This window comes from Callithrix jacchus, chromosome 9 (genome assembly GCF_049354715.1).
Source record: "Callithrix jacchus isolate 240 chromosome 9, calJac240_pri, whole genome shotgun sequence".
Lineage (NCBI taxonomy): Eukaryota > Metazoa > Chordata > Mammalia > Primates > Cebidae > Callithrix > Callithrix jacchus.
In genome coordinates this window covers 110,978,122-111,266,479 of record NC_133510.1, presented here as the reverse complement: position 1 = coordinate 111,266,479, position 288,358 = coordinate 110,978,122, and the positions used below count along the sequence as shown (strand labels likewise).

General features: G+C 46.8%; 2 protein-coding genes and 2 long non-coding RNA genes across 24 annotated transcripts; 2 read left to right on the top strand and 2 right to left on the bottom strand.

The window, feature by feature from the left end:
* The first annotated feature begins 42,292 nt into the window (after positions 1-42,292).
* On the top strand, positions 42,293-95,694 carry CMKLR1 (chemerin chemokine-like receptor 1). Of its 5 annotated transcripts, none has more exons than XM_035257476.3 (3): positions 42,293-42,581; positions 90,069-90,144; positions 90,771-95,694. In XM_035257476.3, exon 3 carries the CDS (start codon positions 90,774-90,776, stop codon positions 91,887-91,889), a length of 1,116 nt encoding a protein of 371 aa, XP_035113367.1. In that variant the 5' UTR covers positions 42,293-42,581; positions 90,069-90,144; positions 90,771-90,773; the 3' UTR covers positions 91,890-95,694. The 5 variants fall into 5 exon arrangements, with proteins under 5 accessions (XP_035113367.1, XP_035113372.1, XP_035113368.1 ...); XM_035257477.3 differs by lacking the exon at positions 42,293-42,581 and adding an exon at positions 55,614-55,711; XM_035257478.3 differs by lacking the exon at positions 42,293-42,581 and adding an exon at positions 77,303-77,394.
* On the bottom strand, positions 61,062-69,864 carry LOC118144332 (uncharacterized). 9 transcript variants are annotated; one of them, XR_008473967.2, is made up of 6 exons: positions 69,491-69,864; positions 69,065-69,192; positions 68,456-68,578; positions 68,022-68,265; positions 67,090-67,292; positions 61,064-65,728 (listed from the first exon to the last, which is right to left on the bottom strand). It is a non-coding gene; the product is annotated as an uncharacterized LOC118144332 (long non-coding RNA). The 9 variants fall into 9 exon arrangements; XR_013522392.1 differs by lacking the exon at positions 68,022-68,265 and having other exon boundaries at positions 61,062-65,728; XR_008473968.2 differs by lacking the exon at positions 67,090-67,292.
* Positions 95,695-132,667: 36,973 nt separating the features above from the next.
* Positions 132,668-254,404, bottom strand: WSCD2 (WSC domain containing 2). Of its 9 annotated transcripts, none has more exons than XR_004729054.3 (10): positions 253,764-254,404; positions 187,909-188,834; positions 178,204-178,318; positions 174,243-174,427; positions 160,374-160,495; positions 156,348-156,522; positions 150,493-150,657; positions 143,161-143,361; positions 138,227-138,447; positions 132,668-134,768 (listed from the first exon to the last, which is right to left on the bottom strand). XR_004729054.3 is itself a non-coding variant. In XM_035257474.3 (10 exons), the coding sequence occupies exons 3-10, from the start codon at positions 188,288-188,290 to the stop codon at positions 134,416-134,418; spliced, it is 1,698 nt and encodes a 565-aa protein (XP_035113365.2). In that variant the 5' UTR covers positions 188,291-188,834; positions 216,769-216,943; positions 253,764-254,404; the 3' UTR covers positions 132,668-134,415. The 9 variants fall into 9 exon arrangements, 8 of the variants coding, with proteins under 8 accessions (XP_035113365.2, XP_054094796.1, XP_035113362.2 ...); XM_035257474.3 differs by lacking the exon at positions 138,227-138,447 and adding an exon at positions 216,769-216,943; XM_054238821.2 differs by lacking the exons at positions 138,227-138,447; positions 253,764-254,404 and adding exons at positions 216,769-216,943; positions 251,846-251,919.
* On the top strand, positions 143,207-187,833 carry LOC118144331 (uncharacterized). The gene is made up of 3 exons (XR_013522391.1): positions 143,207-143,377; positions 149,343-149,398; positions 187,626-187,833. It is a non-coding gene; the product is annotated as an uncharacterized LOC118144331 (long non-coding RNA).
* Positions 254,405-288,358: the final 33,954 nt, after the last annotated feature.

Below are 288,358 nucleotides of genomic sequence, written 5' to 3'. Positions count from 1 at the left end.
CTTGGAGCTGTCTGTGGTGCTGAAGCAGACCATACTCCAAGCCCCTGACTTTCTTGATACTGTTCAGATCCCTGTTTCTGACCCCACCTGAGACTATTGCATATAGAATCATACAATATTGGAGCAGGAGGGTTCTTAGAAGTCACCTAATCTAATGCCTCTCTTTTGTACGAAGAGGACACTGAGGCTCAGAGCCCAGATTTGCCAACAGTCACAATGTACCTGCAAGTACATCTCCAACCCTCCCCCACCCCGCGAACAATGTCCCTCCCAGGACATCTTGGCCAATGACATTTTGCCATCTGAGGGTTGTTAATGGAGTTGTCCCCCAGTTAAGGCAACTTGTCTTTTAATCACATCGGAACTAGAAAGAAAATGACTTTGAAGATTTGTTCCCGTGGTGCTAAGGGTGGCTGGGGCAGGCAGGCCCTCTCTGGGTGCCTGGGGTGAGACAGCTTGTCTGGCAGGGAGCTAATTGATTCTTTAGTTAGCACTGTTTTGTGTGCACAGATAAATCTGGGCATCCGTTCTGCCCAATGTGTCACTGAGTGTTTCCTGAGCTCCCCAGCCCCAGTCTTTTGTCTCTGACTTTTGTCACTGAGCTCCCCAGCCCCAGTCTTTTGTCTCTGACTTCATGAAACTACGTTTTGTGAAACTTCTCTCTCTTCTCTACCCATCAGAAAAGCAAATTCAAGGAGGCTGTTCTGTTGATGGTCTTCATTGAAAATGCATCCTTCATTTCATGCACTTCAAGAGAACTGTCACCTAGAGCTGCCCTCTATTGAGAGCCTGTTAACTATCAGGTAGTTTTTCTATTAACTCTGATCTTAACTCTGTGAAGTAGACATCATTTGCTGCATTTTAAGATAGACATACTGGGCCTCGGAGAGACCAAGTAGCTTTCCTAAGGCCACATGGCAAAGAAAAGGCAGAGCTTTGATTTGAACTCCCTTCCTCCTGTCTTTCCTATAGATTTATTATTCTCCAAGTGTGGTCCCCAAACCAGCAACATCGACATTGCCTGGGAATTTGTTAGAAATTTTCAGATTCCCTTATTCTTGGGTTTAGTTTTGGGGAAATCTGAGATTTCTAGCATTACATTATGGAACGATAATCCCCAATTTTGCAGATGAGAAAACTGAGCAGAAATCAGCTTGTCCAAGGTCCTGCAGGGAGTAAATGGCAGGACTGAGGGCAAACCCTGGTCTCTTGCTCTCTCTCACCTGATTCTGCCCATGCTTCTTGTGTGCCTGATTGTTTCATCCTAGTTTTCAGGCAGGGAGGCTGATGAAAACGACCCTGTTCTAGTCACACTACTGGGGAGTAGTAGAGGCAGGATTTGGATCCAGGTCTTTTAGAATCAAAGCCTGTGTGCTGAGGTCTTGTCTATCAAACTTGTGACTTGGTCTCAAAAACTCCATAAAGGAACCAAGTCTTAGTTCCAAGATGGGTCTTAGAACAGAGCAAAGTCTTTAATGTAAATGTGTATGGCCTTAGATAAGCCATTTCACTTCTCTCTGCCTCACTTTACCCATCCTACAATTATACAATGCTCATCAACTGCGCATATTTGTTATACTTGAATGCAACAATGACCCTGAAATATATTTTAATAATGACAACAGCACTGGCTATGCTTTATTGAGAATCTACTGTGTAACAGGCATGATGTCTGGAGATTTGTAAATTCTGACTCCTGAATTCTCACCCCATGAGATAGGTGCTTTCATTCACTTGGGTGAGCTCTGGGCTTTAGTTGCTTCATCTGTACAATTGGAATGATGTCATAACTACCACACAGCATCATTTAAGTATTACATGAGGTAATGTATGTCAGTTATTTAAATGGAAGCTGGCACATAGTAAGCACTAGGTAAGTGTCATGCCACCATGTACATCTTAAAACCAGGGAAACTGAGGCTCAGAGAAGCAAAAGACTTGCTCAAGACCATATAAACAAGGAGTAGCTGACCCCGGGTTTATACCTGTGTCTTGTGACTTTAATATCTGTTATTTCTCCTCCCTGTTCAGAGGATCTGCTGGTTCATTCTCCCTTGCTCTGCCCCAAATATCAGGATGGGATAGCCCAGCCTCTATAAATTTAGTCTGTCCCCTCTTGGCCTGTGGATATGCCACACCTACTCTCTGAGCCTCAAGGGTCGTGGAAATAAACTGCAGAGCCCGATAAATAAATAAAAACTTAGCTTCATGTCCCGATGTCCGGAGGCCATGGCGGGTGTTGAATTATTCAGACTGTTTGGGTGTGAGCTGTTAGTTTTCTGCTGCTCTTGCCTTGACGGCTGCCCTGACAGATTGATGAATGAGCCAGTAAAACACTTGGAGGCCAGAAAGAAAATTCTTAATCATAACTCACTGGTGGGAGCAAGTGTTTTCTCTACACTGGCAGCTCCAGGGGCTTGGCCTAGCCCCAGCTCTGTCTTGCCTTCTGCCCTAATGAGGCTGGAGGTACCAACAGTAGAGTCATCCTTGGCAAACAGATGAGGGCTTGTAGCAGGACTTTTAAGAATAGAGTTGTTTATTCATTTCACTTCATGTTTTTGCTTTTAAAAAAATTAAGATGCAATTTACATAAAAGTAACATTTTAAATTTACTGCTTGGTGAATTTTTACATTTGTGAATGTGGTGTAACTATGACTCAGATAAAGATCCAAAACATTCCTATCCCCACGGAAGGTAGCCTCATGTCCCTTTTTAGCCATTACTATCTTTACTCCTAGGCAGCACCTATCCTGACCTCTATCATCATACTTTTATCTACTCTGGAGTTTTATTTTATTATTTTTTTTGAGATGAAGTCATGGTCTGTCACCGAGGCGAGAATGCAGTGATGTGATTTCAGCTCACTGTAACCTCTGCCTCCCAGGTTCAAGCGATTCTCCTGCCTCATCTTCCCGAATAGCTGGGACTACAGGTGCGTGTCACCACACCCAGCTAATTTTTTGGTATATTTTGTTAGAGACAGGGTTTCACTATCTTGGCCAGGCTGGTCTTGGACTTCTGACCTCAGGTGATCCACCAGCCTTGGCCTCCCAAAGTGTTGAGATTACAGGCATGAGCCACTGTGCCCGGCCTGGAGTTTTATTTTTAAATTTTTATTTATATTTTTTAGAGAAAAGATCTCACTCTGTCACCCAGGCTTATGCCCAGATTGCTGTGGTACAATTGTAGATCACTGTAACCTCAGACTCCTGGGCTCAAGTGATCCTCCCACCTCAGCTTCCCTAATAGCTGGCACACCACCACAATCAGCTAATTTTTAGTTTTTTTGGTAGAGTCGAGTTCTCACTATGTTGCCTAGGCTGGTCTTGAACTCCTGGCCTCAAGTAATCCTTCTGCGTCAGTCTTCCAAAGTGTTAGGCTTACAGACATGAGCCACCATGCCTGTGAAATTTTATGTAAATGGAAACATATAGTTTGTGTTTGGCTTCTTTCACTGGCATATTTTTTTTAGATTCATCCATGTTGTTGCATGTGTCAGTAATTGTTCATTTTTATTGTTGACTGGCATTCTGTTATAGGAATAGACCATAATTCCTTTTTTGAAAAAATAGTTTCCACTTTTATTTTAGATTCAGGGAGTACATGTGCAGGTTTTACCTGGGTATATTGTGTGATGCTGAGGTTTGGGAACTGTTGATCTTGTCACCCAGATACTGAGCATAGTACCCAGTAGCTTGTTTTTCATCCCTTGCTCCCTTCCCTCACTCCCACCACTGCTAGTCCCCAGTGTCTATTGTTGCCATCTTTATGTCCATGAGTACCCATCATTTAGCTCCTGCTTGAGTGATAATGTGGTTTTCTGTTCCTTCATCAATTTGCTTAAGATAGTGGCCTCCAGCTGCATCCATGTTGCTGCAAAGAACATAATGTTTTCTTTAAAGGCTGTGTAGTATTCCACAGAGTATATGCACCACATTTTCTTTATTCAACCACTGTGGTTGGGCACCTCGGTTGATTCCATGTCTTTTCTATTGTGAATAATGCTGCAATAAACACATGCATTTATGTGTCTTTTTGGTAGAATTTATTTTCCTTTGGGTATATATCCAGTAATGGGATTGTTGGTTCAAATGGTAGTTCTAAACTCTTTGAGAAATCTCCAAACTGCTTTCCACAGTAACTGAACTAATTTACATTCCCACCCACAGTGTGAAAGCATTGTTTTCTCTGTAGCTTTGCCAGCATCTGTTGCTTTTTGATTTTTTAATATCAGCCATTCTGGCTGATGTGAGAAGGTATCTCATTGTGGTCTTGATTTGTATTTCTCTGATGATTAGTGATGTTGGCCATTTTTTCATATGCATGTCGGCCACTTGCATGTTTTATTTTGAGCAGTTTCTGTTCATGTTTTTTGCCCATTTTTAAAAATTGGGTTCTTTGTTTTTTGCTTGTTTATTTGTTTAAGTTTCTTATAGATTCTGGATATTAAACCTTTGTTGGATGCATAGTTTGTGAATATTTTCTCCCATTCTATAGGTTGTTTGTTTACTCTGTTGATACTTTCTTTTGCTGTGCAGAAGCCTTTTAGTTTAATTAGGTCCCACTTGTTATTTTTTGTTTTTGTTGCAATTGCTTTTGAGATCTGAGTCATAAATTCTTTGCCAAGGCCAATGTCCAAAACGGTGTTTTTTTGGTTTTCTTCTAGGATTCTTATAGTTTGAGGACTTAAATTTAAATCTTTAATCCATCTTGAGTTGGTTTTTGTACATGGTGGTCCAGTTTTATTCTTCTGCATATGTCAAGCCAGCTATCCCAGCACCATTTTCCCCATTGCTTATTTTTGTTGACTTTATCAAAGATGAGATGACTATAGATGCATGACTTTATTTCTGGGTTCTCTATTCAGTTCCATTGGTATATCTGTCTGTTTTTGTACCAGTACCATGTGGCTTTGGTTACCATAGAACTTACAGTATAGTTTGAAGTTGAGTAATGTGATGCCTCCAGGTTTTTTCTTTTTGTTTAGGATTGTTTTGGTTATTTGAGTTCTTTTATCAGTTCCATATGAATTTTAGAATAGTTTCTTTCTAGTTCTGTAATAAAATGACACGGGTAGCTTGATAGGAATAGCATTGAATTTGTAGGTTGCTTTGGGCAATGTGGCCATTTTAACTATATTGATTCTTCTAATCCATGAACATGAAATGTTTTTCCATTTGTTTGTGTCATCTCTGATTTCTTTCAGCAGTGTTCTATAGTTCTCCTTGTAGAGATCTTTCACCTCCTTGGTTAGGCATACTCCTAGGTATTTTTTGTGTGTGTGTCTATTGTAAATGGAATTGCATTCTTGATTTGGCTCTCAGCTCGAACATTATAGGTGTATAGAAATGCTATTTACTTATATATATTGATTTTGCATCCTGAAATTTTGCTGGAGTTGCTTATTAGTTTTAGGAGCCTTCTGGCAGTCTTTAGACTTTTCCATGTATAAAATCATATCATCCACAAAGAGAGATAGTTTGAGTTCTTTTCCTATTTAGATGCCTTTTATTTCTTTCTCTTGCCTGATTGCTTGGGCAAGGACTTCCAGTACTTTGTTGAATAGGGGTGGTGAGAGTGGGCATTCTTGTCCTGTTCCATTTAACTCATCTTTGTCTATGATGAGTAAAGCTGTGAAGAACATTTGTGTACAGTGGTAATATGTGATTTTATTTATCTTGGGTAAACACTCAGGAGGGAGATAGCTGCATCTTAGAGTCAGTGCTTATTTAGTTTTGCAAGAAATAGCTAGATATTTTCTCAAAGTGATTGAAACATTTTACATTGCCACCAGGGATGTATGAGTTTCACTTGTCTGCTGTCTTTGTCAACACTTGGTATTGTCAGTCTTTTTAATTTTAGCCATTCTCAAGGTATGAACTGTTATCTCACTGCGGTTTGTTATTAATATCACTAATGCTGTTGAGCATTTTTTCATGTATTTACTGGCCAATCTGGGTGTGTGAAGGAGTTAATACCCCAGGGACCATCCTCAGTCATGGGAATGGAATTTAGTAGATAAACAATGCAGCTTCCTCTTCCTCTAGTGGGTTGATTCTGGGGTGTGTTTCACAATGATTCTTAGAAGGGCCCCTATGAGACTGAGTCCCAGTTGCTCACAGTAGTAACCCATCCTTAATGCATCCTTTATCAGCTGCTATCCTTTTCTGATTTCCCTTCCCCTCCCCCACCATTTGTGCCTCCCAGGATTACCCTCCAAAACAATTCAATGCACCCATGTCTGTTTCAGGATCTGCTTTGAGGGTAACCCGATATAAGATAGGAGACACTCCAGATATTGGTAAGGGCATGAAACTGCTACATCCCTTAGGGCTGGAAGATTGCAAGGAGAGGTGGTGTTACTGGTGCCCAAGGGCTGGGGTCACCCAGCACAAGTTGGAATTACAGTGGGCTTGTCTGGGGGAATTGATGCCAACAAGGAATCCAACACTGTCAGACACACTATATATTATGGTTTGAACATTTTTCTTCTCCCAAACTTGTGTTGAAACTTAATCGTAATTGTAACAATATTAAGAGGTGGGGCCTTAAGAGGTGGTCAGGCCATGAGGTCTCCAATCTCATGAATTGACTAATGCTGTCATCATTGGAGTTTGTTCATTATTAAAGGGCAGCTTCAGTCCTCCCTCCCCAACTCCCTTTGCCCTTCACCATGTTATGACATGACAAGAATGTTCTCGCCAGATGCCAACACCTTCACCTTGGACTTCTCAGTCTCCAGAAATTTAAGAAATAAATTTCTCTTTATTATACATGACCCAGTCTGTGGTATTCTGTTATAACAGCACAAAATAGACCAAGACACTACCCAAATCAGAGAATAAAAGGGAGAAATATTCTGGCTCTGCCTTTTCTCCACCCTTATATCTCCTGTGTGAGCCTCCCATTGGTGGAACCCAGAGAAAACCCAGTTGACCAAAAAGCCTAGGAAATCCAGCCCACAGGATCAGGCCCCCTTAGAGAAAGAACCGGGCCAGGAAAGGGTGAGGTGTGGATATGAAGATGATCAGGTCCAGATCCAGTGGGAAGTAGGTTGGCAGGGAGTACTTCTCAGGTGCCTAGATGAACAACCCTCCCTCCCCAGTGGGTACCCAAGACTTGGCTGCCAGGCTGAACCTAGGGGAAGTCTCTGTCTTCTTTTTCTCCCCCAAAGTTCTGTGTAGGATGCTCTGCTTCTTAGTTACTTGGATGCCTGACCATGACAGTGTCCCTTTGTGCTCAGACACAGGGCATATTCTTGAGTCCCCTTCTCCTTCCCAAGTAACTTTGAGCTTTTGCTTTCCCCAGGGTGGTGGGATGCTTAGGTATCTGTTATCTGAAAGATTAAAACCCACCAGGTGGAAAACTGGCAGGAAGAGTGCCAAACAAAAGGATTCCCTCCCTCTATAGCAGGAAGACAGTGCTTTGAGCCAGTGCCAGGGACTCCCGGATCCCTCTTCTGGCAAGGCCTGCTGTGGCAGATGGAATTTACAGACTTCAGTGCCCTAAATGGGAACAGCTAGACACAGAAGAAAGAAATCCATACTTGGGCCAACATGTTTATCCACTAACAGGTAAAGTGGCCTTGGGCAAATCATCTGAACCTCAGCTTCAACCTTGGCCTTGCCATCTGTAAAATGGGATCATGGTACTTGTTTTACTTTCTTCATGGGGTATTGGATAGATGTATGTACAAAGGAAGTATTTGTGGAGTCTGGTTAATAGGATGAAGGTAAAGAACCTAACTCTTACCCGTATAAATTCTCTTACTCAGAGGAGGTAATATTATGAGGAGGTATACCAGAAAGCCCAATTTGTCTTTGGCATAGTCATGTGGTTGACAAACTCCAAAGTGGTCCCCCCAATCCCAACTTCCTTCATTCACATCTTGTGTAATCCTCTTCCATTTGGTAGGATTCCATAGGGCAGGAATTGTGACTCACTTCTAACCAAGATGGTGGGATATTACTTTCATGATTATACTACATACAATTCTAAGGGCTGTCTTTCTAGTAGACTCTTTCTATTGCTTTCTCAGTTTGCATGCTTGGATGAAGGGCTGTGTTGGTGAGGTCCACATGTCAGGGAATTAAGGGCAACCTATGATAAACAACCAACAAGGAACTGAGGACCTTAATCTGACAGATCTTGAGGAACCGCATTCTGCCAACAACAAGAACCTGATTGAAAGCAGTTCTTCCCCAGCCGAGCTTTCAGATGAGACCTCAGCTCCAGTTGACAACTTGATTGCAGCCGTGGGAGAGACCCTAAAACACAAGGACCTGCTAAAGCATGCCTGGATTCCTGGCCCATAGAAACTGTGTGATTATAAATATATGTTGTTTTAAGCTACTAATTTGTAGCTACTATTAATTTGTGATTTGTAGTAATTTGTTATGCAGCAGCAGGTAACCAATAAAGCACACAAAATCCTACATGATCTGGCCCATTTCCTCTCTGATTTCACTTCCTAGTACTCAACTTACACTCACTTTGCTCCAGCCACTTTGGTCTTCTTGCTATTTCTCAGACACACCAAAAATTCCAAACCCTGGTTCTTTGCACTTGCTGTTCCCCCTACCAGGAATGTTCTTCCTTCAGAACTTCACGTGTTCCAATCCATGCATTTATAGCTATGTGATGTGTTATTTTGAGGAGGGGGAATAAAAAAATTAATTTGATCAAGGGAGAAAGAATTAGAAAAGTCTTTGGTTATTTCTATAGCTTTGATTCCTAACTGAGGGCCTGGCTTAATATTTGCTGAAAGCATTCTGGAAAATGAGAAGCAGACAGGAACTCTGTTGGGTGGCAGGATGAGTAAACTGAAGGCTCCCAATGCTCTGGGTAGTGTGCATTAGGGGAGAGTAGCCAGTCAGTATCTGTACCAGCCAATAGTGCCTCTTGGCACTCAGGAATGGAAATGCAGGTGTAAATTATCAGCCCCTTAGTCCTGAGCAAACTCAAAAAATGATGGTGACTTTGCTTCCAGCACCTCCATCCTTTTTTTCATCCCTCATGGGGTCTTCAAGTTCTGTCATTTTTAAGTTTTCTGAACCCTCTCTTGCTTTCCTCTCCATCCTCATCGCTATTGCCTTATGCCAGGCCATCATTATGTCTACTGGACTACAGCAATAGCCTCCTAACTGATTTGCTTCCTGTCACCCTTCTCCAACCCACTTCCACCATAAGCCAGAGAGATATTCTAGAACACAAATCTAACCATGTTGCTCCTGCTTTAGAACTCTCAATAGCTCCCTGTTGCCATCAGGATAGTCCCAACTCTTTGTCAGGTCCTATGAGGTCTGGTCCAGGCTTCCATCTTCAACCTCATCAACCACATCCCACTCTCTAGCAACACTGTGCTATATTAAATTCTCCAAATGTGCTTATTTCTCTACTCTCTTTGGGTTGTTTGTATATTCTATTTCCTGTCTCTAGAATACTCCCCCTTTGCATATTTTCATATTCCCACCAACTTGATTACTTCCTACTCATCCTAGGAGATCATCTTGGGCATGATCTTCCCTTTATAGTGCAGGTTATAGATTTTCCTGCCCCATTGTACCATGCCCATCATGGCACCTACATAGCTGTAATATAATTACCCTCTAAGTATAGGATCTTTGGTTTTGGTTTACTGTTGTATCCCAAGTGCTGTTCTCCAACCCCATGGTCCCTTCTAGCATCCCTTGGGTTCTAGGCATCGACTCCAGTGCCAATGCTGGTGGGGAGCTCTGAGCATCACCCACCAATAGGCTAGAGCCAGAGTGGGCGCCACATGCCACACAGCAACCACACAGCAAAGGGCCAGGAATACACGGCAGGTGCCTAATCAATATTAGCTACATGGTTGAATACAGCAACACCAGCCCCTGCCAATTATTAAATCAGATCTACACTACACTAATATTGGGTGGTCAAGGCCCCCAGGACTCATCTAGCTTCTTCTACCTACCTCCTTTCCCAATGCTCCCCATTATGCAGTCCACACCCTACTGATGTCTGTCTTTTCACTGCCAGGCTGGGCTGTGGGTTGGCTGCATCCCCTTCCTGAAGGCCGCAGCTTCTGTTGCATGGTTCCCTCTGAGTTCTGGCAACACATTCCCCCGTGGCCTCTGCTCCTTCATTCCTTGCCCAGGCTGACTCATGCTTCAAGCACTTTATCCCATCCTTGGTGCCTGATGGATGGGGAGGATTTGACTAAGTGGAAAGATGGAGAATGATATTCTAGAAAGGGGGCACAGCTAATGCAAGGGCTCAGGGGTGGCAAGAACTGGGGTCTATGCAGAGAACAGGAAGGAGATGGAACTAATTAAAGGGGTGGGTGGAGAGTAAGCTACAAAGGATCTGTTCTGTGCCAGGCACGGTGCCAAGCTTATGCTTCACATTCTTATTTAACCGAACAGCCTCTGCGTTACAGGAGCTAAGGTCCCGGGCTCTGTATCAGACAGCCTGGGCTCAGATAAAAGCTCCTCTACATCCTGGTAGTATGACCTCACAAGAACTTAAACTCACCACCCTTCATTTTCTCCAGAGGGAAAACGGTGGAGGTAATATCTATGTCATCATAGGCTTCTTATGAGACCCAGGAGTTAATATGTGGGAGATGCTTGGAATAGGCCCTGCCACATAGCGGCACATCTATGGCTCCACAGATGTTATCACTAGGCTTACTATACCTGCACTGCCCTTTCAATACTGTAGCCACTAGCCACAGGTGGCTCTTTAAATGTAAATTTGTTAAAATTCGGCACAATTAAGGATTTGGTTCACCATCACATTAGTCACATTGCAAGTACTTTACAGCCAGTGTTTTGGAGAATGCAGATGTGGAATGTCTTCATCATTGCTGATCGGGATTCACAGGGCTGCTGTGAAAGATGTGTAAGAAACTGGTAGCAGTGGTCACAAATGGGGAGATCTTGGGAGGCGGAGGGGACAGGGAGACAAGGGTGGAAGAAAGATTTTCCTCTTTTGAGGAGATGAGGCCTCACTATGTTGCCCTGTCCAGTCTCGAACTCCATGGGCTCAAGCATTCCTCCTGCCTCAGCCTCCCAAAGCACTGGAATTTAAGGCATGAGCCACTGCACCCAGCCTCTATTTAGTCTTTAAATCTGGTTTCTGAAGGAAAAATACAGGACAGGGAGCCATGTGTTGTCCTCCCTGAAGCATCTTCTCTTCCCACACCCCTGGGAAGGGCAAATGGAGAGGGCAGGAGGGAGAAGGGGCCCTGAAATCCTCTCATTTGTACAATCATGCCTGTTCTCCAGCATGTCCCATGGCCTTGCAAAGTATGGACAGAAAAACACTGGGATCCTATATTCTGATAACAAAGGATGTGGCAAAAGGCAGGAGTAGCTTTAAGGAATATTTATGGGGCTGTCGCACGGGTGTTCTCCAGATTTCCCTGACTATCCCAAGGTGAAGAAGCAGTTTTGTATTTGCCATTAATCTTGCAAACAAATGCATGGAGTAACCACAGCTGGGAGTTTTCATATTAATTGATTGTGGCATCAGAACTGAGTTCAGAGCTCATTAGGCAGGGCTGTAAGCAGTGGGTCCACTGGGCTCTTTTTGCTGTGTGGTTGCTGTGTGGCATGTGGTAGCCCACTCTGGCTCTGGCCTGTTGGTGGGTGATGCTCGGAGCTTCCCACCAGCACTGGCATGGGAGCTGGTGCTCAGAACCCAAGGGAAGCTAGAAGGGACCATGGGGTTGGAGAACAGCAAGCTGGGGAGGACCCAGTGTGGTTCAAATACTTTAGTGATTCCAGGGTTGTGAAAGAGTGTGAAGCCTGGGTAGAGAGGCAATCATGGAATGCATTTCAAGTCTGAGCACTACCCCCCAATCAAACTCTCTGAGGTTGAATTTTGGTCATTGTCCCTCTTTGAGTCTCAGGTTTCTCATCTTTGACGTGGAGATTATACCAATACTTGTTGCAGAAGAATGCTTAATGGTTGTATAAAACTATGCCATTACCTTTAGGTCAGAGATGCTGCTCATAGGATTTAATTACTGGGTCCTAGAAGAACTCTCTCCTTCAAATCACCCCATCTGCTTTAGCATGGCTAAAATACTCGTATTAATGCTATATTTGTTTGTGTGTGTGCAGGGGATGTTGGGGGTGGGGAGGAGAGAGAGAGACAGGTAAGAGAGTGCTGTTACCCATCACTGACATTCCTAGGGTGGGTAAAGGATTGAAGAGCAGGGTTGTCTGGGGAAGCCATGGCAGAAGAGAAAACAGGAGGCACTGGAACCTTGGAGGGAGAGGAGGAGACTCCTGACATGCGTACTGGCTTTTACAGTTTATATAGGACACTCATATTCACTGGTTTATCTACTCACTTCCTGTTCACGAAGTTGACAAACAGGCTCTGGCAGTAGCAACTATTACTTTTTCTTTCCTTCACTTTTACTGAAATCCCTGAGTGAACCCCACTTCTCCCTCCTTGTCTCAGGCCATTTGCTTGATGCCTTTCTTCCTACGTGCGCTTTATGTCTGGGAGCTTTCTCCAATGCACTACATACGCAACCACTAACTCACTCATTTGTTCAACCAGACAGTTAAAGAGCCAGCCGATGAATTAATCAAACATCTAACTAACCAGCTAGCCAGTCAATCAATGGACTGACCATCTAACTGGAAAACTAACCATTCAATCAACTAACTGAATAACCAACTAACCATCAACCAACTGAGCAACCAATCAGCCAAATAATCAATGAACCAGTGGACCAGCCAACCATTCACTGAGCAGCTAATACACGGTCCAACCAACCTACAACTAATGAGCCAACAAATCAACTAAAGTGTGCTGGTGTTAGGCAAATACTCACAACCAGACTGACTTGGCCTTGGAAAAGGCTGTCTGTCTCCTGCTCAGGTTTTCAACAGCCTCACCAGGGAAGGGGCCTCACCTTTGGATTGCCTCCTTGCCAGACATTTTCCCTTCTGGGCCCATTTCTCCATCTGTCTAGAGTAGTGGTTTGCAGACTGGGTTCCTTGGAGCCCCAGGGTGCTGTGGAAGAGCCCTGGGGTTGCTTTGGAGGGCAAGAGGAAGCCAGGTGGGATGGGACTGGGATTCTCATTTCTACTTTCTCTCTTTCATCTGTTTTACATGTTGGGATTTTGAGTAAGCCTTTGTTTAAAGAAAGGCTGTGATGTCTTAAGTTTAAAAACCATCATGTTGGGGCACCTTTTCAGCTCTAGAGGTTGATGGTTGTGTTTCTGTGGGTATGGGGGAGGTGGGCAGGAGACCCTGGGCCCTGAACCTGGAGTTTTCATTTGGCAGAATGCAGTGTTGGCACAGAGGCGACCATCCACATATCTCCCTAGGACGTAGGACCAGAGTTCTGAGGCAGAACTGTTGGACGCCTGATATGCTAAGATGCTCCCAGAGAGGCCGGCATGTTGGTGAGGGCTGAGCATAAGTAGCCCTGACTGCATTTCCTTACCCATTTCCAAGCAGAGCTTGCTTCCCATGATCCAAGGTTGGTTGGAACTTTCAAACAGCTCCTGGCAGGGCATGGGATGTCCTTGGACACAGTGCCCTTTGGAACCAACTCCAAAGGATCTTCTGGCCACGGCCGGAGCTGCCCATCTGTCAGTTTCTCAGAGTTGCCACGTAGGAGGAAACACAGAGCTGGGGGTATGTGTAGGAAGACCGTGTGAGTCACACCAATCTGTTGCAGATTGTCTCAGAGGCCCTCGGTGGGGTGCATGGCCTGGGACTTCTGTGTGGGCTCCAGTCCCCAGTAGTGAAAAAGCGGGGACTGGTAAGACGCAGGGTTCCCACCACTTCTCTCTGCAGGAGGCAAGGCACAGCGCTGGACTCCTGCTTCGCCTTTGCTGAAAGACCTCGGGCAAGTTGCCTCATGTTCCTGAGCGTCTGTTTCCTATTATATTTGTGTCAAATAGGCTAGTCAGTGGTTATCACCGAACCGTGCAAGGCCAAGGGAAGGACGGATCTCTGTTTAGGGGTCCCCGCTTTGTAGATGGAGAAACTGGCCAAACGGAATTTTTAGAAAAGTTAGGATTATAGTTGAGGTTTGTGAGTTGACATCTGTTTCTTTAACCCTGTATAGGTTTTTATTTTTTAATTTTTTAGAGACAGGGTCTCACTTTGTTGCCCAGGCTGGAGTGCGGTGGTGAAATCATAGCTCCTCGTAGCCTCAAACTCCTGGGCTCAGGTGATTCTCCTGCCTTAGCCTCTGGAGTACCTAGGACTGCAGACACCAGCAACCATGCCCAGGTAATTAAAATTTTTTTTGTAGGGATGGGGGTCTTGCTATGTTGTCCAGGCTGTACTTGAAGTTCTGGGCTCAAGTGACCCTCCAGCCTTAGCCTCCCAAGGTGCTGGGATTCATGTACAGCCCCTTTACAGGTTTTCAAGATCTTTTAAGACATCATTAAACAATGTCTGGGGCATTTTTCCTCTCTGTCTGGGAAATGTTTTCCTTTCAGGCAAGCAAAGCCATGCCTGACTGGGAGAGCTCTTTTGGGTCTGAATCTGTGTAAACACCCAGGTATGACTCTGGGGACCTCTTGCTCTCCTTACCAAGCTCTCTGCCTTCTCAGCTTGTCTCACTTCTTGCTCTCTTTACCAAGCTCCCTCCCTCCCCACCCCAGTAGGGCACAGGTCTAGTCATCTCCCAGGGTACGTTAAACAGCTCCAGCCAGCCTGCCTGATGATCCAAGTGCCTATCATTTATTCAGAAGCATCACTGAGAGTTTCTGATTTATTGGTGATGGGTCAGCTATGTTCTTCATGCAACTGATGGTCATGCCATGAATTTTCAGTGATTAAGAGCATGATGGAGAAGATAAATTTAGTGACTTGGGGAGACCTGCAGACAGCAGCTCCTGGGAGGGTCTCCACATACCTTCATGCTCAAGCCAGTGACAAGCAATTCCCTTTCGGCTGCTTTTCAAGAAGGTGGTAGTGTGAGCATCCTGTGTGGAGGAGACTTGCTTTCAGAATGGCGGGATGTTCGTTCCTGGATTCAGAGGGTATTCTCGTGCTAGAATCAGAATGTTGGAATTGAAGAGTCATAGGCTGTTAGAGTAAGATGAGTTTTCTGAAACCATGCAGTCCAGCCCTATCTTTTTACCGATGGAGAAACTGAGGCCCAGAGTGGGAAATGACCTCATCAGGGGGAATTCAACCAGAGGCTGCACCCTGGCTCTCCCTCCATTGCTCCTTTCTCCTAGAGTTGGGGATTCATTGCAGAGTGTAAGAAAAAGAATTGAGGGGACCTTACATCTTATGAACACCGCTATTTTACAGAACAAAACCCCTGAGGTTCAGAGAGGGCACTTGACCTCCTGGTTGTAACTTTTACAAGGTCTGTTCGGTTTTGTGCTGCCTCCCTGGCACCCACCTTGGTGCTGACAGCAACACAGATGCTATAAATATTTTCTGAATGAATGAATGTTTATCAGCAGATCAGAAACTAGAATTGTGTGATTTAAAGGCTTCCTTTGGGGCTCGGTGGCTGATTTCAGGAGTGGCAGCCTCACTGCTGCACAGCTCGGCCGTTTTGTGTATTTCTCATGTGGTAATGAACAGTGGATGGGGGGATCAGGAGTCCCACAGCTGAAGCTCAGCATCCCAGACAGTAGAAATTTTCTTGTAAGGGCCTTAAAAGCCCCAAGAAAAGGAAAAAGGTTTAAGTAGCACCCCCCATGCTTAGCTTTGGTCAGATAGCCACCTCCTCCCCATTCAGGAGAACTCCGCAGTGAGAGAAATTATCTGAAGGCTCTAATTCTAAGAGAGGTTCCTAGGTATGCATCTGAAATGGATCCAGAGGATTTAGTTGTAGCCAAGGAAGGAGCCATAAGCCCATCAGCTGGAGGAAGGCAGCAAGATGTATAAGAAGCAAGAGGCTGCAGAGACAGGGGAGGATATGGAGGGGAGGACCAGTCTCCTTCTCTTTGCAGATAGTGCCTGGGTGACTCAGCACTGCCTAAACACAGTGATGAGGACATTGCCTGGACAAGGGCCCTGCCTTAGCTGAAACCATGGCCCCAAACAACAACACAAAATCAGTGGGAACAGCAGCACCCAGTTCCAACAGATTCAATTCATGGAGACTTTGCTTCAATGTAACAGACATTCCCTGAGCACCTCTGTGGGCTAAGCTCTGTGCAAGGCACTGTGGGAGTTAAGAGTCAGGACTGTGTACAGTTAAGAGATTGCATTCTGGAGCCAGACTGTCCAGGTCTGAATCCCGGTTCTATCCTATACTAGCTGTGTGATCTTGGCTAAGTCACTCAACTGGGTCTCTGTTTCCTCATCTATAAAGTGGGTACCAGCAGTACCTATCTCATAGGGTTGCTGTGAGAATTAAATTGGTTACTATAAATAAACCCCTTGGCACAGTGTCAGCACATAGTATGTGCTCAGGAAGTATTGCTGCTATGAAAATGTAACTGTATCCGATGTCCCTGGCATTATACAAATGGGGCTGCAGGAACAGAAGTGTTCAAATGACATGGCTTTCAGCCTCTACTTGTAAGACCTCACTTTTTCCTCAATATCTCCCCCAGTGATTTCAGTGGGTCTCCAGGGACACCTTCTCATGTTCAGAAAGTTGTCCATCCACATTCTCCTGCTTTGGGCTCCTGGAGGAATTCCCTGCCCACAGGTCATGTGAGGGTGGCCTCTCCAGAAGGACCCAGTTGCCAGGGTCTTCTCGAAGGACATTGCTTCCCTCCTGGGCCCTGGGTAATTCTACTCCTGTCTGCTTTCCATAGCCCATATTGGAATGGGGTGGAGGGTCCTTCTTCTCACTCAGGCTTGTCTTGTTCAGCTGGGCCCCAGAGAAGAACTGCTTGAACCCAGAATGTCCCCAGATTGTTCATGAAAGTAACTCCATGAGCTTCTGATCCCAACTGTTCTGTCCAGGGGGTCTCTGCCATGAACTCCATTTTCCTTCTGAGCATTTTGCCAGGGTTGTGTTCTCTCTCTCTTTAATACACACACACACGCACACCACACTACACACACCACACGCCCCCCACACAACACACACACCATACCACACACATGCACACACACACACCTGCACCACACACACCACACAAACCACACACACACATACCACACACATGCACACCACACTACACACACAGACTATACACACCCCACACACAACACACCATACCACACACATGCACACACCCACACCCACACCACACAAACCACACACACATGCATTACACATGCACACCACACTACACACACACTACACACACCACTTGCCCCACACACAACACACACACCATACCACACACATGCATGCACACAAACCCACACCACACACACCACACAAACCACACACACACCACACACCACACATACACCACACACAAGTACAAACACAACCCTCACGCTCCCCACATCACACACACCACACACATGCACTCACACATGCCCATACCACACACACCACACAAACACAACCCCATGGCCCCCCACACATCACACACACACCCCCCCACATAAACACACCACATGCACATTATGCACACACCACACCACACACATGCACGTGCATATACACACCACACACACCACACATATACACACACACCACACCCCCACCACATACATTACACACACCACACCACACACACACACACACACACCACACATGCCACATACACACGCCCCCCCACACCCACACATATGCCACACACACACACACCACACATGCCACATACACATGCCCCCCCACACCCACACATATGCCACACATACACACACACCCCACACATATGCCACACACACACATACACACACATACACACATACACACGCCCCCCCACACCCACACATACACACACACACACACACACACCACACATATGACACACACACACACATATGCCACACATACACACACACACACACACTCCCAGCTCCTCGTCTACAACAAGTTTGACCATGTCCGGTCTTCTCTTCCACGGTTTTTCCAAATCAGTTTCAGCCAAATTTTACTTTTGTGGCTCTTGTCAGAGACCAGGCCCCATAAACTTTAGGGAGTGGGCTGTTCTGCCCATGTTGGGGGTGGCTACATGGTGCCACAGCCATCCATGGCCAGTCCTTGAAGGGTATCAATATTTCTGGATGTCCGGGGTGTGGGGAATTAAGCAATTTACTCACGCGGCAAGATGGAATTCTCCATCACTTTCACCATCTCATTCTTCCTCTTCCCCACCCCTTGTGAGAAAGAGGGCTCTTTTACTAGAATGTCACATTAAAGTTATGCTTTGGGAGGTGGTTTTATTGATCAAACATGTAATGCTTACTAGGCACCAGGTCTAAGGCCTTTAGATGTGTGATGTTCCTTACCCCGAACCCCCGACAGCCCTATGAGCCTTATTACTTCCGTTTTACAGATGTGGAAACAAAGGCCAAGATTACACAGCTAGTAAGTGATGGAGCCTGCATGAGACTCAGGCTGTCTGGTTCCACAGGAGTTGTGTGGTTACCTGCTCTGCTGCCTTTCCAGGGAGCTTGGACATCCTAAGAGGAAATCTTGCTTGTCTTCTAGACCAGGCTTGAGACTGGTCTTGGGCAAGAGGGGCTTCCCTGGGCAATGGAAAAGAGAGCCCTGCTCAGATTCTCCTCTGGCCATGCCCTTCCCCAGGAAAGTGGTTATCCAGAGCCCACATCCTCCTCCTTCTGGTTCATGTCCTGCATACCTGGGAGCTGAGAATTCCCTGCCCTAAGTGTTGGGGTATGTGTGTTCATCTGTGGGTGCAAGGCCCCTCTTAGTGTGGGTGAAGCTGGAGTGGGAAATTAAGAGGAGTGGGATATAGGTGGGTGATCAGCTTTCTTTCTGCTGTCTTCCAGCATGGAGTACTGAGAAATCAGTTCTTCACTAGAGCCTGGGCTTCCAAGTTGTCGGGAAAGGTCCATTTGTCAAAGTAGAAGGATAGAACATTTTCTGTTTAATGTTAGCAAGCTTGATTAATGATTTTAAGCATTTAGACACATGCTATGGGGACCTCTATTTATACTCTTGCCCCCAGCCCGACAGATGTCAGGATGGATTGTGAAGTGGGTGTGGGACTGAACAGCTATTGTCCCAGCAGCTGGGGTGCTGCAACTATCAGCCTCTGCAGGGGCCCCCTCTGATGTAGAAATCACTCTTGCTTACTCAAAGTCATGTCCCTTTGGGGAGCAGCCCACATTGATTACAGTGCAGGAGTAGTAAGGTCTGGTCTCTTGTCCCCCCTTCCATGGCTCTGTAGGATCATCCCCATTCCAGCATTCTCTGTGGGGTTAACAGAAGCCTCCACTGAAGCTATATCCCAGCTGGATTTCTCCCTCTGCCCATGCAGTATCTTCCTGGCCCTATGTAGGTACTGATTCCTTTGTCATGTGTCTTTGCAATACCTTCACTAGGGGGCAAGTCTACTCCACCCCATTAGTGTTGGGCCTGGGGGCTATGAGGACCTCTACAGAGAATATATGGGGTAACAGACTATAGCCTCACCTGCTGGCTCCCCCTGATTTGGGGAGGCATCCTTAGCCAGGCAAAGACAGGACAATGACACCAAGTTAGTCATTAGCTTTAATGACATTACTGGGCCAAGAAATGGGGTCAGTTTTATGAGAAGCATTAAGCTGGGAGGAAGGGTTTGAAAAGTATTGGAAGTTACAATGGACCGCTGTGATTATTCACTTTCTTCTACACATTAGTGGGATGTGGCCTTGTGGCTTGCTTGGCCAATGGAATGTGGGCAGAAAGGACGATGTGCCAGTTCCTCACCTGGGCTTTGAAAGTCTTCATGGATTTACGCTCACCCCTCTTGCATTTCTGCCATCACCTTGAAAACTACACGTGCTGGCTAGCCGACTGGGGTCCAGGGAGAGTAAGTGGCACCTGGAGCAGATTGGGATCCAATCAATGGCTTGTAGCCAAGCTTGGCCAAGCCCAGGTTAGCTGATTACCTCCAGCTCACAAATGCAGTATTACGGTTTTAAGCCACAGAATCTTAGGTGCTTTGCTAGACAGCATTAAGGTGGCAAAAATCTGATTGACACAAAAGTTACCTGTGCTTGTTTTTGGGAAAAATGATGTTTCCCCTCCCTAATTCCTGAGTCAAATAGACACTGCCGGAAGAGGTTCCACAAGGATATTTTCTTTAGCAAGCCACTGGGGAAGTCCAGGGAAGTGAGTTCCAGGCTGAGAACATAAAACTGTGAGGAAGAGCTTGAGAGGTATTAGAAAGCATAATGGACTATTGTGGTAATTCTTTTCTTCTACACATCTGGGTGCTGGTCGGATGCCCTGATTTCAGCAGATGCTTCCACCAAAACCTCAGGGGCATCCCATGGTCTCCAGGGAGGAGGTCTTGAAGTCCTAATGTGTCCTTGTATGTGTGGATGTTGATGAGAAAGATGAGTGCCCTGAATGCTCCAAACACAGAGACAGCTGCTGGCCTGGGGACCATGAGGGACCCCATAGAGAATGTTCTGGGCTCGAAGACTGCAGCCTCATCTGCTGGCTCCTTTGATTTAGGGAGGAATCCTTAACTATGCAAAGATGGGAAAGTGGCCCCCAAGTTAGTCGCCCGTTTTAGTGATATTACTGGTGTAAGACAGGGGATCAGTAATTGGCTTTCTGCTCCTCACTAGCCATGTGATCTTGAGAGCAAGTGTGGCCTTAGTGTCCTCATCTGATCAGTGGGCATAGCAATGCCTCATACATTTATCTTGATGATGAATGAAAACAGTTGAAGCTCTTATCCACCTCAGGGTGTTTGCCTTGGCAGTTTCCTCTGGCTGGTACAGTCCATCCTGAGATTTCGATGGCTGACAACCGCAGCCTTGAGATTTAGGGAGCCTACCTTGCCTACCCACACAACTGATTCCTGACTGCCATCATCATACACCCCTGTTTTTGATTTTGTTTTTTTTTTCTGGGGGGGGGATGGAGTCTTGCTCTGTTGCCCAGGCTGGAGTATAGCAATGTGATCATGGCTCACTGCAGCCTCCATCTCTGGAGCTCAAATAATCCTCCTACCTCAGCCTCCCAAGTAGCTGGGACTACAGGCATGCACCACCATGCCTGGCTAATTTTTGTATTTTTAGTAAAGTTGGGATTTCACCATGTTGGCCAGGCTGGTCTTGAACTCCTCAGTCTCCCAAAGTGTTGGGATTACAGGCATGAGCCACCGTACCCAGGCAACGACCCCCTGTTTTATGCACCTTTTAGTACTTGCCACTATCTGAAATGATCCTGTGGACGTTCATTGCTCTCAGAGACAACCTGATGACGGTACACAGCCCAGGGCCTGGAAAATAGTAGCTGCTCAGTTAGTCTTATTTAAATGAATAAGCCACTGGAGAGGTGGATGCAGTGTCTGCTGCCAGTAGGCATGATGTGAGTACACATTCTCTTTCATCTGAGGCCTCCCAGAGAATCTGATGAGTTCTGGCTTAAATTAATTGGGAATAGCTTTTCATTTTCCAGGTAATGCCTCCGATCTCTATATCAGAGGTTACACATTTGCTGCGTGCACTCCATATGTGGTTCTGGGATATATTCTGACGGAGAGCATGGTGTTTCCAAAGCATTTGAGCCAACCTCTATAAATCAGAGATTTCATGTTTAAAAGAATCTTACTTTCAGATATTTTCAAAAACAAAAAGGAAGATCCAGCAAAGCCAGGCCTGAATTTCTGCTTCGCAAGGAGCGCCTGGCAATGAGTAGCTACCCTCTGGGGTCAGGTGGACCAGTCCCTGACTCCAGTCCCCATTGCTCCTGCACAGTCCACCGGTTCCCATGACCTGCCTGGTTTCTGCAAGCGTTTGTGTTCCCTGATCTATTCTTTTCTGATTCTGCTGAATGGGTCAGGGCTGACTCCATTGTTCCTTCCCACTGTTCAGCTACTCCCCCAAGAATTCATGGCCCTGAGCTCGGCTCCAAAGCTCTCTTGCTTTCAACTCCCACCCCATCCCTTGCCCTTGGTGTACAGATTTTAAAACATGCACAATTGATTTGCCAAGAATGGGATGATTAATTAGAAATGCAGACTCGCTGTGGGAGAGCCTCTGAGGCCGTTTTGATCTCTATGCTTCTTGAATTTCCTTGCCTTTGTTCTGGCCCCAGATGGGGGACTCGTTAGGCAGCGGGGGCTGCTGGGCACAGATGGTTTGCTATTTTTGAAAACCCCCGACCCGGCACCCCCCTCCCCAGCCCTTCTCTTTCTTCTTGAGCTATGCCCCGTGTTCTCAAGGTGTATGCTGGGAGCTGTCATGGGGATACAAACCCACACCTGGCAGGCTATGAGGGTACATTTCCTTCTTTTCCAAAACTTAGAAAAAAATCATCTCCAGACAATGCTCAGCGTTGTCTGAGTGGTGGAGACATGGTGGGGAGAAGTAGCCTGGATCTGAGCAGTTTCCTTTAGAATCTTGCTACCCAGGTGTGGTTCTCAGTCCAGCAGCATCTCAGGTATCCCGGGGAAGCTTGCTAGAAATGCAGACTCAGGCTCCAACCCAGACCTACTGACTCAGAATCTGCACTGAACTCCCAGGCAATTGGCATGACCAGAGCAATTTTCGTCTTTATCTTGGTTCTAGTGCATACTTTGAAAGTGGGTGCGGTCTTCCACAGCTATCGTTAAACCACAGTGGGATCTGATTCTCACGAATCCCCACTCCACCCCCAGCCCAGTGCCTGGCACATAGTGAGGGCTCAGTGTGTCTTTGTAGATTTGCTTCCACCATAGAGGTTGGGTTCCCTATTTGGTTCTCAGTCTTGGCTGCACACTGGATTCCCTGGGGAGCTTTATACATTACTGATCTCTGGGCTCCACCTCAAGAGATTCTAACTTACTTGGTTTGGGTGTGACCTGGGCTTGGAGATTTTGGAAGCTCCCTAGAGAGTCAGAAGTGCAGCCAGGGTCAAGAACAACTGTTAGTTTGTGTGTTTTTTTGAATGCCGGTGTGTCTGATGAAAGTTCTGAGTGGTCACAGTCCCTCTTTAGAATCCCATGGGAGTGGGGGCGATGCAGAAACCCACTCAGCAGCTCTACATTTTTCCTCAGTGTTGGGGTCAGATAGCTGTTTTCTTACTGAAGAACAGATGCCATTACTGGATTGCTTTTAGGGGCCAAGACATATGAAATGCATATCTTGGAATCGAAGAGTCACACTCCCAGGGTGAGATGCTCTTCTCACTCCCAGGGTGAGATGCCACACCCCCACACATGGAAGCACCTGCTCTTTCACATCCCTCTCCTCTCCCACTTTCCCTCGTTCATTCCTGTTCTTTCTTTAGATCTCAGCCTGATGCTCACTTCCTCCTGGAAGCCTCCTCTGACCACCCACCTCCAGGTAAAGCAGGCTTCCTTTGTTACATGTGTTCAAAGAATGGGGCTCTTTTCAGAGCCTAGTTGGCAGTTAGACACTCAGGTGTGGGAGGCTGGGGTTGAAGGTGGACACCCTGCCCTGGACTGGAAACTTGCTAGGGGCAGTTGTCAGGCTTGTGTGGCCCCTCATGGTATTCCAGTGTGTATAGCAGAGACCTAGTAAAAAGTGCAGTGAATGACTGAGTGAGTGAATGAATGAATGAATGAATGCATCATTGAGGTTGTTGAGGGTGTTGGGGGAAGGGTTCTTCCTTTCCACAAAACCTCTATGGAGATGTGGTTTATCCAATTACCCTGAGATATTCGGCCAGCCCTGCAGCACGCAGTCAGGCATAGCTGCATTATAGGTTTATAATTTTCCAATAATTAGACTTTCAGGCACGTACGTCTTGTGGTTAGAATATGATTCTGTTATACCTCTGTTGCTAAAGTAACTGCTATGTAAGCCTTCAGAAATTTGCTTTAATAATGATGGGCTGTAGTGGATTTGTGCTATTTAGGTAACTTGGAATCTACCTTCAGGACAATATAATTACATGGCTGGGTTATTTTTAATTTCATGGGACAGCATTTCTCAAGCTCCAGCCATCCCAATGCCACTTTTAAAATTTTTTCCCTGCTTGTATACCACTTCTATGGTGTCGTGAGTTTAATATTGTCCCTTAAATCTACTCATTAAAAATATCAGTGAATGTACTCATTAAAAATATCAGTGAATGTAGCTCAAAAGGGAAATTTATATGACCACAGTAAATAGAAAACCAATATCATTTTCCTCAAATAGAAGGTGACCATAAAATACCACCCCCACATAAACAATGAAAATAAAACACTCTGATTAATGTTTGCTTGATACTGTTGGCTGTCCAAGGCTCTGAGCCTGAGACCTCATCTTTCTTTGTTATGAAGGGAGATTGGCAAGTTTTGAAGAAAGTGTTGAAGACCTGGTAGCACCAAATTGAGACTTTTCCCTGGTATAATGAGAAGGATGGCAAAAGAATTAAAAAAAACAACTTTCTCATGTTGCAATTCAACATTTATTTAGTGTCTTGTCCATGATATAGGGTATGGTTTTATAATACAAATTGATTTGTCTGAGCTCATAGCTTGCTCTTATAAAATCAATAGCAAGTTTTATGTTATGGCATCACATTTATTGCAATTTATTTTTCTTTTCTCCAGTTATTTTTTATGGCCAGATCAAAAGGGTAGAGATTAGATGGAGACTTCAAGACCCAGCTCATCTTGAAGTCCTTTGTTCTGCCTGGACTGCAAAGTTAAGAACCACTGGCACATCACAGGTGCCTTTGAAGTGTAACTGATCAGGGTCAGAACACTGGTCTTGCCATGTTTGCTCCCTGAGCTGGCACAAAAGCACTTCACTTCTTTAAGGCTACATTTTCTGCGCTGTAAAATGTGAATGGTAGTATCAGCTTCACAGGGTTGATGCAAGGCCTATAAGGAATTGTTGTACCTGAATCCCCCTCTCACATGACAGGTGGTCCTTAATTGGTGGTCATTGTGGATGCTGTGAGCTCTGAGAGAGAAGGGCAGGGTCTGTCTTATTCGCCGTATAGCACTAGGGTCTGGCACTTGGAGGGAGCTCAATACATATTGTCATACTTGAGCAAATTCAGGGGTACAGAGGGTGGGGAAAGGTATCTGCTCGTGCTGCCTTCTTAAGAGTATCTTCTCCAATTAGGTGGATGGAAAAGAGGTATGTGTCAATTTAGAGACTGCCTTTTGGGGCAGAATGGTCCTTGAGATTCCTGGGGGGACAAGGGCTGTGCTAGGCAATCAATATGAGGGGCTTTCTACTGTTTTTTTTTACATGAATAGTGGAAATGAGGACAGCAGCAGATGTAAATCCACAGAATCGTAAACCATCAGAAGGACCCATTCCCTTGTTTAATAGAGGGGGAATCTGAGGCATGGAGAGAGGAAGTGACTTGACTTGGTCATCAGCTGGTTGGAAGCAAAGCAGAAACTTGAACCGATGTCTTTTAATGTCCAGTCCAGAGCTCTGTCCCCCATGTCATTCCCAGCTGTTATTCGCCTCCTCTAGCAGTTGTCATATAATGATCATCTGATTTTTTTTTCTCAGAATATTGCAAAGGCTCTGGCTTTATCTGCTCTCTGGGAATAAGTCCACTTTCTCTACCAGCACCTGCAGAAAGCAGGGAATGCTGGAAGCCTCCCTGTGTGCACACATGTCCCCCACAGGGCTCAGTTGTGATGCTTGGGGCGTGAAGTCAGGGTGTGTGCATCACAGTGAGGGGGGTACCAAGTGTTCTCCAGAAGAACATTGCCTGATGTCTCCCTCTGGGGCCTCATCTGTTGAACTCAACAATGTTTATTCTTTAATACCATGAAACATTCATTAAGACTATGGGAAAGGAAAAAAGTATCAAGAAGAAGAAAAAACCAATTATAATCCCACTACCTAGAGATAACCACTGCTAATATCTTGGAACATTTCCTTCCAGTCCTTTTTCTCTGCATATACACAGGTGCGCGCATGTACACACACACACACACACACACACACACACACACACGACCTTTATACATATCTTATTTTTCTTTTTCCCTGGAGCACAAATTTTTTTCATGAACTTGGAGAAAAAAATTTTATATTAAAATTAACATGGCCACATTCTGAAATAGAAGGCAACACGTGCCTGAATTTTATTAAAAAAATATGAAGCTTCACTGAAAAATGCATTAGTGTCTTGGGCTTTACTGGAGACCTCAGAGCTATGCATTCATTCATTTGGTGGGTAGGTGGGAGAAGTATTTGTCTCTCTCTCTCTCTCGATCTCTCTGTCCATCTATAACTGATATGGTTTGGATGTTTGTCCCCTCCAAATCTCAGGTTGAAATGTGACTTCCAGTGCTGGAGGTGAGACCTGCTGGGAGGTGTTTGGGTCACAGAAGCAGATCCCTCATGAATGGCTCGATGCTGTCCTTGGGGTAAAGAGTGCATTCTCACTATTAGTTCATGCGAGAGCTGGTTGTTTAAACGAGGGTGGCATCTCTCCCTTCCTTCTCGCTTCTTCTTTTGCTATGTGACATTCTAGCCCCACTTCCTTTCTGCCATGACCAAAAGCTTCCTGAGGCCTTACCAGAAGCTGAGAAGATATTGTCTTGCTTCCTGTACAGCCTGCAGAACCATGAGCCAAATAAACCTCTTTTCTTTATACATTACCCAGCCCCAGGTATTCCTTTATAGCAACACAAAATGAACTAACACGGTCACCAGAAAGCATGTACTTAATATGTACAACATAAGTATATAATGTAATATTATATATTTAACATATATAGTTATATTTTTAACATACATATGCTTTCTATATAACATTAAATTATATAACATATTAAATGATATGTTTATTTATATAGAATTCACATGTTATGCAATTAATCCATTTCAAGTATACATTTCCATGGTTTTTAGTATGTTCACACAATTGTGCAACCACCACCACAATCAACTTTAGAACATTTCTTTGCCTCAAATAAAAGCCCCCAAACAAAACCCTGTATGTGACTCGGCATGGCGGCTCACACCTGTAATCCCAGCACTTTGAGAGACCAAGGTGGGTGGATCACTTGAGGTCAGGAGTTTGAGACCAGCCTGGCCAACATGGTGGAACTCTGTCTCTACTAAAAATCCATAAAAAATTATACCTGTAATCCCAGCTACTCTGGATGCTGAGGCAGGAGAATCGCTTGAATCCAGGAGGTGGAGGTTGCTGTGAGCCAAGGTAGCGCCACTGCACTCCAGCCTGGGCAATAGAGCAAGACCCTGTCTCTAATAAAGAAGAAGAAGAAAAAAACCTGTATGTACTGCAGCCACTCCCCATTTCTCTCCAATCTCTCTCCCACAGTCCAAGGCAACCACTTTCTACTTTCTGTCTCTATAAACTTTCCTGTTCTTGACATTTTATATAAATAGAATCATGCGACGTGTGGCCTTTTGTGTCTGGCTACCTTCATTTAATGTAATATTTTCAAGGTTCATCCATGTTGCAGCGAGGATCAGTACTTAAGTCCTATTATGTTGGAATAAGTTCCCTCGTGTGCATATAGCACATTTTGTTTATCCTTTCATTAGGTGATCGACATTTGGGTTGTTTCCACTTTTTGGCTATTATGAATGGTGCTGCTATGAACATTGGCATACCAGGGTTTGTGTGGATATATAGTTTCATTTCCCCTGGGAATGGAATTGCTGGGTCATGAGGTAACTCTTTGTTTTTCTAAGGAACTACCTTATTGTTTTCCAAAGTGGCTGTACAATTTTACATTCCTCTAGCAGAGTATGAGGGTTCTGATTTCATCACATTCTCTCCAAACTTTGTAAAGTTCCTTGGGGAGCCTGCTTCAACAAACAGGGCACTAAATGGCAATTCTGCAAACACTTGCTGTCAAGTGGGCACCCTTCAACATCAGTCACCACTCATTCTTGTTTGCACCACTGATTTACCTTTTATTCCCCTGGTGATGTATTCTGACAAGAGTACATTCAAGTTACCCTAAAATTTCAGATTAGTGGGGTTTGACCACCCAGGAAATCTCCTATCAGGCAGTTTGCTGCTTTCAGCTGTCATCGGTTGATTCATTCATTCATTCAGCAAACATTCTGTGAGCACCTATCAGGTGCCATCCACAGTGCCAGGCATTAGGTGCATGAATAAGGATCAGATTTGTGGTTTCATGCTTTTAACCCCTTGAGGTTCTGGGATCCTTTTGAGAATCTGATGAAAATTTTGGACCTCCTCCCCAGAAAAGCTTGTGCCCACACAGACATATGTGCATAATTTTACGTGTTTATGGCCTCCTTAAAGACCATCAATTTCTTAGGAAGGTCATCCAAATATTTCCAGGTTCAGAATCATAGTTATATTCCAGTAAATGAACAAAAAAGATGGTGTCTTATTTGTGTCGGTAATATTATATAACACCTTGAAGTTTGATTTCTAATGAAAGATTTTCTTCCTTCTACTGTAGGATTTGTGGACTTCGGTATTTCAACGTGGGGGCCTAGGCTCTATGTGTAGGATATTTGGGGTGCTGCAGCTTCAGCAGGCAGCTCTACAGGCATGCTCCCTGCCCTCTTGAAACCTGCAATCTGGGGATGGACTCCTGTTCACACCTGACCTAGGCTCTCTCAGAAATAGTTGATGAATCTTATGAGACCATCTGATCTCTGGCTCTCATTAGTGGTGTGTCAGGGCCGGGCACAGTTGCTCATGCCTGTAATCCCAGTGCCTTGGGAGGCTGAAGCAGAAGGATTAATTGAGACCAGGAGTTTGAGACCAGCCTGGGCGACATGGCCAGACCCAGTCTCTAAAAAAGCAAATTTAATTTTTTAATAAAGCAAAAACAAAATTAAAATTAGAACAAAGAAATAAAAAACAAAAAACAGTAGGCCAGGATGAATCAAGGACGAGACGAGCAGAAGAGAGGCATGCAGGCAGCGGGGGCCTCGTGGGTCAGCATGCCCGGATCACACCAGCCTTGGGAAACTCTAATGAAGACAGGTGTTACAGGTTACTGAGTCCAGCCTGGTCTTTTCGACGACATCAGGGCCCGATAGGAGCAAATACAGCTCAACTAGTGGAAGCCAAGGGGGACATCTGTGGGTGTGGAACAAAGCCAACGAGTATGGCCACAAACTTTCTTAACATCTTGGAGGTCTATGATGACGTTTTGTGGTGTTTTCCATACCACACAACCAAAATCCTATTAAACCAAGGAGAAAGCAGATTCTCGCCTGCGTCCTGAAGAGTGAATCTGAGCAGATATAGGAATCTTTCTGGGGTGAGTGACATCTCTCTGGGGTAGTGATCCACAGGTTTCTTTTGCTGAATGTTAAGTAACTTCTTGGAGCCTCCATTTCCTTTGTGTCCTCAACATCACACAAAAGGAATGTGGAAGTGTAGGAGCGGGAGGCAGCCAGCCGCTGCAGAGCAGGCACTAAAGCAGCACAAAACAAGACCTTACTGATGAACCCTGGGTGTCTTGGAGTGGGTCTGTGTGAGAACAGGTAAGCCTGGGAAACTGGAGGCAGGTGTTGATTTCAGCATGAGCCAGCTCCTCAGATGCTTATGATCCTGTGATTATGAGCTTCTCATCAGCCACAGCCTCCTTTGAAAACCTATGGCTTCTCTCCCCATATGCTACAGTGAACAATTTAAGGGGATCTTTGAATCATTGCAGGACAATCATGGGTCCCTGGTGGTTCCTAGAAAGCAAACCTTACTGTGTGTAGTCCACTGAGGGAACTGAAATATGGTATACATTGCAATTATTCCTGTTAAAGAAGCTCATAATAATAAAAATCAAGGGTTGGCAAACTTCCTTAAAGGATCAGAGAGTAAATATTTTTTGGTTTTGTGTACGATACAGTCTGTTGTTGCAACTGCCCAGCCCGTCATGGCAGTGTGAAGACGGCCACGGACAACGCATAAGTGAACGGGCGTGGTTCTGGGTTCCAATAAAACTTCCCTTTCAAGAGCAGGCAGTGGGCCAAATCTGGCTCTTGGGCTATAGTCTTCCTACCCCTGATAATAGCATAATAGTGTTTAGGAACAAACACTCACCACGAGTCAGGAGCTGAGCTATGTGTTTATGTTATTATCCACATTTCGCAGAGGAGGAATCAGTTTCAGAGAGGTTTCATAGCTTGCCCAAGATCACACCGCTAGTAACTGATGGAGCAGAAATTCTTATTTCATTGCTTTGTTCCTAAGAAATGCAACTATCTTGCATGTTCTGCACATGTACCCCAAAACCTAAAATGCAATAAAAAAAGTATTATGAAGATGTGATGATAGTGTTATTAAATTATTATATCAACTAATAATACATAATAAGAACATTTTTTTGAGAGCCTTCTCTGTGCTGAGAACTATGCTAAGTGCCTCATATGGTGCTAATGTCTGAGTGTTGTGTGTCCCTTCAAAAATTCATATGTTTCAAATCCCTACCCCCAAGCTGAGAGTATTAGGAGGTGAGGACTTTTGGGAGGTTACTCTGTTGTCTTGATTAGGATTAGTGCCCTTATACCAGAGACCCCAGAGAGGACCTCTCCAACTCTGACATGAAGTTACAGTGAAAAGATGGCTGTCTACCTGGGACCCCTGAGCAAATAAACTCAGTCCCAAGGTAGTCTTCCATTACCTTGACCTTGGATTTCCCAGCCTCTAGAACTGTGAGAAATAAATGTTTGTTATTGGCCACCCAGTTATGATATTTTGTCAGAGCAGCCCAAATGGATGAAGGCATACACATTAACACAAATCATCCCACCACAACCTGCTATTGCTGTTATTACCTCCATCAGGGAACTGAGGCACAGAGAGGTTAAGCCACTTGCCTTAGGTCACACAGCTGGCAAGTATGAAGGCAGGATTCAAACCTACACTGTGCCCCCCTCCAAGTTGCTATTGTGAAGCCCACACAGGCTGCAATAATATTCCATTTATCACCTGATAGGACTTGGGCCATGACCAATAACAGTGTAGCCCTATATGAGGATTCTGGGCTCCCAGCTAGCTGGCAATACCCCTTTAGTTCCTGGATCATGGGCTAGTTCTAGGAGACGACCTTGTGTAGCTGGGGTTTAACCAACTGATCAGGAAACATATATATACACCACACACACACACACACACACACACACGCACACACACATATGGTGCAGTGGTGTGATCTCAGCTCACTGCAACCTCTACCTCCTGGGTTCTAGCAATTCTCCTGCCTCAGCCTTCCGAGTATCTGGGACTGCAGGTGTGTACCACCACACCCAGCTAATTTTTGCATTTTTTAGTAGAGATGGGGGTTTCACCATATTGGCCAGGCTTGTCTTAAACTGCTGGCCTCATAATCTGCCTGTCTTGGTCTCCCAAAATGCTGGGATTACAGATGCGAGCCACCACGCTCGGCCTAGGAAATATTTTAATATTTACAAAACTGGTATAACTCTCCTAGCTGTGCTGCTATAAGGTGAGGGAGGCCTCCTGGGTGGTGGGATGTGTGGATGAGCAGAGCAGGAGGCCCGGGCATCAGGTCCCTAGCGCAGATGCTAGTAGAGGGGATCCGAGGCCTGGGACCCCTGAGCAAATAAACTCAGTCCCTGGGTGTCACCCAACCTGCCCAGGGCCAGGGCCCCCACTCCTCCCATCTCTCTGCAGAGGCAGCAGCCTGAGTCCTGAGTCAGAGGCTCCCATAGGAAAATAAACTTTCTCTGTACTAAGAGGAGGAGGGGGAAGCTTACTTTTCAAAAATAGGAAAGGCAGCCCGGTTGCTATGACGAATTCCTCGTGTTGCTCCATGTTTTTGAAAATTTTTTATTTTTTTTATGACCCACATAAAAAGGTACATACAGCCTTGTTGTAAAAATACATGGAAAAAGCTCCATCTTATGCCCAATTCAAGTGAGGGTCAAGGAGATGTGAGGCAAGGAGAGCTTGTTTTAAAGCCTTTGAAGGCTCTGGAATCTCTGACATTTGGGGGCCCCACCCCACATCATGGTAACCTCAAAATGCGTGTTTCTTATAAAAATATCTAGAAAGGTTTTAAAATAATTCATACAATCTGGGCTTTTATGAAGAATAAATTATTCATCGTGTTCTCGTGACTTGTGCTCTTCTATTTCCAACGACAGGAAGGCCGTGGAGGTGCAGCTGATTCACTCATGCATTGCAGACGTCAGACCAGACGTTCATTAATTTTGATGTCGCAGTTTCCTTTTGGTGTTCTGGGGCCAACTCGCTTATGATTACAGGTTTCAAATATCTCTGTAGGCCCTTGATAAGCTGGTGGGCTCCAGGTTCAGGCACCCAAGTGTGGGGCCATGGGCTCAGGGGCACCAAGTAACTCCTGGGGCCTCAGTTTACCCATATGGAAAATGGGAGTGTTTCAAGATAAAATATTTAGAAAGTTGAAGACAGAGAGAGAAAGAGAGGGAGAAAGAGGAAGGAGAAAGAGGATATAATGGAATTGATGGGATAATATATCAATAATTTGGTAAATTCTTAAGAACTTAAGAAGTTCTTAAGTTTATATTTACCCTGAGTTGCCAATTATTTATATTTTAATAAATAAATATAAATATAAAATATTTTAATAAATATAAATTTAAAATATTTTATTAAATAAAATATTTAAAATATTCTATTAAATAAAATATTTAAAATATTCTAATACATAAAATATTTAAAATATTCTAATACATAAAATATTTAAAATATTCTAATACATAAAATATTTAAAATACTTTAATAAATATATTTTAATAAATGTAAACTCCCTATAATGGAGTTTCTTGTACTATTCTTGCCACTTTTTTGTAAGTTTGAAATTACATAGAAATGAAAAGTCGATATAGGTGATGGGGAGGAAGGCAGCAAATCACACTGCCATGTGTGTATCTATGCAACAATCTTGCATGTTCTTCACGTACCCCAAAACCTAAAATGAAAAAAAAAAAAATAATAAAAAAAAAAATGAAAAGTCCTTCTCACACCCCAAGTAGTGGTTGAAAAAGGGGATGTTGGATTAATTGGGAGACTTTGAGCTGTGCTCAGATGAAGTCTGGGAGGACCTTAGGGGACCCAGCTCATCAAAAGAGGTGGCTCCACTGTCCCTGTCTTCCTTAACTAAGTATGTCCATTTCTGTTTGCCTTATATTTTGGGGCTTCATATGGTTTCTTCTGGGTAAAAAGGAGTCCTTTAAAAAGGAAGCCAGAGACTGGTGGCTGTGGAGGTGTCCCAGGACTTGGGCAGGTCTGAGGATTTTGATATGGTTTGGCTCCATGTCCCCACCCAAATCTCACATCGAACTGCAATTCCCAGTGTTGGGGGAGACACCTGGTGGGCAGTGACTGGATCATGGGGGAAAACTTCCTCCATGCTGTGCTGGTGATAGTGAGCGAGTTCTCATAAGATCTGATGGTTTAAAAGTGTGTGGATGTCCCCCCTCACATGCACTCTCTCTCTCCTGCACCATCATGTCAGGAAGGTACTTGATTCCACTTCTCCTTCCGCCATGACTTCTGTAAGTTTCTTGAGGCCTCCCAGTCATTCTTCCTGTAGAGCCCATGGAACTGTGAGTCAATTAGAGCTCTTTTCTTCTTAAATTACCCAGTCTTAGGTAGTTCTTTATAGCAGTGTGAGAATGGACTAATACAGACCTGAAGACTCTGAGTCCAGCCATCTCGGAGGCTGTGGGTTTCCTTAACAAAGGCAGGAAAAGAAGCCAAGTGAATTGTTATGGATTGGTGGGCGGGGCTGCGGCTGGGGATGGGAGGAGAAAGAGGGAGGACAAAGAAGGGGCTGAGATGGTGAATCCAGCCATTGACGGCTACCTTGCCTGTCTGCACTCAGTAGGTGCCAGGCACTGCTCAAAGGACTTTACAAGTGCTAAGACCTTTCCTTCTCACAGTACCCTGCCCAGCAGCTACTATTACTATCTCCATGTTGCAGAGGATGAAACTGTGGCTCAGAGAGGTGAAATCACATTCCCAAGGTCACATAGCCAGTACGTGGACATGACTTTACTTCCTCCCTGTTAACAACAAGGCAAGAAATAGGCACTTTGGTGAATGCTGCAAGGCCAGAGGGAGATTTGGGGATAGGGGTGTGGGGGATGGGCTTCCAGAAACAACCCACAGATATACGGCAATGCTATGTATTAAGTGCTTACTCCGAGCACCGTGTCGTACATGCTACATGCATCATTCTAGAGAATTGTCCCGATCATTCCTCTGGTCCTCTGAGGTCAGGATCACTATCTCTATTTTGCAGAAGGGGCAAGGGAAACCCAGAAAGGGGAAGTGACTTGCCCAACGTCTCAGAGCAAGAAAGTGGCAGGATTGGGTTTGAACTCAGGTCTTTTGGACCTCAAAAGGTTGTGGTCTTGTCCACTAGGCTGACTACCCTAAAATGCAGTGGGTTTGGCGCTTCTTGTCCATTTCCAGTAGCTCATACTAACAGCTGGCCCTGGGAAGAGAGGCAAGAGACTAGGGGATGGCTTGAGTCTTCAAACCCTTTTGGTATGACCATTAGGTCCTGTGTCAGAACCAGGGTGATGGCAGTTCAGGGGCAGAGACAGATGTACACATGCAGTGGGTTTGGTGCTTCTTGTCCATTTCCAGTAGCTCATACTAACAGCTGGCCCTGGGAAGAGAGGCAAGAGACTAGGGGATGGCTCGAGTCTTCAAACCCTTTTGGTATGACCATTAGGTCCTGTGTCAGAACCAGGGTGATGGCAGTTCAGGGGCAGAGACAGATGTACACATGGTGAAGTGAAAAGCAGTGTGATTTGAGAAAGGATGAGTGTGTTGGCCAAGTACAGATATGGTTGGCAGAAGGGATGATCAACGTTTCCACATAGGTGGGAAGACAAGGGACAATCCTGGAAGGCTGCCTGGAGGAGAGGACATCTGAGCTAGATTTTGAAAGATGACCAGAAGGTTACTGGGTGGCTGGGCAACATGGTAGTGAGAGGGTATTTCTGACCAAAGGGGAAGCTCTAACAAAGGTGTGGAGCCTTTAAATTGCATGGGTTCAGGGTAGGAGGGAAAGAGGTAGGCCGCGCAGCTGGGGGGATGACTAGGGGTGAGGTTGCCAGAAGCCCCTGTGTCTGTATGTGTATGAAATGGGGGCTGGTGGAGTTCCCTGGGAACTGGGAGAATAGATCAGCTGCTCAGGACTTGCTGTGTGGCTTTGGGCAGTCACTAACCTTCTCTGGGCCTCCATTCCCCATGTCTCTCCCCACTGCATCTCTCACCCCCAGAATGGAGGCTTTCCCGGAAGAGAGCTATGTGCACTTCTCCAACTGCACTCAGGACGTCACCGAGTGACGAGGCCTCACCAGCTCTGAGCTCCTCCCATCCCAGTCTGGGGTCCAGGAAAAATGCTCTAGAACAACCTTGCCCAGTTGTCCCACCCTTCCAGGCATCCAGGATGGTCCCACAACCCCCAGAGTGGAAAACGCCTTTTTCAGGAGGGGCTGAGTGGGTGGGGTCCCCAGGGCTCACCAGGGAGCAGTGAGCCCTGCCCACTCCCATCAGGAAAACTCCTCTGCTGGCCTTAGAGTTGTGGTCTCTGACTCCTTATCTCCCCTGGGGACCATTAACCCTGCTGTGCTGTTAACCCTTTCCAGCTTGGACAAAAGTCCAGGGGCCTGGATGCTCATCGAATGGACAGAATAGACTAGGCCGCTAGATTTTTCCTACTGTTTCTCAGTTCCAAAAATCTGAACTTCAAAATTATATCTATCTCCACCTCAGACAGTCCTCAAGTCCTCAAGGAACTCCCTTTTCTTCCCCTCTCCTTCTCTGAGCCTAGTCTACAGGACAGAAGTAACTCTCACAGTTCCTCGAACACACACTGCACAGTCATGAATCATGTTTCCAATAAAATATTTGTCTGGGGGTACAGCACATGTCTGGTGACAGCTCAGTGCTCAACTTTCCTGTCTTGGTAACTCTGCAGTCCTCTCTGGGGTTAAGAACTCTCAGCCTTCAGGAAGGCTTCCCTGGGTCCGTGGCCCAGCTGGCCTGAGCTGGTTGCTCACTGTGGCCATCCATTTATTCATTCATTTAACGTATACATGTATTGAGCAGCTGCTGCATTCCTGAACCCAGTCCCTGTCCCCCTGGAGCTTTAGGTGTGCTGGGGAAGAGGGAGGAAATACACCTTGCACACATCATCATGGCATTATGGTTGAGAACAGTGCTGCAGTGGAGGTCAGGGTGCCATGAGAGTGATTATCAGGGCACTGACCTAGTCTCAGGGTTGGGAGAAAGCAACATTTCAGCTGACTTCTGAAGGTCCTGCTCCTGCTAGGTCTCTTTCCAGCTGTGGCATCCCTTTAGTTTTCTCCACCTTGGGAGATGAGGTTGGCAAGAGCCAGGTTATGGGGGATTTTGATAGATCAGAGTCAAGACACTGTAATAGGGAGCCATGGAGTGTTGTTGAGCAGTGGAGTAACACAGAACAAAACGAGACATCAGGATGGCCGATTCTGCAGTGTCCCAATATACAATTGAGGGCCTGCATTTGGGAATGTGGCCTTTTCCCCCCTCATGAAACCCACCTCCTGCACAAGGAATGTGGCCTTTTTAATGCTCAATAATAGGGGGTGGAAATCTAATATTTACTATATGACAGTTGTGCCGGGCTCTTTTCTAAGCATGTGATGTATATCAACTCTAATTTTTGCAACAGTCTTCTGAGGTGGGACTCTATTACTCCCACTTGCTGAGATTCAGAGAAGTTAGGAAATTCCATAAGGTCACACAGCTAGCAAGTGGAGCAGAGACTCAAGCCCAGATCGGCCTGCCCCCAAGCCCAATGTTCTGATCTTCTTTGAAACAGCTCTTGTATTAGGTTTGTACTGCTGTTATAATAAATCACCACAAACTTAGTGGCTTAAAATAATACAGATTTGTATCCTTACAGTTCTGGAGCTCAGAAGTCCAAAACGAACCTCATGGCCTAAGATCAAAGTTTTCATGGGGCTAGTTACCCTTGAAGGCTGCAGGAAAGGATCTGTTCTTTGACTCTTCTGGTGTCTGCAGGCTGCCCACACTCCTTGGCTTGTGGCCACATCAGTAAATCTCTGCTTTCTTTGTCACCTCACTGCCTTCCCCTTACTCTGATCTCCTGCCTTCCTCTTATTAGGACTCTTCTAATGACACTGGGCCTGCCTGGATGATCCATGCTAATCTCCCCATCTCAAGATCTGTGATTTAATCACATTGGCAAAATCCCTTCCCTTTTACCACCTAAGGTAACATATTCTCGGGTTCTGGGGATGTTCCAAATAATGGTCTCCCGAGCGTCTTGGGAGACCATTATTTTGCCTGTCACAGACTTCCAGCCTGTTTTGCCCTCTGTTCCTTTAAAAGCTGCTTCCATCTTCAAGACATGTTAATTGCCTGAGAATCATTTTTTTTTTTTTTTACAGACTCTTGCATGGTGGCCCAGACTAGAGTGCAGTGGTGTGATCTCAGCTCACTGCAGCCTCCAACTCTTGGATTCAGGCAAATCTCATGCCTCAGCCTCCAAGAAGCTGGGATTACAGGAATGCACCACCATGCCCTGCTTTTTTTTTTTTTTTTCTCTGTAGAGACAGGGTTTCACCATGTTGGCCAGGCTGGTCTTGAACTCTTGGCCTCAAGCAATCATCCTGCCTCAGCCTCCCAAAGTGCTGGGATTACAGGCATGAGCCACCATGCCTAGCCTGCCTGGGAATCTTTCCTGGTGATTAAGGGGTTCTTAGAAAGCATCATATCTCATTTAAAAGGGTAGTCTTGCTGGGCATGGTGGCTCACGCCTGTAATCCCAGCACTTTGGGAGGCCAAGGCAAAAGGATCACTTGAGGTCAGGAGTTCGAGACCAGCGTGGCCAACATGGTGAAACCACATCTGTACTAAAAATACAAAACTTAGCCAGGTGTGAATGCACATGCCTATAGTCCCAGCTACTCAGAAGGCTGAGGTGATGGAATTGCTTGAATCCAGGAGGTGGAGGTTGCAGTGAGCCCAAATCTTGCCACTGCACTCCCGCCTGGGCAACAGAGTGAGTGAGACTCCATCTCAAAATAATTAAAATAAATAAATAAATAATAAATAAATAAAATGAATTCTCCAGCAGGCCAGCTTCCCGAACATGGGGCATGGCTGTCTTGTTCCCCAGCCTGTGCCTGCCACAGAGATGGGGTCCAGTAAGCATCTATGAGTACTTAATGAACCAGAGAAGGGAAATGACTCACCCAAAGCCACAGAGCCTGTTTTTGGCGGAAATAGAGGAGCTCTCATTCCCATGCAGCCCTTCCACACCTTAAAGAAACTCCAAAGTAGGCAGAGTTTGGACTCAGAGAGGACCCTTCCTGTGGCAGGAAGCACCTTCAAAGCCTCTGGTGAACCTAGTTTAGCCGCTGAAGATCAGGGAGGCTGGGGACACTGTTCTGCTTTGAGTAGAGGGCTGGGAATCTGTGAACACTGAAGATTTGTTGGAAGGAGCTACTGATGGCTTGAGAATGAACATATACGCTGCATTACGCTAGGCACAGCCAGCACTGGGAGATGGAGTGGCGCAGCTGGAAGGAGCCCCTGCTGAACCCACCCATCCTGTGCCAATGGGACAGACTTCCCTGGAGGACAGCATGGGGAGAGGAAGGCAACCCTCCTCCCACCCCTGGCCCAGGGCAGGTGCTGCTCATGGATCACTGTGCTCCTTCCAGTCCGGCCAGGATGTGGCCTCTGATTCCCTTTAACTCAGAGCTCCGGGAATCAAGAACCTGCCAACCAGAGCTGGACCTCAAGGGGAAGCCTGAGCCTCCATCCTGGCGTTACATGGGGCTTCTGGGAGATGTTTCTCCAAGGGTGCTGGAGGAGACTGCCTCTCTTTCAAGTCCCAGTGTCGCCAGGTCAGCCCTTAAAGTCCTATTTAAAACAAAAACAACCCCTCCCGCCCCCCACCACCAACAAACACTTCTTGCTCCAAGAAAGAAAAGGCAAACTGTTCAGCCCTGTTCAAAAGGGTGGCCAAAGGCCAGCGGCTTCAGACTGCCACAGCCACCAGGTGGAGAGCCGTGAGCCAGGCAGCCCCACCCACGCCTTCCTCACTGGCCCAGTGGGGCTGTGCGTTCCCGCCTCCTCTGCCAGCTGCCCAGGGGCCCAGCTGGCTGGGGGACCAGTGTCCTTGCTTGGCCAGATGTGGCTCCTGGCTGCTGAGACTTGAGCCTGGGGTTGGCTGGGAGGCCAGAGGCTGAGGGAGGCCTGCTGCAGCCACAGCTATCTCTGGGGAGGAAGAGGCATGTCCAGCAGTCCATCCTGGGTTGGATTTACCCAGCTCCCCTTCCAAAGTCCCCGTGTGCTTGATCTTCCTTAAAGACTGCCTCCTGGCCTCCTTCTCTCTCCCACACTCCCCCCTTCTCCCCAACTCTTTCTCCTCCTCCCCTCTCCTTTATCTCCCTTTCCTCCCCCTCTTCTCTTTCTCCTCCTCCCCCTTCCTCTTCCTGACCCCTCCTCCTCCCCTTCCTTCCTCTTCCTTCCTCCTCTCCTCTTCCCTCTTCCTCCTCTCCTCTTCCCTCTTCCTCCTCTCCTCTTCCCTCTTCCTCCTTTTTTCATCTCCCTCCTCTCTTTCCCTCTTCTTCCTTACCCCTCCCCCTCTTCTCCTCCTCCCTCTCTCCTCGCCTCCTCCCTCCTCTTCCTCCTTCTCCTCTCTTCCTCCTTCCTCCTCCTCTTTTCATCTCCCTCTTCCTCATTACTCCCTCCTCCTCTTCTCCTCCTCCTCCTGGCCTCTCCCCCTCCCTTTTCTTTCTTTTCCCCTCCCTCCTCTTTTCATGTCCCTCCTCCCTTTCCCTCCTTTTTACCCCCCTCCTCCTTTTCTCCTCCTCCCCCTCCCTTCTCCTCTACTTGGCCCCTCCTTCTCCTCCTCTCCTCTTTCCCCCCTCCTCTTTTCCTCTCCCTCCTTCCCTTCCCTCTTCTTTCTCCTCCTCTTCCACTGTCCACAGCAGATGAGGAAACTGAGACTCCAGAGGGGAAAGGCCTTGCCCAAGTCACACAGCTTACAGTGACAGAGACAGGGATTCAAACCAGGTCCATCTGCTATCAAAGCCTCCGTTCTTAGCCACTGTTCTGTGCGTTGGTAAGTTGTTCCAGGACCCATTTCAATGAATTCCTAATTGAAATGCCTGTATCAGTGGATCTCAAACTTGAGCAAGCATCACAATCCCCAGAGCGCTTCTTAAAAGCCAGATCGCTTCCTGGAGTTTCTGACTGCCTAGGTCTGCAGTGAGGCCTGAGTGCGTTTCTAACAACTTCTGGGTGAGGTTGCTGGGGCTGGTCTGGAAAGACTTTAGGACTCTCTGGTCTCTATTAGACGGTGATATACAGGATCACTGATACGTCATGGAAATATCCTTTCCTTTGGACCAGGAGAACTTGGGGAATGATATGGTTTGGCTTTGTGTCCCCACCCAAGTCTCATCTGGAATTGGAATTCCATAATTCTTATGAGCCATGGGAGGGACCAGGTGTGAGGTAATTAAACATGGGGGTGGTTTTCCCCCCATCCTGTTCTCATGAGAGTTCTCATGAGATCTGATGGTTTTATAAGGGGCTTCCTCTTTCACTTGGCACTCACTGTCTCTCCTGCCACCCTGTGAGGAGGTGCCTTCCACCATGATTGTAAGTTTCCTGAGGCCCCCCACCGTGTGAAACTGTGAGTCAATGAAACCTCTTTTCTTTATAAATTACCCAGTCTTGGGTATTTCTTCACTGCAGCATGAGAGTGGACTAATACAGTTACTAACTTCTGGGAGAGCTTGGGTGAGTCCCTTGCCTCCCCTGGGTTCAGGGTTCCCATCTGTACATTAAGTGTTTGGATAAGATGTTTTATTCTTTAGATAAGCCCAATGAAGGAGAGAAGAAAGAAGAGAGTTGAGTGGACTGGGCCTAACTTCTGACTGTAGAGACCTGCGTGACCTTGGGCAAGTGACTCAACCTCTCTGGGCTTCAAGTTATCTGTGAAATGGAAGAATGAAATTAGATGGTTTCTAAGTGTAAATCTCACTAAATTAAAGGATTGAGGATGGTGAGAGGTCAGTGGGGATCTAAGGCTGATCAGATGATGAGGACATACTCCTCCACCTGCCCAACATTTTGAGGCCCAAAATATAGGTTTCTCTCCTCTCCCTCCCTCCCTGTCTCCCTCTGCCTTCACCTCCCCCTCCTTCCCACCCTTCCAGGTCTTCCTTTCTTCTCCCTTCCCCTCTCCTGCCCTTCCCTTGTCTTTTCCTTTCTAAAAATACTACTTTAGGCAGTTGTAGGCAGTCTTGGCTTTGGAACCAGACAGACTCAGATCCAGCCACGGCTTGGTCAGCATGAGCTGGGCACCTTGAGAAAATGACTTCTGCTCTGTGGCCCCAGCATCCTCATGTGTGGAATGGGCAAGTGATGCCTCCCAGATGTTGGTGGTGGTTCGCATGGCTTACTCCACAAAAGCACTTGGCACAGGGGCCCACGGTGGGTACTTCTGTTATTTCTTCAGTCTGGAGGCCAAGGGTGGGCCTCGGAGACAGACAGTCTGGTTGGAATCCCAGCTCTGTCAGTGGCTGCCGGTGTGGTCTTGGGAAAGTGACTTAAACTCTCTGTGCTCCAGTTTCCTTACTGGTAAAACTGGGGTAGTAATTCCTGCTTTCTAGGGTTGCCATGAAGAGTAAATACGCATTGCCTAGTACACGGCCTGGCTCTCAGCTGTTTTGATTATTCCACAGACAGTGATAAGCACACAGCTGATAATCCAGGCACTTAGTGCCTGGATAGGGCAGGGAACAAAATCCAGTTCTTTCCCTAGAGTTCTTGGTGCAAGGAGAGAGACACCTTAACAGGCAGGGATAACACTGCATCAGGGAGGTGACGGGGTGACCCTGAGGGGCAGAGCAGGCCCTGAGGGTTGGGAGGTGACCTTCAACCTGAGACCTGAAGAGGCAGTGGGAAGCCATCCGCCACGAATTAGGGTAGGAATAGTATCCAGGTGTATGAACAGCATTGCCAAGGCCCAGGGTGAGAGACAGCCAATCTCTCAGTGTGGAGCTCTAGCCCTCACCGGGAGCAGGGGACTTGCACTCCCCCCAGCAGCGCAGGGTTCGCCTGTGCTCCTGGTTTGCGCTCAGTGGGCGTGGCTCCCGGCTGCGAGAGGGGCGGGTCGTCCCCAGCGGGCTCTCGCCGCCACCCACTAGCCCGGTCCCGGGCTGGTAGGGACACCCTCCCCTCGCAGCCCCCTTTCTACAAAGTCGGCCTTTTCCGCTCTTGGTGAAATCAGTTTCCTGCCCCTCCCTCCTGCTCTCCTCCCTCCAGCTGTTTCTGTGGCTGAGTTCTGTCCCTGTCCCATTCAGGGAAGCAGCCCCAGCTGCTAGCAGGGAGCTCAGGAAAGAACACCCGGGTGGTTAGGGGTGTTCTAGCCGCTGCGCTCTGGGAGTTCGGAGGGGGATCTTGAATGAACAAATGAATGAACTGCTTTCTGGGCAAACTACCACAGCCAGAGGAGCCGTGTGATTGGGAGAAAGAAGCCAGGGTGCGCAAGTCTCCTCAACAGCCTTCAGTGGCCTGAAGTTGCAGGGAACCCTCAGGAAGAACTTCTGGGCAGAGACCAGCGGGAAGGTATCACCACACACTTGCCTTTGGTATCTTCTGAGAGGGGCCAGGGAAGGGGAACATTAACAGAGAGAAATTTTGGTTCTTTTTATAATTTCATATTTGTCAAAAGGAAGAGTTTTGTTATTATTTCCAGATGTCAAAAGTAATGCATGTTCATTTTTTTTTTAAAGAAATAGCAGGACGCACAACTAACTATGTGAGTGTGGATTCCCACCTCTAGTTTGGTAACCTACTTAACTGTGGATTGTGAACTTTCTTCCATATCAACTATATTCTTCCAATATACATTTTTCATGGCTGCGTAGAAAGAATGTCTTACAATTATTTGACCTTTCCATATTAGATTTGCTTCTGTTTTTCTATTAGGACAGTCCTGCAATGAGCACTTTATCTACTATGACATCTTCGTGTGTGTGTTTATGAATACCTTTTAAAAGTTGCTGGATTTAAGGTTTGCATGCTTTTAAGACTGAGCTTTTGGTCACACTGTCTCCTGGAAGGTTGTGACAGCTTGACCTCTCTATGACGTTATACCAGGATGCAGTATTCTCACATCCTAAACCCACCTTTTAAACCTTCTCTGATATGAAGTTGAGAATAATATCTAGATGCTTCAATTGGCATTTCATTTCTTTATTAGTGCTGATTCTCATTTTCCACATTTCTAATGTGCTCTCCTCTTCAAATCTGTTCCCATTTCTTTCTGCTCGGGAGCATGTTTATCTTTTTCTTATTGATATCTAAGAGTTCTTTGTATATGAAGGACACAAACCCTTTGTGGGCCGCTCTCTGTTGAAAATATTCTACTCCCTCCTCTGTTTTCAGAATAGACCATTTTAAATGGGCAAGCTGGCTTTTGGCAAAATTATAAACAAACAGCACATTGTAGTGATCAGGGAACTACTTCTTGATTTAAGGCCAATCACTCAGACCTGTGCAGTTCAGAGATGCCAGGTCACTGCTCTGAGGTCACACGCCTGAATGTCCAGGTTCTGAGTTTTTCTTTTCTGTTAGGGAAAGCCCTCAGCTTCCCTTTTGCGTCCCCTACCTGTTCACAAGGCCAGTCTTCTGTGGTTCCTGCTGTCTCTCCTGCCCCTTCCAAACTGATTTGAAGGAAAGATTCTTCTAAATGCCTTGGCTGCTGAGTGAGTGGGACTGGGTCATTCAGGCCTCTGGTGGAGGAGGAGGCAGCTTGGGCTTTTCTTTGGAAAGAAGGTGTAACCTAAACTAGTGACACTCAAATGGTATTATGTCAGACACTCGGGAGGCCCACAGGAAGAGTTATCTCTTGATGCACAGGGGCCTTTTTGGACTCCCCCAAAGCTTCAGGGAATAAGATAACCTTACCTTTGGGCAAGTCATGCCCTTCTCCGGCATCTTGTTCTGAGAAGGCCCCCACCTGCACTGGGTCAGGGTTTGTCTGCGAGGCTCTCCCAGGGCCTGTCCCTCCCTTATCGCGGCTCCTGCCACACCATGCTCTAATGACCCGTCATCTTGTCTGTCTCTCCTTCTAGCTAGGAGGCTCCTGGAGGCCAGATCTGGGATATTACTTTTTTTCTGTATCCTCCGTCCCCTGCACAAGAACTAACATATATTAGGGTCATTGAATGGTGTTCATTGAATAAATCAGTTTTACCATCTGTAAAATGGAGTGGGGGAAGTCGAATTAAAGCCCCAACTCTTAGATGTTTACCTAATAACTCCTCTCTGTTTGCAAACCACCTTCTCGAGATGATTTTCTCGAATTCTTACCATGGCCATATGATGAAGTTTCTATTAACATGCCCATTTTACAGATTAGGAAACTGAAGCCTGGAGGGCTCTGATGCTAGACCTCTCCGCAAGAGGTGATAGAACACTGTGCAAGAATGGGCAGCTTGGTCTTAGTCAAGATACTCTTACTCTCTGGCCATGATAATATCATCTGTAAATAAGGATGATATTATCTGATATTATTATCACTCTGGGGGTGGGTTTGAACTGGTCTACCAACCTGCCAAAGTTATTCCTTATCTTTGTGCCTTAATTTCCTCATCTATAAAATGGGAATATGGTCAGTAACTGCTTCATAAGATTATTCTAAAGAAGAAGTGAGATCATACATGTGAAGCAGTAAGCAGAGGTTTGTTGTAAAATAAGGGCTCTATAAATATTAGCTATTGTTCTGATCGTGTTTGTCTGTACCTGTGGCACTCAGATATCTGAGCCAAGTGGAAGTTATTATTGGTTTCCTTAGTAGATTATTAATGCTCTCATTCCCACTGAGGTACAGGAAAGCCAAAAGCCTATTTCATTCTCTTTGAGCTACACCACAGTGGTGCAGTCATTGCTGCCAGTTGTGAGGCTATGAAGTAGACTCAGAGCTTCTCAAAGTGCAATCTCTAAACCACCTGCATCAGGATAATTGCAAGGGTTTCTTAAAGCTTCAGTTTGGAAATCAGAATCTCTGTGAATGAGGCTTGAGTGTCTGCATGTTGAACCAGCACCCCAGGTCATTCAGATGCACCCCAAAACTTGAGAACCATCAACCTAGATTACTTAAAAGTCTTTGCTTTTTGCCCTTTGTTCACACTGGGGTCTTGGGTTCTTTGCTGCACAATGAGGTCTCTTTTTTCCTTTCTAAGCAAATATTCATGGACTTCTGTGAATCCGCATGTTCTGTGTCAGCAGTTGAGGCCAGAAGGTTTGGCAGAGAAGAAGCGAAACTTTGTCTTATAGTACCACAGAAAGTCAGATCACGTTAGCAGTCTCCCAGTGTGGGGGCTTTGAACTTATTTTCAGCCACAGAATCCTTTCCACAAATGAAAGTCTATGGGGAAGTACAATTTGAAAACAGATAAAAGTGGTGTTATTCTCGTTGAAACAGAGGTGGAAGACTCCAGGCTGCCACTAAATCTCACTCTTGTTCATGAAGATCTTCTAAGAATCTTTGTAGCTCCATGGGGCAGGCAGGAAACTGTAACTCCTCTACTCTAAGGAATTAAGAGACCAAGTTCTAGACATTTATTGAGCTTACTGTGTGACCTTCGGCAAGGTACTCCCACTCTCTGGCCACAATAGTTTCATCTGTAATTAAGGAGGTCAAATTGTGTATCAGTTAGGGTAGTAGCTGCAATAACAAATAGGCCCCCAAAGGCATAAGTGCTGAAGCAGAACAGAGCTTTATTGTAAGGCAGGTAATTCTGAATTAGGTTGTCCTCTTCCACTTCAGTGACTCATCTGGTGGTCCCACTCTCTCATTGGATATCCTCACTGTCTGGAGCCCAGTGCAGAAGACAAAAGAAAGCCTGGAGGTGGCAGGCACATTTGCTCATCTGCTTTGGCCTGGAAGCAGCAGGCATCTCTTCCATCACACGTGAGAACTATCATGTGGCCAATCTAGTTGCAAAGGAGGCCAGGACATGGAGTTACAAGGATATGAGGTTCTTGGCAAAGGCAGCTCTTTCCCAGCCACAATCATGTATTGTGGACAGCTACCTGTCTCTGTCACAAATATGGTGACCTCTTTCTTGCTTCCATTCTTTGATTGGAAGTCTACATTTTCATTAGTCAATCTTAGTTAACATGGTCATGTTGGACTCAAAACATCACCCATCCTCAAGGTCATTCCCTTCAAATATACAAAGTAAATTTCCAGACTCCAGGCCCCTAAACATGGATTTTTTCTGAAACATGGGCAACTGCCATTCTCTTTCCCTTCTGGAAAAAGGAAATAAGAATGATGATTTGATAGAGCGTGTCGTGGTTATTAAGCCAAAGGTATTTATATCCATTATCCTATTGAATCTCCCTACAACCCTGCATGGAAAGGCTTCAGGACTATCATCCCCATTTTATAGGTGAAGAAAATGAGGCTCAGAGAGGTAAAAGGACTTGCCTAAGGTCACACAGCTCATAGCAAAAGAATGAGATTTGAACTAAAAAAACCTTATTCTTGTCCTAGGGTCCCATTACACATTTGAACGTTGGTGTGCATGTATGTATACATGGTGTGGTTAGAGTAGGGATTTTCCTTGGGCTGAAGTCCCCCAGGGCTGGACGAGGGAAGTGAAAGCTCAGGAATCATGGTCAAACTCCCCAGAATGGGCCAAGGCTGCCGACTGTAAGGAAGCTGGGTGGTTGTCCTGGGTCTGGCTAGCAGAAGTCCAATGTGACCAAGTATTACAGCCACTGGCTGTGAAGAAGAGAAGGGATAGAGCATGAGGGTGTTGTGTGGTTCTGGAAGACACTGAAGCCTCAACTGGGCTGGCCACATAGAGGGTGCTTGGGAGCAATTTCCTGTGTGAATCAACCCATGTGGGAGTGACAGCTGCAGCACTGTGAGAAAATGAGACAAATCAGGCCTGTTTCCTGTCTTTCAGGCCCTCAGCAGAGGAGAGACAAACTCGTAACATATACCTTTATTCATTCATTCAACAAACATTTATTGGCATCTACTACATGTCAGGTCCTCCATAGGGCAAGAACAATGAAAGGACAGGATTCCTATCCTTGTGGAACCCATTTGAGAGATAAGGAAAGTGAGGCTCTGACTGGGTATGTGACGTTCCCAAGATCATTTAGCCAGATTAGGAGTTGAAACACCTGGTTTCCAGCCCAGGGCTTTTTCCATACCCCCTGCTGAGGGAGCGGCCCTCGGCCAGGACTGAGATGCGGTGAAGAGGTCCTGTCATTGGCAGCCACCTTGTGCTGCTGCCGGACTCAGGACATGCTAGTTTCAGGCAATAGAAGGAAATCAGTTATTTCTTTGTAGAACCTCTAGATCTTTGCAGCAATGGGCACAGATTGAGAAAAAGTAGAAATCCTTGTACTGTCAGATGGAATCAAGAGGCAGTAATTCTACAGGGTGCTATCAAAGAAAGAAATGTTGGTGTCTGGGTGGCACCGGCTGGCGATGATAGATCCCAGATCAAGTGCCCTAGAGTTGAGATTCCTCTGAACTGTAACCTCCTGACCTGCTCAGCTTCCTCATTCGTTAAGGTGAGCATGCTCTGTGTGCCTGCCTGGCAGGGTTATGGTGAGATTCACAGAGTTCCTGTCCATCAAGCACCGATTACAGCACGTGGTCAGTTCAATGAACGCATTTCTATTTTTATTTTTGGGCAAGTGAGCTTTGAGATTGGCCTTTGCACATTTGGGTTGGTGTGGACATTTGGTGCCTTGTGATCTTGGGTTCCCAGAATAGAAAATGTTATTTGGGCCAGTCTCTTGTCTCCATGCCTGGCCCCAAGGAGAAGTCTTGGGCTCCACTGGTGGAGAGGGTCCCGGGCCTCGCTGGCTCCACCATAGACAGTCTCTGGCAGTGTTGGAAGTGCCAGTGGCTGACTCAGCAGGGAGGTCAGCTGCTCTCCAGGCAGAATGTTGGAATAGGTTCTGCATTCTTAGAGTATAGGACTTGGGTACTCAGATTCCAGCCCTGGGCTCCTGCTGAGAGGAGCCCTTGTGCAAGGAAATGGGTGGGTGGGGAGATGGGTAGCTAGCACCCAGGGGTCCGAGAAACAGGACGTCAATGGGGGAGAGGGTGTGGTGTCGTGAGGAGAGGGCAGGCCCTGTGGGTTGTAATCCTGGGTTTGACACCTGTTGATTTTTTAGTTTTTGAGGCAAAATCTCGTCTGTCACCCAGGCTGTAGTGGCAGTCACATGATCACAGCTTATTGCAGCCTCAACCTCCTGGGCTCAAGTTATTCTCCCACCTCCTGAACAGGTGGGACTACAGGCACACATCACTATGCCTGGCTAGTTTTTGTGTTTTTTATAGAGAAAGGGTGTATTAGTCAGGGTTCTCTTAGGATTCTCTCTCTCTCTATATAAAGGGGAGTTCATTATATATTACTTTGCATGATCACAAGGTCCCACAATAGGCCGTCTGCAGGCTGAGGAGCAAAGAGAGTCAGTTTGAGTTCCAAAACTGAAGAACATGGAATCTGATGTTTGAGGGCAAGAAGCATCCAGCACGCAAGAAAGAGTAGGCTGGGAGGCTAAGCCTGTCACTCCTTTTCATGTTTGTTTGTTTGGTTTTTTTTCCCGCCTGCTTTCTATTCTCCAGAAGCTAATTGGATTGTGCCCACCAGATTAAGGTTACAGACCACTTCCCCAGACCACTGACTCAAATGTTAATCTTTTTTTGGCAACACACACACACAGATACACCCAGGGTTAATGCTTTGTACCCTTCAATCCAATCAAGTTGACCCTCAGTATTAATCATCACACAGGGTCTCGCTATGTTGCCCAGCTGGTCTCAAGTGACTCACTTGCTTTGGCCTTCCAAGTGCTAGGATTTCAGGTGTGAGCCACCAAGCCCAGCTACCTATTGCTTTTGTGAGCATGTGCAAGTCACATAATCACATAACCTCTTTAGGCCTCAGTCTTCTCCTGTCCAGGGTTGTTTAGAGAGTGTCTGCTGTGTTCTTTGGCCTGGAGTAGGTGCTCAGTAAATGACTTGGGTGAGGGAATAAGGGCAGGGGACAATGCCTATCCTTTGTTACCTGAATTGGTTTGAACAGTTATCAGAATCGATGAATTCCCAAGTGTTAGATGAAGTGAGTTCAGGTAGCAAGTGTGTACATTTCCTGCACTGCTGTAACAATAACCGTAAACCGAGTGGCTTAAAACAATACAAACTTATTATCGGATTAGTTCTGGAGGTCAGACGTCCCAAATGGGTTTCACTGGGCTAAAATCAAGGATTGCATCTCTTCTGGAGGCCCTACGTGACAATGTTTCCCCTTGTTTTCCAACTTCTAGAGGCTGCCACATTCTTTGACTCGTGGCCCCCTTCCCCGACTTTCAAAGCCAGCAACCTCAGGTTGAGTTCTTGTCACAGCAAATCACTGTGATCCTCCTGCCTCCCTGTCTCATTTTTAAAGACCCTGAACCCACCTAGGTAATCCAGCATAATCCCCACATCTCAAGGTTCTTAGTGACATCTGCAAAGTGTCTTTTGCCATGTAGGATAACATATTTACAAGTTCTGGGGATTAGGATATGGACATCTTTGGGGGTCTACTATTCTGTTTCCCAGTGACATTGGTCTAGATCTGATTGTTTCTTAAATTTGGATATTGGGAATTATATGGCCATCTGTTGACAGTTGGTTCAGCAGAGCACTGACCACAAGTGTTAGTAACTAGTGAGGCTTCACCAGGGTGTGTTTGGTGAGGATCAGGGCTGATCAGGACCCAGGCTTTGGCATCATTTAGACTGCGTGCAAGTCCCTGCACTTATGAACCTGCTGACTCTGAGCAAGTGGGTTCTTCCATCTGTGAAATGGGACAGCAGCATGTAGTTCATAGGGTGGTCGTTAGGATGGAACAAGATAGCAAGGGTTAAGTGCCTGGCACCTGGTAAGAGGCTCAACATGAATGAATGATCCCCCAGCAATTTAACTTTCCAGATGGAGTCTCTCCATGCCAGGTACTGGTGATTTCTAGTTATGAGAACCTTTTTATCCCTGTCCCATGCTAGGGAAACATGCTTGTTTGGCTCATGGGCTGCAAGGAGCAGGAGGGTTCCTTCTCTTTCCCTCTATAAGAAAGGAGGTTCGTTTTTAAGGATGTGCATGCTGCCTAGGAGGGCAGAAGGTGCCAGCTGCCCAGCCAGGCTTGTGTTTGACATGGAAGGCTCTCAGGATATAAGCTGGCTTGAGAGGTGGATGATCTCTATCCCCTCAGCTGCAAGAGCCTGCAGCTCCCATTCCTCTGTTCTACTATCAGTGGGGCTCAGTGTCCTCCATTTCTACCTCTTTCTGCTTCCAGCTGCTCTACTTTCTTTCCAAGTCACTGTTTATATGCCCCAAGAGGGGCTACCTCACTTGTCCATTTAGTCCTTCCAGAGTCCTCACTGGATCCCTGCTGGGGTTCAGGTTTCTCTCTGATGGTGGATGAATTCCCTCTGAACATGGAACTTTCATTTTCAGAAGGCCCCAGAAGAATCATGAATTGACGTTGAATTGGCATTGACCTTGACACGATCTAGTCCAGGGATGGAAGAACACACCTCTCACCGTGTTCTGTGGCAGACATCACACATCAGTTATGACTTTTCCTCTAGTTGAGCCCAGATGTCATTGTTGTTTATCTTTGTGGATCAAACCACCCCCAAATTTAGTGGCTTGAACTGACTTATTCATTTATAATTCTGCAGCTGAGCAGAGTTCTGTGGGGACAGTGCATCTCTGCTCCATATAGTGTTGCTTACATCACTCATGGGCTGCATTCAGCCGGGAGCTTGACTGAGGCTGGGATATGTAAGACGATCTCACATCCTGGAACTTGTATGTGCTCTCTTTCTCTCCCTCTCTCTCCTTCCCTGTCTCTCCTTCTCTCTCTCTCTCTCTGACACACACACACACACACACACACACACACACACACACACACACAGCCCATCTCTCCAGCAGAACTACTTGGATCTTTCTCCCAGGAGGCTCAGGGCTCTGCAACACTGCTAGCAGAATCTGCTGGCATCTGGAGATCTAGGCTGGGACTAGCACAGCATCACTGCTACCACTTTCTGTTGGCCACAGCAACTCGCCATGTCAGTGCAGATTCAAGGGGAGGAGAAATAGAGTCCACTTCTTAATGGGAGGAGTGACATGTGAGTATTGGGGCAGGGTGGGATATTAAAGTCTGTCTTTATAGACAATCTGCCATCTTCATCTTAAAACAACGAATGGCAGTGGCCATCTGAGATAACCATTTGTCACCCTAAGTTAGTTTACATGCCCATTTTTCAGGTGAGAAAACTGAAACTCAGGAAGGATTTGTCTAAAGGAGCACAGAGAGGTAGTGTAGTGGAGAGATGGTATAGAGCCTCCGTTCACTTCACAAGCATTTACTGAGCACCAACAGTTTGCTGGGAGCATGAGATACAGGGAGCTCCCCGCTGAGTGGGGAGACAGGTGAGTAAACAGGCAGAGGGGAGGCCCATCTAGCCAGAAGCTTGGCTTTCATGTCGGGTGCTCGGGGCAAATTTTGCTCACAGGTCAGTCACATGTGATGATTCTGTTCATCGTCCATTCAGAACAGTAGGTGACTCCTGGGCCATTTTCACTGAGTACTAATTGTTAAATACCCTCCCATTTATACTTGCTTGATACATTTAGTGTGCAAAGTACTGCGGGAGTGAAGTAGAGGTAGCTTTCACTGGGGAAGCCAGGAAATATTGCTTCGAGAAGGAAGCGTGTCTTTGAGCTGGGTTCAGAGGGTGAGTTGGCCTTGAGTTGCCTGTAGGAGCAGTTGGCTAGACATAAGAGAGATTTTCGGCAGGAAGAGCAGCGTGAACACAGATCCAGAGACTTGGTAAGTGCAGGGTGTCTGGCGTGGTGGGCTGGAAGCAGGGATGGCAGGAGGGGTTCAGAATGCTCGTCAGGGCCTTGAAGGCTCCACCCAATTTTCCAGGTGGACCAGTGTGCTTCATTTCCTAGTAACAGCATCCTGCTGCCTCCAACCCTTGCCCTCTCCAAACTCAGTTGATGAAACTTAAACATTTGGACGATGGAAGATTCCAGACAACCCGAAGCTAATTGAGTTTGAAATTCCAGTGGGCATGCTGGCTTGTGGCTTTATCTCATGGGTTGTCTGGCCCATAAACCAGCTTGGAGAAGAGAGTCTTTCTCTCCATTGGTGGCTTTCTTGATTGAAGGGTGGGTTCCCCCCCGCCCGCCCCCGGCCTCAGGACTTGCTGATGGATCTCAGCATAGAGGCTGGGAGGAACAAGGTGTCTCCTTAGGTCTAACCCTAAAGGAAAGTTGATTTAAGATGGCACCTTTGGGTTGCCCAAGGCGATTTGGTGATGTCTTTACTGGAGAGAGGCAGCTTTGGCCACCAGCCGCGGCAACCAGACTCATCCAGGCTGGGCATTAAAGGGTCCCCCAGCCTCCTAGCTACGGGGGAGGTACGGCTGACTGACGTCAAGAACAGGTCTTCAGGGAGTGCAGGCAATTTTCAGTGTCTTTATGACAGACTCAACTCACAGGGGGCCTCTTCAGCTGTCAGAGATTTAGGTCACGAAGAATAAGCTTCATCAGCTTCCCTTGAGTCAGAAGGGATGGCCACGGGGTGGATGGAGGCAGCTGCTCTCCTCCTCACAGACCTCTTTTGAAACTTATTTCAGCTGCATGCTGGCTGGGAGGCCTCGGAAGAGTTGCTTAACTGCTCTGAGCCTCAGGTTCCTCAACCTTCAGAGCAGGACCGTCACAAGGCTGTTCTCACCAGGGTATTGTGGGGTTAAACAAGATCACAGGTGGCCCAAGAGTTAGGGCTAAAAGACAAAACGCAGCCTTGGTGCCAGGGCCTGGCCTGGTGGAGAAGGGGTGCGGGAGACCAGCACTCTTGAACCATGAAAGGCTAAGAAATGCCGGCTGTAGGCAATGCCAAGGTCATGGTTTCATGCCAAGCTTTTCCCTTTCGACTTCCTGCCTTGGCCAAAGGACATGGTAGGGACTGGGTGGAGACCTTGACTTGCTGGCCTCACTTCTCCTGGGGAGGCCGGGCCTGTCTGGCCTGCACAGGCCTTTCTTTTACTGTTTTTCCCTCTCCTCCCATGAAAAGCCTCAGATGTGAAGGAAATCAGGAAATCAGAAACATGACTCTGAGGAGGGGAGGGAATGGCTATGAGCAGCCTAGGAGGCCGGCTGGTGGGGAGACACTCTCCCCTCCCCATCCCAGGGCTTCTGACAGGTCTCTGGGGAGGAGAGTATCAGGCTGGGACCCTGGACATCCTCCACGTCCTGGCAGGCTGGCCTCTGATCCTCACTTTCTCAGTCCCGCCCCACCCCGACTGGAGTTTCACATTTCCCTGGGGCCCAGGAAGCCACTGCGCCTCTCGTTCTTCCTTCCAAGAGCCTTTTGCATCGCCTGCACCGCCAGAAGGGACAGGTAGCCTTCACCCACAGAGTCAGGCTGGGCTCCTGCCCGTCCCACTTCCTCCCTCCAAGATTGTCCTCTGGGGCCAGTCCTACCTCTTGGCTGATCACAACAGGCTGTTCATAAATCAAGTACCCACCCGCTGGCTTCACAGACACTCATTAGATGTGTGGGTGATGGGAAAATAAAGTCTTATGTTACAGCCAGGGAAATGAAGGCCCAGAGTGATCATGTATGTTCACTCACTCCTTCATTCTTTAATTTAAAATGTCTTTTTCTTTTAAGACACTCTGTCGCCCAGGCTGGAGTGCAGTGGTACAATCACAGCTCACTGCAGCCTTGAACCCCCAGGCTCAAGCCATCCTCCTACTTCAGCCTCCCAAGTTAGCTAGTCATGTGCCGCCTGTCTCTATAAAATGTTTTAAAAATTAGCTGGGCATGACAGGCATGTGCCACCATGCTCAGCTAATTTTTAAAATGTTTTATAAGACAGGGTCTCTCTGTGTTGCCCAGGCTCTTCTCAAACTCCTGGCTTCAAGTGATCCTCCTGCCTTGGCCTCCAAAAGTGGAGGATTATAGGCATGAGCCACCGTGCCCGGCCTCAGAACATCTTCATTAGCCAGCCTCCCTCTCCGTCTTTGAAACGCACCCACCTCTAGCAGCTATAGCGCTTTGCTCTTTGGTAGGTTCTGTCATGTTACAGTTCCATGTTTGGCTCAGCCTGAGTTGAACTCAGGTTTCAATGAAACTAAGTCCCTTGATTACCAGCTGGGTGATCTTGGATCAGTTTCTCCCTCTCTCTCTTTCAGTGTCAGTTTTTTCACTTTATGTTAGAATTGATGACAGGATCTGCCATGAGTTGTGTGGTGAGGATTAAATCAGCTAATCCATGATAAAACACGTAGCAGTGGGCCCAGTGCTTAGTAGATCCCTTGTAAAAGAAGCACGCTGAAGACTTCCTTGCACTTAAAATAAGGCAGGGTGCATGAGAGGTCCTTGGGAAATACTTTCTGAAATGCTATTAATTTTGCAGTCACCTCCTCTGCTCCAGCCCCCAGCCCCTTAGCAGCCAGCTTTCCTCTGTCCATGATGAGGCTCAGAGACTGAGGCTCAAAGACATCAGCTGAGTGCCCAAGCCCACATCACCCAGGCTGCCCCTGTTCTCCCAGTCTACTTCTCCAGAGTCCATGAATCCTTCTCCCCCACAACCCCTATGATTTCCAAGCCTCTCCCCCTTTCCTCTGCTGTAGACCCTTTTTGTTGTTGTTTTGAGATGGAGTTTCCCTCTGTCTCCTAGGCTGGAGTGCAGTGGCACAGTTTTGGCTCACTGCAACCTCCACTTCCTGGGTTCAAGTGATTCACCTGCCTCAGCCTCCCTGAGTAGCTGGGACTCCAGGCATGCACCATGCCCGCCTACCTATTTTTTTTTTTTTTTTTTAATAGAGACAAAGTTTCACCATATTGGCCAGGCTGGTCTCAAACTCTTGACCTCAGGGGATCCACCCGTCTCAGCCTCCCAAAGTGCTGGGATTACAGGTGTGTGCCACCTTGCCCAGCCATTGCAGACCCTTTCTATACTGATTTTGGCACCACAGCATAGTGGGCCTTTCTGATGGGACTGTCTCTTCATCTTCTGTGCTTGACTCTTCAGTATCATGGCCCATTGTGGAGAGCCTATTCTCATCCAGATGGCCGGTTGGAAACCAAAGCAATAAACTCACTCACACTGAGGTGTCTGCAACTGGTGATAACATGCAGGAGTGGAAGGTTTGTGAGCAGGATGCCTTAAGCCAGCAGAGAGTGCTCAGGTTGGGGGACATTCAGGTGCTGTGAACATAAGCACAGGGAAGGTGAAGCTTCTGGCCAGGGATCTTCTCAGAGACAAGCCAGCCACAGCCTCCTTTGCTGCAAGGACCTGAGGACAGAAAACTACTGAGTCAATTTCATAGAAGAAATTTGCAGTTCCAACTTCCTTGCATCTCCACTGGAGCCTCTGTTCTTCCCTTTTCTTGTAGACAGAATGGCCAGAATTGGGTTGCCTTAAAAAAAAAAACATGACAAAGCTGCACATTAGCAGATTTGAGAGAAATAGGGCAGGCCTGGGAGGTCACGGAGGCGAGTGTTGCAATCTTGCCATGATCATGTCTACACCACCTGCCCACCCGCCAGCCTTTCTGATAGAGCCTGGGGGTAGGAGTGGTTACCCCAACATGTCCCATGCCCTGGATGAGGAGCCTGGGGTCCTTGCCACTCTCTGCAGAACTGGTAAAACTGTCTTCCAACCCACTTTCCTTCCCTTCTTGTGCAGGCGGTGGAAGTGGGGACTGGGAGAAGACGCAGCGTTGGTGGCTGGGTTGGTGTGTGTAGAAATGCATTTTATCCAGGTGTGTTTGGAGAGGCAGGATGGCAAAAATCTCTTTCCTTTAGGGAAAACCAAACGCTTAGTGAAATTATTTCAAGGCCATGTGCATGGACAGAGCTTCTGGAATTTGGTGACTTGGTTTCAAATTCCTTGACTTCCTTGCTTGGTTGCCTCAGCTTCCTCATTTGTAAAATGGGGGTAAGGATGCTGCTGCCTCAGAGGGTTGTCGGGGTGGGGTGGGGGAGATGGTTCTGTGGGAGTGTATGTTTTATTTCTTTTCTTGTTTTTGGTATTTGCCACAGTCAGCTATTTACATAAAAGAATCCACTGGGGAAGCTGGAATTGGGCTGAAAACAGAAGGGGTGCCAGCTGCCCTACGCCTGCCGGGAGTCTACACAGGGCTGTGCTTAGTGAGTGTGCAGCCTGGGCTAGTTTGTTACCAGCTACCCATATCCCGCCAAGATGCGGATTTAGTAAGAAGCTCTGTGGCTGTGATCTTCATCCTCTCAGGTGATTGAGAGGGGACAGGAGGGAAATGGAAGAGGCCATGGTCCAAGACAGGCCCCCTGGACAGGTTTGCAGAATAATCCATAAGGCTTGTCTGGGTGTCTTCTGGCTCCCTGAGGGGTGGTAGTGCCTGGGAGCCCTCTGGAAATGCTGGGAACATCTCCAGGCTGCCCCATCCCTGTCCTCCCAGTGCGCCCCCCACCGCCCCAACTCCACTGCCCCATCTTCCGCTCCCTCCTCTGCTCCCTCCTCTGTTTCTTCCCCTTGGCTTCTTCCGCAGCCAGTGCTCTGAACCAGCTGTGGTCTTCCAGAGGTTGAGTGCTGCAACTTTGGACAAACCAAGCACTTACCTGTTCCCAGCTGGAGGGCTCTCGAGGCTGTGGTGTCGACAGGGTTCTTGTTGGTTTCTTCTCTCTGGGAGCTGGCTGTGGTCAGACTGAAGGCTGTGGGAGGAAGTGTGCTCAGGCCACCCACCACCCCTACACCCAGCACATTGTGGGTGCTCAGTAAACACTTGCAAGGGAATGAACAAGTGAGCCCCAACAGCAGAAGGGTGCACCCTCAGTCCTCAGGGAATGGAATCTCTTTCCCTTAGGGAAAACTAAACCCTCACTGAAATTATTTCAAGGCCATGTGTTTTATTTTAAAACTGCATATAATTATTTTGAGGGCACATGCTTGAAAAAATAGCCTGGGAACTTTGCATTCAGTGCTGCAGCAGGCCCGTGCATTTAAAGATGAAAATGGAGCCCTCGGAAGTCTTTGGGTTGGCTCCAGGGAGAGGGGCTTTGTCTGCTCTGGCTCCCTGTCTGGATGGCTCGTTAGGAGAAACTTAGAGCAGAGAACAGATTGTCAGGTCTGAGGGGAGTGCTCCCACATGATGGGAACCTCTTCCCATTACCTCTCCATTTTGTATTGGAGGAAACAGAGAGGTTAAGTGACTTGCCCCAGGTCACACAGCTGGTAAGCGGCAGAGCCAGGGCTTGAACCCAGGCAGTCTTCACTACAATACTTGGAAAGAGGCTCTTTGGTGAGCCCTGTTCTCATCTGCCTTCCTACATCTGTGGCTGGGTAGCCAAGACGTGTTTCCTGGACAGCTGAGATGTATTTCCTTCCACAGCAGATGTGATCACATCCAGCTCCCAGAAGAAAGAGACCACTGAGAACCCAGTCGTCGGTATTAGGCCCCCCAAGGACCTTTCCATTGGAGACTGGTAAATGCCTGGTTTGCCCAGAGATGTAAACTTTGGGGTCTCCCAGCTGGAGTCCTAGACCTCTGGCCTGGGCTGGGTCTCTGACAGGCAGGGGACCTGCCAGGCCTGGACTGTGGCCCCTGGTCTCTCTGGAGCTGGAAGTAGTCCTGTGTGCCTCTCGTCAGAGGCCTTGGCTGTGGGGCCAGCTTCTTCCTCCAGGTGGCTTAGCTGTTACCAATTCTCTCCCCTTGGCTCCTGTGCCACTGTCTATGTGGCAGTCTAGAGTTGGCAAGGATCAAAGAACTCATTTCCAGAAGAGGAAACTGAGGCACTAGATTGGATATCAGAGAAAGAGGACTGGCATCCAGTACTGTTTCTCTGGCCAAGCTTGTCTGTGAGCTCAGGCAGGGACTGTACCCCAAGCTCTACTCATTGAACCAGGTGGCACCTTCCAGCTCAGTGTCATCGGAAAGATTTGCAGCCTCATGGTTCAGAGACGGGCAGAAACTTGTGCAGGTTTACAGAGAATTTGGAGCAGAGTCAGGACTGAAACCCAGTCTTCCTGTCTGCCCTGCACCTTGTTCATTCCTCAGTTTCCCTCAGGGAAACATTCAGCGACTGGGGTTTAAATGGGGAAGGCAGAGCTGTCCTTTGGGTCTCAGTTTCCCCCAATGTCAAACAGAAGGGTTGACAACCCCAACCCATCAGAGCCTAGCTGTGTCCACACATTTACCAGTCTGCAGATAAGCTAAAAAAATAAAAATAAAAAAAAAGGGTGGGGGTGGGGGGAAAATCACAGATAGTAGAGTAAGCTTTTTGTAAAGTGAAATATTTTCAACTGAAAAAGATGAGTTTATGTCTCACCTATTTTCGTGGGTATTAAAGTGTTGTTTCTTTTCTGAAGTGGTGGTGATGGTAAAGGACAGTTTTAGTTTTACAATGTCCTTACTTGGCAAACTCTCCGACAGTCTCAAAACTTTTTGGGAAATGTAACCAGTTCATGAAATCCCAAGGTGTGAAGTTGGCTGAGCTAAGCTTTTCAGAGCTCAGTGGGGGATTCCGGTGGGCACTGTCAGGCTGAAGGGGGAATCTGACAGAATGAGGTATGGAGGTGAAGGAATCTGCTCCCTGATCCAAGGCTGGTCTGCGGAGGGAACAATGCGCCTGGCACATAGTAGGTGCCAGCTGGCAATTGGATAAAATGAGTACTGTGTGTCTTAGTCCATTTTGCCTTCCTATAAAAGAATACCCAAGGCTGTGTAATTTACAAAGAAAAGAGGTTTATTTTGCTCACTGTTCTGCAGGCTGCAGGGTACCAGCATCTGCTTCTGGTGACGGCTTCGGGGAGCATCCATTCATGGTGGAAGGGGAAGGGGAGCCGGCATCACATGGGGAGAGAAGGAGGGAGAGAGGAAAGGGAAGTGCCAGGCTCTTTTACATGATCAGTTCTTGTGGGAATTAATAGAGTAAGCCAAGGGTGCTGGGGGACCCGGGGGCACAGTATCGACTCCAGCTGCCAAGCCAAGGGAGGCTGCCTGGACACAGTGAAATTTGAAGAACAAGCAGGAGTTGGCCAGTGGGCATCCCAGGCTGAAGTAACTTCAGAGGCATGAAAGCATTGCACTTTCACATGACATAGCTGGAGAATAAGGTTGTGAACTAAGTTGGGATTTAAAGCTGTGAGGGTGGAAACTCAGGCACTGTGTGGAGCAGAGGGAGAGTTTCAGCCAGATCATACGGACCTCAGTGTCTCCCTAAAATTTCAAAGGGGTGGCCTGACTAGGGGACAAAGCTCTGAGCTTCCCTCCCTAAGCGCTGGGAGGTATGCGCCAGGTAAGGGGTGCATTCTCCTGAGCTCCAGCAGGATTTCCAACCCGCTCCAGGGATCTGCGACTCAGGCATCCCAGGCCTGACTGTGAACACTTCTACCTCCACATTTAGAAAGAGCCAGAAGTGCCAGCCCACCTCCCAAGCCCCTCATATACATATTCCTGATTACCCCAAAGTAAAGATTTCTCCTTTTTTCCCTCCCTCCTTCTTCCACCTTCCCCTCAGCCTCTTCCTTTTAAACAATCAGTTCTTGTTGGAACTAATGGAGAACTCACTCCTTACTTTGAGGATAGCACTGAGACAGTCATGCGGGATCCACCCCCATGACCCAAACACTGTCCTTAGGCCTTACCTCCAACACTGGAGATCAGATTTCAACATGAGATTCAGAGGGACAAACATTCAGACTATGTCACCATGCCTGCTCAGTTCCCAGTGGAAGGGGGCTGTGTGGGGAAGAGCTAGGGAAGGGAATCAAAGTCTCTTAGATCTGGGAATACAGGAGAGGAATGAGTCAAAGCACGTTCTAAGAACCCCGGCAGTGGGTTCTGATCTGGATACTTGTCTCAGATCGGGTTTCTCCCAAGCAGAGCCTGAGACAGGGATTTGGGTGCACATGTTGTGTTAGGGTGTGCTCCCTAGCAGTCAGGGGTGCAGGGTGGTGAGTGATGCAGGTGCTTGTGAGTGCAGGACGGGAGCCCATCTTCATTTTGACGTTTGCTCACCATGCAATTTTTTGCATTAATTTTGAGCTCTCTCTCTCTATATATATATATCGAGAGAGAGAGAGAGAGAGAGAGAGAGAGAGAGAGAGAGAGAGAGAGAGAGAGAGAGAGAGAGAGTCTCACTCTGTCACCCAGGCTGGAGTAGAGTGGCATGATCATAGCTCACTGTAGCCTTGACCTCCTGGGCTCAATTGATCTGCCCACCTTAGCCTCCTAAATAGCTGTAAGTTTGATTTTGAAAAAAATGTTGCATTACATTATTATTTATTTGGATGAGTGAGGTTTTTGGCAACCCTCCCCACTAAGTTTGCACTCAAGGCAAGTGCATGTGGCCTCAGGCGAGACTAGCTTCAGTCTGATCCCACGGGGAGCCCTGGAGTGAGCACTGTGCCCTGTGGCAGCCAGGGAGAGGCAGCTCCTGCTCTGCTGAGGGCAATTCTTAGGAGGAGAGGGCAGCTGTGAGCTGCTAACCTATAACATTCCCTTCAGCTGCCAGATGGGGAATCCTGCTAGTTAAGACAACCCAGACTGGGCACCAAAAACATATGCTACGATACCCTTCTATTGTTCTTTGAGAGGTGGCCGTAAAAATTTCAAAGATTTACAAGCACTTTTGTCTGCCGGACTGTGTTTCTTTGAATATGGCTGTGCTGGAGTTTCTGGGATTTGTTTCTATTCCTCTTCTAGAATGAATGAATGAGTGGCTGGAGCCAGTGTGGATGTGGGTGTGACCTGAGGAGCTGGTTTCTCCTAAGCCGCTGGCTCAGGTTCCTGGAGGGTGGGAGCTGGGGAGAGGACACCCAAAGTAGAACAAGTGTCTGTGATTCTTCCCACTGAAGGAGACATGGTGGAGGAAGAGGCCGAGGGGAAGGAGGTAGAAGGAGAAATCTTTACTTTGGGGTAATCAGGAATATGTATATGAGGGGCTTGGGAGGTGGGCTGGCACTTCTGGCTCTTTCTAAGTACAGGAGGAGAAGTGTTCACAGTCTGAGGCCTGGAATGTTAATTCTGAGTCGCAGATCCCTGGGGCGGGTTGGAAATCCTGCTGGAGCTCAGGAGAAAGCACCCCTTACCTGGCGCATACCTCCTCGGGCTTACGGAGGGAAGCTCAAGGCTTCATCCCCTAGTCAGGCCACCCCTCTGAGATTTTAGGGAGACACTGAGGTCCGTATGATCTGGCTGAAACTCTCCCTCTGCTCCACACAGTGCCTGAGTTTCCACCCTCACAGCTTTAAATCCCAACTTAGTTCACAACCTTATTCTCCAGCTACGTCACGTGAAAGTGCAATGCTTCGGTGCCTCTGAAGTTACTTCAGCCTGGGGTGCCCACTGGCCAACTCCTGCTTGTTCTTCAAATTTCACTCTGTCCAGGCAGCCTTCCCCTGCTTGGCAGCTGGATTCTATGCCCATGGGTCCCCCAGCACCCTGAGCTTGCTCTGTCATGATTTACGCATTGTCTGTCACCCTTACGTGCCTTTGGGTGTCTTGGGAGTAGGAACTACATCTTTGTATTCTATCTCGCAGCCTGACAGCTGGCAGATAACAGGTGCTCAGTAAGGTTTATTGAAGGTAAGGAGGAGGAATAGGTAATGTGTCATTAGATGTTTATGCCTCCCTGTGAAAGAAATTCTGAGAGGAGGCTTTTGTTTTGTTTTTAAATTGTACTTCCTTGCAATCATACCAGGTTTATATCTGGGGCTATGTCATATAATGGTGAAATTTTTAATTGTACTCAACACCAACCACAATAACAATGGATAATGTGCTGAGAACTTACCATGGGCCAGGTATCATTGTTCTAGCTGTTTATATTCCTTCTCGTATTATATCCTAGTATCAACTTTAGGAGGTAGATACTATTTGTGAGGTAGGTACTTTGTGAGGTATGTATTGCTCCATTTTACAGATTGGGAAACTGAGGAAAGAATTTAAGCCACAAAGAGGTCTCACAGGTAGTAAATGACAGAACTGGCTTTTGAACTCAGGTGATCTGGCTTCAGAACCTATATCCTTAGCCATCGCACACTGAACATAGCTCTGGGTTCGAGTCCTAGCTTCTCCATTTTCTAGCTGTGTGATCTTGGACAAGTTGCTCAACCTCTCTGAGCTTCGGTTTACTCACCCGTAAGGTAGGGGTGGTCCTCAACATTGTTGGGAGGCTGGGGCAAAGTGAGGGATAGAGAGGACCCTGAGGGTTGACAGTGATGGGTCTCATGGCTCAGCGAGGCAGAGGTTTCAAAGATCTCTGCTCATGGCTACAAACTGTGGAGCACTGGAAACTTGCATCAGCGGAGACGTCATGGCCAGGGTTCTTGGCAAAGGGCACGGGGGCCAGGAAGAGGGATACAAAGGCTCCTCTGTCAGCACCTCGGGGCCCTTGGGAGGCAAGTTAGGAAGATGTGAATGCTACGAAGAGGGAGATGATGACTCCACCTGGAAGCGGGACGGGCACACTGTTGCCCACCAGGATTTGTTCTGCATAAACCGTGGGTGTAAAATTCCTCTAGATCCTTTCCTGAGTGGCTGGGAAAGCTGAGACTAATTCATGGCGGGGCAGAGTGTCTCTACACACTGGGAATGTGATCACTATTTTTTTTTAAAACAGAATAAAAGCAGAAAGCAGCTTCAACTTGGCAGTCCTCAGGGCTGCTTGGGGCTACCAAAGCCACCTCCGGAACACAGCTTCTTGTGGGCTCAGGCTCTGGCTACTATGGGATCAGGGACCACACTGGAAACCCGGCGCTGGCGGTGGCTGCTCTGTTTTCTGCAGAGACTCCCTCCTCCAGCCTGACTGGCGTCTTCTCTGGGAACCCACAGAGTCCAGATCTGCCCTCTGGGGTGACAAGGAGGCCTCAGGCACAGACCTCCCTCACACCGTGGATACTGTCATATATCCGCAGAATTCTCTCCTGATTCCTGATCCCCACGGCGACCCTGCAAACAACTGTCATCTCCCTTTGATAAATGTGGAAACTGAGGACAGAGAGTTAGAACAGCTGGTACAGCTAGAATAAGAACGGAGGTTCCCTGACTTCTCATGAGACAGACCTTGTGCTAAAGACATGGCCCAGATTTTGTGGGGAGTGAAGGTCTAAGCGCCTCTGAAGGATATTCTCAATGGATCAAAACATACCATAGCCAGTGCAAAGGGAGGGCTTAAAGCCCATTTGCTCATTATAAAAAACCAAGGCTTGAGAACTCCAGACTCTATTAAGAATATGTGGGCAATGTTATACATATGTAGTTAATTGTAACATTATAGCATATACAATGATTTATTATAATATTGTAACAGCAAGAAACTAGAAATAACTCAAGTGCCCATCCCTGGGACTAGTTAGTTAAATGTTGGCAAATCTTCCAATGGAATACTATGCAGCTATCAAAAAGGATAAGACACTCTGTACATGTAAATATACTAATAAGAAATCATCACAAAGATATGTTGCTAGGTTGCAAAATAGTGTGTTTAGTATACTACCTTTTATGCAAAATTAGAGAAATGAAATGAAAAGAGAATGTATTTCCCCAAAGAAACTCTGGAAGGAGACATTAGAAGCTAATGTAGGGAGGTGGGTACAGAGGAAACTGGATGGATGGTGGCAGGTTGGAGCAAGATTTTTCATTCTATTTCTTTTATACTTTTAGATGATTTGAACATCACCAGCTAGGTGGAGTTGTGATGCCTGGACAGCCATTTAGATGCAAAAACCCAGTTAGAATTGTGGATGGATAGCCATTAGGCTAATAATGTTATTATATGAATAGCATGTGTGTTATGAACTCTAAGGCCTATGGTTTTCATTCCTGTTTTCTCCTTGACTGTGACATGAGTGCATTCCGGGTTTTCAAACTGGCCAGATTTACTGTCCAGCTGACTACAGCTTTCCTTGATGTCAGAGTGAAGCTAGCTTCGGCCCACATTAAACCAGCTGAGAAAGTCCTGTGGGGTTTACACAGAGCCCACCCTTTCTGCCAGTGTCCACATCATCCTCATGGCTGCGATGCGCTCCTGGTGGCCTCCTGAGGCTGTGGGTGGTCAATACCTATGTCTCACAGTGGACCTGCCATCTCATTCCAAGAGCACCCTTGAGCCCTTGGTGAAATGTCTGTAGGGGAGACTGTGTTTTTGTGGGATCTCCTTGCTCCTAATATCCATGGATAAAGAGAAGCTCTAGAGCAGATGATGACTGAAAGCCATGCTCAATGAACAGAACAGCCTGGGTTGGCTTTTAGCTCATCTTGTCTCTGCCAGGACCTAACACTGCCTCTGGCCTACCACACCTTTTCCTGTTAAAATCAACCAGTGACATTGAGGCTGGATGCAATCCCAGACCTTTGGGAGACTGAGGTGGGGGCAATCACTTGAGTCCAGGAGTTTGAGACCAGCCTGGTCAACATGACAAAACCCCATCTCTACAAAATACAAAAAAAAGATTAGTGGGGTGTGGTGGTGCATGCCTGTAGTAGTCTTAGCTACTCAGGAGGCTGAAGTGGGAGGATCACTTGAGCCCAGGGAGGTCGAGGCTGCAGTGAGTTGTGATTGAGCTCCCACTGGTGATTCCAACTAGTACATGGTCTGACCCACTGCCCTGTGGTTCTGGCTTTCCATCACAAAGCAAAGGCCCCACCCATAGCAGACTATGGGGTCAACACCTTGCCCATAGCTCCCTGATCTTTGGGAATTCTGGAAATCCACAGTGCTGCCTTTCCTGTGCTCTTAAATGTTAAATGTCCCCCACCCCAGGAGGACAGCCATTCACAGGGCCCCTCCCTGCCCACACCAGCTGGCTCTGTGGGGTCTGGTCAAACCTTCTCAGAGGTTGGCAGAAGACTCTTTTTAGGCTCTTCCCTTTCCTCTTCCCTTGGAGTCTCTCTCCCTGGGGACTTTCTTTGCTCTGCCTTTGTCTTTCTTCTTCCACTTTGCAGCGTTGCCCTGGCCACTCTGTCTTCCTCTTTCCAGGCCCTCTGCGTCTCTCCTCTTCCTGCTGGGTTTCCTCTCCCTTCCCCTCCTCCCCATCTCTTTCTGTCCACATGGAGGAGGTGTCATCCTGTGTTCTCTCTGCCTTTTCTTGGCTGTGCTGCTTCCTCCTAAGATCACCTACCCCACCCAGCCCCTGTCCTGCTGGGGTCTGAGTGTAGAGGGCTCTTCCCTCAACTCCCCAGAGCCGAGGGGCAGGGCCAGCATCCTGGCCAGTGACCAGTGCAGCCACACAGGGCTCAGAAGGCCTGCGCTCGGTTTAACACATGGCAGTTGCTGTCCTGAATTTGCAGCAATTTTTGAATAAGGGGTTACATTTTCATTTTGCAGTGACTCCATGAAGTATGTACTGGTTCTGCTGAGGACTGTGAACTTCCTAGGGGGAACACATCTCCTCCTGGTAGAGCTGTGCGATCTGGGCTGAGGCATAGGGTCCCGGTGCCGGTCCTGCTTCTGCTTCTCACTCACCCGATAGTAAGTTGCAAGATTCATCCTCATTTTACAGATGAGACAAATGAAGGCTCAGAGAGGCCATGTCACTTGCACAGGGAATCGTAGCCCGTGAGCCTGGACCGAAGGAAGTTGACTCTGAAACTTGGACACCCTGTGGCTCTTTACTGGCTGAAGCCACAGGGCCTTGGTAGGCCACCCTTTTATCGGTGAACTAAGGCTCAATCTCTGCATCTGGAAAATAGAGGTAGTGAAAGTAGCCATCTCTGTGAAAAACCAACTGGTGTTTAAATCCTGGAAAATTCCTGGCATGTGGCTACCATCTGAAATAGTAGCCACAGGCTTTCTGAGCCTTGGTTTCCTCATCTGTCAAATGGGGATCATGGTGGTACCTGCCTCAAAGGACCTTGTGGGAATTTAATGACACAGAACTTGTGCTTAGCTTAGAGCCTGGCACAAGTGGGTGGGCAAGGTCAGTACACAGAAGCTTCTGGGGCAGAGGAGGGAGTGATCTGTGAGTAGGGAAACCATAGGATTTGTTGTCCAGACTAGGGCACTTTGAGAATGACAAGAGGGATAAACAGGGATTGTCCTGGGCAAGCCAGGATGGAGGGTCACTCTATCTATGCGTTGAGCATGTCCGTGTCAGGCTTGTCTGTTTTATAAAACATGTGCACAGATAGGTGAGTGTAAGGATGCCCCAGGCCCACGTTCAGCTGGTGTGGAGAAAGACTGTGTTTGAGCATGGACCGTAGAGAATGATGATCCTTGGGCTGGGCATGATGGATCATGCCAGTAAGCCCAGCACTTTGGGAGGCAAAGTGGGAGAATTGCTTGAGGCCAGGAGTTCAAGACCAGCCTGGGCCATGTAGCAAGACCTCATCTCCAAAAATTAAAATAAAATAAAATTTTAAAAATGGGGGGAATAAAAGGAGTAGTGGTGTCCTGTTTACCACTGCTACTGCTACCAAGGCTTCAATTCTGAAAAAAACCACAGCAGGGAGAGTGACTTAAAGGCCACAGTTTAGGCCTCTTCTCAGATACTCTAGAAAGTTATTTGGATTATACCAGCAATGCATGCATCCTAGATGTGTAGACTGAAACTCAGAGTTACATCTAGGAAAACTGACTTTTACTGAATTGCAGTTTGGGGCAGTGCTGTCCATCAGGGAGTGTTTGATGCCTCCCTTAAAACATTCAGGAACTGGAGGTCCCGTCCCATGGTCAGATCCCCCATATCTTCTCTCCACGGGCCTCTGGAGACAGTCCTTCTGCTCCTAGCATCAGGAGGCCTTGCCATTCCCCTGAGTGGGTTTGGTTTTTAGCAAGGAGCATGGAACTCATGTAACTTGGTCCCCCTTTCAGGAAGCTGGGAGTCCGGTGTATGGCCCAGCCACCATCAGTGTTTAGGACATTTCTTATACTCCTGCATTTCACCCTTAGCCCTGGATCCATTTTCTGCCTCTACACATGTTTCCCTTCCTTCTTTTACTTTAATTTCTGTTCCCTGTACAAGTGAGCCTCTTTTGAACCTCCCCCGTCCACAGCTGCATCAAGCCAACATATAAGTGAACATAAGTAAAAAACTGACAAACCTGTAAGCAAAAGCAAACTGTAGACCCCTCCCCAACCCGGGCGAGCAGGGCAGGGTGGGATCTCACACTCTGGTTGGCCTGGTGGGGGTCAGCTGGGAAGGGGTTAAGAATGGTGCGGAGGAAGAGCTGGCTGAGGTTAAAAGGAGGAAGTGGCTGCTGTCTGGGAAGGGAGGCGGCTGGCTCATCATGTGTGACTCGAGGGCCTAAACCAACAAATAAATGTGGCAGGTTGCTCAAGGTCAGTTTAGTGAAAAAAGGGAAGAGCTTTCTAATGACTTGACAAGTCTTTGTAGATGGTTTACTGGTGGGGGTTTCACACTCACTGATAGCTGACTCCAGACTAAGCTCTCTTTCAACAAAACAGCTGAAGGGCCAGGCTCTCATGTTCACTGAGTGGCCGGTGGGCCCTGATTTGCTGGACATTCTGGTTTGAGTATTTTACATTCTGCATCCCGGGACACCCCTTGGTTTCTGGCAAACCAGGACAACTGGTCACCCTATGCACCCTAGGTATATGATCCCATGAAATCTTCACATTGACTCCCTTTATAGACGAGGAGTCTGTGATTTAGTGACCCAAGATTACACAGCACGTGAAGAGCCAAGCTGGGATTCACACGTGGATTTGCTGTAACTGAGCAGGACTTAAGCTCTCAGCTGCACTCAGCCACTTCCCTTTTTCTGTAAGATGAGGGTGCAAAACCCCTCCTAAAGCCTAAAGTCTATCCAGCAATATCACTTTTAGGATTCTAGAATTGTCTCTGGTCTTCAAGCAGCTTTTTGTTTTCCATGGAAGGTGGGGTGGGGTAGGGTGGGGGGCTATTTTTCCAGCAAGACCCCACCTAGGTCAACGCTTGGGCTTTGCCTTGGGAGAGGTGACAGCCCGGTGACAGAGTCAAAAGGAAGGGCAGCCTGCCCCTCCTTCCCAGTACCTGGGAACAGGGTGGGATCTCACACTTCACCGTCTTGATTGCATTTGTCAGCTGCCTGGGCTGGAGCCAGGGAATTCCAAGGGGCCAGAACCTGCTGAGCGCTCCAAGCCTCTGTGCTCTGGGCTGGCAGCCTAGGCAGGAGGCCTCTGGGGCAGCTCAGGGCTCTGGGATTTTTCAAAGCTCCATGTGGCTGGACAGGTCTCTGAAGCCCCCGTGCCCTGGGAGTCTGGCCGGCCTGTGGAGACTGTGCAGAGGGGCTGAGTTGGAGTCTCTGAATACCCTAAGTCTATGAGGTAGGGTCATGAGTATGCAAGGTGGGGACAGGTGCATGAGTGGGGACAACTGGTAGAAGATCACAGGGCCCTGCGTTAAAGGACAGTCACAGTCACTGAAGACGTGTTCAGTGAGTTCAAGTCACTGAGTTCAAGTCCTACCTCCTCCAGGCACTGGCTGGTGATCCTGATCTGGTTCCTTTCAGAGCCTCAGTTTCAACATCTGTGAAATAGGGGTCGTGTTCCTCCACTCCTCAGACCAGGGGGAAGGTGGGTTGTCAGAACCTGAAGAGATGAGGGGGTGTCAAGCTCCCAGCTAGGTGTCTGGCATGTGACAGGAGGCTGTCTTTCCTCTTGTCAACTTGCTGCCTGCTCTGCTTGGATTTGTGCATGTAAGGCTGTGGGGGAGCAAGGAGCTGCTGTGGAAAGCACAGCCCAGGCAGAGGGGCCTGCAAGAGCAGACGCCCAGGCACTTTGGACCATGCTCAGGAGTAGTGGACTCCGTGAGCACAGGGAGCAGGTGGGTTTGGAAGGACTTGGCCTCTGAGGTCCCCCTAGCAGTCCCTCCCTGTCTCCAGCCTGGGCTTCGCATGAGTCCTGCAGCCCTGTCCTGGATCAGTGACCCTGGGCTGCTGACCCAACTTGGGCTGTCCAAGAGGAAGGGAGGCTAGTGCTTATGCTCAGTGGCCCGCCTTCCTCCTGTTGCCCCTTATCTCCACCAGCTCTCCCTCTCTGTGCTGCCCTTTCCCTTCAGCATGTTTTCCCTGGCACCTTTTTATCTTTTTAGGAGGCGAGGTCTTCCTCTGTCACCCAGGCTGTGGTGTGTGGTGTGATCATAGCTCACTGTAGCCTCGACTTCCTGGGCTCAAGCGATCCTCTCCCATTAGCCTCCCAAGTAACTGGAACAACAAGGTGTGTGTTACCACACGTGGCTAATTTTTTTAACTAATTTTTTTTCACCTAGAGACAGGGTCTCTCTATGATGCTCAGGCTGGTTTTGAACTCCTGGCTATAAGTGACTCTCTCACATCAGCCTCCCAAAGTGCTGAGATTACAGGTGTGAGCCACCGTGCCTGGTCTCCCTAGCACTTGGAAGTATGAATATCTCACACGTGAACATACACACATTCATGTCAACCACTAACTGAATCTGACATAATACGGATGGTTTTGGCATCCGGGCCGCAGTCCTGCTACCATTTTGCCGTGTAACTGTGGCTCTTTCCTCTTTGTGTGTGGGCCTCTGCTTCTCCATCGTCGTCATCGTGACATCAACTTCAGTTCACTGGGGGAAATTTGAAAGCAGAACCCTGATGGTGGAATTGAAGGCATAGCAGCAGCGTGTATCCAGCAGCAATTTGCGGTGAGGGATGCCTTTCCAGAACCCCAAACCAGACCCCAGAGACGACTCCTTCATTTTTACCTTGGCATCTCCTGGCAGTGTGTGTGGGAGGAGGTCTTCAAACTTACCTGCCTCACACACATGTCCTGGGATGTGCCTGCCTGGTGAGCTGCAGGTTCTGGCTTCCCCTCAGCACTGCCTCCCTCCTATCTCTGCCCACCCGCCTGCTGAAAGGCCCTGGGTCCATGAGGCCCAGGGATGGGGACCCGGTGTTGCCATGGCAACTATAGCTTACTGTGGCATCACAACTCCAGGGGAAGATGGGTCCCAGCCCCCCAGGACTGGCCAGTATGGGCCCCTCTCTGTGACCTAGCTTCTTCCATGAAGAGTCTCACTCCTCTGTTCACTCAAGACCTTTCTTGGGACATTGGTGGTTGCCATGGAAATGGCTCTGGAAGCAAACCAGTCCCTGTGGGCTGAGGAAAGATCCTCAAGAAAAATAAAGAGATTGCCCAGGTTCCTGGCTCTCTGGTGGGACATCCTGATGCCTGGAGCCTCCAAAGACTGCACCTTCTGGGTTGGCCTGGAGCTGGCAGACGTGCCCTCAGCTCACCAGGCCTCTTGCTGTTCTCCTCCCTCCAGTCTCTCCTCTTCCAACACAGCCCCCACATCAGGCACCCAGGTTAGAAGCTGGGCTCTTTAGAAAGATGGTACCCTCTGCTTAAAACCATCCATGGCTCCCTACTGCCCATAGGATAAAGTTGATGGCTTGCAGGGATCTCACAATCTGAAACCCTCTTCTTTCCTTAGCCACATCTGCCTTCTCCCTCCCCAACACAAACACACACATACACAGCCCCTATCCACACTTTATCAAGCCTCTGTCCCTCTGCAGATATGCTGTCTCCCTTGACTGCTCCATCTGGCAAAGGCTTCATACCCTTCAAGGCTCAGCTCAAATGCCACCTCCTCCAGGAAGCGTCCCCTGATTTCCCCAGCCCTTTCCCTTTGCTTTGTGTGGAGCCAGGGCCACACACTCAGTATAAACAGGGCTGGGCAGGAGACCCAAAATGACTCATTTATGAAAATGTTTCGTGTTCACAAAGAAATATGTGCTCTCCTTTGAAAGCTGAAAGTAAAAATGACTTGGTTCCTCTTTCTCTCATGGGATTGCACTTCTTCTTCCACAATAGAGACCCTGGGCAAACTTCATGGCAAATTCTAGCTGGCTTATTACCCCAGGGGACAATAGGGAGGGGTGGAGACTTTGGCTAACCCTGTTCGGTAATGCAAGCCCAGCATGGCCAGTTTGCTGGAAGCCTAGCATTTAGGTGATATCTCAGAATACTGACATGCCACGATCTGTTCCTGCACGCTGTTTCTCTACATGAGGGCAGTGACTGAGCCATCTTACTTCCTCAGCATCTGGCAAGGAGTATGACCCTTAGAAGTTGCCACCACCAGCTTTTTTTTCTCTTTTTTTATGGAGATGGAGGTCTCACCCTATCACCCAGGTTGGAGTATAATGATGTACTCATAGCTCACTGCAACCCTGAGCTGCTGGGCTCAAGCGAACCTCCTGCCTTTGCATCTGCTCTTCCCATTGCCTATGAAGCTTTCTGTGTATTCAGGTCTCCATTCAAAGGTGGGACAGGGCATACATGCTGGGGGAGGGGATTCTATTTTAAAGATTGCACTCCAAGAAGCCTCTCTGAGAAGATGACCCTCTTTATATTTTATTCACAGCACAAATCACCACCTGCTATTAAATTCATTTTATTTTTTTCGGCATTTATATAGAGCTTTCCATGAACCCAGCATGCTTCTGAAACATTGCCAACATGAACCCATTACCAACATTTAATCCTTGTAACAACTCCGTGAGGGAGGAGCAATGATCACTCCCATTTTCCAGATGAGGAAGCTGAGGCACAGAGAGGTGTGGTGACTTGCCCACGGTCACACAATAGAGCTGGGATTCGAACCCAGGCAGCCTGGCTCCAGATGTGTTTGCCTTCCTTATTGTGTGTTTGTTTACTTCACTCTTCAGCATCTGTCACCTCTACTACCCCCAACTCCAAGGGCAGGGATGTGTCTGGTTTGTTTCCTGCTATAACCCCAGTACTCAGATCCAGACCGGGCTCATATTAGATATTTAATGACTATTTCTTGGAAGGGTGGAGGAAGGGAAACAGGAGGATTAGAGGATTGGAAGGAAGAATCTTTGGCCTTCAGAGCTGAGCCCAAGAAGCTTCTCAGCCTCCTGGGGGATTTGAGTCAGCCTGTCTGGAGAGGCCCCTGTTCTGCACATCCTCATCCTCCAGTAGAACCTCTGTTTTCTGACCTCTCCCAAGAAGAGGTGCCAAACCTCACTCCGGGCTCCCCGGGTCCATGCTGAGCACACTTCCTCCAGTGACAGGAGCCCTGGAGGGGAACAGTTAAGGCGGGGGCAGGAAGTCTCCAGAACAAGGTTGCCTGCATGGGAACAGGCTGTTGAGTGGCCACCAAGGGGTCTGGGCTACCCTGGACCAGATGTGCTCAGGAAATGAGCAGAGGAAAGAGCTGGGAAGGGGCTTGTGCCCTGCCAAATTCTCCTGGGACCCTGAAACAGTGGACTTCACTCAGGGGAGCAGTAGAAACACATTTCAGTCTCACCCTGTGAAAGAAATGCCCTTTCCCTGTAATAGCAACACAGCGGCTGTGATGGTGGCAGGCGCTTCACCAGCCTTGTTTCATTGAATCCTCGCAACTCCTTGAGACAGATGCCACAGATGAGGCTCCTGAGGCTCAGAGAGGTGAAGTAACCAACATGAGGTCACACAGCCACGAAGTGCTGGAGCTAGTAGTGAAACATAGTTCCAAGTGACATGTAACATGATTCCATGGAAAACCAAGGGCAGAGAAGCTGAAAGCCCAGCCTGGACCTCCTGATTCTACCCACATGCTCACTTGCTCACTTCACTGAATCTGAATCTCAGTTTTCTCATCTGTGAAATGAGAATAAAGGGAAATTGGTGTTGTCTGTGACTTTACAAAGGGCTGGCTGTTTTTCTAGTGTGCCACAGAGGTTCTTTTCCTTCACCATCACAGTATGTTGGGTGGTCCACATGCCTTGAAGTGGAAATGGAGACTTGGAGGTATGGAGAGCAGGTCCAGGTCACCCAGCCAGGGCCACCTCTTTGTTAGGTGTTCATGCCCTCTGCTGAGGCTGGACAATAGCCTGGTTTCAATGCAGGGTCTGGAATAAAGTGAAACATGCTTTGCAGGGCCTCTTGCAGAGGATGTGGGGATACTGATGGGAGGCTGAGCTGAAGCTGGGAATGGCAGAAGCCATGGTTTCCTCATCCAGCCCAGGGTGGTACAGGCCTGGGAGGAGGCTGAGAGGCATCTCTGTTCTGCAGCTTGGCTCTCCTCCCGCCTCTGCTTCTAGACACTGTGCAGGCTCTGTTCATTTCTGGAAGTAAAGCCCTCTGCTTTGGGCAGGATCAGCCAACTGCACTCAGCCTTGCCCTCTCTCCTTCGTGGGACAGCGGCTCATGGAACATCACAAGCTGCTTTTTCTGTACACACATTTGCCGAGCTCCTGCTGTATACCAGGCGCCCTGTCCACATCACTGTGTCATGACACACTCATGCTAACCCCAGGAAGTAAGTACTAATAGCCCATCTTACAGATGAGACTCAGAGAGGAAAAGCCATTGCCCACCGTCACTGAGCTAGGAAGGGCTTTTGAACCTGGTCTGGCTGACTCCCAAGAGCGGGCTCTTAGCTGCTGTGCAGCTTGGAATGGGGGATGGAATCAGATAACCTTGTTGCAGCCAGCCAGGACCCTGGTCTTGCTCTTGGAGTGGTGACTCAGGTGGAGTGTAAATTGAACTTGAACCTCTGGCCCAGAGATCTTAGAGCTGTCAGGGGTCCCAAAAGCTTCCTTTATCCAGACCCTCCCACTGACCTGATTTCCTGAAAGGAAGGTTTTATTATTGCCATTTTGTAGGTGACTCCAGTCCAGCTCAGAGTGGCAAAGCAACTTGCCCAGGATCACACAGCATGGAGCAGAGTCGTGCTGTTTTTATATTGGTCCCATGGCTGGAAATAGACACTTGGCTCATTCAGTTATGGTGTCTTTTGAAAGCTGAAAGGAAGCTTTGAGATCAACTCTGAACCCCTCCTTCCATAGATGGGGAAATTGAGGCCCTAAAGAGTCAGGATATATTTAAGGACATTTGCTAAGTAGAGCCTGTTCATTATAAAAGAAAGAACACAGGATTGATTCTTCATCTGGGTTCAAATCCCACCTCTGCCCTTCACCAGCCGTATAACTTGGTAAGACTCTTAACCTCCCTGGGGCTCAGTTTCTCAGCTCTAAAACGGATATAATAAGGACCACTGTCTCATGGGGTTTGGGTGAGATTATGCTCAAAAAGGGCTTCTCCATGTCCTGGAACACATAGTAGGTGTTCAATAAAATGTAGTCACTGGTGGTTATTACTGCTATTATTTCATGCTGACACTCTAGGGTCTAATGCTCCTTCACAGGACGGCCCTCTGCCTCTGGTATACCTGGCCGGGGCTCTCGTATGAGTCTGGGGGGCCTGGTGCAATGTTCTCCTCATCCATCTGCCAGAGCAACAGAGAAAGAAGGAGTGAGGCATGGGGCTTAAACACAAGGGCTCCAGAGATGAGTCTGGGTTCTCCACCTCTTTGCCCTTCTTCCCTCCAGGCAGATTGCGACCCTGTGGCGGAGGAAGTTCCTTGAGTTGCCACTTTTCAGGTGTCTCAAGGTGCCAGAGAAGAGAAGCAAGGACAGAGGGTGAGCTGTGGTGATCTGGTTGTAAGAGAACAGCAACTTCTCAGGGGGCGCCTCTGGGGGCAGACAGGGCCTCTGCCACCTCCCAGAGTCGAGGCTCCAAGCCCACACGCAGAACAGCACACCCAGTGCATGCCATGGGCTGGTTCCCACCTGCCTTCTCGACCACCTCCTGAGCAAACCATAAGCACCCCCAGCCCTGGCCACCCTTTAGATACACTGTGGACAAAGCTTAGGGATTATTTGCATGAGTGGACCCACGGCGGACTTCAGGGGATTAACTAAACAGGGTGCTGGGCCTCCCATCCAGTGGGGTGTGTGCAGGGGAGAACGTTCGTTGACAGGCCAGCTCCAGGGGCTGGGGCAGTGTATATGGGGAGAGGCACAAGCTGCTGGCTGGTGAGATACTTAGGGTTTGTGCATGGGACCCATTACTGGGGGGTCCAGGGGCTTTCTGGCCTGGAAGGACAGATGTCCGTCTAATGTTCTTGCTGGGGACCTTTTGTGGTTAGGAATGGCTGCTGGGGAGATGGTTACAAGGACAGCTAGGTGTCCAATAAGATAATGACGCTGAGTCTGCAAGGGAGTGTTCTCACGGAACTTGGTGCAGAGTTGGAGTTCAGTCTGGGGCTTGGGCTGAGCCTCGGCTCGGTCCTTGGGTAAGCAGGGTCTACATTGCTCAGGCCGTAGTAAGATGTCGGTCTTGCTTCTAAGAACAAGGAGGTGCTAAGGGGTTTTCAGCAGGGAGTGACACGATGTAGTTTGCTTCTTGAAAAGATTTGTCTATTAGGTGTAAAATTGTCTGTGTACCGGGTAGATAGGTTTCTAACCAGCTGGGAGCCCCTGGTAGCCACATAGGTAAGCCGAGGTGATGTGCAGATCCATGAGTTGTTGGGAAGAACTTGTTGATAGATGTGGGCGTAGGGAGGGAGGGGGAGGTGTGGAGAGTCTGGTTTCTGAGTCAGGATGTCGGCAGGAGATGGAAGACCCACTCAAATGAGGTGATTGATGAGAACTTAGGGGAGGACCGACAAAAGGGTAGACAGTCCAAGGGATCCCCACCACGCTCCGGGTCCAGTAAAGGAGAGAACTCACTGCCCTTAGACTGAGGGGCTGGAGCAGGAAGTGGTTATGGCACCTTTCATACCTCCGACAGGGAGGGAGCTGGAGGGTTTGCACCCAACCACATGCTCCATGCCTGCAGTTACGCAACATACCACAGGTCAGAGGGCCAAGAACCCATGGAGATTTTCAAGCAGGTCAGCAGACAGAGATCCCCAGGGAGGAAGGAAATGCTTTTAAGGCTCAAGGAGTAGCTAGCGTTCTAATGGGAGGACACCAGGCAGTGGTGTGAATATTTTGTGGGGGGTCTCCCTGCATCTGTGTACTCATCAGCTGCTCTTTCCGGCTTCTGAGCATGTGGGCTGTCCTGGTCCAGGGTCATACGCTCCTTGTTTTTGCCCATTCTTATGAGGTCCTAAGCTCCACTGTGGCCCTTCCAAACCCTAAAGAAAATGGGGCAGCCTATTAGGCAGCCTGTGCCTCTCTGCTCTGCTGCAGTGACTCAGTGTGAGCTCCTGCATGTGGGCGTGGGAGCAGGGAGGAAATTCTCTCCCGACATGGAGCTAATTCCGTCCTGGGGCTGGCAGCCAGGCCTGCGGCTGGAACATCTGCAGGCACTGTGTGGTTTCCAGGTTCCCGAGTCTCTCAGAGCCTGGGGAGACAGGGATTGTAACCCTGGAAGTGTCCTTGGAGCCATGCTTGGGAGTTGAGTGGGCCCTGCTCTCTGCCCTGGAAGCTAGGAGATCTGGTGAATCAGACCAGCCCAGAAACTCTGACAGCAGGCAAAGACATCGGCACCCACAGTTGTCCAGGCTGTGGGAGGCTGCTATGTGCTCAGGAGAGACATTTTTTGAGGGCAAGTGTGGTGGCTGGCAGGTCTTACTACATTCCAGCTACTGGCTGAGGCTGTGATCTTGGGCTTTGGGATCAAAAAGTCCTTGGATCAGGGTGTAAAGGTATCTGCTGCATCGAACTTTAAACTTCACATTGTCCTCCGTTCTGCTCAGCCTTGTGGAATTTCCCCCCTGGACATTGGGTTTCTCAAGACTCTACCCCTAAACTATGTACTTTACTGCACCCTCCCCTCTGCTTGCCACCGATACCCCCCACGTTTATGATCATGCCTGTTTGTAATAGATGACCCCTACCCTTGTGACCATGCATCCTATGAGGCCCTTCCCCTCCCTAAAATAGATTACACCTTTAACTGACCACTTGCCCCAACCTGTAAAACCAGCTTCTATCTCACCACCACCACCCTCTGCTGACTCCCTTTTCAAACTCAGCCCACATGCACCCGGGTGAATAAACAGCCATGTTGCTAAAAAAAAAAAAAATTCCTGAGCTGATGCTTAAAGGCTGTGTGAATCTGGACTAGTCACTTCACCTCTCTGAGTCTGTGTTTGCAAATCTATGCAATAGTCTATGTGGACCATGCTGAGGCATGTTATAGAAGTGCCAGGCACAGTTCTAGGCTCTGGGGATACACCATAAACAAGAGAGACCAAGCCCCTCTTCTCTATGATTCAGAGATGGTCATGCACTCTCTGGGCCTTAGTTTTTGCTAGAAGAGAAGATGTCCTCCGAGGGGCCTCCCAGCTCCTTTTGGAGGCTGACAGAACTGGAGGAGAGGTGTTTGGACCATCTGGCTGGACTGTCAGGGTGGGTCATGTGGGGAGAAGGGGACAGGAGCCAGGCCAAACATGGTCATTTGCAGAATGAGGAAAGTTTCCAGTTTCCCTGATGGACTCTTACGCCCACAGGCCCTGATAAGGCCCCTGCATTTGGTCTGCAGCCTGCTTTAAGGAAGAGGTTAGTGGTAGGCTGAGAGGAAAGAGACAGCAGATTGGCAGAGCAGCTGCTGGCAGCTTGGGCTGGCTAGGCGCACAGGTAAGTATTGTCACAGGTGAGGGGCTGCTCGCTGAGCTTGTCAGAGGGGGAGGGCTCACCGATGATGGACATGCAGGGAGACAACAGGGGAAGAGAAAGAGGAGGAGGCGCAGACCGAGGCAGGGAGACTATAGAGAGATGGCAGCGATGGAGAGGGCCAGGAGCAAAGAGAGGCAAACACAGAGACTGGGGGAGAGAGAGAGGCAGAAAGAACAAGTCCAATATGAGATGGAGTAGAGTAAGAACAGGACAGAGGCGGGAGCAGGGAAAGAGCAAAGGACAGACAGACCAGGACAGAAAAGGAGCCAGTGCTTTGCAGACATAGGGAACCCACTGGGCAGAGGGGTTTAATCAAGGAATTGGAAGGTCAATATCTGCCGCCCAGATGGCCCCTGACCCTGCTGTACACTGAGCCCACAGGACACAGACCAGCCAGGGGACAGCCAGAGGAGGTGGGGCCCTGGATCCACATAAGCCCGGGTTCGAATCCCGGTCCTGGAGTGGCGAGGAACGCTCACTGCCCTTAGGTTGAGGGGCAAGAGGCAGCAGTGGTTCCTGGCACCTGGAGTGTAGCTGTGGCCAGTTCCACCCGTGGAGACCCTACAGGGAAGGAGCTGGAGGGTAAACACCCAACCTTGCTCTTCTCCAGCCCTGCAGTCCCTGCTTGAGACTATCATCATTGGCCAACCAGGCAGCTGTGAGGGGTGACTCAGGCAGGCTACTTGCTCTCCTGCCTGGGCTTTGGACATTCCCCACAGCCTGTGGGGGCAAAGTGGGACTGATGCCAATGACCTTGCAGGGTTAGGGGGAGGCTCAGAGAGGACAGGTGTGCTCTCACCCATGGTGCAGTGCATCCCAACATCCACACCAGCGCCAGGGCGCAGAAGGCTCTTCATATCCTTGAAGGATGGATGAATGAATGACCCCCACCTCCAAAGGGTTTCTGCTGGAACTGAGATTGGAAGCATTTCCCATTCAGGCTATTAACCAGAGGCAGAGGGACCTGGGGGAGAAAATCACAGGGGACTTGGAGCCTTGCCTTGCTCCGTCTGTAAAAAGCACACCCCAAATCTTGCCAGATTGATCTTCTGGAGGCCCTTGGACGGTTCCACTGGGGCAAAGGCCAGAGTTTTCTGGAATGTTCCAAGGAGGCGAGACAGTGGAAGAAGAGAGTGAGCTTGTCAGTTCAGCAGGCTTTGGGTCTGAAGTCTGTTTCTGAACATTCCTCCAGAATGGCTAATTGGGCCTACCTGCTTATCTGAGCTTTCTATGTGACCTTGGGCATGTTACTTACCCTCTCTGTGCCTCTCTTCTCATTAGTAACAATGCTCAGAACAGTGGCTGGAATGTAGTGAGGACTGTATGTGTATTTGTTTAATAAAACTTAAGCCAATAATGGCATTTGAGGCTTTTGTTCTGCGTGGCAAGAGGAGCCAGATGTGACCTTGAGGCCCCATTCCTTTCCCAGCAAGTGTCCTGTAGTGGGGCTGTGGGCAGCCCCAGTCACCATGTGTCTGGTGACTGGGGCTGGGCTCGAGTAGGAAGGTCTGGGGCCCAGGACTCTGCACGGCCGCTCCTGGCTGGGCTGACGGTTACTTCCGTTGGCTGGTCCAAGTTCATTCCCGCCTAATGGGGAAGAATGTTGGGTGGGGCTCTGAGAGCGCATGTTTGGGTTCCTGCCTGCCCACTGTGGCTTGGTCAGGGATTCAGTAGCCAAGACTCTGAGCTGGGCACCACCCAAGCATGAGCCCCAGGCAGGAACTGGAGTGTTTGTTTGTTTGTTTTGGGCTTTTCTGCACGTCAGGAGAGGAGAGAAGGTTGACATAATTACACCCCTCCATTCCCTCCACTTCTCCATTCCTCCGCTTCTCCGTCAGGGGCCCCTGGAAGCTCCCACACTTGTATTTTCTTTCTTCACTGTGCTCATTTTTCTGTAGCCCTATTTCCGACTCCCGTTACCCTTCCCACCCACCCTCCCATGGAGAGATTCTAATGTGTTCAATGTGTGTCTTGCTGTTTGGCTGGATTCTTGCAAAATGTGTGTTGCTGCTTTGCAGACATGTTCTCAATGTATCGCAGCACCTATCAGGATCCCGATAGCCAGCACCTGCGGCTCTTTGGTGGAGAACTGACCTTGGAGGCTGGGAGGGGTGGAAGCATGCAGATACTCTGCCTCCTGGAATGTGACCTGCACTGTTCCCGGGATCCTCAGTGAGTGTGAGCCAAGGCCACCCTCTATAGGACTCTGCGGGATGCTGCACCCCTGCCTGGCTTCCTCCCACTTCCCCACTTCCTCACCAGTTTTTCCTGAAATTAATAAATCACTTTGCTGGGATCCTCAGTGGAGAGTTTGCTTTTGGGGAAAGAAGACATATCCAAAAACAGTGGACATGGACACCCAGCTGTGCATTGCCTTGCAGGGAGGTGGGGCATTGCCTGAATATTCACTCAGGAGCCATCACAGGGGGTTCACAAGTACCTGCAGCGTGGCATGAGGTGCCTGTGCTCCCACTAGGCCAGCCAGGGCAGCGTCCAGCTTTCTAATTCTTGCCGTAGTCTAGCAGGTGTGGGATGTCACTGGTTGTGGTTTTCATGTGCATTTCTTTGTTCTTCAATTTGTCATATGCCTGGATTTGGGGGTTTCCCTCCTGTTAATTGCCTGTTCCTATCATTTGCCCATTGTCCTGTTGGGGTTGCTGTTTTTTGGCTTTGCAGGAAGGGGTTCCTTGAATAAGCTAGATGGCAATCCTTTCTGGGTTTGGAGGTTGTAAATATCTTCCTCCCTCCACGGGAGGTAGGAAGTGTGTCTGTGTGCATTTGAATGTGTGTGCTTGTGTGAGCACACGTGCCTGGGTGTGTATGTGTGTGTAGCCCATTAAAAGGGTGGGATCTGGGCCCCCACACAGGCTAAGCTTCAGGGCAGAGAGGTGGAGGTCAGATTCTGAAACACAAGATGAGCATTAAGTGGAGCCACAAATAGCAACACTAACAACAACAACAACAACATGGGCATTAAGCTTGATATGTTTCCAAAGCCTCAGTCTTCTCATTTGTATAATGGGGAAGAATACCACCCCCTTTGCAAGGTTGTTTGGGGACAGTCTCTGACAGCATTTCCAATGGGCTTGGCTCCTGCCACATAGTAAGTGCTTAATAAATTATGATGCCAGCAATAGTAAAGCATGTGTTTATTATGTGCCTACTGTGTGCCAGGCACTGAGCTGGGGGCTAGCAGAGGAGAGCACATGTTACACAGTAGGGCTTTTGTGTGTGGGTGGTCTGGGTGGCATTGTTAGGGAAGACATGGTCTGCAGCAGAGGGAGAGGCCTGGGGAACTGGAAGGAGTGAGAGTCAGAACCAGGTGCTCATAGCAAACTTGGGTGGACGCTGATTGTGGTCACAGCCACCACTGACAACAGCAGTAGCAACACTGGCTTTCTGCTCTGCAGTGATGCAACGTGTCTCATAGTGCTTATTCCACCTCCCTGAGCCTCTGTGTCCCTCCCCATCTAAAAATGCATATAATTGTGTCCCAACCCTGTAGGGTGATCATGAGGATCGGGCGAGATGGGATAAACTCCTTGGTTCATTGTCCAGCACAAAGGAAGTACTTTATTAATTATTAACGGTGAACTTTCTTATGCCAGGCAGTGCTGCAAATGCTTAACCAATGCCCCTTATTCAGTTCTCTGAACAGCCCTAGGAGGTGGGTCCTTGGATTATCCCCATTGTACCAGTATTGAAATTGAGGCTTTACAGAGGGCTAAAGTAAGTAACGTATTCAAGGTTGCACAGCTCACAGGTCATGGGAGAGTCCAGCCCTGATGGATGGAAGCCACATTCTGCGCCCTGAATTCCTTTGTTGTGTATTTTGGTGTTCTATGGCATCAACAATATCACTGTTATTATTTCTAATTTCCAGACAGATCCAGTGAGATCGGAAAAAAATTCATTCATTCGTTCATTCATTCATCCATCAGACAATATTCTGGGTAAGGCACTAGAGTTCCATAAGATATTACCATTGTGAAGTTGGGTGGTAGGTACATGGAACTTCTCTGTACTACTTTTGCAATTTCTTGTGTCTGTAATTATTTCAAAACAGAGTTGTAAAGGGAGTAGAGCAGAAGTGACCCCTATGTGATTTCCAAATACTGACTCCAAGGTTAGGTTATAAAAGGCCATGTTCCCTGGCACACTTGCTCCTGGAGCCCAGGGCTGCCAGGCAACAAGCCTGCTCCCCATGAAGCTGCCATGCTCTGAGTAAGCTCAACCCACATGGTGCCCTGGTCCATAGTGTCAGAAAAGCAAAGCGAAACCGAACAAAGCCCAACGTCCAGAGGACCTGTCTGGTGCCTGGATTTTGCTCCAGTCTGAGGAAATGGAGCTGAATAAGACCTAGTTCTTATCCTCAGATAACTTGTTGTCTGATCAGATGAATTAGCCGGCAATAATCACATAAATGCCGTGTGCCCCACGGGGGTGAGCAGGACTCTATGGGAGCCAGAATGGGGGGTGTATTTGTTTTCTTTTTTTTTTTTTTTGGGGGGGGAGGAAGGCAGGAAGGGAGGGAAGAAGGACGGTAGGGAGGAAGGAAGGGATGAAGGAAGGAAGGAAGGAAGGGAGGAAGCAGGGAGGGAGGGAAGAAGGACGGTAGGGAGGAAGGAAGGGATGAAGGAAGGAAGGAAAGAAGGGAGGAAGCGGGGAGGGAGGGAGGGAGGGTGGGAGGGAGGGAAGGGAAGGAAGGAAATCAAGCAATGAGAGAGACATTGCCGACCTGGATCTAGAGGTTTACAAGTTGATTTCTTTTTTTTTGAGAGAAGGAAAGAAAAAAAAAATAAGTAAAGGAGAGGAAGAAAGAGGAAGAGAAAGAGGGAGAGTAAATGGAAATATTGCTTTATTTTGAAAAAAATTGAGTATTAATAATGACCAATCAGTGTTTCATTTAAACTTATGGGTAGGTGTGATGTGGTATTGACAAGAATGTATATTTTGTGTATTTGAAGTGGAGAGCTCTATGAATATTTATTAAGTTTACTTGTTCCGGATCTGAGTTCGAGTCCTTGATATCCTTATTAATTTTCTGTCTCATTGAATCTAAGTCTCGTATCTGGGTGTTAGGATCGTTAGCTCTTGTTGTTGCATTGATCCTTTTACCACTATATCTTTGTTGCTTTAAAATCTATTTTCTCCGATACGAGAATTGCAACTCCTGCTTTTTATTTATTTATTATTTATTTTTGCTCTCCATTTGGTTGGTAAACTTTCTCCATCCCTTTGTTTTGAGTCTTTGTGTATCCTTGCATGTGAAACAGGTCTGGATGTAACATGCCATTGGGTTTTGGCTGTGTCTTTTGATTGGGGGATTTAGTCAATTTAAATTTAGGGTTACTGCCATTTGATGTTGACTGGCTGTTTTATCCATTCGTTGGTGTAAATTCTTCTTTATGTTGGTGCTTTTTACTTTTTGGTGTATTTTTAGAAAGGCTAATACTGGTTGTTTCTTTCTGTGTGTAATGCTTCTTTCAGAAGCTCTTGTAAAGCAGGCCTGGTGGTAACAAAATCTCTGAGTTCTTGCTTGTTCATAAAAGATTTTATTTTTCCTTCAGTTGTGAAGCTTAGTTTGTCTGGATATGAAATTCTGGGCTGAAGGTTCTGTTCTTTGAGAATGTTGAATATTGGCCCCCACTCTCTTCTGGCTTGTAGAGTTTCTGCTGAGAGATCTGCTGTAAGTCTGATAAGCTTGCCTTTGTGGGTAACATGACCTTTCTCTCTGGCTGCCCTTAGTATTTTCTTCTTCGTTTCAACCCTGGTGAATCTAACAATTATGTGCCTTGGGGTTGCTCTTCTTGAGGAATATCTTTGTGGTGTTCTCTGTATTTCCTGGGGTTGAATTTTGACCTGCTTTGCTAGTTTAGGAAAATTTTCCTGAATAATATCCTGAAGGGTATTTTCCAGCTTGGATTCATTCTCTCCGTCGCATTCAGGTACACCTATCAAACGTAAATTTGGTCTTTTCACATAGTCCCACATTTCTTGGAGACTTTGCTCATTCCTTTTTATCCTTTTTTCTCTAATCTTTTCTTCACGTTTTATTTCATTAAGTTGGACTTTGACCTCTGATATCCCTTCTTCTGCTTGAACAATTCGAGTGTTTAAACCTGTGCATACTTCTCGGAGTTCCTGTATTGTATTCTTTAGTTCCATTAATTTCACTCATACTCCGCTCTAAGTTGTCTATTCTCAATAGGATTTCATCAAACCTTTTTTCAAAGTTCCTAGTTTCTTTACGTTGGGCTACAACATGGTCTTTTAACTCACCGAAGTTTCTTATTATCCATTCCTTGAAGAGTGATTCTGTCATTGGGATGCGCTTGTTCTCCATCAAGCCTTGTTCCATTGTTGATGTGGAACTGTGATCATCTTTAGAGGGAGAGGCGTTCTGATTTTGAGTATTCTCAGCTTTTTTACGCTGGTTTCTTCCCGTCATTGTAAATTTATCCTCCTGTCTCTTTGAAATTACCAACTTTCAGATTAGGTCTCTTGAGTGGGCGTCCAGGTTGTTAGTTCCCAGGGCCAGAGCAGCGGCGTTAAAACTGATGGTGCTTTTCTGCCCAGGATTCTCCTGTCGGGCTTCCTTCTTGTGTCCGTAGTAGGCGACTCTGCCTTCCCGGGGCTCCAAACCTCGGTCAGAAGGGAAACCGGTCCTGTTTACTCTGCGCCGAGCGCTCCCACGCCGAGGTGCCGTCACAGCCACTGCCGGGCTCTGGTGTCCTGCTGGGGACCCGGGTGGTCCTCCGAACCTGTTTACTTTGCTCCGAGAGCTGCCGCGCCGAGGTGCCGGCGGAACCGCTGCACCGGCCACGAGAGTCGGGCTGGCCACCCGTGTGTTTCCTCCACTGGGGGATCTCCTGCTCTGTGAGCGACCAGAATTTGTCTGAAAGTGTGGCGTCCTCTAGTTCTCTGTGCCTTCCCTGAGAGCTGCAATCCCGGGATGTTAGCAATCGGCCATCTTGGATCATCTCCCCTGTATTTGTTTTCTAGTGCTGCTGTAACACATTGTCACAAACTGAGTGTCTTAAAACAGCAGGAATTTATTCTCTCATGGTTTTGGAGGCCAGAATTCTGAAATCAAGGGCCGTGCTCCCTCTGAAGGCTGCAGGGGAGGATCTCTCCTTGTCTCTTCCAGCTCCTGGTGGCTCCAGATGTTCTCTGGCTTGGGACAGCATCCCTCCCATCTCTGCCTCTGTCCCTACATGGCCTTCTGTTCTGTGTCCATGTGAAATCTCCTCCCTGCTTTTTCTCTTATACGGTGACTGTCATTGGGTTTGGGGCCCACTCTCATCCCAGATGATCTCATCTTGAGATCCTTACCTTATGCTCAGTTGCAAAGACCCTCTTCTCAAACAAAGTCACCCTTGCAGGTTCTAGTAGAAGCACCATTTTGGGGGCAGAGGGGATGCAGAGGGCATCCTTCCACTCACTACAGGAGGGAGAGGGGATGCTTCCTGGAGAGGATGCCTGAACCTGGTTGCTAGGGATTAGTTTGAGCTTAGAGAAGGAATTTAAAAGGCAGTAGAAACTCCTACACTGAAAAAAAACATAATTTTGATTTTTAGAGACTGCCACCTAGCAAATGCATTGGTCAGGAAAAGTTTCGGTTGTTCCAGTTCATGCTTCTCCCACAAAGCACAGCTCTTAGACCTTTGGGGCCTGAACTTCTGGGTCTTTCCCTGACATTCTTGCCAAGACTGGGAGGAGCTGGGAGAAGCACCTGGTACAGGCATATGCAGTGTGTCCCAGAGCCAACAGTGTTCTCGAGACCATCTGCTGCCCAGTTCTGACTCCAAAAACAAGTCCCTGTCACCTTAGCTCATCCTGGTCCCGCACAGCAGGCGGGGCGGTTATTGTTATCATCCCCATTTTGAAGACTGCACAGCTGAGGCCCTGAGAAAAGAAGCAACTTGCTCAGGTGACACAGCAGGTCTCCTTCCTCCCACATGTGGGCCCTGTGCTGCCACCTCCTCCCTGGCATTCCCTTCTGGAGTCCTCCTGGGACTGTCCCAAGGGAATGGACCAGCGTGACTGGGGGAGTTCTGGCTCAGGAGGCTCAGGGTGGGGTGACTTATGCCCTGGAGCCAAATCTAGCATGCGTGCAGGGTCTCAGCCAGAATCTAGGAGAGACTGGAGAATGCGCTCCCCCAGGGTTCTCACCCTCAGCAGAGGGTGGAAAAGGAGGCAGATGTGTCAGCCCGGCCTGCCTGCCTGGGCTGTGATGAATGATGTGGTCTCTGGGGAGTAACCCCTGTGTGTGCCCCAGACCTTAGCTAGATTGTCCTGAAAAATGGGAGGGTGAATTCCTTGAGGCACTAGGAAAAGTGCAGCAACAAGGAGGGTGTCTCTGTAGTGTGGAGCTGGAGAGCCTGGTGCATCAGGAAAGGTGTGAACAGACACCGATAAATGCGCTCTGCTTTCCAGAAAGCAATGTGGTAAGGAGCTTTGGACAGATGTGGATCTGTCACTGGCTGAACTCTGTGATACTAGCATCACTTCTTCACCTTTACAATGGGAGTGATAGCAGTACCACCTCTGGACGTTGTTGGAGATCCATGAACTGATACAAGGAAAGTGCTTGCTACAGTGTTTGGGCTCTGATGAGATCTTCCTACCTCAGGTGATCTGCTCGCCTCGGCCTCCCAAAGTACTGGGATTACAGGGATGAGCTACCACTCCCAGCCAGGAATTATTTTTACAAGGCTATTAGAGAGTTTTGCAAAGCACATACAATGAGAGCTCATACAATACACACGTTAACTATGTGTATGCACATATTATGTACAGTGGACCCTTGAACAAGTCAGGGGGTAGGGATGCCAACTCCATCTACAGTCCAAAATCCACATATAACTTTTGACCCCTCAAAATTTAACTGCTGATAGCCTCCTGTTGACCAGAGCCTTGTTAGTAACATGCACAGCAGATTGACACATATTTTTTGTTATATGTATTATATATATACTGTACTCACACAATCAAGTAAGCTAGTGAAAAAGAAAATGTTATTAAGAAAATCATAGGAAGAGAGAATCTATTTGCTACTTATTAAGTGGAGTGGGTCACTATGAAGGTCTTCACCCCCATTGTCGTCACGTTAAGTAGGCTGAAGAACAGGAAGAGGAGGGGTTGGTTTTGCTGTCTCAAGGGTGGCTGAGGCAGAAGAGAATTCACAGATAAGTGGACCCACACAGTTCAAACCTGTATTATTCAAGGGTCAGCTGCATATATAGTGACACATACTTTTATCATAAGCTTCCTGGTTGTGGGGGATTGAAGGAATTTGGGTAACTAGAATTTTACAGCTCTTTACAATTCACAATTGGCAAAGGCTTCATTGTCATTTCACATGATTCTCCCAGCAATAGGAGGGCAGTGTTTTTACCTCTACTTGAGAGATGAGGACATTGGAGCTTAGAGAATCAAAATCCTTACCGCCCCCGCTCCCTTTCTCTCTCTCAGAGACAGAGTCTCACTCTGTCACCTGGGCTGGAATGCAATGGCATGATCTTGGCTCACTGTAACCTCTGTTCCTGGGTTCAAGCAATTCTCCTGCCTTAGCCTCCTGAGTAGCTGAGATTACAGGTGTCTGCCACTACACCTGGCTAATTTTTGTATTTTTAGTAGAGATGGAGTTTCACCATGTTGCCCAGGCTGGTCTCGAATTCCTGGCCTTAAGTGATCCACCCACCTTAGCCTCCCACATTGCTAGGATTACAGGCATAAGCCTGTGTCCCTCTCTGACCTGCCCTTGATCCCACAACTGGAAAGACAAGTGGGCAGGAACACACTGGTCCTCTGGCCTTCCTAGGCTCCTCCCACCTTCCCAGGCAAAGACCATTTTAGAAGGAAGTTAAGAGTGGAAGCCTGAGAAATAATAACAACAATTACAACAATTTAGTGCTTACCCCATAAGGGGACCTGTTCCAAGCACTTAATCCTCACAACCAGCTTCTTATGAGGTAGGAGCTATTATTACCAAGCCCATTTTACAGATAAGACAATTGAGTTGCAGTGAAGGTAACTGACTTGCCCAGGGTCACAGGGGAGTTCTTGCAGACCCAGGATGTGGATATAGGCAGTCTGGCTGGGCCCCAGAGTCTGCTGTTCTGTTTGGTTTGGGAGCAGAAATGTGCTCAGGACAGAAGGAATGTGAGTTAGGACAGAGCAGAGGCTCAAAACAAACCTGTGACTTGTGCCTCCCTTACACTTCCAGGGAGAGCTAGGGGGCTTGGTCAGGGTGGTAGGGCGGGGGTGGGGGAAGAGGTGCACCAACAGGGGACACAAATCCACTCAATTCCTGGGAGGATGAGGAGTCAGGTGTGGATGGACAGACCAGAGGATGTCAGTGCCATTCTGTGCCAGCCCAGCCTGGCCCCACCTCTAAGATGAAAAACATGGCCTCTGACCCGAAGCTGCTCCCAGCCCAGCCAGAGATCCCAGCATAATGTAATCTGCTTTGGGCTGCATCTCTACAGATGCTATGCAGAGCATTCAGTCCTGAGTCCCAGATCCTCCTCGACCTCCTCTCGGGACTCACACACCCAGCCCACTGTCAATGAGGGAGGAGAAGGTCAGAGATGCGGAGATGCCTGGTATGCCCTTCCTCCTTTCTCTGCCTTCCACCTTCTTAACTCATACTTGTCTTTAAAACCCAGCTTAGACGCCAGTGGCCCCGGGAAGCTTCAGACTCCCAGGTTGGGTAACAGCCCCTCCTCTGGGTTTCTGGGGACATTCTAGTCTTGCCCCAGACTCAACACTGTCTCTTTGTCTTGTACCTGTGAACTCCTTTTGGGAAGGGACCCTAGAAGGGCCATGTCCCCATCCCTGGTGCCTGCACAGTCTGGCACAAGGAATGTCAACTTGGTCATTTCTTCCAAAAGGAAGGCTGGTGGTGATCATCAATCTGGGCAGACCATGGTCTCAGGGGCAATGTGGACTGATGGTAAAAGCCCAGGCTCTGCAGATGTGGTTTGAATCCCAGCTCTTCCAGCCCCTGCCTGCATGCCTGGGCATGGGTCCTGATCTCTCTGAGCACTGCTATAGCCCCTCATGGGGTTAAAGTGAGACCATCTGGACTGAGGGCTCAGCACGGTCCCTGGTACACACAGAGCTCAGTGTGCATTCCCCACTACTATCATGCACACCAGTCAGGTTTCCTCCCGTCATGGGAAGCCAGCTCCAGTGTCCCAATCTTCTCTCTGCATTCCAGTGCCACAGGAAACCCTTGGGGACCCCTTGGTGGGCACTTCTAAAATACCCTGTCAGCATACAGAGTGGGATGACACCCAAGCTTTGATTCTGAACCCTTTGAGTGAGTGCAGAGCCCCTCAGTGGAATTTTCCAAGTGGCTTTTATTTAATAAAAGCAAAAGATTACTTTTATGTAATCAAATATAACTTTAGGCCCATAGGCTTAAAGGATCAGTAATGAATGTATGTGCAGGAAGGTTGGAATTATGTATAATGAAGCATCGATTGGCAGTCTCGCCAAGTTGAAATATCTGGTTTGGAGCCCATTTGACAAGATGGGGAGATCTTGAATAGCAGAAACAAGTGCATAGACTCTGGGGTGTTAGAGCCCTGGCTTTAAATCCTGCTCATCAGCTGTGCACCTCTAGGTAATAATGCAATCATTAGTATTTATTGAGGTCTTACTATGTGTCAATACCAAGCTAAATGCTCCACATTCCCGATGCCTCTAGTTTTTATATCCACTCTATGAAGTAAGTATTCCCATTTTATTGATGAGAAAACTGAGATTCAGAGAAGAGAACTCACATGCCCAAGCCACGTAGCTCATAAGGGGCCAGGGTTGGGTATGAACCCTGCATGCGATCACTGCCTCCAAGACCTTGCAAACTTGCAAACTCACAAACCCCTCAGAATATGTTTGTTCTTCCATAGATTGAAAAAATACTCTACAAGATTGTTATGGGGCTTGTTCAAAGTGCCATTTAAGTTGTCCACACATCAGAGGGGTTATATTTGTGTCTGTCTTCACACCAGACTCGCGTGGTCTCAGAGCCTGCATCTCATTCATGGTTCCCACAGGGCCCAGAGAATGATCAGAGAGAATGATGATGTCTTCTCTGAGCCTCAGTCTCCCTATTTCTTAACACTAAAGTAATAAAACCTGCCTGGAAAAGTCTCCAGGAAGACTAAATAACAAGAAGGAATTAAAGTTCTTGGCACATAGCAGGTACTCTGGGCAGGTCTTCTGTTTTCCCTGTGCCCACACTACCTGAAACAGGGTTTTTTGGGTCCTGACCTGGTAGTAGTTTTGGATCCTGACCTGGTAGTGGATTGAGCCATCCATGTTCCTCCTTTGTCTCTTCCTTCACTCATGCCCAACTCCAGCCATCAGCTAAGGATGTGCTGGGGCAGGTGAGGGGTTAGAATGAAGCACTTGACCTGGGAAGAGTCTGTTGATCTGGGTTCTAGGGGCTTCATCCCTTCCTGGCTGCATAACCTTGGCTGAGCATCAGCCTTTGTGAACTTCTGCTTCCTTTTCTGTACAATGGGAAAAAGAACAACAGATCTTATTTCTGGCCAGATCCTCTCAACCTTCTGGTTCTTAGCCCTGAATCCAGTTGCTGCTTTTTTTTTTCTTACCTGTAGGTGTTTCTAGCTGTGCACAGGGACTGATTGGCTGAGGACTCACACTGGAGAGCTCCAGACAACATAATAGTGAACGGTGAGGAAGCCCTTGTAGTCTGAACTCCAAAGGGGATCAGTGACCACTGACAGGGTGGGTGCATGGGGGATCACAGCAAGGCTGTCCGCTCGGTTTTAGAAGTGTGGTTGGAACCAAGTTCACAGCACCATGTAACTCTTCTTTATTGCACTTAGCATTATTGCAATGTTCCCATTATTCGAGGGACTTTTTGATGAACAATTGTCTCCCCCACTAGACTGTAGAGAAAGGGAGGGCCCCAAACAGGCAGAAAACGTGGTTGTCAAAAGGATAGACCCTGAAGCTTGGATTCGAATCACAGGTCTGCCTTTTCCTAGCTGTAGGACTTCAGGCAAGTGACATAAAGTCTCCATGCTTCAGTTTCCTATTTGTAAGATGAGGTTCATAACCCATCTACCTCACTAAGTTGTTGTGAAGATTAAGAGAGTATAGAATGCAGTGCCTGGCATGTAGGAAGTACTGGAAAGGCATTTGTTCAATAAATAAAACAGCAAAGAAGGAAGTGGTTAAATCACAAAAACTGGACTTGCTCAGGGCCCGGGAGGACATTGTTGGTCTTGCTGGTGTTGGTCAACCTCTTAAAGCCAGCTCTAGGTTCCCCTAATGGTCCCTGTCTTCTCTTGCAGAGAATGGAGTATGAAGATTATAACACCTCCTTCAGTTATGATGATGAATACCCTGATTATTTAGACACCATTTTTTTTTTGGAGGAGTCAGCCCCCTTGGGAGCCAGGGTGACCAGGATCGCCATGGTGGTGGTCTACATCATCATCTGCTTCCTTGGGATCCTGGGCAATGGTCTGGTGATTATCATTGCCACCTTCAAGATGAAGAAGACGGTGAACACGGTCTGGTTCCTTAACCTGGCAGTGGCAGATTTCCTGTTCAACATCTTCCTCCCGATCTATATCACCTATGTCGCCATGGACTACCACTGGGTTTTTGGGACGGCCATGTGCAAGATCAGCAACTTCCTTCTCATCCACAACATGTTCACCAGTGTCTTCCTGCTGACCATGATCAGCTTCGACCGCTGCATCTCTGTGCTCCTCCCTGTGTGGTCTCAGAACCACCGCAGCGTTCGCCTGGCTTACGTGGCCTGCATGGTCATCTGGGTCCTGGCTTTCTTCTTGAGTTCCCCATCTCTTGTCTTCCGGGACACGGCTGACAATCATGGGAAAATAGCCTGCTTCAACAACTTCAGCATGTCCGCAGCTGGGTCTTCCTTGTGGTCTGCTCAACCCCAGGTGAACCGTGTGGGGTACAACTGGCACCTGGTGGTGACCATGACCCGCTTCCTCTTCGGCTTTCTGGTCCCAGTCCTCATCATTACAGTTTGCTACCTCACCATTGTCTGCAAACTGCGGCGCAACCGCATGGCCAAGACCAAGAAGCCCTTCAAGATCATTGTGACCATCATCATTACCTTCTTCTTCTGCTGGTGCCCCTACCACACACTCAACCTCCTGGAGCTCCACCACATTTCCATCCCTACCTCTGTCTTCACCCTGGGTTTTCCTCTGGCCACTGGCTTCGCCATTGCCAACAGCTGTATAAACCCCATTTTGTACGTTTTCATGGGTCAGGACTTCAAGAAGTTCAAGGTGGCCCTCTTCTCCCGCCTGGACAATGCTCTAAGTGAAGACACAGCCCACTCTTCCTACCTCAGCCATAGAAGCTTTACCAAGATGTCATCAATGAATGAGAGGACTTCAGTGAATGAGAGGGAGACTAGCATGCTATGAGCCTCACTGGGGAGCCCCTCAGTGGACCTTCTCAACCCAGGGGCACTTAAGGATATGTCTTCTGAAGATCAAGGCAAGAACCTCTTTAGCATCCACCAATTTCCACTGCATTTTTCATGGGGATGAACAGTGTTTTACACTGGGAATCCAGGGCCTGGGACCCCTTTCTCCAAGTGGACAGAATGCACTGTGTTCCACACAGCCAAGGCTGGTCTCCCATTTATGCTTCCTGGGAGACCAGACTTGACTGACTCAAAGTAAACAAGGAAGAATTCTCAAAAGCACTGCCATTAACTGGGATTGGCATGAGGCAGTGGGATTAAGCTGCCTACTGTGTGTGCCCCAGAATGACACAGACACTCTCCATGGTCCATTCCTGCTGTGAGCAGTGGGAGGTCAGAGCAAACCTAGTGTGACACAGAGCACACCTGGCCCTTGTCTACCTATTATGAGTGGCCTATTATCACTGGCCAGAAAGCCCTACCTTTAAGTCACTCCTCTGCATTAAAGCATGTGGAAACGCATAGGTGATCCGGGAGAGGAAGGTGCCATATCAGCCCATGAACTCCATAGACCGTGAATTTGGCTTTTGGATCAGCTAGGAAGACAGAGAACAGGTTCTGAGAGGTCATGTGGGCTCTTCGCAAGGGAAGACAAGTGAGGGATGCAACAAGGACTTGAGATTTGGCAAAGGAATGCAAAAGAAGAAAAGAACCTTCAAAAGATGCAGGCATCAAGCAGCTCACCCTAGAACATCACAGGATGATGGTGCTTCACGCTGGAGCTATTGTGGGGTGAGGGTGGCCCCAGCCCCTGAGCTCACCTTGCCCTTCTTACCTGGGGGTGGGGTTGTGGCAGGCATCTTCACCAGCAGCCCTCACCTCATCACAGGGATTCTTTCGGCCTTTCCTAATCCACTCAGCTCTGGCCGGAGGGGCTTAGAATAAAACACTGGTGGTGGGGCTTCTCCTTCTGGTTAATTTTCTCAATGCCTTTGGAGATGGGTCCAAAATACAGCTTTGGGAAGCAACTCTGGAGAGTCCACTTGGAAGAAGAGTATGTCCGAGGGTTCAGTCACTTGAAAGAGTCTGAAACTGGACTCCTTGAACTGTGGTCCCGAGCTGCAGACACCAAATACCTCCTGGATATAGATGCCTGGCATAGCTTTTTTCATCTAATATTGACACGTCCCTGTGGCACAGAGTGTCATTGCCCCATTTACAAATGACATAGCTGAGGCCCAGAGGGGCAAAGTAAGTTGCCCAACATCACACAGCTAATCAGTGGCAGAGTTAAGGTCTGAACCTGGCTCTGTCTGGCTCCAGAAACTCCTTTCCTCTATTTGGAGTTTCTCTGTGGAGATGATTCTAGTGTATTGAAAGCCTACATTTATTTAGCACTTTTTGTATTACGCACTTTACATATGTTTTCTCATTTAATCATTACATCAACCCTGAGTTAGGTACTGTTACAACTTCCCTTTTACACAGGAGGAATCTGAGGCTCAGAGAAGTTAAGTAAGTTGCCCAAAGATACCCAGCTAGTCTCTGCCAGAACTTGGATTTGAACCTCAGTCTACCTGGCTCAAATGAGGCTGCAGAGTCAGGAAGGACCTAAAGAGGTTGGAGATTTTTACCATAAATATTGATTCTTCTGCAAAAGAATGTGAACATCTTAATGGCCTTTAAGAAGCTTTGTAAATAATTTTCAAAAATGATGCAACATGGCAGAGAAAATGCACTTGGCTTCCAGCTTGCTCAGCAGCCATTAACAGCCCCCTACCGTGGCTCCACCTCCTGCGTCTCCTGAGATGAAGGCAATGGGGAGGGAGGGCTGGCAGGAGGCAGTCCCTTGTGGGCCCGAGTCCCTTTGGCTCCTAAGTGTCCACGTTCTGTTCTCTTCCAAGTCCTTTCATCCTTAAGCTGATTCTCCACCAAGATGCAACGAACAGATGCAATGTCTACCCTGTGCTGGGTGAGTTCCCGAGGCCACGGGCTGTTTGGAATCACACTTCATTAAAAGACAAACTGTTCCTTCCCTTGTTGTGCCTTAATGCTTATGACAAGGCAGCTCTGAATTGACCCCAAGCTGGAGCCTCTGAATGTTTTAAAGAGTTTGAATATAGACAGTTTGAGAGCAAAAAGGGAGCTTTAAATATTGCTCAGTGGCCCCCATCATCGCTCTTCCCATGTTTACTGAGGCACGAGATGGTGTGGGATCTGTCCCAGGTCACAGCAGCAGTCATCAGCAACTTGGGCCTCTTGGCTCCTAGGATGCTGCTTTTCCTGGGCTTCTGGGAGTCCAGGCCAGGCTGGGGGAGCCAGGAATTCATGTTGTCATCAGAAAAGATGATCAACAGGAGCACAATTCAAACCCACTGTTTTCCTCCTTAGAGTCTGGCCTCCCTCTTTCTGGATGCTCTGCTGGTCTTCCTGTTCTAACTTAGGTTCCTGTCAAGTACTTAAATGCAGCCAGAGGGTCCCGTACAGTCTTGTCCCCACAGCTTCATGTGACCCTCTCCATGGGTCATGCATATGTCATCCCTGCAGTGTGCAAAGTGTGCTCACCTGCATTGTTGCGCAGGCAACCAACACACTTAGTAACCAGAGCCTTCTCTCTAGACCCAGGACTCAGTGATGGGGCCTTATTTAACCCTTCCTTCTGGGTGGGGTGGGCGGGCCAAGGGATCATGAGGACCAGAGGTAGAGGGAGAAGAAGAGAAGGCAGTGTTTGAAGATGGGGGAGGGACAGGAGAGGGGACTGAAAGGTCCCGGAGCATGATGATGAAGGAAAAGGATCTGACATTCATGAAGCACCTACGATGGTTCAGACACAAACCTGAAAACCTAAAATTGGCCGGGGCAGAAGAGGATCATCATAGCAGGGTGCGGTGGGGGCGCAGAAAGTGAGGGTTCAAGAACAGAATTCACTAGCTCAGAGTTGCACAGCTAGTGAGGTATGGAGCTGGGCTTTGAATCAAGTCAGCTGCCTGAATGCCCAACTTCTTCAGCCCTTGGAAGGAGAGGGTTGGGGGAGGAAGAAGGAAAAGAAGGAGGCGGAGGAAGAAAGAAGAGAGAGGAGGAGAGAAATGAAGTCAAAAGAGAAAGAGGAATTAGATTTCAGAACTATCTCCAGCTGACTCTTGAGCCAGCAAGGACAGGGAGCAGGGAAGAGCAAGAACACGAAGGGCCTCAGGCACTGGGATGCCTTTGCCAGCCTTAGATAATTTCCAGGGTACACAGAGCCCTGCAAGTTTTCAGGCTCCCTCTCCAGAGAATAGGCACAGAGATTCTGGCAGCAAGGTTTAGAAGGGGTGAGGAAACTGGGCACTGACCAAGGGAGGGGATTGGCTCAAATTCGACCCCAGAGTTAGCTCTAGTGGGATTGGGAGCCTGGATGAGTGAGAGAAGATAGAATCCAATCATGAGAACAGCAAGGGACCTTCAAATTCATCTTGTCCAGATGTCTCCCATTTTGCAGTTGAGGGCACTGAGGTTTTGAGAGATTCCCTTTGAGGTCTCTGCAAAATAAGGTGATGTTTGGTTTGGATGGAAATGGTCAGTGATTCCTCAACTCCTGCCCTGCCTCCCTCTCTTGTTCCTCCCTGACATGTTACACTCTTGTTGGGGCTGGGATGCCCTAGGACCATGGTTACCAAATCCTGGGTTTGGAAAATTGCTGCTGGGTGTGCTATCTAGGACCAAAGAGGAATATACTATTTCTACTGTGAACTAATTCAGCAGGGGGTGTGCTTACTTCCTCCCTTTGAGGAAAAAGTTTCTCTCAAATAAAGAGACCGAAGCAAGAGTGTGTGGCTCAGTTCTGGAGGTTCCTGCCATCACCTGCCCATTGCCTTCCCCACTAACTTCATACAGTAGCAGCTGAGGCTCAGAGAGGTGACGTGGCCAGTGCAAAGTCACAGAGCTATGCTGTGGACAACAGGAGAAGGCCTGAAGTCCCCAACCTGCCATTCTTAAACCGTTGAGTTCCAAGGACTTTGCATTTTGAAAAAAATTCTTTTTACTTATTTTACTTTTCTAGCAATTGAGTTACTCACCCAAGATAGTAAAGCAAACCACAGCAGATAAGGGACACAAAGCCACGCCTCCATATGGCCAGGTCTACACTCTTTGGCACTGCATCAGGTGGCCCAAGGACAGATGCTTCTGCAACACATTCATCCATTCATGTTTTCACCCGCCCATTCACCCTAACATCCACCCACCCATTCACCCCAAGGTCTACCCATGCACCCATTCACTCCAAGATCTACCCATCCATCCACCCACCGATTCACCCCAACATCCACTCATACATTAACTCATTCACCCTAAGATCTACCCACCATCCACCCATCCATTCACCCTAACATCCACCCACTAATTCACCCTAATATCCACTCACACATCCACCATCCATTCACCCTAATATCCACCCACCCGTCCACCCACCCATTCATCCACTCATTCACCCCAAGATCCACCCACCGATTCACCTACCCATTCATCCCAACATCTACCCACCCATTCACCCTCTCATTCACTCCAAGATCCGCCTACCTATCCACTCACTCATTATCTTAAGATCAACTCACCCATCCACACCGAATCCACTCATCCACTCACCCAGCCATTCATCTCAGCATCCACCTAACCATCCATCCATTCACCCATTCTTTTATGTAACCACCAGTTCATCCATTCATCCACTCATCCATATCTATCCACCCATTCATCCCTTCCATTAAAATGTATTTAATGGCCGAGTGTGGTGGCTCACGCCTGTAATCCCAACACTTTGGGAGGCCAAGGTGGGTGGATCACGAGGTCAAGAGATTGAGACCATCCTGGTCAACATGGTGAAACCCCATCTCTACTAAAAATACAAAAAATTAGCTGGGCATGGTGGCGCATGCCTGCAATCCCAGCTACTGAGGAGGCTGAGGCAGGAGAATTGCTTGAATCCAGGAGGCGGAGGTTGTGGTGAGCTGAGATCGCGCCATTGCACTCCAGCCTGGGTAACAAGAGTGAAACTCTGTCTCAAAAATAAATAAATAAAATAAAATGTGTTTAACACCTGCTCTTTGCCTAATTCTGTGGTAGGCACGGGACACAGAGAGATGATCAAGATATACACAGTCTCTGTCCTCCTGAGCTCATTCATTGGCTTATGGGAGAGACAGCCAGTAATCAAAATTATACACTTCACCCAATGGAAAACAACACCAGTAAATGTTACACACACACACACACACACACACACACACACACACACACACACACGGGGGGGAGCGGGGGAGTCTCACTCTGTTGCCCAGGCTGGAGTGCTATGGCACAATCACAGCTCACTTTAGCCTTGAGCTCCCCAGGCTCAGGTGATCCTCCTATCTCAGCCTCTGGAGTAGCTGGAACCTAATTTTTGTTTTCATAGAGACAAGGTTTCTCTATGTTGCCCAGGCTGGTCTTGAACTCCTGGGATCAAGTGACCCTCCTGCCTCAGACACCCAAAGTGCTGGGATTACAGGCTTGATCCATCGTGCTAGGCCTACACACACATTATAGAGGGATCCAATCCTTGACAAAGACCTTGGGGAGGAGACACTTGCTCTGACATGTGGAAGGTGGGTGGGCACGGATGTGGTAGGGAGGTGCAGGAGGAGAGTGGTCTGGGTGGAGGCGATGGCAGGGGTAGTGGCATTGATGCAGGAGGGAGCGGTGCTCACTGTGACAGGGAGGAGGTGGGGGCTGCAAGGGGGCTGTAGGATGAGCGAGACCAGATGGGGGTGGAGTGGAAGGACTGGGCAGTGGGGGAGACCTTCGGAGGCGTGGCAGCCATGTGCAGAAGAGTGCCATGCTCAGATCTGCATGCTGGAACAATGCCCCTAGCTGCTCTGGGGAGGGCAGGTTAGAGAGGGGCAGGAGGGGAAGCCTGGAGGCTGCTGTAGCCTCAGATGAGCTATGGTGGAATCTGGACTGGGGAAACAGGGGTGATGCGGGAGAGAAATGGACTGTTGGAAAGATATTTAAAAGCTATGCAAGCTTTCTCAGGGGAGTGGTTAGTGGGAAACCAACCCAGGGCCCATTTCTGCTGTACAGAGGCCTCAGTGCACTGCTTTATTGTCAGAAATTAATTGTAAATATTATTCAAATGTACCTCCCAATGCACAATTATATTTCTCAGGGGAGCCCTCTGTACACATAATAAAGCCCTATAAATAATACATATATTAACCTAAGAGGAACAGAGGCATATTAATGCTGCAATTGCAGGTTGTGCTGTGGGGACTTTATACAGATGAGCTGCCAAGCACTTGGTCTTGGGGTTTAACCTTGGAGGTCACCTGAGTTCTGTCCTGGGGAATCTTCCAGAAGTCTCTCCCCCTGGGATATGGGGATATCCCCAGACAAGTCAGGCAGCTACTGCTCTAGACATCAAGTCAACAGACAGGTGGAGGCAAGATGAGAATTGGTTAAGGGAGGAAGAAGCACAGGTTTATACACTTTCTTTGTGCTCAAAGATGCAGAAACAGCAACTGCAGTAATAATAGCAAATGTTGATTGAGGCTTGTCTAAGTTTCGGACAAGCTCTTCAGTTTCATCAACTCATTGAATCCTTGGAACAAAGATTCAATGGAAGGGGTGATTGCTATCTCCATACACAAGTGAAGAGACTGAGGTTCAGAGAGGTGAAGTGACTTTGCCCGATGCCACACAGCTGGTAAGCAACAGAGCTGGGATTCAAACCCCAGTATGTTTATCTCAAAAGCTCTTGGTATTTTCCCCAGAAATGTGCAAATGTAAAGTGTCTTCTGAAGAGACTCTTCCCTGGAGAGAGGAGGACAAGCACATATTCTCTCTCCAGTGTCAAATTTTGAGGAGGTGGGAGCTGGGGAGTCTGAGGAATTGCTTTTTCCTCGAGAGGAGGAAATTGCATTTGAATGGGCTTGTCACTTTCTCACAACCCTGGGCAGCTTAGGGTTTTTGAGTGTGGAAAAAACTCTACTTCCCCAAGTTTGTCCCTCCCCATTCCCACATTTCATAGATGGTGAAACTGAGACCTCTTTGCCAATAAGATGGAGACCACTCACTGATTGCTGTGAGAGGAGAGATTGTGAAAATGTTCATCTGAAAACACCATCACCCCAGAGACCTAGCCATTCACCAGCCACCCTGCTTCACTTCTTAGTTCATTGACAAGGACTGTGGTGCTGATGTGCTGTAAAGCCTTTCTGCCTGGGGTCTGGACTCCACTGAGGAGTTTCCAGCAGAATCCTGGCTGAAGGGGAAGTGGGAGATCTTGGCAAAAACTGCTATAGGGCAGACGTGCTTGGTTTGAGACATAAACGTTATGCTTAAAGATTGTCCTGAATATGAGGGAGGGATGCCCCCCCATCTTGACCTAGGTAGTGGTTACACGGGATAAGGGGTGGGGAGGTGGGGTTCATCTATAAAAACCCATGTATCTGTACTTTGAAGATGAATCTTCACTGTAGTAAGTTATGCCTCAGCAAAAGCCTTTCTAAAAATAAAATGATTCGTGATGCCTGCAGAAATGAGTTTCCATCTCCACTGGTACCCAAGACAGGTAGTGGCAGGACAGAACCAGGTCTGAGGGTTTGTCCCTGATTCAAGGGAGCTCTTTAGAGGGCAGTGGCTCCTACAGCGTCCATCCAAAGACGCAGAGTCTCAGGAAGGACTAAGCCCTCCTGGGGCTTCCCCAGCCTCACCACCTGACTCAAAGTGCTGTTGATGGTTATGACAGGGTGTCAGGCAGGCTCAGGAGTCAGACTGTGAAGACTTGAATCCAAGCTCTGCTATTTACATCAGCTAAGGGCAGGGTTAGAGTTAAGCTCTGTGGCCTTGGGCAAGCTATTCAATGCCTCCAAAGCCTCAGTTTTCTCATCTGCAAAATGGGCTTGATAAAGATTTGCAGCTCTCAGGGTTGCTGTGAGGATTCAGTGAGATGCCACACTTCAGTGCCTCCTCTCTGGCCTCCCCACTTCCATCTTTGCTCCCACAACCCGCGCTGTAGGAAGCAGCCAGAGTGAGCTTCTATCAAAGAACACAGTAATCCAGAGCCCTTCCAATGGCATAAAAACAACCCGCGCTGTAGGAAGCAGCCAGAGTGAGCTTCTATCAAAGAACACAGTAATCCAGAGCCCTTCCAATGGCATAAAAACCCATATTGGATTGGCTGCTGCCACCTTCTCTAAGTTCATCTCATGCTGCTTTCCAGCTAGGTGATCCTTTCTGCCTCTCACAAACAGAACAGACCAACAGCAACAAGACACCAAGATTGACCCTACCTCTGACCCTTGCACTTGCTGTTCCTGCTGTTCCTGGGCACACCTACCTCTGTCCTTTACATGACTGGTTCGTCTGCCTCCTTCTGGTCTCTGTCTAAATGCCATCTCTTCAGGCAGGCCATCCCTACTCGCTGCCTGTCAGTTCCCTTTTTTTGTATTAGTATTTTCTTTATATTAGTGACTGCCATCTGAAATCATGTTATTATTTGTGTATTTAGTGGCTTTAAGGCTGGCCCCTACTTGGATATAGCAAGAAGGCAGGGACTTTGGCCATCTTACTCTGTCTCCAGCAGTGCTTAGCCCAGAAAAGCTGCTCACAACCTTTGGTTGAATGAATGAAGACATAACCATAAGCTGACATTATTTTTGTCATCATCATCATCATCACTGAGTCTCATGACAATCACTGTTATAATATACCACTTCCAAAGTATTTTCACATTTTTTTCCTATCTCAATGAAATTTGAGAAGGGTGGAACTTTTCCCCATTTCACCAACATGGAAAATGAATGAGGTCTCAGGTCACTTAGTTCGGAAGTGGAGGAGCCACTGTTCTTTACTTGTATCATTAAGAGTAATCACAGGCTGGGTGTGGTGGCTCACGTCTGCAATCCCAGCACTTTGGGAGGCTGAAGCGGGCAGATCCCTTGAGGCTAGGTGTTCAAAATTAATCTGGGCAATATGGAGAGACCCCGTCTCTATTAAAAATACAAAAAAAAAAATTAGCCAGGCATGGTGGTGCATGCCTATAATCCCAGGTACTTGGGAGGCTGAGGCACAAGAGTGGCTTGAACTTAAGAGGTAAAGGTTGCAGTGAGCCAAGATCCCACCACTGCACTCTAGCATGGGTGGCAGAGTAAGATTCTGTCTCAAAAAAAAGGAAACAGAGTAATCACAGACCAAGGAGGTTTCCATTCAGTGCTTCCACCTCCCTTGGCCTTTTCCTTTCCCTGTTGCCTGATTTATTATAGCCAGAAAATAAAAAAACCTGATGCCTCCCTCCTCCTCCTATTGTATTGTAGTTCTTTTCCAGACCAGGATGCTCTTAAGGGTTTGGCTGGTACCACTGTGACCACAAACTTCCTGTGTTTATCCCTTCACTTAGAAATCATAGACAGCGAAGTCAGCTGGGCGTTAAGGTCTGTGCTGGGCACTGGATGACGCTGTGACACCAACGCACAGCCAAATGCCTGGGGGTTCCATGGGGCCCAGATGCCTAATGCAGAGAGAGGCAGATCCAGGGTATCTTTGCCCTGGTTTCCATTATGCAGATGTTTGCCACCTTCAGAGCAACATCTGGATGATGAACGAGTTTCCAGTTTGCCTCCAGATGTTGGTGCTGTAGTTGCAGAGCAAGAACACAAACAGGGAGGTGAAATGGAGGCTCTCAGCCTTGGCTGGTGGCTGATGATAGCCTGGTTGATGGCAGGCAGTTTACAATGCCCAGCCTGTTGCCTAGGCACCAACGCCTTACTGGGAAGGATGGACTTGTGATGGGATTTTAGGCGTGGGGACAGGCAGCCAGGGGCAACTCCACATTGGTCAACCTATTTCACCCTCATCGAGGCTTGAATGGTCAAACCACCTTGTGTTCAGAAATGAAGAAATGCTGAGTCAGCTGAAATTCGAGCCCTTACTGTCAGAGAAGCTAAGCAGAAACATCTCGGAGGTGGGGGTGGGGGACAAACTTCAGACAAAGATCATGGTCAGGACAGGTCTGCCAAGAAGACTGCGCATGAAGCCTCAGATCAGAAACCCAACAGAGTGGATCTATACAGGCACAATCTACTACGACTCTGAAAACAGACCTTTCCTCTCAGGCTGGAATACCACCTGGCTGTGCTACAAAGTGAAAACCAAGAAGGGACCCCTCAAAGCCGCCTTTGGACACAAGGATCTTTGGAGGCGAGGTCTATTCCAAGCCTGAATACCACTCAGAGATGAGATTCCTAGGTTGGTTCTGAAATTGGAAGCAGCATGGTGACCAGGACTACCTGGTCCCCTGGTATGTCTCCTGGAGTCCTTGCCCAGAGTATGCAGGAAATGTGGCAGAGTTCTAGGCCAAGGATGGCAAGGTCACCCTGACCATCTTCGTTGTCCACCTCTACTACCTTTTGGAACCAGATTATCAAGAGGAGATTCACAGATGTTCAGAAAAGACAGTCCGCATGCCAGCATGAAGATCATAAACTACGATGAATTTCAACACCATTGGAATCCATCTGTGTACAACCCAAGAATGCTATTCGAGCCTTGAAAGAAACTGAATACAAATTATGCATTGCTGCATAGCATGCTGGGGGAGATTCTTAGACACCTGATGGATCCAGGCACACTGGCTTATGACTTTACCAATGACCAACCCTTCAGTCTCTGGGCAGCACCAGACCTACCTGTGCTACCAGGCGGAGCGCCGTGACAGTGACAACTCTGGACCAGCAGAAGGGCATCCTACCCAACCAGACTTTGAATAATCTCAGTTGCTATTAAGGTTTTCATGCAGAGAAGTGCTTCCTGTACCTGATTTCCTTTTGGAAGCTGGAGTGGGCCCAGTGCTACAGGGTCCCCTGGTTCATCTCCTGGAGTCCCTGCTTCAGCTGTGTCCAGCAAGTGGCTGCATTTTCTTGGGAGAACAGACATGTGAACCTGCACATCTTCACTGCCCACATCTATGATGACCTCCCAGGATATGAGGAGGGGCTGTACATGCTGCTGATGGCTGGGACCCAAATCTCTATCATGACCTCCGGGAAGTTTAGGCACTGCTGGGACACCTTTGTGGACCACCAGAGATGTCCCTTCCAGCCCTAGAGTGGACTTGATGAGCACAGTCAAGCCCTAAGTGGGAGGCTGTAGGTCGTTCTCCAGAATCAGGAAAACCAAAGGATGGACCTCAGTCTCTAAGGAAGGCAGAAGACCTGTGTTGAGCAGCAGAATGGAAATCTTCTTTCAAGAAATGCAAACTGGCCATTCAACACCATCTCCAGCTGATCAGTGGACACCAGCAAAGCAATGAGCTCCTGACAAGTAGATTTAAAAAAAAATCAGAGTTAATTACTTTTAATCAGAAATTTATACCATGTTTCAAGTATACAGTAGTTAAGATTATGGTCAAAACACTAAGAAAGTTTTCAAATTCACGAATCCAGTGACAGTTTGGTTTTATATGTAGAAGAATAAAATGAAATACTAAATTAAAAAAGAAAAAAATCTTCTAAAATTTGGTGAAGACAAGGCTTGGAAATGCCAAATAAACTTTTTTCCCTTGAAACAGGGTCTCGCTCTATAGCCCAGGCTGGAGTGCAGTGGTGCAAACATGGCTCACAGCAGCCTCGAGCTCCTGGGCTCAAGTGCTCTCCCCACCTCAACATCCTGAGTAGCTGGGACTACAGGTGTGGACCACCATGCCCAGCTAACCACAGAAACCTTCATCTATTTATTATTTCTTTAGGCACCATTAATACCTAAGGCAGGTAGAGTGGGTCCTAGAAGACACAATTGGGAGTGGCTGATTGGCAGCTTCAGTCATTGTCCCCAGATCAGGCGGTACAGTGTGCCTTAAGGTGATGAGAGGTGAGGGTGCATGAAGAATAATGAGCATGGAAAAGAAAGAACCAGAGCAAAGTACCAGATAAAATACTAGTCAAGCACAGATGAATGTCTTCAAAGAGCTCTTATATTTCTCTGTACAACGTACATATCCTTGTTATTTCAGGATGGAGGCTGGCCTGCTCAGTAGCTCACATGTTCCAAATAAAAATTTTGCATGAAAGTAAAAAAGAAAGAAAGATGAAAGGAAGAAGAAAGAAAAAGAGAGAAAGAAGGGAGGGAGGGAAGGAGGGAGGCAGGGAAGGAAGGAAGGAAGGAAGGAAGGAAGGAAGGAAGGAAGGAAGGAAGGAAGGAAGGAAGGAAGGAAGGAAAAAAGGTAGGAAGAAGTGAAGTTCAGAGAGAACAAATACGCTTCCCAGAACCACTCAGAATCTACTCATTGATTTGTATTGAGCATTGACTATATGCCAGGCAACGTACTAGGCTCTGGGGATACAGCTACAGATGCCATCCTGACCTTCATGAATCTTACAATGTATTGGCATGCAGCAGAGCTGGGATTTGAACCCACGGCTATATAACTGTGTGGTTTATTCTCTTTTACTACATATCCTTCCTAAGTTAAATAAATTAGATACAGAGGAATTAGGACAGAACAAAGGGAGAGATTTCATGTTATAAAGCCTTGAACCTGTCAGGAGTCAGAAAAGACTCATAATTTGGCTAGGGATTGCTGAGTTGAGATTAATTCTGGGTTTTAGGATGCACCTGTCAGCAACTGCCTCCCCATCCCTGAATTCTCAAAATAGAAAAGTGATCTGATCCAATAGCTCTTTCCTCCTTTGAAAAAGTAGCAAGAGAAATTAACCCAAGTGAATGGCATGCTAAAGGTGAAATTGCAGGAACCGCGGCAGATTAAAGGGTAAAGAAACAGGGACCGGGTGGAGTCTCCCTAGCTTCCTCCATTCTCCCCACAGGGACGATTAATTTTGCAGTTTGTTAGAATCTGAAATGTCACCACTTTCTGATTCCTGACTTCCTTGGGCATATCGTCCTTTTATAAGCCTCATCTTGGTCTCCTGGCCATAGAATCCTCACAGATGTAGACAGATCTAAGGAAACAGCTGGTTCAATCTTAACATGTCAGAGATAAAAGGCCCTTATGATCAGTATTGTCAAGCCCATCCCAGGATCTCTGATGAAAAATTAGTCTCACAATGCATTAGCAGTGAGACATGGCAAAAAACTTGGATGTGTCCATGCCTGGCTCCTGTTTCCCACTCCACGATGTGATCCTCCATTTCATTCAACTGCTTAGTCTTCTTCTCACATTTTGGCTTAGACACATCAATCTCTGTAAACTTGAGAAGCGGAGAAACAGAAAATCGGTGTGTCTTTAAAGGCTAGGAATACACATTACATGAATAAAAGCCTTGATACCCTATTCTGGTTAACATTCATCTTTGGAATCACAGTTTGAAACAAACCAAGCAAAGTTTGAAAGAAATAAGATTATATCATTTAGAATGCATTGGACTGCGAGTAACAGAGACATCATTCAAAATGGTGGAATCTAAAGGAAAAGTGCATGTTAAGAATGCCTGGAGGTTGGAAATTCAGCAGCTGAATCTTGGCGTCAAGAAACCAGAGTGTTTCCTACTGTCTGCTCTGTCATCTTCAGAGGATGGGCTTTGTCCCCAAAATGACATCTCTCCTGGTCAGAAGATGGCATTCACAGTATCAGATATTGCAGCTGCCCCTGGAGTCAAGTAGAAGAGTCATTGATTATTTCAGAATGTTGCAAGGGAACCTCCCCACCCCCAACCCTCTAGCAGAACTTCACACTTCTTTGGCCAGAGATGGGTTACATGGCTACTGCTAAACCAATCACGGAAAAGGAAAGAAGATTGGCTTAGCCCAATCAGCATCCACCCAAGGGACACATGGGAAAGAAGTGAACATTCAGATAAGATCAGGGTTTCCTTTACGTGGAAGAAGAGGAATGGGTTAGGGATAGGCACTGAGTGGTGGCTCCTACAGAGAACAGGAGACACTTTAAAAAATGACATGTTCAGGCCAGGGATTCACATTTTTGTTAGGAGGAAACATAAATTATCAGATCTAAGCAAAATTATGGTGTGTGGTAGGGTGGGCTCTCCTAAAAAGAACTTATTTCTCAGAAAATCAGAATGGCTTACTCCCTGAGAGTAATAATTTTTCTCTTTTCTTTATATTAGATCACCCTCTTTGGCAAAAAGTTAGTGTATATAATCCAGAAAAAAGAAAACGAAGAAGGAAAGAAAGAAAGGAAGGAAGGAGGGAGAGAGGGAGGGAGGGAGGAAGAAAGGAAGGAAGAAAGGAAGGAAGGAAAAGAGAGAAAAAGAAGAAAAAAGAAAGAAAAGCGAGAGAAGAAGGAAGAAAGGAAGGAGAGAGATAAAGAAAAAGAAGGAAGGGGAAAAAAAGAAAGAAAGAAAGAAGAAAGATTAAAGGAAAACTACCTAGGAGCCCAGAGATCAGCTAGGAATAAGTACTATTATCATTTTAGTTTATAATCTAAAGTCTAGTTTATATGTCTCTATCTTTTAATATCTATCTAGTAAAAAAAGCTATTCTGTTCTCTAACATTTTTTATTCATTTAAAAAAATCTGGTCACTAAATATTCCTCTATGAAGCTTTGGTTATTTAAGTGATTGCCTAGTAGACATAGTAGAAGTTTCACAATTTATTTGGCCAATCCCCTATTGATGGACACTTAGGTTAGTTCCTTTTTATTGTTGTTGTAATTCCTTGACGGGTTCTTGCTGCAGTACAGCTGAGTTTCTGAGGTCCCGTGCTTAAGCCCTGGGAAGCCGGCAGATGTAACTCAGGATTTCTGCACAGTAGCCCAGCCTCTGGGTCCCTGCCTCCCTCTTAGAGCAGAGGGAAGAGCTCTCTGGAACCTCTAAGAAGAGGTCAGCCAGCTTAGAAAAGAGGGGATGGCAGGCAAGTGGTGATCACATGCCAGGCTCTGGAATCGAGCCACTGTGATTGGGTAAATAGCTCTCCCTCTTTGAACCTCAGTTTTCCCATTTGTAAAATTGGGAGTGTAATACAAACATTTTGTAGGGTTGCATGAGGATTCTGCAAAATAATCCATTTATAGAGTTTATCCCATGGCCTGGGAAACTATGTGATTAAAAAGTTGCCAGCTCTTGGGGAGGCCAAGGTTGGAGGATCACTTGAGCCCAGGAGTTTCAGCCCAGCCTGGGCAATATAGAGAGAACTTGTCTCTACAAAAAAAAAAAAAAAAAAAAAAATTGCTAGCTCTCTCTGTTGTAATATTTCATTCTTTTTTTCTTTCAAAAACTAGAGCTACAAGATTGCATTTGCTTTGTCATCTCTGGGGGGCCGTATCTAACTCAGGCCATTGATTCAGGAGGCTGCACAAATCTGCCTAAATTATGTATTGGGGTTGCATGTTTAATGCTTGCTTCAATTTGGGTGTGTGAAGAAAATGTATTTTATTTGTCTGTAGCTGATCTGCCTTCTCTTCCCTCTCTGACATGCATTCTACCACACTGGCAAGAAACAAAACAAAACAAAACAAAAAACAAAAAAAAACAGAGTTAAAAAAATTAAGCTTTACCCCTGTTATAAGTTGACTGGTATCCCCTGCCTCCCAGTTTATATGTTAATAGACTAACAACTCTCAATACATCAAGTGTGATTTTCTTTGGAGACAGGGTCTTTACAGAAAGAATCAACTTAAAATGAGGTCATTGAGGTGAGCCCCGATTCCACTATGACTGATGTCTTTATAAGAAGAAGATATTTTGGATACATACAGACACATACAGAGGGACGATGATGTGACAAGACACAGAGAGAAAATGGCCACTTACAAGCCAAGGAGAGAGGTCTGGGACAGAACTTTCTCTTACAGTCCTCAGAGGAAGCCAATCCTGCTAACGGCTTGCTCTCTGACTTGCAGCCTGCAGAACTGTGACAATAAATTTTCTTTGTTTAAGCCATCCGGTTTGTGGCACTTCGATACGGCAGCCCTAGCAAACTGATGCAACCCAATTTTAAAATGTTGGTCCTAATGACAGTTTTACAAGTTCCCGAGGCAGATCTCCTATGGATAAACATGTGCATCCTCTCTGAAACTCTGCCCTTCTCAATTTTCTCCTGGGGAGGCCTTGGGCATGTGGAAGGTGGGCATGGTTTGATGGTCCTAGGAGAGTATGGAGGAATGAGGAGCAACTAGGGTCCTCGGTTCTCCCTAGTGCTGCTTGCCATGCTACAGGTGGTAGCATACAATGGATGGAGGGAGCTTCCCCTGGGCTTGGCCAACAAGCTTCCCTTGGGGTCCCCTATGTGTAAACTCTGCCTTTCAAGGCACCTCTGCCTTGCCCTTTGTCTTGGTCCTTTTTACTCTCATGTCTCAACATCTGTTATTAAATCTCACCTCCCGACACTGATGGATTAAGTTCTGATACATACACTTTGAAGGGACACATTCATGGCCATGGCACTCTCCGTCCAGTTTCGACTGAGATGATGTATCCCAGGAGGGTGGGCATGGTTGCTTGAAGGTCACCTCGACCTGTCCCATGGCTTCCCTGCTGGCTGTCAACCCCACATCCATGTTGCATGAAAACTGAGGGGGCCCAAGAAAGTCAGGGAAGTGGGGATGTGATCCAGAGAGCCTCTCCTGCCCTCTGTGCTCCTGGAACAAAGCAGAGGGAGGGAAAACCAAGCAAGCTCAACTGGCCAGTCTGCTCTTCTGCCCCTGAATTCTGGTCCTTTTCTTCTTTCACCACCCTGGGTTCTGGAAAAGGCTCAGCTTTTCTCTGCATCTCCCTTTGTAATATTCTATCATCTAATGGTAAGCCCCAGGGATATAGATGGAAGGCAATCAGCTTCTCGCTCTGGCAGAATCCAGAAGCCAAGCTTTTCTGGCTTAGTTGTCATGTGTCAAAGGAAGAGTATAAAAGTTGGAAAATCCTCCCTCAAGACAGTAGCCTGACTTTAGTTGATAGCCTTGCTGCACAATCCTATTCTGCATGTCAGAAACAGAATATCACATCATTCTTCCTCTTATATAACAGATCCTATTTTCCTCCCATACTCATGAACTCTGGGGGCCAATTGGACAAAGATCATGTACTTGAAACAATAACTATAAGAGTTCCTTCACAATTTCCAGAAGAGTAATCAGATACATTTAAAAAATTATTTCTTCTGTTCCCAACAGGCTTTGGATCTGAAATGTTAGAATAAAAAAGCCAAAATGATCATTATTAAGATCATTATCAAAAATTCTTCAATCGTTATTAACAATTATTCCACCTTTCACAGAAGAGGAAATGGAGGCTCAGAGAGGTGACATCGCTTGCTCAAGGTGGCCCAGCTGGTGAGATAACATGAAGGAGAACATTGAACCCAACTTGATCTGACTTCCAGATGTTGATTATCACACCACTTCATCCATGGACAGCCTGGTGTTGCTGTACTCAGGCTCCTGTTTGGTTGCATACAATTTTTCTGTTCACTTATGCGGAGTTGCTTACTAGATTTCTGAGAACCTGAGTACTGGCCAAGGACAGAATTGGAAAATATCCATGGAAAGGGTGTGCTGGGTGCAATTCCCTAAGGTTCTTAATGCATTTGTAATAGGATTAATGTTGCCTGGAATCCTGGGCATCTGTTCTCTTTTCTTGTGCTCTCTGTGTCCTTTGGGTCTGAGGATTGCCAGGAATTAACAACCCATCCCGGGGCCTTTGGAGACTAGGAGAATAGATGCTCAGACTGTTCCCCAAATATCCTGTATGTGATGCTCTTCACAGTGGGTCTCTGGATGGTACTTTCTGGCTTACATAGGGATTCACTTGCCTGACCTCATCCCACTCTACAGGTTCAGTGGGACAGGCACGATGGGCCCTATTTTTAAAGAGGAGGATCAGGTGCTCACAGAGGTCAAGCCATGTGCCCAAGCAACACAGCTAAGGAACAACCATGCCCAGGACACTGTGGCTACCAAGGTACTGTGCTCAACAGTGAACCCAGTGACCCTGGGCAATTGGTTTCTACACCGTGTGCCTCGGTTTCCTCATCTGCAAAATGAAGAGGCAGCACAAGGCCTGAAATGGGATGCTAGACCAAGAGGCAAGGCCTTGTGCTTACATCCTGGGACTTAACTCTGTCCCGGGGTATTTGCACAACCTTGGGGAGGTCACTTTTCCTTTTTGGATCTCAGCCTTTCCTTCTGAAAAGTATGGAGAGGGAAAGGGAAGAAGAATTTTGACACCAGTGCAGTGATCGCAAGTCAGAATATAACGAGCATCTACTATTTGCTGGGTCCTCCTCTTGAGACTCACATTACTTCATTGACTCCTCCCCAAACCCTGGGAGGTGAGCGTGGCTGTGCATGTTTAACAGATGTGGAGACTCAACCCGGTGTGTTGCTAGAGCCATACTCATTGCCAGACAGCCTCTTGGGACCTTTTAATATCTGACATTCCGAGATTCTAGGCAGAGGGGCCAATCCTGCCTCTGGCACTTCCCAGCTGTGTGACATTCTAGAAGGGTTGCTTCACTTCTCTGAGCCTCAATTCTTTCATCTGCAAAATGGGTCCAACAGTGCCCACCTTGTGGAACTACTGAGATAATTAGGTGATATAGTACAGGTTGCACTGTCCAGCACATGGCAAATGGGATTTTTGCCTTCTCCCACCCACGTGTAGAAAATGGTTGAAAGGAGCCAGACTAAGTGAGGCAGTCGAAGGATCTCCTCTCTCTTCAGCAAATCCTGCCTCCCCCTTCCCCACTTCTGTTCTGCTCCACCAGACTCAAGTTCCAGCAGCTGCAAGTAATTGGATTTAACTTAATTGTCTTTTTGATGCCTTTTGGGTCAGGTGATGCAGAGGCCTCTGGGTAATCTGCATGTTTTTAACAAATCAAATAAAGAGCTGATAAGCATAAATAAGTCCGTTTTAATTGGATTAAGGGAGGCTTGGCTTGGTGACCATAAACCACAGAGGGGCTGAAGAAATAGGGCTCTTGGAGATTTCAGATTTTCTTCTTCTTTGGATGCTCCCCTCCCAGACCCTAGGGCATTCTGCACAAGGCGTTGGCTTCTGGTTGGATAAATTGTGCACTATTGCATATGTGTCCATGTTTTACACAGATGTACATAAGATGGTGGTGTCTTTCCTCCACTCTCCTTCCCCACCTGCTAGGTACAGTTTGACAAGTGGTTCTTCCCACCCGGCTTTGAGCTGAGATCAGAGGCCCAAGCTCTGACTCTGTCTCTTTCCTGCTTATCTTGAGCAATTCATTTAATCTCCTGAACCTCAATTTCCTCCACAGTGAAAAGGGATGGTGCTCGTTTCTGCCCTGTAGGCTTAGTGTGAGGATTACATGCTGGTAAGTTGCCCGCCACTTCATAGGTTCCCAAAATGGCAGTCACTAAGGACATGAGCCAGTTGGAGTGGTCACGGCCCCTGCTCTCATGGGAGCCAAAAATCTAGCTGGAGTCCCAGATAGGTAGAGACAGCTACTCGCAAGTGTAATACGTGCTGAATGAAGACTCACCTAACCCAGCCAAAGGGGCCAGGATGGCTTCCCAGAGGAGGTGTGGTTTAAAGAATGAATAGGAGCTGGCTAGAGCTGCACTTGCCAAACTAATGTGTGTGCAGGTCCCTTAGGGATCTTGTTAAGGTGCAGTTTCTGACTCCAAGGATCTGAGGCAGGCCCTGAGATTCTGCACTTCTAACCAGCTCCCCTGTGATGCTGACTGGGCTAGTACAAGGGCCACATCTCGAGTTGTAGAAGTTAGCGAGTTGATGAAACCAAGATTTGAGACGAGCCAGTTTGTCCCTAAAGCTGGCCTTTTTAACTATGCTCCACCTCCTCAAGAGACCAGCAGGAGGGTGGGGAACAGGTATCCTGAGGCATCTAGCAGGGCAGTTGGGTCTTGGAAGCTTGTAGCCTGGGTGGGAAATTATATCAACATTTCCTTATTTTGTCTTACACGTCCATGGCTGTTTTGCATTTGACAGTGTGCTATATTTGAGCTTGTTCTTATGTAAAAATAACACTCCCCTCTCTGAATATTTTTTTCTTCTATGTTCCAGTAAAATTCATGTCCCGAGCTGTGCCTTCCCACATGGTCCCACATGGTCCCTCCAGGGAGTGCTGGTCCTAAGTGATCATTGGGCTGGCAGCAATTCACAGATGCTTTTGGGCATGTAACTGTCTGACCTGGAGTCCATTGTGGCTTGAATACTAAGGCATGTGTCCTGAGGTGTGGTGGGGTTTTGTTTACACACAAATTCTTATCTCAGGAAAGAAGTAAAAATCCTGGTATCATGCCTTCAATTGCATCAGCGATAATTGGATGATATAGTACAGGTTGCACTGTCCAGCACATGGCAAATGGGCTCTCTTTGCCTTCTCCCACCCACATGCAGAAAGTGGTTGAGAGGAGCCAGGCTAAGTGAGGGTGTTGAAGGATCTCCTCTCTCTTCAGCAAATCCTGCCTCCCCCTCCCCTACTTCTGTTCTGCTCCACCAGACTCAAGTTCCAGCAGCTGCAAGTAATTGGAGTAGGGTGGAGTCTGGTCTGCAGAGACAGCCAGGCCTGGGTTCCAGGGCTGGTGTTGCTTTTTCACAGCTGTGTGATCCTGAAAACGTTACTCACCTCTCAGCCTCAGTTTTCTCCTGTGTCAAGTGGGGCTTGTACTAGCACCCTCTCAAAGGCTGTTAAGAGCAAATGTTAATTTCTTGCTCTCTGGGGGCTCACTGTACTCAACCGTAAAATGGAAAAGTTAAGCTAGTCCAGGGGTTGAGAAACTATATCCTGTGGACTGCAGCCTGTTTTTGTAATTACAGTTTTGATGGCACACAGTCATGCCCCTTCATTTACATATTGTCTGTGGCTGATTTTGGGTTATAGAGATGGAGGGGATTAGTCATGACAGGCTTTATGGCCACAAGCCTAAAATATTTGCTATCTTACCTGTTACATAAAAATATCTGGTGTCCCCTGGGCAAGTTCAGTGAATTGCAAACTTTTATTAGCTGATATAGGGCACACTCTTGGTTTCCCACCTGTTACATGTTGGTGTTTTCAGATAAGTAGGCTCTGAGATGGAGTTTAGTGTCCAGGATATTTTCTTTTAGGGGGTGCCCTTGGATCAACACCTGTGAAAAGATGGGAAAGGAGGAGGAACCAGGCAGAGAGAGAAGCTGAGCGGTCATGCAGGGTCAATGACAGCTTCAGCTGACCCTGCAGAGAGATAAAATGGCTCTTTGGGAGTTTTCTTAAGTTGTGCTGTGTGGTCAGACATTTTACCTTACATCAATTAATCCTTCGATGAGGGCTGCCCCAGGAAGGGCATGCCTTTGAAAGCTAAGGTGATCCCTGAAGTAACTGACAGTTGAGGCCAAAGCCTTCATTGAAAGGAGCAGCACATTTTAGAGTCCTCCACCCAGCCCCGCAGCCACTCCCAGCCTGTTTGTTGTTGACAGCTCTGATTTGTTTGGAGACCAGCTCTAAGGGTTAAATCCTGACTCACTGACTTGTTAAAGCCTTTCCTCTCTCTTCCTTTCCCCTTTACCATCTTTAGCCTTCTGAGTCTCCCTTAGAGCTAGCAGTGATCATGGGACCAACTCTGGCCAATAAGTTATAAGAAGTAGTCTGCAGGAATGGAGGAGATAGCCTGCAGAAGTAGTGGTCCTGATAAAGATAAAGTGATAGGTTTGAAAGGACACTGTGACCGACAACCCCTTTCCACTTTCTTCCCTCCTACATTTCTTCCAAATGTAGGCATTGATGCCTGGGTCTGTGGCAGCCATATTGAGGCCACGAGGCAATATGAGTTCAAAAGATCAACACACTGGGCTGGCAGAATAAAATTAAATAAATAAATAAGAAAAGAAATAAGGAAAAGAAAAGTAAACAAGAAAAGAGAAAGGGTCTGGACTTTTTGTATCATTGTTGAGTCATTGAATTAGGCCTGGAAACATCAATCTCCAGTCTTCTTGTTAAGTGAGATATTGTATTAAAGTACTGTGAGTCAGATATTCTGTTATTTATTGTACAAAGCATTTCACACTAATAGGAGTTGTGTGGCCTATGAAACCCTGCATAGAAGCTTAATTGTGAAGATGAAACCAGAGCTGTTGTAGTTAAAGCAAAGCTGGAAGCTTAGACCTTTTCTACTCTCCTAACCTCCCTCTAGGCACCTCCACAGATTTCTGGAGCTTTGGGAAATTCTGTTTTCAAATGGAGGATGGTGGTTTATCAGTTACCAATTGCTGCAATAATGCTGTGTAACAATTACAAAATTTCAGTGCATACAGGAATAAAAGCTTGTTGCTCACCATCTGGGCTGGTTAACTAGGGAACTCTGCTGATCTTGGGTGGGCTCACTCTGGCACATAGTCTGGTACACAGCTGATTGTTGGCTGATCTAGAGTGGCCTCAGCTTGGGCAATTGGGTCACTAAGTTTTCCTCTCTAAGTCTCTCACCTTTCAGCAGAGGTTATAGAAGTCAAGCCTAATTAGGCAAGCACTTTTCTAGCCTCTGATTATATCATATTTGCTAAAAGCTCAGTGACCAAAGCAGGTCACATGCCAAACCCACAGATGGAATGGGAAAGTACTGAAAAGTCACATGATGAAGGGTGTAAGGAGGGGTGAGAAACTAGGACCATTTTTACAATGTAACAAATGTGGTATCTGAAGATCCTCCTGATTTTAAATGTATGAGCTTGAAAGCTCCATAGAAACCAGACTTTAAGGAGGTGACTTTTTCCATTTCATTGGTTAGACCACATGGTTTTGCAGGTTAGTTCTTAAGACTTATTCTACAAAAAACCTGTGCTTGAAGACCTTCAGACCAGTTGATCAGATATACTTGTAATGACAAATATGGATACCTATAGTGGGGATTCAGTGGATTAGAGCTATATCCACACATTTAAGAATGACACTAGGAGGACTAAGGAGACTGTGGTCCCCACCCACGTTTCCCTGAGTGGGAAGAGGGGTGATTTGTAACTCAGAAACATGAGGGGACTGTCAAAGACTCATGAAATCAGCCATATGAAGGGTGGAACATAAGTTAAAGTTCCACTTGTTCTATGACACATAAATTATATCAAGATGAAAAGAAAAGCACTGAGCATACTTATGTAACTAACTGAGGTTGACACACCAATACGCCACGTTTGCCTGTGTGGTGCTTGGTTCACCCTCCTGTGCTCAAGTACTTGTTTATTTGTGTGACCGCCCACACAGCTTTGTGCCACTTGATACACATGGTTTCCACTCTTCTTCAGTTATTTGATTTTCTAGTCATGCTCACATGCAATTTCTTTCCTGGGAGCTGCTACCACTTGATAGTTTGTCCAAACGAAAGCGTATCTTCACCTAGTCAGTCTTTTAAGGAAACCATCAGCCTGTATGCATTTGTGTATCTTAATTTTGTTCGTGCCTTTCTTTTTCTTTCTTCACCTGAATTAGAATTTCCAGGAGGGATGGATTGAAGTTATTAACATCTCAAAGGAAACAATGGTGCCTAGGCATTAATTATGTTTCAGAACCACGGACAGAGCCAACGGCACAGTGTATCTAGATAGACGCGGTGTATCTATCACACAGCCCATGGAGGACAAATCTGTTGCTTAATTTTCCCCTGTGCAGAACACTATTTCATCAAGAAATGGACAAGTGGTTGAGAGCTGGAGTCTGGGGTTAGCATGTCTGAGTGTCACTCCACCCCCCTCACTACTATCTGCTTGACAGCCTCTGTTTCCTCTTCAGTAACATAGGAGTAATAAAAGTGTCTAACTCCTAGAGTTGTTGGGATTCAGTGGCATGGTAGGTTGAATTACTGGCTCTAATTCTTCATCCCTACTTGTTTTCATGCCATGTGACTTGGCAGTTCATTCTACTGGAGTCAGAGTATATTTTTCCCTATTCCTTGATTTTGGGTTTGCCATGTGACTTCTTTAGCTAATGGGATGTTAGCAGATGTGTTATAAGCAGAGACTACAAATGTGCTTGGAAATTCTCTACTGTGCTTTTGTCATTGCCATGAGCAAAGCTTCCCCCAGATAGTTATTGCTTCTTCAGTTTGAACCCCCGAATCAACCGATATGGAAAAATTTGAGCTCAACCTTTAGTCTGGAGCATATGACCTGGAGTCCAGGCTGGTCCCGCCATGTTGTAGCCCACACTTAAACCTGCAAAAAGAAATGATTGCTGTTTTGATTCACTGAACGGGGGTGGTTTGTAATGTAGCATTATTGAGACAATGGCTGGCCAATACAAGTAAGACAAAGCATGGGCAACACTTAGAACAGTGCCTGCACAAAGTAAACGCACCATAAACTTTGACTTTCCGGGACATCATTATCAGGAGCAGATGGAAAGGTCAGTGGTGCATTACCAAGGTCTGGCTGTCCAACCCCAGGCAAGTTATTTAACCCACACTGATAGTCTCTTTCCTCATGTACAGAATGAACATAGAAATACGTCTTCTGAGTATGTTTGAAATAATCAAAGGAGGAATGAACCTAAAACAGTTTTGAAAACTAGAAGTTGGTTATCAACAAAGGTAATGTGATCGGGTGTTCTTAGCACATCCAATGACTTAGAAACAACACTCGGATTACAAAATCAAGTTGAGAGACACAACCAGCACCATAGGGGGACAACAGCCATTAGCTGAAATCAACAAGCCACTAGTTTTAATCCAATTTGTCAGCAATACACCTTCTACTGATTTGCTGCTAATTTCCAAGAACAGGCTCTGGCCTCACCCAGAGACATCCACAGGTGTGGTGTACTTTTAGCATCAGGAGAAGAACCGAGTGGTTCCCACCAATCTGCTGTAATGACTGAGAAAAAAATGTTTCCATGAACACTGTTCCCTTGGGGTAAGGAGCTACCACCTGCAGGTCTCCTTGAAAAGGTAACTAAGTTACTAGGAACAGAAGAACATAAATAGTTATCATTTTTAACAACAGATTACAAACTCTCCACCAACTGGGAGAGGGAATGAGGCAGAAGGCAGATGTGTTTTAATGGTGAGAATGAGGTAGGGTAGAGAGACAGAAGACACAAAACATGAAGCCATGCCAAGGAGAAGAGAACTGAGAGAGTGGAGAGGATGGAAGAAATGGACAGTGATATTCTTTGGAAAGCATTAGAAATTAGGAGCCCTTGATATGCCTGGGTTCACAAGACCATGTGAAATTGAAACAAAGATTTCTTAAATAGACCAGAAGAAGCACTACTTAAAACAGAAAAATTGATATATTGCCTAGGCTACTCTTGAACTCCTGGCCTCAAGCGATTCTCCCACCACTACACTCCAGTCTGGGCAACAGAGTGAGACCCTGACTCAAAAAACCCATAAACCAAAAAACAAACAAACAAGCTTGGACTTTGTTAAAATGAACATTTTTTGCTCTTCAAAAAATAGTTACGAAAACAAAAAGGGAAGCCATCGGCTTGATGTAAATATGTATATTCAGTAAATCTTGTTATCAGAATATGTAAACAATGCTTACAACGCATTAATAAGGCAAACAACCAAATTAAAAAGCCAGCAGAATATTTGAACAAACACTGCACTAAAGAAAATATAGAGATAGTAAGTAAGCATGTGTCAAGATGTGCTGTGTCACTCATTATCAGAGAGACGCAAATACAAACCACAATGAAATGCCACTCATACTCACTAGAATATCTGGAAGTAGAAAGACTGACAATACAGTGGCTGGACATGGTGGCTCATGCCAGTAATCCTAGCTACTAGGTGGGAGAATCTCTTGAGGCCAGGAGTTCAATACTAGCCTAGACAATATAGTAAGACCCTGTCTCTACACAAAAAATAAAAATAAAAAATTAGCCAAGCATGCTGGCATAAACCTTAGAGTCTTAGCTACTTGGGAGGCTGAGGTGGGAGGATCACTGGAATTCAGGAGTTCCAGGCTGCAGTGAGCCATGACTACACCACTACACTCCCATCTGGGCCACAGAGTGAGACTCTGCCTCAAAAAACCCATAAACCAAAGAACAAACAAACAATCAAAAATCCATTGACAATACCAAGTGTTGGTGAGAATGTGAAGCAACCGAACTTTCATACATAGCTGGTGGGAATAAAAAATGGTACAGCCTCTTTGGGAAACAGTTTGGTGATTTCTTTTTTTTTTAGATAAAGTTAAACCTACACTTAGTTTGTGACCCAAAGTTTCAGTCATAGGTATTTACTCAAGAGAATGAAAGCATATATCCATACAAAGACCTATACGTAAATGTCTATAGCAGCTATTCTAAACTGGAAATAACTCGAATTGCCAACAATCAGTGAATGATCAAAAAACTGTGGTTCGTCCATACAGTAGGGCACTGCGTAGCAGTGAATTTCAGGAGAAATTCATATGAATTCATATAGAAAAGGCAGAACTATAATGATAGGAAGCAGATTGGTGGTGGCCAGGGGGCCATGAGTCAGAAGAAGGGAATAAACTGTAAAAGTCAGGAAAGAACTTTTTGGGAAAATGGTAATGTTGTATTGCATGATGGTGATGGTGATGGTGATTACGTGACTGTATATGTGACTGTCAAAACTCGTCAAATTCACAAATTGGTAAATCTTGTTGTGTGTGAGATATACTTTAATAAAGCTGACCAAAGAACATGACAAAAGAAAACACTAAGCCCATGGTGGAGGATTAATATTGATAATGCTAATTAAATGCCTTTGATAGGCCAGGCACTCCACATACACTTGTCTCATTTTCTATATTAAGAAACTGATGATCAGGAACATGAAACAACATTCCTAGGGCTACACCACTGGGAAGTGACAGAGTCGAGACTTGAACCCAGGAAGGTGAGCTCAGAGCTTATCTGCTTTCCACGGGATCCCATTCAGGTCCTGAGACCAACAGGCCTGCCATCCTGTATCTTGAGAATTAGGTCAATTGCTGGGGAAAGATGTAATCCTAACACTGGAGGGGCCCCTGGTTTCTCTTTGGAATTAGCTAACAATTACCAAATCCATGCATTTAATGAGGTGGAAAGCGGCCTATGATAACAATAATTAGCCCTTAACCATCTCCCTGTAACCAGCTTGATTTAAAGGCGCGTTTATTAATTAAACCCTTTGCACAGCACTGGGAGGTCAGGGAAGGGTGGATGGCTGGCTTTGCAGGAAAGCTGACAAAGGCGAGGAAATGGGTGTGGTTTTTCGTAGGTCAGGCTCCTTTAGGTCTCAGTTTGGGGCCCTGTGGCCTTGGCTCACTCAGCCCATTAATGTGCAGAGAGAAGGCACATAATCCTGCCGTTTCCTCTAAATCAGAGTTTTGACAACAGGGAAAGTAGGTGCGATATATGATGTGCCCTTGGGCAAGGCTCTTTCCTTCATGGACCTCGTTTCTCTCAGTGAGTTGGTTTGTGTGATTTCAAGTCCTACATATGCCCCTAGACTTCTCATTGCAAGGACACACTGAATCCTTAGGGGATCACTCAGCTCAGCACCCTGGGGTTATGGTGGGGAGGACTGAGACCTGGAGAAGGCAGGGCTTTGTAGGTATAGTATTTATGAACAAAATCCAGGTCCATGATTAGAGAGTGGGATACATAGATTTTGACTGAAGAAAGAGTTGCTGGAAAAGTCACGCTGTGGTTCAGTTCTCACTGAGCAGCCTGGATCTGGAGGCAGGGGACTGGATGCTTTTGTGGGGTAGGTTGGGTAAGTGAAGGGAGGCTGAAGTGCTGAGTAATGTGTGAGGCAAGGAATTCCCGAGTACTGAGTGAACATGAAAATAAATGAATGATGGATGAATAAATGAATTGATGAATGAACGATATTAGAGAGACAACTAGATGACAGTTTCAGTATGTTTCAGTCAGAATCCCAGGAGGAGATTAGGATAATTCAAAGCAGATTTCACTACAGATGGATGTCTATGAAGGTGCCATCAGAGTGTGGGGGACCCTCAGGAGAGTGTGGTGACTGTTTCCACTTCTAGCCTCAAAAGAAGGAAGGAAAGGGTCAGTTCCTGGAACTTGGAAGGAGAGAATGTGCAAAGAAGCAGAAGCAGGGCTGTGATCCAAGGCAGAGCCAGCCTACAGCTGCCCTGCAGGGAGGAGGCCAGAAGAATAAATTTCCTACCTCCCTCTGCTCCCGCCCCCGATCTCCTGCCAGTTCTCTTCTGACACAGCCCACACAGGTCAACCTCTTAGAGGAGGGTAAGGAGGAGAGGCAGGGGAGTGGATTCAGAGAAGCATATAGACATCATCCAGTGCCTTCTAGAAATTTTCTACCACTCCCATTCTCTACTTCTTACAGTGGAATGTTGACTTCCCCATCAAAGATAGGGTCTATGTCCCCTCCCTCTGAATCTGGGTGGGCTTGTGACTATGAGGAAATGATGCTCTGTGGCTTCTGAGGCTAGATCTATAAAGTCAATACACCTTCTGCCTGTACCCACTTCTCCTCAGGACACATGCCTTGGGAACCCTGACCACCAATAAGAAGTGCTTCCCTGAAGCCACCAAGCTGGAGAAGCCACATGGGATAGAGAGAGATGCCCAGGTGTTCCAGCCCTTTGATATATGAGGGATGAGCAGTCAGAAGATTCCAGTACCCAGCCAATGCCCAGTGGAACAGGAGTGAGCTATTATTCTTGCACAGACTACACAGTCATAAACAAATAAAGAGCACAGGCTCTGGTGCTGACAGCATGGGTGTGAATCTCTATTCCCCTGTGTGACTTTTGGGCAAGCGACTTCACTCCTTGAGTTTCAATTCCCCCTTCTGTGAAATGCCATAGAATTGTGAAGGTTAATTGAGTTCATCAGAAGGTGTTTAGCAGAGTGCCTGTACTGGTTCAGTTCTTGTTTAATGTCAGCAATTCTTCACTCATCATAGTCCTTGATTTTGCTTCAAGCGACTTCTTCCCATTATCAGGGTCCCAATCTCACCGTGATACATTAAGGGTTTGAAGTCGATGGTTTCCAAGATCCCTCTGGCTCTGGTTCTCTAGCTCTGGGAATAATTTACATCCTCACCTGCTTGGAGGAAGGGAATTAGACTCCAGGCCATGTACTCCCTCCCAGCAGTCCAAAACCAACCAGAGTTTGCAGTGCACAGTCTGTACCACCATATACTGAGGACTTGTCTTCAGGATTAAAGATCAAGAAATCCCTGTTCAGAGTGATCCTGAGGGTTCTACCTCTGGGACAGAAACCTTTATCCTCTGTCTTCAAAGCCCCGCCTTTCTTTCTGAGAGACCAAGTGCTATTCACCCAGGGCCTCCACTTGTTTCCAACTGCAGAGTTCTGGCCTCACAAACTTATTAGGGGGCAGAAGGAAGAATAAAGCTATGTATAGATCATAGAGTGTAAAATGCCATTGGTTTTTGGCTTCTCCAGTATAATGTTCATAAGCCAGCTGATCATGGGGCCACTGTAATCTATAAATATGTTTTATTTGGCCAACATTGTGTTTTAAATGATAAAAAGTTAGATTTTACCTAAAAGTTTCTTGAAAAATTTGAGGCTCTGGAAACTGTAGCTTATGTAGAAATAATTGACTGAAACTACATGGTAGCCATCTCCTTCATGAGACATAAATTCTCCTATACAGCTCCACCATCTCCTTTCCTCACCTTTATGTTATAGGGTCACAAATTATATTAAAAGCACAACAATGCTAGATTCTATATTTATGTATGTATTTACCTTTATCAGAGTTCATTAATTCTTCATGGCCTTGTGTTACTGTCTACTGTTTTTTCATTTCAGCCTGAATGTCTTCCTTTAGCATTTGTTGTAGGGCAGGTCTAGTGGCAAGGAACTCCCTCAGCTTTTGTTTATCTGGGAATGTCTTTATTTCTCCTTTATTTTTGAAGAATAGTTTTGTAGGATATAGAATTCTTTGTTGGCACTTTTTTTTTCTCTCAGGACTTTTAATATCCCACTGCTCTCTGGCTTTCATGGTTTCTGATAAGAAATTGCTGTTAATCTTATTGAGGATCCCCTGTAGGGGACAAATCACTTCTCTTTTACTGTTTGCAAGGTTCTCTCTGTTTTTGTCTTTTGACCATTTGATTATAAAATGTCTCAATGTGAATCTCTTAGAGTTTATTCTACTTAGAGTTTATTGAGCTTTTGGATGTGTACATTCATGTATTTCATCAAATTTGTTAATTTTTGGGCTATTTTTTTTTACTATTCTTTATATCCCTTCATCTTCCTCTCCTCCTTCAGGAACTCCTATATGCGTATGTTGTTATGCTTGATAGCGTCCTATGTTCCTCAGGCTCTGTTCACTTTTCTTTATTCTTTTTCTTTTCCGTTCCTGAGACTAGATTATTCTAATTTTTCTGTCTCTGGTTCACTAATTCTTTGTTTCTGTTCACTCGAATCAGCTGCTAAACCCTTTTAGTGAAATTTTCATTTCAGTTATTTTGCTTTACAGGTATAGAATTTCTATTTGGTTTCCTTTTATAGTTTTAATATTGTTTCTGATATTTTATTCATACATCATTTTCCTGATTTACTTTAGTTCTAAATTCATGGTTTCCTTTAATTGCTCAGATATATTTGGAACTATTTATTTAAGGTTATTGTCAAGTTCTTCCAAAGTCTGGGCTTTCTCAGGGATGATTTCTGTTAATTTAGTTATTTTTCCCTTTGAATGGGTTGTACTTTCTCATTCCTTTGCATGCCTTGTGAGAGCTGGTTGTGTTGAATATTATAGAGTGGTAACTCTGGATATCACATCCTCCCTGCTCCCAGGATTTACTTTTGTTGATTATTTGAGGATGCAACTTTTCATTTGTTTAGTAACTTTTCCAACCTATTTTTGCAAAGTCTGTGTTCCTTGTCATGTGTGGTCAGTGAAGTCTCTGTTCCATCATCTCAATGATTAGATAGTGACCTGACAAAGATTTCCTTAAATGCTGAAATTCAGCTTCTCTTTTCTTCATTACCATTCCCTCGGTTGTTGTAAGTTTCAGATTAAATTCCTAAGTTTCAAAAAGTTGATTCTTTCAGTCTTCACCAGCTTATGGTTGTTTTAGTGAAGAGACTGATTCTTTTAATTCCCTACTTCATGATTTTCTGTGATGTCACTGAGACATAGGATTTCCAGTTCCCACCAGTCCTACTGGTTCTTCAACACAGAGTTAGCTGCCATTTAGTACTGTGCTGGCACATTTTTCTTGTAGTAGAGAAGTAAATTTCTCTGTATGTCCCTATCAAAAGTGAGAATTGAACAAAGGCTATGAGAACCCCATGTTTCATGAAAATTACAGGGATAGAATATATTTCTTTGGGGAAATGAGAAGTATTCTTTTGTGTTCAGTATGTGAAATTACTTTGCAGTTGAATTTGAGACCCTCTACTTATTGGTTTGGTAGTTTCTTTACTTGGAAGAGTAAGAAAAAGAGTTTTGTCTGTTCTATCGAGACAATGTCAGTTGAAATCTGCTCTGGATACTAGCTACTGATAAGGACTTGGGGATGACTCTGAGAAGGTTTTCTAGTGGATGGTTACTACTGCAGCATTAAACCCCCAAAAGCCGACTGGTTATTTGCTTCTCCCTTTATCCTTTGCCAATCTGCCCTTCATTTGACCTTTGGCATCAGAGTCCCCCAGAGTCATCAAATTTTATTTTCTGGTAATTTACTCTGTGCCTGACATAAATTGTGTCACACAGGTTAATGAGAGTGGAGTAGATTCCATACCCAGTAGAAACTGCTTTCAGACCAGGGCTGCTCCTCAGGCATAAGGGTGGTAGCTCCTGTTTACAGAGCACCTACTATATTTCAGTACTTTATAAACACAAGATTACTGCATTCTCCCAACAGCTCTGCGAAATAGGTACCTTTACTTCTACTTTACAGAAAAGAAAATTGAGACACAGAGAGTTTCATATTTGGTGGAGGTGAGAATTAAACCTAGCAAGAACCTCAGAAAATTTGTGTCCATAATACCATGTGCTGTAATATTTCATCTGCTGCTCTAGCTTGCACCTGTCAGCCTACTTCTGATTTCAGTTGTGGCTGGCATAGACAGTTTTGTGAGGCTTTCCATTCACTCTGTCTGCTGTATCTTGCCTCAAGCATATGCCACACATCCTACTTTTGGCCCTTGGCTTCTCCATTGTCATGATCTCCTGTTGTATTTTCCTTGGTCCTATGCAAGAGAAGTTACTAGCCCCAGGGACAACCTTCAACAGTGAAAGTGGAGAGCTGATGAAGAGATACTCCCAACTCCTTTGGCAGTTGATTCTGGGGACATGCTATGTACTTTTTAGGAGGTCCTAATGGAATCACACCTTCACAACCCAAAGTCATGACTTGATAATGCATTATACATTGGTCTTTCTCTTTCTTGTCTCACTTCTCCTCCTCCCTAAGGCCATCTGTCAATTAAACAACCTATACACAAATCCTTGCCTCAGGCTCTGCTTTCAAATGACCCCAAGCAAAGACATGCAACATAATTAGATTTCTTGAATCAAGATTTCCCCAAGGATGAATGTTGGGATTTGAACAAGTGAAAGTGGGAAACATAGCTCTACAATTATAAGGTGGGGTTTTGCACAAATCTGCCACACTGGACATGTCCATGTGAGTTTCTTCTGGCTTCTTCAAGGTAGTATCTATGACCGGTTTCCCTACTCAACATTACTGAGAGAAGTTCATACCCTTTAGGGCTAGTTTATAAGCTACACAGAGAAATGAAGCCTCATGACCACACTGTTGTGCCAGGTTTTCTTGTGTATATGACAAAGCACTTCATGGCTTAATCATGTCCTTGATCCCTCAAGTTAGCCAAAGGCAGACAGTTCTCTGAGTTATTACAAACTGATTTCCTCATTTGTAAAATCTTCCATGACACCATTAACAATAATAGTAATGGTAATAAAAATAATAATACTGTTTACCCTTTTTATCCCCTGTGTATATAGTGCAGTGACTAATACAACATTCTCATAAGTTAAATTCCATGATGACCTCCATTTTAGAGAGAGAACTAAGGCTCTCTGACATTTGACAACTAGCCCTGGGTCACACAGCTGAGTCTAAATATAAATCAGGTTTGTCTGACACTGGAAGTGTTCGATCCCCTACTCCACACCTTTATTTATTATATTACACCAGGGCTTGTCAGCGTCGACACTGTTGACATTTTGTGTCAGATCACACTTTGCTGTGGTGGGCTGTTCTGTGCACTGCAGTCCATTGAGCATCACCTGTGGCCTCTGCCCGTTAGATGACATTAGCAATTCCCCCTTCCCCTAGTTGTGAAAACCAAAAGTATCTTCAGACATTGCTGAATATCCCCTGGGATGCAAAATCATTTCTGCTTGAGAACCACTACGAGATTAGGATTTTGCATTTTGTTTTGATTAAAGTTAGGGTTCCACTGCTCTAATTTGGAAACCACTGCATTCATTGATGTTTAATTTCCTAATTTAGGTCCTAACGTTCCTTAAAACTATACATAAAACTTTGCATGCATGTATATATGTGCTCGTACTCATTTTTCTAGAGAAACAACTCATGGTTTTCATTAGATTTTTAAGGGGAGTCTGAGAATTCTTCTTTCCCTCTCAGCCCCTTCCCAGTTGGATGATATGACTTTTGAGGTTTTAAGTCCCTTTTCTCTCTTTCTTTTCTGCCTCCCCTCAAATTTCCCTCCTCCATTGTTATAACAAAAGGGACTTGGGCTATGGTTCCTTCTCCAGTGTAGTCATTCCTGGAGAGGAAACTGCCACCGTGCCTCCATAAGCTGCGGGGTGTGTTGGTGGAATGCGGAAGAAAGAATTTCTAGGGAACCACTGAGTTGTGGAGTAAGAGATGATTGCTTGGCAGTTGCCATGGGAACCTATAAACCAACTGTGCAGCTAAGAACCCAAAGGCGTCTGTACCACCAGCTCCCAGCCTGCTTCCCTCATGGTGGCCTGGTCTTCATCTCACCTCACCCCACGGGTCCTCAGCCCCAGAAAGGCCAGCACTTTGCTGACTCTGTTTTCTTCCCTCATCTCTTGTGCTGCAGCAGTCTCCTGCTTGCTGGATGCTGCCACCGACAATCCTCACTGTGCCTTGCAAGACCAACCCTGTCTTCTTGACTCTGGACACATGTGTTCCTCTAGGATGCAGTATAGTGGTTAAACACATGGACTCTGGAACTAGACTCCCTGTGTTCAAAGTCCACTATTTCTAAGCTGTGTGACCTTGGGAAAATAACTTCACCTCTTTAAGCCTTGGTTTCCTCGACTGAAAAATAGGGGCAATAAGATTCCCTCCCCCACAGGGATGCTTCAGTAATGTTTCATATGTGAAGCTCCCAGCATAGTGCTCAGCACAGAATTATTGTTCTATAAATATTAACTACTATCATCACTGTAAGTTGTTTCTTACTTCCCTTTCTCCTTGGCCAATGTCTGGGCAGGCAGATCCTTTCTATCCACTGACTCAAAGGTTTGTGAGGCCAACAGATTGGTAGATGGTGTTAAATATAACAGACGTTATTCATTCTTTCATCAGCTGAACATTTGCACATCATCTAGTCTGTGCCAGGAGGCACAATGGGAATCCAGAAATGAAGATATTGTTTATCCTAATGAAGCTCATATTTTGGTAAGACACATACACACACACGTGTGCACACACACGCATACGCACGTGTGCACACACGAGCACACACATGTGCGCACGCACACACACAGGCACACACACATATACACACATGCACACACACATACCAGATTACTAAACACAATTGCCATGTCCAGAGCTGTGATTAGGGAGGTTAGAGGAGGAATCAGATCTTGTCTCTGTAGTCAGGGGAAGCTGGCAGGAAGAGAAGGAGGCCAAGACATTAGCCAGAGAAAGGCTTTCAAGTGGAGGAGACAGTATGAATGAAGATATGGAAAAGAAAAGAAATAGCATGGTGTCTGCCTGTATAATTTGGGCAGCAGTGTGCTGGTAAAAACTCAACTGTTTTTAAACAAAAAGAAAAAGAAAGAAAGAAAAAGAAAAAAAGAAAGAAATGAAAGAGAGAGAGAGCAAAAGAAAGGGAGGAAGAAAGGAAGGAAGAAATAAAAAGAAAAACCTGATTTGTAGCATTTGCCAATTTCCATGATGCATATTCCCACCATGGCCAATTTTAAAATAGCCATGGGACGCCACTGAATGTGAATTTGTAAAGAGCTACATTGGCTATTGAGAGCTAGGGTGGTGGACTGCACCACACCATTGGCTTTGGGGGTCCAAGGTGGGGTTGGGACAATAAAAAACAATTCTGTATGACTAGAGGTAAAATTCAAGGCAGCCAACGACTTACTCAGGCCTCCTCTGGCAAGTGGCTTGTGGCTTTTATCTCAATATCTTTTAATAATCCTTGATTCACTTATTTTAGAAAATCAACAGACATTTCCATAGCACTTACTATGTGCCAGGTACTATGCTAGCTCTTGCAATACACAGATCAAAATGCATGAGAAGCCATGGATGCACGGTGATATCAATAATGCTTTGTACTCTGATGTCATGGCAGTGCCTACATTTGGGCCAGCAGTTACCCACAAGTCAATTATAAACACACCTTTGCCTCACTGCAAGTCTACAGGATCATTGTAACCCACCATCCTGGTGCACCATCTCTTATTGCAGTGGTCCCTATACCTGGGAAGCTTTGGGAAATACGGGAGGACTTCTGGTCCCCATATTTTAGAACATTTAATTCAGGAGGTCTGGTATAACACCTAGGCATTCCAAGTTCTAGAAGCCCAGGTAATTATGGTAAAAGATTAAGTACCTAACTTATGTTTCAGAAAAGAATTTCTCTTCCTCCCTGTTGTCCCCACTTTGAAAGGACACACAAAAGTCTTGTCACCCTCAAGGGCTATACCCTCTCTCTCACCCCGGCTGACTTCTCCTTTCTCCATAATTGTTCAGTAAATGACTCCAGAATACACAAGAATCATTTTGCTGCCACACATTCCATTCCATAATGACTGCTCATTTCAATTAGCTGTCGAGGCCTGAAACAGAGCTGCCCAGCCTTGCTTGGATAAATCACCACCTTTGTTTGAAATTGGATTTAAGGCAGCCGTGGCAGGGAGGCTGGGGCAAGGGGATAAATATTTTATCATTTCTTCCTCAGTGCTCTGCCAGTCTGTTCTCATTCTCGTGTTCCTCCCCATGCTCACTGGCAGATTGTTGACTGTAAATTTGAGGGGCAATAGTAAACCTGCAAACATGATAAATAAACATGTTGCTTTTGCGAGGACAGTTATTATTATCAACCAGATTTACAGCTCTCCACGTCTGCCCATTTTATTGCTTTTTGGAAAAGCCAAGTTGGGTTTCCGTGTTACCTTGATCAACTTTCTGCCCTCTGCCCCCCGACATCCACTCTGAGTCATTTAAATATCAACATGGACCAGGGATACAATTTGTCTCTCTGGAAGCAAATGTGTCCTGACAGGTGTTTTCTTTGGGGACGGTTATTTATAACCGCCAAAGCTATCATACAGTGGGGCGCCTTTGTCTCCTCTCATTTCTCTAAAAGTGAACATATTTTTGTTTCCCGGTGGGAAGAAGTGCCAGATAAATGATTTAAACCTCTCCTTCTCTGTTTCTCTCCCCACGTCCTTTCTCTGCCTCTCTCTCTATCTCTGCTTATTCTACCTTCTTCTGTCCCCTCCACCTTCTGGACAGGCATGGATCATCCCCAGGTTCAAATCCAAGTGCTGCCACCAACTCTTGTGTCCCTTGAGCAAATTATTTAACTTCTCGGAGTTAAGTAATTTAAAACTGCACGTGTTCCTTCTCCCATGTTCCCCGTTGCCTATTTATAAGAGAGAATTGAATGAGATCTTTCTGTCATCTCTATACCTTCCCTCCCCCAACCCTGACTTAGGTGGTGAACTCTTGGGGACACGAAGCCATATCAACTCAATATGTTTTCTCCCTTCTTTCCTGGCTTCTCTGCTCCCTTCCTGGAGCTGCCCAGGCCAGAATCTTGGGGTCCTCTTTGTTTTCTTTGTTATCTCCCCACCTCCACGTTCAGTGTGTCACCAGGTCCTGCAGATTCTTCCCCCAGCTCTCTGCGTACTATATGCTGCTCTCTGATCCCAAAGCCTCACATTTCTCATATTGTTGAGTGTCCCCAAAGTACCAGGCACTGAGCTTGTCTCTGAGCACTGTCCCCTCTCATTAGGAGCATGTAGGAGTGTCTTTATTGCTTTAAGGCTTGCCCCTCCCATCCTCTCTCTCTCTCTCTCTCTCTCTCTCTCTCTCTCTCTCTCTCTCTCTCTCTCTCCCCCCCCGCCCACCCTCACTGTAATAGCTAAGGGCTGGGGCAGTGGAGCGCGTGCCTGCAGATTCTGTTGCTAAGGAAACCACTTCCTTGGTTACCAGCCTGGGTAGCATTTGTCTCACTAGGTCTGGATCCTGCTGAGTCGCCCCCACTCTTCAGGAAGAGGATGAGGAGATGATAGAGAACAAGAGGAGTTGGGGGAGGGAGGCAGAGAGAGAGGCAGATAGCTCAGAGATCAAGAGGTAGAATGGAGAGATTTTGCACAGGCAGAAACAAAAATCAAGGAAGAGAGAAAGAGAGGGAGAGAAAGAAAGAGGGGGGAAGGAAGAGGAGAAGAGAGAAGAGAAGGAGGGGCAGAAAGACAGGAAAGAAAAGAGATTTAATGAGCAGCTGGAGGAAATCAGAGACCACAAAGAGGGGAATTGAGAACAGGTGGCTGGGTAAAGAAAAACAGAGAGAAAAGGGGGAGGGATGGGGCGAGAAAACAATGAAGGAGAGAAAGGGGAAGGAAGGGGGCCTGGCCTCTGGGAGGAGGCTGGGTCCCTGCAGGACCTGCTCCCAGCAACCTTTTTGCCTCCCCCTCTACCCATTCCTGCATTGTCCACTGGGATGTATCTGCAGCCTCCTCCGGGGTTATAGGAGAATCCAGAAGAAATTCCCCAAATCAGCAGATTCTGACCCCTGCTTGTTCTCCTGAGTCCTGGAGCCCCAGGCGGCAGGAGGACGAGAGTCCAGATGCCCTGGCTTCCAGACCAGGCATGGACCCTGCACTGGGGAACTCTTGGATCCAAAACTTTCCTTCCTGTTTAGGTGCAAGGGCCATGTCACTCTCTGTATGTGGAAAGGACCTTTAGGCCCTTGGAGGAGGCCATGGCCCCAGCTCTGCTATAGCAACCTAGGCTTTCTGGGTTTGGGGGATGCAGCCTGGGGTTTTGGGCGATGCACTGTGAAAAAGTATCCACTTGTGACTGTTGCACCTTGAGTTCTTGCTGTTTCAAAAAATTCCAGGAAGAAGCTCAGCCCTGGAAAAGTAAAACCCAGTTGGATCCACAGATGCCTGAGTTGGAGATGAACTTTGGTGAACTCTCCCCACACCCTGCCCAATCCCGGGGAGGAACTTGTTGGCCATTTTCTACGCATGCGACATATATGGAAGCGTGATCCTCCACTGCGCCTGTGCTGCCTTGACCCCAGCTCTGCATTCAATGGCTCGGCTCACCAGCCCAAGAGCCCTGTGTCCACCGTTGTTCAGGGAGGCACTGCTTGGGAAGCATCCCTAGTGTCCTATTTACTTGTGACAAGTAAAGTCCCCCTGTTAAATCTTCCTTGGTTGTGGTCACCCGCCACGCCACTGAACCCACTGGTTGTGTGGGTAACACTATTAGTTTCTGTGTGGCTTGGGCCAGCCGCTGCCTGCCTCTGAGCACCGATGTCCCCCTATAAAATGGAGTTAACGATGTCTGTTCTACCCACCTCATGGGGTTGGTCAGGAACCACTCCAGTCCATTTCCTTCTTTGTCTCTCCATGATTTCCCTGAAAGTTTTCTGATCACTTTGAGATATCTGCTCTGTACCAGTAAAATGGAAGCTTCTGGAGCACAGATTTTTGTCCGTCTCGTTACCCTCTTAGTTCCTAGAATGGAGAGCAGTGCCTGACACATGGTAGGTGCTCAGTAAATATGGAATGAATGAATGAATGAATGAATGAATGAATGAATGCTACCTTGGTTCCTTCTGGGTCTGAAATATGAAGATTTTATTCCCGATGGCTGATGAAGTGTGATAGGAAGGGCAGAAATCAGCCAAAGAAGAGGCTGGTAAACTGTCCAGCCCCACCTTTGGCCTAAACAGCTTTCGCACCACCCCCTCCCACCTGACGGTGATCTGTGGTGGGGGCAGGTGGAAAGTGAGGATTTACATAAGGCACATAATCTGTGGGTTCTGAGAAGGATCCATGAGAGCTTGGAGCTAGATGCTGCATGGCTTCCTGCACCTCCAGTTGGGAGATTTGGTTGCATGGATAGTATTTAGAAAAGTGAAAGAAAATTGGCACCTTGGTTCAGGGCTCAGCCTGTGACCAGGATCAGAGCTCAGTCCATGACAGAGATTAGGGCTCAGTCAGGAGACACCATCAGCATTAGTTCTGGGGCAGGTAAGGGCCCAGTCTGTGACTGAGGTTGGAGTACAGTCAATGACTAGGGTCAAGGCTCAATATAAGTAGTTTGGGACTCAGTCCAATGTGACTCAGTCAATGTGGGGCAGGAATGAGGGTTCATGGATCAGTATGTGCACAGGATTAAGGCTTGGTCTGTGATCAGGATCAGGGCTTAACTTTGACTCAGGTTCAAGGCTCTAGGATTGGGCTCAGTCTGTGACCAGGTCAGACTTGGTTTAATATTGGGGACAGAGTGTATTCTGGGCCCAGATCAGAGTTCAATCAGTCATCACAGAATGAATTTTGTGAGCCAAGATGAACCCCTAGAGAAAGACCCTATTCTTCTGGATTCTGGAACAAACTCACACCCTTTCTGAGATCTTCTCCGATCTCCACCAGTTGCCCCAGCACTCTCAGTCCTTCTGAGCTCTCCCTGCCTAGGGGAGGAGAAGCCTCTTTCTCTTTCCTCTGCCTGGCCCTGCTCCTCCCCTGCTTACTTTCCATACAACACTTTGGTCTCACTCTGGCTGGGAAATAGCTCCAGGACATCAGCACCTCCTCCCAGAAGCCCTCCTGATGCACAAGGAGGAAGAGCACAGGATCTTCCTTCAGCAGTATGTGGAGGTTTAGAAAAGCTCATCTGCATCCACCAGGGAGCAGAGGGGACTTCTCTGTCCTCCTGGACTCTCACTGACTTCCCTGCTGCATATACCTGTGCAAAGCGTTATGCTCAGGGTCTCTCTCTCTCTCTCTCTTTCTCTTTCTCTCCCCCTCACATACACACACTCTCTCTCTCACACATACACAGAAGGACGCCTCTCATAGATAACCTCTTCCATACCTGTGCACATACTTAGGCAGGAACATTTTCATGACCCTCTAGTGATCTCATCCTACCTACCACTTCTCCCCACAGCCCCTCCCTCTCAAAGCAGCCATGGACAAAAGGTACATGCAGAAGACATGCCCTCCATAAATAGACAGGCAGCTTCTCACACCTGGGTTTCATGCACATTAACCATATCCTCCTTTACATGGGTGCAATCCCATACACAAAAACCTGTACAGACACATTAAAAATGGGACGGTCATCATGGCAACTTGCAGGATACAGTCTCAAAACACAGAGAGGCAGGTGGACACAAAGGCAATTTTACACACAGAGGCACGTAATTCTTCCTAAGCAGCTACGCCAGGGTCACATAGGCACAAAAGCAGTTATACACCAACCCGCCCATCACCCTGAACATGTTCTGTCTCTCTGTTTCTCATCTCTCTCTCTCTCTCTCTCTCTCTCTCTCTCTCTCTCTCTCTCTCTCTGTCTCTCTCTCTCTCTCAGACACACACATTATACACACACCAGGAAAACATCCCATTTGTGAACCTGTCTTACACAACACTCTACCACATGGGAGAATCATCAACAAAACTCGCATTTAATGATGGTGTTGACCTGAGGAATTGTCAGACGGAAGCTTGTGGTCAGAGGGGACCACCAGCAAAGAACTGACCTAGGTCTTGGACCAAGAATCTCCCAGAGAGAGCCGAACTCCCAATGGAAGGGAGACCAAACCCTCCACTGCTTCATGGAAAAGACTAGAAATTCACCTGGGGTAAAGAAACACGGTACAAAATACATTCAGAGCCCCCTGGGTGGGCCTGGGGCAGCCCAAATCCTACAGATGAGGGAATTGGGGAAGGGTGGCACAGGTCTAATCCCTGTGCCCTTTTCTTTGCATGGCCAGATTCCAAGGGACGGAATGTATTAATCATATTCCTCATACAAAAATATATCTCTTTACACGCACTTTCTCCGTGGTCTCTTTGCTACTTGGGAATGAGCATTTACCTGCACCCCAAGGCTTCAGAGGGACCACTTAGGGAGGCTGCTCCAACAGAATAGCAAAGAGGCTGTGATCTATGGCTTTTTCATCTACACAATGATGGATGGTGCAGGTGTGGAGCTGGTGGGAAGCCACTGGTGTCCAGGGGTTGGAGAAGAGATGGGACCCTGGACCAACACTTTGTAAGATTGATGCTCCGTGATTCAGGTCCTCAGAAATCCTTTGGTTTGGCATCTCAGCATCAAGAGAGCAGTGTTTGTATAGAAATAACACAATTTCATTCACCCCATTCCTTAAAGGGCCCCCCCAAGGGAATCTGGCCTGTTGGACTATGATCAAGGGGAGACAGGTGGTCTGGGAAGGTAGTGGGGTTCCATTTTGGGTATGGTTTCATCTGATTAAGAGCACTCTTGCTGTCTCCCCTAGATAGCAAAGGACCCATCTGTAAGGGTCAGAAGGGCAGTGTAAGACTGACTGAAGCCCATCATGGAGAGATGTATCACTGGGGCTCTCTCTCAACTCAGATTCTGCAGTTGGCAGGTGACCATCCTTGTGGGTTCACTGGTGGTGCCTGAGGTTCCTTGGATTTGGGATCAGGATCCCAAGGTTACTTCCTAGACCCAGCATGGACAGAAGGGGGCAGGGTTTATGCCCTGGAGGTGGAAAGGCAAGCAGCTTGTTTCTGAGAAGCAGTGTGGCCTGGGGGTTGGCCCATGACACCAACAGCCCCACTTGGTGTCTCCAATTAACCTGCCATGAGCACCATTGCCTCCCCACTCTATCCAGGATGTCAGAAGCCTAAGGCCACGGAGAAACTTCCCAGCAATCTTTCTTTAGAATGGAAGGTGGCCTGAGTTAAATGTCAGTGCCAGTGCTTCTTGCGTGGAGATGAGAACGGGGCTACGAAAGCTCAGCCCAGAAAGGACAAGCATCTGGGACCACATTTTTACAAAAGTCCCCCAGGCCATGGGGCATCCAGCAAGTCTCCTTGAAGCTGATGAGCCCTCCCTCCCACAAGCAGAACCCAGAGTGGCAGGGGCAGGGGCACAGGGGACAGAAAAGAGCCCATGTAACTAGGACCCCCCAAACCAGATGCCCCACATTGCCAAGAGGGGAACATGTGAGTAGGGTTTTAGTGCCTGGACAATCTCTTCCCTTGAGCCTCCTCTGTCATGCAGGAAACTCATTGAAGGCAAAGAACAGTCAAGGGGATTGTCCCCAAACCAAAGAGAGGACAGATCAGTGGGGTCACCAGGGGTCTTGAGTCCACAGGGCCTGCATGGTCAGGACTCCTAGTCTACCCTCCCCCCATGCGGACACATCATCTTGGGTAATAGTCATCAGGGACACCTGTGAGGTTCCTCCCTTTGAGGGCTGTGTCCACCATCTTGATGTAGGCAGAGATGGTCTTCTGCATGTCCGCGGTGTAGGGGTCATACTCAAGCTTCCGGAGCCCCGAGCGCTTGAAGTTTCCATCCTTCTGGCTCTCCACACAGAGCAGCCGGTCCTCCCTGACAGCCACACCCAGCAGACTGACCATCCGGCCCAACTGGACGAAGAGGTCCTGCTTCAGGTCCTCAAAGTGCACCACCAGCACCTTCTTGCCAAATTTGAGCCAGTCCAGTGTGTGAGTGGCCCACCATGGGGCATAGTTCCTCACAAACTCCGGCCACTCTGCAGAGGGAGGAGGGAGGACACAGTCAGAGGGAGGAGAGCTTGAAAGACCCAGTCAGATGGTGCTGGCCATTGTTACCGTTATTCACAGTACAACACAATGACACAATTAACAATTAAGTATAATAACACAGACCAGGTGAGGTGGCTCACACCTATAATCCCAGCACTTTGGGAGGCCAAGGCTGGAGGATGGCTTGAGGCCAGGAGTACAAGACCAGCCTGGGCAACACAGCAAGACCCGATTTCTATAAAAAATAAAATAGCTGAGCATGGTGGTGCATGCCTGTAGTCCTTGCTACTCAGGAGGCTGAGGTGGGAGGATTGCTTGAGCCCAGGAGGCTGAGGCTGCAGTTAGATATGATGATGCCACTGCACTCCAGCCCGGGGGACAGAGCAAGACCCTGCCTCTAAAAAACAAAAAGAATAACAACTTTGCTCAATTCACTCCATTTGGAGCTTTAAACACACCCCTATACTTCTCACCTCAATGCTGTTTCTCCCTGGAATATTCTTGGCCACCACCTGCTCTCTGGGGATAACAATGATACTTGTTTGGTGACGGCTATATGCCAGGCACAATCCTATATATAAGTATGTGCTACTACAACATAATATACAACGTATTATTATATTATATATTATTTATGTTCAGATATAATGTATTAGTTGTATATTCTAGATTACATACTAACTTATTAATAAATATATTAATATAGCTCTTAATTCCACTTACTCTTCAAACAACCTTACGAGGTATCATCATTATCTCCATTTAACAGAAGAGAAAACAGAGGCACAGAGAGGTTAAGTAATTTGCTCAAGGTTATAGAGCTAATAACTGGCAGAGCCAGGATTTGAACCCAAGCAGTCTGGCTTCAAAGACGGGGCTTTTAACTACCAGGCTTTTCTGTGTAATAGTAGTATCTCCTCACGAAACAATAATAGAATTGTTGTACAAAGTAGAAAAAAACGTATACAGTTTCTAGCATGGTGTATCGAGTTCAGCAGGTGCTCAGCAAATGTTGGCTATCATTATTACTGATATTATTCTGTTTTCAGATCGTCTGCTCTGACTCCCTGGGCTCAGGCATGTGCCTCCTCTGGGTTTCACGGTTCCCCTCTCCATCCCCTGCAGCCCCCCAAAGCAATCATTATACTGTGCTGAAAGCCCCGACTTCTGTGGTCTGTCTCCCCAGCAGACTGTAAGCTATCTGGGGGCAGGGTTTAAGTTGGACTATTTTTCATCTTCACACATTTTTGTCCCACCTTTTAAAATTTTTCATGGAAGTGTCATGGTGAAATGACAGGATGGATTGTCATGCAAACTGGGAGGGTACATTTGGGACTGTCTGACTTGAAAGATAGGTTAGAGAGAACCTGGAAATTCCATGAGGGGAGGTAGTCAGCTCCCTGAGCTGCTGAAACTCCCACAGTAGAAGGAGCCGGGGAAAGTGCAGAAGGGGGACCTGGAGAGTGTTGGGAACAGAAAAAAGGAATTGCAGCCTCAATTCTGAGCCCCAGCTAAAGAATCAGAGGGCAGGAGCTCCAAAACCATGAACAGAGACCTGCTGCTTCTTACAAGGGCAAACACTACCTGGTGCCCGCCAGAGCAGGCAACAGGAGGACTCTGTTTATTGAACAAGGGTGGTGAGTCCCCCAGGCTGCATTGGGGATCCCAGCTGGTTCTTAAAAATTAAGTCCTAATCCCTCACTGGGTGCTGGATACCCATTATCTTATTTAATCCTGCTGACTACCCTGAAAGGAAAAGAACTATTGTCCACTCATCACCAGGGAGGAAATGGAGGCTCAGAGAGGTGAAGTGACGGTCACGGTCACACAGCCAGGAAGCACTGTCCAGATCAGGCCTGCCTGGTTCCAGGATGGATCTTTCCCAGGCACCAGCAGCCTCATCCTGACTTCCTCCCAATGCCTGTACTCAGCAGGTGCTCAGTGAATGGTTGTTGAACTAAATTGAAATTCGCAACTGCCAAATTGCAGTGTGGCTAAGGCCTCCCTTTCTTTGCAGAACTCATCAGAATCTGTGGCAAGACTTCTCCCCGCCGGCAAGTCCTCTGGAACATTCTGGCTGCTTGGGAGATATTTATGCTGGTGATGAGGATATTTTTTATCCTTAAAATAGATTATTTACAATGTATCTGACTAATTGGGCCTGCACTGTTATAATGGGTTAAGACCAGATGTATCTGAGTGATTAGGAAAACTCTAGTATGTTGCATGCTCATTTTCCTTTTTCAGAATTTCCCCACTCCTGCATCACCTCACAGCATCGCGGGTGATTCCGAATAGCTGCTACTCTCAGGGGAGACGCCCAGGTGATAGGGATGATGCTCGTCACCCAGCACCCAGCAACAACACAGATCCAAACTTCTAGGCTTGGCCATCTCTCGCCATCTCAAGAGGCTGCTGAAAGAGGGCTGCAGGATGGCTCAAGAAAAAGGAAGGAGTCTCTCAGGTAGCTCCAGGTGTCCTAGTCTTGGATGCCGGTGGGATGGAGATGACAGAGTGTCCTTGTGGACTGCAAACCTCTGTGGGATACCAGGCACCTCTGTCTGAAGGACAGGAAGGGAATGCATGTTGCCTGAGCATTTGTTGGGTATTGGGAGCTATGCAGGGCACTTTGCATGCATGGTCTCATTCCATGCTCTCAAGTAGCCTAGCGAGTAGGAATTATTAACACTGGCTCCATTTTAGACACAGGGAAAAGGAGTCTAAGAAGCAGGAAGTAACTTGCCCAAGTCCACACAGTGGGCGTTAAAGACAATTTGAACCCGCACCTATCCCAGACTGTAGAAGCATCACTCAATTCAGCAATCCCAATACTGTATATCTACCCAAAGAGAAAGAAATCATTACATAAAAAAGACACCTACATACATATTTAGTGCAGCACTATTCACAATAGCAAAGGTATGGAATCAATCTCCGTGTCCATCAATGGAGGACTGGATAAAGAAAATGTGGTCATTTGGGTTGGTTCCACTTCTTTGCTATTGTACACAGGGCTGCAATGAGCATATGTGTGCATGTGTCTTTATAGTAGAACGATTTATAGTTCTTTGGGTATATACCCAATAATGGGATTACTGGGTCAAATGGAATTTCTATTTCTAGATCCTTGAGAAATCACCACACTGTCTTCCACAATGGTTGAACTAATTTACACTCCCACCAACTGTGTAGGAGTGCTCCTATTCAGTTGGGGGGATGGTAGGGGAGGGACAGTGGGGGGTGGGGAGGGATAACATGGGGAGAAATGCCAGATATAGTATACACCTAAAGTAAAATTAAAAAAAAAGAAAATGTGGTATGTATACACACACATGCATATGTATATAAAATATTTATTTTATATTTTATTTATATTAAGAAACCTACACTTTATGCCCTAACTATATAAAAATAAATACATTTTTAAAAAGAAAAAATAGAGCACCTAGGTCTGACCAGCTCCTGCCCTCTTCTCACTCCAGGACCTGGGAAGCATGACTTCTAGGCTGCCTGCTGCTCAATTCACCTTCAGGTTGTCGTCTGAGACCTGGGGTCTGTTTATAGGTGATTCTGCAGTCAGGCTGCCAGGGTTCAGAACCAGCTCCTCCCCACATGAGCTATATGACTTTGGAGACGCTACTTGATCTTCAGCTTCGGTGCACCCATCTGCAAAGTAGTGATCTGGATGAGACCTATCTCCTACAGGTGCTGCGAAGATATGTATATATGCAGCGAAATAAGTTTTGCAAAGATCCTGGTACGGCACCTGGGACAAGCAAGGTGCTCGATAAAAATTGGTTACTGTTATGATTCTTTGTGATGATATTCATCCTCCTGTATTCCCTGACTCCCTACATGCCCCCTCATTTTAGACCAAGCATCCCTCCAAAGTCACAATAGATATCCAAGCTGTTTCAGCAGCAGACGTTTGTCCGCCTTGCCTCCTCCTATGGCAATGCTTCCTCCCTTGAAACTCCCAAATGACTTCCTTGGAAAGAAGAAGAAGAAAAATGGAAAACCGAAGCCCTCGATTAACTCAGGATTCCCGATAGCTGATTTCTGTCTGCACACTGGTCAATAGAGCCATGGAACATTGGAAATGAGTGCTGTTTCCACCAGAACTGTCGTACGGGTGTGCCTGGTGGGGCACAGGCTGGCCAGCCTCCCCTCCGTCTTCTTGTTGATGGAAGGAACTAGGGCCTGATTAACAGCTTAACTGCACTTAATCCCCCACAGAATCGTTAAACACAATGTCTGTTTCATTAGACAGATCCGGGACAATTCACCTTGTATAATCATATCACATACAATTTTGCTCTGAACTCACTCTAGGGAGATTGTAAAAATTAACACTATGGAACCAAAAGCAGGTTGGGGTGGTGGTTGTAGGAGCCTGGACTGAGATGTAATTGGGAGGGGGACAGGGCATGGTGGGGTGGACACACTCAATAGCTAGGTGACCTTGGCTCTTAGAGGGTGACCTTCACATTCTATGTCACTAAGGACATCCAAAAGCAGCAGTTCTCAAACTTTAAGGTGCCCACGAAGAGTCTGCGGAAATCTTGTTAAAATGCAGATTCTGACCCAGGAAGGCTGGGAGAGAGCCTGAGATTTGCTTGCCTAAAAATCTCCCAGGTGCTGTCCATGTCGCTGATTCACAGGCCACACCTAGGTCTTATAGCAGAAAAGAACCCTCCTTCCAAGAGAGCAAGGGTTCTTTTTTTTTTTCTTGAGACAGAGTCGCACTTTGTCACCCAGGCGGGAGTGCAGTGTCACAATCTCTGCTCACTGCATTCTCCACCTCCCATTCAAGCAATTCCCTGTCTCAGCCTGGGATAACAGGTGCTTGTCAGCATGCCCAGGCAAATTTTTGTATTTTTAGTAGAGATGGGGTTCCACCATGTTGGCCAGGCTGGTCTTGAACTCCTGATCTCATGATCCACTCACTTCAACCCCCAAAGTGCTGGGATTACAAGGGTGAGCCATCGCGCCCAGCCGCAAGGGTTCTTAAACCAGGGTGCTTGTCGGAATCACCTGGAGGGCTTGTTAAAACAGATTGCTGGAGCCCTGCTCCTAGAATTTCTGATTTAGTAGGTTTGGGGATGGGGCCTAAAAATGTGCATTTCTACCAAGTTCCCAAGGGATGCTGATGCCATTGATTCTGGACCTTAAAGCAAGAGTCTCAAACTCAAGTGTCTCCAGGGGCCAGATGGTGAATGCAAAGGAGCAGAATGGGCTGAATGGAGACAGGGGGCTCTGTTCTCTGGGGAAGGCTCTCTGCCAGAGCCCTTGCATACCTGGGTCAGGCCTTGGAGGGGGCACTTGGAGAAGATCCCTTCCCCCATCTCAGGCTCGTATGGACCCCAGGTCTCCAATACGAGAGGAGTGTGGTGGTTCCTCCATCCCATACTCCCTGAGGTCTCTCTGTTCAACCTATTATGACTCCTTCCTTAGTGTTGGTTTAGAGCTCCCAGCTATCTTGGATAAGAAAAAAAGGAGAGATGGGTGGCTCTTGGGAATTGGGAGACTTGTCTGAACCTAACACAGGGTTCAGGTTCCTCTTCCCCTGGAAGAGGAAAATATCTGAATGTACCACAGGGTCAGCAACATCTCAGGGCAGCAGAGGCTGATGGTTAATGCCTCGGTTTGAATCACAGCTCAGTCATTACCTAGGGCCTTAGCCAAGAGACTTCTCTCTTCCTGGGATGGTTCTCTCACCTGTAAAATGGGATGTACTGATGATCATTGCCTTTCTTACCTCCTGTGGGCCTTAGAGAGTTTAGATGAGATAACAATCATGAAGGGCCCACAAGAGCTTCCCAAGTAAGCCCCTTTTCTGTTCACTTGGGATAGCAGGGTGCTTGGAGTGGGAGAACTGGATCCTAGGGCTAGACCAACCTTGGTGGTCTCTGCCTCTCTCTGGGCCTCTGTTTTCCCACTAGTCAATAGGAATCAGTGGCTCCCAGCCCTCCATGCACATTAGAAGCAGCTGGGGAGCTTTAAAATAATATTCATACATGGGGGTGGGGAACACCACCCACTGGGGCCTGTCAGTGTGGGGGAGGGAGGGCATCAGGAAGAATAGCTAATGCATGCTGGGCCTAATACCTAGGGAATGGGTAGATCTGTGCAGCAAACCACCATGGCGCACGTTTACCTGTGTAACGAAACTGCACATCCTGAAAATGTAACTCAGAACTTAAGATAAAAGTTGAAAAAGATATATTGATGTCCAGGTGCCACCCAGTAATAGTCCAGGGTGCAGCCTGGGCACTGGGGTTTGCCCACTCTCCTCCAGGGACTCCAAGGAGCAGCCAGCACAGAGGCCCACTGGGGTCGCTGATGTCCCAGGTCTTTTCCAGCTTTGACAAGAAGAGTCTGTGCTTTTAGGACAGGGTACTACCATGTGCACATACGGATATCTCAGCCTAGCGACCAGTGTTTGCTTTTGATTGATTGTTCTACAAATAAATAATTCAGAGGTCTCTCTACCCCTGGGCATAAATGGACAGATGTCACCACCTGTCCAAGCTTCCACCCCCTCACTGAGAAGAGGAGCAAGGGAGGGGGAGGAACAGACAAGCAGCTTGAGTGAACTGGGACCCAAGGGGCAGGCCCAAAGGTTTTAATCATCGAAGTCAGTGTTGAGGGTGTTACCGGTGAATTGCTCTGGTCCCCTCTGGGGAGGGGCTGGAGTATTGGAGCAGCCTGGTTCCTGCAGGCTAGACGAACTGGGGATAATTCACATTTACAGAGCACTTGCTGTGTGCTGGGGGCTCTGGACTGGGTGATTCATAGCCACCAATGGTTCATCTAATCCATTATCACAGTGCAGTGCTGAAGAGTATGGGCTCTGGAGTTCAAATCCTGAGTTCAAATCCCAGCTGTACCACTTCATGGGAAAACTTCTCCTAACTCCAACTTTATTAAGGTATAATTGATATACAAAAAACTGCTTCTACAATTTAGTGAGTTTGGCTTTGTGGATACACTCATGTTACCATCGCCGTAATCCAGGTAATAAACATTTCCATAATTTCTGGAAGTTTGCTTTTGTCTGTTTTGTTTGTTTCTGTATACAGTAAAAAATACCTAACCTGAGATCTACCCTCTTAACAAAATATTAAGTAAAGAATACCTTCTTGTTAACGAAAGGCACCATGTTGTACAGCAGATCTGTGCAACCTACTCATCTTGTATAGCTGTAACTTTACACAAATTATACAACCCCTATATCTCTCTTACCCTAGAAAAGCTCCTTAAACTCCCTGAACCTAGATTATCCCGTCTATAAAATGGGGACAATTATCGTGGGGATTTGAGAAGTTCGCCTTTTCCTAAACCCTCAGTAGATGTGACTTTCATTATGGTGGTGGAGATCATCCTATAATGGATCTGGTACTTTGAGGCTGAGAAGGTTAATACTCATCCTATAATGGATCTGGTACTTTGAGGCTGAGAAGGTTAATACTCATCCTATAATGGATCTGGTACTTTGAGGCTGAGAAGGCTGAAATTGGGTCTGACTTCAAAGCTCTGGCCACTGCCCTGGGCGGTCACTCTGCATTGAAATGTTGAAGCACACAGCCCTCTGTCACCTAGTAAGTGCCAGAGCTGAATCTCAAACCCAGGTAATCTTGGTAAGTTCCATGCTTGGGGGTCAGCACCGGCATTTCCCAGCTGTGTGATTAACCTCTCCCCAGAGTCCTTGGGAGTGTTCATTGAAATGATGCCCTGTACCTGTGCTCTTAGGACCTCATGGCAACACAGCCACTGACCTGGGGCTGGATTCGGTCTCTTGAAGCTCTTTAACCCGCTTCCATCAATCCCACATCAATTTCGGGAGCATCTCCAACATCATGAGAGTCACACGTACTGAGTGTTTGTAAAATTCTTAAAGCCTCACAGTTTTATAATCTTCACTTTATAGATGGGGCCATCTAAGTTCAGGGAGGTTAATGAGACCTTCCGGGAGGTGGTAGAGCTGAGATCTGAACCCAAAGTGCCTTTCTCCTGAGCCCATGGTTTTAATCCCCTGTGAGATGCAGCAGCCTGGCTCACAGAAGGTGATGCTTGCGGGTGGGCGGGTGAGGGGGTTTTGGGAGGCACCTGCTCTATTGGAAGCAGGGACTGGAGCATGACACGTGCCGTCCAGGATGCCCTCCAGGGTTCGTCGCATGAGGCGTCGCCTCCTGTTGACCACGCTGGTCGTCTGGAGCACGTGACCCTCCCACCACCTCCTGCAGCCTGGGTCCCCTCCCCGCCTGGCCTCGCCCCTCCCCTCCCCTCCCCACTCGCCTATCCCCTCCCCTCCCCTCGCCACCCCTCTTCTCCCCGCTTCTCCCCTCCTCTCTCCGCCCCTCCCCTCCGGAGCGGTACCTTTGCCCTTCCAGTGGGCATGCGCGGCAAAGCCTATGTGGCCACCGTACTTGCGGTTGAACTCAGCCATGAGGGCTTTGTACGGGTTGCGGATGAGCAGGATGGCGGCGTCGAAGGCCTCTATCTCTTTCTGGCCGCTTTCGTGCGTCTTGATGCAGATGGTCCGTCCGCTGCGCCAGTGGTCCCGCTCACCTTTAAACCCTTCCCACAGCCAGAGGTGAGGAACAGGACTTGTGAGTCCAGGAAGCAGGAAGCTCACCCCACTCACTTCCAGGCCACCTCAGGAATCCTCATGCATTTGTTCAGCGTCACTCCCGTGTTTATTGAGCACCTACTATGTGCCAGGCACTATGCTAGGACCCCGGGATTAAAATGACTTACCAAACATTCACGGGTCTTCAAAATCATTCCCAGGTCTTCCTGTTTTTGAGAGTTAGGTAATTCAAATAGTGAACACAAGTAAGTGCAAAATCTCTGCTCTGGTGAATGCTAAAAGGGGTGTATTGATGCTTGGGTGCTGGCTAGGCATGGTGGCTCTCACCTGTAATCCCAGCACTTTGGGAGGCCAAGGTGGGAGGATAGCTTGCTCCCAGGAGTTCGAAACCAGCCTGGGCAACATAGTGAGACCCCATTCTCTACAACAAAAATGTAAAAACATTTAGCCTGGTATGGTGGCATTCACTTGTAGTCCCAGCCACTCGGGGGGGCTGAGGTGGGAGGTTTGCTTGAACTAGAAGGCTGAGGCTGCAGTGAGCTATAATCATCCCACTGCACTCCAGCCTGGATGATGGAGTGAGACCCCGTCTCTTAACAAAAAAAGAAAAGAAGCAAAAAAGCCTGGATGCTATGAGAGGGGCCAGACAGCCATGTACTGGTGATTCCTCTTTGTGGGGGTCAGCGTCCCTACCTCACCAATGATGGGCATGACTTCCTTTGGCCCATGGAATAGGGGTGGAAATAGGTCTTCAGCACAGTCTCAAGACACATCGTATGTTTCTGCATACTCTCCCTGACAGAGCTCTGCTATCACCGTGAAAGGACATGCCCTGGTGGTGGTGGGGAATCCACCCAGATGAAGCCAGACACGTAGAAAGACGTGGTCCCAACCTCCAGCCTGGAGACGGGCAGCCCAGTCAGCTCAATCAAAATCACTGATCTAGTCAAGTGGCATCCAGAAAGGTTTCCTGGCGGAAGAGGTGCTTAAGCATAGAACTGAAAAATGAGGAGAAACTTACTAGCTCAAGAGAGCTGGGAAAGGAGGGCCTAGGGCTGGGAACGGAGGGCCAAGGGCTGCGAACGGAGCGCCGAGGGCTGCGAACGGAGCGCCGAGGGCTGCGAACGGAGGGCCGAGGGCTGGGAACGGAGGGCCGAGGGCTGGGAACGGAGGGCCGAGGGCTGGGAACGGAGGGCCGAGGGCTGGGAAAGGAGGGCCGAGGGCTGGGAACGGAGGGCCAAGGGCTGCGAACGGAGGGCCAAGGGCTGGGAACGGAGGGCCAAGGGCTGGGAACAGCAGACGCAAAGGGCCTGTGATGGGTAGGAAGAAATGTGTCACATACAAGTGACTGCAAAGAGAATGCAGGTAGCAAGAGGGGAGCATGGGGCTGGAGAGGGTTGTGGGGTCTGTGATGAAGAGGCCAGCATTAGACCAGAAAGACTAGGGAACTCTTAAGAGGATTTAAACAAAAAGAAGAGGAACATGATCAAGTTTTCCTTTCAGAAGCCGAGGAGCTGAGAGAAGTTCTGTGCAGCTGGAGACTAGTCTAAGGCCTTTACATATATTAAGCAATTCAATCCTCTCAAAAATTCTGTGGTGAATTTTACAGATGAGGAAACTGAGGCAGAGATGTCCCATAACTCTCCCAAGTTACAGAGCTAGAGGAGAGGCAGAGCTAAGATACAAACCTGGGTCATCCAGGCTCCTGGCACACGTGTCCTTCACCCCTTAGGCGCCCCTTAGCTCATGCAAGCTAAGGCATTTGGATACTATATTAAGGCCAGGTAGAAATGTTATTGTACCAGGCCTTCAAGATACTGGCTGTGTTTACAATTCAATGAGTCATTGTGGATATCGTGTCACCTCTCTGAGCCTCAGTATTCCTCATCTGTAAAATGGGTCCATGCACTTTCTCTCTCATGGGGCATTCTGAGAAATAAGTGAGGCCCACAGTAACACTTCAATAAATGGCAGCTAATGCAGAATAAGACTCAGGGTGAAATCATGGACTGAGAAGCCGCTTCATATCATCAAACCTTGGAGTATAGTTTCTTCCTTCCCTGTTGTGCTCTGGCTTTAAAGATGGATGGCTTGATATCTGCTTCTGTTCCTGGAGACGGGGGTCCAGAGAGGTGCAGCCTCCCTCACAGGGCCACTGAGCAGAAGAGCCAAGAATGGAATGTGATTTTCTTAATCAGGTTCCATTCTGGGACTAGCCAAGTCAAATTGCCTGGGATTAGCCTAGCCTTGCAAATTAGCACTGGCCCATCCCCATGAGAATATATTAATCCACAGCCTTTGAGGCCAATGGGAAGCACAGTGTCACGGAAAAGTCTCCTCTAGAGGAGAATGAGGACTAGGATGTGGCGGCTTGAGAGAGCGGGGGCTTGGGAGAGTGAGAGCTTGGGACATATATATTTATGCAAGGCAACACTGGATAAAATTTCACGTCATGTAGTCTTGTAGATCTCTGCATGACATGGACAAAGGGCTTTCTTTCCATGATTTCATTTTATCTTTACCAAAATCTGTTTCACTATGAGGGCAGCAATGGAAAACAGGCAGGGGGGTATACCAGAACTCCCACAGGGTCTCAACTAGGAAAAATAAATTGACAGAAACAAGGAAGGACGGTCAAACTATTTTAAATCAGCTCCATGCATTGTGAGACCCAAGTTACATTTCTATTTGTTCATCATGGGGTCAACTTAGCATAGTATTTATCAAGATTAAAAACAAAACTAAACAAAACCCCAAAAATACCTAGAAAAGCTGTAAAGACTGGGCAAGATCTGTTTCATATTCTAGATTCTGGTTGCCTGAAGAGTTTGTCTATAGGGAGTACTACAAATGTAGAGAAAATTCCATTTAGCAGAACGTCTCCCAGAGCGGGAAAGTACAGTGTCCGGAAGGAACTTTTGAGACATTGGCAAACAGAATGGGCTTGCCTGAGGGACAACGGACAGTTGCTCAGTTGTCCTCTAAAGAGGGCCTGTCTAGGTAACTGAAGGAAATCATGGATGCAAGCTTCCTGCCAGAGCGGAATTGCTGGACTCCGCCACCAGGGTGTCCCTCTCTCCACTGTCCTTGACACATAGGACCCAGCATCTCCATGACATAAGCATGGTATATTTAAATTGTATCTTTTAAGAGTCACCAAAATATCAGCTTATCTTGGCCACCCATGTGACCCTCAGACTCTAAGGGGCTGCCCAACTGTCCCAGGATTTGGAGAAACAACCTTGTTCCATGCCACAGAGAGAACAAGACATGTTTTCCCCATCTCGCTTCCAAATCTGTTACTATAGTTGCTTGTGCGTTTTTCAGTCAGGGGAGCTAAGGTACAGAGAAGGAAAGTGGCAGAGACTGCACATCTCTGCCACTTCCCTTCAAGTCCGCAATAGCCCACCCCCTATTCCTATCCTCATAGCCCTCAGAACAGTGACCACAGCTCTCAGAAGGGCATTCTAGGTGCTTTGCCAAATCTTGTTCTGGATTCCCCTTGTACTTTACACCCCAGCCCCACTCCCTCCCTTTTCCCCCTCCAACACCATCAAACTATTTGTATTCACCCATCATACTGTGCCATTCTCCTCCTTGTCTCTGTGCATGGCATGGCCTCTGCCTGGGACAGCCTCCTTTCCCTCCCTCTGAGTAAATCCTATCCATCTTCTGCACACATACCTCGAGACTGAGTTAGAAAAATATAAAGTGCCTGTCACAGCGCTGGGCCCATTGTAAATATTAAATAAAGGCCCATGATGATTAGAATTATTGACAGCGATGTGAATATGTTCATAATAATAAGGGCTATGATGAAGGAATGTCTGGGGTACAAGGAGGGTAAGGGAAGACTTAAGTTTGCCAGAGACACTGCAATGGGGAATTTGACCTGCAGCCTCAAGAGATGGTTTCCAGGCCAATAAACAAGAAATAAGAGTAGGGGCGGTGGGGATTGACATCCCAGATTTGCACGTACAAATCTCCGGCACATTCCTGAACTACAAAGAGCTCATTATACCTGGAGTCTGAGTGGGGCTGCAGAACTTTGGCCCAGTGGTGGCAAATGCAGGAAAGGATTTTATGCAGTTCAGCATCTTTCAGCTGCAAGGTGGTGTGGGGAGAGACTGGGCAGGCTTAGCTAGATTGGCTGATACCGTTGGGGGGCTAGAGGCCCTTCACTTTGTCTGCACCCCACTGCCAGCTCCTGGCTCCCAGAGAGAATTCACTGTTAACTGCAATGGCTCAGGCTGCAGGAAGGATTTTAAAGCTCCTAATGAAAAGGCAGCCACATTCAAAGACTCAGCTTCCCGTGACCAGCCCACAAACCCCTGCCTGTCTCAGTATGAATGAAGGAAATATCTAGGAACTAGACACAGCTTGAGGCAGGGAATTGCCACAGGGGGGTTATGTTTTCTTTCCATCTTTTTTTTAAAAAATCAAGATTTTTAAAAAAGATTCTAGTAGGTGTCTCACTCCATTAGTGACTAATTAATTTCTCCCAACACTGGAGTATTAACAAACACAGGGCAAAGATGAATTTTTGGAACGTTTAGGTCTGGAAGTAAGAATGCTGGGTTCTTTGTCTAGGGCTCTGGTTTTGCATTGGAACCCCCTGTGAGCTTATAAAAAACTCCAACACCTGGGCCCACACCTGAGCGTCTGATGGTGATGGGCTGAGATGCAGCCTGGGTGTCAAGACTTTAAAACCTCCCTGGGCAGTGCTAATGTGTAGTCGGAGAGCAACTCCCTTTGCCTTTGACTAAGTAACTGACCGTCCTGGTTACACAGCATTTAAACAGTGTCTGTTTTATACCACAGGCTCACTCATATTATCTCACAAACATGATCTTGTTATATTTTTTGGAAAATCTCTGAGTTCAGTACTGATATCCCCATGTAACAGATTAGGAAATTAAAGCTAAGAGAGGTGAAGAATTTTGCACAAATTCTCATAGCTGTTAAGTATCAGAGTGAACTCTCAGACTGAAAATTAGAGCTTCTGACTCCATCTTGAGATTCCATTTCTTCTTCTTCTCTGGTTAGGGGGCTGAGTTAGATCAGATGGTGAATTCTTGGTGTTTAGACCACTGTTCCCCGTTCTCTGCTTACAGCAGGCATTACTACTAGATTAAGCCATTTTGTTTCAGAGAGAGAATAGAACCTCAGAATCTTTCTTAACACATCGTCCTTAAGCAAGGATTCATTGGAATCAACACTAGATGAAACCAATTTTGATCCCTGAACTAAATGATTCTGAAGGACCTGCTGTTTGTGATATTCTGGGATTGCATGAGTAGGGTTGCTGCCACAGCCAGGAGAGGTAGAATGTGGCCCAGCCATGGCGTCTGTTCTGAACTTGCATTCCCCAGTTTCGGCTCCAGGACAAGCCGGAGAGATTCTGGAATATCCCAGCGCTCTTCCCAGCAGCTCCCACAAAGGCAGCACCTCACAGGGGTTAAGATCATAGCCCTGGGTTCAAATCCTGATATAAGCAGTAATAACCTCAGCCTGGAGCCTCATATGTAATAGGTACTTAATACACGACTTCTCAGACCAAAACTGAAAATTAACAAATATATACAAAGTTGGGATTCTCAAGCAGATTCCCTGCCTGACCCCTGCCAACCCCTACCATCAGCCTGTCCCTCTTCACCCTTCTTGCCATTTCTCCCCTAGCCTCTGCCTCCCTCCTATGTCTCACCCTGAGAAAGACATGCGCCTGGCTATGACTGTCTATCAGCACCAAGCTGTGCCTGGCTAGTGCCTGGCACCCAGACCAGAGTACCCAGAGCCAACATTTATTGATGATGTTGAATGTGGCCCAACACAAATTCGTAAATTTTCTTAAAACATTATGAGTTTTTTTTGGTTATTTTACTTTTATTTATTTATTTTTTTAGCTCATCAGCTATTATTAGTATTAGTGTATTTTATGTATGGTCCAAAACAATTTTTCTTCTTACAGTGTGGCCCAGGGAAGACAAAAGATTGGACATCCCTGCTTTGAAACAACCTCATGAGGTACATACTCTTATCTCTAATTTGTGCATAAGGACACAGAATCAGAGAGGTATAGTAACTTGCCTAAGGGCACACAGCCAGGAAGTGGTCTTCAGCTGGTTTGCAGACACAAAGACCATGGCCAAGGGCTATTCCACATGTAGATGCAAAGCCTCCTTGTCTCCCACCATGCTCAGGAGAGGGCTTCATGCCTAAAGGGGCATTTCATCCATGATTTCTTGTTCCTCAGTAAGAAACCTGGGAATTTCTTTTCCTTCCTTCCTTCCTTCCTTCCTTCCTTCCTTCCTTCCTTCCTTCCTTCCTTCCTTCCCTCCCTCCCTCCCTCCCTCCCTCCCTCCTTCCTTCCTTCCTTCCTTCCTTCCTTCCTTAGAAAGGAAGTCTCACTCTGTCACCCAGGCTGGAGTGCAATAGTGCGATCTCAACTCACTGCAACCACTGCTTCCCGGTTCAAGTGATTTGAACTGATCTTAAACTCCTGACCTCAGCTGATCCGCTCACCTCGGCCTCCCAAAGTGCTGGGATTACAGGTGTCAGCCACTGTGCCTGGCCAGAAACCTAGGACACCTAACTTAGGAATTGCATCCAGAACATTCCAGGGCTCAATAAACATCTGTGAATGGAATGAAAATAGATTACCCTACATTGTGAATATTGTTGACTTAAATGTGGAGGGGACCTCTGGTGTACAGTAGGTGCTCAATAAATGTCCCCAAAGTGAACATGGTTCTTGTACCTCTATTACATCAAAGAGTTACTGGTCAGTAAACATTGTGATGACGTACCAGCACATAGTAGGTGTTTAAGGAATGTCTGTGGTGACTTAAATGGAGGAAAGGTACCAGGCACGTGATAGGTACTTGATAAATGTCAATTATTGAACAGATGCTGGTGGAGTATCTAGGACATGACTCAAGAAATGTTTGTGGGGCATAAAGGAACGGGGGGAGTACCAAGCATGCAGTGAGTCTCAATAAGTGTGCTTGGGAGAGTGGCACACAGTAGGTACTCAAGGAAGAGTATTCCCATACCCTCCATGTGGGGACCTTCCCAAGCCCAGGGAACCTCCTGCCCTGCCCTCCCTGCTGTCTCCTCACCTTTGTTGTAGAGGGAGCCATCGAAGTAGTAGCTGCCAGTGTAGAAGCCTGTGGCCAGCTCAATGAGGTGGCGAGCCCACGTGTTGCCGGCACCTGGGAAGCTGGCCAAAGCAATGAGCTGCTTGGACTTGCCTGGCAGGAACCTTCTGTCCATGCAACGGTTGTCTGAAAAGGGCAAGGCATGGACAGAGGTCAATGCCAGGGGCAGATGGAGCCTGTCTGAAAGGAACCAGGGTATGAATCCTACCCCTGCCACTTCTCAGCCAGGTGATCTGCTGCACAGGACACTTGCCTGGGTCACGGGAAAGCTTCCTTGGGCCTTGCCTCAGTTTCCCCATCTGTAAAATGAGGGAGATGGTTCATCCCTCATAGGGTTGAGGTGAGTGTTAAATGGGATAATGATGGAAAGGGATAAACACAGTGCTTAGCCCATAGTAGGGACCCATTGAAAGTCAGCTAGGAGGGTGAATCTTCTCTCCAGCCTCAGTTTTCCCCCAGCAGAGCAAGTCTTTTCCATTCTCCTGTACCCTTTCCTCCAGATTGAAACCGTCAATGGCATCCGTCTTATATTTTCCATTATTCGTGTATTTTGTGGGCTCCGAAAAGCCAGAGTCAGGAATATTCAAATGGTACTCACTACCTTCCAACCCATTTTACATATAAGAAAATTGAGGGCTAGAGAAAAATAATATCTATGCCTTTTGAGCATAGGATGGAGTCCAAGGTTCTTATCTTGGCCTCCAAGCCCACATGGTTTGGCTTTGCAAACTCAGAGGCCCATTCTAATACACTCCACCACATGCCAGCCACCTGGTTTCTCTATACTTCCTCTTCTGTGCTCTGTTCCATCCTGACATAGCGCCTTCATGCAGCTGTTCCCCCTCCATTGCCTCCTACCTGCCTTTGCTTTTTGTACTTCAGCTCTCAGCTGAATGCGTCCATCTGTCTGTCCGTCCGTCCTTCCTTCCTTCTTCCTTCCGTCTTTTCCTCCTCCCTGCCCTCTTTTCCTAACTCCCTGAGCTGTCATTAGTGTGTTACTATATCCATCTTCTTCTATTGTTGATCACACTTGCAATTCATGTAATTATTCATGCAATTAGTCGTGTGGTCAGAAACCCTGCCCATATTGTGTTTTGCTGATTCACCAAAACTTTCCATAATATCTGGTATACAGCTGGTACTTAATAACTGCTTCTGGGATGGATGGGTGAATGGGTAGAATGGCGAAGGGGTGGATAACAATAATATCATGTAAGGATTACAAGGGGTGGATAACAATAATATCATGTAAGGATTACATGAAACAGAGTGTGTAATATGTTAATACTCTAAAGTGCTCAAAATGCATACCTATTATTTTTCTATAGCCCTCAGTTTCCTCATCTGTAAAAAGGGTTGGGAGGTGGTGAGTACCATTCAGATATTCTTGATTCTCTGGCTTTTTAGAGCTCACAGAATGCCATTACCATCAGAATTAACAGAAAATACAAGCCCAGCACCTCCCACTGCAACCCCAGTGGGAGCTCAGAACGCACAAGCTTTTCTTTTGGTCACCTCAGTTGCAAGGGCAGCTGAGGGAAGGCTCAGAGCAGGGGGAGCTGGAGCAGAAAGGAAGATGAGATCCTGGCCTAGAGGCCCCAGGTCTCAGTGCTGCCTTCTTCAACAGGGGGCAGATGATCTTCACCCTTATTTACCGTCCAAGGGAAGGCAGGCAAACCTCCCTCACCTCCCCTGGCCCCTCTCCTCCATCTCTCCTCCTTCTGGGGGAAGCCACCCATCCCCTGCTCATGTGTGCAGACCACATTCCCTCCATTCTCTTCAAGCTCCTTGCTCCTTCCATCCCCCAATACCTTCTCTCTGTCAGCCGGCTCAGTCACATTAGCACTCAAACAGGAACAAATAGTTCCATCATTTAGAAAGAGCCCCTTCCAGTGACCACCAGCGCCCCTTCACCCTATCACTGCCGCATTGCCAGCAGAGTTGTCCGTATTCCCTCATGTTTCCTCCCTTCTATCTGCTCCTCGGCCCTTGCACTTGGCCTCTTCCCTGCTCACTGCCCCAACCAGTTATGGACAAGGTCCTCACTGACTACCCCATGCTCAGTTCAACAGACAGGCTCGCCTCACGTGACTAATCAGGATCAAGGGCAGATCACTCTGCCTTCCATAGGTAATTACTTCCCAAGTTTTTACCGGGGTCTTTCCTGTTCTGCATTAGCTCCTGTTTATTGAAGTCTTACTATGAGCCTCATTGATTTCATACAAAAGCCCTTTGAAGGAGAGGTATGAATTCCTAGATTTAAATTTCAATTCTTTCACTTACTTGCTGGGTGACATAGGAATAAAATGATCTATCTGAGCCTCAGTTTGCTCACTTGTAAAATGGGACTATTAAGCAGTGATGACAGCCTGAGGTTGTTTAAGAGAATGAAACTCATGAATGAATGCAGTGTTAGAGTAAGACAAACATGCGGGAAGTGCCTGTAGAATTTACCGTGGTTTCTGGTGGTGTTGCTGCTAGCTAGAGGTTCAGCTCTCTTCTCCCGCCTGTTTAATCTCTGTTCTGAGATGAGCAGATTTAGCAGAAAATAAACCAAGAGACATCTATGTTGAAGCCAAGTAAGCTTCTGGGGATGGTTTTCACTGGAGTACACTGCAAAAAGGAACCCAGGCACAGGGACTTTCTAGAATATGGTTATGTTTTATAGTTTGATAGGGGAGTGGATTACCCAGTTGACATTAACTAGTACACTAAAAATATGTGCACTCCACTCTGTGGAAATGTTACTTTAGAAAAGCTAATATTGAATTAAAACCAACGACGACATCCTGAAGTACAATGATGTTTGCGACTTACTTTGTAATGCACCAAAAATTAGGAAAGACTGAGGGAGGGGGAAATGGAGAGATGGACAATAAAGTAAATACAGCGAAAGTTAACATATGTCACAAAATCTATGGAATGAGTATATAGGTGTTCACTGGATAATCCTTCTGACTTTTTTGGAGGTTTGATTTTTTTTTTTTTCTAGAATAAAATATCGGGTTAATAGGTCAGGTGGGGCAGACCAGGCTCCTTAATTTCCTCCAAAAACAGAATTCTCTATTCAAATACTTCCTGGAAGGCCAGGGCCAACCCCAAGGTAAAAGCTATGGTTCTCAGTGCTATAAAGCAAGTTGATTTGGTTCCTAAGCCCCATAAATTAAGCAGATGTTAGAGGCAATATCATACGCAGTTTTGGAATCAGACTGACCTGGGCTTCCATCCAGAATGGTCTACCTATGTGACACTCAACAAGGCTTTCGCCTCGCTCAGCCTCAGTTTCCACACCTATCAAACAGGGCTAATAAACCTTATGGGATTATGTGGGATAATGAGTGTGAATTAGTCACAGTGTATTTTGAGAAGCTAGGGTGGAGAGTGCAGTCTTGGGACCTCGACTGCCTGGGTTTGAATCCCCATACAGCCCTGTCTGAGCTGTGTGACTCTGGCCAAGTTGCTGTGCCAAGTCACCTCATTTGTAAAATGGTAATAACAGTGCTTATGCAACTGGACTGTTTGGATGATTAGATGATTTAAGGCAGGTAAAAGACTTGACACAGCCTGGCACAGAGCAAGTGTTCAATAATTATTTAGTTCCCATAAGGGGCATCAGTGCTTAGCACACAGTAGGTGCTCAATAAATGGCAGCCCTGGTGGGCCAGGCTCTTGGCAGGCTGATGAGCCACATAACTGTCAAACGTCCCCCGTGTGTAGAAACTGCAAGAGTGACGTGGAAAAATGCAAGCCTTAGTAATGGCCTGGGGGTAGGGCACTGAGAATGAGCAAACTCATCAATTAGGAAATCGTTATCTGCTGTTGAAAAGGCTCCAGTGTCTGTTCTGGCCACCTCAAAGCCATTCATGATCACAGAGTAATTAATCTGTGTATGACTTTCCCCTACAGGCTGAGGCAGCACAGCTCTGCACAGACTAACCAACACTTTTCCGAAAGCTAACAAAGACCCATCCTTCCCAATCTGACTGTAAATAGGGCCAAGAGCCACATGCTCACTAGGCTCTTAGAAGGACTTTAGCTACCATACAAACAGCCACAGTTGATCACTGCTGGTACCCCATCTGTCAAACAGGGACAGGCTGTTGGTGAGGCTGCCACTAGCTCTTACAGAACTTTTGTGCAGATCAGAAAAAGGTGCCCACTCCTTCGTCTGGATAGATGTTCTGCCATGCAGGGCACACATGTGGCTAACTTTCAGGAACCACCTTTTCTGTAGACTGTGCCAGTGCATTGCTCAACCTGCTCAACCACATATGGCAGCTTGGTGACTGGGAAATGGCGAGGAGGATGTCTAGTCCAGTGGTGCTTTCTTGGCTTTCCAGACCGTGAGGAGTGTCACCGGAGCATGGGCAATGGTTTCTAGCAGGAGCTTTGGAGTCAGACACCTGAAAACAAATGCTTTTGTAGATGTATAATTGTGGCCAGTTCCTGATCTCTCTGAATCTTAGTTCTGTCGTCTGTAAAGTGGGGATGATACTGCCCTGATCATAGGTTTACTGTGGGCTTCACATCACGAAATGAGAGAGGCTTGGCATAAGGACTGGTACATAGTAGATGGCCAATATATTCAGACATTGGGGTGATCCTTCAGGGACTTCCTTTGGGCTGAGTGTCCTGGCAAGGGATGCCTCCAATCCCCACCCAAGTGCCACCCCCTCTTCATGATACCTTGTCAAGAGAAACGATTTTTATTGGGAAAGTTTATAAACACTATGACTTAAGGTAAGCTCCTCAACTGTTCTGAGTCTCAATCCCACCCCCTCACAGTAAAGAGGGCATATTGACTGTTTCCAACTTATAGAGAGTTGAGGGGATTCAATGAAAAAAATGCATGTGAAGGACACAACACTGAGTCTGGCACAGAGTAAGACCAGACCTTGAGAAACCCCAAATGTTGCTGCCTCCTCCTCTTCCTCCTTCTCATCACCATCATCATTACCATCATCAGCACTATCAGCATCACTATTACCACTATCATCACCATCATCCTCATCACCATCATCATAATCATCATCATCACCATCACTACCATCATAATAATCATTATCACCATCATCATAATCATTATCATTATCACCATCACCATCATCACTATCATCATTATCATCATGATCATCACCATCATTATCATCACCATCTTCATTATCATGATCATCACCATCATCATCACCATCATCTTTATCATTACATCATCACCATCATCATCATGATCATCACCATTATCATCACCATCATCATCATGATCATCACCATCATTATTATCATGTTTGATAGCCCCAAAAGACAGAAGAGGAGATAACAGGAAGTGTGGATTCCATTAGCTAAGGAAGAAGACTAGAAGTGGAAAGGGTGAGTGAGACAGAAGGGAAAGAAGAACTTATAGATAAATTTACAACATCTTAGCATTGGAAGGAATCTTGGAGGCCAACGGTCTACAGCTTCATTTTATAGATGGAAAAACGGAAGCTTGGGAAGGGGAAATGACTTGTCCAGGATCTGTGTTGCAGCCAGTGGGAGGCTCAGTCTCTCGTCTCATTCAGTCTCACTACAGGAGCCACCAAGGGTCCTCAGTGATGAGGGATAGAGATGAGTCATCAGAACCCTCCCCACCCTGGGCACTCCTGTTGCCTATCCAGGAACTCTAAGCCTGGTGGAGTTCACCAGCCCTGCCCTCTGCCCTCTGGCTTGCATGGTTCTCTCCTTGCTGTGGGCTGTGTGGGATGGACTGGTGGGGACATGTCTGGGAGGGAAGTCACTGGGAGTGCATCTGGGGTCCACTGGGGAAGGGCCTGGCTCACCTTGGACTTGTGTCTGGTACACAATGAAGTAACTAGGAGTCCCGCAGCTCTCAAACTCCTCCGCGCTGCACTTCTGGGCACAGAGCTGCTCATCCTCTCTGTCATGGAGCGGGAATCGGGTGGTGGGAAACCCACAGTGGCAGGCGTTGCCTGCAAGAGCTGCCAGCGGGTACTCCTGGGGATGGAGTGGGAGAAGAAGAGGAAGAGAGTTGCTAAATTCCTGGACAGCTTCAGACTCCAAATGGAGAACAGGATTTGCATTCCAACAACTGCCTTCTCTGTCACTCTCCCTCAACTTGAGAGTCCCCAGATTCCATCCCCGAACCCTGCTTTTATTATTTTGCCCCATCTGTGCACCTTCTGTACTATTGTTTACTTATTTGTTTCCTTTAAGTTGATTCACATTTTAGTAGCTAAAATTTCAAAGGATACTTTATATTGCTACCATGAATAGTAATTGTGGACAAGTAGCACTTCCATACATCTCCATACTGTAAATGCACGTACTATAGAAACAAAACAAATGATGAAATTCTGCCTAGGCACTCTGGCCAGCCAAGACTCTGAGCCTGGTGTTGGCTCCATTTTTCCTGCATAGAGAGTAGTTGAGGGTGAGAGGTGTTGATGCTTGAACACTGAGATGAAGCTTTCTCCTGGAAGAATTGAAAGAGAACTGAAAAAGAAATCCCTTTCTCACGGTCATGTGATACACCACAGTAAATGCCCCCTTGGTGAGATGGTGATATGGGACCCATGCTTTTGGAAAAGCTGTCTGAGTCTGCTCTTTTAAGCCAAAGGAGATACTGGTGCCTCTGTGTTCCCAAAGTCTTTGTTGGGAGAGCTGTTTCTGATTGCTTTATTTGTTCTATTGGACAGCTAAGTGGGGACAGGATGGACCTGAGATCTGGTGGGCAAGGGTCTGTCTTTTGCCCAATTTGCTTGTAAACTGGACCTACCATCCTACTTCTCCTGGTGGCTGGTCCAGGACTAATCTGATGGCAAACCAGGGTCATACCTGCGTGGCTGGATCCAGCCAGCTTTGTCATGGTAGCTTTGGTTTCTTTCCTAAAAGATACTAAATAGGAACTGTGGTGCCCAGCTGAAAAGCAGAAGTGCTGATGTGCTGGAGGGTCAGCTTGGGCCATGACTAACTAATAAGAATGCTGGAGCCTCCTCTGGCACCCTAAACCCCAGACCCTCTATCACTTGACACAAGCAGCTCTGTATCCTGGTCCACTTGATCCCTTAGTTTCTCTCCTTTGCCTTCTAAGGAGATCAGAGAAAACAGGAAGAGGGAGGTTTGCAGTAGGACTTCTTGTTCACACATACACACCCTCACTTCTCTGCAGTCCTGTGTACAGTCTATCACTTTGCTACACTAATTTGCATCATGATCTCCCTGTCCCACCCTTGTTTGTCCCCCAACTTCCAGGGGATCTATAGGTTCCCCCAGGGCCCTCTGGAAGTGAGGGACTGCAGTGTGGGTGGAGGGATTCCTGCTAAGGGGAGAGAGCTGGACCAAATAATAGCCAAGCCTTCTTTAATCTCACAAACGTCACCTCCCATTTTCCAGGATGCCTTTAAAAAATATATATATATAAATTTATTTATTTTACTTTAGGTGCATACTGTATCTGGCATTTCTCCCCATGTTATCCCTCCCCACCCTCCCCTCCCTCTCCACCCCCAACTGTCTCTCCTCTACCCCGCCCCCCAACTACCCCCAGTGTGTGATGCTCCTCTTCCAGAGACGCAGCAATCCCATTACTGGGTATATACCCGAAGAACTATAAATTGTTCTACTATAAAGACACATGCACATGTATGTTCATTGCAGCCCTGTGTACAATAGCAAAGACCTGGAACCAGGATGCCTTTTAGGAGCACATCAAGCCCTTAAAAAAAAGCTTGGTGATTTGAGGTTGACTGGTCCTCTCGAATGGCTCTGGGAAGCCTCTCTGATGGGGTCAGAAGTTTAAGAACTTGAATTTGAAGTCAGTTCCCAGTGTAAACTCCAGCTCTGCCACTCACTTGTGCTGAGAACTTAGGCAAATGACTTCACCTGTGTGAGTCTTGGTTTTCTCAACTGTGAAATGGGACTGAAAATGTCAAACTCATAGGCTTGGCCTGAGAAGTAAACCGTGTGATCCATGGTGCACAGGGCTGCATGGAGGATGTTCTCTCAGCAAACAGCCACTGCTGTGATGCTGCAGCCTTTTAGATTTCCAGAGAAATGCTTCATGCCTTAGCAGCCCAATGAATGAAGATAAATAGCCAAGCAGGATGACTCAGAGTAGATGGGGCATCCAGGACTCAGGGTGTGGTCTGAGCACCCAGAAGGTGCCACAATGCAGATGCCCAGCGAATGCCTGCATCCTTGAGGATAGAGATCGTGTCTTGTTACTTTGCATCCCCAGCACTAAGCAGGAGTCCTGACATACAGTAGGGTCTTATTAAATATTTGCAGATTTGGTGTGATGGTGATACACCCATGCTTTGGGGAAAGCTTTCCGAGTTTGTTCTTTCAAGCCAAAGGAGATACTGATACATCTGTGTACCCAGAGTCTTTGTTGGTAGATGTGTTTCTGATTGCTTATTTGTTCTAATGAACAGCTAAGTAGGGGCAGGCTGGACCCGAGATCTGGTGGGCAAGGGTCTGTCTTTTGCCCATGTTGCTTCTAAACTGAACCCACCACCTCTAGTTCTCCCTGGTAGCTGGTCCAGGACTAATCTGGTGGCAAACCAGGGTCACACTGGCGTGGCTGGATCCACTGGCCAATGGATCTGTGTGACTCAGATCCACTGAGTCTGAGAACGGATTCAGACAGATTTTCCCAAAGCATGGGTCCCATATCACCATCACACCAAGGGGGCATTTTCTGTGGTGTATTGCATGACCGTGAGAAAGGGATTTCTTTTTCAAGTCTTGCAGGAGAAAGCTTCATCTGAGTGTTTAAGCATTTATACCTCTCTACCCTCAGCTACTCTCTAGAAGGAATGAAATGCTCAACCATCTTTTTGTGGTGGAGGAGGGATGGTTCTCCTCTGGGCACTTTAGTAATTAGATCATTTTGAGAAAAAGCTGGAGCTCCTTGGACATTGCTGAGTGCTGGTTATGTGCCCAGTTCTGTGCTGGGGGTATTGAAGCAGGGCACAAAATGTACGAGGTACAGCCCCTACCCTCCAAGAGTTCACAGTCTGGCTAGGGAAGAAGCATAAACAGTCAGACATCTAGCATCTTATGCCAGAAAAAAGATCATCCAGCCCAAGTGCTATCCAGTGCCCAAAGCTCTGGGTGATGCCTCTGCTCGCACACCTCCAGCAACGGGGACCTCCCTCTGCCCCAATGTGGGGCTGTCCTTACCTTTACCTGGCATTTTTTTAATGCTCCTAGGCCCAGTTCAAATGTCACCACCTGATATGGTTTGGCTGTATCCCCATCCAAATCTTAGCTTGAATTGTAGCTCCCATAATCCCCATGGGAAGGACCTGGTGGGAGGTAACTGAATCATGGGGGTGTGTTTTCCCCATGTTGTTCTCATGATAGTGAATAAGTCTCACGAGATCTGATGTCTGTAAAAATGGCAATTTCCTTGCACATGGTTTCTTGCCTGCCGCCATGTAAGACATGCCTTTGCTCCTCCTTTGGCTTCACCATGATTGAGAGGCCTCCTCAGCCATGTGAAACTGTGAGTGCGCATTAAACATCTTTTTTTTAAAAAAATTAATTACCCAATCTGGGGTATTTCTTCATAGCAGTATGAAAATGGACTAATACACACTCATTCCTAAGTATTCCTCAGTATTAAAACTCACTTCCTCAAAGGCAGAAAAATCTATTCTGTGCAGCTCCAACCCCTCAGGTCCATATGAAACAGTCACATCCCTCTCCCATGTCATAGACCCCAGTCAACAACTGCATCTGTCCTGACTGAGCTGTTGCATCTCCAGCCAAGCATGTGGTTCCTTCAGCTGTCCTGCACCATCCCCTCCTCCTGAGTTATGTGGTCCCCACCTTGGGCTCACCTTCTCTGTGCAGAAGTCCACGCATTTGTCCACGGACATGTTCAGCATGGCAGCTGTCACGGGTAAGGCCAGGGAAAGGTTGTCAGGCCTGCGAAAGCAGCCCCGGAACACTGCACTTCCATCTGAAGAGCCAGAGAGAAGAGGGCCAGTCAGATATACAAGGAGTCAGATCTGGAGTGGAAAACCACCTTCTGAAGAAAGCTCAGAGAAGGCAAGATTCTGGCCCCAGGTCACAGAGCGAGTCAAAGCAGAGATGGAAAGAATGGCCATGTTTTCTGTTCTTGAAAAGGTCTGCTCATGGTCAATGAGCCTGATACATCAAAGCTCAACCCTGGCCTCAACCCTGGCCCCTTTGTCAACCCTGCCCCCTTTGTCAACAACCCAGGTTGCTGAGATGAGGTTCTTCCTGAGCCATACTATCCCTTTTTAGTCAGACTCCCATGCCTTATTTGCTCATCCCCAACCATGGCAATGCCCCATCCAGGGAAATGATAAAGTGCATGGAGAATTGTTGTAATCTCATTAGGACTGAGTAGGACTAAGGGAAGCAAGGGGTCCAGGGCTGTCTTGTCGTTACTCACTACTACCAGGGTTCTCCTCTCCCTCTTATTGCCCTGGGCTTTAGGGGAAAAGTCTTGGGCCTCAGAAGTCCCTACCTACTCAGTATTGAGCACCATGACAAGCTGCAAAGGACTGACATGTCAGAGGGACTCCCTTTAAGAAAATTTAACCCAGAAATAGTGCAGCTACACAATAAAAAATTTGGGGCCCACTGTCAAATCTTCAATAGAAGTGATACCTTAAAATATTCAGAGATGCTATCTTAGGCTGGGGCCGCTGAAGCAGAGCCTGAGACAAATGTTTTATTGAAGGTGTGCTCTCCGATAAAGAAATCAGAGAGGCAGGACCTGACAGAGCTAACTGAGGATGTGACCTCAGCTGGGTCCCTCCTCCATCCTGGTCTCACAGTGGGAATCAGGGGGGTGCTCTGGATGGGAAACTGCACTGTAGAGCTGGCTCCACCTTACGGAAAGGAGGCTGCCTTGCATTGGCCTTGTCTATCCTAGCCTCCAAGGTCAGTCAGCTTTTAGCTGTGGGCTGTCCCCCAGGGTGGGGCATAACTTCCTGGGAGGGGCTGCTTGCTCCTGATGGGCCCAAGGCTATTTTTCAGAGAAGGGGGCCATTGTGAGCCATTCATTGCCACCAACAGTCACCACAGTAAAGAGGGCTCCGGTGGGCGCCTATAGCATCCACTGCAGATGTACGAAAAGGTTTATCAATGAGGATGTTCACTGCAGCACTTTAAAAATTAACAAGTGAAGGAGTAGAAACAACCTAGGTGTCCAGCAATAGGATAATTGGGCTAGGAATGTCTGGAATGACAGCACACAATGGAATTGTATTGAAAGTGGAATTCCATTGAAAGAAATGGTGTTAAAGGATATTTTAGCCAGATGAAGATGTTTTTAAGATATGAAGTTAAATGAAAACAATATAAAATTCTACATGTTATAAAATACCAATTTTGTAAAAAAAAATTAATCTCTAGAGATTATGCCAGCATGTTAATAACTGTGATGTCCCTGGACAGTAGGTGTGATGGATAAATGTTATGTGTCAATTTAGCTAGGTCATGGTGCCAAGTTGTTTGGTGAAATACTGGTCTAGATGTTGCTCTGAAGGTATTTTATGCATGTGATTGACATCTACCATTAGTTGAACTTAAGTAGAGGAAATTATCCTTGATAATGTGGGCGAGCCTCATCCAATAAGTTGAGGGCCTTAAAAGCAATCCTAAGGCTTCCTGGAGAAGAAGGAATTCCATCTCAGGACGGCAGCATTAGCTCCTGCCTGAGTTTCCAGTCTGCTGACCTGCCATACAAATTTCGGACTTGCCAGCTCCCGCAATTGCATGAGCCAGTTTCCTTAAAATAAATATCTCGGTCTATCTATTCACATGTCCTGTTGGTTTCAATCCTATTGGTTCTGTTTTCTTGGAGAACTCTGACCAATCCAGTAGGAATATCAGTAATTTTTATTTCCATCTCTTTGTAAAACTCATTTCTTTTTTCTACATTGAATATGTATTTTATGTAATAAAGACAAATTTAAAAAAGTGAAGCCATGGCAGGGAGATTGCTTGAGGCCAGGTGTTCAAGACCAACCTGGCCAACACAGTGAGACTCCATCTTTATTAAAACAGTTTTTTTAAGTGACCACTGTTAAATCTTTTGAAAGGCTTGTGATACGTATTTAAAATTGGGTTCAGTTATTACTCAGATTTTGAGTTGTAGATGCCCTTCCAGAAGCATAGCCATCCACATGAAACAAAGGGCATTGCTAACACGGAGTGATCAAAACCACCAGCCCAAGAATGGGCCCCATTTATTGAGTCCCTATTATGTGTCATCTGCTCTGCTGAGCACTTCAGAAACATCAGCTCATGTCACCTTCTTGAAAATCCCACAAGGTTCATCGTAAACTCTCATTTCACAGATGAGAGAAACAGGGCTTTGAGAGAAGATGTTGCAAGACAAATCTAAGGACCCATCTTTTACAGAAACTTACTGAGGCTCATCTCAGAATCAAAATATTAGCTAGCCCTCGGAAAAAAGCAAAGCAAGTTGCAAAAACCATATGTCTCTCTCTATAGCGGTGTTTGGGTCTATCTAGAGTATAAAAGCACTTTTTAGCATACACATATATATTTATATTTATGCACAGAGAAGAGGATGTAGAATAACTCTCTGAGCAGAAGGGTGGGGGGAGGGTGTTTATGAATGATACTTTTTTATTTTAGCTACCAAAGGCATCTTAGTGATTCTTTCTACCACATGGCACCTGGTAGCCTGAAGTTGCTCATTGCAGTGGCAAGTCAAGAAAACTAAGAGGACATTAGGAATTTGATTAAATAGCTGATTTCCAGGGCATGCCCCAGACTCCTGCTATTTTAGCTTTCTGGGTCTCCAGCTTTATCCTGGTGAGACAAATGACAGTGGTAGTGGTGACAGTGGTAGTGGTGACAGTGCCAGGGTGCTGCTGATCTGCTGCATGGTCCCTCCAGGCCTCAGTGTCCCACATATAAATGAGGACTAGGAGTTAGACTATGCAATGACTCTCTTGCCTACTACCCTGGGAACATTCAAAGAAGTGTGGGAACACCTTTGATGGCCCCAGTGGTTTGAGGCCACTGGCACTTGAAGGGCTGAGGGCAGAAATGTGCATGCCTGTTTTGTATAGGACAGCCCTTCACCACCTAAACAAGCACATCCCAAATGCTACCAGTGCCCCATAGAGAAACACTAGACACTCTTCCATCTTGCGGACTGGGGTGCTGAGAGGGATGCCCTGTAAGGTCACCCAGAGGATGATGTTCATAGAATGTGAACCCCTCATACAAGGTGAGGGGAGGGAGGGAAGTGGAGATATATACACACATGTGTGTTTGTGTGTGTGTGTGACACCAAGTTTTGCTTTGTCACTCAGGCTGGAGTACAGTGGTGCGATATTGGCTCACTGCAACCTGCAGCTCCTGGGTTTAAGTGATTCTCCAGCTTCAGCCTTCTGAGTAGCTGGGATTATAGGCGGGCACCACCACACCCAGCTAATTTCTGTATTTTTAGTAGAGACAGGGTTTCACCATGTTGGCCAGGCTGGTCGGGAATTCCTGACCTCAAGTAATCTGTTTGCCTCAGTCTCCCAAAGTGCTGGGATTACAGGCATGAGCCAATACACCCTCCTGGGAGGTGAGCATTTGAGCTAAAGATTTATGGCAATGAGGCAGAAAGTCCCAAGTACTGTGGATGAACCCTCACTTAACTAGAAAACTCAGTTAGCTGGATGCTAACTCAGGTCACTGGGCAATGAGATGTTGCTTTCCCTCTCTATCTTTCCAGTCCACTTGCATTTACTGAGTTCCTGCTGATGCCGGGCTCCATGTTGGGAACTCTGGGTCCGTTCAGTCTTCATAGCAGCCATAGGCAGTAGAAGCTATGGGTACCTCCATCTCACAGATGAGAAAACTGAGGTGGTTCGGGAAGGCTTTCTGGCTTCCAGTGTTACAGAGCTGGCAAACGGCAGAGTGCGATCGAAGCCAGGTTTTCTGTCTCCAAAGCCTGTGCTTCTTCCAATAATAATGATACTATTATGAATAGACGCTTACATTACTATAATGTTGGCCAGGTACAGTGGCTCACACCTGTAATCCCAACACTTTAAGAGGCCAAGGCAGGAGGATCCCTTGAGCCCAGGAATTTGAGACCAGCCTTAACAATATAGCAAGACCCCATCGCTACAAATAATTTTTTTTTTTTTTTGAGACGGAGTTTCGCTCTTGTTACCCAGGCTGGAGTGCAATGGCGCGATCACGGCTCACCGCAACCTCCGCCTCCTGGGTTCAGGCAATTCTCCTGCCTCAGCCTCATGAGTAGCTGGGATTACAGGCACATGCCACCACGCCCAGCCAATTTTTTGTATTTTTAGTAGAGATGGGGTTTCACCATGTTGACCAGGATGGTCTTGATCTCTTGACCTCGTGATCCACCCACCTCGGCCTCCCAAAGTGCTGGGATTACAGGCATGAGCCACCACTCCCGGCTACAAATAATTTTTTAAAAAATTGGCTATGTGTGGTGGCACACACCTGTACTCCCAGCTACTTAGGAGGCTGATATGGAAGAGTTGCTTCAGCCTAGGCAGTTGAGGCTGTAGTGAGCCATGATCATGCCACCACACTCTAGCCTGGTTGACAGAGTGAGATCTTGTCTTAAAAAAAATATTTGATATTGTTGTGATAGTTATTGCTACCATGTACTGATTGTGTGGTATGTGCTGGAAAGTAGGCTGAGCTGTTGACACAACGTGGTCTCAATGAACTCTCCCATTCACCCTGGTCGTATGTGGCTTCCCAGTTTTATAGATGAGGAAACTCAAGGCTTAGAGGACTGAACCTGCTTGATGCAGGTCACCCAGTTTGCAAGAGTCAGTCTGATATCTTTGATATTTATCAAGTGCTAGGCTTTGTGTAAATGCTTGATATATCTTATGTGGTGGAACCTAACCCTTAGCAGGGAGATCTTATTCTCTCCATTATAAAGAAGAGAAAACAGGTGCAGAGGGGCAAGTGACTTGCCCAAGGCCATACAGCTGACAAGCGGCAGTGTCTGGATTCCAGCCTAGGAATGTGTGAATTCCAAGTCTGAGCTCCTGGGCTGTCCCTTTTTAAAAAGCCATCCCTGGCTTTAGCATTTCACAACAGTGGGGCATTGATTTTTCTCTCTCCCACCCTTCATGTCCACTCTGCTTTTGACCACAGATCATTCAGAAAGTCAGGGCTGTCACTCTGAGGTCACCTGACACTGGAGTCTGATTCTTCTTTAAGCATCCTCAGATATCCAGATCTTGACCCTGGGTCTCTAGAACCAACTTTAAATTGTTAACCTGCCTTTTCCCCACCAGGATCCTATTTGAGGGATCATAATGAAATCCCCCGTGTCATAAGCTGGAGCTGAGGGTTGCTACAGATAGTATTTTGAGGGTTGGGGCCAACAGAGGCCTCTTTGGGACTAGGGCAGTCCTGGGTACCCTTGTAGGGATCCCAAGCCCACCAGCTTTTATCCTGTAATGTGGGTCCTTTCTTGAGTCCTACCCCACCACCCCAGTGGGGTCTGAGACCCCAAACACAGCACTATGTTGGGAAGACACAGTCATGTCTGAAGAGGTGAGTGGTGTTTGGGCATGTGGGTGTGGATGTGTCTGTCTGTATATTAATGAGGGGAAGGAGAGGCTGTGTGAGGGCAGTTGTGGGTCTGGCTGCAGTGAGATTGGGCAGTGGAATGTGACCCTGAATGTGTGTCTATTGCTGTGCACACAGTGCTCGTCTGTGGATGAGGGTGTGAGTGATGATGTATGCATCTCGTGTGTATGTGTGGCTGTGTTCATGCCAATGTGAGTGCAGATCCACCTATCTGGGCATGAGGATGCTGAGCTCTGAGAATGCAAATGTGACTCTGTGGACTGTGTTCATTTACACATAGTGGGTCTGTCTATGGGGGAACATAGGAGTTTGTGGCCCTCTGCATTTGACTGTGCGCTTCTGTCAATAACTGGTGTGGTTGTGCATTAGATCAACCTCTAGGAGGATGATCTTACCATAAGGTGTTTGTGCACGTGGAGACAATAACCCTAGGGGCTCTCTCTGGGTTGCCTGGCAACCAGCTACCTGGGAGGAGGGCTCCTTTTCTCCTAGTAGAGGATGAGGCTGGGCTTCAGCCAGTCTCTCATGAGCCCGGCTCAATGCCACCAGGTGTTTGACATTTCCCAACCATCCCCCACAACAGCCGGCACCTAGGTTCAGATAAAAAATATTTATTTCCCCATTGCAAGGGGAAATGCACCTAAGAGAGAGTAACTGGGTGGGCAGGTCCCTCTGATGGAGTCCAGCCCAGATGGAGTCTGCCAAGAGCACTGGGGACCCTTGCACCTGGTGCCCACAGCCAGGGACACTGCTGGTGTCTGTCCCAGTTGTTTGCGTCACAGCGGATCTCACATACAAGTCATCTCTGTATGGGAGTGCACGTGTCTGACTGTGGGCATGTGCAAGGTGAAGCAAGCCCGGGGTGGACTTTGGGGTCCTTTGCCCTCAGGAGTCACCCATGCATCTTTATGAACATTGCTCCAAATAACTGAAGGCACTGGGGCATCCCTCAAGACCTGTGGGTGGCACACATGTGTCTTCCTTTAGGCTTCCTTGACCAAATGCTCTGCCCTCTCCCCTGCCCCCAAGCTGGGCACCCATCACATTTGGGCTCAGTCCCCTGGTGGGTCACATTAGCCTGCATCTCCAGTTGAGCTTCAGGAGACCCACCCTCACCCAGAGCCCCAGGAGAGGTCTTCCATCTTGGTACCACACCAGAGGGCCATGGCACTTCCCTAGACTGACAGGCTCAGGATGTCATCCTGGCTGAGGAACAGAAAACTTAGCGACTAGGAAACAGGAGTTCTAATCCTGACTCTGTTGAAATGGGGAGCTTTCCTTCACATGTCACTCACTGGCACCTCCACCCTTCCTTATCTTTGACCATGGGCAAGTTTCCTCTCATTTCAAAGCCTCAATGTTCTCATCTCTAAAATGGGGGCATATATACTGGGTAGATCATTCAGAGAGGGACATGGATGAACTTTGTGAGCTGCAGGTAGTAGAGAGGGGGCAGTCAAAGGTCTATCTCCTTGCCAGCCATCCTTAGACTGAAAAAAGGAGGAGAGCCATGTGGAATCCCTAGGCTGGCATTTCTCCATGTGCTTTCTTCCAGCCTGCCTAGATATTAGGAGGCCAGAGTAGGAAGAGGAAGGAAGTCTTTGTAGATCCAGCTCAGCAGAGACTGGTTTCCCTTTGACATTTAAGCACCTGCTAATGAGTCCCTGACTCTCCCAGCTTAGAGAGGAAGGTAAAACGGAATGCTCTGAGTTAGGAAATAAGGTGAGATTTTTAGAGGGCTTAACAGACCAGGGATGGATTAGAAGCTACTGCTGTGCACCTCTCTGGGTAAGATGTGTTCTGGGGTGCGGTAGGGAGGATAACAGTTTGGGAAGTCAATTCCAGGAGGAGTTAATCTCCTGGGTGGAAGGTATTCCTGAAGTCTGGCTTATTTTACTTTGTGAGGAGACTGTGTGAAGTCACAGTGGGCTTCCTGATGTCTGGTGGATAGGTTGGAGAGCCTTCCAAGCCAGCAAGGCAGTGGTTTAGCTTGACACCCAGGGACCTGGAGAGCACTTTGGAGGCCATCTCTCTCTGCAGCTGGCTCTCCACTGTCTTGGTGATCTGGACACAGAATATACACGGTAGCCAAGACATTTAATCTCCCCACTTCCCTCATTTCCTCCATCTGTAATATGGGTCACCTTGCCCCCCCACTTCAGTGAACGAGAGACTTTTATTTCTTATGCCTGAAAATGAAAGGGAAGTGGCCAGGGAATTCCTTTGCTTCCCTGACACTCACTTGTCAGGTATAAAGAATTCTGGATTTTCAAAGCAGTGAAAAGATGCCTTCTTGTTTGCAAAAGGCTCTGGTGTAATAATGTCTTCCTAATTACCAACCCTTCCTAAATAAGAACAGTGATGGCAATAGTAACAGCTGTTTACTCTATGTCATTAGTGCTAAGTGTGTTGTGCATATTATATCTCAATTAATTCTCACAGCAACCTATGAGGTGGACAATACTATTACCCTGTTTTATAGGCAGAGACCCTGAAACCTGGCAATTCAAGTACTTTTCCAGGTCACACAGTTAGTAAGGAGTAGAGCTGGGATTTGACCCCAATCTTGTTTGACATCACATTCTAGTTTCCCATCTTTTTACCATCCTGAAGAAGGTCTGTCAAATTTTAACAAGTTGGGCTCCAGAGACCCCCATGCCAGCTACCTGACTTTGCCAGAAATCCTCCCAGGCCTCACAGTGGGAGTCCAAGGATTGCAAAAGTCCATGCCCCACATTCTGACAATGTCAGCTCTGCATTGCCAGGCTAGCTGGGATGGTACATGACCTCAGCAGCTTGGGCTTTTTACTAGCAAGAAGCAAGCAGAGCAACTGTTCATCAACTCCCTTTGCTGGGGGCAGACAAAGAACAGCCTGGAACGAGCTGCAAGCGCCTCTGAAGTCCTATCATCTCTTTGTGCTGGAGCTTCACAAAAATGAGGTAAATGTCACCAGGCATCAGCTTAGAGGCAGCTGTGGAAGAGTTCTCCTTGGTTTGAAAGAAGCCACCACCCCCTGGGTAATTAGGCCAAGCTCCACTGCATTAAAGATGCTGGTGAGGGGAAAGGCAGTGAGCTGGAAGCTGTTAACAGCTACCTAGCTACCTATAATCAGAGAGAGATTGAATTACACAAAGAGCCTAACTGTCCAAAGAGAATTTAAACCAGCTATTTTTAGACATTACCAAAGGCTCCTGTGGACTGTTGGAAATTCAAATGGCTTGAATTGGGTGTTTCTTGGAGTGAACTGGGGAGCTTCCATTAGGAAGAAGCTACTCTGTAACAGGCACTGTGCTAGTTGCTTTCTAGACTTTATCTCACTTGGTGGCCACAGAAATTGTGAAAGATTGGGATTGTCTTTATTTTATAGATGAGGCACCTGATGCCTGGAAAGAAGTGGCTTGGCCTAAGTCAATACAGCTGTTCAGTGAGAGAGTTGGGATAGAAACACTGTGTGCCTGATTCTAAAACCTGCATTGCTCCCATGGTGCTGTCCATGGGAGAGAATTGGTTTGCTCTCCCACATTTGGCTTTCAGGCAACTGTGACTCTTCCCTGATCATCTGAGTGTTCCTCTCAGCAGAAGTAGTTGGAATGGAGTATCAGTGAACATAAAGCAAAGCGCTGCACAAAATTCTCCTTCTAACTTTGGTAGACAAATTTGCCAGAATTAACAACAGTACACAAAATTCACCATGTAAATTGTGAACCATAAATAAGGTGTCTATTTTTTTCAGTGATAGTGTAAGCTTCATAATGTCTTAAGCTAGGAAGGAAAAAACAAGAGGAAAAAAGTACAGATCCCTAGGAGAGGCTGGTTTGCCATCAGTGGGATTTGAGGCAGTGCTAAAGGGTGGTCAGCACCATGGACAGCCACCCATGGGACTGACGAGCCACGTTCAGTTTATTTCTGATGAACTTTGTAACCCAAATCTTGCAAGAATCCTTCAGGCAAATGAAATTTCTTGCAACAGCCCATAAAGCTATAATGTTCTCAAACCACCATCAGGTCTTTACCCCTGAGAGAAGAGCTACGCTTGCCGACACATTTAGCAAACTGCTGTGAAAAATGTAATCTGACCAAGAAGGAAGTCCATTTCTCGGTTCTTTTGCAACAGGGGCAAAGAGTCCACGTGCCCAAGAGTTTGTGTCAAGGCAGCATAGCAGGGTGCCTGCAGACATTTGCTCTGCTAACCTTTTAATGCTCTCACTATTATTGGACTATTCCATCACCTCAGAAACACGTAAGCTGGCAACCTGTGCGTGTTGCCAGATGCCCCACCAAAGTGGTGCTTGGGAGATAATAAGCTTCCTTTAGATCTCTCCAGTCATTAAGAGTTCTGTGCCACTGCTCAGGAAAACACAATTAGGACACAGTGTTAATACCAACTAACGACTCTACAAATGAAATCTGGTTTCCTCCATTGCTGTTTGCTGGAGTGTTCGCTCATTTCTCTCGCCTGATGTAATACATGCCAGAGTTGTGTGCCAGTGACTTGGAAGACATCCCTTTCTGACTTGTGTACAAAGCAAATCCTAGGCACAGTCCTAGGAAATTGAAGTTGCCACTGAGTCAGAGCAGAGACATTGCAGATTTCATATTGCCTAGAGTCTAGAAACAAGGTGGAAGGAGGGATCAGGGGACAGGGAAGGAAGGAGATGAGCTGGAGCCAAGGAATTCCCCCCAAAGAGAAAAGATGGGGTTCTGAACCAAATTCAGGGTCAGGGTGTCTACAGTGCTGTAGCAAGTGTACTCTAACTGGGATTCAGGGACCTGGGTTCCAGCCACGCTTAGTCCCTAAGAGGCACAGTAGCTTTGGAAAAACCATACCTGCCAATCATTTTCTGTAATAGGCACCCAGCTTTTGTGCACTATTCGCTTTACCTACTTTCTCTCCCACTCCTTGGTGATTTGTCTTGAATCTGCGTATCTTCCCCTCCACCAGGCAACAACCTATGCATCTTTCAAGGCTCTCATCAAATGTACCCTCCTTTATCGAGCTGCCCCCTCCTATATGGAGCTTCCCACAGTGCTGTTAAATTTAGCCATTTCTATTCTTTGAGCCTCAGTTTTTACAAATGTAAAATGCAGACATCAGTGAGAAAGGTGTTTCCAACATAGCATTCAACACATGACCTTTGCTGACTCTGGACTTTTGAGCATGAGTTAGAACACATGCTGTCCCTTTGACCTGGAATCCTCTTAGAATAAGATTCAGCTCAAAAGTTGTTCCCTTGGCTCTTAAAGACAGAGTCCCCATAGCCCTCTGGGTCTCTGTTCAACCAATCCTACTGGCATCAAGTCTGCACAAAATTATCCTTCTAACACATGGTTGAACCAATCCCATTAGTATCAGGTCTGTTGCCCATGAGATGGCAAGCTTCCTGAGGTCAGGCATTGTATTTTACTAACCACTGAGCCTCTCCATACCTCATCAAGTGTTTTGGTTCAATGAACTGTCCCAGTGCTCTCTTTGTATACCATGTTGCCAACTGGATTTGAAACATGTCCTCTTGGATATAATACAAAAATTCTATTCTCAGATGGTACAAAGCACCACCCAAATAATTGTGCCACACAGAAGGGGACAGGTGAGGGGTGCAGTAGCATTCCTGCCTGCAGTGTCCCCCCGCCACCCAGCTTGCCCACGGTCAGTGAAGATGTTATTATATAATACAAGGTGATCACAGCAGTGTGTGGAGGGGGATAAAGAGGGGGAAGAAGGTGAGTGGGAGAAAGAAGAGAGAGGTGGAGAGAAGGAGAGGGGGGCGAGAGGAGAGAAAGATATTGAGAGAGAGTGTGTCCAGATTATTCAGCCAACCTGAATGTTAACCAAAAGGAGGTCTGGCTAGTGTCTGGCTAATGACATACACAATCCAATTCTTGTTATCTATCTCAGCTTCATACACTAGGATGTGTTAGTGGCAGCAGCTTTCTCTCTAAATATCCCTGTCTTTAAGGTCATCTCTTCAGATGGTCCAAATGTTGCTATTAAATAACATAAATATTGACATAAAGTTGATTGATTATGAAGGTGATAAATCTTCCACCAAGTTAAAAACTCATAACATTAGCAGCCAAACCAGAAACCCACTCTATGGACAGTCTCTGGCCTGTATTTCACATACTACCTCTGCCCTCTGCCCTCTGCCCTCCTAGGCCTTCATATCTGAGCTGAGGTGACTATGGGGAGGTGGAAGTTGCAGTCCATTTGGAAAAACCAGCCAGTCTGTAAATTGACAGCACGTTTGACCCCACTGCACAGCAAAGCTTGAATGGAGCTTCAGAAATATGGGATTTGAGGCCAGGCGTGATGGCTCATGCCTGTAACCCCAGCATTTTGGGAGGCTGAGGTGGGTGGATCACAAGGTAAGGAGTTTGAGACCAGCCTAGCCGACGTAGTGAAACCCTGTGTCTACTAAAAATAAAAAAAATTAGCCAGGTGTGGTGGTGGGCACCTGTAATCCCATCTACTCATGAGGCTGAGGCAGGAGAATTGCTTGAACCCAGGATGCAGAGGTTTCAGTGAGCTGAGATCACGCCACTGCACTCCAGCCTGTGCGATAGTGTGAGACTCCATCTCTCTCAGAGAGAGAGAGAGACGAAATTCTCATGGTAGAGGCCCTTGCACTCCATGTTGCATTCTGCATATATATATATATATATATATATGTATGTATGTATGTATATGTATACATGTATATGTATATGTGTATGTATATATATATATGGAGAGAGAGAGAGAGAGAGAGAGAGAGATGGAGTCAAACAAACTCATTGTTTGCTTGAAAATGTGTTCAGTGTTTCAAGCAAACAAACAATGAGTTTCTATAAACGATGAAATCACATGGAAGAGGCCTTTCTCTGCAAACAGACTAGCTGTTAAATTTCTGCTAAAGCCACCGGGGTGGGCAGGACTACATTCTGGACGAGACCCACAGAGGCTCAAAATGTGGTTTGTGGACCAGCATCCTGGCATGACCTGGGAGCTCCTTAAAAATGCGGCGTCTCACTGGACCTGCTGAATTAGAATCTGCATTTTTACGAGATCTCCTAGGGGAACTCTGAGGCACATGCAAATCTGGAAGCACTGGCCAGAGGGCTAGAGAAGCAGTTGTGGATTTCTGCTTCTGTCTCTGGACTGCATGGGAGGTGTAACCTCCGGAAAGGTCAGTCCCCCCATCTTTCATCAAGCCCATTAGCTCTTCTCACAGGTCTTAAGGTCATTCGGAATTAGATGATGTAACCCTTGGACTGGTTGGGGATAATGAACGACAGTAACGCCCTGAAAAGGCTGTAGGGAAGTTAAATGAAATTCGGTCTGTAATTGGCTTAGGACAGTGCCTGGTGTGCAGCATATTATTGATACATAGTTATTAGCTGTTATTAAACACTCCTCTCCAGTCCCTAGGAGGGGACAATAATGGGACAGTGCCCACAGACAAAGAGCCATCTTTGTCCTCTTATTCACCCCCTCCTTCTCTTGGTTTGGAAACTAAGAGATTTTCCAACAAGACTCAAACCAGAAGCATGAATAAGCCAGGATGAATTCTCTTTGAAAGCATCAAAGGCTCCAGAGTTGGTTTAAATTCTTCTGCTTATAAGCTTTGTGACATTGAGAACTCAGTTTCCTCATCTGTAAAATGGGAATAAGTAAACAATAGTACCTGTGTCAAGGGTCATTGTGAAGATTAGATGTGCTATTCTATATGAGGCATGGAGAAAAGGACAAACAAAGTGTTTGCTATTGTCATTACCATCACCATCACCATTAGGGACAATCTGCTCTGTGAAAATCAGGATGGGAAGGCAAGGCCCAGGCTCCAACTCAGTTTCAGAAGGAGGAAGACTGGTGAGAATGAGGGATGCAGCTGGTACCAGAGGCAGCTCAGAGTAGTGGGAGGGAGAGAATCACATGCGGGACTATTCAAAGGAGCTGGGGCAGAGGGCTCTGCGAGGGACTGGGAGAGGCAAGGCTGGGGCAGGATGATGGTGGCCTTGGAGTGATGGGGAGCCATGGAGGGTACAGGGTGGACATGTGGGACTCTTAACTCTGATGGACAAGGACTGCAGCCGAGGGAGGAGCAGCAGAGAGGGGCAGGGCAGACTCACGTACACCTGCGGGCTGACTCCTGGGCCAGCTGCAGCCGGTAGACGGAGAGGTGGTTGGCGCCGCCGCACACGCTGCCTCTCTCGCCCTTGCACTCCATGTCGCACTCTGCCTCGCTCACGTTTGCCGCCTGGATCTTGTGGCCACAGTAGCACTCGGCGCCGAACTCCAGCCCGGCATACAGGTAACCCCTGGGGGAGGCTGCTGTCAAGCAGGGTGGCTGCCACCATGGAGACCCCAAGACAGGGAGACTCAATGTGGAGACCTGGGGTATGGGAGGGCTCTGGGGACCAGGAGATCCCGGGGAAATGGGGAGACTGCCGATGGGAGGTGGGGGCAACTGGGAGGACCCCAGGGGACAGGAAAGACCTCAGGGGACAGGAGACCTACCCATTATGGAAACCTGGGAGATGAGGGCTTTCAGGAGAGACGGGGACCCCAAAGAAATGAGATTAGGGAGGTAGCACACAGTAAACCCTGGAAAGAGGGCAGGGGAGACCCTGAGGTGGTCAGGGAGACTCTCAGATCTGTGAGAGTCTCCATGGGGCAGGGGGATATGGGTCTGGGATAAGGAGACCCCAAAAGGAGTCAGGGAGGCTACAGAGTTAGCCTTGCAGGGGGGCAGTGTGGAGGCAAGAAAGCCAAGAAAGAATATAGGTTGGCCCCTAGAGGACAGGGAGACCCAGAGAGGGGACAGGAACACCCAGGGAAGGGACAGGAACACCCAGGGACCATCCACCAGCCTTCATCTCCACCTTTCTACACCTACCCACAATGACACACCATGTCCATATTCACACTCTCCTGTTCACACCTGCACTTGGAGATACACACACATCCCAGATCCTGTGGCCTCCCATACTGCACTCTCTTTCTTGCTCTTCCCTGTCTGGAAACCTGAGACATTCATCTCTCCAGAGTGTAGCTCCTTTATTCCTGGAAACATCACCCAGGAATGGTGCCTCCTTGTCCCATGAGAGGAGCTAGGGTGAGGGAAGGAGGCACAGGGTGCTCATCAAGGAGGCAGGGACTCTCGTACTCCTTTGGGGGAGCACAAAAATGGGCTCTCACATTCAGCCAAGGAAAAATTCCTCAAACTAAAAATCCAGGCACTGCAAGGTTTTCAAGTTTTTTTTTGAAAATTTTCATAGTGATGGAATCCTTTACTAAAAAGGGTTCTTAGTGGCTACCCCACTCTGTAAACAAATGAAAAGAGCATTGCTTGCTCTGGCTCCGGGAGTAGGAACGACAAAGTCTGAGATGGTGGAGAACTGAGGTACAGGGGAACCCATAAAAGAGGCTTGAGGGAGTACTTTTGCTCTTCTGCCATGGGAGGACACAGCAGCAAGATACCATCTTTGAAGCAGAGAGTGGGCACCCACCAGATACCAAATCTATTGGCACCTTTGATCTTGGACTTCCCAGCCTCTAAGGACTATAAGCAATAAATTTCTGTTGCATATAAATGATCCAGTCTAAGGCATTTTGTTCTAACATCCCAAACAGGCTAAGATGCCCACCAGCCTTCTGCTGGAGGATGCTGAAGGCCAATTCTGCTGAAGTCACTGGCTTTCTGATCTTTAAACACGCTGAATTCAGTCCTCCTCAAGGCCTCTGTCCTGGCTGTCTCTCTGCCTGAAGGATTCTTCCTCTGCTGTTTGCCTGGTTGGTTTCTTTTTACCTTCCAGGTCGGGGCTTAGGCATCTTCCTAGAGAATCCTTCATTGATGACCTCACCAAATGTTACCCTTCACGCCGGCCACTATCCCGTCACTCCATTTTAGTTTCTTCCGGCTCTCATCACTTTTGAAATGATCTTAGTGATTTCTAATGTATTTTGTAAATTGCCTGCCTTTTTCTCTAGAATATAGTCTCCAGGAGGGCGGTGACCCTGTGGTCTTGCCCACCTATCCTGGGACAATGCCTGGCATATGAGAGATGATTAATACACATTCACGGAATGAATGTAGACCCCTTCCTTGATAGACACCCTGAAGTGGCTCCCCATTGCCCTCCAGGTCAAATCTGGATGCTTTAGTTGGCTCTCAAGTCTCCGTTTCACTGGGCTTTTGACACCTCTATGGTTTCCCCTGCTGACACTCCCTTTGTGCCTTCTGAGCACTCCCATGCTGCCTACCTGAGTGAGTATATTTCAGGAGTCCTGGCCTTTGAGCATGATGTTATTTCTGCCCTACATAGAAAACTCCTACTCATCCTTCAAAACCCGGCTTATGGTCTCACCTCTATAACTCTTCTTGTACCCTCTTCGTGGAGCCCTCCATCCCTTCCATCTTCTTGACTTTCCTGCACTTTGCAAAGCACATCCACCCCAGCACCCATTATACATAATGTCTCTGTACCCTGGTTTCCTCATCTGTGGAATGTGGCTCATAACATTGCTACCTCATAGGGGTCTTGTGAAGTTGAGAGTTAATATTTGCAAAATTCTCAGACAGTGCCTGGCACAGAACAAGTGCTTTTTAACTATTGTAAGCTGTTGTTATTCTACTGCCCATGCCTATTGTTCATGCCCCTATCTCCCCATCCAGATGGGAAACCACCCTGAGGACAGGGCTGTGGGTGGCTCATCTCTGCATCTCCAGCATGTGGAATCAGGTCTAGCACCCATGGGCAGATATTTGCTGAACCTAACTGAATTACATGAGTAGCTCTGACTCATCTTGGCTGTTATCTTCTCTGAGAAGTATTTCCTTTCACCCCAGGAAACTTAGACCTCGTCTGCATGTCTAACTGTCTGTGATTCTTCCATCTTATCTGACTGTGTTATCCCTCTCTGTTTACATGTTTGTCTCCCCTTGCAGGCTGTGAGCTCTTTAAGGCCAGGGGCTGTGTGGATTCCACCTCTGTTTCCTCTGCTCCCCCGCCCTCAAGTTTGATAGATAACTTATTGACTTTATATTACCAAAGACTTGGAATCCTTTTCAAGTTGGAGCAGGTCCTAGGCTCAGGATTTTAATAGAGGCCTCCCCAGGCAGTTGATTATAAAGGGGACAGTGTTTCCTAATCAAGAACAGCAGGAAGAGTCTCTCAGTGGCCACCCACTTGCCCATTTCCACACCAGGCATACAGCTGAGGTTGGCAGAACTTGTGACCATCAGAGGCATCTGCCTGGAGGTAAGCATATGAGAGCCTCTTCATGAGCTACTACAAGGTCAAGACTTCCAAGAAAGAAGGAGAGAAGCTCAGCTCAGCCCCATGGTGCCCCCAGGGGTTTTTTCCCCTGTTCACCAGGCCTCTGGGGACTTGTCCACTCTCAAAATGTCAACTCCCTCCCCCTACTCCCAGTGCATGTCAAAAAATCATCATCATCTGAGATTGGAAAATACTGTCTGAACAGTCGAGTGTCTCTCTCTTGGAGAAAAATGAGGAGTTTATAATTTGACAAACCATTAGATGCCCCCACCTTACCCTTCATGCGGACATCTTACAAGCTTCATGCTTACAGCCCTCATCTGCACGCACATGCGCACATCTAATTATGCATTTCTAGTGTGCAATTCTTCACAGGCTTGCATGCTCTCAACACAGTGTTGAACATTCAACAAATGCAATCAGATACCTACACACACAAGCACAGTTCTGGGCCCTTGTACACATTTTTACAAAGACTCCTGCATATACGGCCACTATTATTTAAAGATCACTGCATATTGGCATTAAGCTCACAAACACAACTAGCTGACCCTGTACCCTGTATGCTCCAAAATTGTTCCTAGACACAATGTGACACAGTTGCACAGTCACAAACTCTCATAGACCAACTCTCAGTCCCCAGTTGTGTGCATGTGCACATACACACAATGCACACACACAACGCATACACACCCTTCCATCACCCTTTCCTTGTGGTCATGGCTCACCCTTCAAGACAGGACAAAGAATACCACAGGCAGCAATCTGAGAAGGAAGGGCCTGAAATGGACAAGTCTGGGGTGCTGGGACCCTACCGTTCAGCACAGTTGTCCTGGCAACGGAAGATGGTCATCTTTTTGTAGTCAAAAAAGGACACTCCTCGAAGGGCCCGACTCTGGGTGTCATCCAGGTAGCAGCCGATGTACTTGGCTTTGGGGAAAGGAAAAAGTCAGAGGTGGCTGGGGACAAAGCCGTAAGGGTTAAAGGAGGAAACCTCACCAGTGTGTCTCTAGTTATGTGACCTATTGACCTTTTAATGTCAAGCCCTTCCTTTGGGCAGAAATGAGAGACTGAAAGTCATTTGTCTTGGCAGAACCTGGTCTAATCAGGGCAGTGGAGACCAACACAGAGGAGGGAACCCTTCTGTGGGCTGCAGCCAAGCCCTTGAGGTTACCTGGTGACAGCTGAGCATCCAGGAACCCAAGCCAAGGCCATTCCCTAAGCACCAAATAGAGCTTCCATTTCTTGCATTAAGACAGCTCTAAAAGGCTCAACATTTGACATGTTACCATTTATACAAGCTGCCTTAAGACATGTATTTTTCCCTGAAAAGCACCCTGGTCTTGGCTATCTCAAGGTCTAGGTCCTCTGAAATGGTTACTTCCTAGCATGGACCTGTTAAGTTTAAGCCAGGTAACCTCTCAGAGACCTAGTTTTACTTGAATCAGGAACAAAAGTAACAATCTAATGAGGTTAAAATAGAATGATTTATGTAAAAGTTTCTACTATAGTGCCTTGCATATGATAGGCATCAAATTAAGGCGAGCAGAGTAAGAAACTGACCATTCACAGTGCTGTGTAAAGTACTTTACAGTTTGCCTCTATTGTAGGGCAAGGTGAATGTTCCCATTCAAAGGAAAATTTTAAATGATGTAAAATAACCATCCAATTATAAATCATACACTTAGTTTTCTCAAAATAGTCAACATTTTCCTATACTTTATGGTAAACAGTAATTCCCATACATGAAAACAGCTGTTTATAGTGTCTTTAAACTCACAGTTTATAGTGCCTTTTCCCATATGTTTTAGAAATTATTACTATTATTTGGACATTCACTTTGGTAAGTGCTTTATATATATTGTTGCCTTGCATCCTTACAATGATCCCATGAGAATATTATTACCATTTTATACAGAAGAGAAAATGGCCCAGAGAGGTTAAGTCACTTGCTCGAAGTAACACAGCTTCTATGTGTGGATTCAGAATTGATGAAGCCAAGCGATCTGGCTCCAGAGCCTGTGTTCTGAACTGCTGGCTTTTTGAGTCAGGGAATCTTCCTAATGCCCCCACGTGAAGTGGAGAACACTGACGTTGTCATGCTCTTATCTTAGATGACTTAACAGAGGTCCAGAAAGGTGCAGTGGCCTCCCTAAGGCCTACAGCTAATTGTTCACAGAATCAAGGTTTAAATCCAGGCCCATGAGACCCCCAAATCAGTAACTAGAGATCAGACAAAGGATCCAGCCAGCACTTGGAATTAAGTGTCCCTTATAGGGAATGATTGAAGAAAAGACTAAATTCCACTTAATCAATTCCTTGGCCAGGCAGCTATCTAGTTTAAACCATCAGCTTCTTTCCCCACTTACTTGTGGTAGAGAGCATGATCTAGCAGAGAATGCGGGTTCATTACTGAGCAATTGCGCCCCTGGAGAGGGCTCTGCTGAGTGCACGTTATTTTCAGCCCCACTGGAGATGTGCCTTGACCTGATCACCTTGAATTTCCTTCATAAGACAGAGGTGATTTGCTTGACTAAGAACAGTCCACCTTTAAAAGAAACATTGCCTCCCTGGAACAGCACAGCAGACACTGACAGCCCTGGAGAAGCCCAGGTCTTGTCTCTGTGCTTGTTCAACAGTGTGTGCCCCTCCCATCACAGACGGAGTCATAGCCCTTGACTTGGAGCACGAATGCTATTCATACCTGAGCTGGGAGAGGGCACTTTGTGGTCATGTGGGCAAGGGCTGCACACTAACTTCAGTTCAGCCTTCCCTAGAGGACTGAATGTCTAACATGTACAGTAGGATAGGCAGGAGAGAAAAATAGAAGGAGCTGGAGGGAGAAGAAGGAAGAAAAGGAGGGATGGTGGAGTGGGAAGAGGGAAGGGAAGAGAGGAAAAGGTTGGTTTATTTTGATAGTCTGAGGTCTTTGTCATCAGATCAACAGATTGTGTGTATGTGTATGTGTTTGTGTGTGTGTGTGTGTGTGTGAGAGAGAGAGAGAGAGAGAGAGGGAGAGAGAGACAGAAACAGAGGAGACGAAACTATCATATTTTGAACACCTACTATGTGCTATCTACTTTACTATGCGCCATGTCTCCTTTTTTAAAAATTCAGTCTTCACAAACTTCTTATGAACCCATGTAGTTTGATGACATGACACAATGCATTTTCTTCTTTAGCTTAAGCTGGTTCAAGCTGGATTTTTGTCCCTTGGTACTATGGGAAGCGGGGGTGGGGGGCACACTAACTATTACCCTGATACTCAAGCTTAGCAACTTGCCCGAGTTCACCCCACAGTGAGGGTCTCTGGCCAAATCCATGCCCAGGTCTGTCTATTCAAAGCTGCCCCTTCCTATGTGCCACACTGAGTCCAAGCTTGGGAGGAGGTGTCTTGGGAAGAGGTGTCTCTCCAGAGAGACCTGCCCAGGAGGAGGATGGAGCTGGGAAGTAGGGCGGTTCCCTGGGAGAAGATCTGGGATTTTTACCATAGATCCATCTTCCTCAAAGCTTAGGCTTTTAGTTATTTATTTTTAAGCTTTATTTTAAGTGCTGGGTACATGTGCAGGTTTGTTATACAGGTAAACTCATGTCATGGGATTTGTTGTGCAGATGATTTTATCACCCAGGTATTAAGCCTAGTGCCCAATAGTTATTTCTTTCCTCCTCTTCTCCCTCCTCCCACCCTGCACTTTCAAGTAGTTCCCAGTGTCTGCTGTTCCCCTCTTTGTGTCCATGTGTTCTCACCAGTTGGCTCTCTCTTATAAGTGAGAACATGCGGTATTTGGTTTTTTGTTCTTGCATTAGTTTGCTAAGAATAATGGCCTTCAGCTCCACCCATGTTCCTGCAAGAAGTATGATCTTAATTCTTTTTTATAAACCTGGGCTTTTAAATGGTGCTCTATCCCCTTCCTCACCCTCCCACCTGACCAGGCATCAGGCTGAGATGTCCCACACAACAGGTGCTCAAAAACTTGTTGAATGAATGGATGACTTTCTGTTTCCTTATCTGTCGACAGGAGAGAGAGGTAGATACATGGTTCTTTGTTGATGCTTTTGGAAAACGCAGGCATGTTATGCATCATGGCCCCATTAATGGGCTGAGCTGCATGGATCAGGATATCAATATTGAGTCAGTTTCCTTCCTGCCCTGGGCAAGATCTGGTGACCCCATCCCCTGGACCTTTGGTACAGACTGAATGAAGACCATGGTCCCTGTTCCCAGAGTTAGTGTGGTTACTGCCAGCCTGCTAAAATCCTCTCTAGCCATTCCTCCAGGCTCCTCCACCTTCAAATCCTGCTGTGGTAGCAGAATCTCTTGGAGATAGGAGGTCAGATATGTAAAACAGGGACAAAATCACAGGCCACTTGAGGGTGGATTAATGGCTGAGATCACATAATCTATCAGCTCGTCTCCAGAGCCATCCGAAGAGTGCTGAAATGGCAGTCACCCCAGCTGCTATTTATCTCCAATACAGAAACCAACATCTGAAAAGAACCCTCCTGCTGGCACTTTTTTTCCCTTTACTTTTTTCTTTTACTACAATTAATCTTTTCCTGAGATTTTGCTCTCTTCGATAAAGGTGATTTGTAGCTAAAATGAACTAATCTGTATGCCTCTGATTTATAGTTTGTGAACAGATTCACAAACAGGAGGCCTCATGCTGTACTGGAGTCAACCAGATCTGGGTTAGAATCCCACGTATGATGCTGCAATAGCCTCAAATATTACTCAAGCTCTTGGAGGAGCAGTTCTCCACCCGAAAAGTGAGAGCAAAAATTCTAGTAGGGTTGTTAGACTGAATTGTGTGCCCTGTCTCCCCCCACCCAAAATGACATGTTGAAGTTTTGATTCCCAATTCCTTAGAATGTGGCCTTATTTGGAAATAGGGTCATTGCAGATGGAATTACATTATGAGGCTAAACTGGAGTAGGTTGGTTCCCAGTCCAATATGACTGGAGTCCTTATAAGAAGGTGGCTATATGAAGACACAGAGGCAGCTGAAGGCTGTGTGAAGACACAGACACAAAGGAGATGGTCACATGAAAACGGAAGCAGAGGTTGGAGTGATGTGGCTGCAAGCCAGGGAGTGCTGAGGATGGCCGGGAACACCAGAAGCCAGGAGAAAGGCATGGAACAGAGTCTCCCTTTGAGCCTTTGAGAGCTCTGCCAACACCCTGCCTTCAGACTTCTGGCCTCCAGAACTGTGAGAGAATGGATATCTGTTGTTTAAGCCACCCGGTGTGTGATACTTTATCGCAGCCTGAGAAAACTAATATGGAAGTATTGTTGAGAGTGACCTAGGTAACATTAATTTGGTGCATTGAGCCAGTCATTCTTGATAACAATTAGAAGACATTAAGCCTTCCATTCTCCTTAGAGGCAAGTGAGAAGATGTCATGCTGTTCAATTCAGTAGAGCTTAGTGAAATAAGCATGGGCTTGGGAGTTAGATCATTCTGGGTTCAAATCTGGGCTTTGGCTCTGTCACACAGGGTCTGTCACAGAAGGAAGACACAAGAAATAATTTTTCTCCTTCTGGGGATACTGTGGAACCCAGGAAGGTGGTCCCTCTGGAAGACGACCCAGTGCTGCCCGGGTTTCCTTGCACTGGCAGGGGAACTTACTGCTCATATCTAGGTTTTCCTGGAGGAGGAGGGATGAACCACTCAGTTTGGTCAAGGTGTAAGGATCCTGCAGACTAAACTCACCCGTCTCCTCCCCCAGGAAGCCAGCTGTGATACCCCATGACCAAATGGGGTCCCTCCCTTGGGGTCCCCCAAAACTTTTCTAGATTTTCTTAGTATTGTCCATTATTTTTACAAATTAGAATTAATTTTGGCTTTTTGTGGAAGAATTTTTAATAAAATGAAAAGGTATTATAATGGGGAAAAGCACAGCTTTTTCCTCTGAGGAATATTCACAACTTGTGCTTGAATCATTCCTGTGTCTCCACCTCCCAGCAAAGATCTGGACATGTAGTAGGTGTTTGATAAATATGGAATGAATGAATGAATGAGTGAATGAATGAACGAATGGAGTTAGAAATCATATATTTTAAGAAAGAGGTAGTATAAGTCCAGTGGTTAAGAATAAGGGCTTTGGACTCTGATCAAATTGGGCTGGAGTCAGCTCTGCCTCTTAGCAGCTGTGTGATACTGGGCAAATAATTGAACCTCTCCGAGCCTCTGTTTCTTCATCTGTGAAATGACACTTGATATTTTTACTTGATATGAAGCTGAAACGAGAATATGGACAGTCCCTGACACAGAGCACCTCAGTAACCTGCAGCCCTAGAGAAGATGAGGAGTGGATGCCCCCGCTATCCTTCCAAAAAATGCAGACTAAATCTTTTCATGGCCATCTTCACACTCAGCCCAAGCCTGTCTGTAATCTCATGGAAATAGGAGCAGAACAGCTTTTAAAGTCAAAGTGGGTTTGGCTCCTGGCTCTGCCCCAGACTAGCTGTGTCACATTACCTCTACTTCTCCACTTTCTCCTGCAAAATTACAGTATAAATAATAACACCTGGTGTGTATTAAGGTGGTGTGCCAGCTTATTATAATAATAATAGTCCAGGCATGGTGGCTCACACCTGTAATCCCAGCACTTTGGGAGGCCGAGGCAGGAGAATCACCTGAGGTTGGGAGTTTGAGACCAGCCTGACCGACACGGAGAAACCCCATCTCTACTAAAAAATACAAAATTAGCTGGACATGGTGGTGTGTGCCTGTAGTCCCAGCTACTTGGGAGGCTGAGGCAGGAGAATCGCTTGAACCAGGGAGGCGGAGGTTGCGGTGAGCTGAGATTGCACCACTGCACTCCAGCCTGGGCAACAAGTGTGAAACTCCATCTCAAAATAATAATAATAATAGCTGGCATGTACTTTCTGTACACTGAGAAGTGATGTGATGTAGTGGTTGAGGTTCAGGTGTAAGACTCACAACACCTGGTTTACTTACTGGTTTGCTCCCTCCTCCAGCTGAGCAATCTTTGTGCCTAAGTTTCCTTCCTATAAGATGGAGTTAATAACAATGTCTATGTTATTTCATTACTATGAAGATTATGTGATGTAATAGATGTAAATGCTTTGAACAGCACCTGGTACTCAGAGAGCACACACTGGATTCACCTTACGTAATCATTCTGACGATGACACCATCTGATGTACTTTTTATCCTAAAGAGGAAACTGAGTGGCAGAAAGGTGCAGTGGCCTGCCCAAGGCTGCACAGCCAGCAAATTGCAGAACTGGGATCTGAACCCTGATGTGGCTGCTCAAAGTGCAGGCTCTCACATGGCCATGTGAACCCAGAGAGTCCTAGGTAAATGACTGGTACATGGTAGGTGCCAGTCGCACCAAGGAATTCAGACTCATGCCGAGCCTCAGCCCAGCCTGAGTGCAGCTCTTCCCTCCCTCCCCCCGGGCCATGATGGACTCTGAACCCTCTATAGCTTGAGTCCTGGATCACTGCATCAAGCAGAGCCCTCACCAACTTTGGAGAAAACCAAATGAGCTTAGCGTCAGGTCGGAGAAGCGTCTCGTTTTTATTAGCGTTAATCTAATATGTTGTCTTTCCTTGCTGAATTCTGAATAAGTTAATCAAGGACAGGCTGGATTTGTGTTTTCTTAATAGCACTGCCTGATTCCAAAGGCTGTCTGCTGAGAGCCCTGGGCTCAGGGCTATGCTGTTATTTTCTCTTCCTTCTCTCTGTACTTTATAAAATATATAAAATTGCTGGGCAAGGCATGGAAGAATGCTCACAAGCTTTGGAATTAAAGAGACCTTGTCTTAAACTTCAGTTCCTCCACTAGTGACCTGTGTAACCCAGGGTAAGTGATTTCTTTCTGGATCTCAGTTTTGCCATCTGTGAAATGGAATCCCTAATTTAGTGAGTTGTGGTAATTAAATGAGGCTGTGAAATGCATAACATGGTCTGGCCTGTAATGATCATTCAGTAGATATTAGCTAATATTACTACAAATAAGGACGGCAACTATTAAGTGACCTATTATTATGAGCCAGAGGATAAGATAAGCATGTTACATATATCATTTCATTCAAACAATACATGAAAAGCAAATAGACAAGTGGTTGGTGTGAACTAGGTACTCAAGAAATGGTAATTATTATTAGCGGTATTGATGGCAGTATTTAATTCTCACAGTGAATGAGAGATGTTGTTGTTTCTGCATCATCTACACCACAAGGAATTAATATTCTAACAGCAGACATGGACAAACATATACAATTGCCATTCACATAAGGGCCATGCCAGGGAGCATAGTGGAGGAGCATTTGATCAAGCCCGTAAGGGGATCAGGAACATTTTCTTGAAGATTAGCAAAGCTGAGACTTGGAGGAAAAGTAGAGCTAACTCTGTAGAGGTACTCCAGGCAGAGGGATAGTCATTCATTCATTTATTCATCCAATCCTTCACCCATGCAACAAATAGGTGTTAAGAAACAGCTCTGAGCCAGGTGCTGTCCTGGGTGCTGATAGAACACAGACCGGCAGGACAGGCGACAGCCTTGCCCTCATGGAGCTGACAGTCTGGTAGAAGACGCTGACCTTAAACAAAGAGGCAAACACATAAACGAGACACTTTCTGATGGTGATGTTATGATGAAAATAGAGTCAGGGAATGTGGTTGACTGGGTAGGAAGTGGAGTTACTTGAGTTAGGATGCTCTGGGCTGGTCTCTATGGAAAGGCAAAGTTTGCTTGAAGACTTGAAGGAAAGGAAGAAGGGAGCTAGGCAAAGATCTGGGGAGAGCTCATCCCAGATAGAAGGCACTGCATATGCAGAGATCTTAAGGTAAAACAGGCGTAGTGTGTTCAATGCAAGGACAGTGGGGCAGAGCATGGCAAAGGCAGTGGTGTTACAAGATGAGGTTGCAGAGTTGGACTATGCAAATGGTATGGAATGTGTCCTAAGCATGATGGGGAGCATATCTCAAGGTGTAGGGTGACAAGAACTGTGGGGCTTTCAAAGGCCAGAATGGAGTTGGAGTGGCTGAGGTGCAGCACCTCTCACCTCACCTATACCTATAACCTCCCTAGCATGCTATAAGATGATCTCCCTTCCCCAGGGAGATCCCAGGAGCACTTTCTGAGCACCTCTAAGCACCTACTTGGTGCTGGGCTTTCATGACCCTTGTCTCATTGAGCTCTCAGGAGCAGCCAGTAAAATCCCCATTTTACAGATTTCAAAACTGAGGCCTGAGAAGGTAAAACTATTTGCCTGGGCCACATGGATGGTGGGACTGGAGCTGGAATATAAATCCACATCCCTGTCCATTCTGCTACCTCCAACACCTCCTTTGCCTCCCTGTGAATGTTGGGTTCTTGAAAAGGCAGAAGTCTAGGAAATTCCTGAGGGCAGATTTTATCTAGAAGACTCAGATTCTATCTAGAAGACTCTATCCTAGGCCAGGTGGGGGAAGGACTGGGGCAGGAGAATGTGCTCCAAGATGAATCCCTTCCATTAATCCTGCTTCCTTCATGGTAGGAGAAGAGTCTTTTATGAGTTGAATCACAGTAAAACACAAAGGCTAGTGAAGTCTTCCATCTGCCTTGATTGGTGGTTTATTCTCCCAAACCATCTGGCCCAGAATTCCAAAATGTCCATTTGTGTTAATCTCATGAATTGTAGGGGTTGTGGATTCCTCCCTATCATGCTGGTTGGATGAGTAGATGCCAGTGGACTCTGGGGGACAGCCTTAGTGAACTGAGCGTTCAGGCCAGATGGATGAGATCTAAACTCTGTTCCTGCTGCTGCACAGCTTTGGGGGAGTGTCTTCCCTTCTTCAAGCCTCAGTTTCCACATCTGTTAACTGGGCACAGGATCATAGAGGCCTTGTTTAAGCCCATGAGGTGCAGTGAAAATCAAATAAAGTAATGCACTCAAGAAGAAAAGCCTTTTTAGATTATAAACAGCTGAGAAAATGCAATGAAATCTATCCATGGCAGTGATATCCCCTGAGAACCATCACCAAGGGACCCAGCAAGGTGGACTGAGAGACAGTCTGGTGGAGCAGAAGCTCTGCCACTTAGCTATGAAATCTTGTGCTCTTGGTACCTGGTACCTCAGTTTCCTCATCTTTAAATGGGAATAAATATCACGTAGAGTTGTGGTGACATTTCTACATATGTAAAGTACTTGGAAACAGTACTTGATGCTTAGTAAGTACCCAGTTAATGCTGACTGTTTTTATTTTCACATATATTTAACAAGGACTATGAAAGGCTGCAGGGGAGAAGCAGACTTTGACCTCTGATCGATGTGGAGTCCAAATCCAAACTTGCCGGTCGACAAGCTGTGTGACCTTGGGCAAGTTGCTTCATCTCTCTGAGCTTCAATTTTCCCCTCTGTGCAATGTGGATGATAATGGAACTTACTAGCTATTTATAGCTACAATTATATGACCAAACACTGAAAACTGACAACTGTTACTGTATTATTAGTGTCTCCTCCTTTCTCCCCGGCCCCTCGGTGTCCAGAATTTCCTCGCTCTTACCTCGCTCTTCCTCCTTCTCCCGGACGACCCTCCCCTTGAGGGCTCGGCTCCAGGCTCCACCGTAGTCGCCAAGCTTGGCTCTCTCATTCCCATCCTTGCCCTTGAACCAGGGTCCGTACCTGCGAGCGATGCTTGAGGCTTCACCTGTGTCCCGGAAGCCTCTGCCCAGATGCATGTCGCCCAGGAAGGGCAGCTCAGCACCCTCAGCCAGGCCTCCTGTGGCGGCGGGGTTCGCCTGGTTCTCCGAGACGGCGGGCTGGCCCACAAAGCCAGAGTGAAGGAAGACGAGGCTCCCGGCAGTCAGGTAGAGTGCCAGGAAGGTAAAGAAGCGCACGGGTTTCCGGCGGAAGTACCGCTGGAATTTGAACCAGAGCTTCGCCATAGCGGGATCATTCCGGACTGGCTCTCTGGGGACTGGCTGGGATGCTTGGGAGGGGATGGAAGGGGCTTGGTTTCCCAAGCTTTTTTTAGGGATGGAACACTTGGGGGTCCTCAGTCTCACTCTTCCTGAAAAAGTAATCCCAAAGGCCAGAAGGGGGGGGTGAGTTCAAAGCTTCGCTGAGGCCATGGGGAAGGACGGAGCTTACCTGCCCTCCCAAAGTCAAGGTGAGCTTCTTTGGGCCAAGAAAGAGGTTTTGAGGCTCAGGAAACACATGATTCGGTCCCATTTTCCTACATATTGCTCTTCACTTCAGAGTGTTCCCAAAGAACGGTGAGAATAGCAATTGGAGGTTTCTGAGGATCGCCAGCAGCTGCAGCTCACTTCTCGTCCTTCCTCTGCTTCTCAGACCAAGGAATCTGGGTTATTTCACCGGGGTCCTTGTTTCTGGCCTCTTTCCCCGCTGAAGACTAAGGCCTGTCTACCTCATGGGAACAGAAGCTGATAGGTTTCCATCCAGTCAGGCATCAGGACTCAGTGCTGCTACCTGCAAAACAGCAGAGACACAGGCATGAGAAGCCCTTTCACCAAAGCACAGAACCCACAGGGTTCTTAAGCATCCTGGAGGGCAATGCAGAGGCCCAGAGAGGGGAGGAAACCACCCATGGCACAAAAGGGCTTAAGAGCAGTGCTGGATAAAGAGCATCCATGCGTCTTCTAGAACACTGCCTTTTTCTTGAAACCAAACTGGGAATGTGGGGGCCTGGATCCTAGAGGGCCCTAGTTTGGTGACACACTTTGTCTTGGACAAGCTATGGGCCAGTGGTTTGCTTTGCTCCATTCTTCCTATATGTTTGTCAAATATACACTGATCCATGGATTACCTCAAGTCCAAAAAATACTTCCAAGGTCCTTGCTGAACTACCTGCTGAACCTGGGTGATTCTGAACCAGACCAGATTCATTCATTTTATTTTTCCCAACAAATATTCCGCGAGACCCACTTTGTGTGAGGCACTGTCCTAGGTGCTAGAAATAAAGCTGCAAGCTGGAGAGAGAAAATCTCCTCTTTCATAGCGCTTACATTCTAGTGGGAGAAATATAATACATAGCCCGTCTCCTCTATCCAAAGAAGAAAACGACAAAGAGGGAGAGTAGGGTTATTTTGCAGCATATTTGTTCATTCAGTGTCTACCATGTGCTCAGCTTTGTGCCCAGCAGTCTGTACTTATTGTCTCATTTATTCCTTCCAACATTCCTATGGGAGGTAACTATTTCCCTGCTTTACAGATGAGGAAACTGAGGTCACACAGCTGGTGAGTGATGGAGCTGGGATTTGAACCCAGGACAGTCCAAATTGCAAATCACAGCTCTTAACCAGTGCCTCTTTGGCTCTGCCTCTTTCCCACAGTCTGGACATCACTTGAGAATTCAGAGACAACTCCCAAAACAGTAGCCCTTCCTCACTGCCACCCAGTTACCAGCATGGCTCACTCTTTGTCAGGGTCTCTCAGGTGTGGGTCTGAGAAACAACTGATTCAGAACCACCTGAGAGCCTGGTGAATATAGATCCCTAGACTTTCTAACCAGAATGTCTGGTTGAGGGGGAAACCCACAGATGTAACCAGGTGCTCTCAGATAATGGTAATGAGCACAGAGGGTTGACAACTACAGCTTTATGAGTAAATGTTCAGGATTATCAGTTAAGAGGAAAAATAGAACGTAAATTAGAAAACATAAAACTCCATTTAGGCAATGCTTTTTCATATTATCACCAGCAGGGGGCCCCATGACCATCTTAGCCAACGCCTAAGATTCTGTAGTCAGCCAATGGAAGAAATGAATTATAACAGCCTCTGCTAATCCAGACAGTAGTGTGGGCATTTAACTGTGGTTCAATGCAGAGTCTGCCATCCCATTTGTTCAAGAACTGAGTACTGAGTACATACTGTGCACCAGTCACCTTTGTAGACACTTGGAATAAGTAAGTAAACAAAACAGACAAAAATCCATGCCTTTGTAAAGTCAAACTATCCATCCGTCTGTCATCTGGCAGTCCACATACCCATCCATTCATTAGGCCAACTATCTATCCATCACCCACCCTTTCATCTGTCATCCAGCAGTTCGCCTACCCATCCATTCATTAAGCCAACCATCCATCTATCCATCCATCCACCCATCCAACCATTCATCTGTCTGTCATCCAACGTCCACCTACCCATCCATTCATTAAGCCATCATCTATCTGTCTGTCATCCAGCAGTCCACCTTCCCATCCATTCATTATGCCATCCATCCATTCACCCACCCATTCACTCACCCATCTATCCATTCATCCACCCATCCATCCATCCATTTGTCTTCCAGCAGTTCACCTCACATCTATTCATTAAGCCATCCATCCACCTACCATTAATCTATTCATTAATCCATCTAACTGTCCATCCATTCATCTATCCATCTGAACTGTAGCAGCCCATCCGTCCATCTGTCTGACTGTCCACCCATTCAGTTATCCACTCATTGTTCCATTTATTTAAAAACATATGCTGAGCACCTACTATGTGTGTGCTTGAGATGCAGGAATAAATAATTCACAGTCCCTGCTTTCAGAGACTTCAGAGTCAACTGAGGGAGAAAGCAACGTAAACAATCACTATGCTAGACAGACAATTATAAATTCCATAGTAGATGTGTGTACACGATACAGATAAGCAATCAATATTAATTTAAACATTAATAGTTAATGTTTATTCGGCACTTAATACATGCCAGACATCCTTCTACACAAACACATACTCTGATTTAAACAGTTCTATGAGGGAGACATGCATCTATTTTTACACAAGAGGGGAATGAGTATGAGAGAGATTAGATAACGTGTTCGGGGTCACGAGTGGCAGGAGGGTTGTAAACCAAGGTCACCTGACTTCACAGCCTATATTCCTAACTGTGTGTCTATTCTGGTCTTGTAACTTTGAGGATCTCATGGCAACTACAGATGTATGCCCAGAAAAAAAAAGCCCTTGCACATAAGCTCCCAGAATTTGGCTTAAAATATCAAGGTGGGGGGGTTGGATCCTGGGTTGAGAAGCCATGGAATGTGGGAGCCCAGGGAATCTAGGGTCTGCAACTGCCTGGGGGTACTGTAGAGGGCTTCCCCAGGGAGGAGTCTTTGAGCCAGAAGGTCTTGCAAAAGGAGTCAGAAATCTCTGGGTGAAGGAGCAACAGAAGGTTAGCCCAGGGAAGAGGAACAGCCCACATAAGGGCACATCACTGAGGTGGAAGAAACAAAGGAGCTTGGGGGACTGTGAGGTAGGAACACAACCAAGCAGTGGGCAGGGGCCAGACCATGGGAAGCCATGGACGCCAAGCTCAGGAGTCGGGACTGTGGTTTAAGAATGCACATGAGAATCCACTGAGGTTTCATGATCGTGCCAACACGTGCCAGATGTTTCTGCAGCTGGGCTAAGACGAGAAAAAGCCAGCAGTCCTTGTGTGATGGGCAAGGGGACACCATCCCTTCCAGAGCCATTGAGGCAAGAGCAGAGGTGGACTCCATCACAGGTAAACAGACCTGGGTTCAAATCCTGCCTCTTCCATCCTGCAGCTGAGTGACTGGAGCAAGACATCTCTTCTCAGCAAGACTCAGTTTCCTCACCTGTAAAGTGGCCTAAAGAATCTTGACTTCTCCCTCAAAAAATATATTGCTGGAAGGACTGAATTAACCATTGTAGGAGGGATACCTGACACATAGGAGATGCTCAAGAAAAGCCCCCGCCCCCTCCCGGGCACATGTGAGATACTTGAAAGATAGCAAAGCTTTCAGCTGTAGTGTTCCCTGTGGCTTTCTGCCTCTCTGAGGATATTTCTGGGTCTAGTCCTTTTTTGTTGTTCCCTCCTGTTCTTTTATATTTCAACACATCTTTTCTCTAAGTGGGTGCCAAATGGGCTTTAAGAGGATAATGAGCTTGTTAGGGGCTGGCAGGGAACAGAAAGAGACTGAGGCATCGGTGATGTGGAAAACGAAGGAGATCTGCCAGAGGGGCTGTGCCCACCCCCGACTTTAAGAGCTCCCTTTCCTCCTGGGGAGGGAAGGTGCTGACCTGAGCCACCCCACACCATCCTGCCAGTGCTAGGAGGAGGCGGGGGCTTGCCCGGAGGAAGAGCCCCCTGGAATCTGAGCCTTACAGAGGCAATAAGACTATTTGTACATAGGAGGGCCCCAAGAAACACTGATAGAGAAAACAAGTAAAAAGAGTCAGGCTTATCCCCCCAGGGCTTACACCTACAACCATGGCTTCACACGCTGGCCAAAACACTCAGGTGGCAGCCTTGGAGAACTGCAAATCCAGGGCTCTGTGGAGGCAGCGCCTTGCGATACTCAGCACTGGGTGGTTCTGGGGTTCAGGAATTCCAGGATTTGGTTGAGCCAGAACCCCAGTTCCTCAAAGGTATCCCAGACTCCCCTGCCTCCCACATCCATCTGTTGTTCTCTCTCTCCTGCCTCTCTCCAAGTCTCTCTTTAGTCTATCTGTCGTCTCTCTTTCTACTATCTCTCTCCAGACAGAAATCCTGCCTCAAAGGGAATGGGGAAACAAAACTACCTGCGTTTGTTGAATACCTACTATATGCTGGACACTGTGTTTGAAGGTTTTATAAATACATTCTCCCATATTTCTCCCTGTGGGGATAGCTGCGAGGCAGGTGTGATGTTTCTTCCCAATCCATAAATGATGTGTCTACAACCCTGAGTGAGATGAAGGCTGTTGGCTTTCAGCAAGCCACTTCTCTCTGTCTCCATTTGTTCATAACATGTTGAGGATTATAATTGTATTAACAACCCCTCCCGTCACTCACTTGCAGGTGTGAGGCCCAGACAGGGGCCTTCATCTCTCTGAGCTGTCATCTTCTCTCTATAAAGTTAAGTAAACCATAGAATGGCCCTCCCAGGTGTGTGGGGAGGATTTAAATGAGACAATCCACAGGGCTGGCTATCACGACTTCACCCCTCTTCATTTTACATGACACCTCGCCGAGCCTCAGTTTCCCCATCTGTTAAATGTGGTGGACGACCTCTACTCTGCCTTCCTCCCAGGGCTGGTGTGAGCTTCCCTCCATAGGAAGGAGGCTGAGAGGCCCCCTTTGTTGGAGTGGCAGCATTCGGTTACTGCAGTTCATGTTTCCAGCAGGAGCCTCAAAGTGTCTAAACACAGCCTATTTTTAGCACCAGAATGAGGCCCTGGTGTTGAGCTGCCAACTTGAAGATGGGCGGGGGAGAGCTGCCCTGCAGGGGAAAGAAAAACAGAGGCCCAGTCTCCCCTGTGGTTCCTTACCTCCTCTGGGAGTGAAAGGGTGCCTCCCCCTTCCAGTTTCTGGAGGCCAGAGTAGGTCAGGATGGAAGCCTGTGAGGCTGGAATGCGGGGGCTGACCCCCTCTCTACAACCCAGAACCTGACTTGGGGGGCAGAGGCAGTTTGGAGGGACTGGGCAGGCCCAGTGACCAACTGACCCCCAAACCACCCCAAAGCTTCACCAAGAAATAGCTACTGAGAAACCAGGTTCATGAAAGTTTGATTTCTTAATAGTTCTGGGTAGGAGATCCAGCTGGGAAGTTTTCAAGAAACTTGGGAATTCAGGTAAAATTTCAGTCTTGTTCTAATAATAAAAATATCAGAAATCACTGGTGTTTGTTGAGCACTTACTATGTGCCAGTCATCTTATTCCCATTGTGCCTTTTAATCCCCACTATCATTCTTTGAGGTGGTCATTAACTCCTTTGAACCTCAGTTTCTCCATCTATAGAGTGATGATGTAATATAATTTGTCTCTTATGGTTAGTGTGAGAACTAAATAAGCTAATAATACAAATGTATCATATTATATTAATATATATTAGGTATGAATGCTACATCTTATAATAATTTCTGGAGAATACATGTGGTTTTTGCCTGTTCAGTGCCCCTTTGTTCTGATACAAGGACTCCATTTTCCTTCACGGAAGTGCTAGTTGCTGCAGACGTTCCCATACCTCCCCCTTGATGCACATATGTAAGAATTAATGTAGGGTGCACATGTATACCCAGGAGTGAAAGCACTAGTTTTTGTTTGTTTGTTTTGTAGGAGCATCTTATGATTATCCTAAAAGAAGCCAGTTTTTTTTTCCAAGGTGGCTGTAGTCACAACTTCCTCAATAGAGTTCGAGCATTCCTGTTGCTCCACATCCACACCAACACTTAATGTTGTCAGCCCTTTCCTTTTTGGTCAGTTTGGTAGATCTGTAACAGACATTGCATGTGCCCCACCCACAGAGTTAAATTCTGAATGTTCATGTCTGCATCTGGTGATCTGAGGGGTTTCTCCAGTACCTTGAATGGTTTTTGTGCCCGTGTGGTTGGCAGGTGAAACATGCTAGAATGTTTACACCTGGAGCCAGCTGCAACAAATGACTGATGGGAGTTAGTGTATAAATACCCCAGCTCCCTTGCTTCTCAGCTGGGATAACTCTGAAGTATGTTATTTCTCCAGTGGGACTTGGCCTCAACCACCCTTTGTGATAGATGACTTGATAACACACCCTTTATTGATATCTTCCCTTCCTTGTCTCACTTCCCCCTCAGGGAAGGACAGGAGTAAGTGTGCTCTTCATTTCCTAAATGAGCTGCTTATCAGTGGTATTGATTCCTTGGAATCGTTGATTCCTTAGAATAGGAATGAATATGGTTTTTTCAACCTTTTCCTTATCATTAGACATGTAAAATATTTCCAGTCATCCCTCTCTTATAAATAAGTAATGCTATGATAAACATCCTGTATGTAAATCTTTGTACAGATTCCTGGAAGGCAATATGGGATCTTTCAACAATGTCGAGACATTGGCATATTATACCCACTTTGCAGATGAGGAAACTGAGGTTCACAGAGATTTAGTAACTCACCCAGGTACACAAAAAATGGGGCATGAATTCAAGTGCAAAACCGAGCCTCGGTGTCATGACACCATGGCGGACACTGTGCAGACCAGCAAGGCAGCTGTTCCCTCTCTTAACCACTAATCCCTTAGTTGAATCCAAGCCTTGATGAAAGGAGACTTCCTGAGCTTACGACATGGATGACCATGCCTCAAACACTTCTCCAGGTAGATAACCCTCAATTCCTTTAATCAAATTTCTTTCTCACCCTTCTTGCTGGTGGACCAGCTATTTGGCAAGTGAAAGACTTAATAAAATAGCCTGAGAAAAAAATATTATAAATGCCAAATCCTTTCACTCATTGTCTTAGAAATCCAGAATTTTATTAACCCAGCAAACCTTGGGGAAGACTTTTGCACCCTGTACAGTGGGTGGACCCCCTCTGGGACACACCCTTCCATTCATGGGTATGCTCTAGTTTAATTATCCCATTGTGCCCATGATGGAATACAGTAGTTTACTCCAGTTTCTGACCATTGTGTGCAAAGCTGAAACTGGTACCTCTGTACATACAGACTTATTTCCTGGTCAAAAAAGTGGGATTCTTGCGTCAAAGATTCTGCAGAATCCCACTTTTTTGACCAGGAAGCACGTATACACCAGGGAGGCTTGGCCAGTTTCTAGGCACACCTGTATGTTACCTCCTACACTCACTCACCCGCCTCCAGAAAGAATCCCCTAGGTCCCCACACTTCCCTCTGTTCCCAGGACAGAAACTCAGTCAGCACTACCCTGAGCTCACAGCCTGCCAACCATGTCCATTTTCATTTATCTTTCCCAAAATTCAAGAAAATAAATGAGAAGGCAAAGTGCCATTAGCTTAATGGCCTTTAACACCCAGCCATCTGCCATGATGTAATTAAATAAAAAAATCAGAGGGAGCATATGGTGTCCATTATAAATAAATATTAAAATTTTGTTTCTCCGGATAATGACTCCAGTGCCTCTTGCTCCATGGGCAAACTTTACAGCCATCTTCGCTTGTTGCAGGGAGTCAGGCTGGGTCACCGTGAACAGAAATGGCCATGGAGAGGAAATGTGGAAAGGGGTCAGGGTCAGGGTCATCTGAACCTGCATCTGAACCTGTCTCTGAGATAGGGTGGCTATGTGATCTTTAGCAAGGGGCCTCTCTGCAACTCAGTTTCCCCACCTGCAAAATAGGGCCAATCCACTCTGCCTCACTGGAAAGGTAGCAGAGTTAAATGAGCCACTGTTTTAAAAATGCATAGCACCCTAATAATAACATAAGTTAGTATTTATTGAGCACCAACTATGTGACAGACACTGTCTAGAGTGTATCTTGTAATCCTTACAACAACCCTGTAAGAAAGGTTCCACTTCTTGGCCCCATTTTACAGTTGAGAAAATCAGAGAAGTTAAGTCATTTGTGCAGGTTCACACAGCTAGCAAGTGGTGGAACAGGCTTCTAGCCCAGGGAGTCTGGCTCTGGGGCGTGCAGTCTTAACTGCATGCTAAGCCTGTCATGACAGTTTCTTAGTAGACAATCATTCTCTGTCACAACTTTGGCCAACCGAACAAAACATTTACCTCATCCCATGACAATACCCTTTGTCCAGACTTCAGAAGCAGATAAAGGTTCAATGAGTTGATGCAATGATTGTTGACTATCTAAGCTGGTGTGGAGGTTACATTTTGGGGAGTCTGTCTAGTGTGTGGCACCCACCCCTTGCTTGCAGAGGGAGACCCCGGGGGCCGCATTTGTAGCATATTACTCTTTCCACTGGCATTGCTGGTGGATAATAGGTAGATCTAAAACTGGCCAATCCATTCTTGGCCCCAGAAATATGGAGTTGGGATTTGAGGCATTCACATCTTTGCTGATCACTTGGACTTCGGACCTATAGCCTGAGGAGCTGTCACCAGGTGCCTAAAGAAAGAGCAAAAGTTAAGTCTACAGAGAGAAGGAGAAGGAAATAGCTGAGCAGAGAAGAAACACTGAGACAAAGGACCCGAGAAAGCCTTGGGATCCTGAGCTTGCAGGACCAAGCCTTCCAGGGTTACAGACACACTGAATGAGAAAACTTTTCGTTTTTCTTAACATGGTGCTAGGTACCCCAAAAGGGCTCAGTAAGCTTTAGCTACGGTTAGTCTTCAAAGGGCAACTCATAAACAAAACACACTCTTACCATATAACCCAGCAATCATGCTTATGGGAACTTACCCAAAGGAGTATGTACATCCAGTGGAGTGCTATTCAGGGCTAAACGACATGGAGGAAGCTTAAATGCACATTACCAAGGGAGAGAAGCTGATCTGAAAAAGCTACATGCCGTATGATTCCAGTGATATGACATTCTGGAAAAGACAAAACTATGGAGACGGTAAAAAGATCAGTGCTTGTGAGGACTACGGGGAGGGTGAGTAGGTAGCGTAGAGGATTCTTAGGACAGGAAACTGCTCCGTATGATACTGTAATGGTGGACGCGTGTCATTATACATTTGTCCGAACCCACAGAAAGTCCAACACCAAGAGTGAGCCCTAATGGACACTGTGGACTTGGGTGATAATGATGTGTTAGTGTAGGTTCATCGACTGTAACAAATGGACCACTCTGGTGTGGGATATTGATGGAGGGGGAGGCTGTTGGAGGAGGGCCAGGGGTTAGATGGGAACTTCCTGTACTTGCCCCTCAATTTTGCTATGAACCTAAAATGACTTTTTAAAAGTCTATTTAAAAAGTGGGGACCATCACATATTTGAAAAGGCAGAGACCCACTGAGGAATATGTCAGTGAACTATCCAAACTGTGGGCTCTGGGGAAGGGGCCATGTTGCAGGAAGGGACAGAGGTTGAAGAGAGATGAAGGGGTGAACTGACAGTCTCCCTTTTCCAGTGGTTTGCTGAAAGGGACCCACTGCTCAGGTCACCCAGTCCACTGGCTGACCCACGAGGCAGCTGGCAGCCCTTCTCCAAAGGCGGATCACTTTCTTCCCCAAGAGGAACTTCTGAGGGGACTTCTAGATCCCTATCATTAAGCCATCTGGAGTCTTCCCTCTCCTCCAGGAGCTGCTGTGTCTTGGGTCAATTAGTGTACATTTGCATAGAGTTCTTAATAGGCTACTAATTGTCTGGGGGAGATAATGGATGACTCTGCTGGTTCTGGGCAGAGTGTTTACCCAAGGGGCAGATCGATAGGGAATGGCAAGAACAGGGAGGATGGTAGGAGGGAGGGCATAGGATGGGCCGGGATAGGATGAAAGGGAATGGCTAGAGTAAGCTATCACTGACGCATATGCAGTAAGGACAAATGTTACTTTGTGAACCTTTGCATTGTGTGTGTGCATCACAATGTCAAATGCACTTCTTACAGTGATGGAAAGTCCTAGCAGTGGAGAATCTGAGGAAGCTGCGTGGGGTAGGGTGGTTCCCAAGCCTCTCAGAAGAAGGCATTCGAGCTGAGATCTGCAAAATGGCAAGGAGACAGTCATGGGAGGATCTGGGGCAAGAATGTCCCAGGCAGCGGGAGACACCGTGCAGAGACTGGGAGGTAGAAAGGGTCGGTGGGGGTCCATCCCACAAGGGCCTGTGGTTTCTGCTCAGGCTGTTCCTGAGCTGCAGCGCGACTGGAGCCTGTCTCCTAAAGAATATAATGCAGACATTCCTTTCCCAGTGGGATGTGACCACTTCTCAGAGGCTGAGCTGAAAAATGCTTGTTGATTGCTGAAGCTTAGAAAGGGCTAAGGTCCAGGTGCTTGGCAGGACTTGTGGGAGGATGTAGAATTTCTTTCTGGCTGGGGCTCAGGGGAATGTGACCCTCAAAGCCTAAAATATTTACCATCTGGCCTTTTACAGAGAGTACTTGCTGACCCTTAATTTTCATCAGCAATGGAAGCTGACTTAGAGATTATGGGGAAGGGGCTTAGGACCACTGACAGAGTTCACCCTGTCCGTCTTCAGAGCTCAAAGGCCACTCTTAGTCACTCAGCTTCTTCCTTAGAGCAAGTGACAGCTACAAGAAAGCTGGAGATCCAACACCTAGCAAAACAGTCTCCCTTTACATAAGGGGAAACTGAGGCTTGTAGAAACTTGAATGAAATAACCTCTGTCCATATAAAATGCCTCACATAGGCCTGGACCCAAGTAAGTGCTCAATACTCTTTAGCTATTACCAAGATTATGATTATGATTATGATACCATAGAATCCTAGGGTTCAAAGGGCCCTTAGACACCAGCTAGTTCAAGTCTGATGTTTTACAGATGAGGAACCCCGGGGCTCAGAGAGGCTGGAAGAGCGGCCCAGAGTCACACAGCCAGGCCAGGGCTGAGCTGGTTCCTGCCCTGCAGGTTTCTTCCCAGAGCACATGCTGCTCCCTGGCAGCCCCTATGGCTCCCAGCCGCAAACATGAGCAAATTACCATTCATTGGTTCCACACTGACCATGGTGGACTGATCTCTAATTTAGGAACAGTGACAGCACCCATTAGCAGCCCTTCCCCAGAGAGGAACTTTCCACCAGGAGTGAAAAAGAACGGCCGTCCCACCCCCAAATCGCCCCAGCCTAGTCTTTCTGTCCAAGCCGTGTCTGTGTGTTTGTGAGGGTGGTGGAGAGGTGGCTCTGTGTCCCCCAGCTCACCCCTGTAGATTCAAGTTCTCTTCCCTCCCGGAGAATCTCGCGCCCTTGGAGGGGTTGCCAGCACCTGCTGTTGGCTCAGAGTAGGAGCAAGAGGTGGGCTCACAGCCATCAAAGCAGGAGGACATGCTCTTCATAACCTCCAGGTAGGAGTCCTCACTGACAGGTGGGGCAGCTGAGGCCTACAGGGGAGGTGGAGGGTGACTCCACCCAGACCCATTTTCTTGAATCCCAGCCTTCAGCTTTGGCACCCTTCTGAGAAGGAAGAACATCTGCCATGTACCCTGTGCCACTGCCTCTCCCCAGGGGCTCTGTGTGGGAGGTTGGGTTTAATCTCACTTACAGATGAGAAAACCAAGGCCTGGAGAGGTCAACTTGCCGAAGGACAGAGCTGGTGAGTGGCAGAACAAGATTCAACCCAGGCCTGCCTGACTCCAGACCCTTAATCTTAACCTCTATGTGACATTGTCTTCTGTAGAAGGGCAGCCCTCTGACCTCTGACCTCGGGGTCTCCTTTCTGTTGGGCAAATAGGGTGATTTGGAGGCCTTCTGTACAATAGAGCCTTTCTCCTCTGAATGCTCAGAGCCTGCACAGACGGCACAGGGGTTCCCAAGCCTTCAGTGGCCCAAGGAGTTCTGCTGGCATCCAACAGGGAGATGTCCCCTCACATGCAAGCTATGACTGCCAGAAACTGACTGACGCTTTCATCCTTGAAGACATCACCTGGACACCATCATACCACAGAGAAGGTGGCAGGAGGCCACACACGTGTGCAGAGGCTCATGCGTGCTGAACATGTTCACAGCCCCATGCCTGTCATCTCCCTCACCCCCAGCACATACGCAGAGTTAACCAGCCCTATCGGTCCATACCCATTTATAATATACATGGCGGGAGTCCTTATTCTCACTTCATGAGTGAGAGACAGTAAACACCATGGGACTTGCCTTAGAAACATGGTTAGTCTTGGAGCTCAAACTAGAAATTGGATCTTCGCATTCTGACTGAATGTGGTTTCTTCATCCCCTGGAATTGTCAAAAGAATAAAACAGCACAGGTCTTGAAAAGTCAACACCAGAGGTTCTCATCATTAGTGATGCTGACACTTTGGACTGGATAATTTGTTGTTGCAGGGAGCTGTTCTGTGCATTGTAGGGTGGGTGACAGCATCCCTGGCTCACACCTATCGCATGCCTGTATCGTTCCCCTTTCCTCAAGTTGTGACCATGAAAAACATCTCCAGCCATTGTTCTAGACCTTGCCCTTGTGAAGAAACAGAAGTGTGAACCAGAACATTGCCCGTGGACTCATCTGACTCCAGGCTTACAAAGTTTTCATGCCAGATTCTAGAGCTCCTTTCTAAGATCCTAGCTTTTCATGACAAGATGCAGTTGTGAGATTCTATGCGAGGATCCCCCAGTTCCAGCATTCTATGCTGGGATACTAGGGTCCGTTCTATGCAAGGAAATAAAAAAAACTATGCCAAAAGGAGGAAAAAGTTATACTGGAAGCTGAGTCAGGCAAGGAAGCTTCTCCTTTTGTTCCTAAGCAGATAGGTACAGATAAAAGGTGAAGTATCTCCACAGGGAGCTACTTGGTGTTCGCCTTACCTTATGTAAAGTGCTGATTTACTGAGTGGGAGACAAACAACATAATTGACTCCTCTACCTGCTCCTTGTCTCTTGCAACCTGTGTGCTTAGTAACATGACCACACCCTCTTTCCCTCCAGCTTGCTTTTCTCCTTGAAATACTGAAGCCCTCAAAGTCATCTCTGGAGAAAGGCGCAGACCTCTCTTCTGGGCATGTCCTTAACTTTGGCAAAATGAACTTCTAAACTGATTGAGACCTGTCTCCGATAGTTTTTGGTTTATAGTTTCAATGTTGGTGGGCTCTCCATTTCTGAAATTTTGTTCTAAGCTTCTAAGATGTTCTCATCTCCTCCCATGTCAAGGTTGAAATTCTCCCAGGGAGACAGTCATGCCTTGCTGCCTTCCAGTGACCAGGATGAAAGACATGCCCATGAATTATATATTTCAAGTCATCTCTAAATTGCCTGGCAATTACAGAACAGCAAGGTCAGCTGCCAGGAGCAAGAACCTCCCCTCTGGCAGAGAAAGACAAGATGGAGGGAAACACATCGATATATGGAAAGATGTTACCTCTTGGAGGTAGGTTTAGGAGTAATTTATTTTCTCATTTTGCTGATCTGTGTTTTTGTTTTCTGTAGTTAGCTGGGATTTAAAGAAAGGGACAGAGCATGAGTTTTGATGTCAGACTTGGGTTCGAATCTTGTCTTCATCACTTAACAGCAGTGAGAAGCTGAGAAAACCAGTTAATCTCTCTAAGCCTTAGTTCCTTCCTTGCCCATAAAATGGGATGAGAATATGGCACGCAAAGCATCTGGGTATTGACAAAGTTAGCTGCAGTTAACTGTTTAAAATGCTTACCACAGGGCCAGGTGAATTCCCAGGCCTCAGCACAGCCACAGTTATTGCTCTTTGCACGTTTGTATCAATAGGGACAGCTATGGCTTGGCGGGAGCTGAGTTCTGGAATGTGTAGTAGTCCTCGTCCATCTCTATCACTTTGTAACCCAAGACCTTGGCAAGACTTAAGCCCAGGAATTTGAGGTTGCAGTGAGCTATGATCATGGCATCGCACTCCAGCCTGGGGAACAGAGTGAGACCTTGTCTCTAAAAACAAATAAACAAAAACCCCTTAACAATTGCATGTCACCTCTCTGAGCCTCCATTTTCCAGACGTTGTAAGTGGATACTATCATGCCACCTCTCAGGGTCCCCAACAGGCATCTAGTCCCAGTCGATGTCCTTTACTCTTCTTATCCGAGGCCAGAGAGCTGACAGGCACAGAGTAAGGTGGAACAGGGACAGAAGTTAGAACTAGGGCGGTCCTTTATCTCTTAATTTATTTGGGATTCTTTTAAAAGAGAGTCCTCACCAGCCCCAACATTAATAGGTCTTTGCTGTCATGATGTCTTTAAATTTAGATGAACACCCCACACACAAACATGCATCTGCCCACACACCCCCAGGAATAAATCCGCCGGGGTGGGAGGGAGGAAGGTCTGTCTGGTTGCATCCCAGGGAGGAAAAGCGAGGCACGAGGGTTAGAATAGGATGCTGACGGCTGCAGCATGTCAGGTTCCCGAGGGGACAGGGAAGCTCCTTTCAGTCCCCATAGACAGCACAGGACGTGCCCATGGCAGTGCGCAGGGAGTCAAACAGTCTAGTTCCATGAAGAGGTCGACCAGATGACCACTAAGGTTCGTGGGCTTGAATCCGGACTTGCCTGCAGGACAGGCTGGGTGCCCCAGGTGACATTTGAGGCCTCTCTGAGTTGGGTTTCCCCATCAGAGAGGAAGTGGTTGCAGGGGCATTTTCATAGGCTCACAACCTGCACTGCGTGGTTCCTCAAGACCCACGCTCAGAAGGCCCCAGTGCTCCAGTTAAAGCTCTGCCATCGCTGTCTGGAAATTCTTAATACTTTTTGAAGAAGGAGCCCCGCATTTTCATTTTGCCCTGCACCCTGCAAATGATGTAGTGGGTGCTGGGTGGTTGTGAGAGTTGAAGGAGGTTTGAGCTGTGGTCTCAAACTTTCCTTCTTCCTGTCACCACCTTATAACCTCATTCTAATGACTCTGTGGCCTGGGGCAGGTGGGCTAAGCTTTCTGTTCCTCTGGTTCCTGCTTAGTAAAACACAAAAATGAAAACTACCTTAAAATTTGTTTTGGTTCCTACTTACTGCTCCTTCCCCCACTAGTCAAACTACAGTTTATCCATTCATTCAATAAACATTCATTCACTGAGTGACAGCCACTTGGCCAGCCAAGGCTTGTCCCACGGGCCTGGGCGGAGCCAAGGGATCTATCCACAGCAAGAGTATCCTGCACAGACTGCACCAATGCATGATCTCTGGGGAAAATTTCTCCCTCCTTGGCTGTAAAGAGCTCTATTCTGATCGGTGGGAGCCAAATATTCTCCACTGCAGAGGGCAGCATGCTTTTATACCTTAAGTTAACAAACATTTACTGAGTACCTGTTGTATATCAGGTGCTATGAATACATCCATGAAGATGACGTGGCCCCTGCCATCAGGAAAATGACAATCTTATTTTTTAGCTTGTAAAATCTTGGGGTCTGTCTTAATTTCAAACAAAAATAATCCCGATTTTACTTGTTTGGCTTCCAGAACCTTGAAATGTGTAATTTCTAATGTTCACCATCACTCTAAGGTGAGTGGTATTCTCCCCATTATACAAATGAGAAACTGGGGCCCAGATAGGTCCAGCAACTTGCCCAAGGTGACACAGGTCATAAGTGGCAGAGCTGGAGTTTCCACCTAGGGCTGTGTGGCTCCAGAGGGATTTTAGTGACACCACAGCTTCTGGTACTGAAGTTCACCTCCTCAGAGGAAACATGCACTCCTTGGGGCTGGGTCTTTCCCGCTCCTCTGTGGCTAGCTCGGTGCCAAGATCATCATTCCTGGATGATCATCTGGATCAGACCATTCCTGAGGCAATCTCAAGAACAACTGCCAATCCCACCAGACAGAAGGGAGGCCTCACACAGCAAGTTGGTCCTTAAAGTCTCCTGAATCAGAGAGAGGAAGACCTTCCAGGCCAGACAAAGCTACTGGCCATTAGCCACGTGGTTGCTGCATTTTATGTTTCATCCGCAATCTGATTTGGCCTTTCGATTTGATCCAATCAGGCAACTCATTGTTACAGTGTGGTGCTCAGGGGCTGCGTAGAGCAGGAGTTCTCAAACTGGAGGGTGCTTGCAAATCCTCTGGGGGGCTAGTTAAAATACAGGCTCCACCCCTCTCCCCAGTTCCCAACACAGCAGCATTTGGCTGGGGCCTGCAGATGTACGTTTCTAACAGGCTTCCAGGTGAGGTTTGATGCTGCTCATCCAGGGACTAGAGTTTAAAACCTCCTGTCCAGGCAATTAGAACAGCCCATGTGAAAGTGATTAGAGGAGGCTGGAAAAAAATATCAGAATTTGATCCTCAGTGAGGGGACAGGTGGACCTTGACTTCAAGACCAGCCTACCGTTCGTGCCCATGAGACATAGGGTGTACCCCAGAACCTTTCCAGGCCTCAGTTTGCACTTGTTAAGTGGACAGTATCTCCTTCAGAGGTTGTGAGAATTAAATGAGAATGAATGCCTTATAATAATTACTACAAACTGCTACTCAGAGGGTGCTTTCTATATTGGTGGTTGTAGGTTGAACTATGTCTCTCCAAATTCATATGTTGACATCCTAACCCTCAGTACCCTGGAGTGTGACCTTTGGAGACAATCTCTTCACAGGCGTAATCCAGTTAAAATTAGGTCATTGGGGTGTGCTTTAATCTAATATGACAGGTAGCCTATGAACATTGTTGCTATTACTCTGAATAGAAGAATAAACCAGTGTTTCAAGTTTCTAGGAAGGTATAAGATCCATAGTATAGGCCTTGGCCTACATGTAAAAATAAGCAGATAAAGAATATTAAGGCCCGATTGGCATGTAGATGTCCAATGATTCAGCCATAGTTCGCATCTTGACAGTTGTGTGTGTGTGACTGAGGAGAAATTGGTCAAAGTATCTCGTGTATAGTGCATAGCAAGGAATAGGTCCTGTCACCATTTGAAGGGTCAGGCAAACGCCTAGAAGTGAGCCAAAGTTTCACCATGCAGAGAGATTCGATGGTGCCGGCAGGTCAATGAATGAGTGACTGATACTTGTTATTAGGGGGTGTGCTTTTCAGATGCTGGTCACCACGGATGCCAGTCACCATGGATGCCGGTCACCACCGCACCCTTTTGTTAGTGTCCTTGCAAAAGGAGGAAATCGGGACAGATACATCTAGAGGGAAGACATTGTGAAGATACGGAGAAGATGGCCACCTACGCCAAGGAGGGGTGGGAAGCAAATCCTTTCCGTACACACCTGCTGACACCCTAATTTTGGACTTCCAGCTTCCAGTACTGTGAGACAACAAATTTCGGTTGTTTAAGCCACTCAGTGCGTGGTGTTTTGTTACAGTAACCCTAGCAAACTAATACACTAGTGCTCTGCACAGGACCTCCACATTTCCTTTTTCTTTTTTTTTAATAAGAGAATTTATATGTGGCATGGTAAAAATGAACACGTCTAAGTGCGCTGGAATTTCACATATGTACACACCCAGTGGACCCACCCAGGTCAAGACTCTGGACATTCCCCGGGCCTCTAGAGGCTCTCTGCTATCCCCTCTCAGCGAATCGCCCTTCCTAGAGGCCATCACTTTTCTAACTTCTGTCACCTTGGATTAGCTCTGTACATTCTTGAGCCTCTTAATATTATTTTAGAGATGGGGTCTTACTATTTGCCCAAGCTAGTCTTGAACTCCTGAGCTCAAGCTCAAATCCCAAAGTGCTGGGATTACAGGTGTAAGCCACCCCACCCAGCTGTTGAGCCTCATAAATGCTGAACAATGTTGAACAAAGGAAGCCAGCCCTTTATATTTAAACTCACTTGTGCCGTATAAAAACCCCTTGAGACAGGCACTATAATTATCTTCATTTTACAGGTGTAGAATTAGAGGCCCAGGCCCAGAGAGCTTCAGTAACTTGCCCAATTTCACACAGCTAGGGTGTAGGAGGCAGAGCCAGGATTTGACTGGGTAAGCCTGGCTGCACTCAATATACTTACTGCTTTTAAAATACACAGTAAGTGCCCAGTAACTATAATCACAGTGACTTCTAACAAGCAGTAGCCCTCACTCTGGGCCAGGCACCATGCCGGCTGTCTCCACATTGCTTTATTTAACTCTCACACCAGTCCTCTTTAGTATTTTTTAAATATATCTGTATAAAATAATACACATAATATATATTACATATATAGACATGCTAATTTTTCTATAGCTCATAATATTACCAGTGAGAAATACTAAAATAAGCCCCATTTAACAGAGGAGTAAACTGAGGCTCAGAGCATTGAATAGTGGATGCGAGGTCATAGAACCAGCAAGTGGCAGAGCTGGGATGGCTTGCCGAACTCATGCTAATAACGACTGACATCAGCTGCCTCCTGCCAGGACCACAGAACTCAACAACCCGGCTTTAATTAAAACCACAATGAGATGCCACCACACATGTGATTTTTTCAGTCACCTCTAATCACTTTCTTTTTTTTTTTGAGATGGAGTTTCGCTCTTGTTACCCAGACTGGAGTGCAATGGCGCGATCTCTGCTCACTGCAACTTCTGCCTTCTGGGTTCAGGCAATTCTCCTGCCTCAGTCTCCTGAGTAGCTGGGATTATAGGCACGCACCACCATGCCCAGCTAATTTTTTATATTTTTAGTAGAGATGGGGTTTCACCACATTGACCAGGATGGTCTCGATCTCTTGACCTCGTGATCCACCCGCCTCAGCCTCCCAAAGTGCTGGGATTACAGGCATGAGCCACCATGCCCGGCCTCTAATCACTTTTATATGGGCTGTTCTAATTGTCTAGACAGGAGGTTTTTAAATTCCAGTACACACACGTTGTACTGGAATGGCTCAAATAAAAACCAAAAAAGAAAGAATAATACCAAGTGCTGGAGAGGGTGCGGAACAACTGGAGTTCCCATCCATCTATGATGGGAATGCAAAAGTGTATGCAGCCACTTTGGAAAACAGTTTGACCGTTTCTAAACAGTTAAATGTCCACCCTCATTCCTAGGTATCTGCCCAAGAGAAGTAAAAAGCCATGCGCAGGCAAAAACCTGCATGCAAACATGTATAGCAACTTTATTTGTAATTGTCAAAAATGAAAACAACTAAATGGCGAATGAACAAACTGTGGTGCCTCCATGCAATGGAGTACTACTCAGCCACGAAAAGGAACCAGCTACGGATGACACAATGGCACCGAGAAACCTCAAAGGCATTATGCATTATGCCTAGTGAAAGAAACCAGACTCAAAGGCTATTATGATTCCATTTATATGACATTCTAGTAATGGCAGAAAAAAAAAGAAAACAAGAAACAGATCACTGGTTGCCAGGGGCACGGGATGGGAGAGGAATTGACTGCAGAAGGGCAGAGAGGAATTGTTGAGGGTGATGGAGCTTTTGTACCTTTTGATGGCAGTAGAGGTTACATGGTTGTACACATGTGTCAAAACTTGCCAAACTATACACTAAAATAGGTGCATTTTACTGTAGGTAAATTACATTCAATACAAAGCATTAAGAAAAATGTAACAAGAACCCATTGTGCTTTTTTCATCCTATGCTGGCTGCTTCCCTTAAGGAAGGGATGCTTCCAAGAGGATTCACACCTGCTCACTTATCCCAGGCGCCTGAAAGTTTCACCTGGAGGCAGGGGATGGCTTCGTGGGGCAAGGATGGCTCCCAGGAACACCTGGGTTCCCACACAACCCTCATCCCATTGCCTGCTTTGCTCCCAGAGCAGAACATTGGGGTTATTTTTGCTCTGAGAAGTACCAGCCACAGGGTTCTTTCTCTGCAGGCAGCCGTCACCCCCTGCTGTGTTTACACAAAAACACATTTGCACAGGGTTTTGTTTTTACATTTGCCTCAGCGGCCTGGATCCTATTAAACCGAAGGGAGGCCTGATTATCTGGCTGGAAGGAGCTGATGGGAGAAGACAGGTTGGAAGGGGGTGGTGTGGGCACATGCTTCCTCTCTTTTAGTCTGCCTGACCCTGGGGTCTCTCTGCAGGGGCCACAGAAGTGCTCACGGGGCTCACTTGTGCATGCCCCAGCATTTCTCAGCCTCTGCACTTCTGACATTTTGGGCTGGATGCTTCTTTGATGAGGGGGAACTGTCCCATTCTGTGCATCAAAGGATGTTTAGAAGCATTCCTGCCCGCTGCCTGCTGGCAACACCCACCGGTCACGACAAGAAAACCTGTCTTTAGACATTGCCAAATGTCTCTTTGGGCAGTGGGGGAATTGTCCCCTGTGAAGAATCACCTGCTTATACAAAGAAAGCTGATGCATGCTCAGCTCAGGATCCCTCTCTTCCAAGGCCACCATCAGCACTCTGAAGAGAGGGGTGAGTCTGTCTCTCTCCCCTCTGTGTCCATGGCTCCTACCACAGTGCCTGACACATTTCCATTTTAGAAGCTGAAGGAGGCCAGGCACAGTGGCTCACGCCTGTAATAGCAGCACTTTGGGAGGCTGAGGCAGGTGGATCATGAGGTCAAGAGATCGAGACTATCCTGGCCAACATGGTGAAACCCTGTCTCTATTAAAAAGATAAAAATTAGCTGGGTGTGGTGGTGCATGTCTGTAATCCCAGCTACTTGGGAGGCTGAGGCAGGAGAATCGCTTGAACTTGGGAGGTGAAGGTTGCAGTGAGCCAAGATCGCGCCATTGTCCTCCAGCCTGATGACAGAGTGAGACTCCGTCAAATAAATAAATAAACAAATAAACAAACAGAAGCTCAAGGAGGCAGGGCATGGTGGTTCACACCTATAATCTTAGCCCTTTGGGAGACTGAGGCAGGAGGATTCCTTGAAGCCTGGAATTTAGACCAAACCTGGGCAACAAAGCAAGACCTCATCTCTGCAAACAACAAATACATTTTTTTAAGTTAGCCAGTGCAGTGGCAGGCACCTGTAGTCCTAGCTGCTCATGAGGCTGAGGTGGAACGATCCCTTAAGCCCAGAAGTTTGAGACTGCAGTGAGCTATGCTTGTGCCACTACACTTAAGCCTGGGCCACAGAGCAAACCCCTATCTCTAAATAAGAAAAAAAATAAAATCAGGAGCTCAAAGACATTTTGTGGGATGAGCAGTCTGGCAGTAAGAGTGAACCAGTGTTCATTAGCTTCCTGGGTTTGGAGGTCACTGTCCAGCAATCACATCAGACTCTGGCTACCATGTGGGGACTCACATACTAAGTGCCAGGCTGTTCCCACATTCGCTCACCAAATCCCTGCAGGAGCCTCCGAATCAAGAGCCATGATTATTTCACAGATGAGGAAACTGAGGCACTCAGCTGGCAGGTGGTAGAGCTGGGATTTGAGCCTGCAAACGTCTGACACCAGAGCCCAGTCTTTTAATTATCACACTCTATGTAAGGCAGCTTCAGCCTTGAATATTTTTAAGGGCGAGATGCCTACATGCGTGGAGAGGGAGTGTGGGTGGAAAGCGGAGAAGCTGCCCAGACTACTACAGGAAGAAGTGTGGACTCAATGCAAGACAGACTAACATCCAAATCCTGCTCGGCCATTTCTCAGCTCTGGGAACCTGGGTAAGTGACTGGCCTCAGTTTTGTCATCTGTCAAGTGGGGTCAGTCATCATAATCCTGCACAGGGGTTTGAAAAGATCAAATGAGATAATGCCGTAAAGTGCATAACGGGGCCTGGCAAACAGCCCGCATTCAAGGAGCGTGATTGGATGAATGCACACAACAGGCTTGGGGAGAATGGCCCAAGCTAAGGTGGAGATAGACATGAGTTTATGCCAGATCACCTGGTAGGGCAAGGGTGTTCAAACCCCTTATAGTCCCTGGCACACACACAGAATGAGCCAGGAACCAGCTCTTCCTCAATGGCTTCCTGCCTTCTGATTGGACCAAATAAAGGCCCACTGTGTGTACAGACCACTGACAGGATGCCTGGCTGGACAGGAAGCCCACCCAGGTCCTTCACCATAGGAGTCAGAAGGATGCTGACCCCCTGGAATCAGCAGAGCCGCATTCAGCATCCCCTGACCCTAGCATCCACCTGCCAATCAGTCCACAGGCGACTTGGATCTGGCCTCCACCAAGGCTGCTCTTGTGGGAACCCCCAGAGGCATCACTGTCCCTCCCAGGCCTGACCAAGGGATAGGATAAAGGCAGGAAGGGTGGGGGGCCTCCTGGCCATCAGCCAGAGAGGCTTCTGATTCTCTGAGTTAATTCAAGAGCCTTCACGTCTCCTGCTGAGCAGCTGAAGAGCCCTCTGGAGCCTCTTTTCAACTGAAAACAGTAATTTGCAAGAGCTCACCATGCCTGGAGCAGAAGGCCTTTCTCACAGCCCAGAGCCAGTGGGGCCACTCTGAGGCTCGGCAGCTGCTCAGGCTGGTGGCTGGTGGGAGGGTCTGGGCTGAGGATGGGAGGAGGACATTTCGACAGTGCCCCAGGATGAGCTGGGGCCTTGACGGTGAAGCAGCAAAGTGTCTTAGCCCTCTAGGCTGGGGAGCTTAAACAACACACATTTATTTCTCATAGTTCTGGAGTCTGGGAAGTCCAAGATCAAGACACCAGCAGGTCCAGTGTAAGATATGAATATTGAAAGAGATCACGGTCCTCCTTCCTCTCCCATAGTTCTAGCTTCTTAGAGAACTAAGACTGCTCACTAGGATTCAAGAGACCCCTCAGGATTTCCAGTTCCTGGTCTTCTCACTGTGTCTTCCCACGGCAGAGAAAGAGGACGGTAGGGGAAGCAAGCTATCTTCTGTCTCTTCTTGCAAGACCTCTAATCTCATTCATGACCTAATCACCTCTCATTGAAGATTAGGGCATTAGCTTGTGAATCTGGAGAACACAAATGTTCACACCATAGCACCTGGTGAGTTAGCTTCCTAAAGCTGCTGTAACAACGTAGTGCAATCTGGGTGGCTTAAAACAACAAAAAATCGGCCGGGCGCGGTGGCTCAAGCCTGTAATCCCAGCACTTTGGGAGGCCGAGGAGGGTGGATCACGAGGTCAACAGATCGAGACCATCTTGGTCAACATGGTGAAACCCCGTCTCTACTAAAATTACAAAAAATTAGCTGGGCATGGTGGTGCGTGCCTGTAATCCCAGCTGCTTGGGAGGCTGAGGCAGGAGAATTGCCTGAACCCAGGAGGCGGAGATTGCGGTGAGCCGAGATCGCGCCATTGCACTCCAGCCTGGGTAACAAGAGCGAAACTCCGTCTCAAAAAAAAAAAAAAACAAAAAAAAATCGTTCTCTCACAGCTCTGTGGGCCAGAAGTCCAAAATCGAGGTGGTGGCAGGGTTGGTCCTCTCAGGAGACACTGAGGAAGAATCTGATCCGTGCCCCTCTCCCAGCTTCTAGCAGTTGCTGGTGATCTTTGGCATTTGCTGGCTTATAGAGGTGTGACCCTGATCTTTCTCTGTCTTCACGTGGCATTCTCTCTGTGTGTCTGCCTGTCTCTGTTTCCTCTTATAAGGACACCAGTCACTGAGTTTAGGTCCCACCTGAATCCAGTATGACCTTGACTTAACTAGTTATATCTGCAAAGAATGCTATTTCCAAATAAGATCCAATTCTGAGGTTCCAGATGGACATGGAATTTTGGGGGACACTCTTCAGCCCAGTATATCTGGCATTGAATGCCACCTCTGCCACTTGGAACTGCCTGACCATAGACAAGTGCCTTAACCTCTTTGATCCTGTTTCTTCATCTTTAAATAGGGCTAAAAATGGGACTTTTGTGATAATTGGGTGTAATGACAAAGTATAGCAAGTAATCATGAGCCAGACCCTGGACAGGTTCTCCCACCTACTCACTGTGCAACCTTGAACAAGCTACCATTGACCTGTCTGTAAGATGTGAATGTTGAAAGAGATCATGGTCCCCCTTCCTCTCCCATAGTTCCAGCTTCTTAGAGGTCTCTGACGGCCCACTAGGGTTCAAGGGACCCCTCAGGATTTCCAAAATCTCTAGAAATGATATGTTAATTCTCAACCATGGTTCGTCTCTGTGCTTCTGGCTGGATTTGAGTTAACTGAATGCAAAGCCCATCCTTTCTCAAGACAAGCAGAATTCCTCATCAATAATAGTTGCCAGCATTTCTGATAGTATTTCTTTTTTGTTCAGGAATAAAAAGAATTCTTATTTAAAATCATACAATTTGACAAAAATCTTCCCAAACATTTACCTTTATTTTATAGACAGGTACATCAAAGCCCAGAGAAGGGAAGCAACTTGCCCAAGGTCACATAGCTGGTTAGAGGTGAAATGGGGATTTGAATTCAGCTCTGTTTGACTCTAGGATGGAAACTCTTAATCCAGCTGTTTAATCACCTCAGTAGACTACAAACTATAGAGCAGAAACATACAATATGAGCCAGAGATACAACTTAAAATCTTCTAGAAGTCATGTTTAAAAAAAACAAAGAAGGAACAGGTGAAACTAATTTTGATAATATATTTAATCTACTAGATCTAAAATGTCATTTTAACATAAGTGTAAGGCATCATTAATGAGATGTTTCACAGTTTTTTTTTCATGCCAAGATTTAAAAATCTGATGTGTATTTCACATGTCCAGCACATCTTACTGCTGTCTCGCCATATTTCAGATGCTCAATAGCCAAACATAGCCAGTGGCCACATAATGGATAGTGTAATTCCAGCAATATGGATATCTGTGCATTTGCAGAGCTGAAAAACTATCTAGGTTCTTTTGGCTCCTAATCAAGGAGCACCATCAGCCTTCTTAGGTGGGAGGTAAGAGATTTGAGTGACTTGTGTCTCTGCCACCTATACTAGTCCAGGTACCTGGCGATTCATTTCATAAGCACAAAAGTACCAGCCTCTCCCATCTTAGCTCATCTTTACCCTGGCTGAAGGCTGCTCTGTTTACTCTGAAGCCGCTCTGGTCTCGTGTGAACCTTTGAGCCCAGCCTTCGCCCAGGGACCCCTGTGGATCAGAAATAGCCCAGATACCTAAAACAGCTTCTGCAAGCACACAGGACTGAAATCCCATGACTAGCTTTGAGCTCCAGCTCAGCCATTCCCAGCTGGGAGAACCTGCCCACCATTCTCTAAAATCAGGGTCATAAAAATACTTCCTCTTTCACAGAGTGGACAGGAGGATCGAGTGGGGCTGCGTAAGCATCACTTTGATCTCTGGAACACTTGCTTCGTGTCAGGCATTGACTAAGCATGTTACCTAAAACTGCTATGTTTATTTCCATTTTATAGATAGGGTTACTGAGTCTCTGAGAGGTGAAGTAACTTACCCAGCAGCATGCAACTAGCAAGTGATGGACTCAATGATCACCGATCCTTTCTCACAGAGTGATGTGGGACTTAGATAAATTAGTAAGTTAAATGAAAGCACCTAGAAGAGTACTGGGCAATAGATTTTTGTTCTCATGATCATCATCGTCATCGCTGTTGTCAATATCATCATCCCTGCCGTCCTCAGCAGCAGCGACGTTTACATCATCAGCATCATCATCGCTGTTGTCTTGTCATCATCTTTGTCATCACCATCATCAATATCATCATGATCACTGATTTTCCTGTTTCTCTGTGTGTGTGTGTAGTGAGTACACAGCATAGTGCTGGATGTGCCTTAAATGAGTTTCCTAACTTAGCTAAGCAATAAATTGTGCTAAAACTAACCCATAACAGAAAAAAAAAAAAGGTAAGGCTGAAAGGACGTTCTTGTCTGGAAGACACACATGCAAGCTCACACACATACATCTGGGACATTTTCTTTGGCTAGAGAACACTGCCAGCATACAGCTCAGAGGATGCCTCTGGGAAGAGAAAAGCAAGCTGCCTGCCACAGGTTCTGCGGGGCTTATTTTCCCTTTCCTAGTACAAGAAGGCTTTGGGAGCACAGCCTGTGCCTTCAGCTTCTTGGCCACCCTGAGGGGAAGATGCCAAGTAAAATAACCTCCTTTGGGTCTTTAATGTGCTCCTCAAATAGCGGGGACCTTGTTTGGGTGTTGTAGCAACACCGCCAACCAAATTTACAGAGTCACTGCCAGTCAAGTTCTGGCAAAACCAACAATGTACTCTTTGGCTACCTTTCGTCTCACCCAGCAAGGTAGCCTCTCCCTGACTTCTTCATCCCTCCACCCATGACTCTGGAAAACGTACTGTCCTGTGTCCTCTTCCTCTACATGCTACCAGTCTAGCAAGCTCCTCAAAGCCAGTGAGAAGATGGTGATTGTGGATTTTTATGTAGATGTTTGCATGTTTAGAAGGGTCTTCCTAAACTCTGAGCTCTGGGTGCGTGGGAAGCAGACAGAGCCAAGAATGGGATTTCAAGAAGAGGAGTGACTTTGGCACTACTGGAATCAGTCACACAGGAAGCCTCCTCCTACCAGCTCACACTGGCCTTTCAAACTTGATGTTTCTGTCGAGGCTCATGGATAGCCTAATTTTGCAATTCTGACAGGAGGTCCCCAACCTTTTTGGCACCAGGGACTGGTTATTACTATTTTTCCACCCACCAGGGGGTGGGGGTGGGTGGTTTTTGGATGATTCCATGCATTACATGTTTTATACACTTTATTTCTATTATTACATTGTTATATATAATGAAATAATTATACAACTCACCACAATGTAGAATCAGTGGGAGCCCTGAACTTGTTTTCCTGTAACTAGACAGTCCCATCTAAGGGTGATGGAAGACAGTGAAAGGTCATCAGGCATTAGATTCTCATAAGGAGTGTGCAACCTACATCCCTCACATTCACAGTTCACAATAGGGTTTGTGCTCTTATGAGAATCTAATCCCATCACTGATCTGACAGGAGGCAGAGCTCAGTAATGTGAGTCATGAGAGTGGCCATAAAAACAGAGGACATTTTGTTCACTGGCCCACTGCTCACCACCTGCTATGTGGTCTGGAGGTTGAGGACCGCTACCCTAGAACATGCTGAACTAGGACATTGATTTAACAAATTGTATTGAGCACTTGCTATCAACCAGGCACATTGCTAGATACAGAGGTGCAAGAGAGGATGATACGAAAACACAGCTCCATGTAGCTTTCACAGTAAGGGAGAAGTTTTATTTCATAGGCTTGTTATTCCACTTGGATTTCAGAACCATTCTTTCAAGCTACCATTTGCTGAGCCCAGCCGTGTGTTAAATCCTTACATAAATTATCCATTGTAATCTCTGCAACAACCCCATGAGATAGGTACTAGTCACAGTATCCCCATTTGACAGACAAGGAAACTGAGACACAATGAAATTAATAAACTTGTCCAAAGTTAATTCAGTAAGTAAGTGGGAGAACTAGGATTTGAACTCAGAAGTCTAAGGCTATACAGGCCCATGGAGGAGCATCCCACGCAGTCTTGGGATGGGTATTAGGTCTTGGGATGAGAGATGTGTAGGGGTGACCTAATGGAGGAGGTGAGGCAGAATAAAAGGACATTTGAGGGAGACATGGAGATGATGATCCAGGGAAGATATGTGACTTGCTCAAGGTTTTTGGCTGAAAAGTGGCAGAGCATGATCAGGATCCAGGACTTCTGCCACCAATCCCATGCTTCTGCTCCTTCTTCATACCCTTGACCTCATGAGCCCCGCTGTCTAACCAGCTAAGCTAAACCAGGGCTCAGCAGGAGCCCAAAATAGCTACAGCTTCGCTTCCAGGCAAAATTACCGCCGAGTCAATGTTGCCCCCATTTATCACTCTGACTTCAACCTTGTTATTTTCAGGCAACATGGCACTGGGAATTAGTTCAGACAGAAAGAGAGAGAAAGGCTCCTTCAATCCTGCTATATTGCTGAGTTTATAATGGAAATTTTGTTATTTAGTTGATTGCAGCCCCAGCATCATTTTACCCCTCACCCTCTTCTGGCACTGATGATCCCCAGAATCCACATTTCTTCCAACAGTGGGGTTTGCATGTGATTGACTGTACACTTACCTCCAAAAATAGGTCCTGCCTGGCCTAAGCCAATCAACATGGCCCATATCCCTCTCCCACCATAGTGATTGGTTCAGAAACAAGCAGGTAACCTAATCAGAACCAATAAGCCTTTGACTGGGAGAGAAAGGTTCTAGCTTTTTATGGATTTGGGCATCTGGGAGAAGTGAGCTTGGCCTCCTGGCATGCTATCTTGCTACCATCAGGGCAGCTGAAGCCTAGGGGAAGGTAGAGATGCAGAGAAACTAAGATCTCGTGAGCTTTCTTTGAAACTGGATCAAGCCATACCTGAAGCAATCCCTTGTGAATTTTGATGTCTCTGAGCCAAAATAAATCCTTCTCTTGTTAGAAAGTCCATTTGAGTTGTATTTTGGTCACATAACCATAGAAATGTCTTACTCCAGACATTTTGTTGCAGAATGCCCACCTGGCTTTGGGCGGTGGAGAACACACAAGCAAATATCTGGAATAGAATGAAAATTGTGGAGTTGGAGCGGGGCGGGGGCAAGGTCTTTCTGAAACAAGCATTTAGCATGATCCTGAGTCCAAGAGGCAGAATCAGCTCTGCAGAACTTTTAAATGCAGCCTATAGCTTCCTCAAGAAAGAACAATTATAGTAATGATTTTTGTCCAGTAAATACTTCATTATTTTGTCCAGTAAATATTCTGTGCATCATCTCATCTTAGCCTTCATCTCACCCTACAAGGTTCGAATATTCCCATTTACAAGATAAGCAAACTGAAACCCAGAGAGGAGAAGTGACATTCCCTAAAACATGCAGCAAATAGGCTTGTCGTAGTGGTTCACGCCTATAATACCAGCACTTTGGGAGGCCGAGGTGAGTAAATCATTTGAGGTCAGGCATTCAAGACCAGCCTGGCCAACATGGTGAAATCCCACCTCTACTAAAAATATAAAAGTTAGCTGGGTGTTCTGGCAGGCACCTGTAGTCCCAGTTACTCTGGAGGCTGAGGCAGGAGAATCACTTGAACCCAGGAGGCAGAGGTTGCAGTGAGCCAAGATCACGCCAATGCGCTCCAGCCTGGGTGACAGAGTGAGACTCTGTGTCAAAAAAAACCAAAAAAAACATGCAGCAAATAGACGGTGAAACTGGGCTGGGACACAGGTGGGTCCAATAGGGAATCTTGTGTCCCAACATCTCACCACCTCCATTAGAGCAGATGCATGGGAGAGATCCTGCTTACTCTCCAGTGGATCAGATTTAGCGTCTGTGCCTGCGAGCCAGTGACAAAGTGTGTGAGTTTCACCAGGTCCACTTTCTCCATTTAACCTTGGCAGAATCCCGAGGGCAATAAACATTCCCCCCAAATGGCAGAGAACTTTGCTGAAGCTAACAGAAGATTTTGCTTAGGAACAGACACCCTAAGAATCTCAAAGCAGAAATGTCTGGATGACCATTCCCACTGCTGGCATCAGTCTTTAGACATCAGATTCATTAGATGACCCCACCACAAAAATACCAAGAACACAGTCACTTACTGAGTTCTTCATTCACACTCGCAGGCCTCTGAGGCAGGTGCTACGATGATGCCACTGCACAAATAAGGGAGTTAAGGCTCAGAGAGATGAAGTCACTGATCCAGGGTTACAGAGCGAGCATAGCATTCAGACAAAGATCTGACTCCCAACCAGGAGGCTTTTAATACATGGTGTTACTCAAAGTATAGAAGCCATCTCAGCATAAGGAAAGTTTCCAGCGTTAAATACCATTCTATCATAAAGTCAGAAAAGTGTTCAGTTTTAATTTTCTTTCAATATCTCTGATGACATCAAAAAAAAAGATCTCAGTTTGGTTCTAATAGAGCTTCAACACCTCTCTAATGCTTGCTAATCGGCCTTTATAACAGAGAGAGGCCTCAGGCTCAGAATCCCTGGCAGGTTATGGTGCCCGGCTAGAATTGATCTACTTTGTTCTGGATTGGAGTGTTTGTAGTGATTAACCTCTATTTAGGGAAAGTCATATTGATTTCATATTTGCAGGTAAGTTAACTTCCTAGATAAACAATTTCCAGGAAAAAAGTAAATCAATTCCAAGAAAAATGGCAAATGTGGGAAAAATTACAGGGACAGCGTGTTGATGATTTAAGTCTGGAAGATGTCTCCACCTCACACTCAACTAAACTCCAAACTTCTGCCTCATCAGCTCAGCACATGGGAGGGTCCCACACAGAAAGAACACATAACCTTGGGACCAGCCCAAACTGGGCCCGCTCTGTTGAAGACGATGCCAAGTAGGCTGAGTGTGGTGGGTCATGCCTATAATTCTAACTCTTTGGGAGGCCAAGATGAGAGGGTCACTTGAGGCGGAAGTTCAAGACCAACCTGGGAAACATAGCAAGACCCTGTCTCTTCCCCCGAAAAAGTAGAGTTCCCTTTTGTGTAGCAGAGTCTGGGCATGCACAATGGAAAAATCTTTGATCTTTAACAACACCTGGAACCATGATTCCTCCCCTCGGAACCAAGAAGACTGGGACATGACCAGGGCCTGAACTCTGGAACTCTTTCAAAAGTGATGGGTCTATTGGGCCAGAAGACCCAGGGTTAAAATCTGCCTCAATATATCTTACTGTAAGTGGTCAAATTTGAAACCCTCTGATCAGACCCTGCCAAGCCACCATTCCTACATCTTTTCCCTTGCCCTCTGATCCCTTAAAATTTGCTCCAGACCCCAAAGTGGGGAGACAGATTTGAGCTTGACTCCTGTCTCTTTGCCAGCCAGGTTTACAATAAAGTCTTTCTTTTCTCAGAAACCAGTGCCATAATTGTTGGCTTTTAGTGCATTGGGCAGTGACCCCATTTGCTGGTTAACAAATGATCCCACATGAAAAGGAGATGGGTACCTCCTTTGTCCCCACCTTCTCCCACATCACATCTCCCAAACCCACATCTCCAGGAGAGTCAGATGAGGCTCTCCTGTACTGGGGTGTGAGGAGTTTGTGGGCCTCCATGTCTGCTAAGCATTGTGAGCCACACAATGTGGAGACGTGGGCAGATCTGTTGGAGAGAAAGCTGCTGTGGGCAAGGATGACATTCCTCAAGTCAGATCCAGGATGACTGGTGTCCACTGAAGTGAAACATTCACCTACCTAGGACCCTGCCAGTTCCACTCCCGGGTATGCACCTACACTAAATGAGTGCTTAAACCTCCCACAAGATTTGTATAAGAATGTTCCTAGCACCTCTGTTCATTAGGGTCCCAAACTGGAGAAAATCAGCCACATGTCCTTCAAAAGAAGAAAGGATTAAAAATTGAATGAACAAGAAAGAAACTGTTGACATATGTGACAACGTGAATAAATCTCACAGATATAACATTGAGCAGGGGAAGCCAGGCACACAAGAAAAGATGGTGCATGATCCCATTTATGTGAAGTTCAAGGACAGGCAAATTAATCTCTGGTGACGGGGGTATCAATTAGGAAGCAATGCAAAGAAACTTTCTGGAGCGATAAGAACGTTCTGTATCTTGACCTTGACAATGGTTCCATGGCTCTATATCCTTGTAAAAATTTACTGATTTTGTACTTTACGGTATGTAAGGTGTACCATCATAGGAAGTTTTCAAACGTCCTCTTCTCTGCAAAAATGATTTAAGATTAAATAATGGTATAAGTAAGTGAAGGGCTACAGGGCTAGTGGTAATGCCAACCACTCTGTCATGGGTCCCGAGCTGTAGAGAAGACAGTGACCCGCTGGGATATCAAGGGCAAGCCATCCTGAATGCTCCTATGTGTCACTCATTCATCCACCACCTTTCCAGACATTCACTTATTGTTCTAGTATCTTTCCTTCATTTATTTTGGTCCATGCTTAGTATATTAGTTTCCTGTGGCTGCAGTGACATATGACCACAAACTTACTGGTTTAAAAAAAAGTAAGTTCACTCTATTCAGTTCTGAAAATCACAAATGTAAAATCAAGACTTCTGCAGGGCTGGTTCCTGCTGGAGGCTTCAGGGAGAATCTGCTTCCTTTATTTTTCAGCTTCTAGAAGCTGCCTGCATGCCTCAGCTCCTGGCCCCTTCTCTTCCTGCTTGCATTCCATCACTCCAACCTCTTCTATCATCGTATTTCCTGCTACTGACTCAAACCCTCTTGCCTTCCTTTTATGAAGATCCTTGTAATGACACTGGGCCCAGTTGGATTATCCAGGATAATCTTCCCATCTCAAGATCCTTAACTCACTTACATTTGCCAGGTCCCTCTTATTATGCTTAAGGTACTGTATTTGCAGATTCCAGGGATTTGAACATGGGTGGCTTTGGTGGGGCAGAGGAGGATTATTCAACCCACCACACTTAGAAAGAAGGATGGCATAGACTTTTTAAGAGCTCAGACTTGGAATCAGATCAGACCCATCTGGATTCAAATACGACTTATTAGTGGTATCACTTAGCTGATGACCTACCGCTTATTAGCTTTATGTCCATGGGAACACGATTCAGCCTCTATTGAAGCCTCAGTTTTCCTGCCTTTGCTTCCTCTGGGTTTTGGGAGGAGTAAGTGAGGTGATGTTTAAGGCACTTAACACAGAGGGTGGCACAAGGTATGGGCCTGGCACAGTCTGTGCATGCAGTGATGTCTTATGAATGACGATATTGATGGAAACAGCCATTTATCAAGCCCAGGGTACTTTGCTACCCAGGACTGTTGGACTCCATAATTCATCAGAAACTGCTCTGGAAGGAACTCCAGGTCTGGGCAGAGGTCATTTGGAGAGAGAAAAGAGAAGGCCTTGCTCCCGGCCCCTCCGGAAAATGGAGAAAATGCATTTTCCAGGATGCTGAGAGGAGGGTCTGAGCTCCGTTTCTCTCCCCAGCAAGGAATAAACACCGAAGCTTTTCTGGTGGCTGCCTGTCATTTATCAGAGATGGAATTTCCTTGGCACTTTGGGAAAAACAGATGCCAAGATGCAGAAAGAAATTGATTTTTTTTCTTTCCCCCAAAAGTAGAACTTGGCTCATACATGTGTGGGGCACGTTGATACAAATGGAATGAGAACGCTCTGGGAGCCCTGGGGACTGAGGGTGTCGTTTGCATCTAAGTGTGAAATGGGTTGGGGGGCTGGGGGTCCCCCAGCACATTTTCCAAGGCATATGAGCTTGATTATTCCATCCGTGAGTCTGAAGGGGGCTTGGCAACCCCTCCCTCTGAACGGGCAGGATTCCAAGAGCTTCCGGAGAGATGTGGGCCTGCAAGGAGGATGCTGAAGAAGGCCAAAGGAGGAATGAGAAGTGTGGCTGACACTGTCTTCAGGCTGGGAAGAGAATCTGAGGTCACCTGTCTGTCTGCTGTCCATCCTTTCCACCCTCACCAATATTTGTGGCCAATGGCAGGCCTTAGCGTGGACTGTCTACCACTTACCCCATCTCTGTCACTTGGCTTCTGTGCAGCCTTGGATAAGCAGCTTCTTTGCTCTGTGAGCCTCAGGGAGGATGGTGATGCATGGGCCATGGTGAGGGCTTGAGATGACAGTGCACAGGGAAGCCGCGGTAAAGGTTGCATGCGAGAGGTCTCATTCATTATTCTGATCAGGTGGAGCTTTTGTTTAACAGGTATGGACACTGAGGGTCCAGAGTGAGAAAGCAACTCACCCACATTACACAGCCCGGCTGTGTTCTGGGTTCTGACCCGTTCCGGACCTACTGCAAGCTTCCCAGGCGTCACAGGACTGAACATGCTGGTCACAGGAATAACAAAACAGGAACTGTGCATTGAGCACTCGTTTCCTGCCGGGCTCTGCTAAGCCAGGTTGCCAATAGAGGACCACAAACCAAGTGGCTTAAACAACAGAAATGTATTCTTCCCCGGTTTTGAAGGCTGCAAGGTGTCAGCAGGACTGGTTCCCTATGGGGGCTGTGAGAGAATCTGTATCTTCAGCATTCCTTGGCTCATAGAAATACCACCCTGCTCTCTGCCTTCCTGGTCTCATGTCTTTTTCCTGCGTTCAAGTCTGTGCCCGAATTTTCCCTTTTTCTTTTTCTTTTCTTTATTTCTTTCTTTCTTTCTTTTTTTTTTTTTGAGATGGAATCTTGCTCTGTTGCCAGGCTGGAGTGCAGTGGCGTAATCTCGGCTCACTACAACCTCTGCCTCCTGAGTTTAAGTGATTCTCCTGCCTCAGCCTCCTAAGTAGCTGGGACTACAGGCATATGCCATCATGCCCAGCTAATTTTTTTGTATTTTAGTAGAGACAGGGGTTTCACCATGTTGGCCAGGATGGTCTCAATCTCCTGACCTCATGATACACCCACCTTGGCCTCCCAAAGTGCTCGGATCACAGGCATGAGCCACCGCGCCTGGCCAATTTTTCCTTTTTCTAAGATTGGATTAGGGGCCCGCTCTACTCCACTATGACTTCATCCTAATTTAACTAATTCCATCTTCAATGCTCCTATATCCAAATCGAGTCACATTCTGAGGTCCTGGGGGTTAGGACTTAAACATATGAATTTGGAGGGAGGAATGCAATTCAATCCTTTACAGCCCCTAAATGCATTATGGTATTTTCTTATAGCAGCTCTGCAAGGTAGATCAGAATCAATATTTCTATTTTACAGATGAAGAAAGTGAGGTTCAGAGAACTGAAAAACTCCCCTAAAGCCACATACACCATGCAGTGGCAGCACCAAGATTTAAACATCAGGTTGCACCATTCCAAATTTCAGTCTCTTTACCATACACCTGCCTGCCTCCATACACGTGCTTTTGTCTGTCATCCCAATAATCTTTTTAGGCGGTTTCTGTTATTATTACCACTTTACAGATGAGGAAGCTGAGGCTCAGAGATGATGGGACAAGGCCAAGGGTTGCAAAGCTCGTCAATGGCACAGCTGGGATTTGAATGCAGGCACCCGCCTCCTGAGTTTGTGCTCTTGACAATTTCAACCCTCTCCTACTGTGAAACCCCAGGTGTGCTGAACAACACAGTGTAGCATAATATAATATAGTATATCATGTTGTATTATCTCACATCATGTATCATATCTGACACGGTTTGGATATGTGTCCCCACCCAACTCTCATGGTCAGTGGTAATCCCCAGTGTTGGAGTTGGGACCTGGTGAGAGGTGATTGGGTCATGGGGGCAGACTTCTCTCTTGGTGTTGTTCTCGTGATAGTGAGTGAGTTCTTGTGAGATCTGGTTGTCATTTAAAAGTGTGCGGCACCTTCCCCACTGGCCTCTCTTGTGCCCGCTTTGGCCATGTGAGATGATCCTGCTTCCCCTTTGCTTTCTGTATGATTGTAAGTTTCCTGAGGCCTCCCCAGAAGCCAAGCAAATACCAGCATCATAATTCCTTTACAGCCTGCCTAACTATAAGCAAATTAAACCTCTTTTCTTTATAAATTACCCAGTCTCAGGTATTTCTTTATAGCAATGCAAGAACAGATCAATATAATATATTATCTTTTCACATCCTATCCTATAGCAACAGAGTAACTGGGGTGGAATTTAAAGTAAGCTCTGTCCACCCTGGACTGCAGGCTCTGAAGTGAGTCCTAAGAATCAGCCCATCCCACCAACCATCTTCCTGCAGAACTCACAGCAGCGGTTCGTTTTCACGTTGGGTCTTGAAAGAAGCTCACCTTCAGCAGCCACCCTTGGCAGCCTTTGAAGGCCAGGCAGCCACACCCCTCATCCGGCCAAGCTCCTAAATTAACTATGAAGCTGTAACGAATGTAACATGGCTCTCATGTTATCGTGCTGTGTCTAATATCTCCACCAAGGCCCCTGGCAGAACCCTAGCTCAGCAAATTCTCTTTGTCTCAGCACATGGGGAAACCTCAGGAGCCCTCACAGCCAGAAATACCCACAACAGTACTGAATCCTTGGATTCTGTTGTCTGCCAGGGGCAGATTGTATAGGAGAAAATCCAACGCTGAGAAAAACAAATGATGGCAAGGACTGTCCTCCCACGCCTGCATTCCCCAGCAAGAGATGCTGCAGGGGCGGGCTGCTGGGGGCTTTCTGGGGCAAGGAGACATATTCCTCCCCTGGCCAGAACCAACTCATAGTCCAAAAGCAAGAATAAGAATCCCTCATGCTCGGGTGATCCAAAGCAGTTGGAGCTGGGGTTTCAGAACATCACTAGCTTATTTGTTTCAGCAAGACAGTCATTCATCATTCAGTGAGAGTTCATTGAGCATCTACTATGTGCCAGGCTGTGTGTGCTGGGGATGCAGAGATGAGCAAGGCAGAGTCTCACCCTCCACTGGGGTCACGACTGAGTGGCCAGAGGCATAACACTTGTAGTACTGTGGAGCTCCGGCTTAGCCTCTTTCCTCTCTGCCTTGGTTCTGTCATCCATGGAATGGGCATACTGTGAGTAGTTTCTGTCTCACAAAGCTGTTGTGAGGACTAAATGTGTCACTATACAAAAGAGGCTTAGGACAGAGTCTGGTGTACAGAAAGCATGACAGGCGCGTTGGCTGTCAGCACCAGTGTCATCACAGGGCTGTGATGGGGAAGTACTGAGGACTGAGGAAAGCAGGCTGGAGAGGAAGTGTCAGGAGAGACACATGAGAAGATGATGTCATGTTAAGAAAAGGAAACCAGATGGAGAAACAGCCAGGGCACCCTTCCAAGGTGGGACAGGGTTAGGTCCCTTTCAGAGACACAGAAGAGGCTAAGATGGCTGGAGCACAGTGAGCTTTGGTTTTATTCTAGGGGCCACAGAGGGTCTTTAACTATCAGATGTATGTTTCCAGGAAGAATTCTGGCTGCAGTGTGCAGGGTGTTACAGAATCCAGGCAAAGGACAGATGGCTTGGATCAGAGTAGCCAGAGGTGAAGCTACAGGCGTCAAAGACACAAGGAAGGTAACGTTGTTTCCACGAACGCTGGGTGAGGTCTTGTTCACCAACGTATCGCCAGTGCCTGGCAGATAGTAGGTGCTCAGGTAATACCTGGGGCTTGAGTAGGCATGGAGGGTGAGAGAGAGGGAGGACTTCAGTATGATGACTTGGGCAGTCAGCAGGATGCTGGTGATGTCAGGGAGGGATGCAGGCCTGGGACAGGAGATCTGGAAGTCCCATGGGATATAATATCCCTGTATTCTGCTGTGAGAGAAGCATCATTGCCACCTCTATCTTCCAGAGATGAAAATGGAGACTCAGAGAGACAAAACAACTTACCCAAGATCACATAGCACAGAAGGGACATATTGGGCCTTGCATCTAGGGCTGTTCTGACCACTCCTCACCTGGTCCAGAGGCCCTGAATGTTGGGACCCCCAGGGACTTATCACAGGGGAAAGGATTCGGTTGTGCTCAGCCTGACGCTAGGTTGCATTTCACTGCCTAGAGCTTCAGGCTTTTCTCCAAAGTAAAACCTTGCAGCCAAGTTAAAGGGTGGCCTTCACTGTTGGCTGTGTCTCAGCAGTGTGCTCTGAACTTGAACCTCTCCTACTCTCTCCCTCTGTGGCTGTGATCACCCATGCCTCTCCAGGGGCAATTTAATCTCTGGGTGTCCAATTCTCTGACACGCTCCAGAAAAGAGGTCAGTAGGGTGAATTGCAGCATTAGCATAAATTATTGATCCAGAGGTGTATGGCCACTGAAGGACTTTATGTGTAGCCCACACTGGGGCTCACAGCTTCAGACATCCCGTAAGTACAGGCTGTGCAGAGAACACAGAAGGAATCTGCCAGGTGTAGGACATTGGCTGATGCAGTACCAGCCTCAGACAGCCTGTAGTGGCTGGGTGTTTGCGTGGCCTCAGAGGATTCTCCCACAAGTTACAGAATAATTTCAAGAGGAATTCATTTGTATTTGACTTCCCTAAATGTTTCTCTCTTTCTCATTTCAAGCAGGTGGCCGATTTTCTTGTGACTCTCAGCCCCAAGAATATATTTGCAGGGCAGGCGACAGTCTTTGCAGGAGGCCAGGCTAGGGTCACAAACCCAAATATCTACCCGGGCCAAGGAAGGGAGAGGAGGCCGTTTGCAAGATGATGAAGAAGAACAAATGGAGGAGCTCGCCCCACTCTGGGTAGGGGACTTGGGGGAGACAGCAGCCGGCACTCAGCTCCAGCCCATAGTTGCTTGGAATATCCTAAGTTTTTAAGCAGCTTTGGACATCTGGGTTTTCATTCAAAATATTCCACTTTTTAAATCTTGGAAGCTAAAGTAATTAATTTAAAAAGATACAAAGCAGTCAAAACTTTAGAGAGGGTAAAAAGATCAGTCCTTGTCAGCAGTTCCGGGGCGCAGAGGATTTGGGGGCCATGAAGCTCTTCTGTATGACACTGTCATGGTGGACACATGTCATTATACACTAGTCAAGACCCAAAGACTGCAACGCAGAGTGAATGCCAATGTATGCTATGAACTTTAGGTAATAATAGTGTATCAATATTGGGTCATCAGTTGTGCCAAATGACCCTCACTGAGACCAGATGGTCATATAATGGTGGAGTGAGAGACCAAGTGGAAACAGTATATGGAGGAACTCTCTGTATTTTTCTTTTTTTTTTTTGAGACGGAGTTTCGCTCTTGTTACCCAGGCTGGAGTGCAATGGCGCGATCTCGGACTCTGCACTTTTCTACTCAAGTTTTCTTTGCACTGAACACTGCCCCCAAAATAAAGTCTATTACGACAAACGGAAAGCAAACCAACAACCGGGAAGCCACAGAGAAACATCTGGGGCCCTCATTCAATTTTACAACTGCCTGTTTGCAAATTCTGTGGAAAGCTTATTGATGAGCTTATGGGGTGGGGTCCTGGGGAGGAGGGTGGGGGTGGGAAGGTGATTTCTCTGGGACAGGGAACAGGCCAGAGGCTGCAAACAAGTCCTGGCCATGCCTGAGGGAAGCATCTGGACACATAGTACTAGGAATACCAGTGTGGGCCGAGGTTTGCCTGTTGCTCCACGCTTGGCTCAGCAAAGCAATTTCTAGACTTGGAGGAAACATGCTGGATGGCCAGCTGGGGTTTGGTGGTGACCAGGAGGATACTCATCCATCCTGGGAGGGGAGGAGCCCCAGTAATACGGAAATAAAGGTTTTTCTACAACTCAGTAGAGACTCCAAGTTGAATTTGACCTAATTTAAAAGGATTTAAGAAAGCTGATATTTCTGGTACACCTGCATTTTGTGGGCTTAAATAGATTTCTTGATACCCACAACTCACACCTGTCCACCTTAGCAGAATTCAGCTAATCTGTCAAAGCAGATTTTTTAATGTGCTGGCTCCTTACATATATAGACGAGGTGGGATTTCAACCCATTCTTAGGCTCTGCTCGAATACAACCCAAGGTCATCCCTGTACTACTGGGTCCTGCTTATGGGGAAATAAACACCTATGAAGACCCTACTATGCACCAGCCACTATACATGGATATTATTTTAAACAGTTATAATTGCTACTATCGGTTGGGTGCTTACTATGTGCTGAGCTAGCCTGACATGTTAACCTGCAAGTTAACCCATTGCACAGAGGAGGGAACAGCTCAGAGGTACTCAGTGGTGGGTTGAGGTTGCCTGGTGCTAAGTGGTGGAGCCAGGACATGAACCTGGGCTTGCCTGGTTTCAGAGCACATGTTCCTCCCCTTCCTCTTTGTGAAGAACCAAATCTACTGCCTTCATCTTCTCACCATCTGACAATCTATTCACACAATGCAAAGCCAAATAAAAATTACATTTTTTGCTCACGTGAGATTTTTAGAGCTTTGGCAAGCATTTAGGAAGCATCTGAAAAACACTTTCAAAATATTACATCTGAACAATATTTGAACTGCAACAGATGGCCTGTTGGTGTGTGTGTAGGGGGGCACAGTCTGGGCGGTGTCAATGTATATTTTAAAGACCCCAACATGCCACTTCATATAGGGGGTCTCCAACAGTTCCCTACATCTTTTGAATAGCTTGGGAGAGGTCGGGGTCTTTTCAGATCACCTTCATCTTCCCAGACAATATGGGAGGCAGAATGATAACAATAGTATTTGTAATTGTTATATTTACGGAGCGCTATGGGCCAGGCACTGGGCTGTGCACTTTGCATAGATTATCTTATTTAAATCTCACCACAAACTTACAGAGGACGTTCTAGCTTATTCCCATCATCCAGATAAGAACACTGAGGCTCAGAGAAGTGATATAAACTGCCCAAAGTAACAAAACTCACAAGTGATAGGGCTGGGGTTTGAGTCTAGGTCTGTCTGACTCACAGAGATCACATGCCCACCACTAGGTTTCCTGGGGTCTTCCAGTTGCAAGCAGGGTCTTTCAGTCAGCGTTGACCTCTTGGGATTATCAGAAGAATCATACTGCCGTTTCTTCTGTCAGTCAATCAGTCATTCAACAACAAGAAAATATATGAGGTCCTTATTCTAGGCTTGATAAGACACACATGGCTGAATAAAATTTTGTCTCCCTGCTGAGAGCCATGATTGACATATACATACGGTACTAGCAGTGTATCAGGAAGAACAGTAATTCTGGTCCTGGGGTACGGGACCACCATCATGCCCCTAACAGTACTCCCAAACACCAGCTCTCCTCTATCCATATCAAAACTTACCTGTCCTGTGTCCCATTCTTCCAACATACTAATATGCTAATGGCAAAATCTTATCATATCTAAGCTGGAGTGAACCTTAGGAATTGTCTCCATTATATAGATGAGGAAACTGAGGCACCAGAAAAGAATGTGACTTGGCTGAGCTCACAGAGTAGATCCAGGACCAAAACCCAGGTCTCCTCACTCCTTTTTCAGAATTCTTTCCATAACATCACCCTGCAGCTGCAGGCAGGGATCTGGGCATACTCATCATGTCTCGTGTTACTTATAGGTGGTACACAGATGAACTCTTCTTAAAATGTCAATAGCTATGTAATTATTTTAATGGGAATAGTTGTAAAAATCACAAAAGCACATCACACCTTGATTGCTATGTATTATTGCTTAGGATGAAGCAATAATACATAATGAGTTCATTTGGATCCATTAAAAATACGTAGCTCAGGGAAAATTCTTGAAGGTAGATTAGTAAGTGCTGGAGTTTGGGGACATTATTAATCTGAAAAAGAAATGTTAATGGGGGTGATTCTAGACTCTGGGGCACAACAGTGGGGAGATACTTTTACTCTGAGAAGCTTCCTGGAACACTTTTGTGATGAGTAGAATGTTACCCCAAAGATATCCACGCCCTAATCCCCATAACCTGTGAATATGTGACCTGTCATGCAAGCAAAAGTGACTTTGCAGATGTGATTAAGCTAAGAATCTTGAGAAGGGGAGACTATCTTGGATTATCTCTTGGATGCAATATTATTTCAAGGGTCCTGGATACAAAAGGTCATGGATACAATATCATCAGCAGGAGGGTCAGAGTTGGAGAAGGAGATGTGTGGACAGAAACAGAGCCTAGAGGCTTACAATTGCTGACTTTGAGGATGCAAAGGGGTCACAAGCCAAGGGATATGGGTATCGTATAGAAGTTGGGAAAGGCAGGGAATCAATTTTCCTCTGGAGCCTCCAGAAGGAACTCAGTCCCACAGATAACCTGATGTAAGCCTGGTGAGACCCATGTTGTACTTCGGACCTTCAGAACTGTAACAGTATAAACGTGTGCTGTTTTAAGCACTCAGGTTTGTGGTAATTTGTTACAGCAGCTATCGTACACTAATACACCCTTCACAACTCCAGGATGCCATCTTCCCACTCTGAGGACACTCAGGGGGCCTGGCCTTCCCTCCTGGTGCCTCTGCTTTCTCTAACCCAGTAACAACAGGAATACCTTCAACTTAACGCCTTTCAACCATGTGTTGATCATCACATTTCACCTAGACCAAGAAAAACCTTCCAGCAGTGTCAAGACAAGCAGAACCACCCCTGCCCCATCTCTCAGATCTGTCTGCTGTCTTCCTCCAGACATGCTCTTCCTCTTCATCTGCCCTGCTGTCCACCTGGAGGTGGCCTGGGGGAACCACATCAATCCCTGAGTTCCACTCGAGTTTGGCCAATGGGAGGCCATAGCAGGATGTTGGAAGCTGGGTCGAGGATGGTCAGGGTGTTCATTTCTTTCCCCATCACCTCTCCTTCTGTGGAGCCACCAGGGTTGGCTGAGCCCCTCTACCAAAGAACATGGCACTGCAGGTGACCCTCTCCATATAGCTAATTTGTCTAGGTTCCTGCACTTTGCCTTTTCAGGCTTGAGGGTGATAACAGCTCCCCACTACTGCTAACTCTGGGGTACTGCACCATCTCTTGTGATTTCCCCACATCCTGCCCCTATGGTTATAAGCCATCACTCCTGCTGGATCCTCACCAATACTGCAGACAACACAGATGCAGAGCAGACAAGTGCCATCACTCGTCCAAGATCAGGAAGCAGTAAGGGGTAGAGACAGTGCTGGAGGCTGAGTCTGTCTAAAACCCATTGCCGGAGGTTGCCAGGATGGCTCATGGGCTGTGGGCTACAGAGAGCCACAGAGCACAGGTTTTATTTTCTTAACTTGAATTCATCGTGAACATTGAGCCAGTGGGAGCTTTTAAGTACAAACCCAGTCTCTAGGTCTCTTGAAAGATAAAATGAGCCAGCATGTTGCTAAGTGCTTTGTATGTTAGCTTTTTTAATCCTCACAACTCTACAAGGTAAGTACTCGTGCTAACTCAGTTTTTGTTGTTGTTGTTTGTTTGTTTGATACAGAGTCTCATTCTGTCACCCAGGGTGGAGTGCAGTGGTGTGATCTCAGCTCATTGCAACCTCTGCCTCCAGGTTCAAGTGATTCTCATGCCTCAGTTTCTCAAGTAGCTGGGGTTACAGATGTGTACCACCACACCTGGCTAATTGGCTAATTTTTTTTGAGATGTAGTCTCGCTCTGTCGCCAGGCTAGAGTACAGTGACTTGGTCTCAGCTCACTACAACCTCCGCCTCCGGGGTTCAAGTGATCCTCCAGCCTCAGCCTCTCCAGGAGCTGGGACTACAGATGTGTGCTGCCACGCCCAGCTAATATTTGGATTTTTAGTAGAGACGGGGTTTCACCATGTTGGCCAAGATGGTCTTGATCTCTTGACCTTGTGATCTGTCCGCCTTGGCCTCCCAAAGTGCTAGGTTTATAAGAGTGAGCCACCCTGCCCAGCTAATTTTTGTATTTTTAGTAAAGAGAGGGTTTCACCAAGTTGGTCAGGCTGATCTTGAACTTCTGACCTCAGGTGATCCAACCACCCTGGCCTCCCTCCCAAAGTGCTAGGGTACAGATATGAGCTACCATGCCAGGCCTAACTCAGTTTTAAATACAGGGAAACAAAGGCATAAAGATTAAACCACTTTTCTGAGTTTAGGGATCTGAACCTAGCACATTGACTGGTTCCAGTAAGCTGAGCCTCCAAATATGGCTTGGGCTCCCCCCTCTGCCACGGTCTGCAAAAAGCCCTTCTTATACCACCCACCTGGCCTCCAAAGGCCCCTCGGGCTTCTGGGACAGGCCTGGTTAATTGCTGAGACTCATCTTTATCCCAGAGCAGGCTCTGCCACCAAGAGGGGAAGTTCGTCATCATCCCTAATGTGGTTCACCATGAAAACGCACTATTCTGGGCTAAATTACACAGCATCAGTACCTGCGTGACCCCGTATTTCTCTGGCCACATCATGAATTTCTGATTGTGTCCAGCACCCGGCTGGAGCCTGTGGAAGCCCAGCGCACATGTCCTTTGCCCAGGAGCACACAGAGCCCTTGTTCTCCTGGCCTCCCACCCCGCCCGGCTCAGGTTGAACCCTTGCCTTGGCCTGAATGGGGCTCTTACTTTATCCTTACTTGGTCACAGCCCACCAATGGGGAAACCAAGCCACGCAGAGGCAAACTTTCTAAAAATCCCTGAAATCGGAGCTGGCTGGGCCTCCTTCTCTAAGTGCAGCTCACTCAGACTGGGCAGTTTTGCTGGGTTTTGCTTCTCTTCTTTCTCCTCTCAGCCCTTCCTCCGGTTTCCTCTGAGTGTTCCCCGGGGGGAGCAGAGTGCAGCTAAATGCCCTCATTGTGAGAGCAACTGCAGCGTCCCTGATGCCTGGAGCTGGATCCAGGAGAGCAGTGACGCTCATGGAAGGAGGTGGGCGGCTCTCCTAGAGCACAGCCATTCTCCCGTCTGGGCCAGCATGTGCAGGAGGAGGGCGGGGAGGGAGTTAAGAGCATGTCGGAAAGAACTGGCTTGCCCTCAGGGGAGGCAAACACACATTCTAGAAAAAGATGAGAAGTGTTATCTGTCCAAAGAGAGCAATTAACTGGTCATTAGCCCATAGAGTAGGTTTTCATCTCTAAAAACCCTCAAAGGTGAGAGAGAGGGAACTAGATCAGGTCCCAGAGAGTGGCCTCAAGGGAGTTCCCAGTGAGTGCATGGTTAATCAATATTCATGGATGCTCCCGTGCACAGGGAATTCCCGGAGATGCCCAGCAGGGCTGCCCAGTCAGGAGGCATGGCAGGGTTCTGATCTTGACTTGCACTGTAAAGGGCTGTGTACCTTGGGTGAGTCCCTTTCTCTCTGAATGTCAATTTCCCAAAATATATAATAAGAGTTGGGTCCACCTCTGATCTCAATTCGGTGAATTCTATACTCCATCCTATTCCCACTTCCTAGTAAGAGAACCCCCCTCCCTGGGAAGGAGAAGTCGTTTACCAAATCCCAGGGAATGTATGATGATTGGTCCAAACCAGTGGTTCTTCACTGGGGGTAATTTTTCCCGCCTCCACCTGCATCAAGGGGTCATTTGTCAATGTCTGGAGACATTTTTTATGATCACGATTGAGGAAGAGGCGCTACAGCCATCTAGTAGAGGCCAGGGATGCTGCTCACCACACAATACCCTCAAAAAACGATCTCACTACCAATGTCAACAGGGTTGAGGGTGAGAAAGCCTGCAGCAGATGGCAGGTCAGCAGTCTGACCTCACTCATGGGAGTGAGCTCCCTGGGAGACGGCACAAGGAAGGAGTGAGGGATGGTGAGGGAAGCTCGAGTGCTGACAGCGCTGGACTTAGCCAAGCAGAAGCTGAGCACCAGGGCGCCAGGGGGGCAGGGTTCAGGCTTAGGTGGCAGGATCCCAGATCCAAGGAGAAACTCAGGTCAGAGGAAGGGTTATGAGGCAGGGACCAAGGCAGACTGCACCAGGAGGCTGGCTCCTGGAGGCTCCATCAAGGGGCCTGTCTTCCAGAGCTTCTCGCAGAGGTCTGCCCAAGTGCCTGCTGCACCCAGCAACACTCAGCCCCAGCAGCAGCCCCACTGGGCTTGGCACGGGGACTTGTGCACAGGAGCAGTCACATCAGGGCAGGGTCGGCAGAGAGGGTATCACAGGGAAGGCCAGAGTGGATCCATTCCCAAACATACGCTGAGTACCTACTGCATATCGGGTCCTGCCTGCCTCTCTCCTGTGTCACTGCCTCCTCTTTACTTCCGCTTCTGTGCTCCAGCCAGGCATGCTGTGTTCCTACCATACTCCATGTCCACCCTCTGTGGGGGACTTTCTGCAAATCCATCCCTCACCCCGGAATATCCCCACCACGCAACACCCCATTGCTTGGTCGTGTCCCACTCATCCTTCTCATCCCAGACCACACCTCTTCCTGGGAGCGACCCTTTCAACCCCCTGAAATAAACCAAGTCTCCTTCCTCCATGATGCAGTAACACTAGCCTCGCCCTTTGGAAAGCTCACAACACTTCCTTTAAAGAACTTACTTACATTGAGAGGGGCTGAATTCTATACTCCATCTTCTGCCCTCTAATCAGAGGGGAAAGACAGCAGAGTGGTTAAGAGCACAGCCTTTGGCATCAGACAAAGGCAGGTTCAAACCCTGGCTCTGCCAGCAGGTGCATGATGTTGCGCAAACCCCCTCACCTCTCAGAGCCTTGGTTTCCCATCTATAAAATGAGGGTAATAATAACATCACCCTCATAGGGCAGCTGTTAGGACTAAATGAGATCCTCCTTGCAACATGCCCAGCACATCCATCATCACAATTATAATTATTATTATTACCATCATTAGCATGGTGGTCAAGAGCGTGAACTCTTGGGCCAAGCATCCAAAGTCAAATTGCCTGACCTCACTGGACCTCCATTTCCTTGTCTGTGAAATGGGGACAATAATAACTCATACCTTTTGGGGTTGTTGAGAACGTTCATGAGCCAGTATATGTGACATCCTGAGAACAGTGCCTGGGGCATGGTAGGTGGTGCTTAAGGGTTTGCTACAATCGTATTGTAAAAGCCAGTGGATAGGAACTGGGTCTGTCTTGTTCACTGCTGTATCTACAGAAGGTGCTCAGTAAATACTTGTCCATCAATTTTCTGCATAAGTAATGCACAGCCTAATTGTGTGTGTGTGGCAAGGTGGGGGGCACATAATGGCCACACCATCACCATCTGGTTGGGGCCATATGTAGTGGTATATAAGATACTCTGGCCTCCAGAGAGCATCCCTCTGCCACTCCAGGAAGCCTAAGCACTGAAGGTTCAGCCTCAGCTTCCTCATCTGTAAAGTGGGCCCTCAACAGGACTTTCATTACAGTGATGCGGGACTGCCTGGCGGGGGCCGATTTTGGTGCATACTGAAGCTTCTGACAGACCTCCCCATACTGGGGAGGTTTCCAAAAAGAGATAGTGGTAAAATGTAGGGAGTTTTTTTGTTTGTTTATTTAAACTGCAAATCCATTGTGTGATTGGCTTCCATTGCAGCATTTAATTAAGAGTCTCTGTTGTCTTCAAGTGAAAGAAACAAAAGACCCTCCATTTGCTCAGAGGTTTCCTAGTGTTTAGCTTGACTGCAAATCTGCTGCAATCCTTCAGTCCCATTCTCTGCCCAGTTCCTGCCCGTCCCACTGGGCCAGGGAGATCAAGGTTAAGGACCAAGAGGTTTCACATAGCCAGGGGACTTTGTGAATTTTACAGGGTTTCCTGCAAATCACTCGAAAGTGAAGCCTCCCATAATTAGCACGCCAGTGAGAATCCTTTGACCACGTCTTCTCCAGCTGACTAAACAGAAAGGAAAGGGACAGGGACATTGGGGTGGTGCCTATTGCCTGAGGGTTGGTTGTGTCTCCTCGAGCCCCCACCTTGAAGGCAGCCTCAGATTCCGAGTCAGACATGCCCAGCTTCACACCTGCTGTGTGACTGTGGATAACTCACTGCACCTCTCTGATCCTTAGAGGCCTTATTTGTAAAAATGGGATGATAATAGTAATCACAGGATATTGTCAGGGGCTTCAGTGAGGTGATCCATCCGGAATGTTTAGCCCGGTTTCTGGCACTTAGTAAGAGCTCAATAAACAGCAGTTATTGCCATTGTATTACAGCATCCGACACTTGCAAAGACTCTACACTTGCTTCCAAAGACCTAGGTTCCAGCCTGGTTCTACCACTCATGACTGTGTGGTTTTTACTCACATCATGTTCCCGCTAACCTCTCTGATCTTCCTCCCCTTTCCACTCTTCTACCTCTGCCTGACCCTGCTTCTCTTGAATGGTCAGATGCCTCCTCCTCCAAGAAGCTTTTTCAAGCAAAGTGCTTGCTCAGCACGTTGGTCTATGACGTCCCATCTCCTCCACCTGAGCTGCATGGGGGTGGGCATCAGAGCTTCTTGCTCACCATTCCAGGGTAACCCACCATCCAGGTTTGCCTGAGATCCAGTTTCCCAGGCCAGTTAGACATTCAGCACTAAGAGCGGGATAATCCTAGGCAAACCACAACCAGTTGGTCACTCTCATTCTATACTTGATGTTTAGTAGAGTCTAGGCCCAGCTAAGCTCAATTAATATCCATTTAATAAACGGCAAGAGATGTACAAATGTTTTGGATGGATGGACGAAGTTCGTTGTCAATGAGTTAATAATCCAAATGGACTAGCTGGACTTTTGGGAACCCCTGGAAGACTCTAACCCTGATCCATCCTGACTTGAACTTGAAGGACCAATAAAAATCACAGGGTCTCTGCTCTCCTTCCAAGGCCCAGGTGAACCCGTCGGTCTGTGCAGAAAAGGAGGTCAAGGCCACTGGAGAACACTTGGAGCAGTTGGGTCGAAAGACCTAATTCTGAACCTGGACGCCAGCCCACCCTAGGCCCGGGCCTCAGCTGCCCCACCTTGGAGCCCCGTGTCCTGATTCTAATTCCTGCCCAGCCCTGTCATCTGAGCTCCATCTGGGACAGTTTATCTCGCTGGCTTGCCATAGCCTGCCAAAGTAGGTATCTGAAAATGCTTCTCCTTGGGTTTTAGTTTTCTCTTTCTTTCAAAAATGCTTGCTGGTGCAACCAAGCCTCCATCCTTATCACATTCTGAGAAAAGGGGCTGATTGTATCCTCTGGGCAGGTGGTCTCTGTGCCAAGACAAAGCTGCTCTGGTTCTTTTCACACACGTCAATCTGGACCCCTGGGGGAACGTCGGGACAGAGTGAGGCACGCACACACTCAACTAGAGTAACCTTGCCTAAAACAGGAGTTCAGAGGATGTTCTCTGTGCATAAAGCCCAAGCAATGATGGTCCAGGTGGACAGGGATCCCCAGGGATAATCATCTTGTGGGATGGAAGGGATTCTTCTCATGACCACAATACAGAAGACAACATAAAACAAAGATGTACAATTTGCATCATGGACAATGGTGTACAATCTGCACAATGAATGCACATCCCACGTAACTCCCATCCAGGGCAAGAAACAACACGGCCAGCAGCACCTTGAAACCCCTTCTCATAACACGCCCCCTCCTTCCCCACTTGAGGTGACTGCCTTCGGGACCCTGGTGGTGACTTCTTCCTTGTTTTTATGTTTCCACCAAAGCAGGTAGGCATCTCTAAACATGATAATGTAGTTTAGCTTCTCTTTTGAGCATTTTATAGTAGGGATTCTGCAGTACGAGCCCTTTCGTAGCTGGGCTTTTTACTCATCATTAGATTTCCACAAAGCCTCCTTTCAGGGAGTGCAGCTATAGGCTGCTCACTGTCTCTGCTGTGCACTATTTCTTGCATGTCTAAACCTCATTTAACTTATCTATTCCGCAGCCATGGATATTTCAGCAGTTCCTGTTTTTCACAATTGTATTATAAAGAATTAAAAGAATGTGTATGCTGATTTCTGTTGAGTGTACGTTTTGATGTAAAACAGCAGAGTCATGGGGTGCATTGTGCTGCCTTAATAAATACTGCTGAACAGTTCTGCCACGCAGTTGTACCGAATCACACTCCCACCAGCAGTGTATGAGGGTCCTAAGGCCTCTTGGAACTTCATCTATTAACTCCACAGTTTTGTTGTATGTATGTGGCAGGCTTGGAGTGTGAGCCCGGGAGGGCTGCCGAACAAGACCTAGCTGGTTCTCTGACCACAGAAAGCAGACAAGCCAGTAGAAGGGATGCAGGTTGGTTAGATCAACACACAGTGCTATAATCACAAAGCCTTAAGGAATTCTGTGGAGCTTGGAGAGCATGTGCCCAGGGGTGCCCCAGAGGAATTTCCGGAAGTGATACTTCACCCAAGACCTGAAGGAGGAATTGCAATTAACCAGGGGAAGAGGGGTGGGGGTTCAGTGGCAAAGCATTATTGGCCAGGGCATAGTATGTGCAAAGGCCCTGAGGTGAGAGGCAGCAAGGTGGGTTTAAGGATCTGCGGGAAACAAACACCCAGAGAGGTCAAGAAAGTCTCCTGAGATGACTTAGCAAGGGAGTAGCAGAGCCAGGTCTGGATTCCATTGCTCAGGGATCCTTGGTGTTCACAGGTGCAGCCAGTGGGAATGCAAACCAGTTCCCTTGAAATGAAAGGGCCTGTCACAAGAGGCATGGCTGTGCCATGTCCGAGGTGTGTGAGCTTAGGCAGGTCCCTTTGCTTCTCAGAGTTTCCTCATCTGTAAAAAAAGAGGACAGTGATGGGAAAGCCACCAAGCTCAGGGCTGCTGGGGGAGCAAGGAGGCTGTGCTGGGAAAGGGTCTGGTGAGGAGAGAGGGCTCAGTCACGACAAGGGGCATCATCATCTCACTCCCTTTCCTCAGGCTGCTGGGGCTGCAGTTTTACAGGAGGAGCTAAGCTTTGTTGTGTATCTACCATGTCCCTGACACCTTCTAGAAGGCAGGAACTCCCAAGGTCTCCACGCTACAGATGAAAAACTGAGACTCAGCGAGGTGAAGTGAGTTGCTCTCCATCACACAGCTACAAGCTCGGAGAGAGCTAGCATAGAATCCTCCCATGGAAGGACACACATGGAAGGACGGCAGCTGAATTACCTTCTCAGCCTCTGCAGAGAAAGTTTTATCCCAGGAAATCAATAGTGTGAAGCAGGAAATCAGAGAGAACATTAATAATCTCAAGCAGCAAAATAAACTACTTGGAAGCAGCCGTTCTTGCCGAATTCCATCCACAAAGCCTGTTACAAATGGCACAGCTCAGAGGAAGACAGGTGCTCCCATGGCCATCAAACAGGATGCTGAATGCAGAGCGCACATGACCCAGGTTTTTAGAACAATGGGCCGGTGTGTCTTTTGAGGTCATCCACAACCCAAGCTCTCAACATGAAGACAGTACATGCTCTGGGTCCCACATGCTGGGGAGACTTGCCTTTGCAAGAAGTGGTCTGACTGAGCTCACAGATATGCTCATCTAGCCTACCCTGTGTTTTAAAATTGCCCGAATTGGTGGAATGCTCTTGGGGAAGAAAAAAATCAAGCTATGTGACCATCCTGGGCAGGCATTCTTGTGTGGCAACAATAGGCTGGGGCTGGGAGAGGCTGTGTCCTATGGATGGGGTACTTGGTCTCTGGCTCATTATAGTCTTCCAGCCTGTCTCATGCCCATGGGACCTACCTGTTCTGCGGGCATCTGGATTTGTGACTACCTCCCTGCATCCTTGGTGCCATCACAGCTTTCTGCTGGGAAACTGACACGGGAGGTGGGGACTTATTAGGGAACAGCTGCTTTTGTCGACCAAATGGGAGGGAAGTGACTGATCCAAGGCTACACAGGGGTTAGCGGATGTCCAGGCTGAGTCTTCAGGATGCGGAGTGCTTCCCATTGCCCTGGATACTTGCCAGGTCCCTGCCTGGCCTGTATTATCACCATGCCAATAATAATCACAGTTGCAACAGCAGTAGTAATAGGCGGGATTCACTAGGCACATTGCCTGCTGGAGGGAGTGCTAAGTACCTTGCATGCCTGATCGCATGTCATCCTCACAGCAATGCTCTGAGATGGGGACTAGATGGCTTTTTGTCATTTTAGTCTGACCAGTAATCTCTTCCCTTTCTTTGGCTAACTAGGTTCTGAGTTTTCACTGGGGGCCCACCCCCTCCTCTGCTATTGGTCTGTGTGGCTTAGGAAGCCTCAAAGAGGCGCCAAGGTTGGTCACATGACCCTGACCTGATCAAACAGCAGAGATCATTTCCCTGGTGGCTGCGATGGGTGCCAGGAGGCTGTAGGTCTCAGTTTTCAGAATTGCTGGAACTGGGCTTACAGATGCCACAATATAAGCAGGGAGGGGCTGATGGGTATTTGTGCTCAGAAGAAGACAGCCAGGCTAAAATGAAGCCCACGCAGAGAAAATGGGAGCCAAAAGACTAGTGAAGCATGAAGGAGAGGTGTGCAGTGATTCACACCTATAATCTCATCCCTTTGAAAGGCCAAGGTGGGAAGAAGGTGAGAAGTTTGAGACCAGCCTGTGCAACAAACCGAGACTCCATCTCTACAAAAATATTTTTTGTTTGATTAGCTGGGCATGGTGGCACCCACCTATAGTTTCAGCTACTAAGGAGGCTGAGGTAGGAGGATCTCTTGAGCCCAGGAGGTCGAGGCTGCAGTGAGTCATGATGGCACCACTGCACTCCAGCCTGGGTGACAGAGCAAGACCTTGTCTCTAGAGATAAATAAAAAATGTATACAGAGAGAGTGAAGGAAGGAGAAAGAAAGGAAAAAGAAGTGACCAGAAAGAGAGACCTTTAAGATGCCAAGCTCCCTGTAATCCCAGCACTTTGGGAGGCCGAGGCGGGTGGATCATGAGGTCAAGATATCGAGACCATCCTGATCAACATGGTGAAACCCCATCTCTACTAAAAATATAAAAAATCAGCTGGGCATGGTGGTGTGTGCCTGTAATCCCAGCTACTCAGGAGGCTGAGGCAGGAGAATTGCCTGAACCCAGGAGGCAGAGGTTGCAGTGAGCCGAGATCGCGCCATTGCACTCCAGCCTGGGTAGCAAGAGCGAAACTCTGTCTCAAAAAAAAAAAAAAAAAAAGATGCCAAGCTCCTGGATCCAGCCAATCCTGAAGCTCAGTTGTTAGTTATATAAGCCCATATATTGCATTTTATGCTGGAGAATAAAAAAGTGTAATGATATTTAAGTTGGGTTTTCTGTCACCTACAACCAACAGAATCCTGATGAATGCAAACACTATCATTATTTCATTTTACTCATGTATATGAGAAATCAGAGACCAAGGAGATGGAAGTAGATTATCCAAGGCCCATGCAGCTGTGAATTGGGAGCAGCTGTATTTGAGCAAAATCTGCCTTACATGTGAAGCTACTAGGTTAGAAATCTTGGTTTCTTATAGGGCTGTCCCTCTGCCTCCAGGAGCTGAGAGGTGGAGATTTTAGAAATAGCATGTATTCAGAGCTGCTGGTACCTGTGGTATTTTCAGGAGGTCAGGGAGGGAGGAGGGGAGGCTGCATAAAAATGAAATATATAATTATTATTTAAATCAATTCAGATGCCATAAGAAGAAAAATCAAAGCTTTCTGTGGCATTTCCCCAGTGCCATTTTTAATTCTACCTTATCAAAACACAGCTGGGATTAGTTTTTCAAATAGGAAAAAGCTCCTTTAATAAAAAAAAAAGTTCTAATAAAAGTTAAAATAGCCCACAGGCCCATCAGGTGACAAAGGAAGGAAGACAGGGGCATTTTAGCAACTTAAAGCAGATTAAGAAACTAATTTGTTGACTCTTCTCTCCAAAGCTCACCTCTCCCTTGGAAGGCTGTGTGTTTCGCATAATGAAACTGAAATCACCCTGTTCTCTCTATTCTTTGCAGAGATTTCAATGGTCTCCCATCTCAAGTTGAGGGGGGACAGCTGGGAGGCCTTTCTTCTTGTTGCTCTGGACAGTGTTTGATGGAATCACCCAACTCCCCTTTACTTAAACTGTACTAGGTTTCCCACAGCGGGGAGGAACTCACAAGGCCCAGAGGACGCTCCATCATATACCAGCTCCCCCCACCCCAAAAGCAGGAACCTGTGAATATGCAACCTTTGCCTAGTAAAAGAAACTTTGCAGATGTGACTAAGTTTTTGAGATAGTGAGGATTTTGAGATAGTGAGATTTTGAGATAGTGAGGATTTTGAGATAGTGAGATTTTGAGATAGTGAGATTATCCTGGATTACTCAAATAGGCCCAATGTCATCACAAAGGTCCTGATGGAGAGTCGCAGCCAGAGACAAAGACGTGATGATAAAAGCAGACGTCAGCGTGACTTGGGGCTATAAACCAAGGGATATGGGTGGCCTTCCAATCCTGGAGAAGGTAAGACAGTGGATTCTCCCTATAGAACCTTCAGAAAGAACCCGGCCCTGCGGACCCATTTTAGACTTCTAACCTCTGGACCTGGAAGACAGTCAATTCGTATTGTTAGAGCCGGGCATGGTGGTGTCCATCTGTAGTAGCAGCGACTCCAGAGGCCAAGGTGGGAGCATCACTTGAGTCTAGGAGTTCAAGACCAGCCTGGGCAGCATATGAGACTATCTCTTCAAAAATTTTTTAAAATCACAAACAAACAAAAAAGAGTAATTTTTTAAAAATTAGCTGGGTGTGGTGGCACTTGCCTGTAGGCCTCAGCTACTTGGGAGACTGAGATGGGAGGATCACCTGAGCCCAGGAATTCAAGGCTGCAGTGAGCTGTGATCATGCCACTGCATTCCAGCCTGGGTGAAAGAGTCTCCATCTCCAAAAAATAAATAAAAAGGAAAGAAAGAGAAAGAGAGAGGGAGAAAGGAAGAAAGAAAGAAAGAAAGAAAAAAGAAAAGAAAAGAATTTAAAAATCATTCTGTTCAAGCCACTACCTTTGTGGTCATTGCTTCCCGCAGCCATCGGGAACTCATCCGCTCACACTGAAGAGCAGCATGGGAGTGAATGGGGCTGCAGGACCTGTCACAGATCAGGATGTGAAAGGCCCATGTTCTAGTCCCAGCTCTGCCACAATACCCAGAGGGTGGGAGGGCTGGCCGGCTGCTCCCGGGACCCCTTCCAGAGCTGGAAGTCTTGCTCTGCTGAAGTTCACACTCGCGGGGGCAGTGGTCACAGTGGCCCAAGGCTTCAGGACTGTAGCAGAGGCTGGCAGGGTGCCAGGGGGCCAGCAAAGGCCCCTGGTTAGGGTGTCATGAAGGGAGAGGGCAGAAGATCTGGGCAATCCAGGGGAGAAGACACTGGCATCTCAATCCCCAGCACTTGAGGAACAAGCTGTGTGGGCCCTCAGCTACCACCACCTATTTTTCTCTTGTTGTTGAGTGACACACAGGTTTATCTCTCATAATCAGCCAGTGCCCAAAATAAGGCGAACAGACAGAGCGACAGGTTGGTGTAAAAGATACTCCAGGATGGATTATGGGGAGAGGCCCTGATGCCCAGAGAATCCCCATGTCTCTTCACTCCACTCACAGACAGTTAGGAGCTGCCTTGGCACTCTGTGATGGAATCACCTCTGACAAGACCTGAAATAAAGGGCACCCAACAGCAATCACTGCATTACTAACTGGCACTTACATAACCTGTACCATATGCCAGGCACCATTTTAGGTCATTGAATCTTCACTCAGCCCTTCCAGTTTTGTATCTCAGTTTTACAAATGAGGAAACGGAGGCAAAAAGAGGTTAACTCATGGCCCAAGGCCACTGAGCTGAAAGGCAGCAGAGCCAGGATTGAAGCCCAGGCAGGCTGGCCCCCGCATGACTCGGAATGACTTCATCGCCCTACCCCGTGTATCTTCTGAGTTCATACCCCGAGCTGAGAACTCTCCATGTATAAGGTCATATCCTCTTCACAGTATCCTAGACACATCAGCTCACCATCCCTCTTTTGCAGGTGAAGAAACCAAGCCACGGAAAGGTGACACCAGTGGCCCGAGATTGTGTGGTCAGATGACGGTCTCTCTAACCCCAAGCCTGGTGCCTCTTCCCAGCTTTTCACTGCTGAGCTAGGTTCCTGCCCACTCACCACTGGCTTCAGCCAGTCTGAGAGAGTTTCTGCTATTTAAAATCTACTGTGTCCCATTCTGACATTTCAGAACCTCACATGGGTTTCTTCTCTCCCAATAGTGAATATTGTTCTGAGCATTTACTATGTGCTAGGCACTGCGCTGGGGTTGTATGTGAATTCACTTATAAAACACTCACAGCAACCCTTGGAGAAGGCAATATTGTGATCCCCATTTTACAGATGAGAAAACTGAGGCACAGGGGTTAAGATACTTGTCCAAAGTTAGGGAGCGAGTGAGTGGCTGATGTGGGTTGTGAAGCCAAGCAGTTTCAGTCTAGAGCCCACGCTGTTAACTCCAAACCCCACAGCTTCTACTTTGTTCACTTTGGAGCACTCCCCACTCTGGACCCCGACCTCCTCCCCACCTGAAGCTGAGCTGAGAAAAACTCTTCCTAGGTGCAGGCACTGGGTCTGTTCCAAGTTCCCAGTTCACAAGGGCTGGTGAGGGAGTCTTCCATAAAAATGAAAACAAGAAAAAGAACACCTCCTAGAATTACTACGAGTCATTCAGCCATAAATTCTCTCTTGTTTGAAAGTATGTTTCCCCCAATTAATTCCACCCTATGCAACTATCAAATTTTATTTGGAGATAGACCTCCAGTGCCTAAGGTATGATCCGGGAACTCACATTTTCCTTGTTTTTTTTTTTTTCCCTAAGGTGGTAAACTGATGCTGCTCTTCTCATTCTGGGACCCAAGAATTCTGGGGCTCAGATAGTAATAGGATCCACCCATCTGATGGTGCTAAGTACAGAATACTCATTCATTCCTTCTCTCTACAAACATTGAGCACCTACGATGTGCCAGTCTCATCTTGGTGCAGAGGCACAGCTGTGAACATGAAGCATGCTGCCCTCCTAGGACCATATTCATGTGTCTCCTCTGTCCTCCCAAGGGGCATTGCTACCCAGGCCCATCAAGTTGGGCTCATTTCCCAGGGCCCAGCATAGGACCTGGCAGCTCTGACATGAAATAGGTGTCTAATAAATGAGTGTTAAGTAAATGAATGAATGCACAAACATGTTTATGAATCAAGCAAATTGCTAAGTAACGTTCATGGAAGAGGAGGCTGAAGTTCAAAGAGAAAACTTACTGGAGATGCCCCAGATGGTGTGAAGAGGCAGAAACTGACTGATTCATCACGAGTCCTGAACAGATGCCCACAGATGCTTTAGTGCTAGGAGGACTCTTAGTTATGCCCATTGGAGAAAATGACTTATCTTCTGGCTAAGATGAGCATTGTTGAGTGCTTACTCTACACTGAGCATGATCTCATTGAATCCCTGTAAGAACCCTATGAGGTAGGTATTAGTATTGCCATTTTACAGATCAGGACATGGAGGCATCGTGAGTCCATGCAACCTGCTCAAGATCACACAGCCTATAAGCTGCCGAGCTGATATTGGAAGTGAACCTGCCCAATCCCAAAGCCCAGGCTCTTAGCCCTCACTTCTGAGGAACAACAGAGTTAAATGGGGCATTTTTACTCAGCTACTGGACATGCATCAAGATGCCATCGTATTTCTTTGAGGCCGGAGCATCTATTGCAGGCCGGCTCATCCAACTCCATCCAGTGTCCTTTCCTGGTGGTGGGTTTTCCTGCATGCTGGCCATCAAATGACAGAATCTCACTTCTCAGAGTCCTCTCCTGCCTGATTTCTGCATGTGCCCACCTCCCACATGAGATATAGAAGATGAAAGCAAATGTCACGAGACCAGCTGTGGTGCTGTTCCTTTTGCCACGCACAGACAAGAAGGTGCTCTGGGTTTCTGCAGCGCTTGCAGCTCATGTACAGCTGTCCTCTGTATACAGCGGGTGACACTGAGGCTGAGAGGGAGCCATTGGCTGCAGTTAATTGGCCAAGATCTAACCTAGATTTGCCTGATTTCAAAGGATGTTCATTACTTGAGCGCCTATCACGTGCCAGATACTGTCTAGGTACAGTTAGATGTCACTTATCCAACATTGTGAAAATGCAAAGTTCTATGTAAATGAATTTTTCAGACGCCAGAGGCTACCTACACAGAAACATTTATTAGTTTAGCCATGCAATCAAATACTTCATTCAATGAATTATTCCTTGCCCTCGGTCCTGCCTACTAAACAGGGTTTAACTGTCTCTTGGGGCCCGCATTGAGGCTGGCCATTTCCATGTCCTATAACATCGGGCTGGACAGAAGTTACGGGATGGGGTTGTTTGACCACTACACTAAACTCCCGCACTCTGCCACTCTTCTGTTTTCGTGCTTCTTACTTTTGGAATCTCTTCATCTTCACCCTTGTTCCCAGGCTGTCAGCTGTTGCTTCTGCCTGCTGTCACTGTGCACTCTCCACCATTCTACACTCTCCTCATTTCTTCTTCGATGTGCTCTAGGCCTGGGAAATCAGGTCGCTGAGCTCATCACAATGGTGTGGAGGGAAAGAGTAAACAGGCTCTTTCCTGATATGGGTGCTATAGTAATTAAATCAGACTACTTTCTGATTGTGTTTTATAGAGAGTTGAGTTTCCAGGGTAAATGGCATACAGTTATGATGGTGATACACCTAAGAGCTATGTGAAAATTAAAACTAGTCTGATTGTTCCAGAGATTCTAGGTTTTCTACCTGTCCCACCAGGTAGGCTTTCAAAATGCAAAGAGCCCAGGTCGCTGAAGTGTAAATGGATATTCTAGGGGCAGAAATCAGTGCCATCTTAGCCAAGTGGGGAAGAAACGTGGGTGATCCGCTGTCTCTGGAGGCTCAGAGGCTTTCCATAAACCTGCAAATCCAGAGCCCCTAGTTCTGCTGAGTAGTCTGCTTTTCACTGTCCTAGCAGGAGCCCTCCAGCCATTCAGCCACCCAAGCCCACTCAGCCCCAGCCTCACTGATAAACCCATGTTTACCATCCTCAGGCCTGTGGGGATGGACCCTGGCCTGGTGCCTACCATTTCCAGGTTAACACATGAGAGGGAGAGAAAGGGGAAAGCTTCCTCCGAGGAGTTCCTCAAACTGTACATCACCCCTACCTGGGAAAGACAGAGCAGAGCGGGGAGGAAGGGGGAAAAGTAGCTGAGAACATGGGCTTTGAGGTCAGGGTGACCCAGGCTCTGCCATGTACTGGGTCTGTGACTCTAGATAAGTGAATGAATCTGAGCCTCAGCATCCACATGGGTCAAGTGGAGACTGAGGTCCCTTACCTCACAGGACTGTCACAAGGAGTCAGTGAGAGAATGGAAGTAAAGCTCCAATTACCATGCCAGGCACTGCAAACACCCCGCATACGGAAGCCATGTGATCAGGAGGGGCTGAGGTCAGGGTCCTGCAGAGCCACCTTGGAGCAGAGGCCAGCATATATTAAGGCTTTAGTGCTACTCCAATTAGAAAAGAAAATGGAACCATAAAAAGCTGCACTGGAGAAGTTGTTTGTGATCATATGTAACTTCTCTCCCATTCTATAGCTGTGAAAACAGAGGCCCAAAGAGGGGAAGGGACTTGCTAAAGGCCACGAAGTCAATTGATGAAGAGCTGGGATTCAGATCTCTTCACTTCCCACTCAGAAACTCTTCCCCCAGGACCATCGTCACCTGCCTCCTACTGTCTGTTGGATGTTGTGTTAAATGAGCACACAACATCCAACACTCTCTCCCTTTCTGGGTCTCTATCCCTCCACCTAAGAATTCTCTAGCTCACAGTCTCTGGAGTTGCGGCACCTCTTCTGAACCTCCAGGCACCTCACCTGTGGATGAATGCAAATGCCCCATGTCACCTGACTCACAATGATTCAGCCAAGTCCATCGAATTCTTGCCTTGGTCACCTCTGTCCATGGCCCAGGACCCTGGCTTGGATTTTTAGCTCATGGATCAGCAATCTTTTTCTATAAAGGGCCAGATAGTAAATACTTTAGGCTTTGCAGGCCATATGATCTCTGTCACAAATACTCAACGTTGCTATTGTAGCTTGACAGCAGCCACAGAGAGTATGTCAATGAATGGGCTTGGCTGTGTTCCAATAAAACTTTATTTACAAAAACAGGCAGTGGGCTGGATTTGATTGTGGGCCATAGTTTGTTAATCCCTATTCTAGACCATTCCAAGCTGGGTCCAGCATTTCCTCTGGGATTAGAGTAACCAATTTGTCCTGGTTTGTGTGGGACTCTTCCAGTTTTAGCACTGAATGTCCTGTATCCTGGTGAAACATCTCAGTTTCAGACAATCAGGATGGTTGGTCACTCTATCTGGGATCTGGAGGCCCTTGCTTTCTCTTATCTCTGCATTGCTCTGGCAGTGACACTCAGCTAACTCCACCGTAAGGAGGAGGAGGAGAAAGAATAGGAGGAAGAAGAGTTATGCTTCTTGTTTATTGTGGCTTCCAACATGCAGGCACTGTGTGAAGGACTTTGCCAACATTACTTTGTTTGATCCTTACAACAATCCAATGAGGTGGAGTTGAAGTTGCTTACAGTAAAGGGTAAAGGCTGGACTGTAACTCAGCTTCCTCTGCCTCCAGAACCCAGGTTTTCTTACTTCTTCCCCAGATTGTAAACTCATTGAAGACAGAGCTGGGTTCTCTCATTTCTGTATCTTCAGTGCCCAGCACAGAGTATGATGCTTAGAAGATTCTGAGCAAACACTAAATATCAGCAAATACTGATGCTGAATAAATACTTGAATGGATGCATGAATGGATGGATGGATGGGTGGATGGATGGAGGGATGGATGGATGGATGGAGGGATGGATGAATGGATGAATGGACAGATGGGCAAATGGATGGATGGATGGACAGATGAATAGATGGATGGTTGGATAGATGGATGAACGGATGGATGGACAGACAGATGGATGGATGCACAGAAGAATGAAGGGATGAACAAATCTCACCACATTCAAATAGACACTACCCTCTTCTGTGACATGATTCGTTTCTGCCAACCAAACCTCCAGGTGAATTAAGCGGGGAAATGCTGAATGTATGCTATGACATCAGTTACATAAAACATGTCTGCTGACACTGGGGAGGTAATATGACATCACGGTTAAAAACATGGTCTCTGACGTCAGGTGATCTGTGTGCAAATCCCAGGAAGCCTGGCTTCTGAGCTGTGTCACCTGGGCAAGTCATTCATTTCTCTGAGCCTCACAGATTATAACAGTAGATTAGATGATATACAAAGCTCCTGGCATGATGTGTGCACCTGGTAAACACTTTGCACTTGTTACTTATTATTATTAATGCTGACGTTAGGATGGACAGAAAGCAAGGTAGGAATGGGACACCAATAGTGAACAGTATGGTGTTCATTATGCACCTCTGAGTAAGAACCAGGGTCAAACAGGAGAAGGAAATAAAGATGACTTACTGGTAACTGCATCAGTTAGCAATGACCATGACAATGGCATGTAGCAAACAACCAGAAAACCCCAGTAAGATATCATGAGAGGCATTGATTTTGCTGATCTGCTTGTGACCAGCTGGAACTTGGCTGGGTTCATCCCTTCACCAAGGTCTGGACTTAACATGTGCTCATTCTAAGGCCAGGCTGAGAGAGCAGCTCTCCACCTGGCCATGGCAGAAACACACAGGTCCCCTAAGGCCTCAGCTTGGAATGGGCACACTGTCTCTTCCACTTCACTCTAATGGCCAAAGCCGGTCACATGGCTGAACCCCAAAGGGAGGGAGCAGGGGCCTAAGCTTTGCCTGTTCCATGAATGAGAAGAGCAATCATGTCTTCCGGCTAAGGGCATGGATACAGGGAGGAGGCAGGAAATGGGGCCAATGATGCATCCACCTCAATAACCAGGCACTGGCAGACCTTGAAAAGGGGCCCCACAGTGGCCCAGCCCTGCCCTCCTCACCAGCTTCTCACCTCAAGGTTCTGTCTCATCAGCTCTTGGGCAAAATCTGGAAGATCCTTCAGCAGCAACCCTTGCAGTCCATGGGGACCAGAGACCAACCCATACCCCTCCACACTCCCTATCTTCCCAACATCTGGACCTGCTCCAGGGAGCCATTAATCTCGGGCAATTTCTTTCCTCACTTGATTTGTTTATTTAAGGAAAACAAGTTGCTCTTAATTAGAAACACTGCTGTCGAGATGTTCAGCATATCCTAGGCTGCCTATTTTCAGACCTTCTGCCTAAAATTATACCTGTGCTTTTAACATCTGCGAGTTTGCTCAGCAGCCATCCTAAGTGGAGGCTTCTGGCGAGATAGATTTGGGCTGTTACGGAAGGTGAGGGAGGCGGGGCCGGGGGATACACCAGGCTTTGGAGCACTGCAAGGCAAAGGCACTTGGAAAAATGAGCATGCAACATCCAAAACTCTGCTCAGAGCTGGCACCAATTGCTGAATCGACACTCGGAAAGTGCACGGCACAAGCACGTTCAGTCCTGAGGAGCAGGGAGAAGAGTGATCCTAAAGGTTCAGAGATGGTTTGTGTTTGGAAGCTCTCAGGTGTGTCCACACCCATCTACCCACACACTTGTTTATACCCCAAGAGACACTTAGACACACCCTCAGGGATGTGCATGCTTCGAAGTACACACACACACACACACACACACAGACATGCACAAAAGTTACACAGCTGCACAAACAGGCAAACACACTCAGAAAAACACATGTACACCCAGAGTTGTGCAAAAAGATACAATACAACACCACTCAGAAGTTCATCATACATGAGACATGCACGAAACTTACACTGGAACACACAAAAGCACACCTTCAGAGACACTCACATGTACACAGACACACTCAAATGTACACTGCAAGCGACACACCCAGACACTCAGAAATGCACACATACACACGGAGATACGCTCAAGTATGCAATGCTACACAGAGGCACATATGCTCAGAAACACCTGTGTAGATGCCGAGAGATGCATAAAAAGTTCACACTGCAACACACACAGGCGCACACCCACAGAAACACACATGTATGCACTGACACAATCAAATGCACACTCTAATGTTCACAGATATACATGTTCAGAAACTCACACATACACACAGAGACATTCAGAGATTATACCACAACAAACAGAGGCAAGATGCACACACACACAGAGACAAGCAGTTGTGCAATGCTACACACACATGCCCATAGAGGCACACATAAAGGTACATTTAAAAACATGCAGACACATAATACCTGTAAGTGCATAGTACAAATTCACACTCACATGGCTGTATGCACATGTGTACACTCACACACATGCAGGCATTCAGGAACGCCCACATGGGCATACAAATAACACACAGCTATTAAAACATGCACCAGGCAGACACGCATAGCTTCTTAAACACGGGTATTTCTGCACAGACCCCCTACAGCACACACGCGCATCTGTGCAAGCATGCATCTGTGTAGCTCAGACATACATATATACATGACTCACATATATACAACTGCTTAACATACACATAGCCACCCTTGCACCGACTCACAGATGCACCCATTCTCTTGCAGGCATGTACACACACACTCATAAATCCACAGACATGCACATCCACTCATACATCCATCAGACACCAAGTACACATTCACACTCACACCATTTACATGCATCCACACACTTATAGTTCTCATGTAAGTTATGCTCACACAAGCACATGAGCACACACCTTCATGAGAGTACACACATATGGACACATTCACACACACTCCTTACTCTACCATGAAAACAAACTGTTCATTTTCTCAGTCTTAAAAGTCAAGTCTACAGACTAAGCAAGCTCACAGTGGAACTGCTTCTGTCCCCCATGAATTCACTCCACGCCATCGGGATGGGGTCTCCCTTCCCCACTGATGGTTTCAGCATAAACCCAGGGCAACCCACAAGCCTCAGAACCATGCAGAAAAAGATCACACTGACCACTCCACTGCATTCCATCACAATTTCAGCATCCCCTTGTGTGTGCATGCACACGCACACATGCACGTGCCCGTGTGCACACACACACATACACACACTGCGGTAAGACACTTCTTTCCCCAGCTTGACTTTTCCTGCCAAGAACAGTAGCCTTGTCTGCCTGGCATGGGGTAGTTCTCAGGCATCAACTGACTGAGTGCCCTACACTTAGACATTCTGAACTTCTCTGCCCTGGTCCCTAGACAGCTGCAAGTTGAAGCCATGGAGACTGCCTACCTCCAGCTCCTGATGCCCGGCGATGCAGCAGCTGGGTGTATCCAGCGCTCGCAGACCACCCTGGGCTCCCCACTAGGAGTAGCTGGTCCAGCAGAGATTTTATGAGAAAGCAAAGCGGGGGCGGGGACTGCAGTGTCAGGTGATTGGAGAGAACACGGGGCCTGACATGCAGTCCAGGATCACCTGGTGCTCAGTGGGACGAGGCCAGCCTCCCTTGGGAAAACAGCACCCAGATATCTGCCCACACACAGAACCCAAAAGCAGGTAGCCTTGGTGCTGGCACCGCTGAGCTTTGCTCTTTGCTAAACTCCACACTCAGCACCCTCTAGGCACCATCTCAGTCCTCGCAACAGCCTGCTGAAGTAGGAACTGTGAGCTCCCCATCCTACAGTGGAGGACCCACAGTGTGGAGCGGGAAGTGACTGGTCATCCTTACATCTGATCTGAGACCTAAATCTCTTAAATTCTAAATTAAGATCCTTTCCTGGGATTATGAAAATCTCATCAGTGACAATCACACAGGGCCATAGAACATCTGAACTGAACTGGGACCTCTGAGGATACATGTAATCTCTTCATTTTTGAGAAGCAGCAACTGAAGCCCAGAGAGGGCTAGTGATTTGCCCAAAGTTACACAGCAAATGAGCCCCAACTTGAAGCTCAACCTCCTTACCCAGACCCAGGGCTTTTTCCAGGACATCAAGCACCAGATTCTGATGCCCTGGAGGAATTCTTGGGCTTCGGCAGCCTAGGACACAGCTCCTAACTTGGCCTGAGAGTGGAAGCCCACCTCACACCCCAAGAAATGTCTTAAAAACAACATAGCAATGCTCTCCCCAGAGACAGATGCCCAGCCCCAGTAGATAGCACCATGCTATCTACGGGGCTGTGACCACAGGGGCAGCTCCAAAACGATCCTCAGAGACCAGGCGACCTCCATGGAGCATGCTTTTTACTAACAGGAAAAATCATCTAGCCAAACTCATGAGCTGTGTTGGCCTCAGCAGAGCCTCTAGGGGCCTGGAGAGTGGGGATGAGAATGCCAGGAGCCCCTCTCCACGTGGCCCTTCCAGCCCCTTTTCTGCAAAAAGTTTGCACCTCCCCAGGCTCCAATAGGAATGATCTCATTGAGCAGCCCAGGAAACTTCCCCTATTTTTTTTCTCTCCTAAGGAGCAGCCCCTTGAGGCTGTAAGAATTACGAAGTCACCTCCACCCTTCCTAGTGGCTCTGCCAAGGTGAGTTGTGGGTTGGCTTTTTCAAAGATACCTGGGGCTGCCGGAAGGGCTTGCAAGGAGGCGATTTGGCTGAGTGGGTCCCCTAGTCTCTAGTTCTCTCTCTGTCTACACACACACACACACACACACACACGCCCCAGAATGGACATAAGCAAATCCGCAAAGCACCCGCACAAAGCCCATTGCCCAGGCATCTCTGGCTGTTGGTATCAGATGACAGGCAGCCTCATTCAGCAGAGTATCACCCCCAAGAAGCATCTCCTCCAGCCAACTTGGAAATATGACTAGCTCCCTCTCTCTTGGAACTCTGCACTGACCATAAAAAGGGTGATTCATAAATCAAATTTATGGGGCCCACTGCCTTCCCGCTGGCCCACCTCCGCGGGAGAAGCTCTTGAATGTATGTCTGCAGGGGGCACAGGAATGCCCAGAGGAAGGATGCCTGGGTGAGCCGGAATGTCCCACCCTCCGCCGAAGGAGAGAAAGTTTGTCATCTACGCAGAGCTGGGCTGTCACCACTCTGGGTTCTTCAGTCGCCGGCTCTGGGTGCTGAGCCCCCAACCTGCGGGGAAGCGTCTGGAACGCAAAGCCCAGATCCGGGGGCAGAAGACATTTCGCAGCAGCTCAGCGCCCCGCTCCCATCTGGAGCCCTCTTCCCGGGTCCAGGCACCTGAGCCCTTACCTGAAGGGTCTCCGCGACTTGCAAACTCTGCCGGCGGAGCTGAGCAGGCACCCGGGGTCCCTCACTGAGACTCCCGCGTCCCGCTTGGCACACCCGCTCTGTGGGCGCCTTCCCGGCTGCTGCAGTGGCTTCAAGGAAAGCAGAGCTTGGATTTCCTTTCTTGCCACCAAGGCTCCTCCTGCCGGGCCCCGGGGCTATTTCTCCAGGTCTGGCTCAAGGGGCATCCTCCGCGCCTCCAGCGGGAAAGTGGGAGAGTGTGCGCCCTGGATTGCAGCAGCGGCGACAGCGGTGGCCGGGGACGAGGAGGCAGTGGCGACGCCAGCCGGCGAGCCAGGGAGGCGGGCGGAGGCGAGAGGAAGTGAAAGCCGGGCTCCTGCCAGCCTGGCGCTCCGGCGGGCGGCACTGCGGGTGCCCCGAGCCGCGGCGAGGCCCCGCGCGGGCACCCGCCCGGGGATGGAGATGCCCGGGCTCGGTGCGCGCAGGGCACAGGCTGCCGCTCTGCGCGGGGCTCCGGCCGCCTCGTTCTCGCTCGCTGACTCGCCGCTGCCTCCTCGGCTGCCTGGCTCGCTCCCCTGGACTTCACGTCTCCAGCCCTAGCTCCCCGCGCCGCTGCCGCCGCCACCAGCAGCGCGCCTCAGCCCGGCGCGCTCCTCGCGCGGTGCCACAGCACTGCCTACCGCTTAACTCCTTGCATGCCACCTGGCCCTCCCGCAGCCTCCCGGGGAGCCGGGCAGATTCGGTGCCAGGCCGGCTGAGCCTATTGGGCAGGGGCCTCAGCCTTCCAGCCTCAGTGTCCTCGTCTGTAAAATGGGCTCGAGACACAAGCCCAAGCCACAGGGTCGCCGGAAGAATTCACTAAGCAGATTACGCAGTGCCAAGCTGCGTTCCATGGGGAGTATGCACCCCAAATGGCAAAAAAGTGCTTGCTGCTGCTGCCACTGTTGTCGTCCAAGAGACTTAGCACTGTGCCTTCCTTGCAAATAGTAAACACCTAAGAAAGCAGTTTTGGTTTTTAGTATTTAGTTTGTTGTTTTAACAGGTGGTTAAGTTTTAGCTGTATGACCTCTGGGTGATAACTCGCCCTCTCTGAGCCTGTTGCTTTCCAAGCTCTGTGACCTTGGGCAAGTCTCAGTACCTGTCTGAACCTCTGTGTCCACATCAGTAAAGTAGGGACAGTAATGCCCTCGGTCAAAGAATTCCCAGAGAAGCTCTAGCAGAGGAGCCCAACTCATGAAGGGGCAGGGCACGTAACAGGAGCTGGACATCTTTTCTTTCTTGATCTGCTTGGTAGCTCTACAGGTGTTTGTGACAAGCCATTGAACTGTGTACATTTACATATCAAGTGCTTTTCTGTATTTGGGTTAAATCTTAACTGTTTCCTTTCTGAGTGACAATTCTTGAGCAAAACACAACTGGGTTAAAGTGTAGGCTCTGTTACTCTCTGGTTGTGTCACCTTAATCAAGTTATTTCATCTTGAGGAGCCTCAGTTTCCTCATCCATAAAATGGGAACAATGATAGTACCTACTTGATAGGTGATATAAGTAGGTACCTGCTTACATCATTGTTCAGTTCTTTTGCTGTACTTCCAAACTAGGAGATTAGAATTAGCTGTAAAAAATAAGCAGTAAGGTTGTAGGATTTTCGTCTAAAACACAAACACTGTCGATTTTGCTAAGAAGGGATGAAGTCTGATTCTTCTAGATCTTACCATTGAGCGCACTTTAAGAATTAAAGGGTTTCAAGCAAAATGGCAGATATAAAGCTTGAGGCCTGAACTGAACCAGTATCTGCGGGTACTTACCACGTATTCTACAGTATTTTATATATATCCATAGTAAAGAGGTGTCTGAGAAACAACTGAGAGAACTGAGTTTGAATCTCTGCAAGAGTTGCCAGGTAAAATACAGGATGCCCAGTTAAATTTTTAGTGTAAGTATGAAATTTACTTTGGATATACTTTCACTATTTTTTTACATTGTTTACTTGGAATCCAAATGTCATTGGGTGTCCTTTATCTTATTTTGCGGCATCTTGCAATCCTAACCCCATAATTACCAGCTGTGTTTCCTGGGATAAATGGCTTAACCTCTCTGGCCTTGGTTGCCCAATCTGTAAAACGGGATGAAAAGTCTTTTCTAATGTTGACAAGAGAATGAAATTGACGAAAGTGGGTGGGTGTTCCCAGCAGCACATATTAAACCCTCCACATTTGTTCCATACACATCCTGTCAGTCATCTGCCTCCCTCCTCTTCTGTTCTTCCTCTTTTTTCTACCTTGTCTTGAGGTTGCCAGGGCTCTGCACAAGCATTGTTCAGCCCTTTTGCTGGCCTTCCAAACTAGGAGATTATAATTGGCTGTAAAAAATAAGCAGTAGGGTTGTAGCATTTTCATCTAAAACACAAACACAGTTGATTTTGCTAAGAAGGGGTGAAGTCAGTTCCTTCTAGATCTAACCGTTGAGAACACTTTAATTTTTGCTAAGGGCTTGTGCTCTACCCCTGTGTACCCCTGGCATGATTTGTGTTTCAGGTTTCCAAGAGGAGCCTCTCTCGTTGCCTTTTATGTCAGCTCAGAATTTTATTACTTCTGGCTAAAGTCTGTTGCAGGACTCATGGAGGAGGGAGAAGAAACAAAGCAATCTTTGAAATAAATTACAAAGAGCAAAACAGGGTGATGTAAGAGAGTTTCTGAGCATTAAGATCAGCCGACACCTCCGAACTACGTTCATAAAACGAGTCACTACTCCATACATCACTGTCATTTGAACCACAGTGTCTAAAAATAGGATTTGCTCTAATTTCCTCAGTAGCTGGAACAAATGGAGAGAATGTGCGAGTCGTGAGTGGGCTGTGTGGGGCGGTAAGTAACTTCCCTTAGATGGTATTGCTCTAGAGGGGAAAGAAGAGGACTCGCCTTCAGAAATGTCAAGCTTATCCTGACGGAGCTCAAAGGCCTGAGATGAAGGACTCTGGAGTCAGCCAGGTCTGGAATGGAGCCCCAGCTCTGCCAACTCCTAGCTGGGTGGCAGTTAAGTTAATTGACCTCTCTGGGCCTTATCTCTTTAACAATTGAAAACATAGTATTTTAACCTCTCTGGCCTTATCTTTTAAGAATAAGTAGAACTGAAAGAATAGTAGTTCTAACTTCAGGAGCATTTTGTGCAGATTAAGCAATAGGCACATACAGACAGTTTACCACAGTGCTGACCATACAGGTTATTATGCACATGAGCCATGATCTGTTATTTTAATGATTCCAGATGGACGGAATAGATCCAAGGCAAAGTGTGGATGTCATTTCTTCAGGTCACTGGAGAGAATTCCAGTCCTGGAATTCGAGTGTGTGTAGGTGCCAATGTTTTTTTTTTTTTCAGGCAAAAAACAACTGACTCACATTACTATTAATGTGTGAAAGGGAGAATGAGGTTGGGAAAAGAGAGTTTTGTGGGGTCACTGTGACTTTTTCCTAGGGACAGATAGACACTGAAGGAGGTCTTTGAATTCAAGGACCTTGGGCGCAATGTCCAAAATAAGCTGGTCATTCCCTCTACAGCCCTGTGTTTCTCCATCATCCATGGAATTTCTTTGCTCCCTGGCCCCTCCAGTTATTCCATCAGACAGAGGTTCATGCTTAGTCTCCCAAGCAAACTCTTGGAGATCAAGAGTTGTGTCTCATAACCACTTCTCTGTTCGTAGCACCTGACACAGGGCTTGGCACATAGTAGGTACTCAGAAAAAAGTTGATGAATGACTAAAACTGTCCAGTATTATCATAGTTCTGTACAGATTAGAAGAAAACCTGGTATCTTAGTCTGTTTGGGCTGCTATAACAAAATATGGTAAACTGGATGGCTTATAAACAATATAAGTTTATTTTTCATCATTCTGGAGGCTGGGAAGTCCAAGGTCAAGCGACTGGCAGAAGTGGTGTCTGCTGAGGGTCTGCTTTTGGCTGATTTATATATGATGCCTTCTCACTGTGCCCTCACATGGTAGAAATGGCTAGCTAGGTCTCTGGAGTCTCCTTTATATGGGCACTCATCTCAATCATGAGGGCTCTACCCTTATACCCCAATCATCCTCCAAAGGCCCCACCTCCTAACACCATCACCTTGGAGGCTTGGTTCAACATGTGTATTTTGGAAGGACACACATATTCAAACCAGAGCCCCTGGTATGATCAGGAGGATTCATCCATCAAAATTCCAGTATACAAATGCAGAAGAATATATATTGCAGCACTTTTTAATAGTGGAAAACTGGAAAGAATCTAAATGCCCATCAAGAAGAGAATAGATGGATCAATTTCAGCCTATTCTTAAAGGAGAGTACCATGTAGCCATGAAAATTAATGAGCTAGCACTCTGTGTGTCATCACAGATAAATCTCAAATACTATAGTGTTGAGTGGGGGGGAAATTGAGTTGCCATCAGATGCATATAGAATTTTACTATTTAATAACATTTAAAACCTGAAAAGCAATTAGGTATATTTTATGCATACATATAGCAAAATTACAGAAACATAATGGAATGATGAACACTCAATTCAGAGGAGAAGTTAGCACCGCTGGGGAAGAAAGTGGTTTGGGAGGGTTTGCAAAGAGCTTTAAGTGTGTTTCTCATGTTCTGTTTCAGAAAAGTTTGTTATATTATTCTTTGCACTTTTTTGTATGCCTGAAATATTTAATTAAAGAAAAAAGAACGAGGCCACTGCTAAGAGTCAAGGCCAGAGTGGAGTTGGCCTCATTTCTACCCCCATTCTGATGTTTGTTTGCTGTGTGCCTTGAGCATGGGATTTAACCTCTCTGAGCTTCAGTTTCCTAAACGTTACAATTCTTCCAACATGATTTCCTTGAAGAATTAAATGAGATAATCTGTAGAAATTGTTTAAAGCAATATAAACACTCAGATAACTATTGTCATCATTATTAATCATCAACAGCAAGTCAATTTCAAATTATATGAGGACTGGAAACACCTCAGAAGATCATCTGTTGCTAACCTTTCTTTACAGGGGAAATCCCTGAGACTAACAAGATTAAGTTGTCCAAGGTCATATGAAATACTCCATGTGCATGGAGGGTCCTTCTGGGTGAGGTACTGTATGAGACTTCCACTTTAATGTGCTTCCCACAAAATCTACAGAAACCTTTGCTTCATTCCAGGGGAACAATGACAGCCAGACAGCAGACCTGTAAAAGTTAGGCCACAGAGGCAGGGGGATAAGTGTAACTTCAGGAGTCCTAACATGGTGTCACCCCTTTTCCCAATCCAAAACATATTTATATCATCTTGAATGAAATTAAGAGTGATAATGTTATAAGGCCATCCTTTTCTAATTAGAATTTTAAATAATAAAAAAATTTGACTCAGCCTTGGCAACCAAGTAAGATCCTGTCTCTCTCTCGCTCAAAAAAAAAAAAAAAAAAAACCCACAAAAAATAGCTGAGCATAGTGGGGCATGCCTGTGGTCCCAGCTCCTCGGGAGGCTGAGGTAAGATCACCTGAACCTAGGAGATTGAGGCTGCAGTGAGCCAAGGTCATGCCACTGCACTCCAGCTTAGGCAACACAGCCAGACCCTATCTCTAAAAAGATTTTAAAAATCTGATACTTAACACAAATGGGCATATGTTTTCACAAAAATACACATCCTAGAATGCACTATTTATAATAGCCCCAAACTGGAGCCAAATGTCCGTCAGTGGAAGACTGGGTAAATAGAGCTGAATTCATTCATGCTCAATCTATTCAGCATGCAAAGCAGGCATCAAGGTGGAATTAGACATGCACAAGGCATACTGGAGGAAATTTCCATAGGAATATAGTATCCCATGGAATACTATACAGCAGTAAAAATGAATGAAGCATGGCTACCGTACAACCACATGGATGAATGTCACAAACAGAATGTTAAACAAAGGAAGCTAGACCTGGGGGAGCACACGTGGTCTGCTGCCATTTATATAAGTTCAGAAATTGCAAAACTAACCAAGCTTCTAGAATAGTGGTTATACTTGGGTGGGAGGTTGTTACTGGAAAGAGGATAGTAGGGCAGGGAGGATTTCTGGGGGCCGAAATATTGATCTGGGTGCTGGTTACACGAATGTGTTCTTTGTGAAAATGCATCAAGCTGTACCCCTATTTGTACACTCATGTACATATGTTAGACTTCAGTTAAAAGTGCTTTTTAAATGTAAAAATTTGCAAATTTCAGTATTTTAACCTTTATCAGTTACTGATGCCTAAGCACCGTCCTGGATGGAGCCATATAATAAGCGTGGTAAATGTAGGACTCTAAATTAGCGTCCCCTCCTAAGCTAACCAGCCAGAGCCAGCTTTCATTTCAGGCTCTCTGAAAAGAGGATTGTCTACGTAGAACCAGGCCAGGTGAAGACAAGAGCCATTGGACATGTGATCCAGAGGGGCAGGCAAACTACCAAAATTATCTGATTTGGCAGATTCCCGGGCTCAAATGACCCAGATAATGGTCAAACTGCCATAGTAACACCACACGTTGCAGCCAAAATATCTGTGAGGTGGACCCTTTCGCTAGGGCCATATTTGTGGGCAGAGAGAATAGATGCCTCCCTCAGGTCTGGTTTCTGCAAGAAGAGCGGTGGGAGCTCTTTGAGAGACTGCAGAGGCCACGGAAAAGTAAGGCAGCCTCGGACACCCGAGGGGCTCCTGGTAGGCCTCCAGCTCCTGCCATTTTGCCCTGTGGCTCCTCCGACACCCTGGCCAGAATGCACAAGGCTCTGAGCCGTTGAGCATGGATTATTTTATTTAATCCAACAGCCTAGGAGGGAGGTAATAGCATTATTTATTTATTTATTTTGCAAGGGAGAAAGCTGAGGCTCTAATGAGTCAACCAAGTGTGAACACCAGAAAAGAGTGAAATCATTTATTAAATCATTTATTTTTAAACTGATTCTCTCCTCAGCCACACCCTCTCCCACCCTTCCTTTCCCCAGCTACTGAGGCATCAGGCCTCAGTGTGAACCTCACTTCTGCAGGATACTCATCCATTCAGTCCTCTGCAAAGCAGGCACCAAGGTGGAATTAGAAGCACAGATTTGTTAGAGGAAACCTTCATTGGAGGTGGAGGTTACAGAGAGAGGGAACCAGATTGACCAGAATACCTTCAGACTGTGATGCAGGTCTGACACCTGGGAAGGGAGTAGAAGAAGGAAGGAAGGCTAAGCAGAAAGAGCCTCAGACTGCAGCACAGCCCTGAGAAAGTCTTGGCCAGCCCAGCAGGAGCCTGGAGAAGACTGCTCTTTGGTTGGTTTGGATTCCCAGGTTAGGCAGGGATGGCCCAGACTGCTTGTCTTCAGTGGGCCATGGGTTCACTCCAAATGTTCTACAGAAGGTGAACATGCGCATTAGTTTATTCAGTTAATTGCTTATGGAGTGGGGAGCAGAGCGTCTCTTAAGAGCATCCATTATTATTGCATGGCTGTCTTCCCCTCTGGACTATAAACTCCACAAGGGCAGGAATCATCCTGTTCAGAGAGCAAGCCTGGCAGAGTAGATGCTCCATGAGTATCTATGGACTGACAGACTCTTCTGACCAGTTCCTCTGTGTCTGTTGATTGCCACACACTTCCTGAAGATATTCCGTGCAGTGTATTTTTTTTTTTTTTTTTTTTTTTGAGAGGGAGTCTCGTTCTGTTGCCTAGGCTGCAGTGCAATGGCACTATCTTGGCTCACTGCTTCCTGGGTTCAAGCGATTCTCCTGCCTCAGCCTCCCAAGTACCTGGGATTACAGGCACCCACCACTACACCTGGCTAATTTTTTATTTTCAGTAGAGATGGGCTTTTACCATGTTGTCCAGGCTGATCTCAAACTCCTGACATCAGGTGATCTGCCTGCCTCTGCCTCCGAAAGTGCTGGGATTACAGCTGTGAGCCACTACAACCAGCCCCGTGCAGTGTATTTTAATGACATAGGTGAGGAATTAGATGTTGGATCTGGGTTCAACTCTTAGACCCAGCTCTTCCTAACTGTGTGACCTTAGGCAGGCCATCTCACCTCTCTGAGGTTCAGTTTACTCAACTGTAGAATGGGGACAATAATCTCTACTTGTGGAATTGTTTTGAAGGTCAAATGGTATAATAGTCATTTTGTCATTATTATTACAATGAATAGACTTATTGTATGTAGATGGTCACTTTCAGTATTTCTGATGATTCCATAAACTATAAGGCCACAGTCTCTAAAACTGTGAAAATTATCTTGAAGTATATTTTTATTTCCATGGACAAATCATATGCAGCATACATTAACACATCTCTTGCGGAGAGGAACAGTACTGAGCAGAGACTATCTTTTAGCATCATTTGTTCTGTTCAGTTACCTGTTCAAGCCTGCCCTTGAATGCAGGATCCATATCTAATTTGTCTGTGTATCGTTAGCCTTAGCAATGGCCTTGCACATTATAGAGACTCAGTACATGCAGGTTCCTGACCCCCAGCTGGAGCCACAGCCACACGCCACATGCATTTGTTGATTTAATCCTTGCAACAGACCCTCATGGCCGGTATGGTTTCCATCCTGCAAATCGAAAAACTGAGGCCCATGAGGTGAAGTGACTTCCCCAGACTCACAGAACTTGCAGGTTTCAGGCCTAGGTCATTCTGGCCCCACCCTGGGGATCTTCCACTGGGACACCTGGCTGTCAGGACTGGTAAACGGGTCAGTCCTGGATGCAGTGTGAAATGTAGCACGATGCCCTCATTCTCTCAGGAGACTCCAGCCTGGCCTCCAGAGAAATGATCTTGGAAAGCAGCCTCTTCTGGCACGTTCCAATTTAGACACAAAAGACTCCTGGGAACTCTGAGAGCCATAGGCTCACAGGCTGGATGATTTTTACCTTGGAGTTTGTAGGACTCAGCCTGACCTGGTTACAGAACTACTGCAAGATGCTTCAGTCTTTTGAATGTCATTTTTCCCCCAGGACTTCACCGTTCAAACCTTTTCCATGTGAATACACTTATGAGCCACAGCCCATTAATAACGACAGCAACATTTACGGAGCTCCTATTCTGTGTAGGTCCCAGGTCCACTGATCTGGAGCCCCCACATTCATTTTGGCCTTGCACTCTCACTACTGCCGTGAAAGGCAGATATTCCCCAGATGAGAAGACAGAGGCTCAGGGAAAAGTTAGATCACCTGCCCAGTGTCAGCGCTGGGAAGCGGTGCAGCTGAGATTCAGACATAACCCAGCCAAGGTCTGAGCAAGAGACAGGGAGTCCACCCTCAGGCAGCCAGAATGGAGCTCGCTGTTCCGCCGCCCACCTCTGAAGCAGGAGCTTTTTAAAGACATACGGAGACGTCGTTGTCCTTGGCACCCTGCCTCCTCTTACCATCTTGTCCAACCCCCAAACCCAGCCACAACAATCCTTTAGAACACACACAGCTCTGGCTACACCCTGCCTCTGCTTAAGACCTCCAAACGTGAGGCCGATCGCAGTGGCTCACGCCTGTAATCCCAGCACTTTGGGAGGCCGAGGCGGGTGGATCACGAGGTCGAGAGATTGAGACCATCCTGGTCAACACGGTGAAACCCCATCTCTACTAAAAATACAAAACAATTAGCTGGGCACAGTGGCGCGTGCCTGTAATCCCAGCTACTCAGGAGGCTGAGACAGGAGAATTGCCTGAACCCAGGAGGCGGAGGTTGCGTGAGCCGAGATCGCGCCATTGCACTCCAGCCTGGGTAACAAGAGCAAAACTCCGTCTCAAAAAAAAAAAAAAGACTTCCAAACGGCTTCCTAGCACACACAGCTAAATGCCCAAACTCCTCCACTCAGCGTCCAAGGCCTTTTGACATCTGGCTTCGGGTCCACTTCCGGCTGCATTTCCACAGCTCCCCTCCGCCCTCCAGGGTGGATTCTCCATGCCTCCCCCCATGCCCTACTCCTTTACGGCCTTGTCTTTGAGTGGTTTTCTCTCTTTGGAACGCCCTTTTTTCCCTTCCATTTTTCCATCCAACAAACTCCTGCTCAGCCTTCTGTTTCACATGTTGCCTTCCTTTGGGATGTCTTAGTTTCTAGAACCCCAGGGCCTCACTGATATAGCAGGGTCAGGGAGAATAGACGAAAACTGGTGTGGCCAGTTGAATCTTACTATCCTCATTATGCCTTTTGACATGATCAAAGAAGGCAGCTTTGTATCCATGGTCTAGCGCAAAGAAATACATCACAAAAACCATTTTCATAAGCTCTACACCCTTCCTCTCCCAACATGCATTTGTTGTTCTATTTGCCCAGCAGAGCATACCTCATCTTTGTAGGAACTCCTGCTCCCCACTTCAACACATGGGTCTGGAGGAAATCATCCCTGAATGTAGATATAGATGGGATGCGCTTGACCCTGGCTGGGCCAGTCTTAGAAGTCCATTGTCCTGGCCACAGCAATTGGTCCAGGAATTGGCACATGACTCAAGCCTAGCCAATCAGAAACCTTCCCTAAGAATTGTTCTAATTGGCCTTGGTGGGTGTTTTGAGAGCTCCCAGCTCAACTGGGGTTTCAGTAGCAGAGTGTCTAGTGGCCCTGCACTCATGGGAAATAAAGGGGAGCTGTACATGGGTGTCTACAGAGTGCCTTTCATGAGGTACCTCTTTTACCTGGCAGATGACCTAATGACTAGCTGTCTGACCTGCGACCAGGAGATCCCTCACATGGGAAACTTGTTTATATTGGCAGACACCCTGTGGCTCTCATCTGACCTGCAGCCAGTTTATCTTTGTCTGACCACCACGTTGGCGCTGGGATCCTGACCTTCTGTTTTACCCTGTGTCCCTGGGGCAAACCCAGCCTGGGGCAGCCCCTAGTTCTTCAAATGCAAGGTGCAAATTCAACACACTACCACAAAAGGAAACAAGTTCAAAATTTTCTACTAGCAGATCCAGGGCAAGGAAGGCATAATGAGCTGGGAGGACAGTCCCCCAGTCATGCAAGGCAGAAATGAAGACTCAGGCAGAAAGAGAGAGAGAGAGAGAGAAGCACATGGTGTGCAGTACATACAAGGGAACATGGTGTGGGTCACTTTCAGTTTGCAAGTAAATGCCTGAAAGGCCCCTTTAAATGATGCAACAGGAAAGTGGGGAGCGCATTTGCTAGGCAGGGCAGATTCCTCAAATTCTTATCTTCAGCCACTGGCTTGAACCATCTGGGTGTGGTGTAGAACTGGAAACTATGTCAGGAGTCACCGAGCCCTGCTTCTTCTTTGAGAAAGTTAGAGCTGTGTTCAAAGCAGATGCTGAGGCAACATAAATTTGTCAGAATTCACTACAATGGAAAACAGCTCTATTTGATGTGGTTATGAGGCTCTGAGCTTGGAGGTGCAGAGCTACCTGTGATGTTAGTTTGAGCCCAGTGAGGACAACTATTTTGAAAGAAGGAATGCAGACAAAAGGGGAGAGAAAGAATATGTTGCTGCATTAGTTCCTGGATCTAACTTTCCCACCCCAAGACTAGCTACACACTTGATCTTGCTGCAATTTGGGTCAAAAGAGCCAATTGGCAAGCCTTTGGTAGGTTCAAGTTTAAGGTGGGTTTTGGTGTGACTTACAATCATAGGGTTTTGACATGTGAATGGTTTAGAACTCCTTCTCCAGTTTTATTATGCCATAATGTCATCAATAAATATTTATTAAGAATCCAATGTAGACCAAGCACTCTGCTAAGTGATGGGACACAGCAGTGAGCTAAAGATATGGTCCCTGCCATACAGAGCTGACAGGCTGGAGCTGCACAGTCCAATGCATAGCCACTAGCCACTGTGGCTATTTAAATTTGAAATAATTAAAATGAAGTTAAATTAAAAATTCAGAGCAAGAAAACAAACAATCTGATTAAAAAAACAGGCAAAGGATCTGAATAGACATTGCTCAAAAGAAGACACACACGTGGTCAACAGGTCTTTGAAAATGTGCTCAACATCTCTGATCATCAGGGAAATGCAAATCAAAATCCCAATGGGCTATCACCTCATACCCGTTAGGGTGACTATGATCAAAAAGATGAGAGCTAAGGGTTGGCAAGGGTGTGGAGAAAGGGAACACTTGTACATCATTGGTGGGAATATAAATCGGTACAGCCATTATGGAAAACAGTATGCAGATTCCTAAAAAAATTACAAGTAGAACTCCCATATGATCCAGCAATCCCACTTCTGGATATCTATCCAAAGAAGATGAAGTCAGTAGGTTGAAGAGACATCTGCACTCTCCTGTTCATTGCAGCACTCTTTACAATAGCCAAGACATGGAATCAATCTAAATGTCCATTGATAGATATGCCGTATGGTGTCCACTTCTTAAGTCAGTATCCACTCCTCCAACCAAACACTTAGGTTCCTCCCCTGATTGCATGCCTGTTTCATCTGGGCATGCTCAGATGAACACACCATGGAATCTTATTCAGCTTGTAAAAAGATGGAAATCCTGTTGTTTGTGACAACATGGATGAACCTACAGGACATTACACTAAGTGAAACAAAGCAGGCACAGAAAGAGAAATACTGCACAATCTCACTTATAAGTAGAATCTAAAATAAAAGTCAAACTCACAGAAGCAGAGAGTAGAAAAGTGGTTGCTAGAGGCTGAAGAGTGGGAGGGGCAATGGGAAGATGTTGGTCAAAAGGTACAAAGTTTCAGTTAAGCAGGATGAATGACTTCTGGAGATCTAATGTTAACTGTCTTTAATAATAATCAATTGTACACTTGAAATTCGCCAAGAGAGTAGATCTTAAATATTCTTATTGTAAAGGCACCAGACTAATCTGGTTCAACCTTTATGTAAGAAAGTTGCGAGTTTTCAGTTGCAATGGACTCCCTGGTTGAAGGTTATGTAACCTGAGCATGCCCAGATGAACCAAGCGTGCAACCAAGGGTGGAACCTAAGTGCTTGGTTGGAGGAGTGAATACTGAATTAAGAAGTGGACACCATATGGCGGGTCCAGGGTCCAATCAGATTAAGCCCTGGCATCACCCCATGGTATGGTTCCGTCAGAGCATGCCTCCTGGTATCACCCCATGGCAAGATCCAATCAGATCACACCTCATTACCCTTTGACTATAAAGCCTGCCCTGACTCCCAGCTTGTGGAGACAGTTTGAAGTGTTTCCTTCGGTCTCCTTGCAGTCAACTCACAGTAAACCTTTATCACTGCAAAAACCCGGTGTTTCTGTGTGTGACTTTGCATTACACATCAGCAAATGGACCCCATTTGTTTCTGTAACATCATCACAGAAAATTAAAAATAAGAAAGCTGTGAGGTGATGGATATGTTAATTAGCTTGGTTGTGGTCATCATTTCACAATGTGTATCAAAATATCATGTTATACACCTTAAATATATACAATTTTTATTTGCCCATTATACCTCAGTAAAGCTGGGGAAAAAAGAATACATTAGTTAAAAAAAATCTGAGTAGGGACATGGATGAACCTGGAAACCATCATTCTCAGCAAACTGACACAAGAACAGAAAATCAAACACCACATGTTCTCATTCATAGGCGGGTGTCAAACAATGAGAACACATGGACACAGGGAGGGGAGCATCACACACTGGGGTGTGCTGGGGGGAACTAGGAGAGGGACAGTGGGCGGTGGGGAGTTGGGGAGGGATAACTTGGGGAGAAATGCCAGATATAGGTGATAGGGAGGAAGGCAGCAAACCATATTGCCATGTATGTACCTATGCAACAATCTTGCATGTTCTTCACCTAAAATGTTCCAAAACCTAAAATGCAATAAAATATATATTATTTAAAAAAACAAAAAATGTTCCAAAACCTAAAATGCAATAAAATATATATTATTTAAAAAAACAAAAAAAACTGAGTGTCTTTTCTTTGTCCTCTTCTGATTCTTAAACTGCTTTTTCAAGGAGGAAGTTTAGTTCATTGCTGAAAGCTACTTGAAAGTTGATGTTGAAATCCTTATAGAACCCTAGGATATATGTGTATATACATGCGTGTACATATGTATATAAAATATAAACATGCACACACACACAAACATACACATATACATTTCAAACACACTCACATATTTCAAAGGTTTGGTAATCCACCAATGCCAATTGCAAAACATGAGATTTCACGAAATGGAATGTCATCATCACACAGATATTACATACTCTGGAAACTTACTGCAAGAAGCTTGTCCTTTTAAGTATTTAAACATAAAGCATTTCTCCAAGCAAAGTCAGTTTTTTACTGTCACCACATTTCAAGTACTCAGCAGGAGCGTGCAGCTAGTGGCTACTACACCGTATAGCACAATTACCAGCAGAGTAGATCATTCTATCAGACAGCCTGGTCTAGAGCTTCACTAGCCAAAGTGTTATTCTAAGACTAGCAGCACCAGCTTCACCTAGGAGCTTGTTGGAAACACAGAATCTCAAGCTCCATCCCCAGACCTACAGAGCCAGAATCTGCATTTCAGCAAGATTCCCAGTGATTCATGTGTACATTAAAGTTTGAGAGACCCCGTCCAGGTGGCCACTCCTAGTTCAGCCCCCTCTACCTGACTGTCACAATCCACCTTCCTGTGTCCAGCAGAGATGGTTCCAGCCTCAAGAGAGACATACAGGCCATCAGCTTACTGACCTCTCCCCCAGCCACAAAATTAACTCCAAAGGTGTTTGTTCACGAGCAAAGGCTTCAAGGAACAGCCCCAATTTTCAGCCCAGTAAATCCCCTCCCAAGGCATTTGCCAAGTCAGAATATAGGATTGGCATTAATAAGACCACCGGACTAGGTTGAGGTTTGGTGGCACTCCACTCCAAAGTTTTCAATGATCCATTTTTTTTCAGGGTAAAACCATTGTAGACTGCTAAAGAGAGTGAGGGTTTGCATTGTGGTATATTTTTATTTTTGCAGAAAGAGAAAGAAGGTTTTCATTATGGAGCAGAAGGGTCCGCCTTGCTTTCATGCTGTAAAGAATTTGCCCACTCCTGGGTGGGTTTCCAGGTTGCCAACCAACTCAGCCTGATTGAGAAGCCCAGCCCAATGTACTCTGAAAAACCTTTACACACACACACACACACACACACACACACGCACACACACACACACAACACCCCCTTGAACTAATTGGTGGCATCCAACCATAACTGAGAAAAAGAGCAACAAACTACCCAAATTTAAATTGCAGATTGTGACCTTTATGCTTGAAATCGTTTCAAACACCCTGTTTATAGCTTTGGGGTTCTGGCACTCAATAATCCTACAAATTATTTTCCTCCTTGTTTTAATGGTTATCATTATGCATTACATTTCCCCAACTTCTGGGCCTCACCCCTAGCTGGTTTCTCCAGGGAGACTAGGTAATTTGAAAATGCCTGCAGCGTGACTTTTTTGCTTTAATGTTGCCAGTTCATTCTGCTTAGCTGAACCAGATGCAGAAGCTGGTGAACAATGCTTGGCCCTGCCCACTCATGACACAGGGAGGGAAGTGAAAAAGAGGGAGGGGGTGTGGAGGTGGGAGAGAAAAAGGCTTTTTCTCCAAGTTGTGAAACTTCTTTGACCCAAAGGTCTTTAGTGTGTGGGTCTAGGTTAGCATTCCCTGAAGTGTTGGGGAATTACAGGGGAATATGTTGGCAGGTGCTAACAAGGTAACTGTAGGTTAAACAGAAGTGAAAACATTCCTAAATGCAGGACTTCTCAGGACCTTTAAATGCTAATGTGTATGGAGAACTTTCTTTCGTGTGAAGCAGAGAGAGACAGGTCTATTGTGTCATTTCCCAAGTTTACTGAGTTAAGGTGCACCTATTTCTCTGAGTGATTTCACAAAACATGGCTTACAGCCCACTTGGGAGGCACTGCTTGTTCTGGATACAACGGTACCATTGCAGAAAGGTGTGTTCTTTTTCCCTCCTTCCTTCCTTCCTTCCTCCCTTTCTTCTTTCCTTTTTTCTCTCCCTCCCTCCCTCCCTCTCTCCCTCTCCTCTTTCTCTCCTTGCTTCCTTCCTTCCTTCTCTCCCTCCTTTCTTCTTTCTTTCTTTCTTCCTTCCTTCCTTCCTTCCTTCCTTCCTTCCTTCCTTCCTTCCTTCCTTCCTTCCTTCCTTCCTTCCTTTCTCTCTCTCTCTCTCTCTCTCTCTCTCTCTCTCTCTCTCTCTCTCTCTCTCTCCTCTCTCTCTCTCTCTTTTCTTTCTTTCTACAGGGTCTTACTATGTTCCCCAGGCTGGAATGCAGTGCCTATTCACAGATGCAATCATAGCTCATGGCAACCTTGAACTTCTGGGCTCAAGTGATCCTCCTGCCTTAGCCTCCCAAGTCCCAAGTCTACAACTGCAGATGCACATCACCACACCCAACTTGCAGCAGGGTTTCTATGACCCAGTCTTCGGTGCTCGGGGATGTCACTTCTGCCACATTCTATAGGTCAAGCAAGTTGCTAAGGTCTGCCCAGATTCACAGGAAGTGAAATAGCCTCTGCTTCTCAATAGGATGTGCATCATTTTCAATCCACCATGCTGCCCTGGGCTTCCCAAATAGAATGTTAAAGACTCAAAGTCAGAAAGACAGGAACATGGGCACTGCTTCCCAGCACCATAAACATTTCCATTTTAAACACCAACTTACACTCCTCTCCAACTATATCCACAGATCTAGGAGGTGGAGTTGGATATAGTTGTTTCTGCCTTCCAACATTTCTCTCCACTTTCTTCTGGAAACAAACCCCCCTTTCCTGAGGGGACCCACAGGTACTTAGAACTAGCCTGCGGAGAGTAACAGCACACACTTGATTTCTCTCTGAGAGCTCACACCCGAAGCACAGTAAATGTTTGATGACTGAGTGAGGGGATCGAGGAATAATTCCAGCAGAAATAAACAGCCATGTGTGTTATGTGCCAGGCACTGTGTGAAGGAGTTTATATTCACTTACTTAATCCTCATTACAACTTTATGAAGTGGCTATTAGGTTTATTGCCGTTTTACAGATGAGGAACCTGAGTCATTTGCCACATTGGTAACAAGTAGTAAGTCAGAGATTCCAGGCCAGAGCCATCTGACTTTGCATCTGATGTTGTGAAATGCTCTACAACTGGACAGAGGGAAAGAAAAGCAGTCGGTACCCACTGTGGTCCCTATTTACTAAGTACTTCTGGATGCAAGATTCATGGGTTACTATCTATTGTCTTCTCTATGCCAGGCTTTATTCTAAGAACTGCGTCTACTCATTCAACCCTCACAGCAACCTCGTCATGGAGAGATTATGATAATTGAGGAAACTGAGGCACAGCAATGTGAATTAACCTACTCAGTGCCACATGGCCTGTTGTTAGAAGCGCAGTGAGGATTTGAACTCAGGACTCTGGCCCCAGGAGTTATGCTGTCCTCCATTTGGCTACTCTAAGGAACATCCTTTACTTACCTCCCAGATGGCAACAAAAGCTAGAACCAAAAGCCTCAATTGCAATCAGTTTCGTTAGAACTTTCCAAACCCAGAGCTTCAGCAAGGCTGGGACAGTGTCCTGCCTCCTGGCTGGGTTTTGAAGATATGTACCTTTTCAGCTTCTCTCGCCCTCCTTGGGCCAGCCCTGGCCTGAATCACAGCATTCTAGCAGAAGGAAAGCTACAGCTGGACCAGGGGCCCAGACTCGGGGGTCCTGCTTGCCAGGCCTGGCTGTCTGAACAGCCCCCATTACTTCTGACCACCCCGCTGAGAGCAGAATGAAGAAATTCTCATTAAGGGGCTCTGAAGGCCCACCCTGCATTCCCTATTGCCTCAGGGTGGAAAGAATTTCCAACCAAACTTGGCAAGTCAGGAAAGACCGTGGCCTGGCTGCTCCTGCTGGAAGTTGCAGTGCCGCCCTGGCCCTTCTTCCTTGCCTTGCTCTCTGCTAAGAATAACCAGACTACCTTCACACCCACTGCTGGGGTCGCAGCCTTTTCTGAGATCTCCCTTTGCTCGGTTTAAACCCTCCATGGCAGAAAAGAAATTAGACTGTGAGCCCCAAGAGCGGGAGCCTGAATCCAATTTGTGTCTTGCAGAGAACACTGCCTTGCTATGTTGGGGGAATCACAGCACGATTGCCCCTATGTCCGAGACATTTCTGGAGATGGGAGCTGCTTCCCATTAGGACTACATTTGTGTTGCGGGGAGCTGGCTCTTACACCCTCTGGGGCAGACGCTGTCAGTGCCTGGCCTATATTCCCGCACACTGCAGCAGCTTCACAGTGCAAGCCTGGGCCTCTTTCCTGAGAATTTCCCTGAGCCAGGCCATCCAGAAGTGCTAGGGACTGGATCCCCCAGGAAGATCCTTGAAACAAGGACAATGAGAATTAGTGAATAAGCATGCCAGGTCCTTGTCCCTGGGGTGGGATAACTTCGAGCTTGTGAGCATGTCTTACACTGCCTCTCACAGTCACAGCGCTCACCGGCTCATCAACATACCCGTGTTGACTTTCTTCTCTTCCCTGTTTCACTTCCCTTCCTCCCTATTGATGTTTCTAAGGATTTGCTCCTCGTTTCAGTGTCTACTTCTTCAAGAGACGCTCAAACTGAGACATTCTCAGAGGATCCTGATTGGGAAGAGTGGGGAAGCCTTTCACCTTGAGGGGCCAGGCTCTTCTTTGTCAGGGCTCATGAAGGTAACAGGTGGAGTAGGTAAGCAGACCCATGACCAGCCCCTAAATCTTCAACCTGTGGCCTTGGGATCCCTCGTGTGGGTTTTTTTTTTTTTTTCCACTGCAGCTACTTTCCTTCCTGCTTACGTTTAGCTTCGGAGACTTTGGAAATTATTTGCAGTCCAGGAGCCTGAGCCAAACAGAAGTCCATGGGCTGAAATCTACGCCGGGTGTGACTGTGTGTCAGGCACTGTGCAGGGGTCTGGGAACCTGGTGGTGAGGATGCAGGAAGCATTTAGCAAAGGGAGTCAGCCCAGCAGGGGTCCAAGGGATCTTCCTGAGGGAGAAATATTTTTTTTTGAGACAGTCTAGTTCTGTCCCCAGGCTGGCGTGCAGTGGCGTAAACTTGGCTCACTGCAACCTCTGCCTCCCGAGTTCAAGCAATTCTCCTGCCTCAGCCTCCCGAGTAGCTGTGATTACAGGTGCCCACCACCATACTCAGCTAATTTTTATATATTTAGTAGAGACGGGTTTTTACCATGTTGGTCAGGATGGTCTTGATGTCTTGACCTCATGATCTATCGACTTCAGCCTCCCAAAGTGCTGGGATTACAGGTGTGTGACACCATGCCTGGAGGACACATTTAAGGATATAAAATGATCTTATTTCACCATCCAGATCCACATCCTCCTCAAAGGAGGTGTCTTTCCCAGCCAAAGCCCACCTACCTCCTGCTCACCCTGTTTGGTTTTCAGCCATGACTTTCACTCTGACCTCTAATTAAAGTGAGACTATTAAAGGTCAATATTCCCTAGAGTGGAACAGAATTTCTGGGTTTCCCTGCATGTGGCCATACAGCCTTTGGAGTCAGAAAGACATGGGTTCAAATCCCAGCTTCACCACTTTAGTAGCTGTGTGAGTTTGTGGAGGGGAGATCACCTCTCTATGCTTCAGTTTCCCCATCTGCAACATGGGGCTAATAATAGCACCTCACAGAGATGTGAGGATTGGAGGGATACGTTATATTGGTGCTTCTCAAATGGGGCTGATTTTGGTCCCCGGGGACAATGCACAATGTTTGGAGGCATTTTGGGCTGTCACAACTGGGGCAATGGAACGGGCATCTAGTGGATAGAAGTCAGAGAGGCTGCTCAGCACCCTGCAGGACACCCATCCCTCTTTTTACCAGAATTATCTGGTACAAAATGTCAACAGTGCCCATATGATCCAGCAATTCCACTTATGGACACATACCCAGAGGAATTAAAAGCAGAGCCTGGAAGAGATATTTGCATATACATGTTCATGACAGCATGAGTCACACTAGCCAAAAGGTGAAGCCACGCAAGTGTCCATTGACAGAAGGATGGACACACAAAACGTGCTGTATTCACAGAACAGAATATTATTCAGCCTTAAAAAGGAAGGAAATTCTGACACATGCAATAACATAGATGAACCTTGAGGGCGCTATGCTAAGTGAAATAAATCAGTCTCACAAAGATAAAGACTGTATTATTCACTTATATGGGGCACTTAGAATAGACAAATTTATAGGAACAGAAAGCAGAATGATGTTGCCAGGGGCTGGGGGGGAAAGAAATCCAGGAGTTATTGTTTAATCCATATAGAGTCTCATCTCTTTCATCTCAGAAAAAGAGTTCTAAAGACAGATGCTAGTGATGTTTGTACATTACAAATGTGCTTAAGGCCACTGAAATGTGCTTAAGGTACACTTGAAAATGGTCGAGGCCAAGCACGGTGGCTCACGCCTAATCCCCAGCACTTTGGGAGGTCAAGACAGGCAGATCACAAGGTCAGGAGTTCAAGACCAGCCTAGCCAACTTGGTGAAACCCTGTCTCTACTAAAAATACAAAAAATTACCCAGGCATGGTGGCACGCACCTGTAATCCCAGCTACTCAGGAGGGTGAGGCAGGAGAATTGCTTGAACCCAGGAGGCAGAGGTTGCAGTGAGCGGAGATTGCATCATTGTACTCCAGCCTGGGCAACAGAGCAAGACTCTGTCTCAAAAAAAAAAAATGATCAAAATGATAAATTTTATGTGCTGTGTCTTTACCACAATTTTAAAAATTGGAAAAAAATATTAATAGTGCTGCTTTTGAGAAACCCTGACCTAAGTAAATCATATAGCACTGAAGTGGAGATAGAGTAGCTACCCTCAAAATGTTAGTTCCTTTCTATTTTCTTTCTTTTTTATTGATTGATTGATTGAGTCTTGTTCTGTCCCCCAGGCTGGAGTGCAGTGGTTCAATTTTAGCTCACTGCAACTTCCGCCTCCTGGGTTCAAGTGATTCTCCTGCCTCAGCCTCCAGAGTAGCTGGGATTACAGGCCTGCGCCACCATGCCCAGCTAAGTTTTATATTTTTAGTAGAAACAGTGGTTTTGCCAAGTTGGCCAGGCTGGACTCAAACACCTGGACTTAAGTAATCTGCCCACGTCAGCCTCCCAAAGTGCAGGGATTACAGATGTGAGCCACCACGTCCCACCTATTTTCTTTTTTTATAATCACCCAAGATTTAACCTGTTACAGTTATCCCAGGTGATGTGTTGTAAGAAAAAAATATTAATTAAAAAATGTGGGGTAATGAGAAACAGGTCCTAGGCCTATGCCCTCCAATAGAAATATGATAGTTGTCACAATATTCATTATTTTTATTTTTGCATTTTTATTTTAACAGCTTTATTGAGCTATCACCAACATATAAAACTATATATATATTTAAAGTGCACACCTTAATATTTTTCTTAATTAATTTTTAAAATTTGAGATTCAGGGGGTGCATCTGCAGATTGGTGACATGGGCAGATTGCGTGATGTCGAGGTTTGTGTTTCTAAGTATCCTGTCATCCCCGGTGGTGAATGGTAGGGAGCTTTGCAGCCCTTTCCCCACACCCTCCCTCTCCTCTCTTGGAATCCCCAGTGTTTTCCGTTTCCATCCTTGTGTCCCTGTGTACCCAATATTTAGTTCCTACTTATAAGTGGGAACACAAGCATATAATTTTAAATTTTCCAGTAGTCACATTAAGAGAGGAAAATAAAACAGGCGAAATAGTATTACAATATTATAGATATTTTATTTAACCCAACATATTGGAGATAGGATTATTTCAACAAGAAATCAACATAAAATATGAATGAGCTACTATGTACTTTTTTTTTGTACTGGGTCTACAAAACCCCGTGTTCATGTGGCCCTCACAGACCATCTCAGTTTGGACTTGCCACATGTTAGGTCCTCTGTAGCCACAAGTGGCTCGTGGCTGTGGTGTGGAACAACACCATAGGTTTTTGGTGTTAGATGAAAACCTTTCCACTCACAGGTCACACTGGGAAGGGGAACAAAGATGAGGAGAAACAGGATGAAAGGGAGGTAGGAAGGGAATCTTCCAGAGCATACCAGCAGGAAATAGAACTAATATCTCCAAAAAAGGCCTGGAGCCTTTTGGTCTGCCTCTCTGACCCCAGCTGCTGCAGACAGTGTCCACACTCTGTCTCTCCAGGTCAGACTGGTTCCATTAGAGGGCAAAGACAAGCCCAGCCTGGGGCCTCAAGAGTGGTGGACACTGACTTCCCAGGCTGGGGAGCGTGTTTCCCACTTGCTGCCCACAGTGGGAACAGACAGGCACCGGGGAGAACCACAACCCCTAGCCCCATGAAATCAAAGATACTGTTTGCATAGGCCTCATTCAAGCCTGGCTCTTGCAATATTTTAAATTTTGTTTATTTTTGAGAGACAAGGTCTTGCTCTTTTGTCCAGTCTGGAGTGCAGTGGTGCCATCCCAGCTCACTGCAGCCTCAAACACCCGGCCCCAAAGGATCCTCCATCCTCAGTTTCTCAAGTAATTGAAAGTACATGTATGCAACTACCACACTTAGTTAATTAAAAAAAAAATGTTTTGGTAGAGAAGGGGTCTTGCTGTATTGCCTGGGTTGGTCTCAAACTCTTGGTCTCAAGCAAGCCTTCTGCCTTGGCCTCCCAAAGTGCTGGGATTACAGATGTGAGTCACTGTGCCCAGCCCTCCTGCAATATTTTAAATCACCTTTGGCTTCGGGAGGCTGAATGCCTGCTTGTTTCACCAAGCAGCTCCCTGGCTGAGACACAGCCTATTTCCATGGCTAATATGATGAAGCGTTTGGGGAGTGCTGAATCTATTAGGGACCAAAGTGGTTTCCCAGTGTCATCAGCTGAAATCTGGATGAGTGTACCGCTCAGGGCTCAGGGTAGATGCCCCAGGATCAGTAGGTGGATTCCCAGACCAACTGGTGAGTCAGGGCAGCCCTGTTAAGATCACCTGCAAAGTGCTTAAGGGCACAAGGGTTTCCTGGGTCCTCATCCCCACTCTACCACCTGCCATCTGACAATGGGAAAGCAATTTAATTCCTCTGAGCCTTTTTTCTATTTTTTTTAAAATTTTTATTTGACTCATGATAATTGTATGAACTTAACGGAGTATGAGGTTTACACTGTGAGATGATTACATCAAACTGATTAACATATTCATAATCTCACATACTTATCTTTTTTTTTCTTCCGATGGCAACATTTAGAATCTGCTCTTTTAGGGCCAGGCATGGTGACTCATGCTTGTAATTGCAACGCTTTGTGAGGCCAAGGGAGGACGATCACTTGAAACCACAAGTTTGAGACCAGCCTGGGCAACATAGCAAGACCTCGTTACTGTAAAAAATAAAAAAGTTAGCTGCGCATGGTGGCATGTGCCTGTAGTCCCAGCTACTGGGGAGGCTAAGGTGGGAGGCTCTCTTGAGCCAAGAGTTCAAGATTGTGGTAAGCTAGGATTACGCAACTGCACTCCAGCCTGGGCAGCAGAGAAAGACCCTATCTCAAAAAATAAATAAATAAAATCTATTGCTTTAGTAATTTTGAAATGTACGTTATTATTAACTATAGCCACCATGCTGTACAATAAATCTCCAAAGCCTATTCCTTCAGTAAAACAGAAATTTTGCACCCTTTGAATAACATCTCCCCATCCCACCCCACCCGACCCCAGCCCCTGGTAACCACCATCCTACCCTCTCCTTCTATGAATTCTACTTTGGTAGATTCTACATGGAAATGAGATCATGCAGTACTTATGTTTCTATGCCTGTGAGCCCCTTTCTTCATTCGTAAGGTGGATATAAGAATTGTTATTCCATTTGCCTTGGACCGTCTTTTCCCAGACATTGGGATTACAGGTGCCTGCCTGCGGAGGTTGCAGTGAGCCAAGATCATGCCACTGAACTCCAGTCTGAGTGATGGAGCAGGACTCCATCTCAAAAAAAAAATGAGCCTCCCACATGGGGTTGCCTAGAGAAGCAGGAGGTCTACTGTGGGGGCAAGCCATTTGTAAGCCATGAATGCCCCACAGTTGTTAGGTATTTTTCAGAGCCATTAATGCCTGTGATGCCCATTGGCTCAGTTCAGTGGGCATTTGCTGAGCTTCCGGACACTCCCAGTGGAAATCTGCATAAGGATCACTTGAGCGTGACATCTCAATATTTCTCTTATTGTTCCTTCTCCATCATCTCCTGTCCCTGATTCAGAGTCCCAGTCCTAGCAAATAAGTCATCCAAAACAAATGTTTATTATGCTTCTTGATGGACCTGGTGCTCTTCTAGGGGCTGGAAACACAGCAGTAAGGGAGGCACAAATAACACTTGCTGTTAAGAAGTTCACGTTCTATGAGGGAAGGACTTTGGGCAAGTAATTCTGAGTGTAGGGAGAGTTAGGGTGGCACAGGAAATAGTGGAAAGGAATGAGAGAAAGAGCCAAGTTGGAGATGAAGTCCTACCAAGAAACCCACCCTTATAACACATGGTGACCAGATCTGTGATGGAGACAAGTGTGGGAAGCTGAGAGAACCCAGTGGAGCCACCTGATCCAGGCTGGAAAGTCAGAGGCGGCTTCCTAGGGGAGATACAGCACCCCATGGTGGTTGATTCTCCCAGATCTGCTCCATCAAAAGTGATTGGATGTGTCAAAGCCAATGATGGTGGTGCGATTCTCCTTCCTGCTAGTGATTGGCTTAGGGAAGGACAGGAGACCAATCCTGGCCAAGGACACATGAAGGACAGTCTGTCAGGAGGCTGCTGGGAAAGTTTCTTTGTTCCAAAAACAAGGCATAAGAAAAAAAAATTCTTGTTTCTCTGGATGTGTTCTGGGTCTGGTTATAATGCCAGGTCTGCTACAACCACCTTGAAACATGCCTGGTGTGACACTTGCAAAATACAATCGTGGAAGGGACAGGGATGCTAGAGGACACCGTTGAACTGCTGCTTTGATCAAACCAGGACTCTCCTCTCTCTTTACTTCTGAGGTTCCATTCATGTGAAATGGAACTTGCTGGTTCTGCCAATTTGAAGAAAGGATTTATATTAGTTGCTTCTAAGAGCTAATATAGGGGAAATCTGAGCTGGGTTTTGAAGGATGAATAAGAGTTTTCCAGGTGAAGAAGCAGAGAAGGTCAACTAAGGTAGAGTGAAAGAATCACAGGAGGCCAGGTCATGGAGGTATGCATATACCAGGCTGAGGATTCTGGCCTTACTCTGAGAATGGCTTCTCAACAGATCAGGTGAGCCCCCTTAGGAGGCAGTACAGGCTTGAGTTCCAGTCCTGCCTTCCCCACTTGAAAGCAACTGAAATTAGACAATGCACATAAAACTTCCTGAGTATCCATTTCCCCCTCTATAAAATGAAAATGCAAACACATACTTTGCAGGGCTTGGTGAGAATTAAATAAGATAAATAAGGTAATGGGTATAAAATCCTTAGCAAAGTCTCTGGAACGGGGTATATGGTAGCCCTTATTGTTCCTAGAGTTTTATTATTTTCATACCATTGTCACCACACATACACTGCATTGGTTAGCCATTGCTGCCTAACACACCATCCCCAAACTCATTGCTTTAATTGTTTTGCTCATTGTGAGTCAGCTGGTGATTCTTTTGGCCTCAGCTAAAAGTGTCTGAGTACAGCTGGAGGTCAGGTGGGTGGCTTTGCTGTCTTGGTGGGGCTTTTTAGTTGTTTTTGTTTTGTTTTGAGATGGAGTCTCACTCTGTTGCGCAGGCTGGAGTGCAGTGGCCCAGGCTGGAGTTCAGTGGTGTGATCTTGGCTCACTGCAACCTCCGCACCCCAGGTTCAAGTGATTCTCCTGTCTCAGCCTCCTGAGTAGCTAGGATTACAGGTGCCTGCCACCACACCTGGCTAATTTTTATATTTTTAGTAGAGATGGGGTTTCACCATCTTGGCCAGGCTGGTCTTGAACTCCTGACCTCGTGATCCACCTGCCTCAGCTTCCCAAAGTGCTGGGACTGGCTTTTTAGTATTTGAGGGTCAACTCAAATACTAAAAAGATCTTTTTAGTCAGAATGACCTTGTTTGAAATGGTTGAGGTCCCTTCCACAAGATCTCATCTGCTAGCAGATATGCTGGGGTTGTCCCCATGGTGGCTGAGAAAGATTTCAAAAGAGAAAGTAGAAGTGTTCTAGTCCTTTTGACCCCCAGGCACCCCTAGGAATTCTCCGAGTCACTTTCACTATATTCTATAGGCCAAAGCAAGTGATAAGGCCAGCCTAGATTCAAGAGGTTTTCGGGAACCAGACTCCACTTTTCAGTGAGAGAAGCTATGAAAACATATTGGAAAAAGAACAAATACAGCGAAGGGCAGCAAATTGCCACCATTTCTGCATCCACCACACATAATTCTGATGTCAGGAGACCCGGAATGCCCCACTCAGAATTTGTCTGATCAGAGTCCCCAGCCAGCAAACATCCAAAAAAGGCTGTGGCCCACTCCAAAGGCCTTTCCCAACCTCCTCCTTGGCTGTATTCACACGTTTTGATTGGTTCCCCTATTTATTGGTTTCAGCAGCAAGAACCTTCCTCATCACCAGTCCCTGGAGAAGGATTAAAATCCTGTACTATCGTTCAGACCTTAATAGAAGAATCCTGAAGGCAGAAACCTGGCTTGCCTTAATTTTCCATAATTAACTCATCAAGGCACATGGTATGGCTGCTGCTGTCCTCGGGGGCTCTCTGGGAGAAGGGAAGCTACTACTTATGGAAGACCCATTATAAGCCCAGCTGGGTGGGCGTTTTCTAGGTGTGAACCCATTGCTTCTCTCAACAGCTCAACCAGGTGGATATAATGATTCCCATGTTATGAACTGTCTGAGGCCCAGAGGGGTGAAGTCACTTGCCCAAGAAAGCACAGTTGGAAAGTTCCTGAACCTAGGTTAGTGGTTAGTCATTTACAGGGCCATACCTGGACAGGCGCCAAAGAAATTGAAGGTGCAAGTCAATGTAGAGTCCTTTCTCTGGGCAAAACGGGCCACCTGAGATTTAATCACAGGTGTCTCTGTTAGCTGCTAGCATAGGGCTTGGAGCCCCTCCACTAATCACTCCCTTCACTGGGCATTCCTTTTTCCATCTCTGTCACCAAAAATTAGCACCAGGCAAGGAGACCCTGTTAGAATACAAATAGTGTGCAGCTACAGTTAGTTAAAACACAGTTTCCTGAGCTTCCCCTTAGACCTTTTAAAACAAACTCTTTAGGAATGAGGTCCTGGAATCTGTTTTTTTTTTTTAGACAGAGTTTCACTCTTGTTACCCAGGCTGGAGTGCAATGGCATGATCTTGGCTCACCGCAACCTCCGCCTCCTGGGTTCAGGCAATTCTCCTGCCTCAGCCTCCTGAGTAGCTGGGATTACAGGCACACGCCACCATGCCCAGCTAATTTTTTGTATTTTTAGTAGAGACGGGGTTTCACCATGTTGACCAGGATGGTCTTGATCTGTTGACCTCGTGATTCACCCGCCTCAGTCTCCCAAAGTGCTGGGATTACAGGCGTGAGCCACCCTGGAATCTGTATTTTAATATTTTCCTCCACAGGTAATTCTGATGTAAAAGCCACTGATAACATCCTGCATGGAAAGATACCCACACGGTGTTGTTGTTGTTGTTGTCATTAAGTGAATACAGCAAATTGTCTAAAGCTTGACCCCATATTTGACAAAGAGATCTCAAATAGGCCAAGAAAAAGTCTGAACATACTGACAGTGGAAAGCTCCCACTCAGAGAGGGGCGATGGCACTAGGTCACAATGATCTGCATGGCTTGAGTATTGTGCAAAGAGCACGTATTCCCTTGCAATCAGAAAAAGCAGTAAGAATCTTTTAATGCAAATATCCTTGAAAGAGAGAGAGCGCATTGGCAGTTGGGAGGCAGCACCAAAAAAAATCTCTGACTGTGGCAGCTAGCTGAGAGCAAAGCCTTGTGGGGAAAAGCTTTGGTGTAAGCATGTAGGGGAGAAATGGTGGGGGGGAGGTATGAAAATCTCAGCCACAAGAGACACCAAAATCCAGGTCCAACTGTTTCTACATCCTGTAATCTTAACCTCCACACTGAACACTGTGGTAGACTGCAGTGGTGGCTCCAATTCTTCACCTGTCTCTGTGCTACGTCCTTGGCCATGTGACTGTAGTGCTCCTCCTCTTTGAAGTTGGCTCCACCAAGTGACTTGCTTTTGCCAATGAGATTTTAGCAAGCAAGACCCAAGATGAGGCCTAAAAAGTTGTGCCTGTACCTCTGTCATAAGACCATGCCCAGGCTGCCTGTTGGCGGATGAGAAACATGTGGAGGAGAGTCAGTCACCGCTGTTGACATTTCCACCACTGTCACCCAAAATTAGCACCTTCCAAGAAGTCCCTGTCTGAAATAGAAATAGCATGGATCTACAATTATTTAAAACACAGTTTCCTGAGCTTCCCCTCAGGCCTTTTAAAATGGACTCTTTAGGAATGAGGCCCTGGAGTCTGTATTTTAATATTCTTCTCCGCAGGTAATTCTGATGCATAAGCCACTGACAACATCCTGCACGGAAGGACAGGTTGACAGCCGGCTGATCCCAGTTGTGTGAGCGCACCCAGCCAAGATAGGCAGAGCTGCCTTGCTGACCACTCAGTGGTCACTGACGATCAATGACCAAGAAGTGTATATAAATAATAACATTATATTTACATATATATAAATTACATTTTCTATTATTCACAATTATTATATTATCATCCTTGTTTAATGTCACTGAGGTTGTTTGTTATGCAACATTTGATAGCAGTAAATAACTGATACAAGTTTGGACCGGTTCATGCTGACTGCACAGAAGAGGAGCCCTTGACGCTGACCTGTTTGGTGGAGTACGATTCTGGCAAAAGGGATGCTCTGGGCAGGACTTGCTGGTGCAGCTGACTCATGGGTGTCACCCCTCAGTTACTGTTCTGATTTATTTGGTATCTCCATTGCTCATGAGCTCTCAAGCATAAGTACACTTTTTCCTATCACAGAGTAAATAATGGAGCCCTGTCAATTCCACAGTTCGTCAGTCACATGCACATTAGACTCGACTCTGCTGACAAGCTCTTCTGCTCACTCTCCCAAATGAGCAGACACAAGACAGTAACATTCTTTCGTCCCTTCTCCTAGGTGTTTACATTATAGATCACAAGTACTTCCTTGCCTGGCACTATCATTTTAACATTTAACTCTATCAGCAACACACATTCAGATAACTCCAGAGTGTACCCACACTCAAAGCTTGTGAATAATAGAAATGATGTGTTGACATTACCAAGATTTCTGCTGTGTGCTTACATACATTAGGCTATTTAATCTTCACGTGACAGTGCAGTAATACCGTTATAGCAACATTGTAGGAAGAACAAAAGATGGTTCTAAAAAGAACTGCAATGCAGGTGAACGATAAAATCAATACCATATTAGGATAATGTCCATATGATGTCAAAGAGTTCTCACAAACTGACCAGAAAAAATGGCAAATGGCCCCACAGAAAATGGGCAAAGAATAGGAATTTATGGAAGAAATCCAAATGGCCAAGAAGCAGGGAAAGATGCTCCAATTCTCTAGAAGTTAGGCAAGTGAAAATTAACATAACAGTATCATTCTATACCCATTGAACTGGCAAAAATTAAAAAGAGTTATAACACCTCCTGCTGGTGGAGATGAGGGGAAACGATGTTCTCCTGAATTCCAGGAAGTTATCTGCTTGCCCAAATTAACACATAATAAATGGCAGTCATCATTCAAATCTGGGTGCACTGAGCATCAAAGCTTATGCTATTAACTACTAAATAACTGGAAGAAATGTAGAGATTTATCTCGAGAGTATTCACGTTGTTTTTTAAATATATATATATATATATATATATATTTTTTTTTTTTTTAAAAAAAACACCAGAACGTCTCTCCAAATAACATCTTACAAAAAGTCCTAGTCTTGTGAAAGAAATAGCAAAGAGCTTTCTATGGTTGAAGACGAGGTTGAGTGTGAGGGGATGGTTTCAGTCTCTGCTCCTGTTCCTCTATCCTCATTATACAGCCAAGGAATCTCTAGATGTCCATTGAGAAAGTTTGAAAATGACTGTCAAGCCCAATCCCACCATTTCAGAGAATCAGGGGCATATGTGAATGACCCAGAGAAAGCAAGATTTGCTTGAGGTCACACAGCCCATCATGGCAGAGCAGGGACTAAGATTAGCACTTCTGCTATATGACTCTCAGCATTCTGGATAGTCCTAACTGTCACTATCTTGCCCATAGTCATCCTGCATTCAGCACCTTCCCAGGTGTCTGGGGATGTCATGCTTCATGTCCACTTCTCACAGAGACCCAGCATCAGGTGACCAAAGCCTAGAAGGGTGACAGGGCATGCCCAGTGCTGCACATCTAGGAAGTAACAGAGACAGGATTTGGACCAGGTCTACCTGAATCCAAACCGGAAGTGTCTTCCACTGTACAGAGTTACCCCAGGTAAGCAGCTCTGGGTTATGAAGAATGTAGGTACATGGGGCAGGGACTTCAGCCCAGAGCCTGCCTGCCGGATCCTTCAGTCCCACCTGCTGTGTTGTGTTCTGTCAAGATCTTCATCATCTTCTCTTTCTTTATGTATCAGCTCCCAACCACTCAGCACCCGGCACTGCCCAGCAACTAAATAGCACTCAACAACTCTTATTTTCTGGCTGCTTATTCTTAGAGGCTAGCTGTAAGTCACCTAGCCTCTAGGAAGAGAGGGAGGGAGGTGGACCAAAGGCAGAAAGTCCTGGGCTTATAGCCTAATTCAGACATTTCCCAGCTGTGTGATTCTAAACAAGTTAATCCACTGTTCTGTACACCTGCTCCTTCAGAGATAAATCAGGTTCTACAATAATAGCGCTGCATCCATGCAGCACTGTTTACAATAGCAAAGACCTGGAATCAACCCAAATGCCCATCGATGATAGACTGGATTGGGAAAATGTGGCACATATACACCATGGAATATTATGTAGCAATCAGAAATGATGAGTTCGTGTCGTTTATAGGGACATGGATGAATCTGGAGAACATCATTCTCAGCAAACTGACACAAGAACAGAAAATGAAACACCGCATATTCTCACTCATAGGCGGGTGATGAAAAATGAGAACACATGGACACAGGGAGGGGAGTACTAAACACTGGGGTCTACTGGGGGAAAAGGGGAGGGCCAGTGGGAGGGGGCAGTGGGGAGGGATTGCCAGGGGAGAAATACCAAATGTGGGTGAAGGGGAGAAAGCAAACAAAACACACTGCCCTGTGTGTACCTATGCAACTGTATTGCATGCTCTGCACATGTACCCCAAAACCTAAAATGCAATAAAAAAAAAAAAAGAATGCTTTGGGATACAGGTAAAAAGAAATCCCAACACACACTGGCCAAAACACTGACAGAATCTATCATCTTGCATAACAGAAGTTACACCCAGCAGAGTGCCCTTAGGGGGTTGGATTTAGCAGCACAACGATGTCAAAGAAGATGTAGCTCCCTCATCTTTCCACTCTGCCATCTTCAGAGTTAGCTTCCTTTTCTGGCATATAGTAAGATGGCTGTCTGAATTGTAGATGTCACATTTATTAATACATAGCTACAATCAGTAATGAATATCCCTCCCTTCTTATGACTCCTTCTTAGTAATGGAAAGTTTCCTAAAAGCCCCTAACAAATTTTCTCTTACCTCTCATTGGACAGAACAGGGACACATGCTAACTCCTAAACCAATCATTGGCAAGGGGAATAGCACTGCTGTGATTAGCTGGAACCAGTCATCTGCAGTGCAATGGCTGATGGGAAGCCAACTATTTATTTTGAAAGAATGCATTTAAGAAGGATCTGGTGTGCTAAATGGCCAGCCCAGTGGGACTTCTGCTTTTTTTCCCCAGCTTTGAATATAAGACACTGGAAACACTCAACAACTAGTGAGTGAGGGTATCAGTGAGTGAATGAATGAATGAATAATTTCTTTCCTCTCATTGCTTTCTCCATTGTCCAGTTCAATCATCTCTGGATGACCTTAATGCCCAAATGAAGCCACAAAAGATGGTGGATCTGGAACAAATTAGGAAATAATTTAAACTCTCTGGAAAGCTCTACTGAAGAGATGAGTGAATCTGGGCCGAGCCCGAGTTGTCTAAGTCCAAACATACTCATTAGCTGATCAACAGACTCTCTTGGGTTAGGGTGGACACCACATGGCTCACTTACTGATTTTGTCAGTGGTGGTGTTGCTGCTAGTGTTCTAAATGAGTTGTCCTAGTACTGGGATAATTTTGGAAGTCCTTTCTTTTATGATTATGGTTAATAACAGACATGGCTGTCCAGATAAGTAGCTAACCTAGTTTTGGCAGTGGAACAATAAAACATTTCAGCCAGAAGAAATAAAATGGACAGGGCTGACCACCTCCAACTGGAATTTTGGTGGTCTCTATCCAAGATAGGGGCTGTTTGGTTATTGTGCCTCTCATTGGAGCCAGTGGCTATCTACACATTCCAACAGTAAATTAGTCTCCTCTGGGAATTCATGCTGAAGGCTACTGGTTAAAACAACTGAAATGAGAGATACAGCATCCCCACCACTACGAGTATGGTTAATAACAGACATGACCATCCAGAGTAAATAGCCAACCTAGTTTTGGCAGCTCTCTGTGGTTGGAGACAAACCATGGGGAGGGGTTCAAACCTCAGTTTATCCACCTATACAGTGGGGTTTGGATAACATGATAAACCTTGAGAAACATAGACGGCAATGTTGGGTAGAAAATGGGATCATATGGCCCACAGTCATGCTGTAAGTTTTGGCAACTATGGTAGAAGAACAATTTACTCATAATTTTTTCCTTCTCCACCCTGTGGGTGGAGTGTACCTTCCTACCCCATTAATACTGGACTGGACCATACAGCTTGTGTTAGCCAACAGTAAATGTTTAGAATTGCTGAAGTAACTCCGGGCCAGTTCTGAGCTCAAGCCTTACACAGTGCCTGTGGTTTCACTTGCTGTCTTGAGATTTCTGTTCCCTTCCTTTAGAAGAACATGTCCTGGGAGGCCACTGACTCCAGAATGAAAGACAAAGGGAGCAGGGTCTTTTCTAATCTGTAGAGCCATCCCCAGATGATACACAGGACTGTTGAAGGAAGGAAGGAAGGAAGGAAGGAAGGAAGGAAGGAAGGAAGGAAGGAAGGAAGGAAGGGAGAAAAGAAGAAAGAAAGAAAGAAAGTTGGCTTTGTCATGAGACAGGAATCATTATCTCCATTTTCAAGATGAGAAAACTGAGGCTCTGTGAAATTAGAGGACTCGTCCAAGCTCACACAATCTGAAAGCTGCAGAGTTGGGATCTGAATGGCCCCAAAGGCTGAATTTTCCCACTCTCTTTTGCTCCACTCAAGTGAATCATCGAGAATGCAAGCATCAGCCAAGCACAGTGGCTCATGCCTGTAATCCCGGCATTTTGAGAGGCCAAGGCAGGGGGATTGTCTGAGCACAGGAGTTTGAGACCAGCTTGGGAAATATGATGAAACCCTGTCTCTACTAAAAAAAAAAAAAATACAGAAAAATTAGTCAGGCATGGTGGCACATGCCTGTGATCCCGGGAGGATCACTTAAGCCTGGGAAGTGGAGGTTGCAGTGAGCCGAGATCACTCCACTGCACTCCAACCTGGGTGACAGAATGAGACCCCATATCAAAAAAAAAACAAAAACAAAACAGTTTTGTAGTTCCTCAAGGGCACAAGACCACTGCTCTGCCATCTGGGTATAGACAGAAAAGTAGAAGCCTCTTCTGGAAAGCCCCTCTCCAGAGACCCATTGAGGTGACCCCAAATTTGTACCTCTTCAGAAAGTCTAGAAGAGGTCCCAGGCAGATGGGTCATCGTCACCTGGATGGGTCTCAGCATCTGCTGCTGTGTGAGCATAGAAGCCAAGAGGAGACTCACTCCCTACTACAGGGGGATGCCATTCTGTTCCTAAAGGCATTTACTGAGCCCCTACTGCTTACCAGAAAGAAATGGCATGCCATGAGAAACCCGAGGTTCTTTCTAGATAAGGGAAGGAAATGCATTTCAAAGTTCTCAGCCTCACATTCCAGACTCTTCTCACCTGACTCCAGACAAACCTCTATTGTTATTTGTGTAAACACTTCACCCTCTCCCACCTCCTCCATTCACTCTGAACTCAGGCATATGAAAATTGCTTTGCTCCAAGCTTTTGCCTAACTTGTTCCCAGGTGGCCTGGAATGCACCTCTCCGTTCCATCTCCATTATTACGTTTCTGTTCATCATTAAAGGTGTGATGGGTCACCTGGGAGCCCTCTTTCCCAATCCTCTCTCTGGGCTTTTTGTTGTCTGTGATAGCCATCTGGTCTACATGGAGAGCTGTTTCCCACAAGCCCATGGCTTCCCACAACCAGAAATGGTTCTTTACTCATTTTGTATCACTTCCCAATCCAACAGGTAGCACAAATGCCAGATACTGGGTAGACAGTGTGTGTGAACATTATGCCCTTAATAGTATAGATCACTTGGCAATTTACTTGTTAGTGAGCTCCAGGTTTAAGTTCCAGATTCCCTTCTTTCTATCTCTGTGACTGTGGGGAAATAAATGG

Coding starts and splice junctions, on each gene's coding strand:
- CMKLR1 (XM_035257481.3), top strand. CDS start 90,774: ATGGAGTATGAAGATTATAACACCTCCTTCAGTTATGATGATGAATAC.
- WSCD2 (XM_035257474.3), bottom strand. CDS start 188,290: ATGGCGAAGCTCTGGTTCAAATTCCAGCGGTACTTCCGCCGGAAACCC. Junction 143,362..150,492: donor TGGCTCCCTCTACAACAAAG/GTGAGGAGACAG, acceptor GGCTGTGGGAAG/GGTTTAAAGGTGAGCGGGAC. Junction 134,769..143,160: donor TGCCCACTGGAAGGGCAAAG/GTACCGCTCCGG, acceptor CTCCCTCTGCAG/AGTGGCCGGAGTTTGTGAGG.